General features: G+C 40.8%; 4 protein-coding genes, 2 long non-coding RNA genes and 1 pseudogene across 13 annotated transcripts; 3 read left to right on the top strand and 4 right to left on the bottom strand.

The window, feature by feature from the left end:
• Positions 1-7,168: 7,168 nt before the first annotated feature.
• On the top strand, positions 7,169-126,069 carry Eps15 (epidermal growth factor receptor pathway substrate 15). 4 transcript variants are annotated; one of them, XM_069987240.1, is made up of 25 exons: positions 7,169-7,293; positions 32,659-32,700; positions 39,083-39,172; positions 39,881-39,928; positions 43,384-43,479; positions 48,089-48,154; positions 49,913-50,038; positions 52,337-52,396; positions 58,638-58,835; positions 59,883-60,028; positions 65,142-65,298; positions 70,049-70,134; positions 85,759-85,831; positions 91,172-91,333; positions 91,940-92,137; positions 94,409-94,612; positions 97,650-97,766; positions 98,303-98,393; positions 102,202-102,237; positions 104,110-104,246; positions 109,505-109,574; positions 113,641-113,717; positions 115,702-115,864; positions 119,974-120,158; positions 123,532-126,069. In XM_069987240.1, the coding sequence occupies exons 1-25, from the start codon at positions 7,261-7,263 to the stop codon at positions 123,676-123,678; spliced, it is 2,808 nt and encodes a 935-aa protein (XP_069843341.1). In that variant the 5' UTR covers positions 7,169-7,260; the 3' UTR covers positions 123,679-126,069. The 4 variants fall into 4 exon arrangements, with proteins under 4 accessions (XP_069843341.1, XP_069843344.1, XP_069843342.1 ...); XM_069987241.1 differs by having other exon boundaries at positions 7,170-7,293; positions 58,638-58,727; XM_069987243.1 differs by lacking the exon at positions 119,974-120,158 and having other exon boundaries at positions 58,638-58,727; positions 123,532-123,624.
• Positions 126,070-145,064: 18,995 nt separating this feature from the next.
• Ttc39a (tetratricopeptide repeat domain 39A) lies at positions 145,065-183,456 on the top strand. 4 transcript variants are annotated; one of them, XM_069987255.1, is made up of 18 exons: positions 145,076-145,256; positions 152,633-152,737; positions 162,305-162,436; positions 163,276-163,349; positions 164,127-164,194; positions 165,685-165,749; positions 167,117-167,216; positions 168,012-168,077; positions 169,702-169,810; positions 170,274-170,341; positions 170,422-170,481; positions 171,273-171,434; positions 174,644-174,735; positions 176,203-176,323; positions 179,374-179,485; positions 179,793-179,907; positions 181,376-181,492; positions 181,917-182,133. In XM_069987255.1, the coding sequence occupies exons 1-18, from the start codon at positions 145,210-145,212 to the stop codon at positions 182,038-182,040; spliced, it is 1,737 nt and encodes a 578-aa protein (XP_069843356.1). In that variant the 5' UTR covers positions 145,076-145,209; the 3' UTR covers positions 182,041-182,133. The 4 variants fall into 4 exon arrangements, with proteins under 4 accessions (XP_069843359.1, XP_069843356.1, XP_069843358.1 ...); XM_069987257.1 differs by lacking the exon at positions 145,076-145,256 and adding an exon at positions 145,422-145,606; XM_069987256.1 differs by lacking the exon at positions 145,076-145,256 and adding an exon at positions 151,892-152,109 and having other exon boundaries at positions 181,917-183,456.
• LOC138803352 (uncharacterized) lies at positions 175,172-175,898 on the bottom strand. Its single transcript, XR_011364937.1, has 2 exons — positions 175,794-175,898; positions 175,172-175,396 (listed from the first exon to the last, which is right to left on the bottom strand). It is a non-coding gene; the product is annotated as an uncharacterized lncRNA (long non-coding RNA).
• A 9,552-nt stretch (positions 183,457-193,008) lies between the features above and the next one.
• On the bottom strand, positions 193,009-218,178 carry Rnf11 (ring finger protein 11). The gene is made up of 3 exons (XM_069987260.1): positions 217,851-218,178; positions 197,164-197,333; positions 193,009-194,909 (listed from the first exon to the last, which is right to left on the bottom strand). Exons 1-3 carry the CDS (start codon positions 217,971-217,973, stop codon positions 194,738-194,740), a joined length of 465 nt encoding a protein of 154 aa, XP_069843361.1. The 5' UTR covers positions 217,974-218,178; the 3' UTR covers positions 193,009-194,737.
• Positions 218,179-218,633: 455 nt separating this feature from the next.
• Positions 218,634-227,961, top strand: LOC138803245 (uncharacterized). Its single transcript, XR_011364922.1, has 3 exons — positions 218,634-219,117; positions 220,549-221,447; positions 227,746-227,961. It is a non-coding gene; the product is annotated as an uncharacterized lncRNA (long non-coding RNA).
• Positions 227,962-254,671: 26,710 nt separating this feature from the next.
• On the bottom strand, positions 254,672-277,698 carry CUNH1orf185 (chromosome unknown C1orf185 homolog). 2 transcript variants are annotated; one of them, XM_069987056.1, is made up of 5 exons: positions 277,665-277,698; positions 269,990-270,095; positions 265,375-265,510; positions 257,399-257,435; positions 254,672-255,117 (listed from the first exon to the last, which is right to left on the bottom strand). In XM_069987056.1, the coding sequence occupies exons 1-5, from the start codon at positions 277,678-277,680 to the stop codon at positions 254,744-254,746; spliced, it is 669 nt and encodes a 222-aa protein (XP_069843157.1). In that variant the 5' UTR covers positions 277,681-277,698; the 3' UTR covers positions 254,672-254,743. The 2 variants fall into 2 exon arrangements, with proteins under 2 accessions (XP_069843157.1, XP_069843158.1); XM_069987057.1 differs by lacking the exon at positions 277,665-277,698 and adding an exon at positions 277,539-277,648.
• Positions 264,315-264,608, bottom strand: LOC138803247 (alpha-ketoglutarate dehydrogenase component 4 pseudogene; annotated as a pseudogene).
• Positions 277,699-288,358: the final 10,660 nt, after the last annotated feature.

A 288,358-nucleotide genomic window follows, 5' to 3' on the forward strand; every position in this document is an offset into this window, starting at 1 on the left:
GATTCATTTTAAAAAAGCAAAACTACTAGATTTGAAAATTTGACAAACATAAAATAATGAAGCCTTTTTAGTTTCTAGTGGTGATTTTGCATCTCTGAGAATCTCTCTCTCTCTCTCTCTCTCTTTCTCTCTCTCTCTCTCTCTCTCTCTCTCCTCTCTCTCTCTGTCTCTCTGTCTCTCTGTCTTTCTGTGCAAGTCTTGGAGTTTGAATTCAGGCCTGCCCCTGAGCTTCTTTTGCTCAAGGCAAGCACTCTTCCACTTGAGCCACAGTGCCACTTTAAGCTTTTTCTGTTTATGTGGTTCTGAGGACTCAAACCCAGGGCTTCATGCATGCTAGGCAAGCACTCTACCATGAAGCCACATTCTCAGCTCTGAGATCTATTTCTCTAAGCTTCTTCCAGTTTATTTATTATTCTGACTGGTTATTTTCCAGTCCATTAATCATCCTTTGCTATTTCCCCCTCTCCCATATTCACCATGCTCAGAACTCACTTGTTCTTCTGTGCTTTGTTCACAAATCCTTTATTGGGAAAGATCTGGTGTCCACTGTAGGCAGGTTATGGAAAGCAGTGAAATCCCTATAGGTTTCAAACAGGTTAATTCTAAGATCTGATTTATGCTTTTCAAAAGATCTTTCTTTGATATGGAGAATGACACAGATACAGAAACAGGGAAATTAGTTAAGGAAATTCAGCAGGAATTTACAAGAAAGATGTGGCGATAAAAAGGAATGAGAAGTTGGGCTGGGGTTGTGACTCAAAGGGTAGAGCTCCTGCTTGGTAAAGGTCAAGATTTAGGATGAAACCCCAATATCACCACCACAGGGGGAAATGTGGTCAGGACTAACTGTATTTTAAAAACATAATTTTGGGGGGTGGGGGGGAGGATGGGAAGGGATGGGAAGGGGAAACACAGGAGGAGGCTACAATGCTTGATAAGAAATGTACTCATTATCTTGCCCAAGTAATTGTAACCCCTCTGTACAGTATTTTCACAATAAAAAATAAATAAAAATTAAAAAAATAAAAATATAATTTGAATTTGGGGTATACGTGAAAGACTTAGCCAACTGAATTTGTTAAACAGACTGGACTTAGCACGGAATCAAAGAAAAGCACTGAAGGCTTGAACAAGGCATCTTCTATTGTGCTATAATGTGACATGTTCAGTACACAGTCATGGTTTTAAGCTTAGACACAGCTGTGATTATGGCTTTAAAAAGTCTTCAACTGAAAGAGTCATCTGTCATTATATGTGTGTGAGAGGGCTGTCTTGGTTTTCCCCAAACACACAATCCAACATTATCAGCATCTGCAAAGTGCAAGGTTTTTTTCATAGTTTACAGAGAGGGGAGTCAAAACTTAGATTGTGATTTGATTGAAGATATGTAGCCAGTAAGCTGAGTTGAAATTTGAAGCTAAATTGACTCTGAAGCTCATGCTCCTATCACTGGCCTGATTCAAAGGTACAGAACCAAGATTATCTGAAACACTTCTTCTCAATCCTTAAAGCTTCTGTTGACTCTCATGTGCCCTACTTTACAGCCTAAGGCTGGCAAACCGGAAGACTTTGTTCTGTCTGTAACCCATCCTCTGACTTGCCTTGTGATTTAGGACAAGCTTCTTAATTTGATGGTGTCTCAGTATTCACACATGTTAAACAGGGATAGTAATTACTGATGGAGAAAATGCTTTGAAATCCAGATGAAAGGATCTGCAGTTATGACTACAAATATTTTCTTTCCCATAGTATCCTTTTTTGAGTTCTGATAGTTTCCAGGACCCTTCCTAAGAGAGGGTGAAGAAAGGAAGGAAATTGGACAAGTGTACAACTCATTGGCTTCTAGTGAGAATGTACTTTCTTGCTGCCTTTGCTTTCTTACTAGAAGCCAATGTATTTAGGGAACATAAATGTGATAATCTCCCTTACTCCATAGCACTGAATAAATATTCCTAATAGTATAAAGAAAACTTTGTTCAAAAAAAATCATTAAGGAGTTCTTGGAATACCACCGATATCATTAAGAAATGATTTTTTTTCTTTTTGTTCAGGCTACTTAAACTCTAAATTTTGGGCAATAGGAAAGAAAGGGAACTAACACTTACCTAGTGCTGCTCTGTGCCAGGCTTTCACATGTAATCTCATGTAGTCATCATAATAGTTCAACCAGTTAAGTGCTATGATTACCTTTAGTTGACAGAGGGCTAGTATAGTTTACTGATTTGTCCATAGTTTCAAAAATAAGAAGTTGTGAATCAAGAGTGGCCCAAGCTGGATCTCTCCAGTTCTAAATTCAGTCTGCTTCTAGGACATTCCCTGGCACTGAAACATTGGTTGATGATGACAACTTTGAACTATCCATCACACCCTGGGTGTATGTGGCATTTAAAGTCTTTTACTGCTTGTTCTTTTCATGGCTCAGACCCTGGCACAGGACAGTTATTTGTGTAGCACAATTGTTATTATTGTGTAGCCTCACTTATTCTTTCTGCTCTGGGCAAAAATGAACAATGATGGGCTATATTTATGAACCAGCAGCTTAGAAGCGTGAGTTCTGGATTACTATTACAATTGTAGTACGATTTATTTTTTAAAGCTTAGCATAATTTGTGTGGAAAGTCCTTCTCAAAGAATCATGGAAATAAAGTGGTTCTTTGTATATTCAGAGTTCCTCACAGCTCTCTCTTCCCAGAGTTTAATCAATCATCCTGCATTTCTTTCTGTCCTCTCTCTCTCTCTCTCTTTTCTTTTTCTTTCTTTCCTTCTTCTTTCTTTCTGCCAGTCCTGGAGCATGAACGCAGGGCCTGGACACTGTCCCTTCTTTTTGCTCAGTGCTAGCACTCTACTACTTGAGCCACAGCACCACTTCTGGCCTTTTCTGTTTATGTGGTACTGAGGAATGGAACCCTGGGCTTCATGCATGCAGGGTAAGCACTGTACTACTAAGCCACATTTCTAGCCCTTCATCCTGCATTTTTCAACTGTATAAATACTAACTTCATGGATGTAACAGTGTTCATGAAGAGTTGATATGACAGTTGAAAAACAAAGAAATAAAAATAGTTGTGATTTCCTTTAAGGGTAGGTTGGGGAATTGGGGAGAATGGTGTAGAGAGATAACTGATGACAAAACTACTTATGATTTAAGATTTCTTCTGTAAGCTTATCTCAGGTTTAATGTTATAAATCTAGAGCCTTATCTTCAGCTTTCCACATTCAAGAATTTTTTTTACCAAGTATTCATAGGGACAATTAATTTCTGCAGGACACCAGCAATATACTTTATTTGAGAAGTAGAGTCAATCAGAAAAACCTTTGTATGATTCCCAGCCCTGTCATTATGAATTTGAGCAAATATCTCTTCTGTAAAATAAAATAAAGAAAGAAAGCCTATAAGATGATTGTGACAATTAAATCAAGCACACGAAAGCAGCACTTGGTTATTAGTATCAACATTTAATTCATGGGATACAATTTTATGTACTTAGGGAGCATCTACTTTTCCAGTTTCAAGAATACATTGTTGCTGGGCGCTGGTAGCTCACGCCTGTAATCCTAGCAACTTAGGAGGCTGAGTTCTGAGGATCGTGATTCAAAGCTAGCCTGGCAGCAAAGTCCGCAAGACCCTTATCTCCAATAAACCACCAGAAAACTGGAAGTGGCACTGTGGCTTAAGTGGTAGAGCACTTGCCTTGAGCTGAAGAGCTGAGGGATAGCACCCAGGCCCAGGGTTCAAGTCCTACGATCAACAAACAAAAGAATACGTGTGTCAGTTGTTCAAGTTCCCCTCCCCACCTCACTGTAAAGAATCTATCTGGAAATCAAGTTTAGTAATTGGAGGATTGCCTAAGGGGTAGAGAGTTAAATGTTGACTTTGAAGAAGGGGATTTTCCAGCTATCATTTATTGAATATCTAGTCTAGAACAGACTTATTCATAAGCTATTTATGCATAATCTTTAATTTTTATAGTCACTCCCAAGTACAGGGGAGGACTCTAAGGCTTAGAGACCCATAGACATTAAATTGCCCTAGAAAAAAAATAGTTATTTTTGTCTTCTCTATGCAGTTCATTCTTGTTAAAATGAAGTAGATCATGACATATCTTTCAATAGCTACATTTTACTTTTTTAAAATAGATTTGGAATGTGACCCAGTGATTTGATGAGATCTGGGACACACATTTGCAAATTGTCATTGATGTCTCATTAAAAGAAAAAAACCCAAAACCCAGACTCAGAAGCTGTGGGCCTGTTTTGGGAGTTGGACCCATCATTCCCTATAGGCCTGTTCCCATCTCCCAATATATGTCAAGTTGTTAAATGAACCTAGAACCTATGAGTGGAGAGAGAAAAGAAGCTACTATCAATTATAGGTGCTCTAGAAGAGACCTGGGGGTCTGATTATATTAAAAATAAACAAAAAACCCCTCCTGAATCTGCTTTCAGTGGCCCTTACTTAAACAAGTAGAGGGAATTTGCTCCGTAATTTTTCAGGGTTTTATTTGTTTCTGAACCACCAGGGATTTAAGCTCAGTTCCTATGCTTGCTCAGCTGGCATGATACTGTTGAGCCACACTTCCAGCCTTGTTCTTCACTGGTTATTTTTAGGATAGGATCTTGCTTCCAGCCCGGGAGTGCACCTATGATCAGTCTACTTTTAGGCTTCCTTTCAATGCTGGCAAATATCACTTGATCCAGCTTTGCTTCTGTGGAGAGAGACATAATCTTGAGGACTTTTCTGCACCAGCTGGCCAGGACCTGAGATCTTGTCAATCTTAGCTTCCCATATAGCTTGGGATGACAAGCATCAGCCAGCAGCAGCTGGTCGACTTGCAGTTTGTTGTGGTTTTAACTTCATTTATATATCTACAACTTTTGGTTATTTTACAACAACCTAGTAGTAAATGGAACTGGAAAGTTTCTGAAGTCTGAGCCCTGTTCATTTCACTATATGGTATTACTTTGGTTATTATCCTTACAACCTCGGGCAAAATCTCTGTAATATTGAACTACTTCATTTGTAAAGTGGTGATTATAGTACTTCCTTTTAGAGCTGTTGTGAAGCTCACATATGATAATGTAGAAAAGTGTCAGAAACATCCATTGTGCTTATACTAACAAATGTACAAAAGCAGAATTGAAAACAGTATCTCTTCCCTTGAGTTAAAAAGAGTAACAGCATGAGGGAAGGGGGTAACAAGTTAGACACGAAATGTACTCATTACCTTACTTATGTAACTGTAACCCCTCTGCACATCACCTTGACAATGAAATTTAAAAAAGAGTAATAGTAAAAATAGGGCAAGGAAAACACTATTGAATCTTCAGGCAGCTCCAAAATGACCTGTGTAGCTTGGTTCTCTGACCTTGTCAGAGGGGTCTGACAATGCTCTTAAGAGCATTTCTGAGTTTTTTCCTTTGGTGGAAATAAGTTTGAAAACTGAAGTGCAGATAACTGTATCCTAGGTCGTATTCAGTTGTTTTTCCTAATATATCGTATAGAGACTGCCATGATAATGGTAACTGTGTGGGCCTGATAGAGCAATGGTTCTCACCACAACTGGGTGTTACCTAGAAGGTCATCATGACTGAGAAAGAAAGACCAACTTCGGCAAATGCATATTGAGGTTAGGCTATGTCCTTACTGTGATATAAAAGGGAACCAATTTTTTTTTTTGGTCAAAGACAGTCCATTAGGGACAGACAAATCCTCAATTAACTCTTAGAATAATGCAGAGTGTATTAAAAATCATATCAGAGCAACTCAGAGGTGAGGCAAGGTGAGGTGCAGACTTCCTAGAAGTCTTCTTGGAAAATACTTTATTGTTATTAAAAAGGTGATATACAGAGGGGTTAAAGTTACATTAATCAGGTGAAGAGTACATTTCTTTTTTCTTTTTTGCCAGTCCTGGGGCTTGAACTTCACAGCATCACTTCCAGCCTTTTCTGTTTATGTGGTCCTGAGGAATCGAAACCAGGGCTTTGTGTATGCTAAGCAAACACTCTACTACTAAGCCACATTGCAACTGAGAGTACATTTCTTTTTGGACAATGTCATCCCTTCTCTTGCTCTCTCCCAGTTTTTCCCTCCCATTCCTAGAAGACTTCTTGAAGTAGGTAACATATAAACAGAGCCTTTGCAGATGAAAATTTCAAGTAATTGGCTGGTTATTCAAATTGAGGGTGGCAGCATGAGAAAGTATTTAGGCTGTGTTACGTTTAATATGGGAGGAAATGAGATCTGAGAATAAAGCAGATATATTTATAACAGTCTTTATCATTGAGGAGCTCTTAGTCTCGGGGAGTAGACAAGTGTCATTGATCATTAGGAGGATGGCTTTATAAGATAAAGAAAGGTTAAAAAGGAGAGTGTGTAATCTGATTTGAAGAAGATGCTCTGGAAAGGAGATGATACATCAGAGAAAGAAGGAAGTTTGGGATAGAACTCAGGGTCTGTTGTACACATTCTACCACTAAAATACACCCCAACCTTCTCCCGTGCTTTTATTGAACAATCAAAAGAGGACCTGGCACCAAGCAAGGAAAGTATTCCTTCTTCCTTCCAAGTAGCTTTCAGCTCCGAAAAGAAGTGACTTTTAAAGCCTTCTTTTCCGAGATATAAAAGCAGCTGGATGAATTGTAAGAAACTTATTTTTGACTCCACTTCCTCATCTGTAGACTTTTTGTTTCAGTTCCTTCCTTCATACAATTCAAAAGTAAAGCTTCTAGTCTGAAGCCTGGCACACAGATAAAGCTCTGTTACTATTTGTTATTATTATTTCATTTAGTCCTCACAAACCACCTGGATCTTGGGCAAAATTTCCTTGCCCCCTCCTACCCTCTCCCCCCCACCCCTTTTATTTTTCCCAGAATCAGAAGCGGAAAAGTAGGTGGGTGAACCACCTTAAAAGTACACACAGGACAATCTGGAGCCGATGCCCGTCCTATTTAATTTAATATCCGTGCCGGGTTTTCTTCTGCGCGTCCTAGGACCAGACTCTGGTCCGGAGGCCTTAAGTCCGGTGCCAGGGTTTAGGCTCCGCCCCGGCCTGTCGGGGCCGGCCGGCGAGCGGGCGGGCCCCCACGGGGCGGGGCGGGGCGGCGTGCCGAGGGAAGTTGTCGAAGTTGGGAGAGACGCCCGCCCGCCCGCCCGCCCGCCCTCCCGCCGGGCCTCGCCCACGGCCGCTCCCTCCGCCTCCTCCCCGCCCGGAGCCTGGGTCGCCCGTCCTTCCTTCCCCTCCCGTGCATGATGGAAACACCATGGCTGCGGCTGCCCCGCTCTCCCTGACACAGGTAACTCCGCCCGCCGGGCTGGGCCGGCCGGTGTCCCTCACCCCCCGCCCCCGGGCCCACCCTCGCCGCCCTCGGCCTCCCTCCCCCGCCGGGTCGCCGTGCCGGGGCCGGGCGGCCGGCGTGCCCGAGCGAGGGAGCGGGCGGACCGGGGAGCGTGTGACTGCGGGCCCCGGCCGGAGCTCCGCCGCCGCGGCCGCCCGGCCCGGCCCCGCCCCGCGCCGCCCGCCCGCCCCGACGCCCCAGGCCCCCGCCGGCTCCCGTCCCTTCCCCTCTCACCGGCCCGGGAAGTTTCTCCTGCCAGGCCCCGGCGCCCGCCAGGTGCGCTCCTGTTGAGCTCGCGCGGGGGTCGCGCGAGGCTGGTCCGGGGCAGGGCGGGAGGGTCCCCGACGGGGTTGTTTCCGTCGTGAGGCGTCCGGGGAGCTCCCCTCCCCTCCCCGACCTTCACCCCCCTCCCCCGCCGGACGACTTTCGGCCCTCCCTCCCCCGGGGGTCCCCTGAGCCAGCAGCCTCCTTCCAAGGAAGTCTCCCCAGGTAGAGTGAGACTTGGCTTCCCCGGTCGCTCGGGTTCACTTCGGGGTCAGACTCTCCTCCTCCATTCAGATTTTTCCCAACTCAACGCTTACTTCTTCCACCCAGGGAGGGGCTCTCGCCTAGTCGCTGTCCCAGCGGATCTCAGGGACGCATCTTTCAGCAGGTGCGGCCGTCTGGCGAGGCTTGGTGCTGGGAACGTCCAGGGGTGATCAGTTGGTCCTCGGAGAATCCTCGCCAAAAGCTTCTCAAGTTCTTTCTCCTCTTGCCCTTTTGCTTCCTTTAGAGCCCAGTTCTGGTGCCTTCCAGAAAAGCCCTAAACTTTCCCTCTGTGAGCCCGCTTCCTCCCACTCTCAGCTGGAAAGCCTCGTCGTGGGCTCTCCACGATGTCTGGGATGATGAGGTGCCACACATCTGGCCAGTTCCTCCCACGTCCCTCATTCCAGCCTCCAGGTCTGAGCTTGTTCGCTGCACAGCGGATGGCCCGGTACCCCTTGACCCGGGCCCACCTCAGCCTTCCTGCTTTGTAATATCTCCCTCTCCCCAGGACTAAATTTGTTGGATGATTTTGGACTAAGGGTCCCATTGGAGTGGGACATGCATTTGGGCATCATTTTGGCATGAAAAGTCATTTTCCCAGCAAAAGAAGCCTTTTCTCCATGTATATGTGCTTTTTCTGTATGTGTACACAGGTGCACATATCTCTATATCTGTCTGTTTATCTGTCTATCCATCCATCCATGACCCAGGTCCCATAACTGATTCAGCTTGCAGAAATTCGATATTGATGATATTTTCTTTCCTTCCTTCCTTCCTTCCTTCCTTCCTTCCTTCCTTCCTTCCTTCCTTCCTTTCTTTCTTTCTTTCTTTCTTTCTTTCTTTCTTTCTTTCTTTCTTTCTTTCTTTCTTTCTTTCTTTCTTTCTTTCTTTCTTTCTTTCTTTCTTTGCCAGTCCTGGGGCTTGAACTCAGGGCCTGGCACTGCCCCTGAGTTTCTTTTGCTCCAGGCTAGCATCATACCACTTGAGCCACAGCACCACTTCCAGCCTTTTCTGGTGCTGAGGAGTTAGACCCAGGGCTTCATGCATGCTAGACAAGCACTCTACCACTAAGCTACATTCCTAGCCTGATGATATTGTTTCTGCCATCAGATAACATGGCATATATGAGGGTTTAACATAGTCGTCAGTCTATTTGGAAGGTTTCTTCTGAAACTCAAATTTGAGTAATGGAAATATTGACTTTTGGGTGTTCACTTTCTGTGAGTCTAGCTATAGTGATTCTCCTTAAAGAAAATCCCTGTTGGCTGGCTGCTGTTTCTGGCTCTGTTGGCTAATTCTGGCAGTTTTCCCCTCCAAAAGATTTTGTTCTCTTGAAGACTTCTGTAGAATTTCCTCTCAGTTGTAGGCCTACTTTTTTTTCTCCCTAGGTAATACTGTGTTTTAAGTTTCTGTTTACTTTCATTCATTCTTGGAGATTTACTTCAGGTTCTATTTTATAGTCACTTAAATAAATTATGTATATTTGGTGGTTATATGTTTAGGTTATTAACATGTATCCAGAGTAAATAGTGTATCAGTAAGGAAGTAGTGTTGTTTGAGAGAAGGTTCTATATTAATTTGTATTGAAAATTCAAATAAGTAAATTAAGAATGTTTTGACTTTAAGAGGCCATGAGATTGTAGTGTAATGCCATAGGAGAAAAGAACCTAATTGTTAATAATTCCTAATGTATTTCCTTCTTTCAAAATGTAAATTTGTGGTTTTTAAATTTAGTTTTAATTAAAAAAAATAAATTAACTTTAATTTTTTTAACCTTCTTGAGTCCAATAAACTCAGATAACAGCTCAGCTCAGTATTACATTCATTATTGGTTTTTATGTCACTTTCTGTTTCTCCTCCCACTTTTTCAACACACATACACACACACTCACACTTAGATTTAGGCCTACTTAAGTGAGAGACCTTTGAGAGTAGGGACTTTTTTCTTCTTCTAAGGGATGGGGAGGGATGTGGGGCATTGGCAGTGGTGATCTAGCTATGTTTTCCTTGGAACCCTTGGGCTTAGGTTATCCTCTTGTCTCATCCAAGTTATCCTCTTGCCTCTTCCAAGTACCTGTGCCACAGTGCCCCCAGCAAGGGAAATCTTATACCTGTTAGGTTCAAGGCACTGTTCTGAGATTGTCTTTACAATTTTTTGGCCTTTGCCAATTAAACAAAACTGACATTTTAAGAAGTATATTTAAAAGATGTTTTAATTTATGCCATCCTCTTCTCTGCCTGCCAATTAATTGTCTTACTTTCCTATCATCCAAATAAATGATTGAAATTATAGAATACTAGATTAATTAAATTCCAATCCCAATCCCAATTTTTAAATTATTTATTTATTTATTTTGTCAGTTGTGGGGCCTGAACTCTGGGCCTGGGCACTGTCACTGAGCTCTTCAGCTCAAGGCTAGCACTCTACCACTTGAACCCCAGTGCCACTTCTGGCCTTTTCTGCTTAATGTGGTGCTGAGAAATCGAACCCAGGGTCTCATGCATACAAGGCAAGCATTCTACCATGGAGTCACCTTCCCAGCCCCCAATCCCAATTTTATAATAGGTATAGAATGAAGTAAAGTCTCCAGTTCTCAGTTTTCCTTTTTTTTTTTTTTTTTTTGCCAGTCCTGGGGCTTGAACTTAGGACCTGAGCACTGTCCCTGAGCTTCTTTTTTACCCAAGGCTAACACTCTACCACTTGAGACATAGCACCACTTCCGGCTTTTTCTGTTTATGTGGTGCTGAGGAATCAAACCCAAGGCTCCATGAATGCTAGTCAAGCATTCTACCACTAAGCCACATTCCTAGCCCCAATTCCCAGGTTTCTTAACTTTAAAGTTACTCAACTGATATTTATTGAGCATTCGTTATGTGATAAGAATTATTCATGTTATCAAGGATGTACTAATGAGCAAACAATAACACTTTTTTGAAGTTTGGGGACAAAAACATAGAACTTCTAATAGGGGAGTTTGAATTACTTAATCAGAATACCTTTCCAATTTAACATTCTATTTTATAGATCATATCCTATGACTTTTGGACTTTCTCAAGGTAAATTTAGTGCTGGATAATGTCATTTTTTTTGGGGGGGGGGTCCAGTCATGGGGCCTGAACTCTGGGCCTGGGCGCTGTCCCTCAGCTCTTCAGCTCAAGGCTAGTGCTCTACCACCTGAGCCACAGCACCACTTCTGGCTTTTTTCTTTTTTGCTTATGTGGTGCTAAGGAATCGAACCCAGGGTCTCATGCATGCAAGGCAAGCGCTCTACCACTGAGCCACCTTCCCAGCCCAATGTCAGTGTTTTTTAAGTTCAGGTTAGTTGATGATGTTCGTTTTTTTTTTTTCTAGTTATAGTGAAATTTGAATGGGAAAGATCTTGATACTTGCTTATAGCTACAGCTTGCAAAAAAGGCATATGTTATTTTCTTTTTTTAACTTTTCTGTTTTGTTTCTTCCTATAATGTCCAGATTCCTAATAATACTATTGTTAGCTTCTCTTTGCTTGTTACTATTTGTCAGGAATTTTAGTTAATCAGTCGATTTTACAAATAGAAGTAATAATTTACACAGGTGAGTAAATGATTTTTTGTTTTGTTTTGTTTTCTTGTCAGTCATGGGGGTAAACTCTGGGCCTGTGAGCTGTCCCTTAGCTCTTCAGCTCAAGGTTAATGCTCTACCACTTTGAGCTACAGTGCCCACTTCAGGTTTTCTGGTGGTTACTTGGAGATCAGAGTCTCATGGACTTTGCTGCCCCCGGCAGGCTTTGAACTGTGCTCCTTAGATCTTAGCCTCCTGAATAGCTAGTATTACAGTTGTGAGCCACGGGCGCCCAACTAGATCTGAGATTTTAAACTTAAGCTCTGTAGAACTAAAAAGCTGTTACACTTCCTAGTATACTAGAGGCTTGGTATAATTTTTAAAAAGCTATTAATTGGGTCTAAAGAAATTCCAGCATATAATCCAAAACAATAAATGGTATAAATATTTTTTTATTGTTTATTCATTTGTTTTGAGACAGGGTTTCCTTATATAGCTGGCATCAATTTTGAAATACTCTTGTCTCAGCCTCCCAAATATTAATGCTTTTTTCAGAGTTGCATGTGCAATATAACTGCATTTCAGAAAACTTGGAAATTGGAGGAGAAAGTTTTCCATAATTTTAGTTTCTGGTGTTTTTTAAAAAACTTTATTGGAAAAACATAATATTTGGTAATAAACATATCACCCTAGTGGTCTAACATTCATAACTGCAGATGCACAGGTCTGAGCATTACAATGTGTTTTGAGAACCAGAGAAGGGATATTTTAGTCAACATGATAGATACTTGAGTTCCTATTATGGGAAAGGCACATTAATGATATTTTTCTTTTTCTTGTTGCCTGTAATTATAATCCAGTATACTCAGGAAATCTCTAACTGTTCTCAAAAATGGTTTGGAATGTTCAGTATTTGGGAGGGGTTGCCATAGTTAAAATTAATTAGGAACAGTTGGATTTGTCCAGTAGTCTCCCAGGAATAATCTTAAGAGTGCATTCCTTTACTTTCATTCTGTTTGCAGACCAAATACTAATAACAAGAGGATTATGTAGTCGAAAAAGATTGAACATCCTTAACAGTGAATCTCCTATCTCTAGCAGTTTAATTCTAAGGGTTCAATAGAGGGTATTTTACATCCTTTTTAAAGATAAAATATAACATTGTGTGTATTTAGCTTAATAAGATTATAACTCTGAAAAACACAAGAAAATGGCTTGACAGAGATCTGGTTACTTGGAGAACTGGTAGAAAAGAATAAACAGAAAAGCAGAGCAGAGTTCATTAGGCAAATCCATATACTTGAAATTTCATTTTAAAGTATTTGAATTCTTAAGCACTTGAACCTCATCAATAAGATATACTTCCATTAAAAATTAATTAGTGTTTAACAGTGTAAGGAATATTGTAAGTTCAATGCTATAATACAGTAAGGTGGCCAAATTGTATTTAGGTAGATGATAATCTAGTTAAGTGTGTTTAGGAGAAAGACATCAAGAAAAAAAGAATTTTTGGGGAGAGATATTCAATGTCTTTAAAAATTATTTTATGTCTTTAAAAAATATTTAAGTAATTGTACAAAGGAGTTGTCATGCAACTTTTGTCTTTCTGTGCTTGATTTACTTCATTTAACATAATTTTTTCCAGGTCCTTCCATTTCTTTGCCAATGATGTAATATCTTCCTTTCTAATGGATGAGTAAAATTCTTTCTTTCTTTCTTTCTTTCTTTCTTTCTTTCTTTCTTTCTTTCTTTCTTTCTTTCTTTCTTTCTTTCTTTCTTTCTTTCTTTCTTTTTTTGGGGTGGGGGGGGTCCGGTCATGGGGCCTGAACTCTGGGCCTGGGCGCTGTCCCACAGCTTTTCAGCTCAAGGCTAGCGCTCTACCACTTGAGCCACAGCACCACTTCCAGCTTTTTTTTTTCTTTTTGCTTATGTGGTGCTGAGGAATCGAACCCAGGGCTCAGGCATGCAAGGCAAGCTCTCCACCACTGAGCCACCTTCCCAGCCCCGAGTAAAATTCTTTCTAATGGGTTAGTAAAATTCCATTGTGTATATGTGCCATGTTTTCTTGATCCATTTTCCATTGAGGGGTATCTGTGCTGATTCAATACCTTGGCTACAGTGAATAATGTTGCAGTGAACATGGTTGTGCTGGTGGCTTTAGTGTATCCTAGTTTGTAATCTTTTGGATAAATGCCCAAGAGTGTGGAATTAAGAAACAACCATTCAGTTAATAAATGGGCTAATGAGCTAAATAGAGACTTCTCTGAAGAAGAAGTAAAAATGACCAACAAGCCAGGTGCAGTGGCTCATGCTTGTAATCCTAGCTACTCAGGAGGCTAAGAGCTGCCAATCAAGGGTTCAAAGCCAGCCCAGCCAGAAAAGTGCTTGAGACTCTTATCTCCAATTAACTACCAAAAAGCCAGAAATGGAGCTGTGGCTCAAAGTGGTAGAGTGCAAGCCTTGAGTACAAAAGCTCTGGGATACCACAAAGGCCCTGAATTCAAGACACACACACACACACACACACACACACACACACACACACACACACACACACACACACACACACACACACACACACACACACACACACACACACACACACACACACACACACACACACACACACACACACACACACACACACACACACACCCTGAATTCAAGCCCGAGACACACACGCACGCACCCTGAATTCAAGCCCGAGACACACACACGCACGCACGCACACATGCACACACGCACACACGCACACACAAATGGCCAACAGACAAAGAATTGCTCAACATCGCTGGCCATAAAGGAAATGCAAATCATAGCAACAGATTCCACTGCACCCCAGTTAAAATGATCATCATCAAGAATGTAAACAATAATGAATGTTGGTGTGGATATGGGCAAAAGGGAATCCTAATACATTGTTGGTAGGAATGCAAACTTGTTCAACCACTCTGGAAAGCAGTATGGAGGGTCTTCAAAAAACTAAACACAGGACTACCATAAGGCTGGGCGCCATTGGCTCACCCCTGTAATCCTAGCTACTCAGGAGGCAGAGATCTGAGCATCATGGTTCAAAGCCAGCCTGGGCAGGAAAATCTGTGAGACTCTTATCTTCAATAAACCACTCAGAAAACCGGAAGTGGTGCTGTGGCTCAGGTGTTAGTGCACTAGCCTTGAGCTGAAGAGCTGAGGGATAGTGCCCAGGCCCAGAGTTCAAGCTCTACAACCGCAAAACAACAACAACAAAACTACCATAAGATTTTAAAAATAAAGTAATAATAGTTTTTATTTACCTTGTTGTAATAGTAAGCCTGGTTTTTTGTTTTGTTTTTTTGTTTTTTGTTTTTTTTCCTATAATCAACTGATGTAGGATTTCTTGTTTTCATTTTTTTTTCCCCCTTTGGGGTATTCTGGGATTTTTCACTCAAGGCCTTGTATTTTGTAGGCAGGTACCCTACCACTGGAACATGCCCCTGTCCTTTTGATTTAGCATTCCTTTTCTTTTTCTTTTCTTTTCTTTTCTTTTTTTCTTTTTCTTTTTTTAGTGTCAGTACCTGGCCTTGAACTCCAGCTCAGAGCTTGAACTCAAGTTCAATTGTAGAGTTACAATTTACTCACAGCTCAGGGCCCTTCCCCCCCCTCCCCCCCCCCCCCCCCATCTGGCACTGTACAACTTTAGCCACACCTCCAGTCCTATATTTTGCTGATTAAGTGTAGATGAACTTTTGTTGCCCCAGCTGGCTTTAGCCATCCTCCAGGACTTGGTCACCAGAATGCTTGGATTATGAGTGTGAGCCATTGTTACTGGTCTTTAATTGTGAAAATACCATACAGAGGGGTTACAATTACATGAGCAAGGTAATGAGTACATTTCTTATCAAGCATTGTTGCCTCCTCCTTTGTTTTCCCCTTACCATCCCTGCCCTCCTATCCACCCCCCCCCCCCCGCCCCACCCATAGTACTTTAGTGCCTTACCTCTACTACCTTTCATCATAGTACCTATCAGTCCAGAAACTTAGAGTCATGGTCTCACTTTGAATAGTTCATTTCTCTTTCCTATCAACAGAGGACTGTAACATTATGTGGATGCTCATTTTGATGACTACACTCCCCTCCCACTCCCCCCCCCCCCATTTTTGTTTTTGTTTTTGAGACTGGGTCTCACAATTTGCTTAGGCTGGCCTGGAATTTCCTATGTAATCCAGGCTGACCTCAAGCTTAAAGATTCTTCTGTGTCTGCCTCCTGAGTGCTGCAATTACAGAGTGTACCACCACACCCAGCATATCTCATTTTAAACATTCTCATCTTTAGGTTTAGTAAAATTAGTCAGAGGAATGATAATAGTTTTTATAATTGGTTTGGATAATTCAGGTAGAGAATTTATAATTTTGTGTCCTTTATAATTTACAAAGTATTTTATGCTCTTTAATTATTGTTATCATTTAAAATAGGAGGATACTAAGGCTTATAATTTCGAACTTGAGTTTTATAGTGAGAAGTAAGAGAGAAAGTTTAAATCCACATTTGGAAAAAAAATTGTGAAAAGTCTTCTTGCTATAGACCCTCATCAGTGGCAGCCATTTTGCCAGGTTCTTATATGATTGTCTACATAGTCTGTGTATATATATGTTTTATTTTGAGAAAGCTACTTACTGTTTTACAATTTGTTCTTACTATTTTTATATCATCTGATCTAGAAAGCTGTGCAATGTCAGCACACGTAGATGCCCTTCGTTTTAAGATATATCAGGGCAATTTGTGTATGAATGTATTTAATTTTTTAAACTAATTACCTGATGATGGACAGTTACTATTGTTCACAATCTTTTATTATAAGTAACACTGAAGTGAACATTCTTCTTTATTTTATTTTATTTTTTTGCTCATCCTGAGGCTTGAACTCAAGGTTTGGGCACTGTCCCTGAGCTTCTTTTGCTCACGGCTCACTCTACCACTTAAGCCACAGCACCACTTCCAGCCTTTTCTGTTTATGTGGTACTGAGGAATCCAACCCAGGGCTTCATGCTTGCTAGGTAAGCACTCTACCACTGAGCCACATTCCCAGCCTGAAGTGAATATTTTTTTACATACATGTATGTTTATATGTGGACTAGTTTTTAGTGGGTGTGATTGTTGGGTCAGAGGATATTTTTTTTTTTTTTTTTTTGTCGGTCGTGGGGCTTGAACTCTGGGCCTGGGCGCTGTCCCTCAGCTCTTCAGCTCAAGGCGAGCGCTCTACCACTTGAGCTACAGCGCCACTTCCGGTTTTCTGGTGGTTTATTGGAGATACGAGTCTCACGGTCTCTCCTGCCCGGGCTGGCTTTGAACGCGATCCTCAGATCTCAGCCTCCTGAGTAGCTAGGATTACAGGCGTGAGCCACCAGCGCCCGGCTCAGAGGATATTTTTAATGTTAATTTGTATTGAGAAATGTACCAGCAGTGGTGTTTGAGAGTTCTTCCATAGCCTTATCAATATAGTATAAGTTTTTTTGGGGTGGGTCCTTGGCTTGAACTCAAGGCCTGGGCACTATCCTTGAACTTCTTTTGCTCAAGGCTAGCACTCTACCACATTAGCCACAGAGCCAGTTCCTATAAAATTTTTGATCATTGTCAAAATGACATATAAAATGGTATTTTATTATCATTTCTTTAATTATGGTATGATTGAGCTCATTTCCCTTAGCTCTTTGTATTTTCTGTTTTTTACTATTTTTTTTTTTTTTTTGCAGAATACTTATTTGGCTCCCTGAACAAGTAATGTACTGTTTATCAAAACAAATATGAGAAACTAGAAATAACTTTTTGGTGGTAGACAAAGGGGTGGGCATAGGAATGAAGGAAGGGTGAGCAAATATCATTATATTCAATGTACCTTATATAAAAAATGAACTGAAAAATGAAATGTAACTTGAGGGTAGGGATGGGAGGGAGCAAAATGGGTGGGAAGGAAGGAAGGGGTGACATTAACCAAGAAGCATTATACGCATAATCTGATTTATGGAATTGTAATCCCTTTGTACAACTACTTAATAATAATTTTTTTTTTTTTGGGTCCGGTCATGGAGCCTGAACTCTGGGCCTGGGCACTGTCCCTCAGCTCTTCAGCTCAAGGCTAGCGCTCTACCACTTGAGCCACAGTGCCACTTCCAGCTTTTTTCTTTTTGCTTATGTGGTGCTGAGGAATTGAACCCAGGGCCTCATGCATGCAAGGCAAGCACTCTACCACTGAGCCACCTTCCTAGCCCTTAATAATAATTTTTAAAAAAGGAAAAATGCCTATTTGGTACTTGTGTGTGACTTTCTGTTTGACTTTGGTCATCTTTCTGACTGACTTTTATTTTTTAAAATTTGTTTGTGGTACTTGAGTTTGAAATCAGGCCTCATACTTGCTGGGCAGGTGCTTTCTACTTGAGCCATACCCCTTGCCCTTTTTTTTTTTTTTTTTTTACTATTTTGGGAATAAGATCTCATTTTTTAAAATCCATGTTGGGCTGGGCTATGATTCTCCTATTTATGCATAACTGAGATGACAGGCATGTATCACTATACCCAGTAGTGGGTTCTCACTAACTTTTTCCCCCAGCTGGCCTTGAACTACTGTGTTCCTGATTTATGCCTCCTGAGGAGCTGGGATTACAAGTATGAGTCACTTTCCCTGGCTTTCTTTGCAAAATTGTTTGCAAATATTTTTCTCTTAATTTTTTTGGCATTTATACTATGTATAAATATTTAAGTTTTACATTTTTAAAATTCATACTGTTTTCTGTTAGAGCTTCTGCCAAATTTAGATTAAAAAAAATTTTTTTTGGCATTGCTGGGGATGGCACCCAGGGCCTTCATTGTGCTAGGCAAGCACTTTACCATTTAGCTATACCCTTAGTCCCAAATTTAGTTTTTTTTTTTTCCCCCTTTTTTTTGGTGGTAAGGTTTCACTACTCAGTCTAGGCTGATCTAAAACCCACCATGTAGTCCAGGCTGGCCTTGAGCTCATGATAGTCCAGGCTGGCCTTGAGCTCATGATCCTTCTATCTCAGCCTCCCATCATACCCAGCTCTATATCTAGATGTTTACATTTCAGGAGCATAGGCAGAATAATATATAAGAGATTCCTATTCTGTCTCTACTAGCTCTAATCTAGTAGAGACAGAACTTGGGCACATTGCTTGATCTGTGGGGCTCAGTTGTTCATGTATGTGATAGAAATAAATTATGACCACTTAGGTGTGTTGTGATGTTCTAATTACAGAATGAACTGATCAATGCATTTAAGAAAAAGTAAATGTGGCTCTCAGCAAATATTTTCTTTAGCCCTTCCTGTAGTTTCCTAATTTGTTAATAGTCTCATTTCATACCCTGTATCATATACTGTGCTTTTCTTTTACATAACTGTGAACTTTGAGAATTTTGTACAAAAGTAAGAAGTGAGATAGAAGAAACTTTTGTTATATTAAATAATGCTTCCAGTATGGAAATACAAAACAAACTTATTTTTGTGTGGTTCAAATATATAAAGAAAACCAAGCTTAATTTTCTTCCCTTAAATCTGTGGATTTTACAGTGAGAATTTAATAGTACCAGTAGTCTCCCATTTGAAGGTATAACATTGCTTATTTCTTGATAAATCTATAGTAAAAATCCAGACTGTGGCCCAAAATGCTGGGACAAGAGCATTATTTTTTAGGGTTTGGGACAGAGAATGTTTTCAACCTTGGCACTGGTGACATTTTGGACCAAATAATTCTTGATTTCTTTTTGTTTGTTTGTTTTTGTTTTTCAGACAAGGTTTTACTATGTAGCCCAGGCTGGCCTTGAACTTGTAATCCTCTTGCTCAGTCTCCTGAGTGCTAAGATAAGGTGTGTACCACCATAACCAACTTGTCTGAATCATTAGTGTGAGAGGCTGTTCAGTGGGGGCTCTGTTGCAGTGTTCTTATCCATGTGGTGCTGGTAACACTATTCTCAGTTATGGCAATAAAACATAATCTCCAGAAATTGCCACATGCTTCCTGGGGTTATGTTTATAAGCCTTAAACTTTCCATGAGCCATGATTATTATGTATAGATGTTGAGTTTAAAAAAACTTAAATAAGGCACCCTGAAATCATGAGCTTAATTTTATGTGATTTCTGTTTCTTGTTTTATATTAGTAGTGAAACAATTCTGTCCAGTGTGTTAAGGATTAATGACAGGGTCCTAAAAGGAAAGAAATCATTCTTATGCTACTGTTGTTGAGGATGAGGACTGATTTTCTTAAAACCCTAATAAGTACTATATCTTTTTAGCTGATTTAGATGTGTTATTTTACTTTATAATTTTTCTATAAGTAGGAATCAGTCTTCTATTATTTCTTACTTGGAGTTATAAGTGGTAGAGTTAAATTTGAGTATGGCACATGTATTCCCCAAGCCTATTGTTGTGCAATAAGTAGTTATTGACAATATTCCAGTCAAAATGAGCATCCACATAATGTTACAGTTCTCTATTGATATGAAAGGGAAATGAACTATTCAAAGTGAGACCATGACACTAAGTTTCTGGACTGATAGGTACTGTGATGAAAGATAGTAAAGGTAAGGCACTAAAGTACTATGGGTGGGGGTGGGGGGTGGGTGGGTGGGAAAGATGGGAGGGCAGGGATGGTAAGGGGAAACAAAGGAGGAGGCAACAATGCTTGATAAGAAATGTACTCATTACCTTGCTCATGTAATTGTAACCCCTCTACATTATTTTCACAATAAAACTTATTAATAAAAAAAAGTACTATGGGTATGACTTCATTTTGATGATACTTTTGGTGATAATTTAAATTTTAAATTATTATAGTTTTCAAGATAATGTAGATTATATTTTTATGTTGTATTTAAAAGGCACATTAGTTCAGTATAGCTTGCTTACCTAGGATGTATGAAGTCATTTGTTTGATATCCCCAGCACAAAAGAAAAAAAAGACCACACAAAAGCATTTGATTCAAGTAAAATTGTGTACTTGTGAATAGAGTCTAACTGTGAATTTAATGAACCTTTTCCTTTCTTTTTGTTTGGGGGGGGAGGGGCTTGAACTCAGGGCCTGGACACTGTTCCTGAGCCACTTTTGCTAAGGCTAGCACTCTACCACTTGAGCAATAGCCACTTCCAGCTCTTTCTGTTTATGTGGTACTGAGGAATTTAACCCAGGGCTTCAATGCATGCTAGTCAAGCACTCTACCACTAAGCCATATTCCCAGACCATAATAAACCATTTCTAACTTGAGTTTCAGACACTGGGAGCCTCTTTCCAACAAGAAGTTTATCTTTGTATCTGGACACTGGAGGCTCACTCCTATAATTTTAGCTACTCAGGAGGCTGAGATCTGGAGGATGGTAATTTGAAGCCAACCAGGCAGAAAAGCTTTTTTATTGTGAAAATACCGTACAGAGAGGTTACAATTACATGAGCAAGGTATTGAGTACATTTCTTATCAAGCATTGTTGCCTCCTCCTTTGTTTTTCCCTTACCATCCCTGCCCTCCCAACTCCATAACTACACTCCCCCTCCCCCCCCCCCAGACTCTTATATCCAGTTAACCAATAAAAAGTGGAAGTGAGGGTATGGCTCAAGTGGTAGAACACCAGCCTTGAGCGAAAAGCCTAATAAGAACACAAAGCTCTGAGTTTTATGCCCCAGTGTCAGTCTCCTATTCCAAAATAGTATGCACAATATTTTGTGTACTTTTTGCTTTGGCAGCATATTAAGATGCTCATCCTAGGAGTACTAAGACATTTCAAATAGTGAGAAAGTCAATAGATTTATTTTTTGAATTTATTTTTGAATCCTGAATGAATTCTGACTCTGCCCTTTGTTCCATCTCTATGTGACCATAATTTACTTAAACTGTTTTAAGCTTCCATTTCCTTATGTATATATTATTGGCTCTATCTACAGATTCAAACAACTGTAGATAAAAAATAATTCCCTTATTATTTTCTGTACAATACAATGTAACAAATATATAGTATTTACATTAGATATAAGTAATCTAGAGATGATTTAAAGTATATATGAGGATGTGCAGAGATACTGCATCATTTTATAAAATCTGTGGATTCCAGAACCAATCTCACCAGGAAAAACAGTGTTTGAATATAGGCGACATTCAGTACATATTATTGCCTTTATTCACTATATTTGTATGCAGATTTCATATAAATTTTCCTTTAACTTTTTTCCTTTAATTTTTCATTTAAATTATTCATTAAAGAAAACTGGGAACAATGAAGAAAAATAGCAATAAGATAGATCATGATCACATGTTTTGATTTTAATGCTTTTGATCTTTTTATGTTTTAAAATGTGATTGTAATCTCATTCACATACATACAGATATGTTTATTTTTTATATTGTTTTAATTTAACGTACATAGGTATATTCCTACATGGTCTTCATAAAGACCTTTTTCATAACTTTGGCATATGTTCATTGATTGGGTGTATATATATACATATATATGTATATGTATATATATGTATATGTATACATGTATATATATGTATACACCAATTATAATCAATACAATTGAAAATAACCTTTGATATACCCCTTGCTGAATTCTCTTCTGTAGTTATATGTAGTATTTACTATGTAACTTAATTTTTAACGTATATCCTTGAGTTTTAAAATTATACTTGAGCCGGGCGCCAGTGGCTCATGCCTGTAATCCTAGCTGAAGAGGCTGAGATCTGAGAATCACGGTTCAAAACCAGCCTGGGCAGGAAAGTCCAATAAAAACCACCAGAAAACCGGAAGTGGCACTAGCCTTGAGCTGTAAGAGCTGAGGGACAGTGTTCAGGCCCAGAGTTCAAGCCCCACGACTGACAAAAAAATAAAATAAAATAAAATAAAAATAAAATTAAACTTGAGTGATTTTATTTTAGTTTATGTTTTTAAAATCTTGACGGCAACAGCAATAATTAGCTTAGGAGCAATAATATCAAATGTACTATTTTGAAGGAATTAATTTATTGGATTACAAAGGCTGAGTGCTAGTGCTAGTGGCTCAGGCTTATAATCCTAGCTACACAGAAGGCTGAGACTGAGGAGTGGTTCAAAGCCAGCCTAGGCAGGAAAGTCCATGAGGCTCTTACCACCAATTAACCACCAAAAAGCCAGAATGAGAGCTGTGACTCTTAAGTGGTTAAGTGTAAGCCCTAAGCAAAAAAGCTTAGGAACAGTGCCTAGGCCTTGTGTTCAAACCCCAGTACTGGCATGAAAGGAAGAGAGACAGAGACAGAAATTGGCATAAAAAGTAGTGAGTTTGAAAAAGATGAAGGCCTGGGAATGTGGCTTAGTGGTAGAGTGCTTGCCTACCATGCATGAAATCCTGAGTTTGATTCTTCAGTACCACCACATAAACAGAAAATGCTACAAGGGGTGCTCTGGTTCAAGTTGTAGAGTGCTATCCCTGAAGCAAAAGAAGCTCAGTGACAATGCCAAGGTCCTGATTTCAAGCCCTAGGACTGGCAAAAAAAGAAGAAGAAGAAAAAGATGAAACTATTTCAGTTTGTATATGGTGCTCATCTTTCTCTGTAGTCTGGGCTGCTTTTGGCCTTAGTCTGTTCTCTACATAATTCTCCTCTTCCTACCTCCTGGCACACTTTTATACATGGTCTTGTAAGATCTGGGGGTGGATTCTGGACCATCTGGCACTTAAGAACAGTTCAGAATGTAATTCTCTTGTCTCTACTTTGAGCCATACTTGAAATGTCCTGGTTTATCTCCATGTTTAGCAAGTTTTCTTCGTTTCCATATCCTCACAGCTTTTTATGACTAATTGCTTTCTTAGCACAGGAATTTTGATATTGGTGTTCATAGAAGTCTAGGATGGACAGAAGTTCCCAACTGCCTTAAATATCAAGTCTCTAGGAATACATTCCCATCTTTATTTTCTTTGTGTCTCTAGAGAAGGCATCTTTTGCTCAAAAGGAAATGGGAAAAAATAGTTGCATAGTCACCATGGTTCTTTGGAGGACCAAGGAAATCCCCTTCTGAGTTCCTTTAATACAATAAAACTCAATCCAGTACCTTGAAGGAGAGATGCTTCCAACACCTTAAGGATAAAGTTTAATAAATATTCATTGATCTCATAGGAAGGTGTCTAACCCTTTTATCACTGAAATTCCTGGCCAGCTTGGGTGTCTAACAATTATGTAGGCACCTTTATTTTGTTTGGGTTTTTTTTTTTTTAACTGTATTTTTTTTGTCTTTTCTTTTTTGGTACTGGGGATCGAACCCAGGACGTTGCACTTGCTAGGCAAGCGCTTTGCCACTGAGCTACATCCCAGCCCTGTAGGCACCTTTAAAACAAAGATAGTGGGAATAAAAATTGTGGGACCAGGATCTTGATTTTTTTTTCCTTTTCCTTCTCCCCTCCTCCTTCCTCCCCCCTTCCCTCTTCCCCCTCTCTTCCCTCCTTACTTCCCTCCCTCCCTCCTTCCCTCCCTCCCTCCCTTCTTTCCTCTCTCCCTCCTTCCCTTCTTTCTTTTTCTCCTTTCCTTCCCTTCCCCCGTGTGTGTATGTGTGTGTGTGTGTGTGTGTGTGTGTGTGTGTGTACTGATACTAGGGCGTGTGTGTGTGTGTGTGTGTGTGTGTGTGTGTGTGTACACTGATACTAGGGCTTGAACTCAGGGCCTTGGTGCTGTCCTTGAGCTTTTTTCTCAAGGAGCTAGTGCTCCTCCACTTGATCCACAGCTCCACTTCTGTTTCTCTTTTCACCATTTTCTTATAAGAGATCTAACTGTAAAATGGTGTAAAAATTTAGATTCTCATCTTTGGGCCATTTTTCTTGGTCCTCAAGCAGATATTGGGACCAGGCTATGTATATTACAGTTTCTTTTGCATTATGGGGATCAAAGCTGAATTTCCCCCATGTAATCTGAGGAAAAGAAACAAGGAAAGGCTGTTATAGCCATTGTCTCTGATGGAGGGGATGTTCCAGAAGAAGGGTAGAATCCCTATTTCTAGCCTGGGTCTGGGGTTCTGGAGGGTTCAACTTAGGGGGTCCCCTTCATCTTTCAGAGGCTATGTCCCATTAAAGAAGGTCTACTCAGTTGAATACCTCAGCAGCCCCCCTAGCATCAAGGAGGAGATCATTTTTTCATTCCTAGCAAAGGAAAACATGATTCCATTGCCCCATGTAGGTCTTTGCCTACAGCCACTTGAACATGACTCGTTCTCTCCTCTGGCCCTGACTATGAAGGGAAAAATGGTCCATCCCCAAAGCAAGACTTAGTGGGGAGAATTGCTAGTAAAGAGAGTTTAAGCAAACTTTATAGATTACTATTGGGTGGAAAAAATCCAAGAAGTCAGGATTGAGAATCAGCTTATAATCAGTCACATGCCATTTAAAGTTTTTAGGTCCAGGACCATAACTGAGTTGACGGAATGGGTACTATAGAATGGCTGGAACAGGATTTCTCTTTTTGACCCCCTTTCTCCTTGTCTATCCCAGCCTGTGTTGTCCTCCCTCAGATGGCCAGTCTGGGAAAAAAGACAAAGATTTCTCCATGGCTAACAGAGATTTAGAGCCAGAAAGTTCCAAAATTAAATGTTTTTCATACTTGGTGAGATTCAGTTCCTGGCTTGGGATTGCCAGTTTCTGCCACTAAAGGGTGGATGAGGGCTTTCTTCAACTTCCCAGTTTCCACACAAAAAGGATAGGTACTTGAGAAAGCACTTCAATGTGCCTTGCAAAAGAAGAGTCTCATAGAAAGAGTCTCATAGAAAGTTTTAGAAAGTTTTTATTTTTTAACAACAAAGTTAAAGTAGGGCAAAATGGAAAATAGAGAAACATTTCCTGTTCCTCACATTTCTCTGATTTTAAAAGACAACAAGATTGAAAAGAATTTGAGTGGCTTCTTTGAAGGAAGAAAATCTATGCCATTATTCCTTTCACTACTGACTGTATCTGTCTATACAAGGTTTTTCTGTCTGAATTGCCTTCTTCCATTTCACATTGGTCTTCAACCTAGTCTTTTCTTGGGAAGTTGCAAATAGTGATTCAGAGAAGTTTCATTGGCTTTTATCCCATTGTCCTGACTGTATCATTTTATATAACTGTAATATAATAGCAAACCCAGGGAAATGACAGTACATTACACAGACCCTATTCAAACTTGTATAGACAAAGTTCTGTGCCGCTAAAGTTTGAATGTTTCCTTCAAAACTCATATTGAGGGTTGGGAAGGTGACTCAGTGATAGAGAGCTTACCTTGCATGCATGAGGCCCTGGGTTTGATTCCTCAGCTCCACATAAGCAGAAAATGCTAGAAGTAGTGCTGTGGCTCAAGTGGTAGAGTGCTAGTCTTGGGCTGAAGTGCTTAGGGACAGTGCCCAGGCCCAGGGTTCAGGCTCCAGGACTGAGAAAAAAAAAATTACAAAAACAAAAACTCATATTGAAATTAATTGCTACTAGTTTGACAGGTTTGGTACTGAGAGGTGGGACTTTTTAGACATAATTAAGACGATGAGACTATGCCCTCATGAGTGAGTTAGTACTGTTATATCCCCAAATGAGCTCTTGCCATGTAAGCCCCACTACCATATTATAACAGCTAGAAGGATTTTTCCAGATGTTGTCTCATTGATGTTGGACTTCCCAAGCCTTTTAGAACTGTGAAAAATTTCTTTATAAACTACCCAGATTATAGTATTCTTTTATAGCAACAGAAAACAGAATATAACATATACATACAAAACACTAAAAGTGGCTGGGAAGGTGGCTCAGTGGTAGAGTGCTTGCTTTGAATGCATGAGGCCCTGGGTTCGATTCCTCAGTACCACATAAGCAGAAAAAGCCGGAAGTGGCTTACGTGGTAGAGCACTAGCCTTGAGCTGAAGAGCTGAGGGATAACCCAAGCCCAGAGTTCAGGCCCTACGACGGGCAAAAAAAAAAAAAACCCAAAAAACAAAAAGCTACACTAGAAGTGTTTTAGATATGAATTATTTTAGATTTTGAAATCTTTCATATGCATAATGGGATCAGGAATAGGAATCAAGTCTACACATGAAATTATGTTCCATGTATATCTTTTATACCTAGTCTAAAGATAATTTTCTGCAATATTTTTAATGTGCCAGAATTTTGACTTTTGACTAATTAAATGAGGTAAGGTATAGTTTGTTTTTTTTTTTAACTGTGGTGTGGTTGGTGCTAAAAGTTTGAATGTGGACATTTTGGATTTCAAATTTTTGGATTAGGGATGCTCAACTTGTATAATTTTATCATGTGGATTCATGTTATCACAACCACAGAGTAAAGTTGAAAAAACTGTTCTATTACAAAGATCCTTATATCAGTTTCCTTCTCAACTTTATTAATTTACTTTTTATATTATATGACATGGGTTATCTGAAAAAAGATTGACAATATGTTTTAGGGCTATCATTTTGACTTTTTCACATTGTTCATTGTTCTGGGACTGTTTATATAGGACTATACCATTTAAAATTCAAGTTCATGTGTATACTGTACAATCTTAAAACTCCCAAAGTCAGGAAATCCAACATCTGCCCCCCATATAACCTTCCCAAAACATGATATTAAAGCAATTATTAACATTAATAACCTGCGAATTTCTCTAGTGAGAGATTCCTTTTTGTTAACTGATATATTTTGGTGTTAGATTTCCTTATATGTTAACTTTTGTTAGATTATGCTACACTAAGAAACACCTCTGACAATAAGAAAGGCTTATTGCTCATGTTATACATTACCTGGGACTTAGTTATGGTTATGATCTGCAGTTTTTTATCTGGATCCAGACTGGAGGAGCAATCTCTATTTGTGGTATACTATTCTTTTGACACAGAAAAAGAATAAGAGCTGGCAGAAGCATACAATAATTCTTAAAGCTTTTTACTTTCTCATAGTCACATGGTGGAGTCACACTGGTGGCCTTAGAGCGAGGCTTGTAGGTTATTTTTTTTTCAGAATATATAGTAATATGTAGTAGTTTACACTTTAGAAGGAATTTTTCTTATGCTTATGAGTATTTAATTTGATTACAACTTGTAATGGATTGCTTTTCATTTACAACAAAATTTTCAAAGGTCAGTTTTGATTTTGGTAACTATAATTTAAGCTTTCCTTTAGAAATTTAGATGTTAAAATTTTGTATATAGATCAGGTTTTTGCATTTTTATAGTTTTTCCCCAAAGGAAAATAGCTTTATTGTTTTGTTATGAAAATACCAGATTACTCAAAGACTGCAAATATCATTTATAATTCCCTTATCAAAGATAATCAGTGGTCACTTTAGCCATGCCTTTCATTTTTTTCCTCCATTCATTCTGTTATTTAAGTGATCACATTTATCATTCAGCAATAACCACAACAAATGCCAATTTTACTGAGACCTCAAAAACATTCCTTGGTCTTGCTTGATAAGTAACTTGGCAATTTGGATGGCTTTTTCCATTCTCACTTAGCTGTATCACGTTAGTCTAGTAAACAGCACAGGGTGTACTTTAGAACACTTTAGTAAACTAATACCTTCTTGTGAGTGTTTATGAAGTAGTCAATGAATTTACAATGTGATGATCAATAAGGCACCATTTGGAACTTAGGATTTCTTACCATATATGAATTTTTTTCTACATACTAAAAATTCAGCTAAAATATACTCTTTGTCACCAAGGAAACATTTTATTTTCTTGCTCTGGCAGAGTATGTATACCCTAAAAGTAGGTGACTATATATGATTTTTTACTCAAGCAGAGATATTTTTGAGGAAAGAGTAAAAGAGGGCTGTAAACATTTCAAATACTACACACTGTGTGTGTGTAAAAGGGGGGAGAGGGTGGGGAGAGAGATTTCTGGGGCTTGAATGCAGGGCCCGGTCACTGTCCCTGAGCTTTTTTGTTCAAGGTTAGCATTGTGCTACTTGAGCCACAGCTTTACTTCTGGCTTTTTGGTAGTTAATTGGAGATAAGAATATCTCGGGCTTTGCTGCCCAGTCTGGCTTCAAGCTGTGATCCTCAGATTACAGCTTCCTGAGCAGCTCGGATTATAAGCATGAGCCACTGTGCCTGGCCATGAAATAGTACACTTTCTGAAATATTCCTTTATATAATTTTTATTGTATTGGTAGGTCAGTAAAATACTTCTGTTAGGTTTTTTTCAAAAACAAAAATATTTTAAGTTGTCCAACATAGGAGGCTGAGTGATTTGAAGCAGAAAAGTCTTCAAGACTTCATCTCCAAAATAACTAGCAAAAAGCTATAATGGATGTGTCGCTCAAATGGTAAAGCAACACAACTGAGCAAGCAATCTGGCAGGCCTAGGTCAAACACTGTACACATTCTCTCTCTCTCTCTCTCTCTCTCTCTCTCTCTCTCTCTCTCTCTCTCTCTCATACACAGCCTGGTGGCTCCTAACTACTGAGGAGGCTGAAATCTGAGTAGTTGAAATCTGAGTATCATGGTTCAAAGCCAGCCTGGGTAGAAAAGTCCATGAGACTTATCTACAATAAACTACTCAGAAAAAGCTGGTAGTAGCTCTGTGGCTCAAGTGATTAGAGGGCTGGCCTTGACCACAAAGAGGCTCAGGGACAGCGCCCAGGCTCTGAATTCAAGCCCCAGGACTCCCCCCCCCCCAAAAAAAAAAAAACCCCAACAAACATTTTGTTCATTTTAACAAAACGAAGTTTCTATATTTGTATTGGTTAAATGTTAACCTGCTTATTTTTGGTAATAACCATGTTTTTTTTTATTTTATCAGTTTCTTAGCCAGCTGTGTCTCTAGTATTGTGTCTTTAATATTGTATATTTTCCAATATAGTTTTAGTACAAAACCAGTAAAACTATTACACAGTTAGTTTTACTTGTGCAAATTTTTCATAAATATCTTCATTGTTTTTTAGTTTGCATTTTCTACTTTGTGATTGTCAACTTTTACAATTGACATATCTGTCCTAAGTAGCTGTTATTCTTCCTAATTTCCCTTTGCCCCTCAACACCCTGCCCTTTGTTTTGTTTTTACATTCCTAAGGGAAATCATTACTCTAGTGTCATAGTGTACATATTTATTCCCCTTCTTTTGCCCTCTTCACCCTTCCCATTTATTTCCTGCCCCACAAGTCCCTCTTTTATATTTGTCTCTTATTTGTTTGTTTGTTTTTGTGGTACTGAGATTTTGAACTCAGGGCTTGGGATTTGCCAGGCAGGCTCTAATTTGAGCAACACCTCCAGCTCCTTTCCTTTTTATTTGATGGTACTTGGTTTGAACTCAGTGCTTTACCACCTGCTTTGAGCCCTCCATTTGTCAATTCTTGCTCTCAGTTCCTGAACTTTTAGAGTACTATTCACAACGTTGTTTTGTATCCGTGTGTGTGTGTGTGTGTGTGTGTGTGTGTGTGTGTGTGTGTGTGTGTGTGTGTGTGTGTGTGTGTGTGTGTGTGTGTGTGTGTGTGTGTGTGTGTGTGTGTGTGTGTGTGTGTGTGTGTGTGTGTGTGTGTGTGTGTGTGTGTGTGTTTTCCTCTTCAGGTTTTACATTGAGGGCTTTGATCTACTTTGAATTGATTTTTTGTACAGAATTAGAGGCAGGGATCTAATTTCAGTTTTTACATGTAGCTATTCAGTTTTTCCAACACCATTTGTTGAAGAGGCTGTCATCTCTGATATATGATTTGGCATTTTAGTTAAAAATCTAATGGCTGTAACTGTGTGGGCTTATTTCTGGGTCTTCTATTGCATTGGTATATATGTGTTATTTTTCTGTTTTAGTTACTACTAGCCCTGTAGTATAATTTAAGTCTAGTGTTGTGATACCTCCAACATTGCTCTTTTGCTCAAGATTGCTCTGGCTGTTCTTCATCTTGTGCTTCCATATGAAGCTCAGGTTTGATTTTTCTATTTCTGTAAAAAAATGAGGTTGAAACTTTGGTGGGGATTACTTGGATCTGTAGATTGCTTTTGGTAGTATAGCTACTTTTCACAATATTATTAGCCTGGTACATCTTTCAGGTCACTATACTTGCTGCTGTACTGGCTGGCCCACCAAATAGTGGGAGTACAGTTGGCAGATGCTCCTTCCTATAAATTATAACACCGTAAATAATTAGCGGTCTGTACTTTCTTGTGTCTAAGGATACTTTTCAGTGAGTTTTCTACATTTACTTAAGCATTACTGAGTAGAGGTATACTAAACCTATATCCTAGTTTATTTTAATGTATATTAGAGTAATGATTAATTACAGTTCTCTTTTTGTGTGTAACTGGGGTTTGAATTCAGGGCTTTGAGGCTTTTGCTAGATAGGCACTCTACCATTTAAGTCGTGTTTCCAGCCCTGTTTATTCTTGTCATTGAGATAGAATCTCATTTTTCCCCCAGGCAGCCTGGATTGTTCCTCCTATTTACACTTCCTGCCATAGTTGGGATGGCAGACTTACACCACCATACTCACCTTTTTAATGTTGAGGTGGAGATTTCTCAACTTTTCTGCCTGGCTGTCCTGGAATTACAGTCTTCCATTTCCATACAGCTGAGATGATAGGCATGAACCGCCATATCTAGCTATTGGTTGAGATGGAGTCTCACGAACTTCACTTGTCTGGGCTTGCCTCAAACAGTGATCCTCCTAATCTCTGCTTCCTGAGTATTAGATATTACAGGCATGAGCCACCATCACTTGATTTATAATTAAAGTATGACAGTTGGTAACATGAATGAAATGGTGGGACACCAGATTGCAATCAAGACTTTTCTGGTGAAGCAAGGACATAATGTGAAGCAGCATGGAGGCTTGTAGTAGGAAAGACTAGAATTTAGATCCTCACTGCCATCTAAAGCCTGAACAAGTAACCTCTCTGGAACTAGATATATTACTCAAGATTTTCTGGAGAAACAGAAACAACAGGTTATGTGTGTGTAGATGTACACGTACATTGCAGTCTCAAATCTTCATGTTTATGTATATGTGTATATAATGTGTGTATTTCTGACTGTGCCTTCTATCATCCACTTAAATCTTGTTAAATTTATTTTACAAATATTTCTTCAAATTATACCTTTCCTTTGCCCTGATAGTGTTTGTATCTTTAGCTGCAATGTTTAAGATTATTTCCTAAGTAGTAATTACCTCAGAATAAAAACTGATACCAAGATAATAACTCTTGAATTTGCCCCCTTTTTTATCCTCATTTTCTTTACTTTAACCATGATAGGTGAGACCTTTCATAAATTGTCTCCTGTAAAACATCACTAACAAAGCACTGGTTCAGAAGTTTTATTTGTTTTAGATAAAGTCTTGCTGTGTAGCTCAACTGGCTTTGCTATCACAGTCCTCCTGCTTCAGCCTCCTGAGTGCTGGGAATATAGGCATGGGCTTGCCTATAAAGGTATGTAGTTCTGTAGTAGAGCACTTGCCTACCATGCATGAGACCCTCTGTGCTGGACTTCTTGTTACTTACAGTGGTAATTGCATGCCTTGAACATGCTGTTGTCTCTGTAAAATCACTCTCTGTATCCCTCCATATTCATTTAATTATTTAATATTTATTTGTAATGCTAGGGATACACTGAGGGCCTCATACATGATAGGCAAGTACTCTACCATTGAACTATATACTCAGCCTTCAGTTGATTATTTTGCTAAAGTGGTTTTTGAATTGAATTCATAGATACCTGGGGCACTTGAGTAGAGAGGATAAATGCTTTTAATTGTTTTTTTTGTTTGTTTGTTTTTTTGGGTCTGGTCGTGGGGCCTGAACTCTGGGCCTGAGCGCTGTCCCTCAGCTCTTCAGCTCAAGGCTAGCGTTCTACCACTTGAGTCACAGCACCACTTCGGGTTTTTTTGTTTTTTTGTTTTTTTTTTTTGCTTATGTGGTGCTGAGGAATCGAACCCAGGGCCTCAAGCATGCAGGGTAAGCGCTCTACCACTGAGCCACCTTCCCAGCCCCTTTTAATTGGTTTTAACAAAAGCATTTCCTTCCTAATTTGTTGTATGTATGTTTGGTTTTTGGGTGGGATTTTACATGAGATAAAGTTCTGAAATAAAAAATAATTTTAAGATTCTTGTTTTGATTCTGTCTTCTGATTCTTTGTAATCCATGTGACTTTATTCTTTCCCTTGCTTTCCATCCAAGAAACAAAAGTAGCCTTTTTAAAATAGAGGATATTTTATCCTGTTCATCTTTATTTCTGAAATATCTTTTGACTGAATGCTAAATCTGTTATTAGTATTATTGAAAAGAACATAATTACTATTATTATTTATTGTAGTTATCAAGTGGGAATCCTGTATATGAAAAATACTATAGACAGGTAAGATTTTCATTGTTATTCTAGATTGAACATAAAATAAACTTCCAATTGTTGATTATATGCATGTAGATTACCAACTGGCTAATTAAATTTGATGTATCTTTAACTTTTTGTTTTGACCCCCAATGTTGAGTACTTAATGCTGTTTTGTTTTGTTTTTTGTACTCAGGCAGGCCTTGAGCTGGAGCTTACAGTCCGCCTGAGACTGTAGTACTGGGATTATAGACATGCACTGTAGGAAAGAAAATTAAGATGATTCAATTATCTTAAATATGTATGTTAAAAATCTATACAAGGAAATAAAAGTGTAGCTCAAGTTACTACTTGAGCACCAGCTTTGAGCAAAAAAGCCACGTGAGAGGGCTGGGAAAGTGGCTCAGTGATAGAGTGCTTGCCTTGCATGCATGAGGCCCTTGGTTTGATTCCTCAGCACCACATAAGCAGAAAAAGCTAGAAGTGGCACTGTGGCTCAACTGGTAGAGCGCTAGCCTTACCTGAAGAGCTGAGGGACAGCTCCCAGGCCCAGAGTTCAGGCCCCAAGGCTGACCAAAAAAAAAAGCCAAGTGAGAGCTTAAACCCCTGAATCACACACACACACACACACACACACACACACACACACACACACACGCACGCACGCACGCATGTACACACACACACCCTGTACAACATTAGATATATTTATTTAGCTATAAATATCCAAATTAGGTTATAAGCCAAAAGTAAATTACTTTTACGTTTTTGTTTGTTTGTTTTTGGGGTTTTTTTGTTTTTTGTTTTGGCCAGTCCTAGGGCTTGAACTCAGGGGCTAGGCACTGTCCTTGAGCTTCTTTTGTTCAAGGCTAGCACTCTACCACTTGAGCCACAGCACCACTTCTGCTTTTTCTGGGGAATCAAACCCAGGGCTTCCTGCATGCTAGGCAAGCACTTTACCACTAAGCCTCATTCCCAGCCCTTTCATGTTATTTTTATTTATTTATTTATTTATTTATTTAGGTCCAGTCATGGGGCCTGAACTCTGGGCCTGGGCGCTGTCCCTCAGCTCTTCAGCTCAAGGCTAGCACTCTACCACTTGAGCCACAACACCACTTCCGGCTTTTTTTTTTCTGCTTATGTGGTGCTGAGGAATCGAACCTAGGGCCTCAAACATGCAAGGCAAGCTTGCTCTACCACTGAGCCATCTTCCCAGCCCCTGCTGTTATTATTTTTTTTAAATATAATTTTTACAAACTGAAAACCATGGCTTTCATATAAATCTAAATGAACATAGGGGCCGAGGTAGAACACAAGGCTCTGGATTCAATTCCCAGTACCATAAAAGCTAACAAAGCATGTCAAAGATTTTATTTAATTTATTAATTACTTGGTAAACCATTCAAATATAAGAATAAGAATATGATTTACAGATGTTCATACTCAGGCAAAATTCATTTGCATTGGTAAAGATGGATTCATTTGCAAAGCTAATAATTTTCTATAATTAAACCTCTATCTTGGGGGGTCCGGTCGTGGAGCCTGAACTCTGGGCCTGGGCGCTGTCCCTCAGCTCTTCAGCTCAAGGCTAGCGCTCTACCACTTGAGCCACAGCACCACCTCTGGCTTTTTTCTTTTTGCTTATGTGGTGCTGAGGAATCGAACCCAGGGCCTCATGCATGCAAGGCAAGTGCTCTACCACTGAGCCACTAAACCTCTATCTTTAAAGTTTAAGATAGTCTAATCTGTAGAAAGTTAAATGACACGGTAAACTACATGTCAGGTAGTATAGACGATCTCATTTGCCCATTTCCAAGTAGTAAATAATTTTCCCCAAAAGCCTTCTTACCTACTGAGCATGAACACAGAGAAGGCTAGTTACATATTTGGCATGGATGTCTGCATAGTTGTAGCAAAGGACAGTGAGATGTAGACCTCCTTGATTTTGACTTGCAAATCTAGAGCTGTCTACTATTCAGCCATTTAGAAAGCCAGAAAATTAGTTTGTGCATGAAAACTTTTATAATTAGATTGTACTAAGTGGAGATTGAACAAATAAATCTCTTTATTTTTAATTTTTTACTTTTTGCTAGTCCTGGACCTTGAATTCTGGGACTGGGATTGGGTGCTGTCCTTTTGCTCAAGGCTAGCACTCTACCACTTGAGCTACAGCACCACTTCTAGTTTTTCCCCTGTGATAAAGAGTCTCCCAGACTTTCCTGCCTCAGCTGACTTCGATCTGTGATCCTCAGATCTCAGCCTCTTGAGTAGGTAGTATTACAGGCATGAGCCACCAGTGCCTAACTCTTTGCTTACTTTTAAAGAGCCGGTTGCTCAAGCTGACTTCAGAATCTTCAACCTTATAAGTAGCTATGACAGGTGAACATTATCACACCCAACTTGATTTTGTGTGTGTGTATGTGCATGCTAGTCCTGGTACTTCAGTTCAGGGCTTGGGTGCTATCCTGTTGTACAAGGCTAGAGCTCTACCACTTGAGCTCTACTTCTGGCTTTTTTGGTTTAATTGGAGATAAGACTCTCATGGACTTTCCTGTCTGGGCTGGCATTGAACTGTGATCCTCAGATCTCAGTTTCCTGATTAGCTATGATTACAGGCATGAGCCACCAGCACCCAGCTGATTGTGCTTTTTAAAGTATGTATTCTTTTTTGTTCTTCTACTTTGATGACAAGATCAGTTTTTATCAATTTTCTTTCCAGTATATATAAATTTATCAGTTTTCACTAGCAGTACATATAAATTACAGCGACTTTGTCTCATCTTGAGGTTTTCCAGATATACTAAATTTCCTAGCTTGTTGATAAGCAACCTTATTCTATTACATATGAGGCTGGACCTTTATAAACCAGATAGTAAGCCATTTTTTTTTTGAGAGTGAGTTTTGGCTCCACATAAAGTTGAGCTTTTTCTCCCCCTCCTCTTTTTTTTTTTTTTTTTGTGGGTCATGGGGCTTGAACTCTGGGCCTGGGGCTTGAACTCTGGGCCTGGGCACTGTCCCTCAGCTCTTCAGCTCAAGGCTGGTGCTCTACCACTGGAACCACAGTACCACTTCCGGTTTTCTGGTGGTTAATTGGAGATAAGAGGCTCACAGAATTTCTTGCCCGGGCTGGCTTTGAACCATGATCCTCAGATCTCAACCTCCTGAGTAGTTAGGATTACAGGTGTGAGCCACCTGTACCCCACTTCCCCCTCCTCTTTTTCTTCCTCCTCTTTTCCCCCTTTTCCCCCTCCTTCTCTTCCTGTCTCTTACCCCATATGCTGTCACTCTGTTTTTACACATAGCTAGTGCTGTGTCACTTGTGCCATACCTTCTACTTCCCATTTTACTGGTTATTTGGGGATAACAGATTTGTCTGTCCGGGCTGGCTTTGATCTCAGCCTCAGATCTCTACCTAGGATTATTAACGTAAGCTACCAGTGCTGGTTAAAATTTATGTTGAGTAAGTTATTTTATCTAATAAAAGAGAATTGCTCTTAGACACAGACTTGTTTTGCATACTTGATGCATCTAAATTATTGCTGAGTCTTTGTGATTATATTGCTATAAAAAGTAAGGAAGCCAGGCACAAGTGGCTCACCTCTGTAATCCTAGCTACTCAGGAGGCTGAGACTGAGGATCATGGCTGAAAGTCAGCCCAGCCTGTTGGACTATTTCCTATTAACCATCAAAAAATTGGAAGTGAAGGTATGACTCAAGTGGTAAAGAACCAGCTCAGAGTGAAGTGCAAGCAACAACGCTTAAGCCCTGAGTTCAAGCCCCAGTACTAGCATATTTTTTTTAAAGTAGGGCTTGTTTTTATATTCTTATAGACCAATGAGAATCAGATACCATTGAAAACTATTTCATTTAGTTGACAAAAGCAGATTCTACTAAAATGAGGGTTGAGATAGCCAAGGAAGAAAAAAAAAGTGGAGCTTTGTCACATACCTATTAGAAAGTGTAAAACATTATATTTGGTGCAGTGTCACATGCCTGTAATCCCAGCACTCTGGTGGCATCATGATTTTGAGGCCAGCCTGGACTACATAGCAAGACACTATCTCAGAACAAAAAAGTGACAGAGGGGATGGGAGGAGATGAAGGAAAGAAAGAATGAATAAATGAATGAATTAAAACATTAAAAATAATATGATGAGGAACCATGGCATACATCTGTAGGTAGTCAGCTACTTGGGTTTCTGAGGCAGGAGAACCACTTGAGGTTAGAAGTTCAGGGCTAGCCCCAGTGATATGGAAAGACTCTGTCTTAAACAAAACCAGCAGAGAGCTGACAGTATCTCAGTGATAGAATGAGTATATGTTAGGCCTTGGTTTCAATCTCAGTACCCCCAAAACAAAAATAATTCCAAATTCTGACAGTATTCCAAGTAAACATGCATAATTAAATATTCTGCAGCAATTCAGTCAGTCCATATTAGGATATAATACATGCATATTTTATTCAGTCTTACATCCAGTTGGATCTAGACTTGTGAGTTTGCTTTCATGAACTATATTTGCCTCCAGGCTGAAGAAAGAGTCATTATAAATCCTGAATTCATCTACCTATCTGAAAGTAGTCTAAGTTGTTAGCTCAGAAGTCTTTACCCAAACATCTATTTCTCAGTTGTTAATAATTCAGTCCTTTTCACAAGGTTCCAACCTTGTCTTTGTTGAAGGCATAGATTCTAGCCTGCAGTTTATTGGCAGAGTGTTTAGGCAAGCATCAGAGTACTGTGCAATTGCCTGTAACAGGACAAAGATTTAATGGCTATGCTTAACTTATTATGGAGACTATGAGAATAGAATATACTAAAATTCCTTATTAGGATACAGTACACAAATATTTGATGAGTTTGATGCCTCCCTGAGTTATGCTCTGTGTTAGGTTATGCAACATTTGAGTATCTCTCTGTCAGAGAGTGGTCAAAACCATAGTTCTGGTGCTAGCGGCTAATGCCTGTAATCCTAGCTACTCGGAGGCTAAGATGTGAGGATTGTGGTTCCAAGCTAGCCTGGGCAAGAAATTTGTGACTTTTCTCCAATAAGCTACTCAGAAAAAGCCCAAGTGGCACTGTGGCTCAAGTGGTAGAGCACTAGCCTTGAGCCAAAGAAGCTCAGGGACAGTGCCCAGGCCCAGGGTTCAAGTTCCAGGACAGGTAAGCAAAAAGAGAGAGAGAGAGAGAGAGAGAGAGAGAGAGAGAGAGAGAGAGAGAGAGAGAGAGAGAGAGAGAGAGAGAGAGAGAGAGAGAGAGAGAGCATCCAGGCCCAGGGTTCAAGTTCCAGGACAGGTAAGCAAAGAGAGAGAGGGGAGAGGGAGAGGGAGAGAGTGTAGTTATTAATCAGGTTTTCCAATCTTCTGTGCTTACTTCTTACACAAAAAAATAAAAATTAGGATTTTTTTTTGGCTGAGTAATCCTATGTTCTAGCATTTGAAAAAAAGTATTCTTCTTTTGACTTTTTTTTTCAGTCCTGGGGCTTGAACTCAGTGCCTGGGTATTGTTCCTAAGCTTCTTTTGCTCAAGGCTAGCACTCTACCATTTGAGCCACAGTGCCACTTCCAGCTTTTTCTGTGTATGTGATATTGAGGAATTGAACCCAGGGCTTCATTCATGCTAGGCAAACACTCTACCACTAAGCCACCTACCCAGCCCTCTTTTGGCTTTTTTGTTACTAGATTGTCTAGAATACCTTGCATATGTTTACAGTAAACAATCTTTAAACTAGAAATATAGCTGTTTCATAAATGTCCTCGTAAATGTTACCCAAGACTTTTAAACTATTTTTTGAAATACTGAGGATTTGAATTTGTGGCTTTATGCTTGCTAGGCAAGTATTTTATCACTTGAACCATGCCATCAGCCTGCTGTAAGTTTTTAAAGTTTACTTTTCATATTTGCAAATAGAGCTTTCAGGAATCTTTACACAAATGAAAAAAAGTAGACTCATTTTTTTCCGAAATTTTTCTTTCCTCTTCCAGTGACCTCATTGAATGTGGAGAAGTCAATGATCTAAAACTGTTTGCAAAGGCAGTTAACATTTGCTGCTATTCTGATTTGTCACAAGACTTTTTTTTCTTCTGTTATCATTTTGAATTTAAATTACAGCCATAAAAAATTGGAACCTGAAGATCTATGTTGATGTTCTAACTCCACTAATTTGCTTTCACCTCCTCTCAGATTAAGTTTTCTTATATATAGCAAGTATGATAAAAAAAAATTTTTACAAATCATCACCACCAGCTTGATGGTACTCTGCTTATATGGCTCTTCACATGTTTCTTGGCCCATGTTAGTAAGACATTTCCTGTTTCTTTTTTGGAAAGCCAGTTCCCAAATTAGAGCCTTGGAAAGTTTAGATAATTTTGCTTTTGTGTTTTATTATTTGCTTACAGTTTATATCTTTTCAGGTTGATACAGGCAATACTGGAAGGGTATTGGCTTCAGATGCTGCTGCTTTCCTGAAAAAATCAGGGCTTCCAGACTTGATTCTTGGAAAGGTAATGTTTGTCTGTTATAACTAGAGTATCACATACGTATAAGCACAAATGAACTGGATTTAAATTCAGATCAATAACCATTTAGAAACTTACAAATTAGAATAGCAACAGTTACATTAATGGGTTGGGGATATTTATGACATAGTAATTTATCTTTTTGAAAAGTATTAATGTGTTCAGACTTTTAGAAACATACTGTTGTGTAGGATGAAAGGAGGAAGTAATAGTACATTTGGGTATTATGAGAAGATACAGTGCAGACTGGGAACCTTGCTACCTTTATATACTATATGTTTAATGTGTGTGTTGAATAGAGTGAAAAATCTTCCCTGTCAGAGCCTTACATTTAGTCAAAATCCTGAAAAATAATAGTTAAAAATTCAATTATCCACAAATAAATATGAGTCTTCCCAACTTGCCTGTAGAAAACATTTGTCTTAAAGTTAAATCCTGGGTTAGTGAAAAAGGCTAGAAATTCGACTAGAAATTTGAGCATGTGTTTCAGTTCTTTCACTGGTTGTAAACCTCATTGGGCCTTTGGTTCGCAATGAAGGGTTGCACTGAATGATAAGGGTTCTTTCCATTTTTAATTCCATGATTTTTAGATCTTACAGCCAAAGAGCATGACATTATAAATTGCAGCAACTTTTCTTTAAGTTAATTTCTGTTAGAAATAAAAGTTCTGTTTTCTTTATTTTTGAATTTCAGATTTGGGATTTAGCTGACACAGATGGGAAAGGTATCCTGAACAAACAAGTAAGATTCAGAGATTTATATAAAATTATTTTTAGTGATTTGAAATTAAAAATAGCCAGCAGATTATTACATTTTTAAGCAAAGAATTGTTTATTTTTATTTTTAAAATCAGTATTTGGGTTTTGCAAGGCAAGTGTCTTAACAGTGAAAATATTTCCAACCTATACACATTTAACTATAACACCTAATACCTAAAGGTTAGTGCTTATTTGGTGATAATGTTCTTTTGAGGTTTATTTTTCTGTCCTATAGGGAGACTTAGCTCTTTGTATCTTACTAATTAAATTATGTGGGTGAACAAAGTTATAATTAAATGTTGATTTTTATTAATAAATGTAAGATGATATTGTCAGTCCATGTGAAAGGAATATCTGGATTAATGAAACTTGAATATTCTGGTTTAAGTCTTTTTTTAATTTAAAAAAATTTTTTTTTATATTTTTATTTTTTGGGGTCTGCTCATGGGCCTGAACTCTGGGCCTGGGCACTGTCCCTCAGCTCTTCAGCTCAAGGCTAGCATTCTACCACTTGAGCCACAGCACCACTTCCGGCTTTTTTCTTTTTGCTTATGTGGTGCTGAGGAATCAAACCCAGGGCCTCAGGCATGCAAGGCAAGTACTCTACCATTGAGCCACCTTCCCAGCCCTGGTTTAAGTCTTATCTCTACATGTAAACTGAAAAAATGATTCACAGGCCAGAAGTAAACTGCAGACTACAAGTGCATGAAAAATAGTTATGACAGGAGTTTTCAACACGATCTATGTACTTTGATATTTTACTTGTTGGGAAGAGATTCCAGAGGTGTATAGGATTGAATTAAAAGTTTGCTATATGCTAATACTTTTTTTTTTTTTTTTGCCGGTCAGGGGGCTTGAACTCTGGGCCTGGGCACTGTCCCTCAGCTCTTCAGCTCAACGCCAGCACTCTACCACTTGAGCCATAGTGCCACTGCTGGCTTTTTCTGCTTATGTGGTGCTGAGGAATCACAGGGCCTCATGCATGCAAGGCAAGCACTTTTAGAGCCACCTTCCCAGTCCTGCTAATACTTTTGATTAGCACCACTACTTAAAGTTAACTTTTCCCCCCTATGGATATACCTAAAGCATGATCGAAACCAGAAAAGAGGGGCTTGGGATGTGGCTTAGTGGTAGAGTGCTTGCCTAGCATGCATGAAGCCGTGGGGTTTAATTCCTCAATACCACATACACAGAAAAAGCCGAAAGTGGCACTGTGGCAAAAGAAGCTTAGGAACAGTGCCCAGGCCCTGAAAGCCCCAGGACTGACAAAAACAAAAAAACAAAACAGAAAAGAGATGTGAAGAATTCAATGAGAGGGTCAGAATATTCAACCTCTTAATAATAAAATTCCAGGGCCAGATTGCAGGCTCATCGCAGCCTTTGGGTAGAAGGGCCAGTTTGGTACAGTGGAGACATATACTTTGTGTACTTAATTCAGCAAATGTTTGTTAGTACCTGTTAAGAGCCAGGCTTTATAATCAAATACAGGAGCAAAATTATAGGATAGCTTTACAGGTATCATTGATCCCTATCTTACAAGTAATAGGTTCTTTGCTTATGTTCATGGACTTTGAGTTGAATTTTTTTTTAACATGTCGAGTGCCAGTATTTATAAGTCTTCTGTTGAAATTTCCATTGCAGGCATAGATTTTTTTCCTTGAGGAAGAAGAAAGAATTGTGTTGGATCATAGTTTCAAAGGTTTTAGTTCATGGTCACTTAGCTCCATTATTTCTGGGCATGTAGTAAGTCAGACCACAATAGCAAAGAGGCAAGGTGGAGCAAAACTGCCCACTTCTTGGCAACCAAGAAATAAAAAGAAAGAAAGGACTGGGGTCCCAATATATCTTTCAGGATATGCCATATATTAACTACTTCCTCCAATAAGTACTATCTCTTAAAGTTTCTACCATCTCCTGATAGCATCATCAGCTGGGGACTAAGCCTTTAACATATTAGAATAAGATCTAAATCATAACAAAGGCATAGATTTATTTAAAATTAACATATGAAAGAAATAAAATAAGCCAATACTTATTGAGTTTCTGTGTGCCAAAAATGACACTTGATACTTTCATTCTTATGCTGAGGTTTTATTTTGTTGCTCCTAATATATTGCAAGATATTTATGAAAGAGTAACAGAGACTAGTATACTTGGTAGCCAGGATATTTGTGATATTATGATAGCCAGATTATTTGTGATATTGTGATATTGTACTTAGGGAATTGATTGCACAGTTGTAGAGAAAATGAAAAGAAATTGGGAAATCAGAGTTTTTTCCTCCATACTAGGAATCAAATCCAGGGTCTCATGCATGCTAGGCAAGCACTCTACTACTAAGCTACAATTCCTAGCTCTACAGGAAGTATGTTGAAACAACATTTTTTTCCCCCAAGAAAGTTTGGTTGAAGGCAAAGATGTATAAGAATATAGCCTACAAAATGATAAGAAAAGGTCAGAAAGTGGGTAAGATGGTCATAAATGGAAATGGGAATTGGAAAAGTTGTGAAGGGTGAATCAGCAACCAAGGATTGAGTCAGCAACCATACCAAGATGCTGACAGACTGGGGGGAAAAAAACTGGAGTAAAGATTTTTGTTTTCATGCCAATTCTTATTTATCTCTAACTCAAAAAAACCTGAAAATTATTTGCTTCAGCTTCTTTTCTTAACTTCATCTATCCTTTTCACTCATTCATTCATTGATTCATTCTAGTTTTTGAACCATAAGGAGCTGCTGTACATTGATAGCTCATACCTGTAATCCTAGCTATTCAAGAGGCTGAGATCTGAGGATCAAGGATTGAGGTTCTAGGCCAGACAGGGGAGAAAAGTCTGTGGAAACTCTATTCTCCAATTAGCAACCAAAAAACCTCAGTACTGGCACCAAAAAAGAGAAATACGAATTTTTTTTAACTTTTTTTTTTTTTGTGCCGGTCCTGAGGTTTGAACTCAGGATCTGGGCACTGTCCCTGAGCTTTTCCCAAGGCTAGTGTTCTACCACTTGATCCACAGTGCCATTGCAGCTTTTTCAGTTTATGTGGTATTAGGGAATCGAACCCAGGGCTTCACGCATGCTAGTCAAGCACTCTACCACTAAACTACTTTCCCAGACCTTTTTTTCACATATATGGTAGAAAATATTTATTAAGGTCATTGAATGTTTTTGGAAATAGGAGTATTCTGTATAATTTCATTATTAGCACATACTACAATTTAAATATTTTCCCATTTATAATGTTATTTGCTATTTATACTATTAGGAAAATTTTTATGCATTTGTTTTCTCAATTTTGGAACAAATAATTTTGAAGCAAATTTGTGGTTATACTTGTTGCTACATAAAATCATGGAATAATTGTAAGTTATGTTTTCAGATAATAAGTATAAATGGGAGGAAGTTAGATAGGTATTCTCTTAACATTATGCTTTTCTTTCAGGAATTCTTTGTTGCTTTGAGGCTTGTGGCCTGTGCCCAAAATGGATTGGAGGTTTCACTGAGTAGCTTGAACTTGGCTGTTCCTCCACCAAGATTTGTAAGAAATGTTTTTAATATATTAATGATATTTAATTAAAAATATGCCTGTACTTTGAAATTAAGTATATTTTTTCTTTGTTAATCCTTGCCATCTGTGACTATTGTGGTTAGTGGTTTCATATGTATCCTTAGCATTACATGTATACATAAATATAAATACGTATTTTCTCATTTTCCATTAGCTGTAGTATCCTGTACCCTTGATTCCATACCTTTAAAATTAATGTATTAGTGGCGTTGTGGCCCAAGTGGTAGAGCATTCGCCTTGAGCTGAACAGCTCAGGGAGAGCACCCAGGCCCAGAGTTCAAGCCCAACTATCTCCTCCTCTGTGCTCCCCCCCTCCCCTCTCCCTCTCAAATAAAGCCAGTTTCTGGTAGTTCACACCTGTAATCCTAGCTACTCAGAAGGCTGAGATCTGAGAATCACGGTTCAAAGCCAGCCCCATCAGGAAAGTCTGTGAAACTCTTAACTCCAATAACCACCAGAAAACTGGAAGTGGCGCTATGGCTCAAGGGATAGAGTGCTAGCCTTGAGCTGAAGAGCTGAGGGGCAGTGCTCAGGCTCAGAGTTCAAGTCCAGTGCTGACAAAATAAAAATAAAAATAATGTGTTTAAACTGGACATGTGGCTCAAGTAGTAGAGTACCAGCAGAAAGCAAAAAATTAAAAATAATGTTTTAGAAATCTTTACATATTACATAGAATTTTCTTCCTTGTTTTATGGCTGGTAGTATTTCTTTTCTTCTCCTACTAATAATTACCCATATCTAGGATCACAGTTCAAAGTGTGCCTGGACTACCTTAAAATAAAAACTTTCTACACAGACAAAAAAATAGCAACCAAACTAGAAAGAAAGTCAACTAACTGGGAAAAAGTATTTACCAGCAAAATATCAGACAAGGGTCTAATATCCATTATATACAGGGAACTCAAGAAACTAACCATTCCCAAATCTAACAAACCAATCTTGATATGGGCAAGGGAACTAAAGAGAGACTTCTCAGAAGAAGAGATAAAAATGGCAAAGAAACACATGAGGAAATGTTCATCATCCCTGTCTGTAAAGGAAATGCAAATCAAAACAACACTGAGATACCACCTTACCTCATTCAGAATGGCCACATCCTAAAGTCAGCCAATGACAAATGCTGGAGGGGATGTGGAGAAAGAGAAACCCTATTACTGCATTGCTGGTAGGAATGTATACTAATACAACCACTTTGGAAAATAGTATGAAGGTGCCTCAGAAAGCTAAATATAGATCTCCCCTATGACCCAGCCATACTACTCCTGGACATCTACCCTGAACAACAGGAACCAGTATACAAAGACACATGCATTTCCATGTTTATTGCAACACTGTTCACAATAGCCAAGATTTGGAAACAACCCAGATGCCCCACTACTGATGAGTGGATCAAAAAATTGTGGTACCTATACCTATAGACAATGGAATATTATGTAGCCATTAGAAAGGACAAAATAATGGCATTTGCAAGGAAATGGATGGAACTAGAGCAGAATATTTTGAATGAAATAAGTCAAGAACAAAGAGAAAAATGGCACATGGTCTCCCTGATACGTGGATGCTAAAGTCAAAATACAAGAAGATATGACAACTCAAGAAACAAAGGACAACCACCCATTTTGTCATATCGTTGCTAAATGACTCCATGTTCTTTTTTTTTGCCAGTCGTGGGGCCTGAACTCTGGGCCTGGGCATTGTCCCTCAGCTCTTCAGCTCAAGGCTAGTGCTCTACCACTTGAGCCACAGTGCTACTTCCAGCATTTTCTGCTTATGTGGTGCTGAGGAATCGAACCCAGGTCCTCATGCATGCAAGGCAAGCACTCTACCACTGAGCCACCTTCCCAGTCCTGACTCCATGTTCTTGACCATATATATGGTAGATATATGCACTCAATGGAGGGAAGCCAGGAGGAGGAACAGAATAAGTGGGAACAACCTACACTAAGCAAAAGGAAAGAAATGTAAACATCACCCAATGTAGAAAAAAAAAAACAAACTTGTTTTGTCAAAGCTCATAGAATTCACAAACTGTGTAGACCATGATAATGACAATTTGCCTTTATGGAGGTTAAAATGTGTTGGTGATTTTGAATATCACTATTCCACAATACTGTGAAATATTGAAATTTATATAATCACGTAATCTCAATTAAAGAAAAAAAGTGAGAGGAGGGATGGGTGACAATGTTGTCACTTTGTATTCATATACTGTTTTGTAAAATGGGAACTTCTTTGTACAACTACGTAAAGATAATAATAATAATTAAAAAAAAAAAAAAAACCCAAAGTGAGCCTGGGTAAGAAGGCCTGTAAGACTTTTTTCTCTCCAATTAACCAGTAAAAAGCCTGAACATGGAACTGTGGCTCAAGTGATGGAAAACTAGCTTTGAGTGGAAAAAGCTAAAAGACAGTGTTCAAACCCCAGTACCAGCCCAGTAAACAAACAAATACAACCTGTAGCCTGTATAATTTGGAAATAATATATATTATCAAATTGCCCTCTATAGTTGTTGAACTAGAAATGCCTGTTTCTCTATATTTTTGCCACTTTACTATTATGAGACTTTTAGATCTTTGTCAGTTTGATTGGTGACCAAACTGTATGTAAGTGAAATTCTGATTTTTTTCCTTTTGGCCCTTTTTTTGTGACACTGAATAGCTTTTCTGCTTTTGAGACATTTACATTGTTTTTGTGTGAATGTCTTAAGTATTGTCATGGCTTATTTTTCTTCTTAACTTTGTCTTTATGAGTTTCAAGTATGTTTTCTCAGTTTGTCATTTGTCTTTTTTTTAAATTTAATTTAATTTTATTTGTGAACATACTGTACAGAGGGGTTACAATTACATGGGCAGGATAATGCGTACATTTCTTACCAAGCATTGCACCCTCCTCCTTTGGTTTACCCTTCACATCCCTTCCCAGCATCCCCCCTGTCATTAATTTTTTTCCATGACAAAATGTTTATATGAAGATTTTGTCAAATTAAACCTTTTCTTCTTTTTTACATTTTAAGTTAGTTCTGTTGTAGGTATAAGTATGAATTCAGGTTTGTGGGGTTTTTTTTGTTTTTTTGTTTTTTTTTTGTCGGTCGTGGGGCTTGAACTCTGGGCCTGGGTGCTGTCCCTCAGCTCTTCAGCTCAAGGCGAGAGCTCTACCACTTGAGCTATAGCACCACTTCCGGTTTTCTGGTGGTTTATTGGAGATAGGAATCTCACGGTCTCTCCTGCCCAGGGCTGGCTTTGAACCGCGATCCTCAGATCTCAGCCTCCTGAGTAGCTAGGATTACAGGCGTGAGCCACCAGTGCCCGGCTGTGTGGTTTTTTTTTTTCAAGATAGCTACACTGCATAGCCTAGAACAGTGTATTGAATAATCTTTCCTTTTGGTAAAGAAAAGATTTGAAATGTCAATTTGAAATTTAGCTCAATTATGAGCTGAATTGTCATATGTATGTTGGTTTCTTGATGGATTTTTTTGGTCTTATTAATTTTTTTATGTGTTAGTTTTACATTGTTTTTATTATAAATTGGTAAGGCTTTTTATTTGACACGACTGGTCCTCCCTACTCTTTTTCTCAGAAATTTAATGGCTTTTGTTATTATTTTATTTCATTTTATTTTTGGTAGTGCTGAAGATCAAGCCTTATGTATACTAGGGCAACTGTTCTACTATTGAGCTGTATCCCCAATCCTTCTTGTTTGTTTTTAGAGTTACTATTTTAGAAACATTGAGAATTTAACTATTTTGAGAATGTCTGCACATCTCTATTTAGATATGGTATAAAGGGTTTAATATAGAGATTTACTGCCTAACTATATTATTGTTAAGATTTTTAAAATATAATCATTTGTCTCTCTTTTTTTGGGGGGGGGGGAGTCCAGTCGTGGGGCCTGACTCTAGGCCTGGGCGCTGTCCCTTAGCTCTTCAGCTCAAGGCTAGCGCTCTACCACTTGAGCCACAGCGCCACTTCCGGCTTTTTTCTTTTTGCTTCTGTGGTGCTGAGGAATGGAACCCAGGGCCTCAGGCATGCAAGGCAAGCGCTCTACCACTGAGCCACCTTCCCAGCCCAATCATTTGTCTCTTTAGCCAGATGAGCATAAATTGTGTATCATGTACTAGTAACAAATGCTAAGGTGGGGTTTTCCTGAATGCTTTCCTTAAATCTTATTGGAAAAATGTTGTCTATTAAGAGGTCATTTACCTATTTTTGTTAACATTCAGATACCTCTATCTTTATCTCAGTTATAGGAGGATTTCTTCTGTAATACTTGCATATTTTAAAGCTATACAGTGATTTATGTGGCTAAGTATAAAGGTTTTGTTGCAATGAAAAATAGGTGAAAATCTACTTAGTTTAAAATAGTGTTCTAAATGCAGTGATAACTAAGTGTTTTATATGAATATATTTAAATGCAGAGACTTTTCTTTTGAGGGGTAGCTGGTACTGAGTTTTTAATTCAGGCCCTTTTGCTTGCTAACCAGACACTCTACCATTTGAGCCATGTCCCTACTACAAGAATACTTTTTCTTCATTACTTATTGATATGAGAATTTCAGTTTTTGTGCTGTTTATGTTTTAGCATGATACCGGTAGTCCTTTGCTAACTAGTGGACCCTCTGCAGTTGAGCTTCCATGGGCTGTAAAAGTAAGTAAACTTCATAATTATTCACTTCTTATTCTTACTTTGCTTCCTACTTACATGTTTTTCCTTCCCCTACTTCCAAAATATAGTGCAATCTATGTTACTTTCATATGTATGTTCAAGTGTTGTAACTGGTACTAGACTAGTCTGCAATACTCAGACTCTGTTCTCTTCAAAGCCCTTCAATCTGCGATATTTTTCATTTCTAACTAAACAATAGAAAAACAGATAGTGTTCCAACTGCAAGAGGAATAGAGTACATTAGACTCCTGAGTAGAGTTACTTTGAAGTTATTATTTACTCTAAGCCATTTTGATGAAAATGAATGGTATGTACATATGTATGTTTATGTGTGTTTGTTTGTTTATATTTATTTTTACTGGCTCTGAGGCTTGAATTCTGGATTTGGGTGCTGTCGCTAAGCTTTTGTGCTCAAGGCTAAAGCTTTACCTTTTAATCCACAGCTCTTCTTTTGGCTTTTTATGGTTAATTAGAGATATGAGTCTCATAGATTTTCCTGCCCAGGCTGGCTTCTAAACTCAATCCTCAGATCTCAGCCTCCTTAGTAGCTAGAATTTTAGGCATGAGCCCCTGGTGCCCAACTTTACTTATATTTTTAAATAGGAAAACAAATTTTAAGTAGGAAAAATTTTTAATGATGTTTGCTAGAACATTTTACAGATATATCCTTATTTAAATAAAATTTAAAAGACTGTTAGTGAAATTTCTTCTTCCTTTTTTTTACTTTTTTTAAAAGTGTTTTTCATAGTACATCATGTCTATAACATGAGATGCTTCTTTGAAAGGTATCCTGAAAAGTTGTGGGAGGTTTTTTGTTTTTTGGTTGTTGTTTTTTGTGTGTGTGCTGGTCCTGGGACTTGAACTCTGAGCCTAGAACTGCCCCTGAAACCTTTAGGTGCTCAAGGCGAGGGCCGTACCACTTGAGCCACAGTGCCACTTCCAGCTTTTTCTGAGTAGTTTATTGAAGATAAGAGTCTCACAGATTTTTCTGCCCAGGCTAGCTTCAAACCCCAAACCTCAGATCTCAGCCTCCTGAGTAGCTAAATTATAGGCGTGAACCACTGGTTCCTAGCAAATATGTATATATGTATTAGATATATATGTACATATGTATATATGTATATGTGTACATATACATATATATGCATATGTGTACATATATGTACACATATGTACACATATGCATATATATGTATATATCTTTTTACATATGTATATATACATATATGTATTTTTTAAGTAGTTGTACAAAGAAATTGCCATTCAACAAAGCTGTTTGTGAATACAGTGTCACTGCTTTCCTTCCAACCTACACTTTGCTAGCTTTTCTTAATTTTGTAGTATATACATGGAATTCCTAACTGCATTCTCCCTGCCTTCTCTTCGTTCTGATATTCCTCTCTCCTTGAGCCTACCCCATATTGTTCAAGTACCCATTTCCTAGTGGTTATTTTGTTGACTTTGCTTTTCTAAGGAATTACACTATTTGAGTTCTTCCTTGAGTCTATTGTATTTCAGTTAATAATTTTTATACACTTGGATACTAGTCAGTGTAAGTACTACTACATTTACAAACTATCACATTTGAGAGAAAACATGCAGCTTTTGCGTATCTGGGCCTGACTTACTTGACTTAAATGTTTTAAAAATACAAGATCTATTCTTTGAGAACTTGATTTCTGTAACTGAAGTTGAATCTTTTTCACTATTATTTAACTGGTCATCTTTTTCATCTTCTAGGCTGAAGATAAGGCCAAATATGATGCCATTTTTGACAGTTTAAGCCCAGTGGATGGATTTTTGTCTGGTGATAAAGTGAAACCAGTATTGCTCAACTCTAAGTTACCTGTGGAAATCCTTGGGAGAGTAAGATAGTAAATTTTAAATGTTATTTGTGTATATTTTAATTTTATAAAAAACATTATAAAACATTGTATCTTGTTTTAAAGTTGTATCATTATAGAATTTTCTGTGTTCTTTTTTTATTGTTGTTGTTAGTCATGGGGTTTAAACTTAGGACCTGGGTGCTGTCCCTGGGCTTTTTGCTCAAAGCTAGTGTTCTAAGTTTGGACCATAGTTTTGCTTCCAGTTTTTGGGTGTTTAATTGGAGATAGGAGTCTTATGGACTTCCCTCTCAGGGCTGGCTTCAAGCTGTGATCCTCAGATTGCAGTCTCTTAAGTAGCTAGGATTACAGGCCTAAGCCACCAGTGCCTGGCTCAGTGTGTTCTTAATATATAAAAATATTACCAGTTTGCGGAAGTGGCGCTGTAGCTCAAGTGGTAGAGCGCTCGCCTTGAGCTGAAGAGCTGAGGGACAGCGCCCAGGCCCAGAGTTCAAGCCCCACGACTGACCAAAAAAAAAAAATATTACCAGTTTGTTTGGTTATTCCCTATCAAACGTGAGTAGTCAAAATTAGTTATATGTATAAGCTCCTTGGGTAAAACCATTTTTCTGTGTGCTGCATGCTGTGACTTCCCAATTCTTCAACACTGTTTAAAGACTATCAATATCAATATTTTATATCAGTACTTTACCTCATATTGTTGTAAGGAATTGTTTCGTCTCTAAAATTGTAAATTCTATTCTAACTTGAACTTATGTGCTTTCTAGAACCTTTTCCTAGATGTTTGCAAAACTTTTAGTTTCTTGATTTCATCAAGACCTTTAAACCTCAAACTCTTTTACTTTCCCTCTATCTTTTAAATTGTGGCTTGGTACCCTTACCATGAAATTTGCCACATTAATCAGTTGTAAATTTAAGTCAATTCAAATTTCAATACTGCGACATAACATTCATATTTTTGTGCAGCCATCACTACCATTCATCCTTATGGCTTCTTTTAGTCTATAAACTAAAACACTATCCCCCTCTTTTTTTTGTAAATTAAAAAAAATTTTTTTTCAGCTTTGGGGCTTGAAATCAGGGCATAGACATTGTCCCTCAGGTTTTTTGCACAAGGCTAGTCCTCTACCACTTTGAGGCACTGTGCAATTTCTGTTTTTCTGGTAGTTAATTGGAGATAAGAGTCTCACGGGCTTTCCTGACAGAGCTGGTTTTGAACAGTGATCCTCATATCTCAGCCTCCTGAGTAGCTAGGATTATAGGCATGAGTCACCAGTGCCCGACTCTTTTGCAGTTACTTTTTCCCTAATGTGGGCTTTTTGAACCCATCATTTCACATCCACATCTTTAGTTCTTGTCTGCCACATTGTTCTTCTATCTTCTGCCTGATGAATTCATAAGTTCTACTCTCAATTTCCTTGACTTTTTAGATCTTTTTCATATATTCTCGAAAGCATTTTTTCAACTTTGCCACGAAATCTTTGTTTTTACTAAACATCCAGTTTTTCATTAAGCTAATTATCTATTTTCTCTTCAGTTGCTTTACAGACTCCTGAGAAAGCCTAATAAGATTGGTGTCATCATAAATTCATGATCACCAGCTTCACTTGAGCTTCTACTACCTGTCATTCTTGTGCTGTTTCAAAGTGATTTTTCTCCACTCTTCATATTTCAACTTTACCTACTCTCTAAATCTACAGCCCTTAAAAAAAAAAGAACTTCTGCCTAAGTAGATTACATAGGATCAAGTCTTGGCTACACTGCTTCTTATGTGTGATCTTGGGCAAGTCATGTATAACCATGTTTGTTAACTTTAAAAAAGGGCATAATTCCTAGTTTATGGGGTTGTTAGTATTAGATATGATTATGTAATATAGTTATATGGTGCTTGTACATATTCTTTAATTGCTAACTACTATTGTAATGATGAGAATGATGATGATCACCACATTATCTCCAGTATTAGTACTACTACTGTTGCTGGATCAGTGTTACATAAATTATATGCTCAATAAATACTGATTTTAAAAGCCATTTTTTATTATTATTTCCACTACTTTTCTATTGTGTGGTAAATTTGAGATTCCTAAGCAGTAAATAATGTTGTCATTTTATTACTTAAAATAAATCAGTAGCTTCTCAATGCAATTAAGATGAAATCCAACTTCCTTTCAAAGCACTTAATGACCAAGAGCTTATTTATCTCTATTCTTATATGTCATTAGTACACTTTCTCTCCTTGGCTCCAAATACACACGCACACACGCATGCACACATACACACGCACACACATTAAGTTTTCTCATTTCTGTTTTTTAAGGTTTGGGAGTTAAGTGATATTGACCATGATGGAAAGCTTGACAGAGATGAATTTGCAGTTGTAAGTAACCTGATTTCTTAAGGTCTGAAACATGTTAATAGTCTATGACGTGAAATTCTCTCTCTCTCTCTTTGAACTAGAGTGTATTATTTGCCTCAGGCTGGTGTGGAACTTGCCATGCAACTCAGGATGCCCTTGAACTTATGATCCTCCAGCCTCACCCACCCCAACCCCAGTCCCCCTCCCCGCAAGCACTAAAATTATAAGGTGTGCACCATCATTCTCATGAAAATTTTCTCTTTTAATTCATCCTTAGAAGAAAATGATATGTCCATCAGATTGCTGGTATAAACATTTCTATTTGGAATTTATAAATCAATATTTTAAAATAAATGAGTAACAGAAGATGTACGTTTTTGCGGTCTTTATTTTGTCTTTAAGGCACATAGAAGTTCTTTGGTTACTGTACTTTTAAGAGGAAGGGTGGTACTATTTTTGTATATCTCACTTGTCTTAAATGTATTACTCCAGTTTTCACATTTATTTCACTAAAAAAACATGAATAGCACTAACTTCATTTTACTTGATAAAAACATAGAAAGTTCACCTTTTTCTGGTACAAAATCCTATCTGAAATGACATTTTAGTAATAGGATATTCTCCTCATTAATGGTTAGATAAAACTCTTCTGTGAACTCAACAATGTTAAATCTCTAGTCTCCCATTCATTCTTTTATATGGAAACTCGTATGTTCAAGTTTTCTACCCCTATTTTGCTAAGGAAACCTCTGTTTTATTTTCAAACTTGTTGCCACAAATTCGTATTTTTCTTCTAATCTCTATTGGGTCTGTGGTTATACTCTTTTCTGATTCTGAATCTTGCATATTTTTTTAACCCATTATCTACTTTATTGAACTTTGAAAATTGTCTTTTGGATCATGTAATTTCTCTGTTTTGTTTCTCCTCTTTTTTTCTTCCCCCTCCTTCCTTTCCTAAATGTTAACCTGTAATAGAATATACATATATACATATACATATATATATACATATATATATATATCACATTTTAAAAATGCAGAAACTTAAAGTGACTTGAATTCATGGTCACAGGTCTCTAGTAACTTTTGTCTTAATTCAGATGATGGTTAGAAAATGGCAGGACATTTACTCAAAATGGTGATAAAACATCCCACTGGGCTGGCAATGTGGCTTAGTGGTAGAATGCTTGCATAGCATGCATGAAACCTTGGGTCCATTACTCAGTATCGTATGCACAGAAAGAAAAAAAAGTTAAGCCTTTTACCAGTGGCTCATTTCTGTAATCCTGGCTAGCTACTCAGCAGGCTGAGATCTGAGGATCATGTATCTAAGCCAGCCTGGGCAGGAAAGTGTGAGACTCTTACCTCCGATTAACCACCAGAAAACTGGAAGTGGCACTGTAGTTCTAGTGGTAGAGTGCTCCCCTTGAGCTGAAGAGCTGAGGGACAGTGCCCAGGCCCAGACTTCAAGCACCATGACCCCCCCCCCCAAATAAACAAACAAAACCCACCACAACTTATCCCACTGATATATAAGTCAATATATTGAAGAGATTTGATACATGGTGCACTTTGAAGTATGGTCAACTTTAATTATATATTCTACCTGCTTCTTTTGTTATGAGTATTAGTGTACTGTTAAACTTACCTATCAAAAAAGAATATTGGAGCCGGGCGCTGGTGGCTCACGCCTGTAATCCTAGCTACTCAGGAGGCTGAGATCTGAGGATCGCGGTTCAAAGCCAGCCCGGGCAGGAGAGACCGTGAGACTCCTATCTCCAATAAACCACCAGAAAACTGGAAGTGGCGCTGTAGCTCAAGTGGTAGAGCGCTCGCCTTGAGCTGAAGAGCTGAGGGACAGCGCTCAGGCCCAGAGTTCAAGCCCCACGACTGACAAAAAAAAAAAAAAAAAGAATATTGGTATCAGATCTTTGCATTGTAAGTCATTAAAGGATCATTTGTATTAATATAATTAGGATAGATGGAAAATAATATTATCTTTGTTAAATTGTATAGTTTAGGTTAAAGTAACAATAAATGCTATTTATCTTATATGTCCTGCAGCCTTTTACTAGGCTGTGTGTGTACATATATGTGTATACACACATATATATACATATATATACACACATATATGTGTATATATATATATACACACACACATATATATATACATACATACACACACACACACATATATATATATATATATATATATGTATAAGCTTATGGGCTGGGAATGAGGCTTAGTGGTAAAGTGTTTGCCTACCATGCATGAAGTCCTGGGTTCCATTCCACATAGAAAAAGCCAGAAGTAGTGCTGTGGGTCTTGTGACAGAGTGCTAGCCTTGAGCAAAAAGAAACTCAGAGACAGTTCTGAGGCCCCCAAGTTCAAGGTCCAGTACTGGAATAATAATAATAATAATAATAATAATAATAATAATAATAATAATAATAAGCTTTTATTTAAAAGAATATGTTGAGTGCATGCTCAAGTGGCACAGTGCTGGCTTTACCACGGACAAGGTTCAAGCCCTAGAATATTAAAAAATTTAAATAAATTAAACATACATCCATTTTACTTTAGATAGTAAATACTATGTCTTCTAGACTACTGCTAGTTAATCATTTTGCCACATTTGCTATTTTCTACATACAATTCTTCAGAAAATTTTGTTTTCATGAGCTTTAGTTTAGAACTTGCTTGATAAATCAATTTCCATTCTTTAATTCCATGAAAGTAAAAAAAAAAGCTCTTTTATTACATTATTTTTAGATTTCTTCTTTCCATGTTGCTTAGGCTGTCCTTGAGATTCTGGGCTTAGGTGATCCTGCTTTCATTCATAAGTAGCTAGGGCTACAGGCATGCACTATTGTATCTACTTTTCAGAATTATAATTGGCACAACATAGCAGCCTAACCAAAACTTTTAAGTCATGTGACTTTTGACTTGTTTTTTATACAATTTACTTATAAACGTTCATATTTTAGATATGAATTTTAAGATTTGGTCTATTCCTTGAAAGTTGAAGTAATTAAAAAAAATACTTTTTAAAAGAAATGAACTAGGCTGGGAATGTGGCTTTGTGGTAGAGTGCTTGCCTAGCATTCATGAAGCCCTAGTTCAATTCCTCAGTACCACATAAACCAAAAATGCCCAAGTGGCACTGTGGCTCAAGTAATAGAGTGCTAGCCTTGAGCAAAAAGAAGCTCAGGTCCTGAGTTCAAGCCCCAGAACTGGCAAAAAAAAAAAAAAAAAAAAGAAAAGAAAAGAAAAGAAAACTAAAAAGACCTTTTCCAATAGTACAGTAACTAAGACCTGAACATTTTCAGTTGTCTTCCTAAATGAAATGTCAAGGTAATATATTACTCAGAAAATTTTTGGATTGTTGAAACATTATATAGGACCCTCCCCTAGCATATCTTATTTTACTAATCAATCAAAACTGGATTAATATTAGGAATCATTCTGTTGTCAGGGCTTGGTAGCACATGTCTACAATCCCAATCGAAGGAAGTTTGCAAGTTCAAGGCTAGCCTGGCTATAACAGTGGGACTCTGGTCTTTAAAAAGAGAGAGAGAGAAAGAGAGAGAGAGAGAGAGAGAGAGAGAGAGAGAGAATGTTTCAGGCCTTACCTTTTCTTATGTGCTGTCTGTTTGTTTGTTATAAAGACCTGATATCCTGCTCTCAGTTTATTTTTTTAATGGAAACAAATGAAAATGAAGTTAATCATTCATTGTAACTTGGTGTGTTGAATTATAGTACAAATTTGTTTTAGAAATAATTACTTCACTAATTTGTCAAAACTTGATTGAATGTTCCAAATATATATTAAAATTCTATTTTTAAAATTTTATACAAGGGGCTGGAAAGGTGGCTCAGTGGTAGAGCGCTTGCCTTGCGTGCCTGAGGCCCTGGGTTCGATTCCTCAGCACCACATAAGCAAAAAGAAAAAAGCCGGAAGTGGCGCTGTGGCTCAAGTGGTAGAGTGCTAGCCTTGAGCTGAAGAGCTGAGGGACAGCGCCCAGGCTCAGAGTTCAGGCCCTACAACCGGACCCAAAAATAAAAAAATTTTATACGAATAAGTGGGAAGTTGTTTTTAATTGGGTGGTGGAATCAGTGAAGTTAACTTATATAATTTACATTGCCATGAGAACTTTTAATCAATGGCTTGTTCCTTTGAATACTCTTTCATATAATCTGAAATCTAATGGTTTAATTAAAAATCCAGATCTAGAATGCCTTTGAGTGTTTAGTTTTTTTTAAGTACATTTCTAAAAGACCTTGTCATGTATGGATGTTCTAGCAATACCTAAAATTACTTCTGAGCATCTTTCTTATATATGGATGCACACACAAAAAAGAATACAAACTTTAAAAATTATACCTATTCCTACCAGGCGCTGATGGCTCATTCCTGTAATCTTAGCTACTCAGGAGGCTGAAATCTGAGGATCACAGTTTGAAGCCATCCGGGGCAGGAAAGTCCATGAGAGTCTATCTCCGACAAACTACTCAGAAAAACCCAGAAGTGGTGCTGTGACTCAAGTGGTAGAGTGCTAGTCTTGAGCAAAAGAAGCACAAGGACAGTACCCAGACCCTGAGTTCAAGCCCCAGGACCAGCATCAAAAAATAGTGTATCAGCATTCTATGTACTGATTGATGAATAATCGGATGAGAGTATATAGATATTAGAATTATATCTCTATGATATTTACTTCTGACTCATTTAATTTAGTAGGAAGTTTCTTTTGACACATTAAGAAATAATTTTGCAGAAATGCTAAATTTTTCTCTCTTGTATTAGCATTAAAAACTCAAAATATGCATTAAATTATGCTATTGTCATTGAATGGAAAAAATGTCTAAATCCCAATTATTGGTCACTTTATGGAGTAAGTTCATGAATATAGTTCTAGTCTGTGAAGTAGTCCTTTGTTTTGTTTTTGTTTTTGTTCTGATTCTAGGGTTTGAACTCAGGGCCTGGATATTGTTCCTGAGACTTAGTCAAGTTGAGCCACAGCTCCACTTCCAGCTATTTTAGTAGTTAATTGGAGATCAGAGTTTCACAGACTATTCTGCCTGGGCTGGCTTCGAACTGAAATCCTCAGATCTCAGCCTCCTGGGTAGCTAGGACTGTAGGCATGAGCCACCATCACCCTGTTCATGTTTCTTTTTAATGAAATAAATGTGAAAACTGGAACAATACATTTAAGGCAAATGAGATATACATATCATCCTTCACCTTTATAGTATAGTAACCAAAGAACTATTCCTATGTGCTTTAAAGACAAAATGCCACCAATATCCTGCCCCTTGTAGTATTCTTATGAGTGAAATTGAGCATATTTTTTGTTAAAGATAAAGACATTTTTAATATTTCTGTAAAATGTCTGTTCATACGTTTTCTATTTTTTTGTACATTAATTTCTAGGAATACTTAAATATTAGAATATTGCTATAGATAATATTTTCCCCACAAATTGTCATTTGTTTTTGTCATTGAAAAAACTTTTTTTTTTGGGGGGGGGGTCCGGTCGTGGGGCCTGAACTCTGGGCCTGGGCGCTGTCCCTCAGCTCTTCAGCTCAAGGCTAGCGCTCTACCACTTGAGCCACAGTGCCACTTCTTGCTTTTTTCTTTTTGCTTATGTGGTGCTGAGGAATGGAACCCAGGGCCTTAGGCATGCAAGGCAAGCACTCTACCACTGAGCCACCTTCCTAGCCCCTGAAAAAACTTTTAGAGTGTGTATATTACTGTTTTTTTTCTACTCAGGATATCTTCCTATAAATTTCTTAGCTTTTTAGTTCTTACTATTTTTCCTTTTTGTATCTTCCTCTTTTCCTCCCAACATCCCCTCTCTCTCCCTTCTTCCCTCATTTTTCTTCCTCTCCTTCTCTGCCCTCTCCCCCTCCCCCTTTTTTTTCTTTTTCTTTTCTTTTCTTTTTTTTTTTTTTTTTTAGCACAGGGGATTGAACCTAGGGCATACCAGGCAAGCATTCTGTCACTTGAGCCATGCTACCCTTCAGCCCATTTGGCTTATATTTTGTGTTTTGAGGCAGACTCTTGCTGACTGTCCAGCCTGGCCTCAAACTTGTAATACTGCTATTTCTGCTTCATAAGTAGCTGGAATTATAATCTTGTACCACCATGCCTGGTCTATCAAAAAAGCATTTGAGACACCTTCAAGATGATTTGTTGTTGAAGAATGAATGTTATTAAATAATTTTAATATATGTGACCCTGATTCATCTATTTTGAAGGCCATGTTTTTGGTATACTGTGCACTGGAGAAAGAACCTGTGCCAATGTCCTTGCCTGCTGCCTTGGTGCCACCTTCTAAGAGACAAACGGTCAGTATATTGGGCTCTATGCAGTTGGTTCCCTCTTCAGCATCCGCCAAGAAATCTTACTACTTACCACCTGTAGGCATTCCAACTACCAAAGCATCGTTAAGACAGGTATAGATTTACCAGCATGAAAGGATTTTTTTTAACAAAGTGCATGACATTTAACAGTTGATTACTTGATAAAACTAGAAGGAACATCAAAGGGATTAAAGATTTGGAGCTCCCTCTGGTTGATCCTACATAATGTGATGGTCCAGAGGAAACAGATATTCCTCTATATTTCCTTAGGTCAAACAGATACCTTGTTGACTATGCTTTTATCTACCTGCCATTAAAACTAGAGGTGAGCCAGCACCAGTGGCTCATGCCTATAGTCCTAGCTACTCAGAAGGCTGAGATCTCTGAATCGAGGTTTGAAGCCATCCTGGGCAGGAAAGTCTAGTGAGACTTTTATCTCAAATTACAGAAAAAGCCAGAAGTGGTGCTGTGGGTCAAGTAGTAGAGTGCTAGCCTTGAGCAAAAGGAGCTCAGGGACCATGCCCAGGCCCAGAGTTCAAGCCCCAGGACTGGCAAAAAGAAGAAAGGAAAAAAAAATAGAGGTGAAAGATACTATGTGCTAACACTGCATGATTGCCCTACATAATTAATAAATGTTTTTGTTTAATGTCCAGTTACTTCTTGAATCTTTAGGATCAAATTATCTGTTCAGAGTGGTGCATGGTCTTTTTCTTTCTCTGACTTGCTTCTTGTCAGATTGTTAGCATGAACAAATTGGCCAATTTGGCTACAGTTAAGAATTCTGGACAGAACTATAGAAAATGAAAATAAAAAACTATTTAAATATTTCTTCATACAAACTTTGCCAGTTACTTGTATTAATGTGGGAATCATAACAGGTCAGGTGTTTCATCATACTTAAAAGGGAAATAAAAGTAAAATTAGCATATGCAAATATACTCCCAGCTGAATTGTGTTTTTGTAATTTTCTCTTTACTGCAGTATTTTAGTTTCAATACAACAGAGATGAAGCATGACTGTAATATTTAGTAGGAAATATCTGTTCCGAATTTGGGACAGCTACTGCTGTAGGTTGAACAAGTGAACTTCAAAGTTTATTTTATTTGGCAGAAATACTGTTTTTTTTTTCTCTCCCTCTAGTGGGTTGTATCCTCTGCAGAAAAAGCTAAATATGATGAAATCTTCCTGAAAACTGATAAAGATATGGATGGATTTGTGTCTGGAATGGAGGTCCGTGAAATATTCCTGAAAACAGGTTTACCTTCTACTTTACTAGCCCACATATGGTAAGACTGACTGAAATTGATTTCTAAAAATGCAATTTTCTATTATCTGTAGTTTTATGCATTTTTATTTTGAAGTCATTTTTGTGAGCAGGTTTATATCTCAAAGTTCTTTATAGAGTATATTTAAATCTGAAGTACTAGCCAGGTGTTGATGGCTAGCTACTCAGGAGACTGAGATCTGAGGACTGAGGTTCAAAGCCATCCCAGGCAGACAAATCCACGAGACTCTTATCTCCTATTAACCATAAAAAAAACCTGGTAGTAGAGATGATAAAGCCTCAGCCTTGAACAAAAAAGCTAAGCAAAAGTGGCGCTGTAGCTCAAGTGGTAGAGTGCTCACCTTGAGCTGAAGAGCTGAGGGATAGCACCCAGGCCCAGAGTTCAAGCCCCATGAGCAAAAAAAAAAAAAAAAAAAAAAAAAGCCAAGCAATAGCTCAAAGCCCTGTATTGAAGCCACAGTATAGCATCAAAACTTTAAAAGTATTTTAAGAGTTTTTCAGGATAAGGGCAAAACCTTGATCTAAAGCTTTAGAAGATAGACAGTGATACTCACTATTAGAATATTATATGAAGTATCAATTTAAAACAATATAAATCTAACAATCAAATGTCTGAAACTTAAATAATAAAAGAAATAGCATCTTTAAGACATATTTATATAATTCTTCAGGGTACATGAATATATTCATACCTTTATGTAATTTATATGCTCCTTAAAGAGAAACTAATTGGTCATGGTGGCTCACACCTATAATCCTAGCTATTCAAAAGCTTGAGTTGTTCAGGCAAAAAGTTAGCAAGACTCCATCTCAGGCAATAAAAACTGGGCAAAGTGGTACACATTTGTTATCCCATCTACTCAGGAAGCATAAATTGAAAGATCAAAGTCTAGACCTACTCAAGTAAAAAGTGAGCTCCTACTCAAAAAAATAAAAGCAAATAAGGCTAGAGGTATAGCTCAAGTGGTAGAGCACCCAAGTTCAAATCCCAGTTTTACAACAACACAAAAAGAGGAAAAGAAAACCTTAATAATACTAATGAATTTCACACTAAATGTGATTATATGTGGAAAATCCTTTGTAGTTTGTCTACTACCAGTCTAGCTATACCAAAGTTTATCTTCAAGTTTTCAAAGGCAGCAAACATCTGAAGTTAACTATGTGTTTACAGAGAGAAACCTAGGAAAGATAAAGAAGAATAGTAGGTCTGCTTTCAAAGGGATATGTGCTCAAGAATGAGAAAGACTATACAGGCACATTTGTTAATGGCTACTATTGAGTGCCTAGCTATCACAAATAGGTTTGGCATTATGCCCAGACTTTTATAAAAGTACCTGTCTTTAATTTTTACACTAACCTTACAAGATGGATATTATCTCTATAGATAGGAAATTCAGGCTTGAAATGTTAAAAAGTTTGATTCAGATCACAAGGAGAAATAAGGAAAGCTGAAAGTCAAGATTTATTAGATACCCTTGCGTGAAGTCTCTGTCAGGTCACAGTGACTTTCAGAAAATTAAACATAGGATTTCAGAAAGCTGAGCTTCAAAAAGAGGAGGGGGATGGAGGGAAAGAGGGAGGGAAGGAAGGAAGGAAGGAAGAAAGGAAGGAAGGAAAGGAAGGAAGGAAGGAAGGATGGATGGATGGATGGATTTGCTCTTTCTCTTCAAGTGATTTTGTAAAACTTTCCAGATTGTTGCCTTTCCTTCTATGTGATTTGCATTTACAACTGTCCTTTCTACTTTGAGGTGGTGACCTTTGTATCCTGCTACTCTTAAGAGTTATGGAGGAATAAACTAACATGGAAATTTTTAATTGTTTTAGAATTTTTGTGGCATCACCAAATGAACTAGATTTGTTGAGACTTAGGGTTCATCTGTTTTTAACATCTTTTAATGTTATAAATTTGGGGAGTAAGGGGCATAAAAATTGACTGTCAGTGGAGACTCATCCCTTCAATCTAATAATAGGAGCATACACCTCAACATAGCCTTTACCCAGTCTTGTGTAATCTATAAGAAATAACCAACTAAAAGGACACAGCAGAATGAAAGCTTCACTAGATCTTTACCTCCAGATGCACAAATCCTAATGAAAAATCATTACTTTTATGAATAAACAAAGAATGTGTCTCTCGAAAGCTAACAACTCCACAATAAAAGACTTAAGTGATAATGAAGAGGATTAAAGCTTAAACAATGAACTGAATAAAATGGTGGAAAAAATGGCCAATGAAATAAAGAAGGCAATGGAGATATGAAAGAGGAAGGCCAATGAAGATAGAAATCTTGAAAAAAATAAAATTAAAATCCTGGAAATGAAATGCTCAGTAGCTTAAATTAAAAACTTAATCAGAAGCCTAGCTAATAGAACAGAAGTTGAAACCATGATATCATTGGTTGAGGATAAAGCATTTGCATTAAATCAAACAGTCACAGACATTAAATAAAAACACTTTAGAAGATACCAAGGAAACTTATAAGATGCTCAGATTCCATGAAGAAAATCAAGCTTTTGAATCATGGACCTAGACAAGGGAGAACAAATATAAAGTAAAGGCACTGAGAACCTATTCAGTGAAATAACAAACAGAAAACTTCCCCATGCTTGAGAAAGAGAGGGTCATCCATGTGGTAGAGGCTTATAGAACAGCAAAAAGCAATATCAGAGAAGAAACACCCCAGGACACATTGTAGTTTAAGCACTAGATATCCAGAATAAAGAAAGAATATTTTTTATTTATTTATTTTTTCCAGTCCTGGGGCTCAAACTCAAGGCCTGGGCACTGTTCTGAGCCTCTTTGTGCTCAAGGTAGTGCTCTACCACTTGAGCCACAGCACCACTTCCAGCTTTTTCTGTTTATGTGGTACTGAGTAATTGAACCCAGGGCTTCATGCATGCAAAGCAAGCACTCTACCACTATGCTACATTCCCATCCCTAAAGAAAGAATATTTAAAGCTGCAAAAAAGGGAACACAAGTTACTTACAATGTCAAGCCCATTAGAATAACAGCATATTTCTCAACACAAATTCTAAACAAGGAAGGTATGGAAAGAAATCATTCAAACCCTGAGAGATAACAATTGTATCTGGAAAGCTATCCTTTATAATTGATGGAGAAATGAAAACCTTCCGTGATATACAGATCTAGAAAAATTTGTGACTACTAAACAAGGACTGCAAAAGATGAAAGAATCCAACACAGAATAAGAAAATTCAAAAGCAGGAAAATAGTTGAAATAATAGACCCTCCTAGATGCATAGATACACAAAGCAGGAACAGGCAAGATGCAAATGACAAGAAATGTGGCATATATTTCAATGGTAATGTTGAACATTAGTGGTTTTCACTCTCCAATTAAAGGACATACAACGGAAACCTGGATCAAAAGCAAGACCCAACCATTCATTACCTAAAAAACAAAGCCAAAACAAAACCAAGGAAACAAACAAACAAAAAAACCCTCAACACTTCACTGACAAGATAGAGTATGGATAAAGATCTTCCAAGCAAATGGACCGCTGTAAACAGGCAGGAGTAGCCATTCTTTTTTTTTTTTTAATTGGTGGTGGGTCTTGAACTCTGGGCCTGGGCGCTGTCCCTCAGCCCTTCAGCTCAAGGCTAACACTCTGCCATTTGAACCACAGTGCCACCTCCAGTTTTCTGGTGGTTTATTGGAGATGAGTCTCATAGACTTTTCCTGCCTGGGCTTGCTTTGAACCACGATTCTTAGATCTCAGACTCCTGAGTAACTAGGATTACAAGTGTGAGTCACCGGTGCCCAGCAAGAGTAGCCATTCTTGGAGCTGGGAAGGTGGCTCAGTGGTAGAGCGCTTGCCTTGCATGCATGAGGCCCTGGGTTCAATTCCTCAGCACCACGTAAGCAAAAAGAAAAAAGCCGGAAGTGGTGCTGTGGCTCAAGTGGTAGAGTGCTAGCCTTGAGCTGAAGAGCTGAGGGACAGCGCCCAGGCCCAGAGTTCAGGCCCCACGACTGGACCCAAAAAAAAAAAAAAAAAAGAGTAGCCATTCTTATAGCTGATAAAATTGACTATGAACTAGTATCAGTCAGAATAGACAAAGAAGGTCACTTCAGAGAATGATCTATGAAGAAGAAATTACACTTATTAACGGATATACACAAAATAGTGACATATCCAGGTTTATTAAAAAGGCAATTCTGGGCTTAAAAGCCCTGATAGACCCCAGCATAATAATAGTGGGAGACTTCACTATCCCATTCTCATCCATACATAGTAGGGAAGGAAGAAGTCAAATTATCTCTCTTTGCAGATGATATGATCCTATATTTAATAGACTCCACAGGCTCCACAAAAACACTCCTATAGCTGATAAATACCTTTGGGAATGTAGCAGGACATAAAATCAGTACTCAAAACTTAGTAACTTTTTAACATACCAATAGTGAACAAGCTAAGAAAGAAAGTAGGAAAACAGTTCATTTATAATTGCCTAAAAATAACAATACCCTAATCATTAACTCAACACCCTAGCCATTAACTTAACCAAGAAAGTGGTAGATTGCCCATCTAGCAAGGTCAGGACTCTGATTTCAGACCCTAACACTGTCATATGAAGAAAATGTGGATATGGTGTGTTTTTGGCCCATCACACACTTTGTAGTGGTCCTGAAAATTAATAAAGCTTGAAGTAGACTTAATTATAGGCCTCTGCCAAGTATCAGAATGAATATTCTCTTTTTTCAACCTGTTTAGCATTTAGTTTTAAGTAACCTGTTAGTTTATGTGATTGTCTCTTTTTAAAAATACGTTTTGAGGAGCTGGGAATGTGGCTTAGTGGTAGAGTTCTTTCCTAGCATACATGAAGCCCTGATTTTGATTCCTCCGTACCACATAAACAGAAAAGGCCAGAGTGGTGCTGTGGCTCAAGTGGTGTCCTATCCTTGAGCAAAAAAAGGCTCAGGGACAGTGCCCAGTCCCCAAATTCAAGCCCAGGACTGGCAAAAATTTTTTTGAATTTTTTAATTTAACTGATTATTTTTTAAATTATACCTAGTTATAGTAATTTTTTCTCCTTAATTTTAGGACGATATTAATAGCATTTATATGCCATTCATTTTGTTTATTTGTGCAGGGCATTATGTGACACAAAGGACTGTGGAAAGCTTTCAAAGGATCAGTTTGCTTTGGCTTTTCACTTGATCAATCAAAAGTTAATAAAGGGCATTGATCCTCCTCACATACTTACTCCTGAGATGATTCCACCATCAGACAGGACCAGTTTACAAAAGGTATGATGTCTTAAAAGAGAACCTGAAAGTATTAATAGAAAGAAGCATATACTATGTCAAGTCACAGTAAGTTTAGATGGAATAATGGAGAAAATGTATCTGGCTAAGTGTAGACCAGTACACTATTGATGGTTTAGTTATTAGTATCAAAAATATGCTCTTTGTATAAATGACATGGTTGGTCTGTAGCCTGTTTATTCTACTACTTATTACACATTTAATAGCTATGTGTTCTGATCTTAAACTGGAAATATGGTCTTAGTTTTCCCTTCATGGATTTGTGAAGTAATTTTTATGAATTGAGTAAAAATTAAATAAAAACTATAAGAATTTTATATTTCATTTCATGACTCACTGTTACAGAAAACAATATAAATTTGAAAACAAAATCTAGGAGATGGTTATTTGTTAATTTTACATCAAAAAAGCCTTTAATTATATGTTGAGGATACAACTGTACATGGTTTTTGCTAGAGATGATCTTTGTTCCTGAATATATAGTTGGATTCATATTTGAACAGCTAAATGTCAGTTTTAGTTACTTTGGGCTTCTGACCAGCAGTTAAAACTCTTTCATTTTATGTATTATTATGCCTTGGTTTCTCTCTTTACCTAGAAACCTTCCTAGTATTGTACAGTCAGGATACCTTGGCCTTTAATCGACCTTTTAAGGATTTGTATACATAGTCTTTACCTTTCAAACTAAATACTTGAGCCACATGTAATGCTCACTTGTAGTACTAACTACTGGGGAGGCTAAGATGAAAGAATCATTTTAGCACAGGAATTCAAGGCCAGCCTGGGTAACATAGCAAGACACCAACTCAAACACACACACACAAACACACACACACACACACACACACACACACACACACACACACACACAAGACACCAGCTCAAACACACACACACGAATCCCAGAGCTTTAGCAAGACACCAGCTCAAACACACACACACGAATCCCAGAGCTTTAGCAAGACACCAGCTCAAACACACACACACACACACACACACACACACACACACACACACACACACACACACACACACACACACACACACACACACACACACACACACACACACACACACACACACACACACACACACACACACACACACACACGAATCCCAGAGCTTTATAACTGTAAATCTCTTAAGACCTATAAAGTAACTGATGCTATGATGATTCTTTAAGATTGCATCTAATAGGAGCTGTCAAATGTGTACTATGTATGAAACCTTTCTTTCAAACACAAATGTTTTGGCTTTTGCTCTAGCAGGAAAGTCTGTGAACTCTTATTTCCAATTAGCTACCAAAAAAGCCAAAGTGGAGTTGTGGCTCAAGTGATAGAATGGTATCTTTGAGCAAAAAGCCCAGCAACAACACCCAGGTCCTGGCAGCAAAAAAAAAAAAAAATCTACTTTAACAAATCTCATAATAGTTAAAATTTGATTTTCTAAGAAAATCAAACCAATAAGATATCAAGCCACTAAGAAAACAAAAATATCATTTACTTACTACCAGGTTTAGAGAGTTACATTTTTAATAAACATTTGATCAGTTTGTGAGCTTTGTATTGGGGCATATTAGGAACTTTTCTTTAGATTCTTTGTGATATATGACATGGGTTCCCTATGTTGAAAAGGCTGAAAATGATGTCACTCAAAAAGATAAAGGCTGCCAGGTGGCTATGGCTCATGCCAGTAATCCTAGTTATTCAGATGGCTGAGATCTGAGGATCACAGTTCAAAGCCCTCCTAGGGAAAGTCCATGAGACTCTTATGGCCAATAAACTACTTAAGCCAGAAGTGGCACTGTGGATTAAGTAGTAGAATGCTAGCCTTGAGCACAAGAGTCTCAGGGACAGTGCCCAGGACCTGAGATCAAGCCCCAGGACTGGAAAAAAAATAAAAATAAAAAAAAAGATAAAGGTTGCCGAATTTATATTTATGCCCTTTGCTATATAATATTCTCAGTTATACATATTGTTTTATCCTTTCATCTATGTAGATTTTTTTCTTCTTTATTTTACAAATTGCTGAGAGTCTCACTGTTTACTTTCCATACAAATTACAAATAGGGGGCTGGGAAGGTGGCTCAGTGGTAGAGTGCTTGCCTCGCATGTATGAGGCCCTGGGTTCAATTCCTTAGCACCACATAAGCAGAAAAAGCCGGAAGTGGTGCTGTGGCTCAAGTGGTAGGGCACTAGCCTTGAGCTGAAGAGCTGAGGGACAGCGCCCAGGTCCAGAGTTCAGGCCCCACGACCAGGAAAAAAAAAAAAAAAAAAAATTGTTAAAAACAAATTACAAATAGGGCAAGTTTCTGAAGCAAATTGTGTTTGTTTATTGACATTAGTATATAGTATACTAGTTTTAAATTTAGTAGATATGTCTGAAGTCCATTCACTAGAATGTAGATACTTAGTGTTAGGTAGCAGTATTATTCATTAAAATGGGACTTTATCATTGTTGTCTTATCTATTAACCAAAATTTAACTTTAAAAATTAAAATTTACATTTATCTTTCAATAATCTCTTTTGCTTTTATAATTTGATTTTCAAAAAAATGCTACTTTTTTGGCAGCTTTGACTAATCCTTTTTGAATGTTGCTTTTCTTTCTGTTTTTTCTAGTTTGGACTATTTTTTCCATTCTGCAGCACTCTGCTTTTCGTCTTTCTTGTACTGTCAGTTTCTTAACGCTACTCTCTCTCAAGGTTAGAGCTTTATTTTATGCATTTTTACAATAATTATTTTATGCATTTTTTACAATAATTTGCAAATAATTTTGAAAATACAAGATTTTTATGCAGCAAAGTGAATGAGAGAAAAATACTTAAACTCATGTCACTTGGTCATTTGTGGGCATTTTAGCTTGCCTCCCCTAGGCTTTGATCCACTTTAAATCACCAAAGTGGAATTTTTGTGAAATTCATGAGACAGTGTGAAAGATGGGAAAAATGCTACATTTTTCTTCCCATGCCCTTGAATTATTAGCTGACCTTTTTCCATGCTTCCAGATTGCATGTCATTTTAGTCATGTACAGTTTCATTCCTAACTTGTTTATGGTTAAACTAATTTGTTTCACTGTGTCTTATTTGATATTTTAATAGCAAAGACTGTCAAATGTTAGTCATAAATTTAAAGTAATAGAATAGGTATAGAAATCATGTGTTTCTTGGTATACTTGCACTTCTGATAGCAAATGTCTCAATAGCATTTAAGTAATAGAAGTTACTATTGGTAATGAAGGTAAGATCAAAGGCTAATTGGTTTTTCATTTTGTTTATCTATCCAGCTGCCTGGCCAAGCCTGGCTTCTAAGTCATGTTTAATACAGAGCTAAAACCCATAAATACCTCATCCAACAATCTACTTTAAAAGTTTTAATTTAATATAACATATACTGTGGAATATAGTAAGCAGTTAAGAGATTTATATAAATTCATAATGATTACAAAATTTAAAAAATTGAATCTTCATGGGTAAATTTTGGTGTTGCTAGTCTAAACAAGAAAGCTCAGTACTAAAAATGCAGTGTGGCATTAAATAGTATAGAATGACTTGTTTGCAAGATTTGATTAATGTATTTATCAGGTTTACTTTTATGTAGTTTCATTTACCTAGCATGCACATGCCCCAAGGGACATAGTATGAAATTGCACATTTTTGAAATTGAATACTCTATAACTTTTATCAGTCATTGAATTAGTTTCCTCAGCTCTGAAATGGAGAATTGACTAATGGATTTGACAGTACTTAGTGAATTTTAAATGATGATATAGTTGTACGAGATGGGACATTGTGAACCTGTTGGGTAAGGTGGTGACATAGAGTAAGTTCATAACAGCCTACGTAGTAATAATACTAACTTTTATGTTCTAATAATAAGGTCATCAGTGTATTTTAGGTTGCTTGTTTTTAGGTGTCAGTTTTAACATTTCCAGAAGTAGATTATTCTGTTGTTAATATGATTCTAGTTTGGAAGTATAAATTAAGGGTTTAAAGAACAGTTTATCCTTTTGCTCTTACTTTACCATACAGGACATCAATGATAGTTCAAATTTAATTTATAAAGTAAATAGGGCAGAAATGTATTTTCCTGTTTTATTGGTGAAGATCATGCAGTTAGTAAAATAGGAGAACCAAAATTAAATTAAAGCTACTTAAATTCTGAGATGATTTTTGGGACCTTCATTATTAAAAGAAAATAATAATGAAAAGTAAGTCATATATGAAAAGTCTTATATATGGTAATACTGATATTTACTGTGGAACAAGCCTGAACAGTTGAGTTTACTTTAAATAAACACTAAAGTTATTTAATAAAATTTAATGTTGAGTAAAATTAATCACAATTCTGAGATTTGACAAAAATTGTTTATCCTTTACCAGATGATACAAGTACTAAATAAATTACATCTCTAAAAAAATATTCTTCATTGGAGAAATTAATTTGTTAGGTATCTGTTTCACTATGAGCTTCTACACAGAATAGGATCAAGTGACAAAGGTTGGGTTTATATTATAGAATAATAGCTTTGGAACATTTAAGGAAACTCATGTACTTACATAATTATAAGCATAGAATTATATTAATGGTATTAGATATAATTCTATTAAATGAATTGTTACTAATGAAGTGGATTATGCAACACTATTTCATGTAAATCTTTTTAATATTTTAGTGTTTATATTACATAATTTCATGGTAATAATACATAATTGTGAACTTTTTGTTTTTAGAACATCATAGGATCAAGTCCTGTTGCAGATTTTTCTGCTATTAAGGAGCTAGATACCCTTAACAATGAAATAGTTGACCTGCAGAGGTATGTAATTTAAAATTACAGCTAACTTCACACACACACAAACACACACACACACACACACACACACACACACACACACATTTCTGTTTCTAATGTATATTTGAGTAAATGTCACTTTGTTAAGTACCATACTCAGACTTCACTGGAATCAGTATACCTTATTTCATCAAATAAAGGCAACCTTTGGTAGCAGCATATGCTATTTTTTTTATGTACTACTGTAAAAGGAAAAAGTATTCAATAAACACAGCAATGCCATTAACTGTAAAATACTTTTGATTTCCGGTAGTGAAATAAATGTGTCTTAGAATGAATGAAATAATAGGTTTTCTTTAGCTATTTGAATAGATTAGGAAACTGTTATTTTATCTTAGGAATATGAAATACAGACACCATGCCAAATGCTTTCTTTACTACTTAATCCTCACAAAATTTTGTGAAGACTATTGTTTTTTTTATTTCTGTTATTGTTGTTGTTGTTTTTCTCCTGTCTCTACCACTGAGTGTTGGGATTAGATCGTTTCTTGCTTTATAGATAAAGAAGTTAAGGCACTTAGACCATTGTACTCAAACAAACTTGTGTTCTATATAATACCTTTTCCCAGGACTACTTGATTCTAAATTGAATCTTCTTTCTTATATATGGTATGTGTAGAACAAACTCAAATACAATTATATTTAAATCTGAATATAGTCATTATTATTGATATTTCTTAAATTCCCATTTCCTGGAATCTTTATGGCAATATTTACTGTAAAAATGACTTCCTAACATTATTTGCAAAGCAGATGAGATTACTTTTCCACCTATAAGGCAAGGGACTTAAATACCACTTTGTATATAGACCAACCTTCTTTTTTTTTTTTTTTTTCCAATTCTGGGGCTTGAACTCAGGGCCTGGGTACTGTCTCTGAGCCTCTTTGTGCTGCTCAAGGCTAGCACTCTACCACTTGAACCACAGAGCCATGTCAGTGTTTTCTGAGTAGTTTATTAGAGATAAGAGTCTCATGGACTTTTCTGCTGGGGCTGATTTTGAACTGTGATCCTCAGATCTCAGCCTCCATGAGCCACTGGCACCTGGTTCCCTTCTTCTCTTTCTCCTCCTCTCCCTCCTCCCCCTCCCTTCTCTCCTCCCCCTCCCCCTCCCTCTCCCTCCCCCTCCCTCTCCTCCCCCTCCTTTCTCCTTCCTCCCCCTCCTCTTCTTCTTCTTCTTGTCCTCCCCTGCCCCCTCCTCCTCTTCCTCCTCCTCTTCCTCCTCCTCTTCCTGTTCCTGTTCTTCCTCCTCCTCCTCCTCCTTCCCTTTACAGCTCTTTGAAACAAATAATGGGTAATACCTTATTTTATTGATGTTATTATTAAAGGGAATAAGCAACTTATCTGGCTAACATGGCAATAATTTGACAATACTCCTATCTTCTCTATAGGAGTATATTAAGATTGCTATAGGGAAACTTAGTTATGAGAGTTTTTTTTTCTTTGTAAGAGAAAGCACACTCCCAACTAACTTCACTGAGTATGTATTTACTGACAGATGAAACTAAAGCCTTTTAGAGGTGGAGATTACTTGAAGCATAGCTTGACATTGAGACTCAAATGATATAATCATTTTTTTGCTCTCACCATTTCTTGTTTCTGTTTCTACGGGATTGATTCTATTCTTGGATATACTTCTCTTTACATTAGCAAGAGAGCTATAGCACATGTAGCCTTATAGGCTTATAATTAAGTTTAGGGAAGAGTTCTTTATTGGCAGTTCATAAAAAAGCCTATATCTGAGGTAGTCAGCCAGTGAACACATAGATCACTGATTTGTTGTACATGCTGTCTGGAAGTATGTTGGAGTGTAGTTTGCAACCAAAACCATGTAGAGAAGGGGCTTTTCCCAAATGAAAATAGGAAATAATTGCCTGAAGGAGAGATGATTTCTGAAGTCAACTGTAGTAATTTAAGATTTATTGCTTAATATTGAGCATATTAAATTTTATCAAACTTGCTTTTGGAAAATTGGCTTTTTGTTGTTTCTATTACATTGAGTTCCATTATACTTATCTAATGTATAATTTTTTTTTTTTGGTCGGTTGTGGGGCTTGAACTCTGGGCCTGAGCGCTGTCCCTCAGCTCTTTACCTCAAGGCTAGTGCTCTACCACTTGAGCTACAGTGCCTTTCTGATGGTTTATTGGAGATAAAAGTTTCACAGACTTGCCTGCCCGGGCTGGCTTTGAACTACATTTCTCAGATCTCAGCCTCCTGAGTAGCTAGGATTACAGGTGTGAGCCACCGGCGCCCAGCGTGTATAAATTTTTGATAGTAAATGTTAGTAAGATTGTAGATAGATGTCCTTACTTGTGCCACCATTTTTTGTTTTGGTCGGTTGTGGGGCTTGAACTCTGGGCCTGGGCACTGTCCCTCAACTCTTCAGCTCAAGGCAAGTGCTCTACCGCCTGAGCCATAGCGTCACTTCCAGTTTTCTAGTGGTTTATTGGAGATAAGAGTCTCACGGACTTTCCTGCCTGGGCTGGCTTTGAACCGCGATGCTCAGATCTCAGCCTCCTGAGTAGCTAGGATTACAGGTGTGAGCCACCAGTGCCTGGCTTGCCATTTTTAATATATATTACATTTTGGTCAAATAAACTTTCAATAATTTTCAGCTTCTTATATAGGGAATGATAATAAAAAGAATATATCTAACATTTTGTGACTGTCTAATTATGAGAGAGGATTTCAAAACCTTATTGATTTGGGGGGGTGATCATTAACATTTTATCAGTGTGTGACATTTACACATGATTTGATATTTGTGTAAAACTTCTCTAGACTTTATCGGTGATACCTATGAGGTAAGCAAACCTGTATTATCTTATAACTACAGAAATGAAATAATGAGATTCACCTACTCATTATAGTTGTTAAAGTTAACTTTTTTAATAGCTCTTTTAGGTCAATAGGTCTTCAAGACATTACATTATAAACCTTGGCTTTTATTATTATAAATGACATTTTTCTGTAAGATTTCCTGTTCTGTCTTTAAAGTATTTATTAATATATCAGAATGTGCTGTATACAACTATAAAACAGGAAAAAGAATTTGAGCTGAATTGTGTGTCTGACAAAAGATTCTACCCACCATCTTGGTTGTTTCTTTTTGTTTGTGTGTGTGCCCCAGTACTGGGGCTTGAACTTTAGACCTCAGGCTTTTTCACTTATTGCTGGTGCTGTATCATTTGAGCTCAATTTATAGTTTTTTTCTGGTTTATTGGAGATAAGAGTATCATGGATTTTTCTGCTTGGGCTGGCTTCAAACCTAGAATCTCAGATCTTAGCCTTTTAAATAGCTAGAATTATAGATATGAGCCACCATTTCCTCTGTATTCTTTATTATTATTATCTTTATTATTATCTATATCTCATTATTGAAATTCACCATCAGTGTCATTTTCTTTGTGAGGGGAAGTCTTCTCTGATTATTTTACCTTTTTACCCTCTGACTATTAATATTTTTTAGAGGAATCTCCCTTTAAATTGTGTCCTCAGCAATAGGGATTATTTTCTTGTACATTATTATAGCTTTAGTGCTTGGCCTATAATAGATGAAAAAACAATTCATTATTACTGAATTCTGTTTTTTCTGTTCTACTGTTTTAGCTTTTACCTTTTATCTTGATCACTATTTAAACCTCTTGATTGGTTCTTTCTTTGAGCCTTTCCTGCCTTTATTTGGTCCAGCTTACATAAAATACAATTCAGGCTGGGCGCTGGTGACTCATGCCAGTAATCCTAGCTACTCAGGAGGTTGAGATCTGAGTATCACCGTTCCAAGCCAGAAAAGACAATGTGACTCCTTATCTCCAATAAACTACTTAGAAAAAGCCAGAAGTGGCCCTGTGGCTTAAGTGTTAGAATGCTAGCCTTGAGCACAAAGAGGCTCAGGGACAGCACCTAGTCCCTGAGTTCAAATCGGACAGCACCTAGTCCCTGAGTTCAAATCCCAGGACTGGACAAAAACAATTAGGATCCTTTGGTGGCTCTCCATCTATCTAGTTTATTCTATCTAGTGTACTCTTTTGAGTAGAGTATAACAAGCTCTGCCTCATAGAGTTCCTTTGGCAACCTGGCCCATTTTTCTGTCCCAGCCACTTTCACAGGACAGCATTTCGTATGGCACTCTAAAGTACACTGAGAGCAGACACTGTGTTTGCTCCTTCTAATTGTTAAGAACCTTGCTCTAACCTACCTTTTCAGCTTTATCCCTTTTTTCTAGCTGTATGGTGGATGGGTTTATAACCTCTTACCTCAGCATGCCAGCACTTTTATTCTTTGGTGCCTCTGATTACACTGTTCTTTGTTGCCTGGAAACTTTGTTTTTTGTTTTTTGGTTGTTTTTTTTTTTTTTGGGGGGGGGGTCCGGTTGTGGGGCCTGAACTCTGGCCTGGGCATTGTCCCTCAGCTCTTCAGCTCAAGGCTAGCGCTCTACCACTTGAGCCACAGCACCACTTCCGGCTTTTTTCTTATGTGGTGCTGAGGAATCGAACCCAGGGCCTCAGGCATGCAAGGCAAGTGTTCTACCACTGAGCCACCTTCCCAGCCCCAACTTTTACCTTCTTTACCTGAAAACTTCTAATCATGCTTCATGGCCTTAATGGGGCCTCCCCTTCCCCCCACTCAACCATATCCAGCACCCTCTATTATATGAGAGCACGCTGAGCAGGTCTTGAGCCACAGATTTTCCACCACAGGCACTTCAGAACCCTGTATGGTACAAGAGGCCGATGAGTGAGTCGCTCCCATGCAGCAACCAGACAGAACTCCCCTACCTCATCAACGTGGGTGAAGAAGGGTGGGTTTCCAGCACCTCTGCTTTCCTTTCCTCTTCAAATTCCCTATAGATTGATCCCCAGAATACAGAAAACATGAACATGAAACAGGACAGAAAAACAGAGACTTACTTCTGGGAGATTTCTGAATGACTCCAAAAAAATTGATTTGGCCTGTCTAGTGTCCACAAAGCTGGCTGTCAGAACAGGGGACCCTGGAACGTTTCAGGGGTACACCACTCATATGGGAGTTGGCTAGTGGAGGCTGTCCACCAGTGGCTTCAGGAAACCCAGATGCCTTCCTTGGCACTGGGATCTCCATCTGTTATAAGGTGAATTCAGTAGGGAGATACAGAGGAGCCACATTTTGAGTGGGTTGAATTGGGAGTCTTTATTAGAGCACTAGCAGTTTGTAGGCGGACTTCTGTCCAAAGACCTGCAGCCCAAAATTTGTAATACAAAATTTATCATCTTAAGCATTTTGTGTATATTGTAATGTTATGTAACTGTCACCATTCCCAGCTCCTTTCATCTTGTAAAACTGAAACTTTACTCATTAAACAGTGGCTTTCCTGCTCCCCTCACCCTGTGCTGCCCTTTGACAACTATCATTCTACTTTCTGTCTTATGATTTTTGAGTAGAGGAATTATTCACTGACTTTTTATGATTGATTTATTTTATTTAGCTTAATGCCCCCTAGATTCATCTGTAGTATAAGTCAGAATTCCCTTCATTTTTAAGACTAAATGGTATTAAATGGTGCATATATATCACATTTTGCTTGCCCACATATTTGCTGATTGGAAATTTAGCTTGTTAGGTTGGGAATGTTGTGTAGTATTAGAGTACTTGCCTAGCATTCATGAAACCCTGGGCTCAATTTCCTTAGTACCATATAAATGGAAAAAGCCAAAAGCAGCACTGTGGCTCAAGTGGTAGATTGCTAGCCTTGAGCAAAAGAAGCTCAGGGATAGTGCCTAGATGTTGACCTGAGTTCAAGCCCCAGGACTGACAAAGGGGCAGCAGGGGAGGGGGGTGGGAAATGTAGCTAGCTTTTATGTTTTAGCTATTGTAAATAATGAAAACAAATACCTCTTTGAGGCTCTCCTTCTAGATCTTTTGTGTATAGTACCAGAAGAGGAATTGCTAAATCATGGAATTATAGACCTATCTTCATGTTAGGGATTTCCCTGTAAAATCTGTTGTACGGTATTAGCCCTTTTCTCTAGAAATAGTATAGTGAACACATGTATCCACGTATATACTATTTTACATTTATTTAAGAGTTCCTAGACCCTTAAAAATTCTCCATGAGGGCTGGGAAGGTGGCTCAGTGGTAGAGCATTTGCCTTGCATGCCTGAGGCCCTGGGTTCGATTCCTCAGTACCACATAAGAAAAAAGAAAAAAACCAGAAGTGGCGCTGTGGCTCAAGTGGTAGAGCGTTAGCCTTGAGCTGAAGAGCTGAAGGACAGCCCCCAGTCCCAGAGTTCAGGCCCCACGACTAGAACCCCCCCAAAAAAATTCTCCATGATCTTATTTGTAAGAATCCTTACTCTGGAGATAAAATGTTTTCGATTTTACTTACCAGTTCTTACTAGAAGGAAAGAGGACACATACTGAGAAATTGCTTCAATCACTTAGAATAGTGTACTCCTGGTGGTATGCTGAGGCAGGAGTTAATATTTTGTCTTCTGCTAGCTTTTACTTCCTTCCTGTCTCTGTTCTTTTAGCAAGAAATCAGAAAGAAAAAGCCACATCCTGTCAGACACGTTCATTGTTCTGGTCTTAGACCAATAAACAGGATAATTTTTACCTAGTTACTAGAGTTGTAACATACCTATTTTCATAAATTATCCTGTTGAATTCTTGGAACATTCCTGAGTAGAGTTTTATCTTGATTTTTTCAAATGAAATGTTGAGACAAGTCTTTATTTCCCAGAAGCTTACCCTCTTATCTATCTCAATTTAGAAAGCATTTAATTTTTCTCACAGCATTTAAAATATTGAGCTGTATTTCTTTCCCCAAGTAGATTCTGAAGTTTATATGATGGCAAAGACTGTCTTTTCTAAAAATAAGAATGGGACAGTATAGTGTAGAATTTAACAGCCATGGGCTTTATAGTCAGATTGCTAATGATCTGACATAATTTGATCAAATTTACATAACCATGCCTCAGTTTCTCCATCTGTAAAATAGAAATATAACTAATGCCATGTAAAATGCTTACCAGAGGTCTAAGAACATGATAAACTCTAAACATAGGTTAGTAATTATTGTTCATTGTTTGCATCCTCTTCATTCTTAATACCTATTTGTCTCTTAGAGTATGAGATTTACTGGATAGCTGCTTAGTAACTATTGGTCAGAGTAGATGAATTAATTCTCTATACCTATAATTCTCTATACCACATCCTATAGGTTCTGTTTCTATGAAGAGCCCTAACCTATTTTCCACCTACCCTTGTTCACTCAAGTACATGTAGTCATAAAACTCTTCATTTTGCCTAAACAAACTCCATTTAGATATGTTATATCATCTTTTTAAAGCTTCATTTTTCTTCTCTTCAAAGAGGAATGATAAAACTTCTATCTCAGTTACATAGAGGATTAAATAATATAGCTAGCACATTTAATAAATAGATTCTAGATAAAATTTAAATAATAAAAAACTTTATAAACTGCAGGTATCTACTTTATGTCAGATGTAAAACTGATGTAAATAGTGAAAGAGAAAATATACAACAGAATCCAATATACTTCTGTGCAATGTGAAAACCAATCTACTGATTCAACATAGTGCTATACTTTAGGGATACATAAAATAATGAGATAAGATACTGATCATTAAGAAACTTTCAATTCAGCACAAATGTATATACACTTGGTATAAAGTACTAGGGAAGAGGACATTAAGAGATAATTATAATGCAGAGCCAAGCAGAATGGCGCATGTAAAAACTAATCCCAGCTGCTTATGAGATGGAAATCTAGAGGACAAAAGTTGGAGGCCAGCCTGGGCAGAAAATTAAGGAGAATTCATCTCAACAAATACAAAAACCAGGTGTGGTGGTTTACACCTGTAATCTTGCTACATGGAAGGTCTAAGTAAGAAGATCATCATCCAGTTCAGCCTGGGCAAAAAACATGAGACCTTACCTGAAGCATTGTATACATAGTAATGTTATGTTTATCAGTAGAAATTTGTCCTGTCTGAGAGGGTGAGGAAGTGGTACTGTGGCTCAAGTGGTACAATACTTTCCTTGAGCTGAAGAGCTCAGGGACAGTGCCCAGGCCCAGAGTTCAAACCCCACAATTGACAAAAAAAAATACATTAAAATTAAAGAGAGTGAGACCTCAGCTAGGCCTTAAAGGAAAGAATCATCTTAGGCATGGAAATAGAATTTCACCTGGGAAAGCTTATACAGGAAAACACAGAAATAAAATGTCAGACTTCAATAAGGGCATATTAAATAAAGGGACTACTACACAGATACTTTACTGATGGTTCATACACTTTATGTGAAAATTAACTAGGTAGGTTCCTTAAATACACACCCCAGGCTGAGGCAGTCATAACTGACACCTTCTAGTGCCAGTGCCATGGATCTTACAGAGCCAGAAACAGATCAGATGAGCTCCACATCTGATACTATAAAAGCAACCATCTCTTCAGATATTATGGTTTCTAGTAGTAATGGAATCAAAGAACATCATCATCCAGTTCAGCCTGAGACCTTACCTGAAACATTGTATAGATAGTAATGTTATATTATTTTTAAAAATCAAGTTACATCCTAAGGATACCTTACAAAACCTTTTTTTGAGACAGGTTCTGCTCTGTAGCTCAAGCTGGACTTGAACTCACTCATGTCTCAGTCTCCCAAGTGCTAGGATTACAGGCATATACCACCATGCCCAGCTAAAATTAAAAAAAGAAAATCATTCTTGAATGACTGAGGTGGAGATCTATGTTTAATGACACAGTATTTGACTACCTGCTTTCAAAGTTCCACCTAAACCTATGAAGTAGTTGATATTGCAGCTCAAAATAGTATTCATTCTCTCTTTGGGAACTTCAATCTCTCTCCTACATTTTCTAATCTTCAACTGATTAGATGAGATCCACCTACATTAAGCAGGGTATTGTGCTTTACTCAGTAGAATCTATTGTTAATCTCACCTAAAAATTACCTTCTTAACATTTATACTGTTGTTGGTATACATATCTGAGTACTGTTGCCTAAAATTAACTATTACAAGAAGTGTCAGGAGCAGAGCCTAAGCCATATCAAAACTCACTCTGTCCCTGCCTTTTAGCTTCTTTGTATTAAAACTTTATTTTTCTTTAAGCAGGGACAAATGCTAATAGCTCCTAGACTTCCATTTGCCTTTCTTCATCATTCCATAAGAGTGATTTTTCATAAAAGGAATGAGATAATTCACATTAGGTGCTTATCACCCTAATACTAACCATGTAGCATTAATAAATGCTAGCTTTTATTATTATTATTATTATTATTATTATTATTATTATTATTATTATTATTATTATGTAGTGGTAGTAGTAGAAGAAGAAGAAGAAAAGGAATAGGAGGAAGGGAAGGGCTTGGAGAGAGGAGAGGGACTAAGGAGAGAGAAGGAAGAGGAAAGAAAATGCCATGTTGGCAATATTGCTCTTATTAGCTTCAAATAAAGAGATCCTAGATAAAGATTCTAAATGCCTTTTTCTTTGGTCACAGGCACATTCTTAATTACTGTACTTGTGAATTGGGAAACTGTAATTGGTTAAACTTGGGTCAGGAGCCAATCCCTGGTCAATTCTTGCCCTGAGAGTCTACAAAAAGGTAGCCTCTTTTGTTTGAAACACATGGGCAGGGGCTGGGAAGGTGGCTCAGTGGTAGAGCACTTGGCCTTGCATGCCTGAGGCCCTAAATTCGATTCCTTAACACTACATAAGCAAAAAGAAAAAAGACGGAAGTGGCGCTGTGGCTCAAGTGGTAGAGTGCTAGCCTTGAGCTGAAGAGCTGAGGGACAGTGCCCAGGCCCAGAGTTTGGGCCCCACAACCGGACCCAAAAAAAAAAAAAAGAAACACATGGGCAGAAAACATTAGATGAAGGAGGAAGAGAATAGTCTTCTGTAGAAAGATTACTGGATCCTACAAGGGAAGGGTGGTGCTAATGGAACCAATATTTAAATTTTGGACCATTTTTCTTCAAATCCCATGATTTGAACCCATATAGTGAGTTTCTAAAAGTAGAAAATAGACTATTTTGAATAGATCATATTTGGGGGGGAGGGATTTTAATGCTTATGTATTCTGAACTTAGTGTTTTCTATATTTTTGTAATCATAAGTCCTTTTTACAAATTTTTGAAAGTTACTTCATCAGGTGCTCTAGGTAACATTAACATTTAGGCTCAAAGATTGCCTTTTGTTTCATTACATGACATCTTGTATTTTTAGCCTTCCAGACCTCAGAGATAGAAGCATTTACATATGAAAAATAAGCCTTGGCCACTGAAAGGTTAAGTAACCTAATTAAGAGAATAACTTTCACAGCAGAGGGAGACTAGAATCCAGGTCTCCAGGTTATTGTTCTTTTTTTTTTTTTTTTACTCTCCTTAAGACCCAGATGCCTTACTTATGATGAGAATTAAAAGCATTTTTAAACTTGAAAATGTGCTGCAGAACAATTTTTATAAATTCTCAGTTTGGAAAAATACAGCTTTATTTGTTTTCTAGTTTCCAATGGTTTCTAGTTTTTACTGTTTTCTGGCTAGAAAACAATGATTGCTTGTATTCAGGGGGGAAAAGTCATAAAACAGTGCATCTTGGAAGGACTTTGAAGATGATTTACTTATCTCTATGATAATATTAGAATTGTATCAAAGTTAAGAAAGATGGCTCACTCCCTGGTCCCCATAAACAGAGCCTGGGAAGTGGAAGTGAACTGCATGATCTCAAGATTCTGCAACCTGATCTTGTGAATAGCTTTTGATCACTTTGTATTAGATTTATATCAACAATAGACCTGTGAAAGTCTAGCTTCAGCCTTGCTTTCCTTGATGGTTGAGGCATTAGGCTATGTGGAATCAGAGCTATTGGCCTTTTAATACCAGGAAACTTCATTCCTGCTTCTCTATGTAGCTTTGGCCCTTATGGATTCTTCAGGATGTGCAAGTATCATAGGAATGAATAAAGCCAGAGAGATCATCTAAAATAGATGATGATTAGAGTCATTTCGTTTTGGGGAATTACTAAGATGGTTTTTCCTGTTATGACATCCAAGATGAGTGGTAATTTGGGCAAAATGATTGTATATCCATAGTATTTCTGTCCTATCCATATTATTCCTTGAGAAGCTGAATATAAATCCCAATTTTTATTATGACTATAAACTCTTTAAAAGTTTTCAAGTTAGGGGCTGGGAAGGTGGCTCAGTGGTAGAGTGCTTGCCTTGCATGCATGAGGCCCTGGGTTCGATTCCTCAGCACCACATAAGCAAAAAAAAAAAGCCGGAAGTGGTGTTGTGGCTCAAGTGGTAGAGCGCTAGCCTTGAGCTGAAGAGCTGAGGGACAGTGCCCAGGCCCAGAGTGCAGGCCCCACGACCGGACCCAAATAAGAAAAAAAAAAAGTTTTCAAGTTAGCTAAGTAAAGTGCTTTGAATATATTACCTTTAGAAAAAAAATAAGTTAACTAAATATGGTACTATTAATATTACCTTTAGAAAAAAAATAACTTTTTATTATGACAGGCTCTTGAAAAGTTTTTAAGTTGACTACTATTAAATAGAATGCTGGGAATGTAGCTCAGTGGTAGAGTGCTTGCCTTGCATGCATGAGGCCCTGGGTTTGATTCCTCAGCACCATATAAATAGAAAAGGCCAGAAGTGGTGCTGTGGCTCAAGTGGTAGAGCGCTAGCATTGAACTGAAGAGCTCAGGGACAGTGCCCAGGCCCAGATTTCAAGCCCCATGACTGAAGGAAAAAAAAAAAAAAAAGAATGCTTTATATACACTATGAATGCATCAACTTTGGAAAAAAAATATGCTGTTCAAAACAAGAGCTAAAAGGACAAGATATAAGAACAAGCATTTTTTTAATGCACCTAAATGTATGTTTAAATATTTTTATTTGGGGCTGGGAAGGTGGCTCAGTAGTAGAGTGCTTGCCTTGCATGCCTGAGGCCCTGGGTTTGATTCCTTAGCACCACGTAAGCAGAAAAAGCCAGAAGTGACGCTTTCGCGCTAGCCTTGAGCTGAAGAGCTTAGGGACAGGGCCCAGGCCCAGAGTTCAGGCCCCATGACAGACCAAATATATATATGTTTACTTGTAAATGAGAGAATAGTTACAGAAGTTAAGAGCCATTACAGACACCAAGATATAATAAATTATATAGGTCTATATGCATTCACACACAGACCAAAAGTAGATGGATACTTTTAGGAATGAAACAGAAAGGCACAATGTCTGTGTGCCTCTGATCATACAAAATAATATTTATCAAAATGAACTCCAGGAAATGGAAACAGGTTTTTTTTTTGTTGCTGTTTTTGTTTTCTTTTCGTTCTATTCATTGTGTTTGAGGGTGTAAGGGGAAACACAGAAATGGAGAGACAAAGGTTTAACAATGGTACTCACTGAACACTATGTTGAAAATGGAACTATACAACTTGTAGGTGGGGATGGGAGGGAAAAACTTGGAGAGAGCAAGGGAAGGGATGATATTGTCCAAAAAGAAATGTGCTCTTTACCAAACCTGTGTAACTGTATATCATCTTTATAATAACAATAAAAAAAATTTAAGAGCCATTACAAGACAACAAAATAACAATTTGGTGCCTCTGCCATTATAATCAAAAACAATGAGGAAATCATTTGATTTTTCAGTCTGATTCACAGGCTAGGTTTCAGTCATACTTACTTTATAGAAAATGATAAGCCAGGCACCAGTGGCTCACACATATAATCTCAGGAGGCTGAGATCTGAGTATGGCAGTTCAAAGCCAGCCTGGGCAGGAAAGTCCGTGAGACTCATCTCCAATTCACCATCAGAAAACTGGAAGTGGTAGAGTGCTCACCTTGAGCTGAAGAGCTCAGGGTCAGTGCCCAGGCCTAGAGTTCCAGTCCAACATTTTATTGGTTAATTGGATAGAGTCTTTCAGATTTTTCTGCCCAGCCTGGCTTTGAACTTTGATTTTCCACATCTAAGCCTCCTAAGTAACTAGAGTTACAGGCATTACTCACTGGTGACCCAGCTTGAACATTTTTTTTTCTGTTTAGCAATATATGTTATGATACTTGGTTTTCTTTGTAAAAGGAATTATTACAAGACCAGAAATTAGTTTACTAAATAAATTTAAAAGTTAAATTTAATTGGCTTCTATACTATGAAGAATTAAGTGTCCTCAGATTCCAGTATTTTATTTAGTTGATAGTGGTCCTCAGGGTATGTTTGAAGACGTCCTCACTATTTCTCCACCCTATACACTTTAAATTATAAACAGACATTGGGAAGTGGCACTGTGAGTCAAGTGATAGAGTCCTAGTCTTGAGCTGAAGAGCTCAGGGACAGCACCCAGGCCGAGTTCAAGCCTTACAACCGACACAAATCAATCAATCAATCAATAAATGCCTGGGGAAAAAAAAGGCTGGGAAGGTGGCTCAGTGGTAGAGTGCTTGCCTTGCATGCATGAGGCCCTGGGTTCAGTTCCTCGGCACCACATAAGCAGAAGAAGCCAGAAGTGGTGCTGTGGCTCAAGTGGTAGAGTGCTAGCCTTGAGCTGAAGAGCTGAGGGATAGCACCCAGGCCCAGAGTTCAAGCCCCACAACCGACCAAAAAACAAAAACAAAAAAACAAACTGGTACTCTTCAGGTTTCCTTTATTTTACTCAAGCAAGGACTGTGCTGATTATAGCTCAGAGTACTATGTTAACTGTTTGCTTTTTTTCACCTAGTGATCCTCCCTTTGCTTTGCCATTCTTCTGTCTTGTCTACTTTTAAGTAAGCTCACTTAAGAGCAGTCCTATTTTCCCTACATACACATTTAATTTGAGCAGGCACTATCAGTAACAGGAGTTAAAAGAACAGCTCAGTGTGTGCTGTGCTGATCTATGATACTTTGTAATGTTTTCTATTTTTGTTATTATCTGTCTCAAACCAAGCTGAAGTGGTACTGACCTTATGAGGAGTGCCCATGAGGATTTGGGGTAGGGGGAGGGGACTAGACTTTCATGTGACTTATTTCTGACATACTGCAGCAGGACTGAAAGCACTCATCTGCTCACATAAGGAGGAAAGGAAACACTTCCAAGATTGAGCTTGCAGAATTTGTGTGGTATTTTCAGATTTTCCCCCTATGTTTTTCTATTTTGCTTAATTGGATAAGGGTTGGAGGTGGGGAGATGGCCTTTGCATAACAAGTACTTTGAGAGATGAGAAGAACTGGCTGCAACAATGATTCGCATGGTAAGAAACTGTTTAAAATCTCCACAACATCGGGACCCACATTGCCATCCATCTGACAAACGGTTAGTGAGCCTCTTGGCCATCTCAGGTGTTGTAAAGTAACATTAGACAAATTGCTTTGTTTTTGTGTTTTCTTCCATACAAATCTTAAGATCATTTTGCCTATATATCCAAACAGTTGGTTTTGTCTGCACTTAAAATCTAACTTCAAAAAAGTAAGAAATATAATGAAACATCAGTTTGTTCCTTAAGTATCTCTTCCGGTATAATTTTTCACTTTCCTTTATGCTAGAGCTAAATGGAGCCCAAGCTTACATTAGGCTATATCTAGGATAGAAATTGAAATATAGTAGTGAACTGCCATGCTAATCTGAAGGACTATGCTCTTTTCTCCATTTTGCCATCTGTTACCTTTCCATACCTCTACTACCCTGAAAGTGTTTTGTGGAAGAATTCTGTGGGCTTTTTCTTTTATTCTGTAGAAAAGGAAAAGAGCTGTGGGGGATGGGGAGAATTGATGTTGGTAAACATGGACTGTTAAATTTGTTATATCAAATGCAATAGCTTTCTTTTACAGTTCTGAATCCAAAGTTATTTGAGATTCATTCATAGCATGATCAATACATATAAGAATTTAGATGATGTTTCATGGTAAAAATAGAATGTAGTGTGTTCGATTTAATGAGATAAATGGTATTGTGAGTTTTTTTTTTTACATTATATGCCTTGTCTATATTTGATCAATTGAGTTTGATAGATGTTCCCAAAATAGCTTTTTTGAGAAGATTGATATTTTATAGAGCAAATTACTTGTATTTTAACAATTTTTCCATTTCCTCTATGTGGTTACATTTCAAAATTAGTACACATTGGTGATTTGAAGGAAAATTAACAGTTTAGAAAATGTTTTTCCTTAATATTGATCACTGTTTCTATTAGCCATTTTCATTTAATTTGGCAGTGATTCTTAAGGGTTAAGCTCATAGAGCTGATGCAACTCCTCCTTCTCTTCAGCAGCAGTTTTCATTGGACGATATTTCCATAGCAACAGTGAGATCAGTGAAACCAGACCATTTCATTGATTATTTTTCTCTTCTTCCTTTTTTAATCTATTCTCTTTTCACCACATTTTAGTGAGGAAGCGATTTTTTTTATAAACAGAGCTTATATTGATTTCTGTTCCATAAATAATTGAAAGAGGGTAGAAAAATCTGCCCTTCATTTAAAAATTGAATGTTTTACCATGTATTTAAAAAGCGATTCAGGATTAGGAGGATGGATAACGATACCAGCTGTAGCTGATGTTCTCAAATATTCTTGCATTGTTTGCTGGTCTTCTAGGGAAAAGAATAATGTGGAACAGGACCTTAAAGAAAAAGAAGATACTATTAAGCAGAGGACAAGTGAGGTTCAGGTGAGTGTACTACAAAATATACTATCCTTTTTCTGACTTAGGAATATTTATTTTAAATATATTCACTACTTGATTGATATGGTGTTAGGTCTAGGCAATACCTAATGTTTGTATGCTATAATGTTTATCTTTTGGAAAATGAATGTTCTTGCTTTGATTTCTGGCCTTTAAAAATTATACTGCAATGAGAAAGCAGTATTTTACAGTGTGGATTTTAAGTTTTGAAGCTATTTTAATATTTACCTGTATAGTATATCATTAAAGGTAACTTTGAATAACTTAATGTGCATATTATTATACCACTAAAATTAAATAACTGAGATCATATGATCATTATCATGAAAAACCAAATTGCTTTTTCATGCATGTCAAAGATTTTTATGAGACCTAGTATTTTCAGACTGTTTCTCTTAATACTGGTATGGTAGGAGATGATACAGAACAATTTAAAATAACGTTTTATGAATTGCTTAGTACCCAGAATATCTCAAACTTTGGTGTAAAGAGGTTTTATTCAATTGGAAGACACTGTATACATGTATGGAAGTGTCATATTGAAACCCTCCCTTGTACAACCAATGTATGCTAATAAAGAAATTTAATTCAATTTTATTAAGTACTGTATTATATAGTTGCCTTTTACAAGTAGAAAAATAACACCTTTTTCTATTTTGGAAATAAGAAAAAATAGGTGTTTCAAACATTATAAAAACATAGAAAATTGGACAGTGTTTTATTTAGAGAGGTAAGTAATACATGTGGGCCATGTTATTGGCATACCATTTCCTGAATGCTGTTCTAGCACATAAAGGAAATTGGATGTAAAAGCACTGGTAGCAGTTGCTAATAAAAGCTCATGGATAGGTATCTGCCTTTAATATGTAACTTGTATATTGGGTTCTCTGGTAGTTAAAAAAATGTAACAGCCTTAAATTGTTAGACCCATTGTTTTGCTTTGATGTAGTACATCCAGTATAGGGTGAGGAGAATGATTTACTGAAGGATTCAGGAAAAAGCCAGTGAGGCTTCTTGGTAGTTGATTCTGTGTCCAGATGATTACATTTATTTGCTGGAATTTTCCTAAAAGTGATGTGAAAAAACAAGAAATCATTTCCAACATATTTTCTCTTTCTGGCAATGAGATTAAGTGTGGGAGGGTTACTTACTTAATTACATTGTTTTTGTGTAGTTTTAAACCTTCATAAGAATTGTAAAACAGTCATTGACTTTATGCAGTCATTGCTGGAAATAATTTGAAAAAGAAGACAAAAATCTACAAAAGTTTTTCAATCTGGAAGAAATAAGTAGAGTCACTGATAGATAATCTTGAACTGCATCTAAATTTAGCCAGTTGCTATTTTAAAGTACATATGTTCTTGTGATAGACTGTTTTTGTTGAGTACATTTGCCTGATAGTTTTTCTCTGCTGCATCTTTGAAGGTGGAGATGTAAATAGCCAATATAGAAAAGCACTGAAAGATTTGCATTGTTGTTTTCAGGTTAAGTGGGTTATCCTTGAACGTTTGGTTTCTTATGTAAGCTTTGTTGTCAGTATTTCTCAGTGATTTATTTGTTCTTACTTAGCTGTGATAGTAAGGTACCTTAAATTTTGTGGAATCTAAAATGTGTGATTGACATGGGAAGTCAAAACTATTGAAAGCAGTTTATTACACCTATTAGCAGAATCAACGAAACTATACCTCTCTGCTTCCTTATGACTATGTTTTCTCCCCTTTCTCTTTCTTGGCACCACTGAGGTTTGATCTTGGGGCTTTGTGCTTGTTTGGCTTGCTTGCTTGCCTGGCATTGTTTCACATGAGCCATGACTCCAGTCCTGATTTTTTTGCTGGTTATTTTGGAGAAAGAATTCATGGAATTTTCTGCCTAGGCTGCCTTCTAACCATGACCCTCCCAATCTCAGCCTTCTGACTACCCAGGATCACAGGTGTGAGCCACCAAAGCTGGACGTGACTATACTTTCTAGTAGAGGTGCTAATGAGAATGCCAAAATGAAGGCAGTAGGGACTAGAAGTAAAGACATTTTGGCCTATCAGTGAGTATCAGTCTGCTTAACCTGCTTAATCTGAGTTTTCTTGTTTTTCTTCATATTAATAAAAGTCACATACAGTAACTATATGAGCTTATATCTCAAGCACAAAAGCTTTCCAAACCAAGAAGACTTACGGGGTTTTTTTTTGTTTTTGTTTTTGTTTTGTGGGCTTTATTTTGTTTTGGTGCTAAGGAATAAATGAACCCAGGACTCGGTGCATGTTAAGCACATGCTCTACCACTGAGATATACCCCTAGCTGAGATTTTTACTTTGTATTTATAGTCTTTCTAATTCAGTTAAAATAAAACATCTACTTCCTTTCATAATTTCTAACCTCATCTCTTGTGTGTATTCCCATGAACTCACAACTTGAAAATTCAGTTCAACTTTTTTTTGGGGGTGGGGGTGCTGCGGTCGGTCCTGGGGTCTGAACTCTGGGCCTGGGTGCTGTCCCTCAACTCTTCAGCTCAAGGCTAGCAATCTACCATTTGAGCCACAGTTCCACTTCCAGCTTTTTCTGCTTATGTAGTGCTAAGGAATCAAACCCAGGGCCTCATGCATGCAAGGCAAGCACTCTACCACCGAGCCACTTTCCCAGCCCAAGATTTTTTTTTTTTTCTGAAAATGACATCGTTTTATTTCATGAAATGATGATTGGTAGCTTTTATGAGGTGCACTACTAGTTTATCAAGCTCTACAGAAAAATTAGGCCCAACATGATCCAGTTACAAAGAGAAAAAGTTGTGGATGGCCATTTTGTCTCAAATGTTTATGGTTTGGGCTTTATATTCTAAGAAGAGAAAGGCAGATCCACATTCTGACCTGCCTTAAAATGCCTGTGTACAATCTTGCTACACAATTTTTCTTCTGAGTACTCAACAAATATTTAAGGATTCACCCTTATGGTGAATTTCTCCCCTCACCACCCCCCCGCCCCCCAGTTTTCATAGAAGCTTAAAAAAAATTTTGTATCAGGGAGACTTTAATTCAGTTCTCCCTATGTTTGTGACTCTTAAGTAATTTAACTACATTAAATTTATAGTTTTCTATTTTTGTGTAATCACAAAATAACCTATGTATATTTTAATTTATAACTTCGGACAACTTATTACCCATCTGTGCATTAGTTTTCTCACCTGTAAAATGTGAGTAGAAATATTACCTTCTTCATAGATGTGTCACATGAATTACGAATGCATTAAGAGCCTAGTACTTATATAACACATTTGTAGCTGTTTCAACAGTTCACCATTATGAAGATGTTTTTTCTTGTATAATTCATGCAGCAATTCAGAGACCTGTTGTTTTTCTTTTTTTGGGGGGGGGGGGGTCCGGTCATGGGGCCTGAACTCTGGGCCTGGGCACTGTCCCTCAGCTCTTCAGCTTAAGGCTAGCGCTCTACAACTTAAGCCACAGCACCACTTCCGGCTTTTTTTTTTTTTTTTTTTTTTTTTTGCTTATGTGGTGCTGAGGAATCAAACCCAGGGCCTCAGGCATACAAGGCAAGCACTCTACCACCGAGCCACCTTCCCAGCCCTGTTTTTCTTCTAATATTCCTAGATTTTTATTTGATGAATGATTATTGGGACATTTGAATAATATGTTATTAAAAAGATACCATATTGGAAAGCTTTGTTTCACCTTGTTTGATATCTCTACTCACCTTCTACAGGGATAACTTATAGTTATTAATCGCTTCTGTTTTCCCACATAGGGCTCCTAAAGAGAATTAAGCCCTATTTCCTTAATAATTCTTATATGTGTAATTAATTAACATCTCTTTTGTATCCATAGTGGTACTAATGTACCATTCTTGAGGGTGTGGACTTTGGGTCTTTATGAGATGGAGAGTCCATGCAAGGTGTTGAGCAAAGAAGTTGATATGCTTGGATATAGATGTTTTTGCTTGTTTCGCTACTTCTGGTTTTCCAGTGGTTTATTGGTGATAAGACTCTCATGGACTTTCCTGCCCCAGCTGGCTTTGAACTGTGATCTTCAGATCTCAGCCTCCTGAGTAGCTAGGATTACAGGCGCGAGCCACCAGTGCCTGGCTTCGCTTTATTTTTAAACAAATTTTCAGCTGGAAGTATAACTCAAATAGTAGAGTACTTGCCTAACATGCTTACAGCCTGAAGTTCAATTCCTACTTCCACATACATCATAATTATACATATTTATTGGGTACAGTGTGAAATACAATGTTCAATGATCAAATTAGGGTAAATATATCTTTTAGCTCTGATATATTATTTCTTCATGTTGAGAACAAGCAGAGTTCCCTCCACTAATTTTTAATCATTCAGGTAGTTGTTGGTAGGCATCCTTCTCCTATTATGTTACAGAGTAAATTAGCAGGTATTTATCTTATCCAGCTGTACCACATTGTCTGTTTTCTCCCCAGGCCTCCCTTCCTTCCCACATCTTCTAGACTGATAATCGCTTCTGTGTTCTATTTCTGTGAGACCACTGTTTTCATTCCTGTGTACAAGTGAGAATGTAAGATATTTGACATAGATTATAAATAGTTCTCAAGATGCTAAAAACACATCGAAAGGTGGTGTGAGTGGAAACAGTTTTCCTAGTTGAAAGGCAGCAGTCCAGGAGACAATATGAAAGTAACTTGTACTAGCATTGAAAAAAAAGACATGGCCCATTTTTTAATATCTCTTGAAGGAAGTAATACCAGATTTGCTGGCAGATTTAAGATGAAATGTGAGAGGAAGAGTTCAAGAGGATGCTATTTTTTTTTTGAGCAGAGAAACTAAGAAGAGGAAGATTGAGGTTAAAACAGATGTAGACAGAAATGGCCGGAGTTCTATTTTCATCATATTAGAGAAGACCGTCAGACATCCCCTACAGAGTTTAGTAAACAAATTGAATATCTAAATCTGGAAGAGGTATTAAATGAAGATCACATAAAGCTATGAGTGCTGTATTCTACCAAAATGATATATTCAATGCAAGACTTTTTCTCTTAAGATACACTTAAAAATAACCCTCACTTTAGCTGGGAACTGGTGCCTTACACCTGTAATCCTAGCTAATCAAGAGGCTGACATCTCAGGATCACAATTCAAAGCCAGCCCAGGCAAGAAAGTCCATGAGACTCTTATTAAACCACAAAAACCCAGAAGTGGAGCTATGGTTCAAGTGGTAGAGCAGTAACCTTGAAGAAAAAAATCTCGGACAATGCCCAGGCCCTGAGTTCAAGCCCCATGACCAAAAAGAGAAAAATTACCCTCTCCTTGCCCCCAGTGACAATAAATATATTGATTTTGTTGTATTTCAGGATCTTCAAGATGAAGTTCAGAGGGAAAATGTTAATCTGCAAAAATTACAGGCCCAGAAGCAGCAAGTACAGGAACTCCTTGAAGAACTAGATGAACAGAAAGCCCAGCTGGAGGAACAACTCAAGGAAGTCAGAAAGAAATGTGCAGAGGAGGCCCAGCTGGTAAAGTCTGTTTATTGTATATCTTCTTTGATTTTCCTCACTTAAGATGAAAATATATTCTCTATTGTTATGTGGCAGTCTAGTTATTAGCATTTGGCACATTAGAGGCATAATGCTCATCAGACAGTACAAGTTCTCTTTAATGGAAATAGAAAGACACTATTTTAGAAAATATTTTAGAAAACATTTCCAGAAATATTTTGGCGTATGTACCATTATTGGGGTTTGACCTCAGGGCCTCTAGCTCCCCCTCAGCTTTTTCATTTACAACTGCCACTCTACTACTTGAGCCAGAACTTTACTTCCAGCTTTTTGCTGATCATTGGACAATAAGAGTCTCTTGGATTTGTGTTCCTGGGCTGGCTTTGAACCTTGATCTTCTGATCTCAGACTCCTAAGTAGCTGGATCATAGGCTTGAGACATCAGTGCCTGCTTTTTTTTTTTTCTTTTTTGTCAACTATCCTTCAACTATATACTCCTGCCTTCCTCATGTTTATCTTTTATGACCAAAAATAATCCATCAGAAAAATACTAAAATAGTAAACTAAATTAACATTTTGGTGACGTTTTCCTTATCCTTTCTTTTCATTTACTCTCATGTTCAGATCTCTTCTCTGAAAGCTGAAATAACTAGTCAAGAATCACAGATCTCTACTTATGAAGAAGAACTGGCCAAAGCTAGAGAAGAGCTGAGCCGCCTACAACAAGAAACAGCAGAATTAGAGGAGAGTGTGGAGTCAGGGAAGGCTCAGCTGGAACCTCTTCAGCAGCACCTACATGATTCACAACAGGAAATCAGTTCAGTAAGTGAAGCAAAAAGTGTGCTGAAATGGACTCTCAGCTAGCCTGCTAGATAATAGTGCTTCCTACTCCTATCTATTTCATTTATGATTTAATTTTTAGTCCTTTTATACAATTACATTTCTTTTAGCCAGATTCATTAAAATTGTCACATATTTTGTACTTCTGTTGATCATTGATCACTGGAGTAGTAGATAATAGTGTGGGTTTTAGTTAAGTGCTCTAGGTTTAGATGCTGGGTATGCCATTTACTAGGTGAATCATCTCAATGTCAGATTCTTCATGCTTAAAATGGGGAGCTATCAGTGCCCCCTGTGTCTTAGGAATGTTGTGAGGATAAATGGGGCAAAAACCTATGAAATGTTGTAGACAAGATTTGGTACATAAATGCTTGATAAGTGTCACTTACTTTTATAAATAATAATCTACTCTTATTCTAACTTTAAAATCAATTTTGCTTGTATAGAAATCTTTATTATTTTAATTATGTAAATATGGAGTATTGTGTTTGATACCATATATAGATCCTTCACTTGTTTGTGTCTAGGCTTTTCTACATAGAGAATAGAGAATCAAAATGAGATGTTTACATAAAGCATAGATTTCATATAGTCCATTTCTTTTGTTGTGAATTTGAACAAACTGAAACAAAGGAAGTTTATTTGTCATTGATTATATAACCTTTTCAAGAGCTTCTAAAATATGTCTTCTAAAACTCATTTGGGGTTCTCAGTTATTGTATATAATGAATTTTTTCATGTTTCCTCTCTCCATCTTATCTGGCAGGTGACAACTTGTTTATCTTGCAAGACATGGCTTAAAGTCTTATTTCTCTGTCCTTCTGTTATAGTAATACAAGAATTAGCTTCTTAGCCCAAGAAAACTGACCATTTTTTAAATAAAAGTTTATACATATTTTTTTGATTTGCTTTTGTGTATTTGCCTGGCTGGTTTTTTAAATTATCATTTAGCATGTTTCTTTTTCCAGTATAGGTCTTCAATATATAGATAACACAAAATAGTTATCATAGTAGGAATGCTACCAGATAAGTGAATATGATATTCTTCAAGGTAGTTTTTTTGTTTTGTTTTGTTTTTGTTTTTTTTTGGATCCGGTCGTGGGGCCTGAACTCTGGGCCTGGGTGCTGTCCCTCAGCTCTTCAGCTCAAGGCTAGCGCTCTACCACTTGAGCCACAGCGCCACTTCCGGCTTTTTTCTTTTTGCTTATGTGGTGCTGAGGAATCAAACCCAGGGCCTTGAGCATGCAAGAAAGCGCTCTACCACTGAGCCACCTTCCCAGCCCTTCAAGGTAGTTTTCTCCTCCCTCCCTTCCTCCCTTCTTCCTTCTTTCCTGCCCTCCTTTCCTCCCTTCCTCCCTTCCTTCCTTCCTTCCTTCTTCCTTCCTTCCTCGTCCTCCTTCCTTCCTTCCCTTTCTTCCTTTCTTCCTTCCTTTTCTTCCTTTCTTCCTTTCTTCCTTTTACTGGGGTTTTGAACTTGGGGCCTCATACTTGCTAGGCAGGTTATCTACTATGTGAGTCATACCCCAGCCCTTTTTGCTTTAGTTATATTTGGAGGAGGGTCTTCACCCTGGTAACTGATAATCTGCTTTATGCCTCCATAAATTCATTGTTTTTGGATTTTTGCATATAGATTAAGCCAAATAGTACATAATATTTTTCAAATTATTGCTTTTGATTTGTTTTGATATTTTTTTCTTCAGATAATTTTGCTATGTAGTCCCTAGGCAATTTGAACTCTTGATCATCTTGCCTCAAAGTCCTGAATGCTGAGATTATTCCACATCAGTTGTGTACCACCACACCTGGCTGTTGGTTTTTGGGGGGTTAATAGTGCCAGAGCTAAGATACTAATTTGTTTTTACCCTCATCTTGACTTCCTTTCCCAACAGGAATATAGCTGATTCCATAGCCTTTTCTGTTTTCCTTTAGCTTCTGAATCTCTCTTAAAACTTAATCACAGACTCTCCTTTCTTTTTATTTTGCTATCATTCCCTCCACTAACCTAGACATCTGAATCAAAATTCTTGGAGGTTTCAGAAGATTTGCAAAAACAAATACATTATACTGGAATTTCAAGAGAACTTATTGGTAGAGTTTACTGAACCCCTTTTTTAAAGTCATGCTGCATTCCCAGAGGATTCTTCTGGCAAGAAACAAATTTACCATTTACCCAAGTCTAGGGTTGTAGCTATTTTTATGTTAAATATATTTCTAGCAATAAATTCTATTTCTGTTTCTACTTTATATTGACAGATGCAAATGAGACTGATGGAAATGAAAGATCTGGAAAATCCTAATAATCAATCAAATTGTTGCAGTAGCCCACACAGCATTCTTGTAAATGGTGCTACAGATTATTGTAGCCTCAGCACCAGCAGCAGTGAAACAGCCAACCTTAATGAACATGCTGAAGGCCAGAGCACCCTAGAGTCTGAGCCCATACACCAGGAGTCTCCAGTGAGTCAAGTGGTTCCATAACCTTCACCATTCACTGTAGGACAAAAGATTGATGCTGAGCAGAGATTTATTGGCATCATATACAATATAAATGCTCTCGTGACTCATTTGAAGATAATAATAATTTCTTTTTGTACAACAATGAGTCCTAATTCAGTAGTTTTAATGGCTTTAACTAGTATTGCATGTAATTTTAACTAGTGTTTTTGTTTAGTTTTGTTTTGTTTTTGTTTATTGGTCGCTCGAACTCTGGGACTGGGTGCTGTCCCTAAGCGCTTCAGCTCAAGGCGAGTGCTCTACCACTTGAGCCACAGCGCCACTTCTGATTTTCTGGTGGTTAATTGGAGATAGTCTCATGGACTTTCCTTTCTGGCCTGGCTTTGAACCGTGATCCTTAGGTCTCAGTCTCCTGAGTAGCTAGGATTACAGGCATTAGCCACCAGCACCTGGCTACTGGTGTGTTTTTCAATAGGGCAAATTTAAAAAAAGAACAGTACTTCTGTTGGGCATGATTGTTTAAAAAAACATACACACAAGTACTTCTTTTTTTTGGGGGGGGGGATCCAGTTGTGGGGCCTGAACTCTGGGCCTGGGTGCTGTCCCTCAGCTCTTCAGCTCAAGGCTAGCACTCTACCACTTGAGCCATAGCACCACTTCTGGCTTTTTTCTTTTTGCTTATATGGTGCTGAGGAATCGAACCCAGGGCCTCAGGCATGCAAGGCAAGCGCTCTACCACTGAGCCACCTTCCCAGCCCCACAAGTACTTCTTTTTATTTACAGTATAATCATCTCATGTCAAGAATGCAATAGTAGCCTCCCATTTGTCTTCTGGCCACTAAGATGTACCCTTCCAAACTACTCTCCCTATGGTAGTAATAGATTTAGGATATAAATCTTGTTGTAGTGCTTCTGGTTAAAAGTTATTCAAGAGTTTTTTTTTACTGTTCTCTTGATTTAGATTACTGGATAAAAAGGCTTAAGAATTAGGGAAATTTGGGGCTGGGAAGGTGGCTCAGTGGTAGAGTGCTTGCCTTGCATGCCTGAGGCCCTGGGTTCGAGTCCTCAGCACCACATAAGCAAAAAGAAAAAAGCCGGAAGTGGCACTGTGGCTAAAGTGGTAGAGCGCTAGCCTTGAGCTGAAGAGCTGAGGGACAGCGCCCAGGCCCAGAGTTCAGGCCCCATGACCGGACCCCCAAAAAAAAAAAAGAATTAAGGAAATTTATTTTACCCTTATATGTTTGAAGGATAATCTAGTAATCCTCTTTGTTTTTCTTTTTCTTCTTTTTTTTTTTTTTTTTTTGGTTGGTCATGGGGCTTGAACTCTGGGTCTGAGCACTGTCCCTCATCTCTTCAGCTCAAGGCTAGCACTCTATCACTTGAGCTACAGCACCACTTCTGGTTTTCTGGTGGTTTTTATTGGAGATAAGAGTTTCACAGACTTTCCTGTCAGGTCTGGCTTTGAACCGTGATCCTCAAATCTCAGCCTCCTGAGAAGCTAGGATTACAGGCATTAGCCACCCGACAGGATTGTGAGTTCTAGACCAGCTATCCAAAACAACGAAATATAAAAAAAAAATAAGCAACATGATTAAAATTGTGAGAAATATATAGAGATATATTAGGAAGGTTGGTAGTCTAAATGAGTTTTGACCTAAATCTAAGCAGGTAAATTGATGGGATGACAATTTGGGGAGCTATTAAGGATACAAAATTGTATAGACTTCTATAAATTTAAATTTGGTAGTCATAGATATATTGTTCTGTATTCTTTCAAACAAAAAGAGGATTATAGCTGGGTGGCTCATGCCTGTAATCCTAGCTTCTTAGGAGGCTGAGATTTGAGGATCACGGTTCAAAGCCAGACCTGACAGGAAAGTCTGTGAAACTCTTATCTCCAATAAAAACCACCAAAAAACCAGAAGTGGTGCTGTAACTCAAGTGATAGGGTGCTAGCCTTGAGCTGAAGAGCTGAGGGACAGTGCTCAGACCCAGAGTTCAAGCCCCATGACCAACCAAAAAAAAAAAAGAAAAAGAAAAACAAAGAGAGGATTACTAGATTATCCTTCAAACATATAAGGGTAAAATAAATTTCCCTAATTTTTAAGCCTTTTTATCCAGTGATCTAAATCAAGAGAACAGTGAAAAACCCTTGAATAACTTTTAACCAGAAGCATTACAAGATTTATATCCTAAATCTATTGTTTTACTACCATAGGGAGAGTAGTTTGGAAGGGTACATCGTAGTGGCCAGAAGACAAATGGGAGGCTACCATCGCATTCTTGACTTGAGATGATTATACTGTAAATTAAAAAAAAATGATAATGAGGATGGAGAAAAAGGGAAGATTTTGAAAAAGAGGATGAGACAAACTGAACAAGATTTGGAATCTTGATTTTTTTTTTAGCTGTGGGATGATGAAAAAGATAGTGGTTAAAGATGACCTGACAGTCTCTAGCTTAAGTGGCTTTGATGCGTTGCTTACATCATTTTTCTAAGACTGATTATAGAAGAAGAAATCATTCTGTGACTATGTGTTGCTTATCTTCTTGTTTGCATAACTTGTTTTCTTTTATGTCAGTTTCTTCTGCTGGGCATAATTCCAGCCTCATGAGAAACTGAGGTAGGAAGATCATGATATGAGGCCACCCCTAGGCAAAAATGCCACTACCTATGTGAAAAATAATATTGTTAATCCATGTTACACTAATATTTTGTAAATAGGACTAGAAGTATAGGTCAGTGATAGAGAGATTGTCTGGGCCCTGGATTTGATTCCAGCACCAAAATCAGTCAAATATGTAGGTAGGTAGGCAGGCAGGCAGGCAGGCAAGCAAGCAGGCAGATAGAGACAATATACATAAGTGCTTACCTAGCATTCTCAAAGGTCTGAGTTCGATCCCAGCACACATATAAATACATATGTAGATTATATGTACATACATATATGTGTAGGTAGGTATGTGTGTGTGTGTGTGTGTATATATATATATATATATATATATACATATAAATTTTTATGATTTTTTTGGGGGGTAGGCAAGAAGTAGTCCTGAACTACCACCTTCTGATGTGACTGATGAAAATGAAGTACTGACTGTAACTGTTAATGAGAAAGTTAGTCCTGAATATGATAATGATGGACATTCGAAAGAGGTAAACATAATTTTGTATTTGAAGGTCCTTAAAGATTCTTATCACTAATGTGTTAAATGTTCTTTTGGGGGCAATAATAGGGTTTGAATTCAGGGTCTCACACTTGTTAGGCAGGCATGCTACTGGTTTGAGCCATGCCTTCACCCTTATTTTAAATATTCTTTATTACTGAAAAAAAAATTTTTTTTTAGGTAAGGGGTAGGTTTATTCAGTAGGCTGGGAAAGAGAGAAAAGAGCTAGAAAAGAGCAGAAAGAGAGCTAGAAAAGAGCTAGATTCAGTAGGCTGGGAAAGAGAGAGAAAAGAGCAGAGAGAGAGCTAGAAAAGAGCAGAGAGAGCTAGAAAAGAGAAGAGAGCTGGGAAAGAGAAGAGAAGGAAAAAGCTGAGAGCTAGAAAAGAGCTGAGAGAGCAACTGCAAAAATTTTTATTGATTTTGAAAGCACATGTATGATATGAATATGAGTTATTTTAATTTTAAATGTTACATTTTAAAACTTTGATTCCTAAAAAGTTTTTTTTAATTAAAAATTATTTTTAGGAAGATCCATTTAATGTAGACTCAAGTTCACTGACAGAACCAGCTGCAGATACAAACTTGGATTTTTTCCAGTCTGATCCTTTTGTTGGCAGTAAGTATCTTTGTTATATAAGTTTAGCAAAAAATAAAGGCAGGGGTGGGGGTATTAGAACTCAGAGCCTTGCACTTGGTAAGCAAGTGCTCTAACATTTAAGCTACACCTCTAGCTTCCTGACAAAGAACAAGACTTTTTAATGTATAAGCTATCAGAATTATGGCTTCAGGGCTGGGATGTAGCTCAGTGGCAAATCGCTTGCCTAGCAAGTGCAACGTCCTGGGTTTGATCCCCAGTACCAAAAAAGAAAAGACAAAAAAAAATACAGTTAAAAAAAACCCAAACAGAATTATGGCTTCAGTTTTTGTTTTTGTTTTTTTCTGATGCTATGGTTTGAACTCAGGACCTTGGGCCTTGCTCATGCTAGGTAAGCACTCTGTCACTTGAGCCATAATCCTATCTCTTTCTTTTTTTCATAGACTCTCAAAAGTTATGCTTAGACTAGTATGGACCCTGGTCCTTCTACTAATACTTCTGTGTAGCTGGAATGATAGGCACACACTACAACACTATGTTTTTATTGATTGTGATGAGAGTCTCACAAACTCTTTGCCTAGACTGGCCTCAAATCACAAATCATGTTAATCTTCCAAGTACAAGTAGAAGTACAAGTACAAGTAGGAGTTCCATTTTGATAGCACATTTGTTAACAAATGTAGAGGTAAGTAAGAGTTTATATTCTTAAATTGCTAATATTTATCCTTGACAGTTAACTGAATCTTAGGACTATTCTTTGATTATATTTTATGAACCCCCCCCCAAAAAAAGTATCCTCATTACCTGACTTTGAAATGGTAACCTCTCTGTATAACACCTTAATAATAATACCAAATTATACTTTTTAAAATAGGACCCCAGTACCTCGTGTTTTGCATAATGGACAGTGCAGTATGTGGAAGGGAAAGGGAATCACAGAAACGGCAGAACAGTGGGTGAACCACAGTAACATTGATACTCACTTGACACTATGTGGGATATGAACATTACAACTTGGGGGGAGTAGGGAGGAGTAAGTGGGAAATAAAGAGGGTTCATGCCTGTAATCCTAGCTACTCAGGAGGCTGAGTTCTGAAGATTGAGGTTCAAAGCCAGACTGGACAGGAAAGTCCGTAAGACTCTTATCTCCTATAAACCTCTAGAAAACTGGAAGTGGAGCTGTGGCTCAAGTGGTAGAGTACTAGCCTTGAGCTGAAGAGCTGAGGGACAGCGCCCAGGCTCAGAGTTCAAGCCCTACAACCGACCAAAAAAAAAAGGGGGGGGGGTGAGGTAATGGTGATTAAAAACAAATGTACTTACTGTCTTACCTAGGTAACTGTAACCCCCAACACCAACTTTTCAATTTAAAAAATTAACATTAGAAGTTTTAAATCATCTTTAAAAAAAATAGAAACCCAAAGGAAAGACATGTTATAGAGCAGTAATTGGAGATTGGATTCTGAAGTTAACCAGTAAATTAGTTGCTTAAAAACACTAATACTAGTTCAGGCATGGTTTCATGTACATGTAATCCAACATTTAGTAGGCTGAGGAAAGAGGATTGCATGTTCATGATTAGCCTGGGCTACAGAACTAGAGCTTGTCTCCAAAAACAAAGAAGCCAACTCTGAACTTTTAAAACAATGAATATAGCTGGGCGCTGGTGGCTCATGTCTGTAATCCTAGCTACTCAGGAGGCTGAGATCTGAGGATCGTGGTTCAAAGCCAGCCCGGGCAGGAGAGACCTTGAGACTCCTATCTCCAATAAACCACCAGAAAACCGAAAGTGGTGCTGTAGCTCAAGTGGTAGAGTGCTCGCCTTGAGCTGAAGAGCTGAGGGACAGCGCCCAGGCCCAGAGTTCAAGCCCCATGACCGACAAAAAAAAAAAAACAATGAATATATAGCAGAGTCAGAAATCTGATTCTTACCCCTTAAGTTACTTATGCCTTATTGAAAAATTATATAACTTCAATAAACTAAAATGATTAATGCCAGTGTACACTATATTAAATATCACTTGTGTCAATGCTCTTTTGCATTATGTTTTACTTCCTAAATTAACTTGTGAAACTCAGGAGAGTCTTGGACAAGTGGTAGAGTACTTGCACTTAGCCTTGACCAAAAAAAGCTCAAATCATATTAATCATCAAATCATATTAAGTATCAAATTACTTTGCCCTGCTAGGTGTGGTGGCTCAAACCTGTAATTCCACATACTTGGGAAGTAGATATTTGGGGGATCATAATTTGAGGCTAGCATGAAAAACTTCTTTACCAGTGTTTGGGCACAGTGGCATGCTCCTGTTATCCCAGTTGCTGGGGAAAGACAATGACTGACACAGTGACACATTTGTCATCCTTATAGACACTGAGAAGTAGAAGGATACCAGCTCAGACTGGTCTGAGCATAAACCAAGACCCTATCTGGAAAATAAACAATACAAAAAGGGGCTGGTGATGTGGCTCAAGCGACAGAGTACCTGCTTAGCAAGAACCAGGCCCTAAATTCAATCTCAGTACCATCACTACCAAGTCATTTTGTCCAATTTATAATAGGAGTGTTTATCTTTTTTTGTTAACTTGTAAAAGCTCTCTACATGTTCCAAATACACTCTTACCAAATATATTATTTGAAATATATCCTTAGCATTCTATGTTGTCTCATGTTCTTAATGTTGTACACAATAGTTTCTAATTTTGATGGTGTTCAACGTATCTATTTTCTCTTGTGTATTTGTTGTCATATTAAGAAATGTACTACTACCTAGTACAAAGTAGCAAAATTTACTCATGTATTTTCTTCTGAGAGTTTTGTACTTTTAGTTTTTATATCTAGAGCTTTAATTCATTTTTCATTTTTGTATATACTGTCAAATGGAATCCATTGTCTAAGTACTATTTTTGAAAAGACTATCCTTTCCCCATTGTGTGTTCTTAATGCCCTTGTCAAAAATTGGGCTGGGAATGTGCCTAGTGGCTAGGCTTTGTCTAGCATGCATGAAGCCCTGGGTTCCATTCATAAACATAAACAGAAAAGGCCAGAAGTGGCTCTGTAGCTCAAGTGGTAGAGTACTAGCCTTGAGCAAAAGAAGCTCAGAGACAATGCCCAGGCCCTGAATTCAAGCCCCAAGACTGGCAAAAATACTACTAATACTAATGTCATAAGTCAGGTACTAGTGGCTTATGCCTGTCATCCTAGCTACTCAGGAAGCTTAGACCTGAGGATTGAGTTTCAAAGTCAGCCCAGGCATGAATTCTTATGAGGCTCTTATCTCCAATAATCTACTCAAAAAAAAAAAGCCAGAAGTGGAGCTGTGGCTCTAGTGGTAGAGTGCAAGAGTTGAGCAAAAAAGCTCAGGGACAGAGCTCAGGTCCTAAATTCAAGCCTCAGGATGTGCATTAATTAATAGGTAGTTGTTAATTAAATGGTTTACCTCTGAACTACTTAATTCTGTAAGACGTTCCCCATTGAAGCTCATTAAATCTTCATTCCTAAAATGATGATCCATCCATTATTCTTATGAAGAGTAGCTTTTGTTAGTAAAATTTTTGCTGATGTTCCTGTCTTCCCCGTAACTGTCAAATTGTAGTTTATTCTATTAGATTTACCTTTTTTATGAGGTGTATTGAATTCAGGTTTTATTCTTTATTATCTTAAATATTTCCTAAAATGGGTAATATTCATAATTTACTTTGAATACAGCTATTGTAACTAACTTGCTTTGTCTTTGTTTGAAAATTACTGTTTCACTAATGATTCCACACAATGTAATTGCAATTATTGTAATTGTAATCATGTAATTGTAATTTCTGTTTATTTTATCACAGGTGATCCTTTTAAAGATGATCCTTTTGGGAAAATTGGTCAGTATATAAGAGTTCCATTTTAGCTTTAATTCAACTTTTAATTATAAATTTATGCTGTATATAATAACACAGAAGTAACAAGATAGGAAGTTACAGGAAATTGAGCTGTTTTAAAATTGAGTTTTGAAACTGCTCTAAAGCCTTAGTACAATGCTGTTTGTGCCTGGCATTTTCTGAAAGGGAGTAGTATAGTCTTACGAATTTGCTTAATAAAAGGTTAGCTTTGGCTGGGAATGTGGCTTAGTGATAGAGTGCTTGCCTCACATGCATGAAGCCCTGGGTTTGATTCCTCAGTACCACATAAACAGAAAAAGCAGAAGTGGCACTGTGTCTCAAGTGGTAGAGTGCTAGCCTTGAGCAAAAAAAGCTCAGGGACAGAGCCCAAACCCAGAGCTTGAAGCTCCAGGACTGGCCCCCCCCCAAAAAAAAAAAAGTTAGCTTTGTTATTATTATTTGGTGTATATGTGTGTACACACATGCACTGGTCCTGTGGCTTAAACTTAGGGCCTGTGCACTATCCCTGATCTTCCTTTGCTCAAAGCTGGAGTTCTACCACTTGAGCCACAGTTTCACTTTTGGCTTTTTAGTGGTTAAATGGAAATAAGAGTTTCACAGACTTTCCTCACAGACCTCTTGAGTAGTAAGGATTGCAGGTATTGGCCACTAGTACTCAGCCATTTTTTGGTTGTTGTTTTCTGTTTTGTTTTTTGTGGTACTAGAGAATGAACTTAAGAGTTTTACATGCTAGACAAGTGTTGTAAAACTGAGCTATATCTCCTAACCCCCAGTTTACTTCTTAAAAGTAATATTCTGTAGTTAGGCAATAGTGGCTTATGCCTGTAATCCTAGTTTCTCAGGAGGCTGAGGTCTGAAGATCGCAGTTCAAAGCCAGCCTGGGCAAGAAAGTCCATGAGACTTATCTCAAATTAATACCAAAAAAACTAGAAGTAGAACTGTGGCTTAAGTGGTAGAGCACTGGACTTGAGCAAAAAAAGCTCAGGGATACTGCCCAGGCCCTGAGTTCAAGTCCTAGCACCAGCACCAAAAAAGTGATGTTGACTTTTAATTTCTCCTTATTGACTAAAGTTTAGATGAGCATAATATACACATTACTATTGAGCTATGTATATATAGCCTGTTTATATGTGAATGGGAAACATGCAACCATCTTGAAGAATTACTAAACATTGGCTTTTTAAAGTACCCTTTTAATCATTTTATAAAAACAAAATAAGTCTTGTTTACCATTTAGTTTTGTTTTCCAAACCTGTTGAAGAATATTGGCTGTTAACTTTGAGCTGAGAGAAAGGAATAAATTGAAGTTTTTGTTGTAGTTTTCAGTTATAATATGCATAGAATAAAGGGAATTTACTTTAAATCCCTTAAAAAAAATTTTTTTGGAGGGGGGGTCCAGTTGTGGGGCCTGAACTCTGGGCCTGGGCGCTGTACTTCTTCAGCTCTTCACCTCAAGCCTAGTGCTCTACCACTTGAGCCACAGCGCCACTTCTGGCTTTTTTTTTCTGCTTATGTGGTGCTGAGGACTCAAACCCAGGGCCTCATGCGTGCAAGGCAAGCACTCTACCACTGAGCCACCTTCCCAGCCCACCTTAAAATTATTATTGAGAGTTAGGTTGTTTGTTTGCTTTTTGGTAGTATTAAGGCCATGCCCCAAGTCCATTTTATATACTAATAAAAAGTATAAGTTTAGTAGGTAAAAGGCTCTATATTCTTAATCAAAATCACAAAGGAACTTGAAATAGATGTTACTATACAGTTGAAAATGTCTTTTTACTAAGGCAGTGCTTTTATGCTAGGAAAGTTAGTGAATGATTTTTTAATCTCTTACCTTTCTACTTTATATTTTCTTAGATCCATTTGGTGGTGATCCTTTCAAAGGTTCAGATCCATTTGCATCTGACTGCTTCTTCAAACAATCTGCTACTGATCCTTTTGTCACTTCAAGTACTGACCCTTTCAGTGCACTCAACAATAACAGTAATACATCTGTAAGTAGAAGGATTAAAAGCTGTTACATTGAATGGATAACTAGTGTTGTAAGGGAATTTCCTGAATACACAATGGTGAAAGTCTTTTTTTTTGGTTATGTATAATGGGTCATATAAAAAGTTCTCTCATTCTGACACTTACAGTTTTTCTTATTTCATACTTTGATTATCCACTAGTATTTCATAATTTGATCATCCATTAGAATTAACTAGGTGACTTAGTATCCAAAAACAAAATCCATCTTTCAAGGGATCAAATTTTGTCTCAATGGCCATATTAAAAATAAGCAGTGGGAAGTTCATAAGCCAGCCTTAAATGAAATTTCCATATTTGGTTATTATTGAAAAAACGTTATGTAAATTACTTTATAGGTACCTCTGGAATGTTAATCTTGCAAAGAAGTATAAACCCCCACTTAGGAACATTAAGCTCTCTTGAGTACATACATAGCTACAACAATTACTATTTAGTATTCACATGCTATGATCCAGTTACCTCTATATACCTTACATTCATTATTTCTAATTTTCACATTAACTTTTCAAGGTAGGTGTTAGTGTCTCTGTTTTAAAAAGAACATCAGGACCCCAAATTAATGTGCCCCATTTCACACAGCTAAAGTATTATGTCATTTGGGAGGCTATTAAAAACTCTTTATGTTAGGAATGTTTGGGAGGCTTTAAAAATATGGATGTTTGAAAATAACTCAAAATAGAGAATTCTGAAATATTTTAACAAGCCTCATGTACCTATCACCCAGTTTCAGAGCCTAGGAGTGATTTAGTAGTTTCTGTTGGTTTGGTTTTGAGGCAGTAGTTTGATATTTATAAACTGGACTCAGAAAGGGGCAGTTGATTGATAGACATCCAAAGCAAAATATTTTATCTTGTAAAATGCTTTTAGAATAATATTGCTTTATTATTATTGTTGTTGTAAAGGTGATGTTCAGAGGGGTTACAGTTATATGAATAAGAAAATGAGTATAATTCTTGTTGAACATTGCTACCCCCTCCCTCATTTTCTCCTGCTTTCCCTATCCCCCACTTCCCTCCCCCCAAAGTTGTAAAATTCATTTCGAACATAGTATCTTGTATCATTGTTGCATAGGTTACATAAAAAGAGTAATTGCTTGTTTTTTATACTCTTGAATTATTTCCCTAACTGAATTCAGTAGTTTTCCTTAGGCAACAATTAGTATTTTTCCAGTGACTTAGAGAAAATATCTCTATAACTAAATATTTTGGTTTCCACAGCCTACTGGATACTCTGTATCGCAGTGAGGATTCACTTGCCAATTTATTTTTGTGCCAGTACTAGGGCTTAAACTCATGGCTTGTATTCTTGGTTGATGCCCTACCACAACCAGATTTTTGCTAGTTAATTGAGGATAAGAATGATGGACTTTTTTGCCCAGGCTGGCTCTGAACCTCAGTCCTCAGAGCTCAGCTTCCTGAGTAGCTAGCATTATAGGCATGAGCCACCAGTGCCTAGCTTCATTTGCCAAAATTTCTAAAATTGACTATAATCAGTGTTCTCCTCTTACCTTATTCTACCCTTTCATTCTCTATTTCTTTCATTTAAAGAACAAGCTAATTAGCACTTCCTAATTAAAACCTAACACATTCCTTCTATTCTTTTCCCCTGCTGAGACATTTCTACCATTTGTTGTACTTTTTTCTCCTCAGTTTTTAAAATAAATATTGCCCTTACTGACATTTCATAACTTCTCCACTCAAAGAGTTGGCAATATAATAATGGCTATAGTTTATTTAGTCTCTCCTATGTCCCAGGAATGGTGCCAAGCTCTACATCATTTAGTAGTACAATAGTTTTATGAAACATAATTTCACTTCCTTTTAGTTTTGAGGTGCTGAGGCTTAAATATAGGACTTTAAACATGCTAGTGTGATGACATCACTGAGCTACATCCACCTGTATATTCCCCCTACTTTTGTGTGTGTGTATGTGTGTGCATCCTAGTACTGGGGCTTGAATTAAGGGCCTATGTGCTGTTTCTTAGCTTTTTGCTCTACCACGTGTGCTGGCACTCTACTTAAGCCACAGCCCCACTTTTAGCTTTCTGCTGGTTAATTGGGCTAGCTTTGAGCCAGTATATTCAGATCTCAGCATCTTAAGTAACTAGGATTATAAATTGAGCCCCCAATGCCCAGCTTGCCCCCACTTTTAAGATAAAGTAAACAAGGCATAAAAAGATTAACTTATTATTACAGATTGTGTGGTTCCATATGTGAATCCCCAAGTCTTTTCCTACTAACTACAACTGATTTTTGCTCTGTAATAGGCATAAATTAAACTGAACAAATTATCTTCCATTTTCTAGCTAGTATATAGTAGCATTGAACGGGTGTTAAATCATAATGTGAAGTAGGGAGTGGATAGCTGAATTAGGAAGAGTGAATTGGAGCTTGTTTCTGGTGGCACACGTCTGTAACCTTGGCTGAGATCTGGAGAATCAAAGTTCAAAGCCAGACAGAGCAGAGAGGTTGGCAGGACTCCATGTATAATTAACCAGCAAAAAGCCAAGCTGGAGGTATGGCTTAAGTGATAGAATACCAGTTGAACAAGCCCAGCAAAGCCAGGGCTCTGAATTCAAACTATGGTACCAGCAAAAATAAAAGAACTTTTTTTTTTTTTGTCAGTCATGGGGCTTGAACTCTGGGCCTGGGCGCTGTCCGTGAGCCCTTCAGCTCAAGGCTAGCGCTCTACCACTTGAACCACAGCACCACTTCTGACTTTTTCTGTTTATGTGTTGCTGAAGAATCAAACCCAGGGCCTCGTGCATGCAAGGCAAGCACTCCACCACTGAGCCACCTTCCCAGCCCCAAATAAAAGAATTTGAATGGTATTCATGGGACACTATGTTGAAAATGAACTATACGGGGCTGGGGAAGTTGTCTCAGTGGTAGAGTGCTTGCCTCGCCTCGCATGTATGAGGCCCTGGGTTCGATTCCTCAGCACCACATAAGCAGAAAAAAGCCGCAAGTGGCACTGTGGCTCAAGTGGTAGAGTGCTAGCCTTAAGCAGAAGAGCTGAGGGACAGCACCCAGGCCCAGAGTTCAGACCCCACAACCAGACCCAAAAAAAAAAAAAGAAAATGAACTATACAACTTGTGCATGGAGATGGGATGGAAAAACTGGGAAAGAGAAAAGAAGGGGTGACACTGTCCAAAAAGAAATGTACTCTTCACCTGATTTATGTAACTGTAACCCCTCTGTACATTACCTTTATAATAACAATAAAAATGATTCAAATTTTTAATTTGAATGATAAAACAAAAAAGTGAAAGCCAAAAGTATTAGGGTTGTGGCTCAAGTGAGGCTCTGAGTTCAATCCCAGTAATATCAGAAAAAGGTTAGCATTTTCTTTCTCTTTTATTACATTTGTTTTACTTGGAAGTTTTTTGTTGTTGTTTAAGACCAGGACTCAAACTTCAGTACCTGATGCTTTACACTCCTTGGCAGGCACCATTCCACCTGAGCCACAACCTCTACTTGGAACTTTTTTTTTGGGGGGGTGGGGGGGTCCGGTCATGGGGCCTGAACTCTGGGCCTGGGTGCTGTCCCTCAGCTCTTCAGCTCAAGGCTAGCGCTCTACCACTTGAGCCACAGCACCACTTCCGGCTTTTTTCTTTTTGCTTATGTGGTGCTGAGGAATGGAACCCAGGGCCTCAGGCATGTAAGGCAAGCGCTCTACCACTGAGCCACCTTCCCAGCCCTACTTGGAACTTTTTAAGTTAACATCTGGCACTGTCCTTTGATACCAAGTTGTAATATCCAACTTCTTGATCATTGGAAACAGAACCTAAAATATAGATAACATTGATGGTTATGAAGCAGAATTGGATATAAATGTTTGGAAACTCTCTTCACAGCCTTTTCTCTTAGCATCTGATCATGTTTTCAGCTAACCCTTTAAGAAAAGCCTTGTATCAGAAGGAAAATTCAGTTATCTTTCTGAATATGCAATTTCTTGGAAACTGGTTAACAGTAATAAAGATAATAGTTCAATGGCAGAAATGTATGGCTTCAAGTGAAATTCTCTCATTGTAGCCTGTCACTCTTGCCACTTAATTCCAAACTTTGACAAAATTTATTATTAAAAATACAGCAAGATCTTTGTAACAAAAATATCCCTCCATGTGTATATGCATATGTGTGTGTTTTTTATAAGAGGCAGAGTTAGTGCATCTAGTGTACATATGGGACTAGATAGAGGATATTATTGGAAAAACTCAAAATCCAAATAAAGTCTGTGGTTTATAGTTTCATACTGATGTTAATTGTTAATTCCTTAATTGTAGTAGATATACTGTAATTGTATAAAATATTAACATTAGAGGAAGCTTGGTGAACTGTTTGTGGGAACTATATAGTCTTTATAATTCTTCCATAAGTCTAATTTATTTAGAATAAAAAGTTAAAAAGCTGGGTATCAGTGGCTCATGCCTGTAATCTTAGCTACTCAGGAGGCTGAGACTTGGGGATCATAGTTTGAAGCCAGCTCAGGCAGGAAAGTCTGTGAGACTCTTATTTCCAGTTAATCACAGAAAAAGCTGGAAGTTGTGCTGTGGCTCAAGTGGTAGAGCACTAGCCTTGAGCAAAAGGAGCTCAGTGATAGTACCCAGGCCCAGAGTTCAAGCCCCAGGACCAGCAAAAAAAAAAAAGTTAAAATTTTATGCTTCTATACAAGTAGCAGTATTATGAAAAAGAAAGAAGTATCATCAGAGTTAGATAATAATCACTTCTACAGAAAAAAGGGTGGGATTGTGATAGAAGAGGGGCAAATCAAGTCTTCTGGAGTGTCTATATTCACAGTTAAAGAAATTAGATGGGGCTGGGAAGTTGGCTCAGAGGTAGAGTGCTTGCCTTGCATGCATGAGGCCCTGGGTTCGATTCCTCAGCACCACATAAGCAGAAAAAAGGCAGAAGTGGCACTTTGGCCCAAGTGGTAGGGTGCTAGCCTTGAGCTGAAGAACTGAGGGACAGCACCCAGGCCCAGAGTTCAGCCCCCACAACCTACAAAAAAAAAAAAAAATGGAGAGACAGAGAGAAGAAGAAAAGAAAAGAATAGGTATCATTTCTATTTAATAGGACTGAAAATTAGTAGGGGGGAAGTATTTGTTATGTTTGCATTTCTTATGGAATTTGAGAGGGCCATTTTGAGGGAGTAGCAGTAGGGTTTCAGATATGAAATGTTACTTCTCTCATTCATCATGGATTTGTATAATTTGTTTAGGGGGAAACATTGAAGAACAATGATCCTTTTGCTCCTGGTGGAACAGTTGTTATTGCAGCAGCTGATTCAGGTAAAGAAATTTACCAGTGTTAAGGAATGTTAAATGTTACCCTTTAAGCTTTTTTTCCCCAAAATATTTTTTATTAATTTTGGCTTTTGAATTGTAGTATATTATTTCTAATTATAATTTTCTATCAATAATAGTGACCAGTGTTTGTATACCATTTTTTAGTTTGCTTGTTATTCATGATCTCATTTATTCATGTTAAAGGTCTTTGTAGAATATATACTCCATCCAATCAATATCAATAAAACCAATAAGAACTGTTTGCTTTATAAAAGGTAGTATTGCTTTGCATCTTCAGAGTCAGCATTGACTCTTAAGGAACCTTGGCCTAATTTAAAGGCTTCCAGATAGTAAAAATTGTTTTGAAAATACAAGAAAAAATCTGTTAATAATACAGAGAAAAAAATTAATATTCTTCTAGTGTCCTGTCTTCATACTCCATTTATATTATCTAATATTCATTCAGCAACTCTTTAAGTGATATTTCCATTTTAAACATCAGGAAACTAAGAATCAGAACAATAAGTAACAATCAAAATTATTCAGCTTATTATTATTATTATATTTGAGCCAGATAAACCAGTCAACTAAATTTGAAACCTAGGTCTAAAGGAACCTTAAAGCTAGATCTTATGGAATCTAACAGAATCTAAAAGCTCTTTTCAGCTGAACGCTGGTGGCTCACACCTGTAATCCTAGCTACTCAGGAGACTGAGATCTAAGCATGGTGGTTCAAAGCCAGCTTGGGCAGGAACACCCGTTAGACTCTTATCTCTAATTAACCACAAGAAAACCAGAAGTGACTCTGTAGCTCAAAGTGGTATAACACTAGCTTTGAGTGAAAAAGCTTAGGGACAGAGGCCAGACCCTGAGTTCAAGCCCCATGACCAACAAAGAAAACAAAAACAAATAAAGCTTTTTTTTTCAACTAAGTATGCTTCTTTCCCACTGTTCATTGAAAAATAAAACAGGTGAGCAGGCTAGCTATTATGTAAGAGAAGCAAATCAAAGAAAAGCAAACTCAAATGTCTAAATATTTCAATCTCATGCTGCAAGTAGAAAGCTTTCTTTTCCCAGATTGCTGATTATAGCAGAATAAGGATTATAAGCATAGAAAGAATATTAGAAATGCCCTAGCAAATTGGATTTTTTTATATTGAACAAATTTTAAGGAGATTTAGCACAATGTGATCATTTGTTTTCAAGTTGGAAGTAACTCCCAACATGAGTAGCAAGAGTGAGGAATGTAAGATTTAGTATAAGGCCAAATATTGATTTAAACAAAAACTTAGAGAAAACGAGAATTCCAAAAGACTTACTGTATTAACACTGGTTATATCTTTTGAAACTATGTGGCTGACACACAGTGGCTTTGAATCACAATCCTCAGATCTCAGCCCCCTGAGTAGCTAGGCTTACAGGCATGAGCCACCAGTGCCCGGCTCTTTCTACCTTCTTATACGAGGCAGTACTTCTTTTTTTTCTGGTTTTTTTTTTTTTTTTTTTTTTTTTTTGCTGGTCGTGGAGCTTGAACTCTGGGCCTGGGCACTGTCCTGAGCTCTTCAGCTCAAGGCTAGCACTCTACCACTTGAGCCATAGCACCCACTTCCAGCTTTTTCTGTGTTTGTGGTGCTGAGGAATCGAACCCAGGGCCTCATGCATGCAAGGCAAGCACTCTACCCCTGAGCCACATTCCCAGCCCCACGAAGCAGTACTTGTTAAAAACATTCTTCAGTATTATTGGTGATCCCTGAATAGGTGAAGCTTATCAGAGTAAATATGTTCATTGCAGCACTATGGAGAATTGCACTTTGAAGAATTGGTTAAGCATTGTTTTGATGGTTACTGAAAGCAGTAGCCTTTTTTCTCTCACACACCTCCAAGTATTTGGCAACTGTAATTTCTTATTCAGAACACCTCCTTCAGAAGCTCAGATGTGTTGCTTTGCTACTTTTCCTGCTTTTCCCAGTTAGCCCAGTAGTTATTTTGTTTGTTTGGATATGTCACTAGGGCTTCTCAAGGGTAGGAACTGTATCTCCCTATTTTCTAGAACCTTGTATAGGTCAGCAGGTATTTGTCAGTGGTTCTTTGTTGGATAGATCTTATTTCCTGTTTTCAAAGATAATCATGGTACAAACTTGGACACGGTACAAAATATAGTTACTGCACAGAGAATGAAGAAATCACTGCTTGTGTGAATTACTGACATAGGTTACACTAGATTTTTTTTTGGGGGGGGGGGATCCGGTCGTGGGGCCTGAACTCTGGGCCTGGGCGCTGTCCCTCAACTCTAAAGCTCAAGCTAGCGCTCTACCACTTGAGCCACAGTGCCACTTCCGGCTTTTTCTTTTTGCTTATGTGGTGCTGAGGAATCGAACCCAGGGCCTCAGGCATGCAAGGCAAGCGCTCTACCACTGAGACACCTTCCCAGCCCCATTACACTAGGTTTTATGGATGAGGTAGTATTTGAAACAGCCTTTGAAGGACAAGTGTGAAGACTGGAATTTATTGTATATATCTTTTTTTTTTTAACTTCCTGTGATTCCAGCACTCAGGAGGCAAGACAGAAAAGTCCCAAGTTTGAGGCCATCCTGGTCTGTTGCTAACTGCAACCTGAGGCAGTGCTGTGGGATACTAGGCTGAAGAAAATTAGAAAAATACAGATATACACAGATAGAAAAGGAAGAACAGAGGTCTCAAGGCTCTCCTGCACTGGGGCCCCAGTTCCCACAAACAAGCGTATTTATTTGAGTTCACACAAGGAAGGTTACCATGGATACATGCAAAAAGTAAAGCATCTATATTAATATTACAATCAGAGCTAAAACAGAATTTGTGAGAGACACTGGTTCCTTTATTCTTTTGAGACAGGACATTGCAGCCCAGGGAAAGTACGGACACACGGTGTTCACTTATCTAACCCAAGGTTGACTTCTCAAGGTCTTTTTTTTGGTGGGGGGGTCCGGTCGTGGGGCCTGAACTTTGGGCTTGGGCTGTCCCTCAGCTCTTCAGCTCAAGGCTAGCGCTCTACCACTTGAGCCATAGTGCCACTTCCGGCTTTTTTTCTTTTTGCTTATGTGGTGCTGAGGAATCGAACCCAGGGCCTCATGCATGCAAGGCAAGCGCTCTACCACTGAGCCACCTTCCCAGCCCTCAAGGTCTTTTGTACTGCCAACAAGTTTCCCCAGCACAGCTACCAGTCTAAGGAAATGCAAGAGGGGCTGCAATCCATTCTCCTCACCCTCTCCAGAGCTGTGGTTTCATCCTTCCATGGCCAGCTCTCAGCCTTCTTAGTGCTGTTGAGATGGGATTCCAATCTCAAACCTTTTCCAAGTTTCATAGCTCAGCTTCAGAGTTCTCTATACTGGCTTGTACATAGTGACACTTATCTAAAAAAAAAAAAAAAAATTTCCAGGTGCCAGTGGCTCACACCTGTAATCCTAGCTATTCAGGAGGCTGAGATCTGAGGATCGTGGTTCAAAGCCAGTCCAAGCAAGAACGTCTAGTGAGACTTATCTCCAGTTAACCACCAGAAAACTAGATGTAGAGCTGTGACTCAAATGGTAGAGCTCTAGCCTTGAGCTGAAATGCTGAAGGAGAGTGCGCAGGCCCAGAGTTCGAACCCCACAACCAACCAAAAAATAAAATCAAAAATTAAATTTATAGGAACTGTATTATTGATGTTTATTCTAGAGTCTTATGGTCAGAGGCATGGCTTAGTTGGTACTATGCTAGCCAATGAACAAAATTCTCAGGTACTAAATGTGAGTTCTGGTCTCAGACCAAAGTAATAAATAAAAGTACCTAAAAGTAGTTCACCTGTATTTTATCTTGAATCATTAACCAGTTAATTTATGTTACTGGTATACAAGAATATACCATATGATCATATGGATTATCCGTGTACAGTACTGTCTTTATGAGTATCAGTCAGAAATTAAGGGACTCATACTTGGGATTAGATATTTTTCACCAGTCTGAATATTACCAAACAAAAGAGGACATGAAATTTGATGGGGGTATTTTGTTGTTGTTGTTCTATTGCACTGATTTTATTTGCTTATTTTAGCCACAGATCCTTTTGCTTCTGTTTTTGGAAATGAATCCTTTGGAGAAGGATTTGCAGACTTCAGCACATTGTCAAAGGTAATCTGCAGAGATTAATGAAAAGGGAAAATACATCAGAGGAGCAGAACTCTCTTAGACATTGCAACTTGATTGCAATAAGTCAGATCAAATACTAATTTCGGACAAAAATAAAAGATAAACTATAATCATAAACATACACAGACTATGTTGATATGGGTAATTATAATTTCCCACTGAAAAGTTTGCTCAGCAACATCATATTTAGAATCTTATGTCCATTTTAAACATGTTTCTTTGAAATGTATTTTTCCTCTGTATTCCACCTGGGTCATAGAGGTAATAGTCATCCATCCTCTCCATATTAGCTACTTGATTTTCAGACTCTGAGGCTATTAGGGTCTACAGTGATCTCTCACCTATGGTGGGAGTTACATTCCAGAGATCCCCGTGATACGTAAAAATTCACGATGTAGCAGTATTGTCCTTCGCTATATCATGGTTCACTTATTGCTTCTTTGCAGATTTTTGCCTATCATAGGAGTCTCTGCAACATAACTCCATAGATAATGCCATAGGTGAGGGATCACTATTTATGTGGGTTTTTTTTTAAAAAACCCAATACAGTATAATAATAATAAGTATAAGTAGAGTGAAGAACAACTATACCTAAGGTACTTAATATACAAATTACAATACTAAATGTTCACTACCTATTTTCCACCATAGATCTAGTATTGATTCAGGCCAATAGAGAAGGATTCAGGGTGTGTCAAATTGTCTGTATTATTAACCCCAGTGAATCTGGTCATGTATAGAGACAAATTTTTACAACTAGATGGAGAATGCTACTCTTATCTGTTTGATAGAGGCCAAGGATGCCATTAAGCATAATACACTTCTTACTTCTACAACATAGAATTATTCTATATAGCTGGGTACTGGTGGCTCATGCCTGTAATCCTAGCTACTCAGGAGGCTGAGATCTGAGGATCTCAATTCAAAGCCAGCCTGGGCAGAAAAGTCTGTGAAACTCTTATCTCCAATAAACCACCAGAAAACCGGAAATGGCACTGTAGCTCAAGTGGTAGAGCGCTAGCCCTGAGCTGAAGAGCTGAGGGACAGTGCCCAGGCCCAGAGTTCAAGCCCTCAACCAAAAAAAAAAAATTATTCTATACAGTAGTCCCACTGTTGAGAAACAATGACTAGAGAAATCTGAAATTATAAACTGGTTCATTACAGAAAAGTAACTCTTTCATAACTCCAAATATTTGAAAGGTAGAATCTTCAGATCTGTATTTACTTACTATTCTATGAGATCAGTTGTTTAAAAAATGACTATTTAATTTGCCTTTATAGTTTGTCTAGATGCCATTTTCTTTTAATTAGTATTCAAATCTTTCCTATATTTAAGTGGATTGAGAAGTGAGGAATCACTTATCAATTTTCATCTGGCTCAGATATTCATTTAAAGACAGGTGTATATATGGCCCCTTTAAAGTAGACCTCAAAGAAGGCATTGGTTGCTCACACCTATAATCCTAGCTTTTCCTTCAGAAATGAGAATTGAGGTTCAAAGCCAGCATGGCCAGACAGATTGGTGAGACTATCTCCAATAAATCAGCCAAAAATATAACTGGAGACATTGTTCAAATAGTAGAGTATCAGCTGTGAACTTGAGGCCCTGAGTTTGTCCTAGTACTAGTACAAAAAAAAAGAAAGAAAAGAAAGAGGGGGTCTTAGGTGAGTAGTTTTTCAAAAGATATTGTCTGTAATTTGACATCTTCAGTACACAGTTGGCTTGTTTTAATATGATCTAGTATTTTTTATAAGTAGTGAGAGTCGCTGTTCATATAGTAGTGATTCCCTTTTTAAATCCCATTTGTCCTTGAATACAAAAGGTAAAATGTCTGTGCTCTAGAAATTAAAATAATGAGTGTGGCTAATGCTCCCATCATTTTTCTAAATGCTGTATGATATGAAATGCACAGTTTGCTTGGTTTTATTTATATAGCCCTATATAAATATTTCTTTTTAAACAAAGGTTAACAATGAAGATCCTTTTAGTTCAGCCACATCAAGCTCTGTGAGCAGAGAGATAATTCCAAAAAATGTGTTTGAGGAAACATCAGTCAAGAGTGAAGATGTACCCCCAGCACTGCCACCAAAGATTGGAACTCCAACAAGACCCTGCCCACCACCACCTGGTATGAGAGTTGGTACCTTTCTTAAATCAACTTGATGCCTTTTCTCTTTCTGAAAATACTGTGTAGACCTTACATAAAGCCATTTTATGTAAGTATGTAAATCAGACACATAGCAGAAGCTTGCTACTGTCATCTGTTCAGGTCTCAGTACAGAAAGATAGGTGCCTAAGAGATAAGTATGTTCAACTATCACAAACTGCCTTTTTAACAGGAGCTTCTTCTCCCCCCCTCCTCCCTTCCCCCAAATCACTTTAGAGAAATAGAAAGTGGAAAAGAGGAAATACGAGTAAAATCTCTTGGTTCTTTTTTTTTTTTTTTTTTCCAGTTATGGGGCTTGAACTCAAAGCCTGGGCGCTGTCCCTGAGCTTTTGTTTTCTACTTAAAGCTAGCACTCTACCACTTGAGCCACAGTTCTACTTCCAAATTTCTGTGGTTAATTGGAGATAAGTGTCTCACAGCCTTTCCTATTCTGGTGTCAAACCATGATCCACAGATCTCAGCCTTCTGAGTAGTTATGACTACAGGCATGAGCCATCAGTGCCTGGCTGATCTTTTGGTTTTTGAAAGTGTACCAATTATCATTTGTATACCAGTTTCCTGTATTATTGTTTTAATTTTTAGAAGAGAAAGTTAATTTGAAGTCTCCTTTTCCTACAAAATGCAGTCTTCTTTAAATACTTTAATGTGAGAAAATAAAGCTTCTGGTTTTCAGCAGTATAGTAGTTTAAAAGTGTGTTGCCCTTCTTGAAGGAATTTTTTTTCACTTCTGTGTTTTATAATGGCAATTAAAAACTAGTTTGGGTCCAGTATCAGTATCCCTCAACTGAGATCCTCATACTTAGTTGGTTTGTTCATGCATGATAATGCTCTACAACTTGAGCCACACCTCCAGTCTGCATTTTGCTGCTAATTGGAAATAGAGTCTTATAGCCTTTTCTACCTGGGCTGTCTTTGAACTGAAATTCTCTCCAGGTCTCTTTCTAATTTAGGGTTACAGGCATGAACCACCAGCACCTGGTTCAGGAACATATTCTTCATAGCTTCATTTTCTTTTTTATTTAGTATTTGTATGTTTAACACTGTAAAAGGGAATGGGTTGTTTCATGACAAGTCATGAAAAGGTAATTGCCCTAAATACTTGTACTGTTGCTAAGCTGCTTAATGAGAAGATATATTTGGCACATTAGTTGTTTAGTCATATATCATTCTTTGGTAAAATTCAACCCCATTAGGTTATCATTCTTGCCTTTTCACAATAGCTTCTCCTATGGAGCAGATTGTTCTTTTTTTTTTTTTTTTTTTTTTTTTTGGGTCCGGTCATGGGGCCTGAACTCTGGGCCTGGGCACTGTCCCTCAGCTCTTCAGCTCAAGGCTAGCGCTCTACCACTTGAGCCACAGCATCACTTCCAGCTTTTTTCTTTTTGCTTATGTGGTGCTGAGGAATCAAACCCAGGGCCTCAGGCATGCAAGGCAAGCGCTCTATCACTGAGCCAACTTCCCAGCCCAGGAGCAGATTGTTCTTTGACTTAAAGGATTGGATATACAGTTGTTAATACTCAAATTATCTGCTGAAAAATCAGGTAAATGAGTTAAATGATTTCTTTTCAATAAAAGTAACATATTAAGATGGTCAAAATATATGAAAAGCCATTAACCAGTGGCTCACGCTTGTAATCCCAGCTCAGGAGACTGAAATCTGCCAGCCCGGGCAGAAAAGTCCCCATGAGACTCTTATCTCCAATTAATCACTCAAAAACCAGGAGTGGTACTGTGGCTCAAGTGGTAGAGCTAACTAACCTTGAGTACAAAGAGGATCAGGGACAGTGTCCAGGCCCTGAGTTCAAGTCCCACCAACTGACAGAAAGAAAGAAAAAATGAATAATAGTATTCTCATTTAAGTTTATACAGCCGTGTGATGCTAACAATGGAATTATTTTTTAAATTCTAAGTAAGGTAATATACTCTGTGCTTTAATTAAAGCTAAGAATCCAGGCCAGACACAGTGGCTCATGCCTATAATCTTAGCTACTCAAGACATAGAGACTGGGAGGATTATGGTTCAAGACCAGTCTAGGTAAAAAGTTAGCAAGACTCCATATTAATTAAACAAGCCATGTGGGGTAGTGCACTCTTGTCATCCCAGCTATGCAGAAGGCAGACATAGGAGAATAGTAGTCTGACATTGGGCCTGTGCAAAAAGTGAGACCTTATTTGAAAAATAGCCTTAAAGTAAAAAAATAGCTATGGCCATGGTTCAAAGGATAAAGCACCTACCTGACAAGCATGAGGTGAATATACAAAATTGTAGAAAGATAGAGTGGAAAAGGATGGTTTGTTGAAAAGAGCCTTGCATGGGAGCCTAAACCTCTGAGTTAATTCTGGATAGCCCATGCTTTCCTTTGTCACTGTTTTTTTCTTTTATCATGGTACTGGAAATTGAACCCAGGGCTTCATGCATAGGAGGCAAATGCTCTACCACTGAGCTATACCTCAAATTTTGCTCCATGAACTTAATTAAGTTCATATCTAAGCTTTGGCTGCCTCAGTTGTTAAATAGTATTAATTTTAATTTTACCTACCTTCACAGGACTGTTGGAACGATGTATTGAGATAGGAGCTGTAAGCATGTTTTGTAAGCTGCTTCAGTGATGAAAAATAACTACTACTATTGCTGTTACCAGCTTTTACGGCATTTTACAAAAAGGGCATTTAGGTTGTTGTTTATTTTTTGTCTGTTCTGGAGGCCTGGGCACTGTCCCTAAGCTTTTTTCACTCAAGGCGAGTGCTCTACCACTTTGAGCCACTGCTTTACTTTCCCAGGCTGGCTTTGAACCGCAATCCTCAGATCTCAGCTTCCTGAGTAGCTAGGATTATAGGCGTGAGCCACCAGTGCCTGGCCTTGAAGATATTTTAACCTCTACTTTTACTATCTTTTCTTCAAGAAGTAATAACTTTAAGTAATACTTTAAAATTAAAGTATTTGTTTGGAAATGATAGTGTTACCAACAGGTAATACACTGGTCAAAGAATAATTTATCAGTGTCCACAAATAGATAGGCATTAGGCTTAAACATATCAGTCACACAGATTGAGATATAGATGGCAAAAGGTAGGGGAAGTTTTGTCAGGGTAATTTGTAATTTTATGCTACTGGGGATTATGAATATCAGAAAATCAGAATAACTTTGCCCTTTTTTTTGGGGGGGGGGGGTGGTCAGTCATGGGGCACTGTCCCTCAGCTCTTCAGCTCAAGATAAGCACTCTACCACTTGAGCCACAGCTCCGCTTTCGGTTTTCTGAGTGATTTATTGGAGATAAGAGCCTCATGGAGGGCTGGGAAGGTAGCTCAGTGGTAGAGTGTTTGCTTTGCATGCATGAGGCCCTGGGTTCGATTCCTCAGCACACATAAGCAGAAAAAGCCAGAAGTGGTGCTATGGCTCAAGTGGTAGAGTGCTAGCCTTAGGCTGAAGAGCTCATGGACAGTACCCAGGCCCAGAGTTCAAGTACCACAACCGCTGCCCCCCCCTCCAAAAAAAAAGTCTCATGGACTTTTCTGCCTGATCTGGCTTTGAATCATGATCCTCAGATCTCAGCCTCACAAGTAGCTAGGATTACAGGCATGAGCCACCAGTGCAGGGCAACTTTGCCATTTTAAAAGCACTGTTTATTGCTATTGCCACTAGTGAGAGTGATTTCCTTAAGTATGAGGATGAGTTTATAACTGCAGAGGCCACTGCTATAATCTTCCTCCTATTTCATCCTTTTCCTTCTTTAATTCTTGGGAACATATTGCCTTGAGGGAGGAGGGGATTATTCTTTCTTTTTAAAATGTGATTCTTGGCCTATTCCCCTTTGCTTTTATATTCGCTTTGTTGCTCCTAGCTGGAATGTATTTGAGAGATTATGTGTGAAAAATTGTGAGGACAAATGGTTGATATGGCCATTTAAGACAGAATTAAGAATGTATAAGAAAACTACAAAAAAAAATCCATGTTTTAAGTTCTTACCCCATCTACCCTCAGTTCTGTAATGTTCCCTGTGTATATGTTCTTGTGGGCTTGTGTTTGTCATATTTACTGGTTGAGTTAATTGTAATGATTTTGATCCAGGAAAAAGACCCATCAACAAATTGGAATCTTCTGATCCCTTTAAACTGAATGATCCATTTCAGCCTTTCCAAGGCAATGATAGCCCCAAAGAAAAAGATCCTGATATGTATTCTGATCCATTCACTTCTACTACTACCACTACCAATAAAGAGGCTGACCCAAGCAATTTTGCTAACTTCAGTGCTGTAAGTACTGTGAATGGGCTGTTTGGGGGAAAAATCTTTCCATTCGTAGTCCAAAGAGTTTTCAAAGATCACTTTAGATTCTGCCAAATTTTTATCATTTCAATTAAATTTATCTCTTTCATTTTTCCCCCAAGCAAAACCTCTGTTTGATTCTATTTCGATGGTTCTAAAATTCTTCCATTGTACAAATGGTTTCAGGGGCCTTAGTTCTTAGGATATATACAAATTGTTTTGTAAACTCATCTGTTAGTCTTGGTAATAAAAATTATAAATCTTGATAGTCATTATTTTGCAGGTAGTTAAGTGTGATGGTGATTTTTCTATTTGTCCACTGGATGAATATCATGCCAGTAATGAGCTTGTATATTTGTTAGCTGTATATGTGTGTTTGTGTATAAAGTTTTCACGATTTCTAAAGACCAATCAGCAACTACTGTCTGATAAGATGGGCCCAGGGATTTTTTGAGTAGAAAGCAGAACTCTGTTCACTACATTTATACAGTAAGTACTTTTTGTTTTTGTTTTTTGGCGCTGGTGATGGAACCTAGTTCCTCACACAATTCTATGCCTGTTGTACCATTGAGCTACACCTCCACTCCATAGTAACTTTTCAAAAGTGCTACACTGACAGTGTATAAACTATTATCAAGATCTGAACAAACTTTATCTAGAGGACTATAGTTCACCAGTAACCCATATTTACTCAGCATTTTCTAAAATAGAAAAACCATTAGAAACCCATGGAAAGATGCTGTGATATAAGCGTAGCTCAGGGCCCTTAAGAAAGGTATAGAACTGGGCCAACCACTGTGGAGGCATCATCACCCATCATTAGATAAAACTGTCCTCCTTTTTTTTTTTTTTTGGCTGGTCATGGGGCCTGAACTCTGGGCCTGGGTGCTGTCCCTCAGCTCTTCAGCTCAAGGCTAGTGCTCTACCACTAGAGCCACAGCACCACTTCTGGCTTTCTCTGCTTATGTGGTGCTGAAGAATCGAACCCAGGGCCTCATGCATGCAAGGCAAGCGCTCTACCACTGAGCCACCTTCCTAGCCCTGTCCTTTTTTTTTTGTACTGGGGATTGAAAACAGGGTTTCCCACTAGCTAGTCAGGCACTCTACTGCCACACCTCCAGCAAGTTGTATTTTTTGAGTTAAGATTCTTAGAGTAGCTAACAAAGTTTCATTTGCTCAGAATTTTTTTTTTTTTTTTGCCAGTCATGGTGCCTGAACTCTGGGCCTGGGCACTGTCCCTTAGCTCTTCAGCTCAAGGCTAGTGCTCTCCACTTGAGCCACAGCACCACTTCCAGCTTTTTCTGCTTATGTGGTGCTGAGGAATCGAACCCAGGGCCTCATGCATGCAAGGCAAGGACTCTACCACTGAGCCACCTTCCCAGCCCCTTGCTCAGAATTTTTTTTTCAGGCAAAATGACATCACCACTTATTCTGTCTGTAACACAGGAGTTTCCTGTTTATTACCTCATACCCTCGATTTGAGAAATAGGAGATGTAGTAGCCACGTGTTTTTTGACTGCAACCTGTCTAATGTTTTCCTCCTCTGTATCACTTTGGGTCACTCAACTAGTGGCCCTGTCCATGCCACTATTTCTGGTTAGAAAGCAGATAGGCAGGAATCTGCATGCATGTAAGGCAGCTGTTAGTACCAGCCTTTGAATATGTACTCTTAAATTCCAGTGGCTACTCTTTGAATGGAAAGGTGCAAATTAGAATACAATTCAGATAAGAGAAAAGAAAAAGAAATACATAGTTTGGATATAAAAATGGAGTGTCAGATTTATACTAACTAGTTTCATTTCAAATGAAACTTAAGTGGTTTCAAGTAGAGAATCAAGAACTGGCATCAGGTGCCAATGGATCACACCTATAATAGCCAGTAAAGAGCAGGGCTGGAGGCATGGCTCAAGTGGTGGAGCACCAGCTGAGTAAGCATGTGGCCTAGAATCAAACTCCAGTATCTCAAAAAAAGACAGAAAATAGGAAAAGATAATATCTCAAGTATGATTGTAGCAAGTCAATTTTTAAAATTTTTTTATTATTCTAAAAGTGATATACAGAGGGGAGCAAGTCAAAATTTGATTGGAGTGAGTCTTGAACAATAGTTGATGCATTTTTGCTTATTTCATACTCTAGAATCTCATAATATATTTTGTGTAATTTATAATATAAATATAAATACTCCATTTTTTCCATTATTTTAAATTTCATCGGAAACTTAAGACCTCTAATTCCTTAGGATTAAAAGTTACTATCTTTACAAAGCCTGACAATTTCTTTTATTTCCTATAAGTGAAACTAAGTAGAATTACGAATTTAGTTTCTGCCAAAGTTGCAGTTTGATGTGAATAAAAATATTTCACCAATCGAATAATCACTAGTGTTGTCTTGTTTAAAGTGGATCAAAAAATTTCTCTAAGCCTTCATATCTTGTCCAGTATACCTAATGGTCTTTTATTATGTATATCAAAATCAGCCTATTTTTGCTTCAGAATTTTTCTGAACTTTGAAGATCTAAGATAAGACAAAAAAGTCACCAATGGAATTAATTTTTAAATGATTTATTTTTTGGGGAGGGGTCCGGTTGTGGGGCCTGAACTCTGGGCCTGGGCGCTGTCCCTCAGCTCTTCAGCTCAAGGCTAGTGCTCTACCACTTGAGCCACAGTGCCACTTCCAGCTTTTTTTTCTTTTTGCTTATGTGGTGCTGAGGAATCGAACACAGGGCCTCATGCATGCAAGGCAAGCACTCTACCACTGAGCCACCTTCCCAGCCCTTAAAATGATTTATTATGTGGGATGATCACTAAAATGTTTTACATTAGATCAAAAGGCTAAACCTCTTCTCTTTTTAAGTGTGCTATTCTACATCAAGCTTTTTGACTCTTGCTAAAGTCTTACTATGTAGTCCAAGCTAGCCTCTGAATTGCAGTCCTCCTGCCTCAGCCTCCCAAGTACTAGGATAACAGGCATGCATTACTACTCCCAACTTCATTTCTGCCTTCTTAGGTGATTATTTTTAAATGTTTACTTTCATAGGCTTTGTATCCATAGACTGCATTAATCTTTTAAGTTAAACCACAGCTTAATAAGTTGTTCAAACTAAAAATGTGCTTTCAGAAAAAGTGAAAAAAGTTATTATTATTTCTAGTGTCTTTCAGGTGGACTAAGTAGTTAAAGCTCAATAAGTTGTTCAAACTAAAAATGTGCTTTCAGAAAAAGTGAAAAAAGTTATTATTATTTCTAGTGTCTTTCAGGTGGACTAAGTAGTTAAAGCTCTTTTTCAAAAACTTTTTCCTTCTTTGTATTTGTTTTACTTATCCATATATTCATTTGTTCATTCATTTGATCTTTTAAATGACAGTATCCCTCTGAAGAAGATATGATTGAATGGGCCAAGAGGGAAAGTGAGAGAGAAGAAGAGCAGAGGCTTGCCCGGCTGAATCAGCAAGAGCAAGAAGACTTAGAACTGGCTATTGCACTCAGCAAATCTGAAATATCAGAAGCATGAAGAATTCTCTTGTCTTTTGTCAACAACACACTTTTCTTCTTGAATACTGAAACTATTTACCATGTGTATCAAAACTACCTATGAGCATGGGAATACAAAGGTTTTGAGAATCCTGTAAATGTGACAAAAGTCTACTTTTTCTTCTATATTTCACATCTGTCTTTTATTTTACTTTTTCCATCAAAAGCAGTAACCTAATCAGACAGCTTCATCTAGGCCCCTGTTCTGGTGTGCATTTATTGTGAGCTTTTGACTGCCTGTGCTACTTTTACTTATAAAGCTAGAACACCCAACCTTCTACTTTCTGGAACATAGAGAAATAGTTTAACCCTATGCTACCCTTGTTCTATAGTTATTCTGATGATAGCCAGAAGATATCTTAATGTTTTCAGTATTTTTCCTGGATTTAAATGGTTGGAGGGGAAGGGAAAGAAGATCCTATTTCTTTTATGATTGGTGCAAATTGCCCAAAATACATTTTTTATTTCCTTATAGTAAAAGTACTGTTTAATTGGGGTTTTTAAAGATAAGAAAGACAATATGTTTTGCATTGTTTAACTCCAGTATTGGAAAGGGGTTGCATTAGTTTGAACCATTATAGCTTGAGACTCACATTTTCACTAAATGAAAACATTAAAGCCACATATATGAAATACATTTTTGAAAACAATTTTCTCTAGACTTAAAGAATTTTAGATCAACTGATACCTCTCTGTATGTGTGCTAATTAACAAAATCAGTTTCTTATGAGAACAATTTACAGGAAAATGTTCATTTTACATGCCTGACAGTGGAGAAAATTTGTCTCTTAAAATACACCATCAGTATGTGTAAGCAGAAATCTTAACATGCAGCCCTTATTCTTGAACTGTGTTCTATAGCTCATGATAAGTTTGTTCTTGAACTTTGCACAAGAAATTCTAGAAAGCTGGAACTGGAAGGTACTTCATTTTTTCATATATATTTGTTTTGTTTTGTTTTCCTTAATGAAGGCTCAGCTACTTGAAAAAACTTCCACTTAATATAAATGGGGAAAGTGGCATGTATTATATTGTATTTTGTGTACCTTGTAGTTTAGTTTTATCTACTCTCCTCATGTTTTTCACCTATAAAATTGGCAGACTAACAAAAAAATATTTTTAATTGGGGGATTAAAAAAAGTATTCTGCTTGTATTAAAAGCTCATTTTCTATAAAAGTGACATAGCAGACAAGCTGAATTTGAAATAGAGTGAAGGAGGCTGTAATTTATAATCTTTTTTTAACCTGCATTACTGATTTAGTGTATTGAATAGCAAGACAAAGAAAAATGCACCTGAAAACTTAACTAAAATCCTCTGGGATCACCAAGTTAAAGAAGTATTGATATATATTAATGAGAATAACTTACTTGGCCTATAAATAAATTCCAAAATAACTAATACATTTCATCTTGAAATGGTGCTTTTTTTCTTTCCACACACTATTGGACAACTGGGGTTTAAAACAAAATTTAAATCACTTTCTTGCACTGCTAACTTTTTTCTACTTATGTAAATAGAAACATTTCAGCATAAATGTGATACATACGAAGCAAGGGCTGAATAGTAATCACAAGGCTATAACTTTGATAAACTAATACAGTGATATGGATTTACTGCAAAAGTTGATTGAGAAGGTAGTATGGAGAGATGTGATGAGTGTGGTTTTTGGGGTTTCTTTTTCCTTCCCCTTTACTCTTCAGGAAAAAGGTAAGTTGACTTGAACAACCTTCTTTTGCACTGGGAAAAATGAACAAATGTTTGAAATGCTTTTAAAATATTTTTTAATTAAAAAAGCACTCTGGAAAATAGTAAATATCTGTAACTTATAAACACCAACTTTCAATGTAATAATTGTATCCTAATCTTATGTGTGTTTAACTGGATTATATAGATTCTTATCATTTGTTAAAATATGCATACTAAGTGGACCAATATAATATTAAAGTATGTATTATATAAATATATCTGTATCTCCATGCTGACTGTGCAGGATGGATGTGTTAAGTCATTTGTGGTATATTTGGTGTTGACCCTGGCTCCAGGGCCTGTGCTTGAAAAGAACAAATAAGTAATACCAAGATGTAAGTGACATTACTTACAAAGTTTTAACTGTCTTCTACATACTAGTTCGTAGAATTTTCTCTTATATTTCAAACTCCTGCAGTATATTTAGGCTATAATTATGAGAGTTATAAACTTTATATAATAAAGCATTCTATCCATTATCCAATTTACATTGGATCTTTGCACAGTTCTCTATGTGTACTATATGAGAAAAGATAAATGTACAGTCAGTCTACACTAATATGTGTAAAGAATTTCAGAGAATATCTTACATTGGATATACACTCAATAAATATGCACTATCATTTTTAGGGTTTTTTTTGCTCCTGTTTTGTGAAAGAAAGGAAATGTATATGCACAGAGACAGTACTCTAAACATAGGTGGTTTTGTATGGGGTTTTTATATGGGGGGGGTTGTTTTTTGTGCTGGTGGTGGGGCTTGAACTCAGGACCTCTGTACTGTTTCTGAGCTGTTTTGCTCAAAGCTAGTGTTCTGCCACTTGAGACACATCTCTACTTCTGACTTTTTGCTGGTTAATTGGAGATGAGAGTCTCACAGACTCTTATGGCTGGCTTTGAACTATAATCCTCAGATTTCAGCCTCCTGAGTAGCTAGGATTACAGACATGAGCCAACAACAGCCCAGCTGTGTGTAATACCTTTTAAAACCCTCTAATTCACTATCCTATTCTTATGAGTTGCTGAAAGAGGAAATTCAGCTAGTTATTAATATTGTCCTATAAGTATATGACAGAAAAGGCCATCCTTTTATTAAATAAATAAAAATTTTAAATTGTAAAGATAAAAAATATATATATAAGGCTAGCAAAATTGAAAAGTTCTCCATCAGTATTGGCAAGGGTATGAAAAGAAGACATAAAAAAGGAGGGAGAGCCAGTTGCCGGTGTCTCACCCCTGTAATCCTTGTTACTCGGGAAGCTGAGATCTGAGAATCGCAGTTCAAAGCCAGCCCAGGCAGGAAAGTCCATGAGACCCTTATCTCCAATTAACCACCAGAAAACCAGAAAGTGGCACTGTGGCTCAAGTGGTAGAGAGCTTGCCTTGAGCTGAAGAGCTCACAGACAGTGTGCAGGCCTGGAGTTCAAGCCCCACAACCAACAACAACAAAAACAAAAAAGACAAAAACTAAGTTTAGTTTTAAGTAACTTGGTGGAACCAGAATTTAGGCTATGAGTGAAAGAATGAGTTGTTAATGTTTGTGATATTTTGGCATATTGGGGGGGGGGGGGTTGGAGAAAAAAAGTAGATAAAGCAGGGATTGCAGGTGGAAAACTGTTGGAGTCTTCATTTGACATATAATAACTTAAAATGTAATTATGGCCAAAACTGAGAGAATGGGAGTGGTTTGAGAATGATTTAGGCTAGGTCTTAGGGTCTACATAGGTATAGATGATAGGAAGAAAGGAATAGTTCTCAAATTTTAGCAAATAGGATCATTTGGTAGATTTACTAAAAATACAGATTGCTAAGCCTCACTTCTGGAGTTTCTGATTTTTTTAATTTTTTATTGTTAGTGTAAAAGGTGATGTTTAGCCAGGAGCTGGTGGCTCTCACCTGTAATCCTAGTGACTCAGGAGGCTGAGATCTGAGGCTTGCCGTTCAAAGCCAGCCCAGGCAGGAAAGTCCATGAGACTCTTATCTCCAATAAACCACCAGAAAACTGGAAGAGGCACTGTGGCTCAACTGGTAGAGCACTTGCCTTGAGCTAAATAGCTGAGAGACAGCACCCAGGCCCCAAGTTCAAGCCCTGTGACCAACAACAACAACAAAAAAGTGATGTACAAAAGGAGTTACTGCTACATAGGTCAGGTTAAGAGTACATTTCTTTTTTTTTTTTTTTTTGGGGGGGGGGTCTGGTCATGGGGCCTGAACTCTGGGTCTGGGTGCTGTCCCTCAGCTCTTCAGCTCAAATCTAGCTCTCTACCACTTGAGCCACAGCACCACTTCCGGCTTTTTTCTTTTTGCTTATGTGGTGCTGAGGAATCGAACCCAGGGCCTCATGCATGCAAGGCAAGTGCTCTACCACTGAGCCACCTTTCCAGCCCCAGAAGTACATTTCTTATTGGACAATATCACCCCTTCCCTCACTTGTTTCTGATTCTTTAGATCTAGAGTGTGACCCAAGAATTTACTTTTCTAAGAAGTTCCAAGGTGATAGTGGCCTAGGAAAAGAGTTTTAAAAGAATAGAAGAGAGCAGGGCACTGGTGGCTCATGCCTGTACTCCTAACTACTCAGGAGGTTGAAATCTGAAGATTACAGTTCAAAGCCAGCCCAGTTAACCACCAGAAAACCGGAAGTGGCACTGTAGTTCAATGGTACAGTGCTAGCCTTGAGTGAAAGAGCTCAGGGACACCATACACTTTTCACATGCATGGATCTACAATGTACTTGTTGCTCTCAGAAAGCTTGTATTATCTAAAGTTATAAATGCACAGGGAGAAAATCATGGTCATTATGTTAACCTTTGCTAAGGCCTATTGTGTGCCAGGCCTGGGTCTTAGAATTTGACATATGAGTGCCTTGTCATCAGTAGTAGTATGGTCAAAGAAAAAGATATTGACCTAAACTTAGGTGTGCAACATGACATACTGAAAATTACCATAGGGGTGCTGGGTCACCCAGAAGAGGGAGAGAACAGGAATGTCTCTAGTTGAAAGGATTGAGAAATGTTCCCCCATAGATTTCTCCAAGACACAGTATTCTCCTGTTACAAGCATTAGTAAAATTTGCATGCATGGTGACTGTTAAAAATGTGTGTTCAGCTATCACAACCACTGTGGTTGATGTGTGTGAAAAGGCCAGCAGTCTCCCAAGATAACCTCCTTTAAGAGACATTCATCACTTTAGTGCATTCAACCTAGTCCAAGGGCTAACCTTAGTTTAGAAACTTGATTTCCATCAACAAAAAGACAGCTGTCATTAAGTAAGTTCACAGAGATTAATGTAGATCAGAATGTCACTTTCCAGTAAAAAGTTGTTACAGGCCTTTGAAGTGCCCACGGTAGGTTGAACATGACTCCCTCTTCCTTATTAGTGTTTGGATTCCTTCTGCCTCCAGCTTCTGAAGCTCATCCTGGTTTCAGCAGTCAGGGCTGCCTGGACTATGGGCACATTTTGTTAGATTGATATATTTAATCAGGTTAGAGTCTCGTTGAACTGGTTATATAGCTGTATGTCTCTTTGAGGTGGCTTTGCATATCTTTGACTTGGATGTAAACTTTTCAGTATGTATCATTTCAAAATTCATGAAATAGTTTGTTGTTAGATATATACTGAATCACAAGACAAAATGTCTGAAGGCCACTAATTTTTTAAATCTTTTCAAACAAAAAACAATCAGGTAGAGCGCTAGCCTTGAGCTGAAGAGCTCAGGGACAGCACTCAGGCCCAGAGTTCAAACCCCACGAAAAGAAAAAGAAAGAAAACAAAAAAAAAAAGAAAAACAAAAAACAATCAGGTCCTGTGATTAGATATCCAGTTGAATGATACAAAAGATTTTTGAGATGGTTGCAGTGGCATGTGTTGTAGTCCTAGCTCCTGGGGAAATTGATGCAGGAGGATCATTTGAGTTTGAGGTGAGCTTGGGCAACACGTAAGACCACACATCAGTGAATGAATGAATGAATGAATGAGAAAAGGAGAAGGAAAGAAGGGGAGAATAAAAAAAGAAAGGAAAAGAAGAGAGCCAAGCACTAATAGCTCTGCCTGTAACCCTAGCTGCTCAGGAGGCTGAGATCTCAGAATCATGGTTTCAAAGCCAGCCAGGGAAGGAAGGAAGGAAGGTCCATGAGACTAACCACCAAAAAGCCAGAAATGGAGCTGTGGCTCAAGTGGTAGAGCACTAGCCTTGAGGGAAAAAATGGCCCAGGGACAGTGTCCAGACCTTGAGTTCAAGCCCCAAGACTGGCACCAGAAAAGAAAAAAAGAAAAGAATTTATGGGCTACCATTTCCTAGCTGGGTGGCTTAGTCACAGTAACACTTGCTTCACAGGGCTGAGGATTAAAGGTGGTAGATAGCAAGTCTGTGGTTCCCATTATAAAGCAGATACTCATTAGAGCTGTAGTACCCATTTTTAAAGACAATACATCTTTGGAGAATGTTTCTCTATGAATAAAGAGAATGGCATTACTTTCAAAAAAGTAATTTATGTAGACCACTTCATTTTCCTCTTATCCTGGGTAAAAGATCAATGAAGGAGGAGTGCCTATCACACACAATATCCAGAAATATTGTTTGTTTTGCCTTACCTCATTTAATCCTTACAGCAATGCTTGCAAAAGGTACTCTTACTGCCCTCTTTTCACTGATAAGAACATAGGGACACAGACATTATTTTCCTGAAGTAAATTTAGCCCAGCAAGTGGTGAGTGCCAAGATTCTAGCCTAGGCATTGTGGCTGCAGAGCAAGGGACCAGAAATGTAACCTATTTAACTTTGGGTTGTTAAAATATACAAAATAAGTGCTGGCAATGTGGCTCAGTGGTAGAGTGCTTGCCTTGCATGCCTGAGGCCCTGGGTTCAATTCCTTAGCACCACATAAGCAGAAAAAGTCAGAAGTGGTGTTGTGGCTCAAGTAGTAGAGCACTAACCTTGAGCTGAAGAGCTGAGGGACAGTCCCCAGGCCCAGAGTTCAGGCCCCACTACAGACAAAAAAAAAAAAAAAAGATACAAAATAAGCTTAAGAAAATGTTCATGCCGGGCGCTGGTGGCTCACGCCTGTAATCCTAGCTACTCAGGAGGCTGAGATCTGAGGATTGCGGTTCAAAGCCAGCCCGGGCAGGAGAGACCGTGAGACTCCTATCTCCAATAAACCACCAGAAAACCGGAAGTGGCGCTGTAGCTCAAGTGGTAGAGCGCTCGCCTTGAGCTGAAGAGCTGAGGGACAGCGCCCAGGCCCAGAGTTCAAGCCCCACGGCCGACAAAAAAAAAAAAAAAAAAGAAAATGTTCATATGCCAAGCAGACTAGGGCTAAGGTATTGTCTTGACTGCCTGTGTGGAGTCCTTACTCTGATATTTAAGTAGCTTGTATTAGACTAGACCATAATCTTCCTCAATTTCTCAACTATTAAAATTGTGATGTGAAGGGCTGGGAAGGTAGCTCAGTGGTAGAGTGCTTGCCTCGCATGCATGAGGCCCTGGGTTCGATTCCTCAGTACCACATAAGCAGAAAAAGCTGGAAGTGGTGCTGTGGCTCAAGTGGTAGAGCGCTAGCCTTGAGCTGAAGAGCTGAGGGACAGTGCCCAGGCCCAGAGTTCAGGCATCATGACTTGCAAAAAATAAAAATAAAAATAAATAAAATTGTGATGTGAAAAAAGTGTGATGTAAATGGAAATATATCAGAGGATTGTTTTGAAACTTGAGTTGATATGAGTAAAGAATTAGAAATAATGCCTAACGTACTTCTAAACAGGTGCTGAAGAACAGGAAACAAGAAATTCAAGAACTCTAGTGTTAAATCCCAGCCTCTGACTTGATCTTAGCACTTCTAAAGTTCAGATTCTCTGAGGATGTGTGTGTGTGTGTGTGTGTGTGTGTGTGTGTGTGTGTGTGTGTGTGTAGGCGTGTCGCTATATTGTTCAGGCTGGTCTTGAACTCTTATGCAAGAGTTTTTTATTTTAATTATTTTTTGGTCAGTTTTGGGGCCTGAAGTTTGGGCCTGGGCACTGTCTCTCAGCTCTTCAGCTCAAGGCTAGCACTCTACCACTTAAGCCACAGCGCCACTTCTGGCTTTTTCTGCTTATGTGGTGCCAAGGAATCAAACCCAGGGCCGCATGTATGCAAGGCAAGCACTCGACCACTGAGCCACCTTCCCAGCCACAAGAGTTTTAAACCAGAGGTAGCATATACAAAGACCCTTACCATAGTGCCTGCTGCTGAGTAGGTACCTGCTAGATAATCACTTCTTTCAGTTAAAGTGATGCTCTCTTGTACATCTATTTAGAAATCTGAAAAATAGGACTAATAGTTTCAAAATACATAATGTTAACTTCTGTGAGACAGAAAAGATGAAGCCTCTGAAGGAGAGACTTCCTGAGATACTAGAAGGTTTCTTAGAGGAAGTACTGTTGGCTGTGGGCTTAGAGACTAGGTGGAATTTTCATCAGTAGGTTGGACTGGGCCTATAGGAGACCAGCTTATGGGACTGTGTTATGGGTGGTCTTTTCTGTGAGCTCAGGAGAATAATGTCACCAAGCTGGACATGACTGAGGGGTTTGGGTCTATGGGTACTCTAACTGGAATTTCCAGATCTAGAAGTGCGAGCTTTGTGATCAGATAGGCAACATTCTCTGGCCCTTATTGACTTGCCTGTACCATGACATGTGTGCTCAGAGAAAAGAGTAAAGGTCACCTCCTCCCTGCCTACTGGGGAGTGATCTTGGGTTTTTTGTCCAGCTTTGCCCAGATCCCCCAACCCCATGCCCATTACACCTGTGATCCATAGGCAGCAGGATGGGACAGCAAGTTGGAGTTTAAAACCTAGCTCACACGTTTGGAGGAAATTAACCTCTGTGAACCTCATCCATCAGCTGAAAAATGGAAGCACGTGAGTATTTGATCATTATGAATATGTTCAAAATATCTGGCTCAAGTTGGCACACTGGAGCATCAGTCACCATTTATTAGATGCAAGATTTGTATTGCACAAGCACCTGAGTTACACACCCAGCCCAAAAGGAGACAGAAACTGTCTCCTAGCCTCTTCGCTCAGCGTTCAGCCTTTACCACGGCCCCTTCCAGAGGCTCTTGAGTGTATTCCTCCTACTGAAGCTGGAATGTCTTAAGGTGCTCCCCTGCCCTTTGTCCTTAGCTGAGCTTCCCACACATGCCAGCCAGCTGGACTGCACCTCGAGAGGACAGAGGAATGCATCTGGTGGGGTGCTGAGATGATTGCACTTGTGTATATTAAAAGGCAAAAGCAGTTCTGAAGACAATCTGTCCTTCACCTCCAATGGGAGCCTGGAGATCTGAGAAGTCTGGAGTCAGATTCCCATATCTGGCCTGGCCCACAGCCTCTACCCTAAGCCCAGGCAGCTACTGACCACCTCTCTGAGTCCCTGGTACCTGCCATGCAGAGACCTGGGTCGGTCCCTATGTGTGGAGGCGGAGCCCTAGACAGTGCCAGTGGCAGAGGGTAGGGGGGGAAGGGGGGAGGACAGATCTCTGGTCCTTCCTGAGCCTCAGTTTCTCCCTGTGTCTAACACCATCGTTAGATGTTCAAGATTCCCCTCTGGTTCTGGATGGAGTGGGTTGCCCTAGGACCCCCACATCTGCTCCTGGGACACCGACGCCCTCGTCGGGCTGGAAGGCGTTGGCCGGGACAGGGAGGAGCCGCCTGACCCGCCCCACGCGCCCCGGGTGCAGGTGCAGCCGCTGCCGGCCGGAGCCCGAGCCCGCCCGCAGCCTCCGCAGTCACCGCCGCCGCGAGGGGCCGCCCGCGCCCCCCGTCCGCGCCCAGCCCGTGCCCATGGCCTTCCTGACCGCCTGGAAGGGGGCAGCCTCCAGGAAAAGCGACCGCAGGTACCGGGCGCGAGCAAGGACACAGCCAGAGGGAGGGAGGGATGGGGGGGGAGGGGGAGGGAGGGCTGCTGAGCGCCAGGACCCGGGATCCAGCCCAACCCCAAGTGCTCCTGCAGCCCTCAGCCCGGCTGCACGCCGCTGCCCTCGGCTCCAGTCCACCTAAGCCCAGCTGCCAGCGCCACGACCAGGGGGCCATTCGCGAGGAGAACTGAGTGGGCTGGCCTTCCACTCACTCGCCTGGGTCTCCCCAGCTCCACAGGAGCCAAGAAGGAACCCTGGATGAGGGCAGGCACATTATCCGCCCGAGGACGGTACCGTGGGGGTATCCTGGGCCCTGGCCCACTGTGGATTATGTTGTCCCCATACTCTTCCAAGTCCAACCCTTCAAAGGCAGTGCCATTACCCTTTCTGTCACTTCCCCGGCGGTCCCCACGCCCTGGTTGAACTGGGGCAATAAGATGTGTTCCCATGAGTAGGGCTAGCCCTGATCTCTCCTGAGATAGGATTTCCTCCACAAGCCGGTCGTCTTCACATGTTCACTGTTTAGGCTGCTATCCTTGGGCAAAAGTAATGCAACAGTCCCGATCTGACCCTCCTAAAAACACCTCAAGCCCCAATCCAAACTCAACATCTCATCCCCCAAACCTGTTCCTCCTGTGTCCTCGTATCAGTGAGTGGCATAGTCATCCACCCAATTGCCCAAGCCTGAACGCTGAGAGTCATCTCCAACGTGCCCCTCCCCCTTCCTCCCGAGTCCCCAAATCCTGCAGACATCTTCTTGGATGTCTCTGGAAGTTCTTTCTTCCTTTTGGACTGTAGCTTTCCCAGCAACTTCAGCTTCTTCCCCACAGTCCTTTCCATAGCACAAATCAGACTGTACCATCCTCCTGCTGAAAAACTCTTCCATGTCTCTCCATCACCTAAAGGCTAGGCCCCTTGCTCCTCACTCTCCAGTCCTTACTCTGACCCAGGGACACCAGCTAGCCATGTAGTGCTCTCACAACTGCTGGGGTTGAAGGTCATCACTTGACTCCTGGCACTCCACAAAACTCAGCTTTAGGTGACATCTTTTGGAAAGCCATCTATGAGTCAGAACCATCTCCTCTTTCATGGCTCTTACTCAGCTTTTTAACACTCTTTGTGGAGCACATAACTTATTCCAGGCATTGTACTTGGCCCTGTACTTGTTCAATTTAGATGTAAAGCCTCTGCTTTTGGAAATCATTCCAGCACAAGAGACTGACATAAGCAAGATAGCTATTGGATAAAGTTTACAATAAAATGATGTGGTGAATAGTAAAAATGGCTATGTTCAGAGCTTTCCAGAGTAAGGAGATTTTATGTCAAAATCTGACACAGGTCTGAGGGAGCAGAAAGGAGTGGCAAGTTAAAGATCAGTGCCTGAGGAGATCCTAGATTCAGGCTGACCAAAATATGCAGGAGATTTTACTCCACTGTTTGCAAGAAAGCACTAGAGGGCTTTAGGTAGGATATGTACACTTTTAATTGTTTTGCCAGAGTTTTAACTTGGCTTTGTGCTTGTTCAGCTTGTTTACCAAACTGGTGTCTACCATGTGAGCCACACCTCCAGCCAGACTTTTTGTTGTGTTATTTTGGAGATGGAATCTCATGGGCTTTACTGTCTGTGTTGGCTTCAAACACCAGTCCTGCAGATCTCAGTCTCTGGAATAGCTAGGATTCCCGGCATGAGCCACCAGTAGCAGGATACATGTATGTAATTTAAAGATGACCATGCTATCCTATGGAGAAAGTGTTCTGTAAACAAACCATTTCAGTCCTGAGTCATAGTCATCTCTTTTCCTATTTCCCCACTCACTGTATGTGAGGAGGGGGCAGGGTGTGTCTGTCCCCATGTCTCTAGAGCCCAGCACAGAACCAAGCTTAGGGTGCATTTCAGCTTTGATGAGGAGATGAAGGAATGACTTCTGAGAAGCGCAAATGCCCTGGCTGGCATGGTAAGGACTGGCTGTGTCCAGCTGAATTTCTTGAGTACTCAGGACCTGCCCACATGTGAGATTCCAGCTGTACCCTTCTGAATAGAGAATACACAAGGGAAATGTGTATATATTCTCATGTCACCCTGTAGAGAGAGACTGGAGGCTGGGGGAGCCAAGGGTAAGAAAGCTTGAATGTAGATCAGGAGAATGGAGGGAGGGAGTGAAGCTAAGTGGGAAGAATAGTGAAAGAATAGACTATAAGATGGACTCAGAATCACCCAGATGTGAGGGAGGTAAGAGACTGAGAGGAGGAGGCACACATGTGCTTTTATACTTGAGTTAGCACTTGTTGGACACAAAATTCCCAGAGAATTCTTTATTCTCAGTTGCTCTACGAGGTCTCACACCTAAATCTTAAACCTGGATCTTGATTCTCCTGGCTCAGGGACCTTTGTGATCTCCACCTCACCCACCACACTGACCCTAGCATATGGCCAAAGGATAGAGGCCTTCAAAGCTATTCACCCCTGCTCTGCCACCTACTGGCTCTGTTAACTCTGATTCAGTAACTTGATCTGTTGATCTACTTGATCAGCTTCTTGAGCTGTATAAATCAACAAATTCGGGACCCAGTGATCATGATTGTGGAGGTCCTAACAGCACTGGGGCATATTCCAGGTTGAATGTGAGTCACTTTTCTTTTTTCTTTTCTTCCTTCCTTCCTTTCTTTTTCTTTTTTTGCAGTAGTAGGGTTTAAACTCAGGGCCTTTTGCATGCCAGGCAGGCACGCTTAACATTTGATCCATACTTCTGTTTACCTTATTTATGCAGATTGGGTCTCATATTTTACCTGGGCTAGCCTGGACTGCAATCCTCCTATTTATGCTTTCTGCTGTAGAGGGGAATGACAGGAACATACCACCACACCACTGTTGAAATGAGGGTCTCTCAAACTTATTTTCCCCCTACCCCAGGCTGTCTTTGAATCAGGATCCTCACAGTCTCAAGCCTTTTGTGTTGCTAGGATACCCAATGTAAGTTTACTTCCATCTTGTCCTTAGGAAATCTTCCTTCTAGAGTGTTTGCATTGAAGAGAAGATATTTTGAAAGTTTGGAGGCAGGGGAGGCAATGGTAGGAAAATGTAATAGTATCTGGCCTACAGGTAGGGCTCCTTGCTAGCCATACTGCAGTGATCATTGGTCACACAGTGATCACACAGGGCCAGAAATGAATGGGGAAGTGCAGACAGCCATGTCACTCTGGGAGGAAGGGGCCTCAGCCTGCCACTTTGCAGGGCTACTGAGCATGGATTTCCTGCTTTTGGTATGATCCCGAGCTAAAGGAATCCTCAGGATCCCCCCCATCTGGAAGTGTCTAATCTAGTGGCTAGAATTCTTGGGTAGCTGTGGATTCCCTTCCTGGGACTGGATCTGGACTCAAAGTTATTGCTGAGTTTTCATCCCTGTGGTTGTTGGCTCCTCCAAGTTGAGGCATTTGTGATTCTCAAATCTGTGATTTAAAATCCCAAATTTCTACAGTGCTGAAGTTTCTATTCCCCCGAAGTGGGGAACCAGAGGTACATGTTGTGAGAAGCACTTTGGGTCCTGTCAGATCTTCAGTCTCTGGTGACATTCTATGAAAAATCTCCATGTGATCTTTGTCCTACTTTATGGGTTGTGGGGATCTCCAATGCGAGATATTTGGGATTCTCTGCCAATGAGCTCAATAGATATATGGGCTCAAACTTCAGTTCTACCAGCTTGCCACATTTTTTTTTTTTTGTCCATCCTGGGGCTTGAACTCTGGGCCTAAGTGCTGTCCCTCAGCAATTCAGCTCAAGGCTAGAACTCTACCTACCACTTGAGCCACAGTACCACTTCAAGCTTTTTCTGTTTATGTGATGCTAAGGAATCGAACCCAGGGCCTCATGCATGCAAGGCAAGCGCTCTACCATTGAGCTACCTTCCTAGCCTGCCACATTTTTTGTAATAGCTTCAAATCCATGATTTGTTTTGTGCTTCCCTAAAACATCCTGCCTCTAAGCTTAGTTTTGTTTTGAGCACTGAGACTTAAACTGAGGTCCTTGTGCTTGCTTTCCCGGCATTTTAACCACTGAGCTACATCTCCAGCCCTTCTACTCTCTCCTAATATTAACTCATCTGCTTCTCCCCAAAGTAAGAGGCCTAGTGGCCAGCAGCTTGAAGTTCAAACTCTAGAACCGTGTGACAAAGCATTAAAAACTACTTTGTGCCACACAGGCTGGTCTGAACTTGACTGTGAGACTTTCTAGCAGTTTAACTGTGCCTCAGTTTACTCATTTGCCGTATATGATGTTAAAATTCATCTCTCAAGACCATTGTGAGGAATTGGTAAGAATTATATAGAACAATGAAAAGAGTGTCTGATATAGTGGTGAACAATTGCTATGGTTACACAGTGACTAACACACACACACACACACACACACACACACACACACACAGCCTGACACCCTGACTGCCACTGCTACCCTGGCAACAAAGTGCCCCCTTAGGTTCTTTGCTTTATCACCTACTTTGATCCCCACAGAGGCTGTATGTACAAGTACCATTAGGCCAGACAGCCTAACACAACAATGCAAATGTATTTCTCACAGTTCTGGAAGCTGAGAAGCCCAAGACCCAGGAAGATTCAGTCTAGTGAAAGCCTGCTTTCTGGCTCATAAATGGTGCCTTCTTGTTGTGTCCTATGTGGTGGTAAAGCTATAGGAGCATGTCTTGGGCCTCTTCACAAGGATTCCACCCCTCTGATTACCTCTCAATATCTATCAGCTTGGGGGGATTGTCAACATGTAAATTTGGGGGTATCACAAGAAGTAGTCTATAGCATTTTCTCCATCCCAAGAGTGAATAAGATTTTCCCTCTCTCCCTCCCTCCAGGTTAATTAGGACCAGGCTACAACCCTTTAGGGCTGGGGAGAGGGAGGAATCGGGTTTTAAACTCAGGGTCTTGTACTCAGGGTCTTGTACTTGCTAGGCAAATATTGTACTGCTTAAGCCACACTCCAGACCCAGGCCATAACTTGAAAAAATTATTGTTATTATAAAGGTGATATACAGAGGGGTTACAGTTACATAAATCAGGTAAAGAGTACATTTGTTTTTGGACAATGTCACTCCCAGGCCCTAACTTTTAAAAACACCTGAAGCAGGAAGTAAGACATTTTGGTGATGTTATGGCCCTTCTCAAGGTCTGTCAGCATGAGAGAAGCCTTCCTGTAGAGTTTCTCAGTCTTGAGGGACTAATGTTTCCCAGGAAACAGGGGGCATTTTTTTCTGACTCCCAACACTTACTTTTCCATTCTCAAATTGGCCTTTCCCAGGTGTGCAGGGTAGAAATCTACCACTTCTCAAGTAAAATCTCTCTCCCTCACCCTACGGATGGTAGGTTTTTTTTTTTTGCTGTACAACCCACAACCGAAATAGGCAGGAAATATAGCATCCCATCCAGCTAGAATTCAATCACAAAACTCCAATTTCTTTTCATTTCTCTTTGTGTGTGTGTGTGTGTGTGTGTGTGTGTGTGTGTGTGTGTGTGTGTGTGTGTGTGTGTTGGTTCTGGGGCTTGAACTTGGGGCCTGGGAGCTGTCCCTGAGTTTTTGTGCTCAAGGCTAGTGTTCTATCACATCAGCCACAGCTCCACTTCTGGCTTTTTGGTGGTTAATTAGAGATTTTTTTTTTTAAGTCTCACAGACTTTCCAGCTTGGACTGGCTTCAAACCAGGATGGTCAAATCTCAGTCTCCTGAGAACTAGGATTACGGGCATTTACAGATGTAAACCACTGGCACTCAGCTTCCAATTTCTTTTAATCTCTTTTTTTCCCCAAGGAAGTAAAGTTACCCCTGCTTTTTGCTTTCTACAGCCTCAAGTATTGTCCCTGAGGGAATAATGGTCTTGTAGAGTTGGCTCCAACAAGCACCTACACCCTGTAAACCATAGCAGACAGACCCCCCCCCCCAGTCCATTCTTGATTAAGAAACACTTTGCAGTCCATCAGACAGCTAAGTCTCTGAAGGTAATTCTGTTGTATTTCTAAGGAAACAAGTGAGTGGACACTTGCTTTACATATGGATAGGAGAAGGCATGGTGAAGGACACAGACCAGGGTAAAGGAAATGAACAGCTCTACTCAGCAGCACTGCATGCAAAAAGTCTTCCACCTCCTCTACCAGTTGTTCCAGCTCCAACCCCCAGTTCCTCTCTTCAGACACCTTCTGAACTAGTCCCCTGCCTCCAGAATGCTTCCCTTCCCTGCCTCTGGGGTCTGCCATACAGGGAGACCTTTTTTTTTTTTTTAAGGTTGTGGGGTTTGAACTCAGGGCCTAAACACTGTCCTTGAGCTCTTTTGTAATGTCCCTGAGACTTTTGAAAAAGGTTTTCACTCTACTTTGAGCCACAGCTTCACTTCCAGTTTGTGAGTAGTTAATTGGAGGTAAGAGTCCCATGGGGACTTTTCTGCCTGGGCTGGCTTTGAACTTCAGTCCTCAGATCTCAGTCTCCTGAGTAGCTAGGATTACAGGAGTGAGCTATTGGTGCCTAGCTAGGAAGCTTGGACCCCACCAGCCAGCCCAAGACATGCACTATCAACTATTCTCCAAACATCTCTGAGCAGGGAGGGATTGAGGCCCTGAGTACATGTCTTAGAGGAAATTTTCTTTCTCTGGACAGCTTTGCATGATTTAAGGTCATTTCTGGGTCCTTTTGCTCATTTATTGCTCATAACAATCATGTTATTCCTGCTTTACAGGTGAGAAAACTAAAGCTAAAAGAGTCATGAACAGGCCCTGTTCCAAGAGCTTTCTGGGTTCTTTCTCATTTCTTCTTGCTGTCACTAACCACCAACCAGCATCCTCACTTGGAGATAAAGTTGTTGGCCCAGCATGTCAGAGCTAGGGCGCAGCCCTGGCTTTCCAGCCTGCTCTCCAAGCCACTCCCTACGGAGCCTCAAACTAATTGGATGACTTGCCTGGCTAGGACACGGAGGAACTAGGACTCCGTGTGCTAACCCTCTGACAGGATGTGCTCTGTGCCAGAAATCCCCTGTTCAGCTCCAACTCTTTGTTTTAGACAGAACTGTTCTTGGTCCCTCATGCTTTTTCCCAAGCTCCTTTCTTAGACCCACAAGAGCCCCAGTGCTTGAACCAAGAACATCAAAGGAGGCAAGACCACTGAGCTCCTCATGCAGCCAGCCTCTCATTACTCTATTGTGAGGTTGGGAAAAAGCCAAAGGCCAGAGCAGGGCAGCAATATGCCCCAAATCATACAGCTACTGGACGGCAGAGTCCATTGAAGGAAGGAATCCAAGGAACAGGCCCAGATGCTCCCCCAAGGGGTCAGTGCCAGAGAGTATTTAAGAGCTGTGACTGTCAGCCCACTTGTGAATAATTGACGAGCCGGGGCCTGTAACCTGCTGGGTGGAGTCTTATAGTCACCAGCTCAGCCAGGCTGAGAGGGTTCTGGAGAAACTGCAAGGGTAGGCAGGAACATTTCATGCTGGGCCAAGGCCTGGAAGAAGTAACTGAGTCAGGCCAGGGCCAAGGGGTTAACCCACACAAGGCCTAGTTACTGTGGTTTTGCAGAGGAGAAGACTGAGATTCACAGAGGTGACGGAGCTGGCTTCACAGCTTAAAGCTTTCTATGACAAGGGCATTACTCGTCACATGCTTGCACACCTCAATCCTGTAATCCTCCAGTTTCAAACACCTCTTCTTCCCTCCCTTCCTCTTCCCTTTCCCTGAGGATAAGATATCAAGTTATGGATTGAAGTTATGATTAGACCTTGGCCTAAATTATAAGAATCAGGTTATTGGATTCAAGCTAGACCTTGGTCCCTTACATTTGGGCCAAGCCTCCATTTTCTCATCTGTAGGATGGGAGGTAATGCTACTTCAGACTTTCTGGGACATTCTGAGGAAGTTCACTCGACAAATATAGATTGAGGGCCACATTAAGATGAGTGAAGACATGGATGAAAGCAGCCCACATGGTCATCTGGGCTACCAGGAGGTATGGTAACCCTGATGATTTGTTCCTGCAGACTGAGGAGAAAATGGGGGAGAAAAGCAGGCCTGGCATCTCTAGGGTTTTCCAGGCCAGAAAACGGGCTCCCTGACAGAGGAGGAAGGGAGCAAGATGCAGGATGCTTTCCCAGTCCCTGGCACCCAGTTTCTCTGGGGTGAGCAGACGATCCAGGCAGGGTCACCTGTGCTGGGAAGCAGAAACAATGCTGGTGACTCAGGTTGTCCGGGGTTGGGGAATCATCCTCCATGAGCAACAGTTACCAAATGGTGGACTAGTGCAATGCCCTGACTCACCAGAGTATTCCAGGTCTAACTGCAGCTCTGCTGCTGGTCTCGGTCAGGTCATGTTCATTTGTAAAATGAAGAGAACAGCATCCTCATCAGGCCTAGACTCTATTCTGGGCATTCTATCTATGTGTCTGTAAGGACTCTTAATTACTACCATAGCCCTTTAAAGTAGGCAGTGTTACCAGTTCCATTTTGCTGATGGGGAAACTGAGGCTTAGAGAGATACTTAAAAGTAAAAATTAGGGGCTGGGAAGGTGGCTCAGTGGTAGAGTGCTTGCCTTGCATGCATGAGGCCCTGGGTTCGATTCTTCAACACTACATAAGCAGAAAAAGCCAGAAATGGCACTGTGGCTCAAGTGGTAGAGTGTTAACTTTGAGCTGAAGAGCTGAGGGACAGTGCCCAAACCAGAGTTCAGGCACCACGACTGACCAAAAAAAAAAAAAAAAGTAAAAAAGTAAACTAAGCACTGTGGCTCTCTCTTTTAATGCTAGCTACTTAGGAGGCTGAGATCTCAGGATTGTCATTTAAAGCCAGGCCAGGCAGATACCTGAGACTCTTAGTTCCAATTAACCAACAAAAAGCCAGAAGTAATAGAATGCCAGCTGTGAGCAAAGAAGCCAGGTAAGAGTGCAAGGCCCTGAGTTCAAACCTCAGAATCGAAGCTTGCATGTGTACATAGGCACATGTGTATGCATGCACGCACATGTGCACACACATACACACATGACAATTTTATAAAATAATTCATGTTATACACTTAATACTGTGTAAGGCTTTTAAGAAGCTTTGGTTATGTGTTGGCGATTGTTTAATAATTATCTCAGAAGGTAAAGTGCTGGGCTTCGTGTTTATGTCAGACGCTGAGTTATAGAGATGAATGTGACTGGCCCTGTAGTCAATAAAGTTCCACCCAGTCTGATGTCAGAAACAGCCAGAGTCACATGCAAACTTTCTTCCAGCCCCCACCCCAAACATGTACCTCATTCACAGTGACAACCCAGAGAGTTATGGCAAGTTAAAGAGAATTAGGGAAGTGGGTACTAAGAAGCCCCAGATCCAACAAGGTATTTCCCAGAAGAGGTTGCATCTGAACTATGGAGCAAAAAGGAGTTTGGGCTCAGGAGGCCCCTGGCTATTTTTTATTTTTATTTTTGTCAGTTGTAGATCTTGAACCTAGAGCCTGAGCACTGTCCCTGAGCTTTTGTGCCCAAGACTAGCACTCTACCACTTTGAGCCACTGCTCCACTTCTGGCTTTCTGGTGATTAATGGGCGATACAGAGTCTCACGGACTTTGCTGCCTGGGCTGGCTTCAAACTTTAGATCTCAGCCTTCTGAGTAGCTAGGATTATAGAAGGTGTAAGCCACCAATCGCCAGCCTTGACCTTGGCAGTTTTATCTTAGCAAATTTAGATTCTCTTTAGGAAAGAGGCTTTGCAGTGGTAGCTTCTGAGTCCATTTATTCCATGAATGAACATTCTTTGAAGGAATGTCTGTTCTAAGGGAAAGCAACAGTGTTAGCAGTGTTAGTTTCCTTCCCATAGTTTAGTCCACTCCTTCCCTGCCCCACAGCTTAACATGTTCCCTTCCGAGGCAACTCTGGACCCACATAGTAAAGGCAGTAAATAATCAGTCTCCAACCCCCTTTACCTTGAGATGGCACTGCTCTGGGGCAGCTACCACCACATAAGGCAACAAGAGCCCCTTAGAGTGACCTTCAGGTCTGGGCAGTTGCAGAACCCCTTATCTACTACTTGGACAGCAGCCATAAATCCGAGTCCGCCATGATGAAGCCCCTGGCCCACAACAGGGTCTCTGCCTCCTAGCCCCTTCTAGCCATCCTAGACCTCCTAGGTTATACAGGTCACCCCAGACAATAGCCAGTGCTTCTTCTCATTTCTCCCTGGCAATAAACCTTCCTTTGTTCTCTGTACCTGGATGGCTGCGTGGTTCTCTGGCAAGGTCTAATTTACCCTATCGACGAACAGTATGGGCAAATGCCTCAGGCCTGTCTCTTTCCTAGAAGTCTTTATACACACTGCTGGGTCCTCCAGCCTTACAGATGCCAAGCTGCCAGTGTGCCCTTGCCTGCCCCCTTCCCCCCCGTGCTTTTGCCCATTTATTCCATCTAGCAAATTTCATCAACAATACAAACTTTCAGGGCTCAGCAATATGCCTACCTCCTCCAGGAGCCCCCCCCCCCCCCCCCCCCCCCCCGCCGACTTTCCTGCATCTGGATCCCTCATTGTCCTTGGTAGATGTCATTGTGGCCTGCTTCTTGTAGCTAATCGTGAGAGAGAGAGAGAGAGAGAGAGAGAGAGAGAGAGAGAGAGAGAGAGAGAGAGAGAGAGAGAGAGAGAGAGAGAGAGAGAGAGAGTGTGTGTGTGTGTGTGTGCCTACATGAGGCTCCCAGAGGTGGGATGACTCTAGCAAGTGAGCATCTGGCTGCTGCTCACATATGGGCGGCAAATCAATTGCCTTTCCAGGCAGCCGATCTGGATGTGAGCAATAATCCCTAAAGCTTTTCCAACTCCCACTACCAAGCCCAACCTGCCTGGCTTCCCTGGGATCTGGTCCAAGTCCTCTTCCTACCAAGGCTGCTCCTGCTGGCTGCCCCCAGCCTATTTCCTTTTCTGTTATTCTGGAGTTCAGGACCAATCCAGGCCAGTTGGAGTTTCTCCTTCTGTCCCTCTGCCTTTGTGAAGGGGCAGCTCTAATGGCAGCCACGTGCTCTGATGAGTCATGGTTTAGAGCATCTGGGGCGCAGAGGTGGTGGCAAGTTAACTCCTCCTGATCCAGGGTGCTTCCTGCCAGGAGACCAGGCAAACCTCTACCCTGCCCTGCACACCCACCTCAGGGCTAAATGCACAGTGGGTGTTTGGGGGTGTGGTTCCCCTGCCCTCCCCGTCCCCCCAGGGTCTGGGAATCAGGGCAGAGGCAGGGGAAAGGGGGAGGTGTGAGGCGTGGAGTCCCGGGCCCAGCTTGCCACGTATTGAGGAAGCGGCCTGAGCCAGGACCCCGAGCTTCAGTTTCCACATCTGCAAAATGGCAGGCTTGGGAGTTGTTTGAGAAGGCGGGCGTGTGCTGCCGGCTGGCAGGCCGCTCTTTCCCGCCTTCTGGTCTCCTGCTAACAGTCAGTGCTGCGGGACCGGGACTGAAGCCACGCCTGACTGCAGCGGTGTCTTTTCTCTGCTTGGATGACCCCCATCATGCCGCAGGACCTGGGGGGCTCGGGGCGGGGCGGCGGCGGGCCGTGGGGACAGGAAAGGTGGACGTCCGGTTAGAATTGGTGGCGGTGGCTCGGAGCCGCGCGCTCCGGCGCGAGGTGTGTGCGCGGAGGCCCCGGGGACGCCGGGGTCTCACCTGCCGAGCGGCGCCGCGGACCGCGCAGCGCGGGCGGGGAGCGGGTGGCGGCTCCTCCCTCGGCCCGGGCTCCGGCGACGGCCATGGCCCCACTGCGCCGGTGGGCAGACCGAGGCTCGGCCCCGCCGCCTTCCCCGCCCCCGCCGCGCCCCTCCCCGGCCGCCGCGTCCCCGGCTCGGCCGCGCAGCACCGGGGATCCAGAGGCAGCACCTGGACTCGCGTCGGGCGGGGACGGCGATGAGCACGGCCGGAGCCCCGGGCGCCCTGCCCGGCCTGCCCGCGGGGTAAGTGGCGCGCGAGGCTGGGGGGGGGCGCGGGCCGAGGGCGAACGGGGCGGGGAGCGTCGCGCCGGGCCCCCGGGGTCGCGCGCCCCGCGGCCGCACTGCGGCGCCTGGCTCCTGCCGGCCATGCAGCCCCTGCCTGGAACTGGAGCCGGAGGCGGCAGGCGGCGGTGGAAACCTCCCGAGGAGACCCCCGGCGGAGCGGGATTCACTCCCAACTGTCCCAGGAAGCTGTAGACACAGCCACCGCGTTCACCTGCGTCGTGGGTTGGGCTGTGTTATTATCATCCTGCTTACGGATGGGGAAACTGAGGCAGAAGTCTTAAGTGACTTGTCTTCCATTTATCCAGGAGGTAAGGTTTCGGGGGTCAGTTTTGAACACGGGTCTCATGGCAGAGCCTCTATTCGCATCATCTTCTGGGACATTTGAGGAGACTTGAAAGGCTAAGTATGGTCTGGCCCGGGCCCATCGGTTGCAACGGGAACCTAGGTTGTAAAAGGTGGGCGTTGTCACTATCAACATGGCTCCCTCCCACCCCCCCCCCACCTCTGGCATCCCCGGGCCTCCTGTGCCCTTGTGGCAGTGACAGCTGCTAAACGCCTGGGAAACCCCCAACAGCTTTGCCCTTCCTGGGCCACAGTGCCTAGGGGGCAGCGGCTGCTGGCAGGTTACCCAGCAGACATCCGGCCTAGGAGAGTTAGGAGGGGGGCCCGCCCTGCCTGGAGCCTCACCACCAGTGACAATATTTGCCAAGGGCCTGAGGCCTACCGACGAACAGGAAGGTGAGGAGGAGCCTGTGCTACCTGGCAGCTGGTAGCCTCCGTCCATCAGTATGGCCTGTGTGTCTGTCTGGCCTGGGTCTGAGAGGTTAGATGCTGGGTGGCAGGGGGAAACACCCTGGCCTGGGAGAGAGCTGTCTGGTAAAGTTTTTTTGCCTTGATAGTTTTGGTTTGCGTGACTGTGACCACATCCTTTACAGTCCTAGATTTCTGGTCCCTCCTTTGGAAAACACAAGGAGGCTGGGCTAGCTGCTCACCTTCCTGAAATCTGGAGCTTGGTTAGAGGTCTCAGTAGCACTCAGCTGGGTCAGGAGAGAAGGAAGACATGGAGCAAAGGATCACATTAAGGAATCTTCAATTTGGAGGCTGAAAGCTACATTCGTCTCTCTTCCTCACACCTGCACATCTGTGCCTAACTTCCCTCTACAAAGCCTGAGCTTCTCTGTCTCTTGCTGTCCTTGCAGGCCTCCGGGGGGGCAGCAGGTTCTCACTTCCAGCACACTGGGAACCATCCAGACCTGCCTTCCTGTGAGGACCCAATGTTCTTTAAGGCTGCACCATCCCTCATCAGTGTCAACCTCTCCCCCTCCCCCCTACTTCTGAGCTGAGGAGGACAGATGCAAGACTATCCTCACTGCCACTACATTCACTTAGACACTCTACAATCAGGGAGGCCTACTCAGCCTGCTCTGGACAGGACAATCAGTGGCGAACAAACCAAGCCTCAATTTATGAAATATGTTTAAGTCTTCAGAAGAATATAAGCAGCTAGGCCACCCAGTGGCTCAAACTTGTAATTCTAGCTACTCAGAAAGCTGTGATCTGGAGGATCATGGTTCATAGCCAGCCTAGGCAAAAATGTCTGGGAGACTTCATCTCCAATTAACCAGCAAAAGGCCAAACTGTAGGGCTTTGTATGGCAGCATGGCAGCTATGATCAAGAAAGCGGAGTGAGAGTGGATGGCTCTGAGTTCAAGCCACTGCACCAGCAAAAGGGAAAGAAGAATATAACAAATAAAATGACCTCAATAAAATGACCACTCAATTTTGTTAAGTATTAACACTGTATCCCATTTATTTCATAGTCTTCTTCCTTTTTTCCCCCTCTTCTTTTTTTTTTGTGCCAGTCCTGGGGCTTGAACACAGCCTAGACACTGTGCCTGAGCTGCTTTTGCTCTACCACTTGAGCCACAGCTCCATTTCTGGCTTTTTGTGTGTGTGTGTGTATGTGTAGTTTATTAGAGATAGAGTCTCATGGACTTTCCTGCCTAGGCTGGAATCTCAATCCTCAGATCAGCCTCCTGAGTAGCTAGGATTACAAGCATGAGCCACCAGTGCCCATCTTCAAATAAATAACAGAGATCATGGAGGTCCCTGTGGAAACTCCTTCTAGTTCCCTGTTTTTATTTGTTTGTCTAGTATGTGAAGGTCTAAAAAATAGTTTGTTGTTACTTTGAAGTTTTGGTATTAGTACACAGCATTACACAGCATATGCCATTCTGTAGCTTGCCTTTCCTTATTCAGTGTCAGGTTTCTGAGGTTTAGGCTTCCTGATTGCTCAGCTCTGGTCCCCCTTGAGCTGACACCCTGTCTAAAGACTTCCACATATTATTTACCCTTCTTAATGGCCATTGAGGTGGTTCCTCATGCTATTCACTCAGAATATTCTTCTATGGCTGTCCTGTGTACATGGGTATGTTTATCCTAATAGTGGAATTCCAGTCATACGGTATTGGCGTAAGCTTTAGTTTCATTATTCAATCAGTGCTTCTCACAAAAGAAATTATGTCAATACATAACATGAGGAAAAATAATCACCAGCATTTTCTGTTGTGCTTTAAGATGGTATATCATTCCTCACAACAACCCTGGGATGTAAGTATATTAGGTCTGCTTCCTTGATAAGGAAACTGAGGCTCACTGAGTTTAAAGAACTTTCTCAGATTATGAAACAAATAGCTGCTGAGCTGAAGCTTGAGTCCAAAGTTGTCTGTTTTCAACACCCTTGAGGGCCATACTGCGTTAGGTTATCCCATGTGGTACTTGTTTTATGTTCCACTAAAGAGAACCGTTCATAATTTGGAGAAGTCACTTTGGACATGACCCCTTGTCATGGATGTTTGTACTCTACCCATTAGCCAGACGGACCTCTCCTCCCACCCCCCTCACTTCAGTGGCTCCAGTCTGCTCCAAGTGGCTTTACCCCCCTGCCACACACTCACCTCTCCTTGACTGAGGTTGGGGTCTAAGGGTCCCTCTGTTACCTTGCCCAAAAGGCACTAAGGTAACAGTGCAGGCAGACTAGGTAGGGAGATGGGAAGGGACTGGAGAGTGGGACCATCCAACTCCTTTCTCCCTTAGGCCTCCTTTGGGTGAGATCTGAACATAGTGTTAGGCCTCTGGTATTGTTCACCGTGCCTTACTGTCCCCAAGATCATTATTACCATAGAACCCATGTTGTATGTGTTTCAGTTGAGCACCCAATGGCTCACATCTGTAATCCTAGCTCCCAAGGAGGCTGAGACCTGGAGGGTTGAGGTTTAAAACCAGTCCGGACAGAAAAGTCCAAGAGATTCCATCTCCGCTTGATCAGAAAAATGCTGGACTGTAGGTGTGGCTCAAGTGGTAGTGTACCAGCTGAAAGAGAGAAACGTTGAGTGAGCGTGTGAGGTCCTGGGGAGAAGTAGTGATGGATGTCCCGGTCAGGCAGGGAGAGATGTTTGTATTCTTCCATGTGCCTGGAGGCATCAGACTCCATTGGTCTCCACTGCCTTCCCTCTCTAATCTGTCAAATGCAGATAAGAGGTGCTAGTAGGAGGATTAAACAAAATAATACAGTTGCCAATTTAGATAAAGCTTCAGTGATTGAGTGAATGGTAGTCTGGTGGGAGGTGGGGAATTGTGAATGCTATTTTGAAGCCTGGTGGTGCCAGTGCCCTCAGCCTTCCAAGGCTCCCCAGCCAGCCTCAACCACACCTCTCCTCTCCTTTCCTTCTAGCAGCCTTTCCAGAACCTCTGTCTTCCAGCCTTTCCAAACTACTGTGCCTCTTAAATGTGGTGGTGTGGTTTTAGCCCTTTCTTTTTCCTTGCTGCCTTCCATTCATTGCCATCTGTTTTATATAGTTTCCTTGAGTTCCCCAAGCTGCTTAGAGGCCTCTTCAACCCCAGTGATCCCTAAGATTACAGCCCTGGTCACTGACTGTCCCTGCTTCTGCTTCATCTGTCCCAGAGCCAGCCCAGGATGGAAGCTTACTGGATGCTTCTGGAAGGGAGGGAAGGCAGAACCAACCCCAGGCTTGCTCCCAGTCTCGGGAGAGTCACTCCTGCAGACCCACTTCATCTCAGGTAAACTGAGGAGGTGCTAAGGCTGCCAAGGGAGCAAGTGTCTGTCCATCAGGCTGTGCATCTTTCCAGGTAGACAAGCTGAATAGAAACTCTAATCGGTACATGTGTGTGATGTGTATGGAGAAACAAGAGGCAGGCTCTTGGATCTGGAACTGAGAGATGGACATAAACCATGGCAATGGACTTGACTTCCTAAGGCTGAGCAGATAAGCATTGGCTTGGGTAGAACCTTGGTTTAGAATCCATATTTGGACCACTGGGCTGTGGGCGGCTTATGCCTATAGTCCTAGCTACTCAGAAGATGGAGATCTGAGGATTTTCCTTCAAAGCTAGCCTGGGTAGAAAAGTCTGAGGGAATCTATCTTTAATTAATTAGCAAAGAAGTTGGACTAGAGGTGTGGCTCAAGTGGTAGTGTGCTAGCCAGGAGTGAAAAAGTCAAGCAAGACCTCAGGAAGACCTGAGGAGTTCAAGCCCTCCTACCACTACCCCCCCACACACACACAAGTGCAGAGCCTAGATTTGGACATGTGGCCTTAGCCAAATTACACATATTCTGTGCCTCAGTTTCCTCATCTACAATGGGGATAATAATCCTATTTTCACAGGCGTTTTGAGAAGTCAAGGAAAGAATGCTACTGAATACACAGGGCAGTGGGTGCTCATGACCGCCTCACTGATTCATCCAACAGAGATGGATGTTTGAATATCAGTTTCTAGGCTAGGTTCTGGGCACAAGACAGACATGCTCTGGCCTTATGAGGAGAGGGCTGGGGTATCGAAATTTTAGATCAGAGAGGCCTTTGAGACCAAAAGAATTGGAAGCTAATGATATGGGCATATCTGAACTTTAAAAAGCTATCTTCTGCTATTATGAGAGGGATGGGCTAGAAGAATAATTCTTCCAACAATCTGCCTTCAAAATAACTATCTGAGCCAGACACCTGTAGCTCACGCCTATAATCCTAGCTACTCGGGAGGCTGAGCTCTGAGGATCAAGGTTCAAAGCCAGCCTGGGCAGGAAAGTCCATGAGACTCTTATCTCTAATTAACCATCAGAAAATCAGATGTGGCACTGTAGCTCAAGTGGTAGAGTGCTCACCTTGAGCTGAAGAGCTCAGGGACTGCCCAAGCCCAAAGTTCAAGACTCACGACTGACCAAAAAACAAAAAGCAACTATCTGGAAGCTGGATGGGTTACACCAAGCAAGCCTGGTGTGCTGATGCACACATACAGTCCCAACACCCAGGAAGCTGAAATAGGATGAAAGTTCAAGGTCAGTCTAGTTCATATGGGGAACACAGAGAGATCCTGATTCAAAAAAGTGACAAAAAATGTGACAAAAGGGGAATTGGGGGGAGGGCAGGTAGGGAAAGTAGGAGAAAAATGAGGGAAGTGGTAACAAGTTTGAAAAGAAATGTACTTATTACCTTACGTATATAACTGAAACCCCTCTGAAATCACACAGAGTTAAAGAAGTAGACTGGAAGCAAGACAAAGCCACAACAGCTTAGGTACCTTCAGACTTAGAAACCATGACCATGAACTCCTAAACTGGACTAGCAGCATATATGGCCTCAGGGGTGGAAGAGCCTCAGGGATCCTGGCCAAAGTAATGAACACCCATTTTAGAGGGCTGGGTCCTCCTCCCAAGGGCCTCCAAGTTCACAGGTAAAATTAGAACACGCACAAACAAGCCACTGCAAACGACAGGCACCAGAAACAACAAATAGTGTTCCTCTCAGAGTCTAAAGTGCTAGAATGATGAGTGATCGTATATAATTAATCAGTCATGCTTAAGATAGGTAAAGAAATTGAAGCTGAGCTTGAAACAATAAACAAGGAACCAGATATGGCCTAAAATAACTAAACAGATATGAAAAAGAACAAAGTGGAATTTCTGGAAATAAAAAAAAAATAATGTACTCAATGTCATGAAAAGCTCTGTAGCTCGGATAAGTAGTAGATCAGATGGAACTAGTAAAGAGGACTTGGTAAAATCAAAGATCTAAACAAAGCACTCGGTATTTGGGAGGCTAAGCCTGGAAGACCAAAGCCTGGATCCAACTAAGCTACATAACAAGGCCTCATCTTCAAAAACAAAATAAAACAAAACAAAATACCAGAACCTAACAAAGGCAAAGCTAGTAAAGAAGCAAGTGAGGGCTAAATGTAGTGTGCATACCTGTAACCCCTTCTACTTGGGAGGTAGACTACATGAGGATCCACTTAGCAAACATTAGAGAATGATAAGATCTACAGAGGGCCAGCCTGTAATCCTTGCTACACAGGAGGCTGAGATCTGAGGATCACAGCTTGAAGCCAGCCTGGGCAGGAAAGTCTATAAGTCTCTTATGTCCAGTTAAGCACCAAAAAAATCCAGAAGTGGAGCTGGGGCTCAAGTAGGTAGCATTCCAACCTTGCCAGTTCAAGCCCCAGTACTGGGGCTACAGAAGAACAGAGATGTTCTTGGGATGAGATGTCATTGGGAAGGTGTCAGTGGAGTATGGAAGGCCCTGGGATGCCCTTTTAGATCCACCACCAATCCCAGCCCATTGTGACAGTGTCATGTTCTAGACTACAGGCCTGGGGGTGGGGGGAGGCAGGAGGAGCCTAGAGAGAAGGAACAAGAGAGAAGGAAGTAGGCTCCAGTGGTGGGCTGTACCCCCTAGAGGGGCAGCAAAGCCCAATGGGTCAGAAGGGCCACAAAGACCCCTTTCACCCTTATGAGGGGTAAGATACTTTCTTTAGTTAGTTAGTTAATTTGTTAATGCCAGTTCAGGGCCTGGGTGCTGTTCCTGGTAGGACTAGCCTAGTGGTAGGCTAATGTTCTACCACTTGAGCCACTTGATTAGAGTTAAGAGTCTCACCAACTTTCCTGCCCAGGCTAACTTAGAACTGTGATCCTCAGAACTCAGCCTCCTGAGTAGCTAGGATTACAGGCATAAGCCACCAGCACCTGGCTGGATATATTTATTGTTAAGGCCTCCATGATTCACCCTGATCCTCAATCTTTTCCCCCACTTCCCCTCATCAGATCTCAGGATGACTCCCTCTGTCCCTTCTCCCATCCCTGGGAATACTGACCTGTGGATCCAAACTATCCAAACTGCCCATCCCCAGGCAGCACAGGCGGTCTGGAGGAGCTCACCAAAGATATGCAAGGCTGACCAGGGAGGCGAGCGGAGCTGTGACGCTCTGTCCTGCCTAGGAGGGGCTGAGGGCTCCAGAGTCAGGTCCGTGTCTCTCCCCTCAGGACTTCTGTGAGCAGCCTCCATGTGGACCTGGACCAGTGCATGACTGCCCTGGATCTCTTCCTCACCAACCAGTTCTCAGAAGCACTCAGCTACCTCAAACCCAGGTGAGCCCAGCTGTGGTGGGGACGGAGGCAGGGCTGTGGGTGCACATCTGTGTACAAGCTCTCATGGAAGGAGGGAGCATGTAGCAGAGGAGCCTGTGGAACTGAGTGCCTTCTGCCTTCTGGGTCACAGGACCCTTGAGAGGTCCCATAAATAAGGCATAGGCTTCCCATCCCACAGTCTCTGAGCAGCCAGATATCCCCAAGGTCTCTGTGACTTTATTCATCTAGGGTTTCTGAGGCCTCTTCCCACTTTGATTTCTTGTTCCTACTGAGTCAGCTTAGGTTTTCTCTCTGTCAGTTCTAACACAGCCCTGTCCACCAAAGTGCTAAGCTTGAGTTCCCTCCGCTGAGCATTTAGGTAATGAGTACTGCTCTTTAGTCATTTCCTCCCCTGTGTACTGCCTGATCTCTAAATGTGCACCTAAGTATGTGCGCATACAGCTTTTACTATATTCACTGGGGTTTTTTTTTTCAGCTTTTAAAACAGGTACAGCTAGGTGCCAGTGGCTCATGTTTGTAATTCTAAGGATGTCTAATTCTTATTCCACTCAGCAGGCTGAGATCTGAGGATTGTGGTTCAAAGCCAGCCCAGGCAGAAAAGTCCGTGAGATTTTTCTCTCCAATAAGCTACCAAAATGCAAGAACTGGAGCTATGGCTCAAGTGATAGAGCATCAGCCTTGAGCAAAAAAGGTCAGGTACCATGCCCAGGCTCTTGAGTTCAAGCCTTAGGACTGGCACAAAGGAAAAAAATTTTAAAAAGCTGACGTACAGCTGGGCATGGTACCAGCACTTGAGAGGCTGTAGAAGAATGGAGTTTGAGGTCAGTCTGGCTACACAGTGAGGCCCTGGCTCAAACAAGCAGTTGTATCCCTATAAATTTTACCTTTTTCACTTGTATTTTTTATTTTATTTATTTATTTTTGCCAGTCCTAGGGCATGAAATCAGGGCCTAGGCTCTGTCCCTGAGCCTCTGTGTAGTGAAGGTTAGCATTCTACCACTTGAGCCACAACACCACTTCTGGCTTTTTCTGTTTATGTGGTACTGAGGAATCGAACCCAGGGCTTTATACATGCATGCTAGGCAAGCCCTCTACCACTGAGCCACATTTCCATTTTCTCACTCATCTTCTCCCATGTGCTTGTCTTTTTTTTTTTTTTTTTTTTTTAAGACAGGGTGTTGCTATGTAGCCTAAGTGGCCTTGACCTCAACCCTGCCTGCTGGCTCCCAAGTGCTGGGATCACAGGTGTGGGCTACTGTGGCTGGTGTTCTACCTCTCACTTATAAATGTCGTATTCCATCCTCCCTCCCCCGCCCCTCTCTCTCTCAGCACTGAGGTTTAAACTCAAGGTCTTGCTAGGCAAGAGCTTTATCACGTAAGCCATATCTCCAGCTCTGACCCTCTCTGTAGACATGGATTTAGCTTTCTCACACCCTTATACCCTTTCCTCATCCTCCTCTTTATTATATCACAATATTTCAATCATCAATATTTGTATCATTGTATATTTGTTTTGTTTTGTTGGTCAGTCATGGGGCCTGAACTCTGGGCCTGGGCTGCTGTCCCTTAGCTCTTCAGCTCAAGGGTAGAGCTTTACCACGTGAGCCACAGAGCCACTTCCAGTTTGGGATTTTTGGGTTTTTTTTTTGTTTTTGCTTATGTGGCACTGAGGAATCGAACCCAGGACCTCATGCATGCAAGGCAAGCACTCTTCCACTGAGCCACTTTCCCAGCCCATATCATTGTATATTTGTATCTTTGTAATTATTACATACTGTGGCAATAGGTTGTGTATTAGATGATGTTTCCTTTCTGGAGTTAATAATGGTCTTTATTTTTTTCATTTGTCTAATTTTCTATACATTTATTTATTTATTTATTTATTTTTGTCGGTCCTGGGGCTTGAACTCTGGGCCTGGGCTCTGTCCCTCAGCTCTTCAGCTCAAAGCGAGCGCTCTACCACTTGAGCTACAGCGCCACTTCTGGTTTTCTGGTGGTTTATTGGAGATAGGAGTCTCACGGTCTCTCCTGCCCGGGCTGGCTTTGAACCGCAATCCTCAGATCTCAGCCTCCTGAGTAGCTAGGATTACAGGCGTGAGCCACCAGCGCCCGGCTTTTCTATACATTTATAATAAACTCTAAACACTCCATAAGACGATCCTGTCAGGAGCTCTCAGTTCTAGGAAGTTCCCTCTGTCTTCTGTTTCCCTTCTTTGCTGGCTTTCTTAAAGTTAGGTCACTGACTTCCTTGGTCATTCTTCTTCTAAGGCTCTTATTTCCCCCTCTCCTTTCCATTTCTGCATCTTTTCTTCCTCTAATGTTTGGGATATTTTCTCAGCCTTATAATTAAGTTCTTCTATTGACTTCTGTAACCATGTGATTTCTTTATTGTTCTCTGGATCTCCTTTCTTTTCTCCCTTTAACCCCTCTCTCTCCTCTCTCTTCCCCGCCCTCCCTCTCACACACACACATCACTATGTAATTCAGAGTGGCTTTAGATTCTAGGTCATCCTACCACAGACTTCCAAGTGCTGAGATTACAGGTATATGCCACCACACCTGGCAATATCTTATTCTTGCTTTATCAATTCACTTTTCTTTATAGCTATATTAGGAATATAAGGTTCCTTAGAACACAGCCTAGTATATTAAGCACTCTACTAGGTTGTTTTTTTTTATTGTGAAAATACTGTACAGAGGAGTTACAATTACATGGGCAAGATAATTCTACTTGATATTATTGTTAGCATTATTATCACAGAATAAGAAATGTTGTATTTGTGCATTGCATGAATTGCTTTCTACAGGTTCCTGAATTCTGCTTAATTGTGGGAACCAATCATCACTCCAATACCAAGGGTCCCTGGCTAGTTTTCTGTCATAGTTAAGAATGAACCAGGGCTGGGAAGGTGGCTCAGTGGTAGAGTGCTTGTCTTGCATGCATGAGGCCCTGTGTTCGATTCCTCAGCACCACATAAGCAAAAAGAAAAAAGCCGGAAGTGGTGCTGTGGCTCAAGTGGTAGAGCGCTAGCCTTGAGCTGAAGAGCTGAGGGACAGTGCCCAGACCCAGAGTTCAGGCCCCACGACCGGACCCAAAAATAAATAAATAAACAAGAATGAACCACTCAAAGGCAAACTAGAAAGTCTGTGCCAAGCAGCCTCAAGGCTGGTGAGATTGTCTTTTGAATGAGCCTTCAGAGAGCTGCTGGCCCCACATGTCAGCGTGCAAGGTAAGCTTGCTTCCCTCTTTCTCAGGGTGAACAGAGAACCCCTGGGCTGTCTAAATTCTGAGATGAGGCCAGGGGTCCAATCATGGCTCCTGCCTGCCTGCTTTTCCTTACTCCCTATGTTGTCAGCCCCAAGGTTTCTCTGTACTGCCACACCTCCTTTCCCCACACTCCAGCATAGCAAATACTCAGGTGGCTTCTAGATTCTTCTCTACACTTGGCTGATCCATTATTTTCCTCCTGAAGTTAGGAGCCTAGCTTCTGGGGGGATGGTGGGGCCAGGAGAATGATCAGAATCAGTCCCTGTGATAAGTTCCTTCCACTACCCTAAGGGATCAGGGTGAGCCAGGGGCTGCGGTATTCATCTGAGTGATCAGGGTAAGCCAGGGGCTGCAGTATTCATTGGTCTGAGGCCAGCCAGGTCCCATCCTGCTCCTCACCGAATGTCCAGGCTTCCCAGCTCCCACTTCCCTCCCAGTCAGTCATTTCTTGTCCCTCACTGGCTCACAGCCACCTCCTGCACTTGAAACTGGCTGTCCCAGGCTTGTCCCACCACACCCCAAGCACAAACACTGGCCTCTCTCCTTATTCTCGGACACTCAGCACAGACCTGGCCACACCTTAATCTAACTCTAACCCATCCTGCACTCTGAGGGTCAACAGAAGGAAGTCAGAGCACGATAAAAAATAAAATTTAAAATTAAGGATACTCTTAGGAGGGGAACCCAAAGGTATAATGCCTATGTGCAGCTGATCGTATAAAATAATGTTCCTGGAAATGAACTCCAGGAAATGGGGGAAAAAAAACTAAAATTAAACACACACACACACACACAAAAACCAGATGACATTGTATGGCCTTCAAAGCTGTGCCTACCACAGGGTCACTATCTCTCTCTCCTCTGGGCTGCCTTCCTTGCCTCTGGGGGTCACTCAGCAGAGAAAGCCCTTGCTTTAAAGGAGGCAGCCCAGAGAACAGGTGGCCTCTTCCCGTGCATCTGTGAAACAGTGCAGCTTCTGGTTCTCAGCCTTATGCCACTTTGGCAAGACTCTTCCCTGTCCTTTTAGTGACAGCTTTCCTGCAAGCAGGAGCAGCGCTGTCCCCAAGCACTCCCATGACATCCAAGATTGCATCCAAAGTTACCAAGTGGCCCTAGGGGACTAAATTACAGTGATTCCAGACATTGCCATACATCCTTGTATGTACTTTACCACCTCCCAGAGAATCACTGAGCTGGAGAAATCATTGTTGCTAATAAATCAATTTTTTACAAGATGCCCCTCCCCCACCCCACTCACAGTCGGCTGAGCTCCAGCTGCAATTCCTGCTCCTTAAGTCTGTTTAATTCCCTGATTCTATCTGTAGGGCTAGAGTCCCCCTTTTGCCCCCATCCTCTTGCCAACCTCCTGTTCCTGCCACCACACCTTTTATGATATCACTTCATTGAGTAATGTCTATACTCCAAAGTTTGTATTACCTTGCATATATCTTCTCTAGACACTGTCCCTAGAACATGGAGGCTCCTCTGTTAGTTTTTTCTGACTCGTGTTCATAAGCAACTGAGCTGGAATTCAAGTCCAGGCCTACTTGGCCCCAGCAGCTCTGCTCTTACTGCTGCGCTCCCTTGGGTCTCCAGTGGTCAGGAGGTGGCCACTTTGCGTGGAGGGCCTTATGCTGCTGCTATCAGGAAGAGTATGAAAAGGGTGTGCGCAGAGATGTGTGTGTGCCAGGTGCCGGAAGTTCAGGGTATAGCCATGCTATGTCCTGGAATTTTTCTGAGGGAAGAGGAAAAGTCATCAACTAAGAGTGAGAGATGGGGCTTGAACTCAGGGCCTTGTGCTCTCCCTTGACCTTTTCACTCAAGGCTTGAAGCACACCTCTTTTTTTTTTTTTTGGTCAGTTATGGGGCTTGAACTCTGGGCCTGGGCACTGTTCCTCAGCTCTTCAGCTCAAGACTAGTACTCTACCACTTGAGCCACAGCACCACTTCCAGTTTTCTGTTGGTTAATTGGAGATAAGAGTCTCAGAGACTTTCCTGCCTGGGCTGGATCCTCAGCTCTCAGCCTTCTGAGTAGCTAGGATTACAGGGATGAGCCACCGGTGCCTGGCTGAGCCATACCTCTTGATTCCAGTTTTTTGGTACAGAGGAGTCTCACAGACTTTCCTGCCTGGGCTGGCTTCAAACTGAGATCCTCAGATCTCAGCTGTTGAGTAGCTAGGATTATAGGCATGAGCAAGCAGCACCCAGCAGGAGTAGGCATTTCTGAGCTGTGTGATGGTTGGCCCCTGGCTCAGGGCATGCCTATCTGTGCCTTTCTATGCACTGCTGCTCTCCAACCTTCTTCAGTGGCAGTGTGGAGGAAATGCTCTGAGTTTCCTATCTGGGTGCAGCAGAAGGTTGAAAGGCCTAGCATTGTGTATTTAGACCAGAGAGGGGCTGGCATGAGGGAGCTAAGTTGAAAGGTCAGAAGAGGTGACAGGCTGGAGGAGGGAGAATGGGGCAATGGAGTGACAAGGGAGAACAGGAATGTAGCCTGTGGTTAGGAGGATGGCCAGTGTCCTTTAAAGACTCTGAAAGGAGAGCCATTCTATATGATGAAGATGCAGTCAAGATGTACCCAGGAGGGGGCGGGGGGAGTGGGGGAGGGGACACCTCTCATTCAGCATCACACATGTGCCAGACAGTGTAAGGGATGCCAGGGCCCCAGTGCTGAGCAAGACCTTCTCAAACAGTGGAACAAGCACTAAGGGGTGCTGAGATCTACCCAGGGACCCCAACTAGTCAGCAAGGCTTTAAGACCAGCCACATAATTTAGGTCCTGTTGCCAAGTGACTATGTGAGGTTACTTGTTTGCAAATTATCAAAGAGTTTCAAGGCAGTGACAGCAGAGAAAGCTTCCTGGACAAGGTGACATTGAAAGTGACATGGGCTGGATGAGGACTGAGCCAGATGGAGGGGGCCTTCCTGGGCAGAGGGAACAGTCACTTGGTCAGGTGAGTGAAGGTGAAGGAGGGGCTGGTGTGTTTGAGGACTGGAGTCTGGAGAGCTGAGTTGGGTGCTAGCAGAGTCCCAGAGGGCTGAAGGATGGTGAAGGAGGATGTGAGTGTCCTAGAAGTCACTTGTCTGGAGATGAGGGGCAGTGAGGTGAGGTCTGAGAGGACAAGCCGTGGGGTTGGGACCTTTCAGGACAGTGAAGTAGAAGACTTACAGAAGCAGAGGGTCTGTGTCTGCCTTGCAGATCTTCCCAGAGCTTCCTGAGAAATAAGGCTGGGTGCAGGGGGCCAGGAAAGAGCTGTGGGGTCGGGTCAGGATGAGGATGCCCAGATAATGAGGACAGGGTCAGATGTAGCAAGGCCTGAGCCCTGGATACTAGCCAAGGAAAAGGTCTGGGGTCCCCTATAGTGGCCATGGTGTCCCCAGTCTACCACCCTGCTCTGCTGACAGCTCTTCCAGAACTCTCCCCATCTTGGCCACTACTCCACAGAAAGCAGACCCCAGTGGGCATTATGCTGCAGAGCTGGGCCCAGCTCACAGGTCTGGATGTTCTATATACAAATGAGAACTCATGGGCTACACATTAATCTTGGGGTGCCTGAGGTTTGGGGGCTATCATGCCCCTGAGCCCTACTTCCACTCCAGGTCAGATGGGGGGGGGGGGTCTCTCAGGTAGAAGGAAGAAGGGAACAGGTGCATGTTGGGGCCTCAGGCCTCAGACTGGAAATTCCACTTTGTCTGCCAGCAATGTGGCTGCTGGGTGTCCCTCCTGGGCTCAGCACCAATCTGGACTCAGCAGATGTATCTGGGCTGAGTCCTGGGGAGAGCAAGAGGGAAGAGAGGATAAAGAGGTAGTCAGGTCTGCTGAAGGGTGTCAGTCCCTATCTGGGGGGATGGTGTCTGGGGTTTTATGCTAGAAAGTGATCCTTGATCCTTGACATTTCCTCAGCAGGGATTATGTAGCACTGGCCTGGGCTAAATATTTAAACTATGCTTTAAGTCCTAGAGTTAATGAATTCATTTTATTAAATTATATTGTTGTGCTGGCCTGGGGCTTGAACTCAGGGCCTGGGTACTATCCCTGAGCTTTTATGCTCAAGGCTAGTGCTCTGCTACTTTGAGCCATAAGAGCCACTTCCAGTTCTCTGGTGGTTAATTAGAAATAAGAGTCTCACAGACTTAACTGCCCAGGCTGGCTTTGAACTGTGATCCTCAGATCTCAGCCTCCAGGGTAGCTAGGATTACAGGTGTGAGCCACCAGCACCTAACTTGAATTCATTTTGATAGAGGAGAGATGTGATTCCGAGAGACTGAGGCTGACCAGAGTCACACAGTGGGTGAATGGCAAAGCCAAGATTCCAAGCTATGTTGGAGAGACTCGGGAGTCCAAATTTCATCACCCCTGTTGCAGAGATCTACCTCATTTCTACAAGCCACTGTCAGGCCAAACAGCCCTGGCACTGGCCTGGAAGGTGTCCTGAGCACTGGTAGGGCTGGGATGGGGCCTTTTGTTCCCTTCAGAACCTTTGGTCCTCACCTGCCCGTCACTCAGAAGTAAACAAAAATCTCACTTCACCTCACTTTATCCCTTTACAGGTGATTTTTAAATTTTATCGACTAATTAATTAATTGTGTGTGTGTGTGTGTGTGTGTGTGTGTGTGTGTGTGTGTGTGTGTGTGTGTGTGTGTGTGTGTGTGTGTATGCCAGTTAAAGGGCTTGAACTCAGGGCCAGGGAAGTGCCCCAAAGCTTTTTGTGTTCAAGACTGGCACTCTGTCATTTGAGTCACAGCTCCACTTTCCAGCTGTTTTGGTGGCTAATTGGAGATGAGAATCTCATGGAGGGAGTGGCGCTGTGGCTCAGTGGTAGAGCGCTTGCTTTGAGCTGAAGAGCTCAGGGACAGCGCCCAGGTCCAGAGTTCAAGCCCCATGACTGACAAAAAAAAAAAAATTTGACCAAAGAATGTCATGGATTTTCCTGCTTGTGCTGGCTTTGAACCATGATCCTTAGATTTCAGCTTCCTGAGTAGCTAGAATTACAGGCATGAGCCACCTATGCTCAGCTTTACAGGTGCTTTTTAAATAAGAAAGGAAGGTGGCTAAAGTTACACGATTTAACAATAAAACTAGCTATAAGGCTTAGTCGCCCATCCTCTGAAGTTCCCAGGATTAGCCCGGCACTGAGGAGTGTGGTAACTCTGGCCAGGGCACACGGGGAAACTGCAGTCTGGAGAGCTGCGCTCTCCCACCAGCTCAGCTCAAGGCCATTGTGGCCAGGTGGGCCAGCTGTATCTCCCCCATCACAGAGGCAGCAGCCAAGACCCTAAGACTGCTAAGGGTCTCCCCTAAGACTGGCATCATTCTCACCCCTCCTTACCCTGGCACTCTCCATGTGTTAGACTGGTGAGTGCCTGCCACCCCCACCAGAACACCCTCTAGTGAAGGAGCAGAGCTGTGAAGGCTCAAGGAGGCGGAAGGAAGGCTTCCCAAGGCACCATGGCTCATTGACACTGCATGTCACGCTGCAGCTGAGCACAGAGATGAGTCATCCCCAGCCCTGTCCCTAGGAGACTCACGGTCTGTGCAGAGAGCTGAGCCTGTGCTGGTGTGGGTTCACTGTGGCCCTGCCTTGTTATAAACATGAAATCTCTGAGGAGAAGCCCTGGCTTCCCAGGGGCCTGTGAGGCCTTGGCAGACAGTCAAGGGAGCTGTGGAGGCAGGAGGAGGGCGTGTCAGGCTGGGGGAAGAGTATGGGCAAAGGCCCAGAGGGGGAAGCACAGGGTCTTCTCTGTGGTTTGTAAGGCCCATGTACGACCTTGAGTGTGACCGGATCAGAGCAGGGTAGGGGAGCAACAAGAGGCTGGGGAGATGGGCAGGGGGGAGGGTTCAACCTGGGGATGTGGGTCAGGTGATGGGATGAGGGAGGCAAAGGGGGCCTCTGAAGAGATTCAGTGTGTGTGGAAGGGGATGAAGCCAGCATGGGCTTGGGCGTAGGACTAGGAGTCTGCCTGCTGAAGGTGGAGGCAGAAGGCATGGGGCACACTGTCGCCTGGGAAAGGGCAGCCTCAGGCCAACCTGAGGCCAACTAGCCCTTTGCCAGTCCTGCTGGCCTTGCTGCAGAGGGGAAGGGCTGAGGCTCGTGCCTGTCAGGGCCCTTGGGGCCACTGAACGGGAGGTAGAAGAGCTAGACCAGGATCTCACTGGAGTCAAAGTTTTCTGAACAGCAGTGAAAGGGTCAGAAAGGATTAACTGGTCCTATTTTCTCCCCTGCTGAAAACTGGAAGGAAATGGAGGATGGGGGGAAGTCTAGGAACAGTGTGTCCAATGTCTTCTCTCTCTTTGGCAGAACCAAGGAGAGCATGTACCATTCACTGACCTATGCCACCATCCTGGAGATGCAGGCCATGATGACCTTCGACCCTCAGGACATCCTGCTGGCTGGCAGCATGATGAAGGAAGCGCAGTCACTGTGTCAGAGGTCAGGCTGTGGGGTCAGGGATTGGCGTTATGAGGAATGATCTAACCAAGGCCTAGAATGCCACTATTACTGCTGTTTCTTTGGGCTAAGAGGTGGTATCCTTGAGTGCTGAAAGCTGTCTTTATCTACATGTCCCAGAACCTTGTTGCCCACGCCAGTATACTGAGCAGCTTCCAGCAACCAGTGCCAAATGGACTCTCATTTTGTAACTCTTTGGCCATGATCCCTCTCTGGTCAACTTTCCTCATCTATAAAATGAGTATGATGATATACCATATACCACTGCAAGATTGCCCTAGGGATTGCCTGAAAACATGGTGTGCAGGACCCTAGTGAACAACGTATTTGGTTCTCATTCCTTGCTTGAATGAATGAAATAATAGACCCGAAGAGTTTGTGTTTGGTTGAGTCATCGTCTATTGGATACATGCTTATTCCAGGCCAAGCCCATGTGACCTGGAGATCATCAACCATAAGGGACCTAGACCAGGACAGTGACATCCCAACATGATGCAGGGAAGCCAGAGGGAGGGGTGGAGGGTGAGCCTGAGGAGTGGGAAAGACTCCCGGGGGGTGGGGGTCCTGAAGGATGGCCCAGGAGAGAGAAGGAAGAGGGGGAAAGAAAAAGGAGACTCTGGGTAGTGGCAACAGCAGTGGTGAAGAGGTGAGGAAGTTCTGGATTTGGCTGAGCAGTGGGGAGTCCAGTATCTGCAGACTTCCATAGGAGGAGCCTTGGAATTCTGGGGAGTACAGAAAAGAAGGGCACAGATAAGTAGGACCAGGACTGGGCCCCTCTCACCACCTCACCAAATGACCAGTGGCTCCTTTAATTTCTTCAGGCGCCGGAGGAAGTCTTCTGTGACAGACTCCTTCAGCCTGGTATACCGGCCCACCATGGAGCAATTCACGGAAGGTATGGCGTCGGGTGTGCCCTCAAGCATGCTGAGCCTGGGTGGCTGTAGGCCTAGATAAGAGAGGGCAGCAGGTGTCACCCATGGGGCTGGGCCTTGCCTCAAGGTGGGGACACAGGTAGAGGAGGTCTGGCCCCTTTCCAGGAGTGGCCCTCTGGTGAGGGCACGAGGTGGGTGAGACCCACCCAGGCGTCTTTCCCTGGCAAGGAACTCACAAGCTGAGGAAAGGAAAGCTGTCAGCAGGCCTAGCTTTGCTGCTCCGGCGGAGGGGAGCTGAGACCCGAATGTACATTAGGCGTGCTCTCTGACTGGTCTGCCTGGGAGAAGAGTGTGGGGTTTAGAAGCTGACACACGGGGATGAGACAGTTGGCAGAAGCAGAAGAGATGGTCTGGGTTGTTGTAACTCACATAGCTTCTTTGTGCCGTGACCGTGTATGGCAGAAGCCAGCCATGAGTAGTTTGGGATTGTTCAGCACAGGGACAAACAATCTTAGCCCACCTAGAGAGCCCTGGAAGATTCTTGTACCTAACACAGCCTCTGATGGTCCCTGGGCACAAGAAGATGAGGTTGTGCTGATATCCTGAGTGTTGGAACCGGGTATCCACTACAAAGCTGGAGATGTGAGCTAACTTGGGTCAGAGCAATGGAGCAGTCGAGGTCGCACAGTGCTGCTGCAGGCTTCCTTTGCTTTTGAGGGAGGTGAGGGCTGGAGGATTGAACCCAAGGCCCCTGTCCAGAGCCTCAGGAAGCCTCAGGACTTTGATTTTCCTCCCCACAGAGGAAATGCATGCCGAGGTCTGCTACGCAGAGTGCCTGCTGCAGAGAGCGGCGCTGACCTTCCTGCAGGTAGGAATCCCTGCCTTGAATTTCCCATCAGTCACCAGGTCCAGGCATGACCCCATCCCCTGTGGGCCTGATGAAGACCCAGGTTCAGAGCCCCCGACTCCTGACCCTGGCCAGGCTTGATGCAGAAGAGATGGGTGCACCATGCCCACACCCTGTTACTATGGGGCTGCGTCTATTATGTCCCTGCTGCCAAGGATCCTGTGGGCCCAGGCATTGCCAGAAGCTTCTTTGCACTTGTACCCATTTGACAAACACTCGTCACTCAGTGTACCAGACTTTTACATATAGTCGGATATAGTGTGTCATTTTTTATAAATCTCACACCTGAGTTTGTTTTATGCATGTCCCATTATTATTTAATCTTTACCTCAAAGTCCAAGACTTGGGAAAGGAGTCACCTTCCCAAGGCCACACAATTAACAAATGATGAACTGGGATTTGAATCTAGATCCAGCCAAGTCAGAGCCAGGTACCCTCACCATACATTGGTCATTGTGAGCACTCTCATTGCATGAGTTTTGTTTTGTTTTTTAACCAGGAAGCCTGGGATATGATGTCCCACATTAAAATCCTGTATAAAGCCAGTGGTGGGAGAGTGTGTCTGTAATCCTAGCACTTAGGAGGCTTAGGCAAGGAGGAGTTCAAGGTTAGCCTGGACTATGTAACTAGATCCTGTTTTAAAGGGGCATGCTTTTATTTTCCTCTTTTGGACCTTAGCCGATCAGAATTGTGTTAATTCTAATTCCTGGTGTCAGACTCGCCGTAACACCTGCACCATGAGTAGCATTTTATTTCATTTACTTGTTTATTATATAATCACAAATATAAATACCCACAATCCCCTCTTCAACCAGCCAAAGAGCAAATCTCAGTGGTAATTCACCCTATCTCCCCCCAACCCCCACCCCGGCCTCCTCCCACTGTCTGGGCTGCTATCTAGAAAGTTCCTCATCCGTCTTGTTTGTGAATAGCATATGGTCATGTTTTCCTAGTTTTGAGCTTCATAATGGCCTCAAGGGACTTGCCTTCTGCACCCATCCCTGCAGTGGCTGTGCTACGCTCTCTCACCCACCAGCTGCTATGAACATGGCTTCTACAGCACCCCCCCCCGCCCCGTCCTCCCGTGGGTCTCTCAGGAGCTGCCAGGCTGGCGGGGGCACTGGTGCTTCAAAAGATAAATGTGATAAACACCCACTTGTGGCAGAAAGTACAGGCAGTTCAGAAATGAGCCTCTTTCCTCCTCTCACAGTCTTTCCCCCTAAAGGGAGGCCCTGTCTATCACAGGGCATGTCCCCCGCCCAGGCCTCTGGCCAAGCACCCAGGGTGTGTAGAAGTAGGGGAAAGCAGCCTCCTTACCTCCTGCAGTTCCTTCATAGATCCGGACACAGGGAACCAGACACTCAAGGCCCAGAACCTTTTGGGATTCCCCAGGCCACATCTGGCTGGCTGCCTGCCCTGGGGCTCAGCTGTAACATTTCTTCCTCCTGCAGGATGAGAACATGGTGAGCTTCATCAAGGGTGGCATCAAAGTTCGAAACAGCTATCAAACCTACAAGTGAGCAGGGCCGGTGTGGGGAGAGCCGGGGAGGGGGGGGGCAGGAGCTATGTCCCTGTGCCTCTCCAGCTGCACTGTGGGAGGTGGACTTCTGGCTTGAAGCTGGAAGTCTGTTGTGAGCTCAAGCACCCCTATGACTGGTTCTGAGGCTTGAACTCAGGGCCAGGAGCTTTTACTTCAAGGCTAGTACTTGAGCCACAGCTCCACTTCCAGCTTTGTGGTGGTTAATTGGAGATAAGAGTTTCATGGACTTAACTGCCTAGGCTGGCTTTGAACTGTGATCCTTAGCCTCCTGAGTAGCTAGGATGGCAGGCATGAGCACCAGTGCCCAGCTATCTTCACTTTAATGGGTCTAGGTGTCAGCCAGTAAGGCAGTATTACCAAAGCCCAACACACCACACAGTGTGGGGGCACCGTGCTCTGTTGGGGGAACTGCATCTGTTCAGGGACAACCAGACAAGTGCTCTGGCCCCTACGTCTCCAGCCAGAATGATGTCTCCACAGTCAGGCCAACCCCTTACCAACTCCCCTTAGAATAGAGCTCTGAGGCATTGTCCTGTCATTCCTGGGACTCTTCTTCTGTTTTCCTTGTCACATTTCCTTCCTCTTTCTACCTCAGACCTGTTGGATCTTCTCTCTGTTCTTCAAATATCCCAAGCTGACCCTTTACCTCAGGGCCTTTGGAATGCTGTCTGTCAGGGACACTGCACCACAGATGGGAATACCGAGGGTATCTGTGCTTTCTGCTGCCCTCCAGCGCCTGGCACAGAGAAACCTCAGGAATGCTCGCTGCCTGGCAGCCCCTATAGTGCTCACAGCCCAGGCAGAGGCAGGCAGATCTTTCTAGCCTCTGTACTGGGCTCTAGACTCTGTGCCATTCAGGACCAGGAGGAAGCAGGTAAACTCCAGGAAGACTTCCGGAGAGAGGAGAGTTTGAGTTCGCAGCCCAGTGTTCTCAGTTGGGGGCAGTTGTGCCCCAGGAGACCCTTGGCAATGTCTAGAGAATGTCAGTTGTCTGAGAAGATGCTACTCACAACTAGAGGGCACCAGGGAGGTACTAGCTAACACACTAACTGGGACAGGCTTCCTTCAACTCCCCCCAACAAAAAACTATCCTACCTAAAATGTCAGGATGAGAAACCATGTTTGAGAGCATGGACCTATGTCTAGAAGTTGGGCCAGGCAGGTCACACTGGAGCCAGAGGGTTGAGGTGTAGGGGTGAGGCATATACTGGCTGGAGGAATTCCTCGCATTTCAGCTCCCTGAATCTACGAGATTGGGCAGGAGTTCGCTGTAGGCCCAGCTAGAACGGATCCTCACCCACACTCCCAGGATATGGCTGAATAGTGCTTTGATCTTCCCACAGGGAGCTGGACAGTCTCATCCAGTCCTCACAGTATTGTAAGGCGGAGAGCTTCAGGCACTTTGAAGGAGGGGTGAAGCTTGGTGTCGGGGCCTTCAACCTGGTGAGTGGCGGTTCCCCCAGCCCCATTTCCCTGGTGTCTGGGCTCCAGATAAACAGGCACTGCAGGTCCTTTGTTATTCTACACGTGGTCAGCCATGAGGACCATGGTGCATGACTGTGTGGTGAGCACCAGGACCCCACACAGGATCTTGACTTGTGTCCAGCTTTGAGGAGCTCATCGCCAGGGTCACAGTGGAGGTGCTGGAGTGCTTGGAGAGTGGCTGAGCGTCTGTATGTCACACTGATAGCATGAAGCTCTCAGCCATGCAAGTGATTCTAGCACCAGAACTGGACCAGCCCAATAAGCCAGAGTTTCTTCTATCCTGGAAAACTGGTTGCTAAGGCTTAGTGGAGCCAGGGAGGAGGACAGGCCTGGAACCAGCTGCTGACCGACAGGGGACAGAGAGTCAAGTCCTCTTCTTAGGGGAAGCTGGGAAAGATTTCCTGGGGGAGGAAGGTAAACATCTGAGCTGGAGCTGGAAGGATCTACAGGAGTTCCAGGCGGGGAAGGGGGTTCCAGGCAGAAGCAGCAGCGTGAGCTGGGACAGGAACACTTGCGAGCGCTGTGCCTGCTGTGTGAGGGGGTCTCAAGGGAGATACAGGTCCCCCCCTGGCCTTGGTGGCCAGAGACATTCCTGTGTGTGTCTAGGGGACGTGGCAGCCCTCTCCTCTCCTCCCCTCTCCTTCCCTCTCCTCCCTTCTCTGGGAAAGCCCTTTTCAAAATCTGGCCTTGGGGGGAGGTTCCCCGCCCCCCCCCCTTAGCACCCTCCATGGGCCCCTATCTCTGTTCCCACAGACGCTGTCCATGCTTCCTACTAGGATCCTGCGGCTGCTGGAGTTTGTGGGGTTCTCGGGAAATAAGGTAACCATCTGCTTTCTGGTACCTTAATTCTATTCAGTCCTAGAACTGGAGCAGGGCTGGATGGGATGAGGCTAAGGAGCTGTGGGCCTGGGTGCCAGTCCTGCCTTACCCCACCTGTGTGTGTGACCTGGACACAGGTCTTCTCCCCTTGAATACTTCCTTATTTCAGAGCCTTGGGCAAGCCCTCTCCAGGATGAATTTTTTGAGTGCTCTTACCTTATCAGAGAAAAAGCTCAGGGAAGTCCTCCTGTGTATCAGATCGTGAGCAGGACCAGAGAGCTCAAACACCCATAGGCTTTATTGAGGTCAAGAACCCAAGTATCTGCCCCCACTGGAGGTAGATCACTGATCTTCTTGATGGTGGAGAATCAAGTAGTGAAAGAAATACTGGTCTGCAAGTCAGGAGCTCTCAGTTGGTACAGCTTCACCCCGCCCCCCACCTGTGGTCTGTGCAAGTCTTAAGGCTCATCTGAAGAGCCTCATCTGTAGGCCAGATGGCCTCATTCATGCGTACTCTTTCTGTCCTCCTTGCTCTGCCATGTCCACGGACAAGCTGGTAATGCTGATACTATTTTTCTCAAAAGTGACATCATTTTTCCTTCAGTGTATTTAAAAGAAACATTGCTATACAAACCCCATATTATTTGGCATAAGAACATAATCATAGGGGCTGGGAAGGTGGCTTAGTGGTAGAGTGCTTACCTAGCATGCATGAAGCCCTGGGTTTGATTCCTCAGTACTACATAAGCAGAAAAAAGGCTAGAGGTAATACTGGGGCTCAAGTGGTAGAGTGCTAGCCTTGAGCAAAGGAAGCTCAGGGACAGTGCCCAGACCCTGAGTTCAAGCCCCAGGACAGGTAAGCAAAGAGAGAGAGAGAGAGAGACAGACAGACAGACAGACAGACAGACAGACAGACCATAAACATAAAAAAGAAATAGTATGCTGAGCGCTGGTAGCTCACGCCTGTAATCCTAGCTACTCAGGAGGCTGAGATTGAGGATCACGGTTCAAAGCCAGCCTGGGCAAGGAAAGTCTATGACCCTTATTTCTAATAAACCACCAGAAAACTGGAAATGGGGCTGTGGCTCAAGTGGTAGAGCGCTAGCTTTGATCTGAAGAGCGCAGGGACAGCACCCAGGCCCAGAGTTCAAGGAGGGAAAACCTTCAGGGTAGGGCTCCATGGAAGACTCTCCGCCATGCATGTCTGAAGCCCCTTCAGTTCTAGTTTCTAAAGCAGGCTGCTGAGGTGCTGGTAGTACTGACGGGGGAAGGCAGAGCCTGAGGAAGGTAGGAGAAGGGAGTAGTGTACAGGTAAACTGGTAAGCTCTGGTCCCAGCTCCATCACAGCCTGGCACCAGAGGTTTCTCCCCACACAGTGCTGAGCACACAGGGAAAAGCTGCAGGAGTGGTGAGGGCCTGGCCTCAGCTGCAGCAGATCTCCTTCCCCCAGAAGGCTGCCTCTGCTCAGCATCACACAGCAGGGGAGCAGCCTCAGGGCCTCCAGACTCCCAAGTCTAGTGCCCTTCTGATCCTGCTCCAGCCACCCAGTCCTCATAGATAGCCAGTGACCTCGCAGACCCCCTGCCCCTCTCTCAGAACCTCAACTTGCCCTCCCGTCCCCCAGGACTACGGGCTGCTGCAGCTAGAGGAGGGGGCATCAGGGCACAGCTTCCGCGCCGTGCTCTGTGTCATGCTGCTGCTCTGCTACCACACCTTCCTCACCTTCGTGCTCGGTAGGAATCGTGCTGGGTGGGCACAGGGTACTGGGTCTGGTGATCTTCCAGAGTGAGGGCCTGCCACCCTGCTGGGACCCCGGGGACTGGGATCGGGGTACTGAAACCAAAGGCAGCAGCCACATCGACTGTCCTGGGGCCTGGGCTGTTGACTCCCCACTTTCTCAGTGTGTGCCTGGACGCCAGCTGCTGGCCTCTCACTTGGGAAAGGGAGGCGCTTGGGTGCATTCAGACTTGGCAGGGGCAGGCTCCTGGGGATTAACCCTGCCATGTACCAAGATGGCAGGACAACTATCTTGTTTAATGCTCATGCTACCCCAGAGACAGGAGAAGAGAATTATTATCCCCATTTTACAGAAGTCTAGAGACAGAAGTCTCTAGAAGGTTCTGGTAGGTTGCTGGGGGCAGGGCACAGGAGCTGATGCTGAGAAGCTATTATCCTTCCCCTGCCCTCCCCCTTTAGGTACTGGCAATGTCAACATCCAGGAGGCAGAGAAGCTGCTGAAGCCTTACCTGAACCGGTACCCCAAGGTGAGCACACCCTCTGCTGAGTGCTCATAGCTGGCCAGTGCCCCATGGATCCAACCAGGCCTTCATCCATGTCGTTGCAGGGTGCCATCTTCCTATTCTTTGCAGGGCGGATTGAAGCCATTAAAGGAAACATTGATGCAGTGAGTGATGGGGGAGGGGTGTCCCTTGGGGTCCTCCAGCCCACCGGAAGTCAGATATACAGAGGCATCCTCAAGGACAAGGCAGACCGGGAGTGGGACCCAAGAGAGAATCAGCAAGAGCATAGGCGTGAGTGAGGCAGATGAGGGAGGCCACCTCATCTCCAGATGGAGGATTTTGCTAAGAGATGTGGACTATAGTTTTCCTGGTGAGAGGGTTGTTTGAGGAAGGTAGAAAGTTGGGAAGGTCACTTGTTTAGGGCATGGTGATGAAGCTAGGTCCTTACTGGGTAGAAAGGTAATGCAGGGTCTGAGCTAAGCCCTGGAAAGAGTTAGAGATGGGGAGGGTCTCAGATAGGGCAGAGATCCCAGCTGTTACACCAAAGCTCAAAACAGATTCTACAATATGGCATTCTGAGGGTCTTTAGCTGGCCCTGACAGGACAAATACCCCAGGCCTAGGTAACCTCATGGGAATGACTGGACCCTTTGAAGGGCATTGAGGCACAGACATTATTATCTCACTACCAATGTAGTATGGCTCTGTCCTGCCCTTTCCTTTTGTGACCAAAAATCTAGAGTCCCAGAGAGGACCAGTAATGGAAGTAAGGTCCTGTCCAACTTATAGGGTAGAACCAGACCTGAGGCCAGATCACCTGGCTCCCCAGCCACTATGTGGCACAAGGCTGGACCGCCATGTACTGGAGGAGGCCATGGCTACTGTGATGTTGGAGGGTGCAGAGTCAGGGTGGTGCCAGGTGAGTCCCCACCAGGCTGACTCACCGGTGCCCGTAGGCCATCCAGCGGTTCGAGGAGTGCTGTGAGGCGCAGCAGCACTGGAAGCAGTTCCACCACATGTGCTACTGGGAGCTGATGTGGTGCTTTACCTACAAGGGCCAGTGGAAGATGGCCTACTTCTACGCCGACCTGCTCAGCAAGGAGAACTCCTGGTCTAAGGTGGGCTCCCATGTCAGGGCATTCAGAGGGCTAGGGCTGACTCAGATGAGCTAGAGCCCCCAAACAAAGGGCCCAAACTCTGACTGAACGCTGATGGGTCAGCTGGAATTGAAACAGAGCCATGCATTCTAATAGGAGTCTGGTTGGAAGGAATGAAAAACTGAGAGGAAGTTGCTGGGCACCAGTGGCACACACCTGTAATCCTAGCTACTCAGGAGGCTGAAATTTGAGGATTGCGGTTCCTGGCCAGCCTGGGCAGGAAAGGCAGTGAGACTCTTATCTTCAATTAACTACCCCCCAAAACATGGAAGTGGTGCTGTGGCTCAAGTGATAGAGTGTTAGCCTGGAGCAAGAAGAGTTCAGGGATAGTACCCAGGGCCAAGCCCCAGGACTGGGAAAAAAGAAGAAAAAAAAAACAAGAGAAGCAGAGAAATTTATGTTTGGGCCTTGTGCATATTGCACAAATGCTTGATCACTGAACTGCATCCTCGGCGTGCTCGTTGAGATGTATAGTCACATGAGATAGACAACATGGATCTCATGCATTGCTGAGTGCTCCAATGCACTTGGAAGGCGCATTAACATGTGTGTAGAGAAAGAGATTAACTCTGTCATTGGGGGCAAAACAAAGCAAAGCAGATGCCTACTCACCATAGATAAAAGTCTATCATGGTATATGTTGAAATAAATACTAGCCATTTCATCATGGTAATGATAGCACAGAACGCCAAACCCATCTAACACATGTGTCTAAATGACTTCAGCCCCTACTCAGTGAAGACATTACTAGTCTATCCTGGTCATCTCCCATGAGACTGTTAACCTAAAAACCTTCATTGCAAAGGCTGTCAGGCCGCTCCTGATCTGCACTGACACATGTCAGTATATTTGTTTGTCATCTGCACCTAGTTTCCTGTCCCTCTGGTGCTCACTGTGCATCTAGCACTTATTATTTCCTCCACACCCAGTGATCTAGAAGCTCACATCTACATTGAACATGTGCAGATCTCTGAGGTCCACAGAGCTATTGGTGACATATCCTGGATTTGAGGACCCTGCCTGGAGACTCTGAGGCCTTGGCTTTTCCCTTGCCATTCAAGTCTTCCCGAGAGGGCAGCGTGGTGCTGAGGTGCCCCATGCAACCACATCCACTAAAAGTGACTGTGGAGTCCTTCCTGTGGGAAGTTCATCTTCATGGAGCAGGGGAGGCCTGGTGTGCATGGCTGTGAGGAGAGCAAGGCCTCACAGGTCATGAGGATCAGGTTAGTCTTCAGAGCTTGCTCAGTGACTCCATCTGCAAACCCACCTCAGAGGGGTTTTCTGTGGGGAAAAATGGGATTGTAGCAATCACAGTTCTGCAGTCTTTTTTGTTGTTGTGGTGGTGGTAGTTGTGGGGCTTGGGCGCCATCCCTGAACTCTTCAGCTCAAAGCTAGCCCTCTACCACTTGAGCCACACCACCACTTCTAGTTTTCTGGTGGTTTATTGGAGATGAGTCTCATGGACTTTCCTGCCTGGGCTGGCTTTGAACTGCAATCCTCAGATCTCAGCCTCCTGAGTAGCTAGGATTACAGGCGTGAGCCACCAACGCCCAACTAGTTCTGCAGTCTTATCCATTCCTAATCTCCAGCACTCAGCTACCACAGAACCCATTAGTTTCCAGCTCATAGCTCTCTCTGCCTGAAATCTGTTTCCCCAGAACAGCCTAGGGACTGACATGATGGACACTAAGTGGTGACAGCTGTGTGCTCAAGATTGTACACAGGGAATGCTGGGAGCCCAAAGTCCGAGGAGGGCTTCAGGAAGCCTTGGATCTTGAGCTGGAGTCTGGGAGGAAGGAGTTAGAGTGGCAGAACAGAGTAAATGAGATGTTACACCAAGCCAGAAAGGAGCCAAGGGTGAAGTCTCAGGGTAAAGTTGCTGCCAGGAGGTTGTATGTCAGCAGGTAAGGGCACGCAGGATGGGAGTGTGGGGCATTGGAGGAGGCTCCTCTGAGCTGCTTTTGCTGTAAGCGTGAGGACAGGCATCATCTGCCTGGCACACACCCCAGTGACATAATCAGCAAGGTAAATGTTTATGGCTGTGATCTCCATCATATCCCTGGATAACTTGGATGCCTGCAACTCTAAGCCACTACATCCATCTTACTTCTGGGGTGCATAGCCAGGGGCATATATCTTGGGGAAGTAGGGAAGCACTTAGATGAGACTGACAGAGAAACGGTGGCTGGGGCAGGACGACAGCAGGCAAAGTCTGGTGGGGCTGAGGAGGAGAACAGAGGAAATGGTGAGGGAACACTGGGAGGTTAGAGGTGGGCCAGGTAACAGGTTTCTGGGAGGGGAGATTGCTTATCACAAACCCACAAAGACCAGCTTTTCCTCATGTTGTGAAGGCCAGACTAAAGCTCTGGGCTCCAGTGTGTGTGGCTGTCAGGTAGAGGCTGCTTTCTGTCTGTGTTAGAGTTCAAACTCTTAAGACGTCCCGACTGCTTTCCTTTTCCACCACTGCATTTCTTTTCTTGGTTATTTTTCTTGGTGGCTGCTCCAGCAAACATGCACTGTGTTTCAAGGCTTTAACCACTTGAGGGCAGCATGGAGCCAAGGGCCTCTCCTGTGGGACTTGGGGAAGTGGCCTATAGACTACTGTCCCAGCTGCGTCAGGGTTCAGATTGCTTTCAGGTATTGTCTAGTGGAGGGGATGAGGAGGTGTGTGTGCAGCCCCTGATGCACTGTGAGGGCTAAGAGCCTGGGCTGACCCCACCCCCATACCTTTATGCAGCTCCTGCTGAGTGCCACCACTGTACGCTCCGTTCAGGCCTCTCTTAGCCCTCTTAGGACTCTGAATCTTCCCATTGCACTTCAGGGCCTGCTCTAGTAATCACTGCTCCCCCAGAAGCCCTGATGTACTCGCTGGCTCTGCCACCAGCCACCCTCAGCAGCCCTGCCCAACTACTACAGGATTGGGGAAGGGGGGCAGGAAGGGGACTCTGCTGCTCCAGGGTGGAAAACCTGCTGCTTGGACCGCGGTTTCTGCTGGATTTGACTCAGCCCCAGTCTTCGGTTTGCTCAGTGCAGTCACCGTCGCTATTTGGAGGCTTGGGGACAGTGTTAGCCTCTATGCTGCGCTGCAGTGAGGTCTGAATGCGTGTTTGTGCCCATCATGGGCTGTGAGGGAGGAGGTCGCTCGCATCTGAACTGTGGCTTTGTTTCAGGCAACCTACATCTACATGAAGGCCGCCTACCTCAGTATGTTTGGGAAGGAGGACTGCAAGCCATTTGGGGATGATGAAGTGGAGTTGTTTAGGTAGGCCTCCACCACCGTGCTACCATCATAGGCCCCACTGTGGACAGACCAGCGAGGCACTGCCTGTGGCTCCTTGAGTGGGGTTGCCAGAGGGTGGGTGGAGGGCGGCCATTCCCCCCAACCCTCAGCCTTGGCTGCAAGCTTCCTGCCCCAGCAGCCCTCATGCGATCACCACCTCGTGCTGCCGCCATCGCCCTTCAATGTGGTATTGTCCACATCCTCCAGCTCTCAGCCTCTTACATCAGCCAGTTAGGACCCTGAGGTCCAGAGCGGGGAAGGTCCTTCCGCCCCGTGAGTCTGATGTGCTCAGGAGAGCACAGCACAGAGGCTGAACGGGATGAAACCACGGTGACTAAGCACAGTCTCCCCATTGCTGAGCTCTTTCACCTTGCACAAGGTCAGCAGTTATGAGAATAAGAAGCACCTCCTTGCAGAGTCATTTTGCAACAATAGATCACATATTTGAAACTTGATATAGGACCTGGGACTTCTCAGCCGCTGCTCCTGCCCCCAAGTACTGCCATTGTCATTCTTCTCCACGCCACCTGTTTGGACTCTTTTGAAGACTCAAAAGGGTTGGAGGAATGCTCAGCCATCACAGGCTGAGGGAGCCCGTGCCTCCCTAGGTCATAGCGAGGTTCTTCCGTCCCAATCAGCAGACCTGGAAGTGGGTGTAATAAGGAGAACTTCCTGGGCTACTGCTGTCACAATAATAGAGTGTTTATCACTTGCTGAGTACCTGCTACTACAGGGAACCCGCGTTTCCAGCTTGTCCAGAAAGCTGTAAATAGGCATCATAATCTCCACTTTAGAGATGAGGAAGCGCAGACCTAGAGAGGCTCTACAGTGAACAAGCAGGCAAGGAATTGGGGGTGGCTTCACCTCTAATCCAGCTGTTTCCTGAGCCCATGCAGCTCAGGCCTGAGGTCATAGCCACACCCGGGGAGAGTGGTTGGAGGGTGTGCTATTGTGCTGACTGAGGTTCCTACGGGGCCCTACCCAGCTTCATTCCACATTTGATTCTACCACTGGAAACAGCTAAGTAGGCGTGTGCTCACCAGGCTGAAGTGCTTGAGCTGTGGGTCCTGGGAGGTTCCACCCTGTCTCTGGGTGTTGGTCTTCCTGTCACACTGGGATTAGATTTCTGTTGGGCCCTTCCAGGAAGGAACCTGGGAGGAGAGCAGAGATAAGTAGGAGGCAGGGCAGGCCTTGAGGTGTCTAGAGTACATTTTCACCTCTGCCAGCTGTGGAGCCCCTTGCAATGGCTAGGAAATGGGGCCGGGCCTGTGAAGTGAGATGGACGGCTCAGACTTGGCCCCTGAGAGTCAGTTCATCATATAGACAGAGATACTAAAGCCCGGAGAGTGGCTGAGCTGCAGTTGGGTAAACTGGGGGGCTTCCCTGTTCTCTTATCATTTTTTTCTCACCCATTCCCATGATCACTCTTTCCTCCCATCTCTTTCCCAGAGCCGTACCAGGCCTGAAGCTCAAGATTGCTGGGAAATCTCTACCCACAGAGAAATTTGCCATCCGGAAGTCTAGGCGCTATCTGTCCCCCAACCCTGTCTCATTGCCAATCCCTGCTCTGGTGGGTAGAACATCTGGAATGGTTCTGGCCTTGGGTTTGGGATTATGGGACTAGAAGAGAGACATTGATGCCAGGAAGTAGTTGGATGAGGGAGATCTTCAGGTCTTGGGGCCTGGAGAGAGTTTCACCATTGACCTGGCTGTGGGGAGGAGCACACAGGAGCCGACATGGCCCTGCTTCCGAGGAAGTGCTGGTCCGTGGGTGCTGGGGAGACAGACCCCTCAAGGAGAGCTTCTCTCCACAACAGGCCATTCCCCAGGGGCCAGACAGCTATCACCTGTTTGTCTGTGCCCCTAGACTGTTAGAGTTGTCACACAATTGTTTACAGAGACCAACCTTTTCTGAGACTTAGGGTCTCACCCATGTCATGTTCAACTCTGAACAAAAGCTGTGTGGCAAGTGTATTAAAGTTTACTAGATCCATAGAAAGATAGCTTGTCCAGTCTGCACAGCCAGCAAGTTGGTGAGTCAAAATTTGAACTCAGCAGTCTGGCTCCAGAGCCTGGATCCTCAGCTGCTAGTAGGATGCTAATTCCATGTATAATTTCTACAGGGACCAGACAAGCTTACTAAAAGTCCTGATGTTATTAGTAAAGAAGCCAGAAAAGGAGCCCTGGCTCTACTATTTGTAATATGTATAACTTTAGATAGAGTCCCTCTTTCCACAATATAAAGTATATACTAATATGCTCACTATATATAATGTTATATATTAAAATGTTATATATTATATATGTATTATACACATATATATATACTATGTGCATATATTATGTACTATATACTATATGTAGTATATATACTATACTATATACTATATATTGTATAAAAATATGAAAAAAAGGAAATGGGCTCGTACATAATGCTATGTGAATTATATATATAACTATATATTATATATAACTATATAACTATAACTATATATTATATATAACTATATTATATAATAACTATAATTCACATAGCATAATGTACCGTGTCCATTTCCTTTTCTTCTTTTTTTTTGGGGGGGGGGTTAGTCATGGGGCTTGAACTCAGAGCCTGGGCATTGTCCCTGAGCTGTTTCATTCAAGTCTAGTGCTCCACCACTTTGAGCCACAGCACCACTTCCATGCCCATTTCCAAGTGAGGGGGTGGGGATACTGTAGGGAGGTAAGGAGAAGAAGCTATTCCAAAATCTCTAAGGGAGACTTTCCCAAAAAAGGAAGTATTCCCCAATTACTATTTTTGAGGAAAATGATGTACAGGCCTAAACCAAATTTATGTACTGTAGATTTTCTTTGAGCCTTTATTTAACCTTCATGGTGAGTCTCCAGAAAGAAGTTTAAGGTTATGATTTTTTTCTTGTATTTGGGTATAGATCTCCCTGCCCCTCCACCATCATCCCCACCCCCACCTTTATAATGGGAGATTTGCTAACTTAGGATTCAGAACAATTTGAACAATGGATCGATAGATCTGTTCTAAACATAAATTCCCTTCCTAAAAGAAAATTATCACCATTAAAATGTCTTTCTTTTTCTTTTCTTTTTTTTTTTTTGCCAATCCTGGGGCTTGAACTCAGGGCTTGATTATTGTCCCTGAGCTTCTTTACTTAAGGCTGGCACTTTACCACTAAAGCCACAGCGAAACTTCCAGCTTTTTCTGTTTATGTGGTACCAAGGAATTGAACTCAGGGCTTCATACATGTTAGGCAAGCACTCTTCCACTAAACCACATTCCCAGCTGTTTTATAGAACTTTAATGAATCACCTTCACATCTGTTATCTGGTCTGATCATTTAAGAAATGCTCATCAAGGGCTGGGAAGGTGGCTCAGTGGTAGAGCACTTGCCTTGCATGCATGAAACCATGGGTTCGATTCCTTAGCACCACATAAGCAAAAAGAAAAAAGCCGGAAGTGGTGCTGTGGCTCAAGTGAGTGGTAGAGCACTAGCCTTGAGCTGAAGAGCTGAGGAACAGTGCCCAGGCCCAGAGTTCAGGCCCCACGACCGGACCCCCCCCCCAAAAAAAAAAATGCTCATCAAGCCAGGTGGCTCACTCCTGTAATCCTAGCTACTCAGGAGGCTGAGATCTGAGGATCGCAGTTCAAAGCCAGTCCAGGCAGGAAAATCATGAGACTCATCTCCCATAAACCATCAGAAAACTGGAAGTAGCACTGTGACTCAAGTGGTAGAGCGCTAGCCTTGGGCTGAAGAGCTGAGGGACAGCGCCCAGACCCAGAGTTCAAGTCCCATGACCAACAAAAATAAAATTAAAATAAAAAAGAAATGCTCATCAAAGATAAGAGTAATGGCAAATGAAACTTTAATATTTTGAGCTTCTTGGCAGTAAAGGCAAAAAGAAAAACCTAATCAGAATATGTTTTATAGTCTTTAGGGTAGTAACTTATTTCTAAAGGAAATGGAAAGTTGTTAATTGAGTTCCTTGGGGGAGGACAGAGAAGACAACAGTCATTGACATATTCTTAAGCTCTATTCTCTTGGAGCATTTGCAAACTATAATTCCTCTAATATAGGGGAGGCCCTGCTAGGATAAGAAGTTTGGACAGAGAGATTAGGAGACAGCATAGCAGGGAAGCCACAAAGCAGAAAGAAAGCTGGGAGCCAGGTGCCGGTGGCTCACACCTGTCATCCTAGCTACTGTCAGGAGGCTGAGATCTGAGGATCACAGTTCAAAGCCAGCCCAGGCAGCAAAGCTGTGAAACTCTTATCTCCAATTAACCACCAGAAAACTAGAAGTACAGCTGTGGTTCAAAGTGGTATACTAGCTTTGAGTGAAAAAGCTCAGGAACAATGCCCAGGCCCTGAGTTCAAGTCTCATGACAGAGAAATATTGGCAGTGAGGACAATGGGGCACCTTAAATTTTCACAGGGGTGAGATTTCAATAATAAATGACAAGACTCTCTAGATCAGGGGAGACTTGCCTTGGAAGGTAAGGGCTAAAAGGGCCTTTAGAGACGCTGATCAGAGCTGCCCATTTTACAGATTGGAAAATTGAGGCCTTGTTGGGGCAGAACCTAGGCCTGACTTGCCCACCCCTGCCCTCAGGAAATGATGTACATCTGGAATGGCTACGCCGTGATTGGAAAGCAGCCAGAACTCACTGATGGGATACTTGAGGTTATCACCAAGGCAGAAGAGACGCTGGCAAAAGGCCCAGGTGACTATGCTCAGACCCTGGAACCTGCTGTGCTAGGTCAGGCCTTTACAATTTAAGGCTCCCTCTGTCTCCTTGTCCAGGCTTCCTCTAAGCTCCCTCTCGGTTCCCCCAGTCCCTGGGCTTCCTTCAGTCATGCTGAATTCACGCTATTATCATTGTCTTAGTATCTGCTTTTTCCTCTCAGATATGAGCCCCTGAGGACTATATTTGATTCACCTGTGTCTTGGGTCCTGCATAGAGTAGGGCTCTCTTTGTAACTGCAGCAGAACTGAGCAAGCCTGCCTTCTTCCCTCACACCCATTCTCAGAGAATGAGTACTCAGCAGATGACGCGTGCCTGGTGAAACTGTTGAAAGGTCTGTGTCTGAAATACCTGGGTCGTCTCCAGGAGGCTGAGGAGAATTTCAGGAGCATCCCTGCCAAGTAAGTGCCTCTGGCTTCTCTCTGGCCATTGGGAATTCTGGGAAGAGTTTTGGGGGCTCCTCCATCCTTAACCCAATAGAATACTAAGCCCACCCACCACCCTCAGGCATCACCCATGAACTGATCACAGATTAATTCAGACTCAACTCCTGCCCCTAGGCTGCCAATTTGCTTGACTCCAGGAGCTCAGTTTCTATAGTGTTTCCAGGAGTTTAATTCAGGGGGGAGTCTGCCCTTGACTTAACCTTATCTGGAGGTTAGAGACAATATCTAAGCAGCTCAGCCAGGGTCACTCAGGCTATACCAGAGGGAAATGTAGTGAACAGAAGTTGCCTGAGTAAGAACCGGAACCTAAACCTGATGGGAGATAGCAGGAAAGGATCTGCAGAGTTGACATTTATCAGGCAGAGAAAGCAAAGGAGAAAGTTTGAAGCGGAATAGATACTACATAATGTAAACACCTAGAAATAGACCAGACACCAGATGCTAGGCCCTTCGCTGCTTGAGTGGAGCTACAGAGTTGAAGTCAGTAGACTGGTTTGATCACAAGACTAAACTTTATTCTGTAGACAGGAGAGAGCCAGAGAAGGACAGTAGGCAGGGCAGACTTGGGTTTTAAAAATATGTCTTCCAGCCAGGTGCCATTGGCTCGTACCTGTAATCCTAGCTACTTGGGAGGCTGAGATCTGAGGATCATGGTTTGAAACCAGCTCGGGCAAGAAAGTCCATGAGAATTGGTTTTTATTAAAATTTTTTGTTGTTATTATGAAAGTAATATACAGAGGGGTTCATGAAACTCATCTAAAAAAGTTGGAAGTTGGGGCTGGGAAGGTGGCTCAGTGGTAGAGCGCTTGCCTTGCATGCCTGAGGCCCTGGGTTCGATTCCTCAGCACCACATAAGAAAAAAAGAAAAAAGCCAGAAGTGGTGCTGTGGCTCAAGTGGCAGAGTGCTAGCCTTGAGCTGAAGAGATGAGGGATAGTGCCCAGGCCCAGAGTTCAGTCCCCACGACTGGACCCCCCCCAAAAAAAAACAAAAAAAGTTGGAAGTGGAGCTATGGCTCCACTTATAGCCTTGACTATAAAAGCTCAGGGACAGCACCCAAGACCAGCACCAAAAAAAAAAAAAAACCAACAACAACAACAAACCTGTCTTCCAGGCAGGCAGGATGTTCAGAGAGGGCAGATTAGAGATAGGAGACTTGCCAATCAACATAGAGGAAAGGGGGGTTGGGCAAGGTAGTGGGCTACAAACATGACAAGAGCCATAGGGTGTCAGGGAGTTGGGGCCCTGGAGTATAGAATGGGAAAGCTCCACATTGGGATCACAGCCCTGCTAGGTAGTGGGAAACTCCTCAAATTGGAATTTACATCAGGAGATCCTCACAAGTCCTGAGAAATCTCCAGAGCAAACCCTGAAGAACTGCTCAAAGGCAAAGCCTGTGAGCCATGTCCTGCTCTGTTCTCACAGTGAAAAGAAGATTAAATATGACCACTACTTGATCCCAAATGCCCTGCTGGAACTGGCCCTGCTCTTCATGGAGCAAGGCAGGAATGAAGAAGCCATCAAGCTTTTGGATACTGCCAAGTAAGAGTTGGGTAATGTGGATGTGGAACTGGCTGTGGGGTCCTAGGCCACAGTGACCAAGGCTGCTGGCAAGAGCAGCATGATAGCCCAGAAGCCAAGCTAGTCTTTTTTTCTGGGACCTTAGCTCTGACTGCCATAGGAAAACATCTTCCTCCATTTACAAGTGAGCAATTGGAATCCCAGAGACTAGAAATGAGTTGCCAGGGCCTCAGCAGGTTGCAGCTCTCCTTTCAGTCCAAGGTCTCTTAGGAGCTCAGTGCGTTCACAGAGCATATACTAGGGGGCAGGGGCTACATACTCTTAATCCTTCCATTGGGTTACATCCTTTTACAGGTGTGGGATGGGGGTGGCTCACACAGCTCAAATGTACACGAAAGACCTCCTGTCGCAAGTAGCTTCATGTGTCTGATTTCTTCACTTCCAGGCTAAACTACAAGAATTACTCCATGGAGTCAAGGACACACTTTCGAATCCAGGCAGCCACACTCCAAGCCAAGTCTTCTGTAGACAATGGCAACAGATCTGTAGTCTCACCAGTGTCTTTGTAGCTTTGTGCAGCACTCCTGGGCTAGAAGACCAACAGAGACATGTGGACAGAGCTCCTGGAAACATTTCAAAAGATCTCTTCCCCCGCCCCGCCCTTGCCTTGCCTTTGGGGTGCATCGGTGCTCCAGTGGGATGGCACAAGAATATCTGTGCACAAGCAAAGCCGTCAGTTTCACCAGTGTGGCCATGGCAGAGCAGGTGGGGCTTCTGCCTGCCCTGTCACACATACGGGTACTTGTTTTTCACTGTGATGTTTAAGAGAATGTATGAACAGTTTACATTTTCCTTAGAAATACATTGATGAGATTATAGTTGGCTTTAAAAAACAAAGCAAAAAAAAAAAAAAAACAACCCAACCAACCACCTGTACATCTTTTTTTTTAACCTTAGAGATGCGATGTAGAGGTAAATCTCTTTACATAATGCCAAAATCCACATGTTTTTCCAAACCTTCCTTTAAGAGGGCCTGGGGATATTCCCAGAGGGTCTGCCTCTAGCTTGGAAGCTTCTGGGAGTTGGGCATGGAAGTCACACACAGCCACTCACCATTCTCCTCCCATACTTTGTTTCCTTTGTTATTCATTAAAAACCAGACAGGTCTTTTTAGTGTGAGATGAAATTTTGAGTCTGTCCACAGAATCAGTCACTGGAAATGGGAATGCCAAGGCCTGGCAGAGGAGCCATATTGCGCTCTATGTGCCAAAACGACAATGTTAGGTGGTGTGGGGGAGAAAGTTCTCAGAAACCAGTCTGCCTTCTTGCTGTATACCAAAGTGAAACTCCTGGGAATAACACGATATATAAAGATCAGCTCGCTGTATGCCTGTGGCTCATGCCTATAATCCATGTGAGTAAGGAGGCTGAGATCTGAGGATCGCAGTTCAAAGCCAGCCCGGGCAGGAAAGTCCATGAGACTTTTATCTCCAATAAGCCACTAGAAAACCAGAAGTGTGCTGTGGCTGAAGTGGTAGAGCACTTGCCGTGAGCTGAAGAGCTGAGAGAAAGTGCCCAGGCCCAGAGTTCAAGCCCCAAGACTGACAAAAAAGCACACATACACACACACACACACACACAAACAATGTAAGGCTGCCACCCATCGGTGGTTTATGCCTGTAATCCTAGCTACTCAGGAGGCTGAGATCTGCGGATCATGGTTCAAAGCCAGCCCAGGCAGGAAAGTCTAAGATTCTTATCTCTAATAAACCACCAGAAAACCAGAAGTGATGCTGTGTTTCAAGTGGTAGAGTGCTAGCCTTGAGCTGAAGAGCTGAGGGACAGTGCCCAGGCCCAGAGTTCAAGCCCCACTACTGACAAAAAAAGAAAAAGGTTAAGGCCTTGAGTTCAAGCCCCAGTTATGGCACCAAAAAAACCAGAAATATTTCTGTACCTCACTCCAAGATACACTTATTTACCTTATATTTATTTACCAACAGCATCTTTCTTTAAAAATAAGATAGCTTTTTCTTGGCCTGTTGTATAGGTCTTAGAATTTTTCAGTTAAAAGAAAAAGGTCTCTAACAAAATGTATATACTTAGAGATGGTGAAACCCTATTTCAACAAAATACGTGTTGCCTGAATTCTTGGGCAGGTCAGAAAATCTTGATCAGAAGCCACATGGCCCATATGTTGTATTTAGATATGATGATTCAAAAACGTTTGTTACTATCCTTATAAAATGATAGATATGTGTCCATGGCTCATGCCTGTAATCCTAGCTACTAAGGAGGCTAAGATCTGAGGGTCACTATACCAAGCCAGCCCAGGCAGGAAGGTCCTTGGGACTCATCTCTAATTAACCACCAAAAAACCAGAAGTGGAAGTGTGGCTCAAATGGTAGAGCACTAGCCTTGAGGAGAAAAGCAAAAACAAAAAAACTACTCAGGCCTTGAGTTCCAGCCCTAGGACTGGTGCTCACATACACAACAATCACAAACGAACTTTATTTCTGGCCACTAATTTCACCATTCCCATCCTGTTAGCAATACACCTTAATGTAACCATTTCTCCGGAGGGAAAAAAATGTATCCAGTAAAAACATTCCATAAAACAGTGACTCTCTGAAAGCATGAATGTGGTTTCTCTAAGCAGAACCACTGCCAACTCTCCCCATTTTCCAGCAGTGCTGCGTGGTACACTTTGAGCATCTGTCAGGGGCTGTGTTAATCCACAGCTGATGACCCCTGTATACCCCTGTGATACTGCATGAAGTCATGGGTTTCAGGTAAAGTGTATTCTCATCAGGAAAAGAACTAAAAGCAAGAGCTCCTTTTGCACTGACTGCCGTCAGAGTAAAAATGAGGTATTTCAGAATGTTCTCCACAGATGGGGCCCTTCACTGCCATCCAAAGCCTGGATGCTGAGACCCGCCTGAGCTGTTGAGCAGAACAGGGAGAGGGTGGTTAGCGACAGGCTGGGTGAGCATGGCTGCCCCACACATTAGAAGGCTCCGCTCTGCCCAACAGCACCAGTCACAGGAGGCCAATGGGACTTGCAAAACGGCACTTTACAAAACAACAAAAACTTTTTTATCTCAATGCCCATTTCAAGTGCTTTCGCTTTTCTATTTTAACTTTTGTCAAGATGGTTTCCTTTGCCAACATATGCTGGGCCTCATTTATTAGCTTACATCATTTTACCTTTGCTGCCCTGGTTGCAGGCTGGCTGGCAAGACAAACTAGTGGGTTTTGCCTTCTCAAGCTCATCTGCAGCTTCTGAGATAGTCTATCAAAAACACGTTGGGCTGGGAATGTGGTTTAGTGGTAGAGTGCTTGCCTAGCATGCATGAAGCCCTGGGTTCAATTCCTCAGTACCACATAAACAGAAAAAGCCAGAAGCCGGTGCTGTGGCTCAAGTGGTAGAGTGCTAGTCTTGAGCAAAAGAAGCTCAGGGACAATGCCCAGATCCTGAGTTCAAGTCCCAGGACTGGTGCACACACGTGCACAGGCATGCACGCATGCATGCACGCACGCACGCATGCATGCACGCGCGCACACATGAAAACATTAGGTCTCTTCTTGTACAACCATATCCTTATGCAGGGGCTACTGAAGTTAACAACTTTATTGTGGCTTTCTCTTGCCAGCACCACTGCCTTGGAAGACCACTATCAAGTGAGAATTTTGGCCTAAATTCTAGTCCTGGTTTATGACTGATTTCCAAAGTGATCTTAGGGAAATCATTGACCAACCCTAAAAAACAGTAAGTCACAGCTAGACTGATTCTTGACAGTTCCCATCCTAACTCTGGGCCAAGTCTTTTTCTTGGTTTTCCAGTCTGCAAAATGAGATAACCTTCCTTGTTTGTATTTCCAAGCATATGATGCAGAAACAATGGGCTGCTCTAGTGGCAGTAAGGTTGAGGGTGGTGGTAAGGGCTATTGCAGTAGGGAGCAAGTCATCCTTATTTAGAGAGTCTACATCCTGTGGCACACAGATGAACTCTGCTCTGGGAAGTAGCAACACTGTCACATGAGCTAAGCAGGCCTTTGACAACACAAAGCCTACCTCAGACTCGCTGATCACAGGCCTCCAGCTTGGCAGTGCCCTTGCTTGTCTCTATCAGCCCTCCCATGTGCTGGCGAATTTCCCCATTTCCTTATCACTTGAGTCAGAATAGGAGTGTTTCCAAGACAGTTATCATCCTAGCAAAAAGCTATAACCTGATACCATAGCTAGGTCCTTAAGAGTCAAACATCAACCCAAGTCTTGGTTGAGGCCTAAATGAGATTCTCAGCAAATGAAAAATGGTACCAGGAGGTTTTTTAGAAGGTCCTGCCCTGCTGAGAGCTCGATGATTTAACTAAGGAATCAAATCCCCTGTCCTCTGGAATTATTCCCTACTCTGTTCAAAGCTGATAGGGAGTCAGTAACAATATTCTCCTGGTTTGGACAAAAAAAGCCTTTTCAACACTATTCCCTGCTGTCCTTACCACCATCATACTAACTGAGTGATGTCTGAATTCCACACAACATAGGAAAGCTCACAGGCACACCTGCCCTCCTGATACAGCTTGCCAGGGTTAGAAAGTGCCTTTCTGCTTTGGTAAGCACAACTCTAAATCTGGTGCAGTTTTTTACTAGCCAATAGGTTAAGCCCACAAGCAAGAAATCTTACCTGTGAGCTTTTGTAAATGAGCTATCTACAAATCAAGTGAGAAAACAGCTCTTTGGGAAGGCATTCTCTGACCATGATCCCTAGCAGTTGATATTTTAAGTTTAATCAGACACGTCATAGTTAACACCTCACAAATGACACACATTAACAAACACTTCAGAATATTTGATGTCCTATGCTCTGGGGGAAATTTCGAATAACTTCACCAGTAGGCCTGCTTTATTCATGGATTTATTACATGCAGTTTTGATGAGGTTTTTTTGTGTGTGGGTGACTTGAACTGAGAGCTGAGTGCTGTCCCTGAGCTTTTTGTGGGCTAGTGCTCTACCACCTGAGCCACAGCTCCACTTCCAGCTTTTCTGGTGTTTAATTAGAAATGTCTCACAAACTTTCCTATCCAAGCTGGCTTTAAAATCATGATCCTTAGATCTCAGCCTCCTAAGTAGCTCAGATTTCAGGTGTGAGCCACTGGCGCCAGTCTTCAAAAACTGGTCACTAGTGGCTCATGCCTGTAATCCTACTTACTCAGGAAACTGAGACCTAGAGGATTGGTGTTCAAAGCCAGGCAGGCAGAAAAGTCTGGAGATTTTTATCTTCCAAATAATCAGCAAAACACCAGCACAAAGCCTTGAGTCCAGACCCCAGTACAGGCAGAAAATAATAAAAGTCTCCCATGTTCTTACAACTCAGCTTTGTCAGATATTAATGTGTCCCACTTATTATTTATGCTATGCTAGGGCTTAAACTCAGGGCCCCAGAGCTGTCCTTGAGCTTTTTGTTCAAGGCACGAGTGGTATAGTTAATTGAGTCTCATGGACTTTACTGCCTAGGCTGGCTTTGAACTGCTATTTTCAGATATCAGCCTCCTGAGTAACTAGTATTACATGTGTAATCAATCTGGTACCCAGCTTCATATTCATTTTTTAAATAATTAGAGATCACAGAGGTTCCTGTAGAAACTCTGTCCGTCTATTTCCCTGCTTTTATTCTTGTGCTGAGTATAAAAATCAGAAAAATAAGTAGTTCTTTCTTCAAAGTTTTGCTTTTAAATAAATGGCATTACAAGTCTGGCGCCAGTGGCTCACATCTGTAATCCTATCTACTCAGAGGGCTGAGATCTGAGGATTGCAGTTCAAAGCCTGCCCAGGCAGGAAAGACCCTGTGAGACTCTTATCTCCAATTAACCACTCAAAAAACTGGAAGTGGTGCTATGGCTCAAGTGGTAAAGCACTAGCTTTGAGCTGAAGTGAGGTATAGTACCCAGGCCAAGAGTTCAAGCCCCATAACTGACAAAAATAAACAAACAGATAAATAAATAAATGGCATTACTCAGCATGTGCCATTCTGTAGCTTGCTTTTTCTCAGTATCAGGTTTCTGAGGTTTAGGTTCTTGAGGCCCTGAGTGTAAAACCCAATGACAGGACCAAAAGAAAAAGTTAATAAATTTAGATTTCCGCACTAGCATCACAGTTTAGTTGATAGAGTTGTTCTCAGTCCCACCACTGGAAATCCACCATATGGATGTACTCCTCCTCAGAGTAGAGAGAGGGACTGATGTGAAGCAAAAATAAATAAATAAATAAAATCACACACAAAAAAACAAAAACCAACAAAAATGCCCTTTGCCCAAGTTTTGGTCTGGCATGCTGTAATCCTTAACACTTAGGAAGATGAAGCAGCAGCTCAAAGCCATCCTGAGCTATATACATTGACTTGGTCTCAAAACTCAAGTGGCTGGGGTAGAGCACTTGCTTAGCATATGTAAGACCTATCACAGGAAAAGAAATGCCAATACAAAACAGTATTAGTTCAAAACCACTGAGGGATGATGGAGAAAAGGGCATGATCTAATCCCCACCTGGATAAGCAGAGTTGTCAACTGCCCCAGGAACAGGAAGTGACACCTGCAAGTAATGATATGCTAGAAGTGATTTGCTATACAAACATGGTCACCTGGAGTGTGTGGGGGGGGGGAGGAGGAATATATGAGGATAACAACACTCAGGATTTGCTTTAGTTTTTAAGCACTTAAAGAGTGCTTGACTGGTCAAGCACACAAATGTGTTTAAGCGATCCAATGTTACTCTGCCTAGAGCTGACTTATTCCAGTTATCTCTGAAAAAAAGTTCTAAGCAGATCCATAGTTCAAGAAAGGACTAGGCTAGCACTGGGAAGGTGGCTCAGTGGTAGAGCGCTTGCCTTGCATGCCTGAGGCCCTGGGTTCGATTCCTCAGCACCACATAAGCAAAGAAAGAAAAAAGCCGCAAGTGGCGCTGTGGCTCGTGGTAGAGTGTTAGCCTTGAGCTGAAGAGCTGAGGGACAGCACCCAGGCCCAGAGTTCAGGCCCCATGACCAGACTCCTTCCTCCCCCACCCCCCACCCCCCACAAAAAGGACTAGTCTACTAAAAATATTCAACCTTAAAGTTCTGTCACATGGGGTAGTGGATAAAAGTAGACTGGAATCAAAACAGTTGAACTACTATACCCCTTTTAAGAATTAGTTTTACCGCCGGGCGCTGGTGGCTCACGCCTGTAATCCTAGCTACTCAGGAGGCTGAGATCTGAGGATCGCGGTTCAAAGCCAGCCCGGGCAGGAGAGACCGTGAGACTCCTATCTCCAATAAACCACCAGAAAACCGGAAGTGGCGCTGTAGCTCAAGTGGTAGAGCGCTCGCTTTGAGCTGAAGAGCTGAGGGACAGCGCCCAGGCCCAGAGTTCAAGCCCCACGGCCGACAAAAAAAAAAAGAATTAGTTTTACCAATAATGGGGCTTTAATGTACTTTGTAAAGTTGGGGGGATAAAAAAAATCATGTAAACAAATTACATATATATTTAAGGTCTATTTACTGGATCACATGCACTGTGGGAAGATATATAGTATTTTCTGTAGAGGGAACAAATCAGGATCTCTTGGGCCGCCAATTAAAGCTTCTCCAGGTTTTTACTCTGTTACCTGTTTAATGACAGAGCCTTCTGAGGACATTCCAAGACAGTGTGCAGCCTGTGTTCTACTTGGAATCCATAGAGATTACATTTCAAGAGAGATACGCTGTTCGTTTTGACTGGATATTCATATAAACTTTTTAAAGAGATGAGTGATAGAGCTAACCCTTATCTGTAAGTTTTGAATTTATAGTTTCATCCCATGTACAAAACCATTTTTTTCCTACAAAAAAAAAAAAGCTTCTCCATTTCTTGCTTTGTTCCTGGTTAGGTAAAAATCTTGAATTGATCCTTTGCATAGCAGGATTACCTAACAGTTCAGGCCTCTCATCCTTATAGTGGATGGCCTGGGTACAAAAGGCTCTTTCCCTAACTTCAGTATGAAAAATGTTTGTTAAGCACAATAGGCCTGACCTGGTTCAAACATACATTTTATTTTATTTTTTGGCAAGTTCTTGGGACACCAATAGCATTAACATCATCTGGGAGCCTATTAGGAATACACATTCTAGATTAATCTAATGCACACTGAAAGTCTGAGAAGGGAGCCTCTTTAAAGCCTGGGAGGGAGGCACTACAGCAGCCCATCTTGGGTCGTATGCTCAGTTAGGACTATTACTAAAAGAGAAGGTGAAATGTTGGGCCAGGTTAAAACATCATAAATCCAATTTCAGGAGTTGGAGATGGTGGTAGAGTGCCAGCCAATGAGCAGAAATGTCAGATATCGAGTTTGAGCTCTAGTCTCAAATTAAAAAAAATCCTAATTCATGTCCTTTTTCCCAAAAGGTGATGAACAGGAACAGCTGGCCACATTCTCAGGTAAAATGTAGATGAGATCAGTAGGAAAGGTTTGAGGTACTTTTTTTTTTGCCAGTCTTGGGGCCTGAACTCAGGATTTGGACAATGTACCTAAGCTTTTTTTGCTCAAGGCTAGCACTCTACCACTTGAGTCACAGGACCATTTCCGGCTTTTTCTGTTTAGGTGGTACTGAGGAATTGAACCCAGGGCTTCATGCAAGCCAGGCAAGCACTCTACTACTAAGCCACATTCCCAGCCCTGAGGTACTCTTTATCAGAAAGTTGGCTGGAGATATTTGCCTCTATCCTTCTATCTGAACAATGTGGAGGGTACTAGAAAAAAAATGGTATTGCAAGTGTCTTGAGCAGGCATGAAAAGATAGTACAAGAGGTCAGATGGTACCAGCTGTATGAAATGAGCAGAGGCAGTCAACTACTCCCTGTTTAGAACCTTGGATTTTATTTGTAGCACAATGGGAAGCTATTAAAGCTTTAAGTTGAGAAATAACATCTATTCACTTAAAATTATTTTAGCTGATTTGTAAAGAATGGTTATATAGGGTACGCATGGAATTTATTAGCTTCCAGTACCAATTGTTTCTGGCCTCTCTCAATTACTAATGAAAATAATTGCATCTTTTCTTCACTAGCTACTAGACTTAGGGAAAAAAAACGAATGCTTCCAATATGCCAAGCAACAATCACTCAAGAGTAGTTGGTGTGTTTTGTGGTTTTTTGTTTTTTTTTTTTGGTCAATTGTGGGATTTGAACTCTGGGCCTGGGCACTGTCTCTGAGCTCTTCAGCTCAAGGTTAGCACTCTATCACTTGAGCCACAGCACCACTTCGCTTTTTTCTGCTTATGTGGTGCTAAGGAATCAAACCCAGGGCCTCATGCATGCAAGGCAAGCGCTCTACCACTGAGCCACCTCCCCAGCCCTGTCCCTGAGCTTTTTCACTCAAAGAGAGCACTCTACCATATTGGCAGAGCCACTTCCAGTTTTCTGGTAGTTAATTGGAAATGAGTCTCACTGACTTTCCTGCCTGGGCTGACTTCAAACTGCGATCCTTAAATCTCAGCCTCCTAGTACTACAGGTGTGAGCCGAGCCACCAATGCCCAACTGTTCTTTGCTTTTCATTAGAAATCAAGTTTATCAAAGCTCGAAAGAGGAGGGAAGGGATGGTAGGGGAAAAACAAAGGAGGGAGTAACAATGCTCAATAGGAAATGTACTCATTACTTTACTCATATAACTGTAACCCCTCTGAACAGTATCTTTACAATAAAAAAATATATTAAAAAAAACCTCACAACCATGAACAGCATTTCTTACATCAGAAGCTCAGAACACAGGTACCTGTTTTGTTTACTTTTGGTACTGGGGTTTGAACTTGGGGCTTTTGGGTTTGTCAGGCTGCTCTCTACCACTTTAGCCACAGCTCCACTTGTGGTAGTTAAGTGGAGTTAAGACTCTCACAGACTGGGCTGGGAAGGTGGCTCAGTGGTAGAGTGCTTGCCTTGCATGCCTGAGGCCCTGGGTTCGATTCCTCAGCACCACATAAGCAAAAAGAAAAAAGCCGGAAGTGGTGCTATGGCTCAAGTGGTAGAGCGCTAGCTTTGAGCTGAAGAGCTAAGGGACAGCGCCCAGGCCCAGAGTTCAGGCCCCATGACCGGACCCAAAAAAAAAAAAAAAAAAAAAAGACTCTCACAGACTTTCCTGCCTGGGCTGGCTTTGAACCTCAATCTTAGATCTCAGCTTCCTAAGTAGCTAAAATTACAAGCATGTGCTTGGTAGAAAACCCATTTTTGACTATTATTTCTTTTTTTAAATGCATACTTCCTAATGAAAGAGCTTTATATATAGAAAACCTCTGCACTCATTAGTCTGTAAAATCAGTCAGTGTTTTACATCACAGGGTAGACTCTGATAGTAGAGAGGATAAGTCTTCTACTTCCAATTTAAGAGCATCTCAGCTGGGCGCTGGTAGCTTACGCCGGTTAATCCTAGCTCCTCAGGAGGCTGAGATCTGAGGATCTCAGTTCAAAGCCAGCCCGGGCAGGAAAGTCCCTGAGACTCTTTTTTTTTTTTTTTTTTTGCCAGTCATGGGCCTTGGACTCTGGGCCTGGGTGCTGTCCCTCAGCTCTTCAGCTCAAGGCTAGCACTCTACCACTTGAGCCACAGCACCACTTCTGGCTTTTTTCTGCTTATGTGGTGCTGAGGAATCGAACCCAGGGCCTCATGCATGCAAGGCAAGCACTCTACCACTGAGCCACCTTCCCAGCCCGTCCCTAAGACTCTTATCTCCAATAAACCATCAGAAAACCAGAAGTGGTGCAGTGGCTCAATTGGTAGAACACTAGCCTTGAGCTGAAGAGCTGAGGGACAGTGCCCAGATCTAGACTTCAAGCCCCATGACAGACAAAAAACAAAGATTCTCTATGAACAACAGACTTAAAAGCAAATTACATCAAACATGAAAGTATTTCAATTTGATAGACTTTGCACTTCAAAAAAATTAAGATTTTGCTATATTTTTTCACTTTTCTTTTTTGGTTAGGCTTTTCAAATATTTCAAACCCCACAGCAAAGCATGACTCTATCTTGCCCATATCTAATCAGGTTTTAGAAACTTTACAGCTATCAAACATCTAACTATATAAGTATATGATACTAAATGACAAGCAAGAAAATAATGCCAAAGGTATTTATATGTACAAACTAAAAAGTAATTAAACTTACACTTGATTTTTTTCTCAAGGATCTTGAGGAATATTCTTATGTAATCAACTAACTTTAGTCCTTCACATCTATATTATAATTTTAGTTAATAATTTAGTAAAAGCCAAAATTGATGGTTCTAAACACAGTATGTGAAGAACAAAGTTAAAGAATACAAAGTACTCCAAAAATCGTTCTGTCCAGTACCATCTTTCAATATTACCACCAAACTTCTCTGAAAGAACTCTATAATAAAGGCTAATTGTAACAGGAAAGATGATGAGGAAAAAGCTCATTTATGAATTCTGATAATCTAGCTCTGAAACAGACATCATGTTTAAGTAGAAAACACAAAAATAAAAGAGAACTGTCATTGAAAATATTGCACAACTTCATGTTTCCTCCAAATTTGCTTTATATAATTGGATGAATATAAATTAATGAACAGAAACTTAAGCAAGATACATGTAACAATTTAACAGAACCTGATAAATGAAATTCTTTCAATTTTTTTTCAAACTCATCTTTAAGTCTTTCCATCATGGGGCTCATAGGGAAATTAGCATATGGACATTACAGTTGAATGCCAAATTAACTAATTATGACATCTTAAATTCTTCTATAATGCAATCATGAAGACCCTTCACACCACTTGTGTTTTGTATGTAGAAAAGTGTTAGAATCACAAATTCAACTCAAAAAAAATAATAAGAAATATTTGACTTGTTATCTGGAGACTGATTCTCCTTTCAATAATGATTTTTAGTTGTAACATCACTGAGCTGAACAAATAAGTCACCTTTTGAGAACATAAGGAAAAATAAACACATGCAAAATGGATAAAACACACTACTACATCTTTACTAGGCCATCTCTACTTCTAATACTTCAGAAACTTAGAGATTTAGCGTACTCTTACATTAAATGCAAGAAAAAATAAAGGAGAAATTCCTTTTTTGAGATCACAACTATGAAGTCATGTGGTTATACAAATTCTGCATTTGTGTGCAAAACATTAAACACATTTACCTTTGTTCTTGTCAGTCACCTAGGACTTAACATAACTTTCCAAGAAACAGACACAGAGATGTGTTTGTATGACTTCAATAACCTCAGCACTACAGTAATGAGAGATGCAGTATCCTTTTGCTATGTTTCAAGACTATAGGGAAGGAAGTCACAGGAAAGAGAATCAAATTGTTACAACTAAGAAACTACTTCTTGTTAAGTTTCACCATGGTGCCACTTTCATTTTTACATAGCATGGTGGCATAATTCAAGCTCAATAAATCAGAAATCTTAATATTTAAAATTTACCTTGACTTTCAATTATCACCATATTAACAACCAAAAGAATTAGATAGAACATATAGAAAGGGTAATATTAAACCCACTTTGCTAGAGTTGGTTTCTTGACACATTAACTCATTTTTAATAGAAAAGGGATAGTGCATCTCAGTTTGCTTACAAGCTAGGAGATCACTTTGATTTCTGCATTTCCTAACTGCAAACAGAATATAGCACTTACAACAGGTTATAAATAAACTGGTTTTCAAGCATAGAGCCAGCCCCAACGATAATAATACACTATTTTTAAAGACCTAAGGCAATGAATTCCATTTCCAATGGAAAAAAAGAACTGTGCAAACAAGCTTAAAACTACTTTTTTTTTTGTGCCAGTGTTATAAAATGTAGCTTTTAATAAAACCTTGACCCAAATGCCAGTAACTTCAGAAAAGAATCTGGGTAGAGGGAAGAAGAAAGTTATTTCATTTAGGAAAAATAGCCACTATCTTTTTCCTAATCTTCAACACACACAATTTAAACATATACAGATGCTTTAACACTTTACACAATTCCTATGTACTGGAGCAATAACAAGATCTAAATACAATTATATTTTTAAACACTGGGTCAAGGCTTTACATAAAAATACCATCCTACTTTTTCCTGCTAAGTTTCTAAAATATCACATACTTTCCTCAACATCTGCAGCCATCCAGGAATTTTTAGGAAATTTTTGTGCATGATCTTAATTCCTAATCCCTGGCTCTTTGGGCTCAGTGACAAAAGATCAAAACCACCAAAAATGATGGTTCACTTGAAGTCAGACGAGAGACCCTGGCTCAATTAGTCTCATAGGATGAAAGCAGTGCTGCATCAACTGGCTCCATGCAGGAGGGGCATGTGAAGGATCTCATCAACCAGTCATCTATACAGTCCAGATGATAGATGTGCATGCACGGCAGAAATCGAATTGGGTCCCCATAAACAAAGTCCATCATACAGATCACACACCTGTGGAAGTGAAGGAGAGATATCAGAAGGCATTTTCAGATGAGTGCTCATTTAGAATATTCTTTTAAATCCCACTACAAAAGACACTATTAACCTGAACAATATATTAAAATGGTTTGCCTGTCACCTCACTTCCCAAGCATGCAAATGAATTTTTCCTAATCAGTGTCAACCCAGCCATATTCTCTTATTTTGATCTCCTGAAAATTTATAGGGTTTAAGAGAAAATTTATAGGATTTAAGAACAATCAACAGAGGAAAAAGAAACAGTACACTTTAGGTAGGGATCAAGTCTGCTGCTATGCTTACAAAACTACAAGGTATCTGTAGGAGAATGTGATGCTTAAAGGATCAATTTTGCTTCCTGCACTGTTTTGGGGATAATCCTAAAACTACAGAGAAAAAAGGATCATTAATTTCAGCCTACTTACCACTTACTACTTAATATATCATATTATATATAATATATAATAAATTAACTGTTTTGAGTTCACTGTACTTTTTCTACAGAAGCAACCCAAGTCTGCAGTTGTGCAAAAATCAGTGCTATAGACAGATTATGTTCTTAAATTGGAGCACTAAATGGTGCTCTAGCTCAAATAGGCTTACATTAACAGAGTAAATTAGATTATGTAGGTATTGGTGAGGCCAAACTCAATTTAAAAGAATGGCTGTCCCCACTGGAGTCTCACACAATGAGTCAACAAGAAATTTTTCCCACAAGAAAAATTTTAGCTTCATCAGTCTCAGCAAAACTATTTCACAAGAAAGACTTCTCTCATATTACTAAAAATTCCTTTACAATTAACGTAATGAAGTCTTCCTTTTCTTTTTCCTTCCTTCCTTCCTTCCTTCCTTCCTTCCTTCCTTCCTTCCTTCCTTCCTTCCTTTCCTTTCCTTTTCCCTCTCTCTCTTCTCCTTTTTTGTTGGATGTGGAGCTTGATCTCAGGGCCTAGGTGCTGTCCCCAAGCTTTTTGCTTAAGATTAGCACTCTACTACTTTGAGCTATAGAGCTACTTCCAATTTTCTATTGGTTAACTGGAGCTAAGAATCTCATGGACTTTCCTGCCTAGGCTGGCTTTAAACTGCAATCCTCAGGGGCTGGGAAGGTGGCTCAGTGGTAGAGCACTTGCCTTGCATGCTCAAGGTCCTGGGTTCGATTACTCAGCACCACATAAGAAAAAAGCTGGAAGTGGCGCTGTGGCTCAAGTGGTAGAGTGCTAGCCTTAAGCTGAAGGGCAGCGCTCAGGCCCAGAGTTCAGGCCCCACGACTGGACCCCAAAATAAAAAAAAAAAACAAAAAAAAACTGCAATCCTCAGATCTCAATCTCCTGAGTAGCTAGGATCATAGGAGTAAGCCACTGTAGCTTCTGGCCTAATTTACTTTGCAATTTACTACTGGCATTTTCTATCTCCTAAATAAGACAATGATGACTGTTTTGTGTATAAAGCTACAATGGAGGAGAAGAGGGTATATATTTTAGGACAAGATTCCTTGACTGTTATCTTCCAGTGTTTAGCTACTAACTCAAGGGTGTTAAGACTGAAATTTTTTTTTTTTTGGGTCCGGTCGTGGGGCCTGAACTCTGAACTCTGGGCCTGGGCGCTGTCCTTCAGCTCTTCAGCTCAAGGCTAGCGCTCTACCACTTGAACCACCTTCCCAGCCCCTTGCCAAAATATTTTCCAAAACATCAGTTGACAAAGCCACTAGAAATGTTAGTCTTAGCTCATACTGACTATGGTCCAACATATGGACTATATATCATGTGAAACCAATGTAGCAACTGTCATGGAAATGGACAAGGAGTATGTATAATGGTCAGAATTCAAGCCATCATATCTTTTTTTTTTTTTTTTGTAAGTAGTGGGGCTTGAACTCTGGGCCTGGGTGCTGTCCCTTCAGCTCTTCAGCTCAATGCTCTACCACTAGAGCCACAGTGCCACTTCCAGTTTTCTGGTGTTAACAGGGGATAAGGGACTCCTGGACTTTTCTGCCAGGCTGGCTTTGAACTGTGATTCTCAGGTCTCAGCCTCCTGAGTAGCTAGGTTTACAGGCATGAGCCACTGGTGCCTGGCTATTTCTCAGTATTTTTATATGAAAATTTCTCTATTGCTACATTTAAAGATTTTTCTTGCACTAAGGAAGAGTTCCACATAGTAAATGCCACAGACTTCCAAAGGTTATGAGGAAGAGCAATTTTTTTAAAGCCTATATCTGAAAATAGACATCTGAAATGTATAAATTAAAACTTACTCTCGGATCTTTTTCTCTGATCCATCTCTTCCAGGGTCATAAACTCCTTTAGGCAGATGCTGTATAAGGCCTATTCTTTGAGCTATCCTAATTTGTTCCTCTTCAGTCAGCTGAGTTGCTAGCCGAGTCTGGCTGGGTGTTGGATGATAGACTGGAACTGGAACTTGTTCCTAAACATTAAAAATGGGGAAAAAATTACTTTATTTCTGCCAGAGGTAGGAAAAAAAGAAGGCCCTGAGAAGAAGCTTAGTGCAGCAGTTATGATTGTTTCATTTTTCCTTAAGTATATAGCTTCTGAAATAAAACACACACACACACACATACACTTCACATTTTGAAATCTGCTCCCCCCCACTTTGCTTTGTCAGTATTGAGGTCTCAGAGTCCACTTCAGCTACTAGTCCTTTTTTTTTCCCCCACCTCTTTTTTTTTTCTTTCTTTTTTTCTTTTTCAGTTAAGGTCTTAAGGCTGGCCCTAGATCTCTATCTTGCCCATTATCACCCTAAGGATTACATGTGTAACTACCACACCAAGTCAAAATTAGTACTTTATAATTAAAAAATTTCTTGGCAGGTGGGACTAAGGTTTGAACTCAGGTATACCTAGGAAGGGATCAACCATTTTAAGCCACATTCTAGCCTAACTTACTTTTAAAAGATTTAAATAGAGTTTTGCTTTAAAAAAAAAAAAAAAAAAGGCATGAAAGCTGGGTGCCGGTGGCTCACACCTATAATCCTATCTACTCAGGAGGCTGAGATCTGAGGATCGCGGTTCAAAGCCAGCCCAGGCAGGAAAGACCGTGAGACTCCTATCTTCAATAAACCACTAGAAAACCGGAAGTGGCGCTGTGGCTCAAGTGGTAGAGTGCTCGCCTTGAGCTGAAGAGGTGAGGGACAGCACCCAAGCCCAGAGTTCAAGCCCCGCGACCAAAAAAAAAAAAAAAGGCATGAAGTGTTGAGTATTTCCACACGAAGGTCCTATAATCCAGATACAGCCAGCCATGCCTTATGATACACTAATAGATAAATCAATATGAATAGGTCACTGGTAATCAAACATCTGGACTATCTGAACTCAATAATTCTCTAACCTGCACTGTAGCTGATTTTAGTATACCAATATTTATAGTAGAATTGGCCATTATACACTTTTCTTTCCATATAGATGATAACCTCAATCTCTTCAAGGTTTTATTCTTAGTAGTAGCCAAATATCTAATGCAAAGAAGTCCCACGAATTAGAGCAGAAAGACTCTGCCAGGTGCTGGTAGCCTGTAATCTAGCTACTTGGAAGCCTGAGATCTAAGGATCACAGTTCAAAGCTAGCCTAGGCAGGAAAGTCCATGAGATTCTTATCTTTAATAAACTACTCAGAAAAAGCCAGAAGTGGTGCTGTGGCTCAAGTGGTAGCGTGCTTGCCTTGAGAAAAGGAATCTCAAGGACAGTGCCCAGGCCCTGAGTTAAGCCTAGGACCAGCACATGTTCACACACACACACACACACACACACACACACACACACACACACACACACACACACACACACACACACACACACACACACACACACACACAATCTCTTATTAGCTATTTGACTTTGGCCAAGCTACTTTATAAGTCTCTGTATTACAATATATCAATTTATGAAAATCAAAATGTACTAAGTTGCTAATATATGCTATCTTTCAAGAGTGTGTTTGATTAAACTACAGATTATTACTAGCAAGAAGATAGGCCAAAACCCACTAGTGGATTAGCTATTCCTGAATGGAAAGGGGTGTGTGTGTGTGTGTGTGTGTGTGTGTGTGTGTGTGTGTGTGTGTGTGTGTGTGTGTGTGTGTGTGTGTGTGTGTGTGTGTGTGTGTGTGTGTGTGTGTGTGTGTGTGCGTGTGTGCGCGTGTGTGTGCGCGTGTGTGTGCGCGTGTGTGTGCATGTGTGTGCATGTGTGTGCATGTGTGTATATATGCTATACTCACTCATCTCTACAACTATGAATGAAAGTATTACATCTTGTGTTAGGCCAAAACAGTGATTATATGTGTATGTGCATGTGTGTATGCTTTAATGATGTTAAGGATCAAACCCTAGGCCCTACTATTGAGTCATGCCTTCAGTTCTGACTTTTTTTCTTAAATAAACATCTTTTCTCAACCACCAGAATTAGGTCAGGGGTTGTCTATTTTGCTCACCAATATCTACTCAGCACAGTATCTGGCATATAGTTAGGATTCAACTTTACTAAATAATGGAATGATGCATATCGAAGTACACATATTCATGTCATATATCAGAACTTCATAAACCTGCTATGAAAAAGTTGTTAACAATTTAAGCCAGAAGAAAGCCTGACATGAATTACTACAAATATTCCTCCTCCCAGTGACAATAACTTGATGCCTCTTTCAAATTTCTGCTTACTCATACCATAGGAACTTTAGTAGAACAAAAACCCATAAGCCAAGTGTGATAGCTCATATAATAACCCTAGCTATTTGAGAGGCAGAAATCAGGAGGATACCTAACTATGTGCCAAATACTGTGAAAAACTTGACTGGAAGTATAGCAGAAAGAACACATTTTATGAAATTTCAGCAGTGGCACTTAAATAAATATTATGACTTCAGGCCTGTTACTTCATATTCCTCATCACCAAGAAATGGAAAGAATATCTATCTTTATTTTTTTGTCGGTTGTGGGCCTGGGTACTATTCCTCAGCTCTTCAGCTCAAGGCTAGTGTTCTACCACTTAAGTCACAGTGCCACTTCCGGCTTCTTTTTTTCTTCTGTTTATATGGTGCTGAGGAATGCATGCGAGACAAGCACTCTACCACTGAGCCACCTTCCCAGCCTGAATATCTATCTTTAAAGAGTGTCATAAGCAATACTAAAATAAAGTACTTAAAAGTATGGTAAGTGCTCAATATCTGGGCCCTCCTATAATGACATCCCTAGTAGACAACTCATCCTTCATTCCTGACTTCCTCCCTTCCCTTTATTCATCATCCATAATCTTATCTAACTACCTTATTTCAATTTTTTCAAACAAATTTAACAATTATCTGAATGCATTCATCTTTAGTACTCTAAGTCTACATTCAAAAAAATAAAAGTGAATTCAAAGAAATGAATTTTCTCTAAAGGAATTTAAATTAAAATGTGCATTATGGAAAACTGTAGCATCATATAAGAGGATACATTATAAAAAGAACAAAAGAGGCTGGGAAGGTGGCTCAGTGGTAGAGCGCTTGCCTTGCAAGCCTGAGGCCCTGGGTTCGATTCCTCAGCACCATATAAGCAAAAAGAAAAAAGCCTGAGGTGGTGCTGTGGCTCAAGTGGTAGAGTGCTAGCCTTGAGCTGAAGAGCTGAGGGACAGAGACCTGGCCCAGAGTTCAGGCCCCAGGACCGGAACCCCCCCCCCAAAAAAAAAAGAACAAAAGATTATGTTGAAGCAGAGAAAGGGGAAATGAAAGGTATATACACAAATACACATGCACACACACAAAAACAAAACCCCAAATCCAAGGATTAACCTTATGAAACAAATCTCTAAAACACTCCACCTGTTTGTTAATATATAATAAAGCAACTATAAAATGATAAATATTGTTATGGATTACTGGACCCTAATCTCATAGAGTTAATGAGAAAGAAACAGATGAACATGCAACTTTTTAGGCACTGCACTAAAAAGTTGGATTCAATTTAGGGAATATGATACAAGTTCAGAAACTAAAACAATGCAGGGGGAAGTGCCTAAATAATGTGCTGAGGCTGGAAATAATACAAGTCTGGTTTGTGGTGAAGGAAAAATAAAGTCACCACTAAAGAATGCAGCTTGTCACTAAAAGCTGTATCTTTCTGTCCACTAAGAAGTAAGAAATAAGAGCCGGCTCTTAATTTTTTCCCTTATAGCCTTATAAGCTGCTGCTGGTACCACCCCTTCTTCCAGCTACAGTCTCCTACTGGGAATGTTTTCTCTGGATTTTGCCAGACTTACACTTAAGGCCATAAAAAGGAAGATTTGGAATAGTATCAATGTATATTTTAGTTCTGATGTTTCATTAATCTTGACCATAACAGAAGGAAAAAATACAATAACAAACCAAAGGCTAGCATTTATATGTAGTTTGTGAACAATTCAATTACACACACAAAGAAAACCCAGCATTACATCTATGATACTAATAAAGGTCTCAGCCTACATGTTTGAAAAAGAGCAATGGTTCCAGGGAAAAAGACTGAAGTTTTGTTTTGTTTTAAAGGTATCTAAATTGGTCTCTTTTGTATATAGGTTGTATAGTATCCTAACTGGGGGAGGCATTATCACTACAGGCATACAACATGAGCAAGTCATTAGATAACATTACTCAAAAATTATTCATTTTTTCAAACTTTTATGACAGCAAACATTAAGGTCACTTTGTGAGTATAAGTACCAATTATCATCTTTACTAAATAGTCAACCACTCCAGATATTATTTTATGTAAGGAGATATAGTACAACTAAAACAAGTAAGACCTCGGTCCTTATAAAGCTTAAATCCTCTTTAGTAGGGAGATACAAGGCACAAATGATAACCTTACTCATACCTCCTATTAACTGCTCATTGCAAGACAACCTCTGGAGAGGCTTACATTCAAGTGGACCCGGAAGCTAGCCAGTGGCTTGTACTTTCTGGCTGATAAAAATGAGTTAACCAATCAGACTATTCAGGAAATAAATAGGAAAACCAAATTAACTGATCTCAAAAGCCACAGAGCTGACAATAGAAGGCATCATGTATAACTTAAGATTATAAAGATACTCATGGGATCAAGGCAGATTAGAAATGGAGGGCAAAGCAAACATTAGGAGAACCCACAAATGAAAAACTGTTAAGCCCCTAAGAGGCACAGGAGAGCAACTTTCTTGTTCTTGGCAGCTTTCTGACTCAAAGCCACGTATATCATTAAAATAAACTTTTTCTAAGATAATTTTGCCTAAAACATGAGATTCCTAAGTAATACTACTTTTTGCTTCCCTCAGTTAGGATATATTTTCTATCCTATCCTGCATACTGGTTTTCTACTGGTGCTAGAAAAGCCATTAGTTTGGACTAGGTTCTTTTTTTTGGGGGGGGGGAAGGGTCCGGTTGTGGGGCCTGAATTCTGGGCCTGGGCGCTGTCCCTCAGCTCTTCAAGGCTAGCCAGATCTACCACTTGAGCTAAAGCACCACTTCCGGCTTTTTTCTTTTCGCTTATGTGGTGCTGAGGAATCGAACACAGGGCCTCAGGCATGCAAGGCAAGTGCTCTACCACTGAGCCACCTTCCCAGCCCCTGGACTAGGTTCTTGCAATAGGCTCAAAAGAACAAACCAAAACGCAATGATTTGTGCTCATTTCATGCCACCAAAACAAAACTAAGTATCTCACCTGCTAGGAAATCAGGGGAAAGATAATGTCCAAATCATAGTGCCAGCACATTAGTCCCCTTTGTTTTAATTCTTACAAAGAAATTAAATAACTAAAAACTTAAAAGTAACTTGAGGCTATGTTTTCCTATTACTGTTTTTTTTTTGTTCCCACCTAACAAAATGCAGTTCTGTTACTGTCCAGAGGGAATTCTCATTCTATTTTACAGAATGAAAGCTCCTCCAATTCAGATTTACAAATAAAAGCCAATTCGAATGATAAATAGGCTGCAATTTTGTCTTTTGACACAAAGAATTATCTGACCTTGGTGCAAATTTTCACTGTCTGCAGTTCAATAGTTATTCCTCTGCATGTGTTATTGAAATAATCATAAGAGCCTCCTCATTTTTATTATTTTTTAATTTTTTATTTTTTTGGTTGGTCATGGGCCTGGGCGCTGTCCCTGCGCTCTTCAGCTCAAGGCGAGCACTTTACCTCTTGAGCCACATCGCCACTTCCGGTTTTCTAGTGGTTTACTGGAGATCAGAGTCTCATGAACTTTTCTGCCCAGGCTGTCTTTGAACCCTGATCCTCAGATCTCAGCCTCCTGAGTAGCTAGGATTACAGGTGTAAGTGACTGGTACCTGGTACCTCCTCATTTTAAGCAACACACACACACATACACACAGAGGGTATTTTGTTTAGCAGTGCTAGTAGTTAAACCCAGGGCCTTTCCTATAATAGCACTGAGCTATACCTCCAGCTCTTAAGTAAACATTTTTTAAAAAGTAAGACTAATACCACCATTAAAAATTATTTCTTCCACAAATGGATATTTTATTGTAACAATGCTGCAAATAGGAGTAGTTCTTGGATTTTAACAATTTGAGTTAAATGTGAAGTCAGACCATTAAATGTACTTATTTAAAATGTATATTTTTATTTTTAAAAAAGGTTTTTAAAAGCACACTCATTCAGAAAATACAAAATCACTATATGGCAAAAGGTGCACACTAATGTTAATAATACCTCTGAGGTAATCCCATATACTTCACCAATTTAAAACACAATTTGGTGGGTTTTCTATGTTCACAGAATTATACAACCATTACCAGTCAACTTTTAAGCAGTTTCATGACACCCCTCCCCCAAATCCTGTATCTATTACCAGTAACTCCTCAATTTCACCTCTCTCCAAATACTCTAACCCTAGGAAACACTGATCTCCCTTCTGCCTTTATAGATTTGCCCATTCTGGACATTTCTATAGGTGGAATCTTTCTAATACGTGGTCTTTAGTGGCTGGCCTTTTAACTTAGCATGCTTACAAAGTTAACTCAGACTCTAGCATGGAGAACCACACTCCTTTTTTTACTACTAAATATCCTATCACATGACTTATCACATTTTATATGGTCATTAATGGGAATTTATGTTGTTTCTACTTTGGGGTTCTTTTTTTTTGGGGGGGGTGTCCGGTCATGGGGCCTGAACTCTGGGCCTGGGCGCTGTCCCTCAGTTCTTCAGCTCAAGGCTAGCACTCTGCCACTTGAGCCACAGCGCCACTTCCGGCTTTTTTCTTTTTGCTTATGTGGAATCGAACCCAGGGCCTTATGCATGCACGGCAAGCACTCTACCACTGAGCTACCTTCCCAGCCCCTACGTTGGGGTTCTTATGAGTACTAAAAATTCACTTTACAAGCTCTTGTATAGATGTTTCATTTCTTTTGAGCATATACCTAGGAATGAAATATGATTCAACATCTTGAACAACAGCCAAACCACTAGTAGCTCCTCCTTCCCCATCACAAGTTGACAACCCAAAATATCTTCAGGGCTGGGGTATGAAGCTCAGTGAGAGTGGGCAGATTTATATGAGGGACCTTGGATTAGATCCCAAGAAATACAGCATGCACCTAAAACATTCCTACTTGGAAGAGTGTGGAGGAGGAGAGATAGAGAGCCCTGGACTGAGTGGCTCACTGGAAAATCCTTGCCTAGCATGTGCAAGGCAGTTGAGTGAACCTCAGTGCCACAGTTAACAGGGGGGTGGGAGTGTTGAGTTAAGGAAAGTGTGAAATTCTCAAACATGCTAAACCATGGCTAAAACTTGAAAGGATGCTAAAAGAAAGAGCCAGTGACAAATGTGCAGTTAGTAAATGTATGTAAATTGTTCAGAACAGGCAAATCTAGAGAGAAAGTCGATTTTGGATGCTTAGGGTTTGAAGAATGGGTATGGAATGGTTGGGTTTTATCTGAGCTGATGAAAATATTCAAAACCTAACATGATTGCTACATGGCTCTAAATATACTAAAACTCACTGAATTATGGATTCTGAATTTGTGAAAACTTAAAAAATAAATATGGTAACAAATACATGCAAGGTACCAATTATAATTTAGCCCCTATATATTTTAGTTGTAAACATGCTATGTACCATATAAACAGTATGTGGTTTCATATATGTATATCATATATATTTTATATATAAAATATATATTTATCATTTATTATATATCATCTTTTTAGGTGCTATGACATACTTAAATCAAGTAGATGTAAATATTAAATAGTATGTTGGCACATTATAAAACAAAACTACCACCTATGTTTAATGCATTAAATGGTCTTGTTATTTAAACTAGTAAAAGTGAAAATAAGTGAAAGAGTCAAGCACGTTTGCAAGTACACTGAGGATATAGGAAATTTATAGTTACATTCTGTACTTAACACCCTTTCCCACGTTTCCCTTCCCTTATTTTCTAAATGTTACACAGAAAACATTTACATTGTTTTTGTTTGTTTGTTTGTCAGTCAGTTGTGGGGCTTGACCTCTGGGCCTGAGCACTGTACCTCAGCTCTTCAGCTCAAGGTGAGCGCTCTACTGCTTGAGCTACAGCGCCACTTCCATTTTTCTAGTGGTTTATTGGAGATAAGAGTCTCATGGACTTTCCTGCCTGGGCTGGCTTTGAACCCTGATACTCAGATCTCAGCCTCCTGAATAGCTAGGATTACAGGCGTGAGCCACTGGCACCTGGCTAAACATTTACATTGTTTTTATTATTAAAATACAATTCACTTTAAGCTCCTAAGAGCTTAAAATTTGGGGAAAAGATTACACAAAAACAATATCCAAAGGCCAACAAACATGAAAACATTTTCACTGGCACTGGAGAATGAAAACTAAAGTCACAAGGAAATACCTACTAGCATGTCCAAAATAACACACTTACTGTATAGCATAGTGGACTACAATTTATAATAATAGACTGTGTACAGTAGATCTCTCATATTTACTGTTAGGAGTAGAAAACTGATGAAATCACACTGGAAAATTATCTGGCAACTTTAAATAAAATGGATTGAAAGAGAAGACAGAAATGGACAGTTGTTAATCTGTATAACATCTGTTACATGTTACACAGAGATGGAATCTTACTGACATGAATCTTCTACATGGTAGGAACCTGGATAGTCCAACAATTCTGTTAATTTTACTTTTGAAGATTTCTGTACTAAAATGTTGAGGGAAAAACTAAACATATGCCTGCTTGGTTTTTCACTAATTATACTCCTGGATATACACAATCAGAATAAACAGGTACTTACGTAAAATGTTCACAGATTTATGTTGCCAAAAACGGATGTAATTCAAGTACATATTAGAAGACGAAGAAGAAGAAAATGTGGTCTAGTACTACAACTAAATTCTGCGTAAATGGGGCTGGGAAAGTGGCTCAGTGGTAAAGTACTTGCCTTGAATGCATGAGGCCCTGGGCTTGATTCCTCAGTACCACATAAGAAGAAAAAGCCAGAGTGGCACTGTGGCTCAAATGGTAGAGTTGCTAGCCTTGAGCTGAAGAGCTCAGGGACAGCTCCCAGGCCCAGAGTTCAGGCCCCATGACTGGCAATAAATAAACAAACAAATATATAACTAAAAATAAATCTGCATAAACATGGAAAAATGATTGCCATTATAAATTTCAAAAACAATATGAAAAGTATTCCACTGAATTTGAAGAAAGGGTACTTACTGTTGGGAGAGGGTGGTGAAGAAATGGGGGTGGGGGTGGAAGTAGCTATGTCATAGAAGTGGCTTTATAAGCCAGGCACTGAGGGCTCACGCCTGTAATTCTAGCTACTCAGTAGGAGGCTGAGATATGAGGACATGGTATGAAGACAGCTTGGACAGGAATGTCTGTAAGACGCTTATCTCTATTTAAGCACCCAAAAAAGCCAAGAAATAGAACTATGGCTGAAATGGTAGAGCACCAGTCTTGAGCAAAAAAGCTCAGAGACAGCATCCAGGCCCTGAGTTCAAGACCTAGAACAGGCACATACAGGCACACACACACAGAAAGAGGAAAAAAAGTGGCTTTATAGCAAAGGTTCACTGAGCTATAGTTATACTTAATTTTTTTTATTGTATTGAAGTTACAGTTTAAAAGTTTATGCACAGAAAAACATATCTTATATAATTTACAACTCCCTAGACTTTGTGTGTTAGTCTGTGTGTATGTGTGTGCATGCTGGCCCTGGGGCTTGAACTCAGGGCTTGGGCACTATCTCTGAGAGCTTTTTTGCTCAAGGCTACCACTCTACCACCTGAATCACACAGCTCTCCTGCTGGCTTTGTTGCTGTTGGCTAACTGGAGGTAAGAGTCTCACTGACTTTCTTACCCAGGCTGTCTTTGAACCTTGGTCCTCAGATCTCAGCCTCCTGAATAGCCAAATAGCTAGGAGTACAGGTGTGAGCCACAGGTGCCCAGCAGATTCAGAAAGTTTTAATAAGCTTTGAAATATATTTGGAAGAATACTTTACTCATTACTAGAGACTTCAGTTACCTTACTGTATGCTTCTGAATTAAATAACAAGATAATTACTTATTTGGCCCCTGGGAGCACACTCTAGGTTGGCTAGTTAATTAAAAAATGGGTAGGTAGGTATATATGTATTCTTATGAAATTTAATCTTAAGTATTTTTAAGTCAAAAAAAGAAACTCTCTTAAGAGTTCAAAACATACCATATGGCCAAATAGATTTTTTTTTTAATCAATGTCTGACAAGATTTCCTAGGAAAAGAAAAGGTTTACCACTTTACTTTCCAAGCTCATGTAGTAGTTTCTTGTTTAAAAATGAATTTGGTTGCCAGGCACCAGTGGCTCATGCCTGGAATCCTAGCTACTCAGGTGGCTGAGATCTGAGGATCACGGTTCAAATCCAGCCCAGGCAGAAACATCCATGAGACTCTTATCTCCAATTAACCACCAGAAAGCCAGAATGGGTGCTGTGGCTCAAGCAGTAGAGTGCTAGCTTAACCTGAAGGGCTCAGGAACAGCACCTAGGCCCAGAGTTCAAGACCCACAACTGACAAAAAAAACCAAACCAAACCAAAACAAAACAAAAAAACAACCTTATCTTTAAGTCAATTCCTTCTTTTACTCATTATTTCCATTGAGATTTGTATCACTGACATACTTTTACTTTTATTTAGATCACAACTGCAAAAAGTCCAAATTCTGAGCATATTAAAAATACCATATTTACTAATTTATTATTTGTTGTCACTGATAAGGGATCTATTTTGAGACTTCTTGTAGCCTATTTTCCTACTTTAAAATATATACAGCATTGGCCGGGTGCTGGTGGCTCATGCCTGTAATCCTTGTTACTTAGGAGGTGAGATCTGAGGATCGCAGTTCAAAACCAGCCTGGGCAGGAAGGTCTGTGTTATCTTCAAATAACCACCAGAAAACCAGAAGTGGTGCTGTAGCTGAAGTGGTAGAGCACTTGCATTGAGCTGAAGAGCACAGGGGCAACACCCAAGCCCAGAGTTCAAACCCCACGACCGATAAAGAAAAAAGAAAAAGAAAAAATATATATGTATATATACATACACACACACAACATGGGGCTGGGAATGTGGCTTAATGGTAAAGTGCTTGCCTAGTGTGCATGAAACCCTGGGTTTGATTCCCCAGGACCACATAAATAGAAAAAGCTGCATGTGGCTCAAGTGGCAGAGCACTAGCTATCTTTGAACAAAAGAAGCTCAGGGACAGTGCCCAGCCCCTGAGTTCAAGCCATAGGACTGGCAATAATAATAATAATAACAACAACAACAATAAAATATATACAACATTTACCACTTTATCCACAGCCTGGTTTAATTTTCATTTAATTTGTGTGGTACCAAGGAATAGAACCCAGAGCCTCATGCATACTAGGCAAGCACTCTAACTGTGCCTGTATATCAACAATAAATTTTTTAAAAATATAAATTTCAGCAGGCTTACGCCTGTAATCCTAGCTACTCAGGAGGCTGAGATCGGAGGATCGTAGTTCAAAACCAGCCCGGGCAGCAAAGTCTGTGACACTCTTATCTCTAATAAACCACCAGAAAACCGGCAGTGGCACTGTGGCTCAAGTGGTAGAGCACTAGCCTTGAGCTGAATTGCTTAGGGACAGCACCCAGGCCCAGAGTTCAAGCCCCATGACCAAAATAAATAAATAAATTTATCTAATTCTGATTCTATGCACACAAATATATAATACACACATACACATACACACACAACCTCCAAACACTCCTCATTTCAAGAATTCTCTTGCTGAGGGCTGGGAAGGTGGCTCAGTGGTAGAGCGCTTGCCTTGCATGCATGAGGCCCTGGGTTCGATTCCACAGCACCACAGAAGCAAAAAGAAAAAAGCCGGAAGTGGCGCTGTGGCTCAAGTGGTAGAGTGCTAGCCTTGAGCTAAAGAGCTGAGGGACAGCGCCCAGGCCCAGAGTTCAGGCTCCATGACCGGACCCAAAAAAAAAAAAAAAAGAATTGTCTTGCTGAAACAGTAAAGACATGTACATAAGTTTTTTTTAACAAAAAGTTACAGACTCATTCTACATGTAACAATTTCCCCATTAACAAACAGAATAAAATGAATCCCTGAGATAAAAAGCCTCATCTTACCTCAAGTAATTATACTAAGAACTTTATTAAGATCTATAAATTCTTCAAAAGAGGTGCTTGCTACTTTGTGTCACCTAAAATGCTCTAAAGAAATTCTAGTTCTCAGATCTTATGTACAAAGTAACTCATTGCTCCTATACTCTCATGTTACCCTATAATTAGCTCTAGAATTAAACTGTTGACACTGGCTGTGTTACTCTTAAAGGTGAATACATTTGTGCTGAAAAAGAATCAGCTTATGCTTGTAATTCCAACCCTCATGAGATACAGACAGAAGAATTGCCTACATCTGCCTATACTACATAGTAAGTTGAGGGAGGGTAGAGGGGAGGGGAGTGGGGGGGAAGAGAGGTAAAGAAGAAAAGGAAGGAACAAAGGGCAGAATGGAAGTACCGAAAGCAGGCAGGCAAGTAGGCAGGCTGGGGATACAGCTTAGTGGTGGTACAGTGTTTGCACAGCATATGTGAGGCCCTGAGTTTGACCCCCAGTACCATGAATACAAGTGAAAAGAGAAGTTTATGTTGCAGAGATTAGAATTCATGGACTCAAGCAGCATATGAACTATAGCTTGATCACTAGAATTTAGACTACAGATGTTTTTCTGAGAAAAGGGATACAATATGACAGAGGCAGAGCCAGGAGAGCAGAAGTTATATATAGCCCACTGTTCAGTTTAATAGAGTCTTAAGTAGTATAAAGGACAGTTCAGGACTACAAATGGTTGGGGGGAAAAGTATATAAAGAGTCACACTGTAGGGCTGAGAAGGTGGCTCAGTGGTAGAACGCTTGCCTTGCATGCATGAGGCCCTAGATTCGATTCCCCAACACCACATAAGCAGAAAAAGCCAGAAATAGTGCTGTGGCTCAAGCGGTAGAACACTAGCCTTGAGCTAAAGAGCTGAGGGACAGTGCTCAGGCCCAGAGTTCAGGCCCCACGACTGACATAAATAAATAAATAAACAGAGTCTCATTGTAATTCTGAATACTTAGCTATAATGGTTAGTCATGAAGAATCATTAAGGATTAAGAGGCAAGGGATTTGATTTGGGACAGAATTTACCTAGCATCATGGAATGGAATGGAATGGAATGGAATGGGGAGAGGAAACATCAATTAAGTTATTGTTGTAGGAAGTAATGAAGACCTCAATTATGGTGATGGCAGTCCAAGAGGAAATCAGTTCTAAGCTAGTCAATCATCTAATATTTACTCAGTGTTACAATATATACAGTACTTCATGAAAGTTAGACTGTTTGTGACTAAGTATCACTATCTCACAATACTATGAAATTTGTGAAATTTATGTAATCACTTAATCACAATTTTTTTAAAAAGCTCATGAAAAAGAAAAAAATATATATATATATACAGTACTACTGTACTAATCTGAGAATTTTTTTTTGGGGGGGGGTGCTAGTCCTGGGGCCTGAACTCAGGGCCTGAGTACTGTGCCTGAGCTTTTGTGCTCAAGTCTAGCACTCTATTACTTAAGCCACAGGTCTACTTCCAGCTTTCTGGTGGTTAACTGGAGTTAAGAGTCTCAAAGACAGCCGGACGTCAGTGGCTCACTGTAATCCTAGCTACTCTGGAGGCTGAGATCTGGGGATTGAGGTTCAAAGCCAGCCTGCTCAGGAAAGTCCACGAGACTCTTATCTCCAACAAACCACCAGAAAACTGGAAGTGGTACTGTGGCTCAAGCAGCAGAGCACTGGCCTTGAGCCGAAGAGCACAGGGACAGTGCCCAAGCCCAGAGTTCAAGCCCCATGACCAACAACAACAACAAAAAAAGAGTCTCAAAGACTTCAGTCTGGGTTGGCTTTGAACTGTAATCCTCAGATCTTAGCCTCCTAAATAGCTAGGATTACAGTGGGAGCCAATGGCTGCTGGTAGCAAGCTTTATATATTCAGGGATAATTTAAAATAGTACAGTATGTTTCTTGTTGGTGAAACAAGTTCCTTAAAACATAAAACTCACCTTTCCTTTTTCATTTTTTTATGTGTAAGTAGCTCAGCCAGAATCTGACAAAAAAAATCAGAACAAAACTTCTACTCATTAATTGATTTTCTTTTTTTTTTAAATTTTTAAAATAGGGCTGGGTAAGGTGGCTTGGTGGTAGAGTGCTTAGTGGTAGCATACACGAAGCCCTGGGTTCAATTCCTCAGTACCACACAAACAGAAAAGGCCGGAACTGGTGCTGTGGCTCAAGTGGTAGAGTTCTAGCCTTGAGCAAAAAAGAAGCTCAGGGACAGTACCCAGGCCTTGTGTTCAAGCCCCAAGACTGGCAAAATTATTTAAAATAAAAATATATTAAAAAGTACATATATATAATATGTACATATTTTTATATATATATATATATATATATATATATATATATATATATATATATATATCAGGCAGAAGAAATTTGGTAGTTTGTAAACTATAGATGCTCCTCAGTTTACAATGGGGCTAATCTCAATAAATCCTTATAAACTGAAAGTATTGTAGATTGATTTAATATATCTAACCAATCAAATACCACAGCTTAACAGCACAGTACCCTGTAGAGTATAAATTGTTTACCAGTGTGATTGCATGGGTGACTTGGAACTTTGGCATTCTACCTAGCATTCCTAGAGAATGTCATAACACATGACTAGTCCAGGAAAAGATTTTATAAAATAGCTTCTATTAAGTGTATAGTTTTCGTATATTATAAAGTTGAAAATGTAGCTGAACCATTGTAAGTCGAAGGCAGTCTATAACTACTGTAAAACTAAAGAGATATTAAGCTACTTATATATTTTCAGATAAAAATATTACAGTATTAAGCTCTTTTTTTTTTGCCAGTCATGGGGCCTGAACTCTGGGTCTGGGCACTGTCCCTCAGTTCTTCAGTTCAAGGCTAGTAGGCTAGTACTCTAGCCACAGCGCCACTTCCGTGTTTTGTTTTGTTTTTTCTGTTTATGTGGTGCCGAGGAATCAAACCCAGGGCCTCATGCATGCAAGGCAAGCACTCTACCACTGAGCCACCTTCCCAGCCCCATTAAGCTCTTTTAACAGAGTGCCACTCTCAAACTAACATATGACGATCAGGGCTCCTGAATGAGAGTGGTATGATAAGCTACCTGGCCCCCTTCTCTATTTGACCTCACTCTGCTTCCAAGTCTGCCTAAATGAGCAGATTGCCTTTGTATTTTTTCTAAACATCAGGAAAAGAGTTGAATAAAAGGTGTGCCAGATTTCTTCCAGCTCAAGAAAGGTCTTCAATCCTCTGAAAACTTTAAGGACAGGAATTCAGGTACTTTCCTACAAAATAAAATATCTTGTGCTAACATTTATTTTATCCACAATAATTGTTTTAAGTTGATTCTTATTTTTTTTTTTGGGGGGGGGGGTCCAGTCGTGGGGCCTGAACTCTGGGCCTGGGCGCTGTCCGTCAGCTCTTCAGCTCAAGGCTAGCACTCTACCACTTGAGCCACAGCGCCACTTCTGGCTTTTTTTTTTCTTTTTGCTTATGTGGTGCTGAGGAATCGAACCCAGGGCCTCATGCATACAAGGCAAGCGCTCTACCACTGAGCCATGTTCCCAGCCCAAGTTGATTCTTATACTTAATATTGACATTAGACTTTTTAGTAGTGTCTAGAAATATGTACAGTTCCATTTGAAATGTTTAACTATATCTCCTTTAAAATACATTAATTCACTTGAAAGAAGCAAATTCAACCCAATCACTACCTAGTGTTGTAGCTATTAGGGAAAAAGCATTTTGAACTCAGCATTTGAACTCAGGACTTTGCACTTACTAGGGCAGGCACTCTCATGTGAACCATGCCACTCACCTGCTTTAGCAACAAAAAAAAATTCTCTTTTCTAAATAAGGAGAGGACAATCAACATGAGATAATATACTCAAAAATGAAAATTCTAGAGGCTGGGAAGGTAGCTCAGTGGTAGAGTGCTTGCCTCCCATGCATGAAGCCCTGGGTTCGATTCCTCAGCATCACATAAACAGAAAAGGCTGCAAGTGGCACTGTGGCTCAAGTGGTAGAGAGCTAGCCTTGAGCTGAAGAGCTGAGGGACAGCGCCCAGGACTAGAGTTCTAGTCCTATGACTGACCAAACCAAACCAAACAAAAAAGAAAATTCTATGCAAAAGAAACAGAACAGAGATTTGAAGACATTCTAGGATATTGTATAGGTTGTAATTTTACATAAGATGCTAAAGAAAATTTAACAATGTGCCATTTTAGTAAAGATTTGAGGGGCTGGGAACGTGGCTCAGTGGTAAGAGTGCTTGCCTTGTATGCATGAGGCCCTGGGTTCGATTCACTCAGCACCACATAAGCAGAAAAACCTGAAGTGGCGCTGTGGCTCAAGTGGTAGAGTGCTAGCCTTGAGCTGAAGAGCTGAGGGACAGCGCCCAGGCCCAGAGTTCAGGCCTCATGACCAAAAAAAAAAAAAAAAAAAAAAAGATTTGAGGGTGATGATGGAGCTGAGTAGTAAAGTACTTGCCTAGCATGCATGAGGCTCTGGGTTTGAACCCTAGCACTGTATCCCTCCACAAAAAAAAATTTCTCCTAGCACTGAAGGAAAAAAAAAAGCTCACGTATAATCTCACTTTCTCAGAAGGTAGAGATACAAGAGGGTAACAGAGGTCTGAAGCCTGTTGGGCAGACACTGAAACACTAAAGTAAAAAGGGGGGGGCGGGGCGGGGGGGGGGGACTAGAGTATATCTCAAGCACAAAGTTTTGAGTTCCAGTCCCAATACAACAACAAAATAAGACCCTCAATGTACATCTTTTTTTTTTTTTTTAACCAGTCCTGGGGCTTTAACTCAGAGGCTAGGCACCGTCCCTGAGCTTCTTTTACTCTAGGCTAGCACACTATCACTTGAGCCATAGCACCCCTTCCGGCTTTTTCTGCTTATATGGTACTGAGGAATCAAACCCAGGGCTTCATGCATGCTAGGCAAGCACTCTACCACAAAGCCACGTTCCCAGCCCCTATATATCACTTTTATACCAATACTTTTTTTAAGCTTTGAATGAGGTGAGAGAGCCAGTCAGTCATGGTGAAATTGGGGAGTACTCCAGATGGTCCTAGTATATTTCAGAACACTGAGGAGCAGTGTTCTGAGGTCATTAAGGAAGTCAGTGAGGATAAAGGGAAGTCAGGAAGGAAATAGTGCCATGAGAACTGTATGTTAAGGTACAGATTACATAGGATTTGAGATGTTTTAAGGTCTCATAAATCCTGTACCATCTACATCTTTTATTAAACAAATGAAAGGTGAAGATGAAAGAAGGCAGATAAATTAGAAAACTAGGAACTCAGGAAAGATCATAATAGTTCAGGGCTTACTTTTCCAATTGATTTTGTTAGTTTGGAGCTTCAGATTAAATTCAGGACCTCACACATTCTAAGTATATGTTCTACCACTAAGTTATACTTAGGCCAAGACTTAACTTTCAAGCCAAAATAAACAAACAAATCCATCAGATCATGCCAACAGATTAAAAACACTAACTCTGCTTTACAGCACTTGACAGACATGTACATTATACAACATAAGCACAAATGTCATCATTTAATCCCTCACTATAGAAATAAAGCACACATTCCTTTACTTTTATCATCAGTATTCCCTTTCAAAGTCCTAAATGCAACTGAGTCAATTCCTTAAAGAAATAAGCTAATATTACTGCACCTCTGTTAATTATATACTAATTTTTGGGGAAAGTTACTTTGTCAACTAAAAATATCATAAATCATTTACTCTAGGTCTGGTGCATCTTATGTTACCTAAAATAAATTATTCCTAATTCTTATTTCCTTTAGTGGAAAGCTTTCTACAAAAGTTTTTATGATTCCATCTTTTAAATTAATTATTTTCTTATCAATATTCAGTCATCTACTTCAAGAGAGGGCAACCACAAGAAATTCCCACTGTCAAAAATAATACATTCTAGCCTGACTGGGATAGCTAAAGCTTGTAATATTAGCTACTTAGGAAGCAGTGATCTGAGGATCATAGCTCAAAGCTAGCCCAGGCAGGAAAGTCCATGCAACTCTGATCTGCAATTAACTACCAAAAAGCCAGAAATGGAGCTAGGCTGAAGTGGTAGCAAAAAAGCTCATAGTTAGCACCTAGGTCCTAAGTTCAAGCCCTATCCCCAGGACCAGCAAGGGGCTCCAGTGCTCAAGCACAGGCACACATGTGCATACGTGCACACGCACACACATACACATAACACCAAAAACCTCCCTTTCCATACAAGTGTTCACAATACCACAGGGGGAAAAATCATTATCAGCTGGTCTTTCTGAAAAGGACAGAGTTCCTCAAAACTCTAAAATTATCCTAAGGAGAGACAATAATAAGTCAAACATCCAATTTGTCTAGAAAAGGACTAGAGAAGATGGGATTTGGAAAACTTCATACTTCCAAAATATTTGTTCTGGAAACTAAAATAAGCACATTTGTTGTATAACATGCATAGGAGGGAGAAATTAAGTGAAATATACACACTTTACTTGCCTAATTCAAAGTTATCTGGAAAGATATCCAGATTTAGCTTGTATTAAGAGACCCCTAGTAACCATTTATACACCCTGGGAGATATGGGTGTGTAAATGCAGTAAGTATAGTTCTGAATTCAAATTAACTCATTTAATATTTTTGTGTTTTTATGTGCCAGATTATGCAAAACAGTGGGTACAGCTCTTGAGAACAAGGCTTCTATTCTTCATTATCTCATTTTTTGAATACCTACTATGAACCAGATGCCAGGGATATAAAAGCATATAGCAACAGGTTCTTACCTTCAGGCAGGTTATACTCGAGGGGAATACAAACCTCAAGGACGAAGCAAACATCTAACTAAACAAAAATATAACATTCAAGTGTGTAGGTACTGCTTATATAATTGTCTAAGATTCAGTGGGGGGATGCACACAGGAATTTAGGATGAGAGGGAGGGTAATGTTAGGACTTCAGACATAAGAGCTGAGTCCTTAAAGAGGATTAGTTGTTCACCTGGCCAACCTTGGGGTAAGAGTTCCTAGCAGAGAGAATTATGACAAGGGAAGCAAAAACAAAATGTGCGAAGACCTGACTGTTTTGTAGGCCTGGAATATAGGGTGTGAGAAAGGAGCCACCAGCTTCTTCATGCTACAATTAAGAATGGACTTTATTGATGTATAGGAAAGGCCCTGGAAGGGTTTTATTCAGAAAACTAGCATATGTGATCAGGTTTTTCTGGTATGAAGAGACACTGGTTTACACAGGAATAAGAAAACACTACATAATGATGTCACTGCATGAAACAACAAAGGAGAGACTGCCCAGTTAGAAAACTACAAACTCTTTTCGGAAAAAAAAAAAAAGTACTACAATTCAAAAGCCCTTCTAGGAAGTTTTAATTTAGAATTATTTGAAATTGAAAAAGCTGAGAAAAGAATTGTACATACATCACGGATTAAACATCTATTTACTTTGAATTTTTAAGCAATCTTAGCTCTTATTAATTCTGAAACATATCTGAAGTTACTGGCTGTTGTATAAAAAGCAACAAACTATTTAGGAGACTGTCTGATTAAAAAGAGAGCCACAAGTAACAGATGGTATTTCCCAAGTCAGGCTGAAAGGTTTCTAAAGTTCAAGATAATCAAGTTTTATTAAGTCAACTTATTTAAAAGTGTGTCATAGGGGTGGAGCAAGAGGAGGAGGAGTTAAATATTAATACATATATAAACAAGTAACTCTTAATGGTCTCTGGAACTAAAATCACCACTTGAAAATGTCTCCAGTAACAGGGATAGGTGAACACCTTACCAGATCCAATTAAGAAAGAAGGCGTGGGGGTGGGGGAGAAGGATCACACAAGAAAATACCTACCAAGCACCTTACCAAGAGTTCATAATCCAGATGGCATTGGAAATTATACAATTCAGACAGAATGGCAGGCAAAAATAATGTCACTCCCAAATTCGACATGCTGAACGCTCAGACACTGTCCGAGGGAACAGGAGCGCACCCCGATTCTTGAACTCAAGGACAGACAAGCACCATCCCCATACGATGCAGAGGGAGGGGGCAGAGGGGCAAGGCCAAGGAAGGGTCGTTCCTTCCTACTCTAGGAAAGACACCCAGAGACCCAGCGCGAAAGGGGTCAACGCCTCCCCAGGCTGGGCCTGGTCGAGTCCAGGGGCAGAGACGACCTAAAGCGCCCCCCGCCCACCCCACCCCGCCACGATCTTGGCCCGAGCAGTCTCTCTCTCTCTCCCCCAGCACCCACCACCCTCCCTCCACCGCCCCCCCCTACGCACCCACCCTCCCTCCCCTACCTGATATGGCGGCGGCGGCTCTTGATCCGGCTCCGTCCCCTCGCCGAAGCTGGCCCGGTCGGACTGAGACTCGTGCAGCAGGGAGATGTCATCCGAGGTGGGAGATTTGAGGCAGTTCCCCATCTTCCGGGGCTGGGGCGTGTGTGTGTGTGTGTGTGTGTGTGTGCGTGTGTGTGTGTACGTGTGCGTGTGTGAGAGAGATCTAGGGGAGGAGGAAAGCAGGGACGGGGGTCGTTCGCACGCTCCGCGGGCAGCCTCGGTCGACAAGGTGGGGTCGCCGGCAGGCCCGGGCTCAGGCAGCGGCCTCCCCGCCCCCCGGCGCCGCCGAGGGGCCGCTCATGCCAGCCCCCCGCACCCCGGGAAGGGGGACTCAAGGCCGGGCCGCGGGCTCCGCTGGGGTCGCGGCGGTTTCGCCTCCTGTGAGGAGACTATGGGGGGGGGCGGGGAGACCGAGCGCTTCCCCACCCCGCCCCCCCCGCGGGGCGGCGGCGGCCACGGAGCTGCTGGACCTAATCCAGGTCAGGAGGGGGGGGCGCGGCCGCCTCAGCTGCTGTCTCAGCTGCTGCTGCCCCCGCCGACGCCCGAGCCGCGGTCGCGGGCCTCATCCTACTCCGCCTCAGCGCAGCGGCGGCGGCAGCGGCGGCAGCGGCGGCCAGAACGAGGCCGGCGGGGGCCCTGCGTCATCCCGCCGTGCGTGCCCTGGCCACGCCCCCGGCGCCCGGAGACCTGGGCGGCCCGGCGCTGCGCGGCGGCCCCTCCCCCCTCCAGCAGCCGCTCCCGGGTTCGTTGGATTTGGCTTATCTTCTGCCCTGTTTGGCTTCGTCTGCAGTAGGAAACGCTGCCCCCTCACCTTTCTCTCTGGTCTCCCACGCCAATCTGCCTCCCATGTTCCAACCCCGTTGACAGTTCAAGTCTCGCCTCTTACCTGTGTCAGGTCCTGACCCTCTTCCACCACCCTCTTATAAATCCCTGTGGGCGTCTGTTAGTCCCATGGTTAAAATGTTAAATGACTTCCCCTTTATCCCTCCAGAATAAAGTCCAGGCTCAGAAAGGAACTTCTATCTCCCCAGCCACTTCTTACCTATCTTATATCACACCAGAGATAACTTGCACTTGTGTATCTCGTACTGTTCCACTTCTTTCCATTCCCCACCTTAGCCCAAGCCACCACTGTCTTTCAACAGACTCTCCTAGTCAACCTGCATTCATCGTTGCTCTCCAGTCAATCTAATATTGGCATAGATGACTGAGTTACTTTTTTAAAAAGGTAAATCTGATCATAAATATTTTGTGTGGCGGGGAGGAGATAGGGTTAGATCTTGAACCATGGGCCTATGCAACTTGCTAGGGCAGATTCTCTACTGCTGAACCACATACCCAGCCCTGTTTTTGTATTGGTTATATTTGAAATAGGGGGGTTTTTTGTTTTGTTTTTTCCTGCCCAGACATGCTTGATCTCCCTATAAGTTTCACACAACAGCTGGGATAACAGGTGCTCACCATTATGCCCAGCTATGGATAGTGAAGGGGCCTTAAAAACTTTCGAGACCAAGGCTGGCTAAGAATGGAAATCCTCTCTTTCTTATCCTCTCAGGAAGATAAGGTAATAAGCAAATACCACCAACATCCAGATCCAACACAGTTTTTTGTTTTTGGTTGTGGTGATAGGGCTTGAACTTGGATCCTAGGCTTTGGAGATAAGAGTCTCATTGACTTTCCCGCCCAGGCTGGCTCCCAGCTGTGATCCTCAGATCTCAGCCTCCTGAGTAGCTAGGAGCCACCGGTGCCCAGCCCAACACTCAGACTACTTTTAAATTTTATTAACATTGTCCCCTCCTTTACAAATTCTAAACTCTATGCTGTCCAAAGTATTTGTAGTTATCTCAAAGAACGTTGTTCCCTCTGACTTTGCCCATACTGATAACTGAAACCCACTTCTCCCCATTCCTGACCTTTCTCTCATCATGCTAATCATTCTTCCTGATAGTCCTTCCTGGATTCACTTTCACTTCCCTTGGGAAGCAATCTGGGTTAGTCACTGCCTCTGTGTTCCCAGAACCTGAGATTTTTTTTTTTTCAGTCACTGCCTGATCAATTTGAATTTTTTGTTCCAGCTCTGTGTAAGTTCTGGCATGTTGCCTGAGGGTAGAGCAGGCTCCCTCCTTAGTTGAATGAACAGCTCAAACAATACATGCAAAGGAAGGAAACAAGAAAGATGAGTGTTCCCCAGACAAGAAAAGGTGGGGTTTTGTTGTTGTTGTTGTTTGCATTAATATGATTTGAAGTTAGGGTCTCCAGCTTGCTAGACAGGTGCTCTATCACTTAATCCATGGCTTCCTATTTTTATTTTTTTAGTTATTTTTCCTGATACAGTCTCCAATTTTTTTCCTTGAGGCTGGCCTCATACTGAAATATTCCTATTCACGACTTTCAAATAACTGGAATTACAGCCCCAAACCACCATGGCCAGGTTTACCGGTTGAGATGGGAATCTTACCTTTTTTTGGCCTGGACTGTCCTTAAATCACAATCCTTCTGAACTCTGTCTCCTAAGTAGCTGAGATTACAGAGGAGCTACTAGGCCTGGCCTAAGAAATGGATCCTGATTTCCTTTTTTAAATTCGCCATTTAGTGATGGGGGAAAGGGGTCTTGAAAAAATTTGTAAGGTTTTGTTTTGCACACTTCCCCTCCTCCTAGGGAGAATTACTGTCACATGACAGGCCAATGCAAAGGAGGTGTAGCAGCTTTGAAAGTCTGTGATCTGAAGATCTTTGCCTGCTGCAACTGTGGAAGATATTGGGAAGGCACTGATAGAGTTCCGTGAGAATTACAACATCTTTGAATATCAAGAATTTGATTGCTGGGTATGGTATCTGCATACCTCTGATTCTAGCACTTGGGAGACTGAGGCAGGAGGCTCGTGAATTTGACACCAGCCTGGGCTGAGCAGAAGGAATTTGTCTCATAAGAAAAAAAAAGTGAAGTCCTTGTTTGGACTTTAAAAGTACCTTGCTTAAGCTTGTGGTGATGTCATCAAGATGTGCATGAATGATTTCTGGAATAAGACACTAAGGAGGTCATCCATGACTTCAGAGGTCTTGCCAATGATGAGGTTGAAAAAAATCAATAAACAACTTTAACCTCTATGTGACTGAGGATTATTATCTCCAGAAGATCCCAGGTATGGTTCCTGGGAAACTGTCGGAACTGGAACAGGAACACATATCTAAAGAAGAGAAAAGAGGGAAAGTAAACTGCAGAAGAAAAGGGAAATTCCTCAAGAAAGTTCACAGTGAAGGGTTTAGCAAAAGTTTTTGCAGACTTCAACAAGCTCCTAAAGAGTTTAGAATCATGGAAATGTACATAGTGCATTATCTCTCCGTACAGAAACCTAGGATGAAAGAAAGAAGCAAACCAAGTACTGTAGACATATCTAGGAAACAAGTGACATCCCCTCGAGAAGAACCTTAAGGAGGTACTAGAATAAGGTTTTGCTATCACAGGAGGTGACAGCTGCACATACCCAAGTCCCCTTGAAGACCTTCCCATGAAGTAAGCCCTGACGTGAATCCCAGGACACCAAAGACTAACCTCAGGTAGGTCTTGGTCCATGTGTATTTTAAGTCAAAAAGTTAGAAAAATAAAGAATAAAGAATTGTAGACTAAAGATATAAAGAAAAATATTTTTGTACGTCTATCCTAAATGTTATGAAAGAGTTATAAAGTTGAAAAATAGCTTGTAAAATAAAAAAAAATTAAGCTCAGTATGGTAGTGTATACTTGTAATCCCACATTTAAGGGGTTGAGGTAAGGAGGATGGTGAGTTCAAGGCCAGCCTGGGCTATACAGTGAGAACCTGTCTCAGAAAAAAATTAAACAAAAATATATACTAAATTCAGATTAATGTATTGAAGGAAGAAATTTTTTAATGTAATTTAGAGTTTCCCAAATTTATAGTGTTTACAAAATTTGTAGTTACAAAATTTGTAGTAATCAACAATCATGTCATAGACCTTCACAATCATTATACCATGTCTGTTGTTATAAGACCTTTTCTGTATTTGCATATGTTTGATACATAAAAACTTACCATTGTGTCACAATTGCCTACAGTATTTCAGGCAGCAGTGTGTGTAGAGTTTCGTAGCCTAGAAACAATAGGCTGTGTAGGATAGCCAGGTTGTGTGGTAGGTTATCACATGACTCTATGATGTTTCCACAATAACAGATCATCTAACAATGTATTTCTTAGACTGTCTGTCATTAAGCAATGCATGACTGTATTTGTATGTGTCACTTCTGTAGTGCCTCCCATTGACCAAGCACTGCCCTAACTGGTTTACTTCTGTCCATTTAATGCTAGGAATTTAAATGACCTGCAAGACTTGAGGTGTGGCTCACACTTGGAGCTTTGTTGGCTTGCACAAAGCTCTGAGTTGTATCCCCAGTGTGAAAAGACAAACAAAGAAAACATGTGGCATGGTGGCACATTACTTTACTTGGGGCTCTAAGGCAAAAGGATAGTGAATCAATCACAAGTTCAATGCCAGTATAGACCACCTATTGATATGTTACCAAACAACAAAAGAAAATGATATGTAAGTGAATAGGGCCTAACTGAACATCATGGCTCTCCTGGATGCTCATAAATTAATTCGATGGGAATATAACACTGACTCTGGCCCAATTTGAATAATAATCACTATGATAAACTTATATTTTCTATATTACAGCACCTAAGTATCTTCACTTCATAGTAACTCACAACTCTATGTAGTAGACTAATATCCTCCTATTACAGTTGCTATAAAATGAGTAGAGACTGCTAGAGCTGGTTCATATGAGCTTATAAGAGCCAGTTGTTAAAATTTCAAGATTTATGTGATTTAGTTGTTAGGCCCAGACCTTATAGAAATATTAATTTAGGGGCTGGGAAGGTGGCTTAGTGGTAGAGTGCTTGCCTGGTATGCATGAGGCCCTGGGTTCGATTCCTCAGCACCACATAAATAGAAAAAGCCAGAAGTAGTGTTGTGGCTCAAGTGGTAGAGCACTTGCCTTGAGCTGAAGAGCTGAGGGACAGTGCCCAGGCCCAGAGTTCAAGCCCCACCACTGACAAACAAAAATATATTAAATTATATATGCTTAAAACAAGTATATTGAAGGAAGGGAGGTGCAGTAGCTTAGGCCTATAATCCCAGCTAGTTGGGAACTAGAGAATGGAGATTGGGAGGATAAAAATTTGAGATTAGTCTGGGCAAAACCATTTACCAGACCCCCATCTTAACCAGTAAATGGATATGGTGGTGTGTGCCTGTCATCCCAGCTTTGGGGAAAGTATAAGTAGGACAACTAGGTCTAGGCCTGCCTAAGCATAAATTAATGCCCTATCCCAAACATAACTCAAGCAAGAAGGATTGAGGGTGTGAGTCAAGTGGTAGATAACTTGGAAACTTCACCAAGACAATGTGCAGAAAGAAAATGGTTTACTTGATAGGGGACAGACTTGTTAGCAATCTCTCTTTCTTTCTCTCTTTTCCTCTCTCTCTCTCTCTCTCTCTCCCTCTCTCTCTCTCTCTCTCTCTCTCTCTCTCTCTCTCTCTCTCTCTCTCTCTCTCTCTCTCTCTCTCTCTCTCTCTCTCTCTCTCACAAACACACACTACATTTTTAAAGTGGTTTGTGGAATGAATAGAATATTCTATTTGCCAAGCTTTTTATTTTTTTTGTCAGTCGTGGGGCCTGAACTCTGGGCCTGGGCGTTGTCCCTCAGCTCGTCAGCTCAAGGCTAGCACTCTACCACTTGAGCCACAGCACCACTTCCAGCTTTTTCTGCTTATGTGGTGCTGAGGAATCGAACCCAGGGCTTCATCCATGCAAGGCAAGAACTCTACCACTGAGCCACCTTCCCAGCCCATTGCCAAGCTTATTCTTGACAAATAGGGCTCTATATTCCACGATGGGAAAGAACAGTCCTTGGAACTTTCAGAAAGAGAGAAAAATAAGTGCAGAGAAGCAGAATGATTCTCTTAGTGTTTGAACAGTAAGTAACACTACACATTAGAATTGTGGGATGTGGAGAAAAGAAATGAGAAACAGCCTCTCTGGTTTGTGTCCACAGGCTCTGTTGTAAATTTGTTAATGGAACACTAAAAATCAAGCACGGCCTGAGCAGTTTCTGCACATCAAGAAGGTGCTCAAGTCAGGAAACAAGTGGCAGCTGCAATTCAGACCATACACTGCAAGCTACTGAAATCTGCCATACAGCAGTGTCTGCCATCTGGCGTGTCTTGTTCTAATTTTTCACAAAGGCATTGCAAAAAAAATGGCAGAGATCTGACCATGGGCAATAGCATGGCCCACTGATTCAATATGCTAGAGTCTAAAGCAAAAATAACCTGTTAGTTGTACCGTAGCTCTGTTGTAGCAATCCTACCATCAGTCAGGCTTAGCACGTAGCCACCACATAACTGTAGGAAAAGGCATGGTTAATATTTATCACACACTTGCCTGCATTGTTGAAAGAGAAGCATTTATATGCAGGATGTAAATATAAAACACTAAATGACTTGTCTTCCTCTAGTCTTTCTGCCATAATTTAATCAAGAAATAGGGGGAGGGGCTATAAAATGGAGGGCATGGAAAAGAAAGCTTCAGAATTATGACTCTTAGAATCACCAATTGGAAAGACACTAAATTGAAATGAAGTTTCCAATTACTTTCCCTCTATTCCTCGCTGTCTCAGAGGGAAAACAATAAAATAATTTCTGAGCAATTTGTAATTCTTGAGTCCTCTACACTAATCACAGGAGCCCCTCAGCATTTCTAAAACACACCACACACTCATCATTCCATTCTGCTAGCAATTTTTCTTTTTCATTTTAAAAACAGCCCTAGGCAATTCTCTGGGAAGCCCAGTAGGATACTTCCTTTTTTTCCTTGCAGGTATTTTGTCCCTCTTCTGTATTTTCTCAGCACTTGATAGCATACTCTATCAATACCTAGGATTCTCTGTGAATGCATCTACTGATCTTATTAAACTTGTGGGCTGGGCTGGGAAGGTGGCTCAGTGGTAGAGCGCTTACCTTGCATGCATGAGGCCCTGGGTTCAATTCCTCAGCACCACATAAGCAAAAAGAAAAAAGCCAGAAGTGGCATTGTGGCTCAAGGGGTAGAGCGCTAGCCTTGAGCTGAAGCCCAGAGTTCAGGCCCCACGACTGGACCAAAAAACAAAAAACAAAACAAAAAAAAACCTTGTGGGCTATCCCAGGTATCCCTTCCCCTTGAAACTGAGAAGTCTCACTGACTGCTTTGATTAATAAAATATGGCAGAAATGGCAATGGCAGTTTCCAAGGCCAATCCTTAAAGGACTGGCAGCTGCCACTTCCTGTCTCTTGGAACACTGGCTCTTGCAGTCATTAGATGCCATATAAGAGACCTGACATACATTCTGGAGAGATCTCACAGAGTCCTCAGTACTGCATTCAGGAGAGACAGGGTTGAACCTACCTTTTCTGTGGTCCTTACCAATATAGCAGTTCTGTGACTGAAACTGCAATCCTCAGATCTCAGCCTCCTAAGTAGCTAGGATTATAGGCGTGAGCCACTGGTGCCCGGCTTTTTCTTTCTTTTTTCTTTCTTTCTCTCTCTCTTTCTTCCTTCCTTCCTTCCTTCCTTCCTTCCTTCCTTCCTTCCTTCCTTCCTTTCTTTCTTTCTTTCTTTCTTTCTTTCTTTCTTTCTTTCTTTCTTTCTTTCTCTCTCTCTCTCTCTCTTTCCTTCCTTCCTTCCTTCCTCCTTCCTTCCTTCCTTCCTTCCTTCCTTCCTTCCTTCCTTCTTTCTTTTTGTGGGGCTTGAGCTCTGGGCCTGAGCACTGTCCCTCAGCAATTCAGCTCAAGGCGAGTGCTCTACCACTTGAGCTACAGCGCCATTTCTGGTTTTCCAGTGGTTTATTGGAGATAAGAGTTTCATGGCCTTTCTTGCCCGGGTTGGCTTTGAACTTCGATCCTCAGATCTCAGCCTCCTGAGTAGCTAGGATTACAGGCATGAGCCACCGGCACCCAGCTTTCTTTTTTTTAAGGATTTGTTTTTAGAGGGGGAGGAGTACTAGGGTTTGAACTCTTGAGTATTATGCTAGACAAGAACTCTTCTATTTGAGCTTTACTTCCAGCCTGAAGGTGTCTTAGATTCCCAGTTAAGTCCATCTGTCTGTTATCTAAATTTTACCCAAAATATAAATCATCAAATTGAGAGAACTAGTGAGTTAAAAATTTGAATTGTTTATTACACAATTGCCAATCACCATACAGAATTTTGCTACCTGGCAATAGCAAAAATCAATTTCTGTAGCAAAAAGCACCAAAATATGTGACATTGGTTTTGGGTGGAGACTTGAAGGATTTTTTTTTTTTTTTTTTTTTTTTTTGTGGTTGGTCATGGGGCTTGAACTCTGGGCCTGGGCACTGTCCCTGAGCTCTTCAGCTAAGGCCAGTGCTCTACCACTTGAGCCACAATATCACTTCCAGTTTCCTGGTGGTTTATTGGAAATTAGAGTCTCACAGACTTTCTTGCCCAGAACTTTGAACTTCGACCCTCAGATCTCAGCCTCTTGAGTAGTCAGGATTATAGGCGTGAGCCACCAGCACCTGGCTTTTTTTTTTTTTTTAATATGAACCATACACTTATTTCCAGTTCAGCTTTTTTTAAAAAATAATTTTATTATTTTTTTGTTTATGTGGTGCTGAGGAATTGAACCTAGGGCCTCATGCATGCAAGGAAAGCCATCTTCCTAAAGTTTGAGAAGCCTAGAGGAGATTGTTGGTGAGGAATTGCTACCACAGAATGGTTATGGGAAGCTGGAGGAAAGCTTGGCAATGCCATTGTTTATGGTCACAGGGCAAAGAGAAAGATACTTTAACAAACTTGTAGCTGGGGCTGGAGAGTTTCTGTTCAAAGTCTCAATAGGCTTTTTCCAGCTGTCTATGGAAAAAGTATGGAAAGAAGGGCTCAGGTAGTGTTTCTAATCAGCATTAAGGATCCTAAAGGAAGAAATAAGGGAGCTCAAATCCATGTAAAATGAGATCTCAGGGTAAAATATTTAAGATAGTCTTCATAGATCCTTTAAAAGTCATTTTGAAGGAAAATAAAGTCATAAGGATCATGTGTGCCTCATAAATCCTCTCTGCCAAATAACTGGGCTTTTCTAGATGCTCAGGGGTGTGGCTTAATGGAAGGGGGTAGTTGTCTGTCCGCATGGGTATTTGAGAATACCACACTGGGTGTGGCTGTTTGTTAATGGAGACACATGAAGCTCCTCTAATTTAAAAAAGATGACATTAACTGGCACTGAAACTCATATAGTAAAAAAAATAAAAAGATCCCCAGATCTCTCCCTGCTATGAGCAAAAAACAAACTGAGAAAAGAACTCAGCTACAAAAATGGCCTGTTTCTTATAGAAAGGGAAGACTGTCGGCTGAGAGGACAGAATTCAGAGTCAGAGAATCAACCCTAGGGAACAAAACTAGGCCTCAATCAAAGAACTAACAAATGTGCCTACCTGCTTTGGTTTTCTTTTCTTTCTTTTTCTTTTTCCTCTTTCTTCCTTCCTTCCTTCCTTTCTTTCTTTTTTTCTTTTTTTTTTTTTTTTGTGCCAGTTCTGGGGCTTGAACTCAGGGCCTGGCCACTGTCTCTGAGCTTCTTTTTTGCTCAAGGCTAGCACTCTACCACTTGAGCCACAGCGGCACTTCCGGTTTTCTACTGGTTTATTGGAGATAAGAGTCTCATGGACTGTCCTGCCCGGGCTGACTTCGAACTGCAATCCTCAGATCTCAGCCTCCTGAGTATCTAAGATGATAGGCATGAGCCACCAGCGCATGGCTAACGTTATTTCTTTACTTCTCAGGTCTTCTGTCTGAAAGCAACAATGCTGTAGAAGATACACCTTGGGAACGCAGTCTGAAGCCCACATTCATCCCTGGCACTTATTCACATAGTGAGACCAGACCTTGATCCTGAGAGTGATGGTATAATAGGCTGAGTTTTGCTGGGCAGAATGTGAATGGCATATGAAAAGGATATAAATAATTTACAGCTAGAAAGCTGACTGTGACAGATTAAAGATGACTATAAATTCTTTGGTAATCCTACTGGTGACAGTTGGTGTTTGTGTCTCCTCCTCTTGAGCCTGGGTAGGCTCTTGGGTTATGAATAAATGCTTTGGCCAATAGAACATTGAAGAAATAGCACTGCTAGTTTCAAAGCCCAAGTAATTCACTGGCTGGTTATTTCTACTTCCTAGGTCTTAGGGACCCCTGAGCCGCCATTGTACTCTTCTGGAGACATCAGAGTGAAACTTACACATTGGGGAGGAACCCAAATAAAGTCAGCTTTCCAGTTATTTCTGCCAAGGCTTAATGCACATCAATGAAGTTAAGTGAGTATGAGCTGACTTTGTGTGGAGCAGACCTGACTTAGCTAGCTCTCACTGAATTCGTGACACCAAAACTGTGAGTGAGAAACACACAATTGGTTGTTGGTCTAAGTCACTAAACTTTGGAGTAGAGAAACTTACTCCATGATTTGGGGTCAGTCTTCTCTCTAGAACTTCCCAGTTTGGGCACTATTAGGCAAGACTGAGTGAACTCTAATGTTCCTTACAGCTCTGATCTGATTTTGAGTTCCAATGAAGACTGTACTTGAAAGAGGTTGAACTACTTGGATGACCTGAGGAGCATAGAATATACCAAATTTTATACTCAGTAAACATTTTAATGAATTCTGAAGGATGAATAAGAGCCAATTAAAGCTGAGCAATAACAGCTCATGCCTATAATCAGAGCTGCTCAGGAGGCTGAGATCTGAGGATTGTATTTAGAAGCTAGGTCCGACCGAAAGTTTACAAGGCTCTTATCTTCAATTAATCACCAAAATAACAGCAGCAACAACAAAATAGCCAGAAATGGAGCTGTGGTTCAAATGATAAGAGCACTAAACTTGAGTAAAAGAACCTTAGGGAGGGCTGGGAAGGTGGCTCAGTGGTAGAGTGCTTGCCTCACATGCATGAGGGCCTGGGTTCAATTCCTCAGCACCACATAAACAGAAAAAGCCGGAAGTGGTGCTGTGGTCAAGTGTTAGAGTGCTAGCCTGGAGCTGAAGAGCTCAGGGACAAGGCATAGGCCCCATAACCGACGAAAAATAAAAAAGAAAAAAGAAAAAAGAAAGAAAGAAAGAAAAACCTTAGGGACAGTACCCAGGCTTTGAGTTCAAGCCCCTGGACCAGCACACACACACACACACACACACACACACACACACACACACACACACACACACACACACACACACACACACACACACACACACACACACACACACACACACACACACACACACACACACACACACACACACTGAGTAAATAGAAGTAAAAGGAAGAATACTTAATAAGAACAAACAGTGGGGCTGGGAAGGTGGCTCAGTGGTGTGAGTGCTTGCCTTGCATGCATGAGGCCCTGGGTTCGATTCCTCAGCACCACATAAGCAGAAAAAGCTAGAAGTGGTGCTATGGCTCAAGTGGTAGAGCGCTAGCCTTGAGCTGAACAGCTGAGGGACAGTGTCCAGGCCCAGAGTTCAGGCACCATGACTGGCAAAAAAAAAAAAAAAAAGAACAAACAGTATGTGTGAAGATTCAAAATGCTGGAAAGTTCAGGAAATTAACTTCTTTTAGTGGTACTGGGTTTCAGACTTAGGGCCTTGCACTTTCAAGCTGTGCTACGTTGAACCACTTCCCTAGTTGATTTAAAACATCAAGTACAAGAGAGCAAGGGCCAGACTAGGTAGGGAAAAATATCAACTAAACCTTCAATCACATCAATGATATTATCCCTCATTTTATAGATAGGAAAATGAAAGTCCAGACAGGTTTTGTCACCTCTCCTAGATTACATCATCAATAGTGGTGAACATAGGATTTGAATCCATGTACAATAGCTCTTGTATTTAAAAAAACTTCAATTTAAATATGACTTTATTTAAAAAATAAATTTTGCCTTCATATGCCCATAATGTCCATATCCCAGCACTTGGGAGGTGGAGACAGAGGCAAGAGGATTACAAATTCAAGATTGGCCTACGCTGCATAATGAGACCCCTGTTCACAAAACTAAGGACTAGAAATGTAGCTTAGTGACCCAGTGCTTTCCCATCCTGCTTAAGGCTTTGGGTTTGATCCTTTTCACCACAAAGACAATAACAAAAATATTCAAATACATTCCATCTGCCAGAAAACATTTAAAAAAATATGAAAACAGGGCTGGGAAGGTGGCTCCGTGGTAGAGCACTTGCCTTGCATGCCTGAGGCCTTGGGTTCGATTCCTCAGCACCACATAAGCAAAAAGAAAAAAGCCGGAAGTGGCGCTGTGGCTCAAGTGGTAGAGTGCTAGCCTTGAGCTGAAGAGCTGAGGGACAGCGCCCAGGCCCCGAGTTCAGGCCCCATGACCGGACCCCCCCCCCAAAAAAAGAAAGAAATATGAAAACAAACGTCACAAGCAATAGAATGCATTGTGATAGAAATGGTTACTTTTCCTTGGAGAAATGAGAAAATCTCAGAAAGCAGGACTTTTTAAATGTTTCTTCATTGTTCCTTTATTATTATTTAAACCAGCACTAACAGACATGAATCTCTAATTAGATTGTTCTGAGTGCTTTATGTGCTATTATTTTATGTCTCAGCAATTCTATAAGGTTGTTATTATTTTCTACCTTTTATTTTAAACTAACAAGAAGAGATTCTAAACTTGATCCTAGCCAAAAGCCGGAGGGGAAAAAAAAAACAACCTACATTTTATAAACAAGGAAACTAAAGGGTTTAGGTAATTTGCTCTAGGTTACACATTTATTAAGCCTGAACTGGACCCAGTTGGACCAGCTATTATGCTTTTAATCACATACAGGGACATTATACTGAGTCTTTAAGGAAGATTTGTGGGCCAAAGGGCATTTAAGAGAAAAACAATTGCAAATGTTTTATGACTTGAAAGTTCACTGTGTTCTAAGAATAACGTTCAGGGAAACTGAAATTAGAGAAAGAACATTGTGTGTGTGTGTGTGTGTGTGTGTGTGTGTGTGTGTGTGTGTGTGTGTGTGTGTGTGTGTGTGTGTGTGTGTGTGTGTGTGTGTGTGTGTGTACTTGTGTATGTTGCTGGAAGAGAAGATGAATAAAATGATAGAAGGGTATGGGTGAAAAAAATGTAGTTTGGGCCAGGTAATGGAGGACCTTAAATGTTGCACAACAGACTCAGGACTTAATCCAGGAGGCTGGTGGGGATCCATTGAAATTGTTTTCTCTTGCTTTTATTTTTTCAAATCAGAGGAGTGGCAAGGGTAAATGAGTTGAGTAGTTGAGCCTGGAGACAGACAGAAGGTAGTTAGGGTTCAGTTGCAATGATCTAATATAGAATCTTGCACTAGAGATGGGAGTATTAGGGATTGAGGAAAGGGACCTGAGAATATAGAACTAGTGATTTTTAATAGTTGATATCTATAATACCTTTTTTATTTTTTGAGATATCTAATTGGTAAAACTCTGGGTATGGAATCACAGGTATGCACTACCACATACTGTATGACATAATAATAATATTGTGAAAAGTAAATGTTGGATTTTCTTTCTTGGAGAGGCTTGGGGTTTTTGTTTGTTTGTTTGTTGGTATGTATATGTACTGGTACTGGGACTTGAACTCAAGATGGAGGCATTTTCCTTTAGATTTTTTTGCTCAGGATTGGTGCTGTACCACTTGAGCCATTTCTGGCTTTTTGCTGGTTAATTGGAGATAAGAATCTCAGGAACTTTTCTGCCCAGGCTGGCTTTGAACCATGATCCTTAAATCTTAATCGACTGAGTAGTTAGTAATGAGCCATTAGTACCTTGCAAGAGAGAGAGGAGCTTGTATAAAAGGCCAATTTTCATAATTTGGAAAGCCAGGAGCTCTGCCTATAGTTCTGTGTTTTCACAGAATAAAACAGATAACACTGAACCATTATAGAACACACATTAAAAAAATTGAAGGGCTGAGAATATGGCTTAGTGGTAGAGTGCTTGTCTAGCATACATGAAGCCTTGTGTTTGATTCCTCAATACAACATAAACAGAAAAAGCCAGAAGTGGCGTGGTGGCTCAAGTGTTAGAGTGCCAGCCTTGAGCAAAAGAATCTCAGGACAGTGCCCAGGTCCTAAGTTCAAGCCCCAGGACTGGCAGAAAAAAAAATGAATAGTGTTTTCTTGGTCTTCATATTTGTGACAACCTATAGTCACTTTTTAATTTTTTTAAAAAATTATTTATTATTTTATTTATTTTTTGTCGGTCTTAGGGCTTCAACTCTGGGCCTGGGTGCTGTCCCTGAGCTCTTCAATTCAAGGATAGTGCTCTACCACGTGAGCCACAGCACCACTTCCAAATTTTCTGTGTATGTTGTGCTGAAAAATCAAACCCGGGCTTCAGGCATGCTAGACAAGCACTAGGCCACATTCCCAACCTCTAAAAAAATTAACATTTTTCCTACCTCAAAGCCAGGACCCCACCAGGTGCCGGTGGCTCACGCCTGTAATCCTAGCTGAGGAGGCTGAGATCTGAGGATCGAGGTTCAAAGCCAGCCTGGGCAGGAAAGTCCATGAAACTCTTTTTTTTTTTTTTTTTTTTGGGTCCGGTCGTGGGGCCTGAACTCTGGGCCTGGGCGCTGTCCCTCAGCTCTTCAGCTCAAGGCTAGCACTCTACCACTTGAGCCACAGCGCCACTTCCAGCTTTTTTCTTTTTGCTTATGTGGTACTGAGGAATCGAACCCAGGGCCTCAGGCATGCAAGGCAAACACTCTACCACTGAGCCACCTACTGAGCCACCTTCCCAGCCCCCATGAAACTCTTTTTTTTTTTTTTTTTTTTTTTTTTTTTTTATTTTTTTTTTTGCCAGTCATGGGGCTTGAACTCTGGGCCTGGGCACTGTCCCTCAGCTCTTCAGCTCAAGGCTAGCACTCTACCACTTGAGCCACAGCACCACTTCTGGCTTTTTTCTGCTTATGTAGTGCTGAGGAATCGAACCCAGGGCCTCATGCATGCAAGGCAAGCACTCTACCACTGAGCCACCTTCCCAGCCCCCCCCCCCCCCCCATGAAACTCTTATCTCCAATAAACCACCAGAAAACCGGAAATGGTAGCTCAAGTAAGTGGTAGAGCTCTAGCCTTGAACTGTAGAGCTGAGGGACAGCGCTCAGGCCCAGAATTCAAGCCCCACTAGTGACAAAAAAAAAAGCCAGGACCCCAGCTACATTTTATCTTTTTTTTTCTTTTTTCTTTTTTCTTTTTTATTTTTGTCAGTCATGGGGCTTGAGCTCTGGGCCTAGGTGATGTCCCTCAGCTTTTCAGCTCAAGGCTAGCACTGTACCACTTGAGCCTCAGCACCACTTCTTACATTTTAAAAACAGAATCATCTCAATATTTAAAAATATCCATGCAAGTTCAGGATATTGTCCACACTTGGAGTAAGTGGGAGGCTGACCTGGGAGAATCACTTGAGTCCAGAACTCCAAGGCCAACTTGAGCAACATAACACAATACCTCATCTAGAAAAACGATAAATAAAATGAAATGTGCAAAGACCATCAAAAGTGGCCTAACCCAATAAACCTGAACAAAGGATGAATATATATCTGGCCTTCTAGCTTTAACAAACCTGACAAATACACAGTATACTGACACCTCCAGACCTTTACAAGTCAGTTTGCCCAGGAGCTTTCCCTGAGGAGTTTAGGGAACCAAGATAAGCTCTACTTCCTTTCCTTTCCCAAGGCAAACCCAGGTTTGCCCTCTTCTCTACCAAAATGCCTTTTGTATTTCTTTGTTATAGCACTTGTCATCTGGTTAATAATACTGGCTACTAATTTTTTTCTTCCACTGGTACTGTGACGTCTTTTAGGGTAAAGATTTACTTTTTTTTTTTTTTTTTTTTTGGGTCCGGTCGTGGGGCCTGAACTCTGGGCCTAGGTGCTGTCCCTCAGCTCTTCAGCTCAAAGCTAGCGCTCTACCACTTGAGCCATAGCTCCACTTCCGGCTTTTTTCTTTTTGCTTATGTGGTGCTGGGGAATTGAACCCAGGGCCTCAGGCATGCAAGGCAAGCGCTCTACCACTGAGCCACCTTCCCAGCCCCTAAAGATTTACTTTTGCTCACTTATTTATCCCACATGCTAAACAAGACACCAAAGAAATACATAAAATGTTTGTTAAATAATATATAGTCAGCATATAACAGATGGTAACAATTTCAGTTAAGGAAATTGAAATTAAAAATCACATAACACTTAAAGAGTATGTTAAAGTTAAAAATTAAACAACGGTCTAGGCGCTGGTTCGTACTTGTAATCCTAGCTACTCAGGAGGCTGAGATCTTAGGATCACAGTTTGAAACTAGGCTGTGCAGCCAAGTCTGAGACTCTTATCTCCATATAACCACCAAACCAGAAGTAGAGCTGTGGCTCAAGTGGTAGTGCCAGCCTTGAGCAAAAAAGCCCAGGGACAGTGCCCAGGCCCTGAGTTCAAGCCCAGGACTGGCACATGTATGTGTGCACGTGCGTGTGTGTGTGCGCGCGCACACACACACACACACACACACAAATCAAGCAATGTAATATATTTACATTGCTGAAAAACACTATAAAGCTGATGATTTTAAAAAATCCATAGTTAATCTCAACTTTCCTCAACTGTCTTCCCCCCCCCACCCTAAGAAATTCTTTTAGCTGTTGCTTTGGATAAGAAAAGATAATATAGAAACCAGGTGAGCAGACACCCACTTGTAATCCCAACCCTGGGAAGGTTGCCTGCCACGTCAGAATTTGGGTCAGCCTGGAAATATGGCAAGTCACTATCCCCAGAACAACAAAATGGCCAACCGAAAAAGGACAGAGAGTAAGACGGGGGGGGGGGGGGGGGGGGAGAATTAATAAAGGAAAAATAAAGAACTAAAAGGTGATTTAGAAGTCCGCCTCTCTATGGTGTTACTTTCTCTCCTGACATTGTTATTGATGCTTATATGTAATTTTAATTTCAGTTCTTTTTTTTTTTTTTATAATTTCAGTTCTTTAAAGACAGGGTCTTACTACATAGTTTAGACTGGCCTACAACTCATTATCCTCCCACCTCAACCTCTTGAGTGTGTCCCTTGTCTAGCTATGCATTTATATTATGCTACGCTATGTCATATTACATTATATTATTTTACATTGTATTATTTTACACTATATTAATTTTTTTATGTGTTTGATAAAGCTTCCCAACTAGAAACATGTATGTTTTGGTTTGGGGATATTTTTTCTTTTTTTGGGGGGGGGGTCCGGTTGTGGGGCTTGAACTCTAGGCCTGGACGCTGTCCCTCAGCTCTTCAGCTCAAGGCTAGCGCTCTACCACTTGAGCCACAGCACCATTTCCGGCTTTTTTCTGCTTATGTGGTGCTGAGGAATCGAACCCAGGGCCTCATGCATGCGAGGCAAGCGCTCTACCACTGAGCCACCTTCCCAGCCCCAATATTTTTTTCTTATATTCTTTTTTTTTTTTTTTTTTTGTCAGTCATGGGCCCTGAAGTCTGGGCGTGGGAGCTGTCCCTCAGCTCTTCAGCTCAAGGCTAGCGCTCTACCACTTGAGCCACAGCACCACTTCAGGCTTTTTCTGCTTATGTGGTGCTCATGCATGTGAGGCAAGCACTCTAACACTGAATCACCTTCCCAGCCCCTTATATTCTTTCTACAATAATTTTCTTTTCTTTGTCTCCTTGCTTTCTTTTCATGCAATTCGTATTGTTTGGATGTTGGAGCTCATGAATTAATTAAAAGAGATAAGTTTCTTATCTCTTACTGTCAAACTTTCTGTTTATATTCCACTTCATGGGAGATTCTACTTTCTGATTTTAAAGAAATTTCTGGTATTTTGTTTTAACTTTCATGGACTCTTATTTTTTTAATGTTCCCCACTTTTTCTTTTTTCTTTTGTTGAGACAGTGTTTGGCTATGTAGCCCAGGCTGGCCTTGGGCTCTAAATTTTCTTGTGTGTCTTCTGAGTGCCAGGTACAGACCACACCTGGTTGCTTCTTTTTTTTTTTTTTTTTTTTTGTTTTGGGTCCGGTCATGGGGCCTGAACTCTGGGCCTGGGCACTATTCCTCAGCTCTTCAGCTCAAAGCTAGCGCTCTACCACCTGAGCCACAGCGCCACTTCCGGCTTTTTTTCTTTTTGCTTATGTGGTGCTGAGGAATCGAACCCAGGGCCTCATGCATGCAAGGCAAGCGCTCTACCACTGAGCCACCTTCCCAGCCCTGGTTGCTTCCTTTTTGTATTTTTATTTTTTAAAAAATTTTAGATTAAAGTATCCTAACATTTCATGAATGAAACACTCTTTTTCTTTTCTTCTTTTTTTGGTTGGTCATGGGACTTGAACTCTGGGCCTGGTTGCTTCTCTTAGCTCTTCAGCTCAAGGCTAGTGCTCTACCACTTGAGCCACAGCACTACTTCTGATTTTCTGGTGGTTAATTGGAGATAAGAGTCTCACAGACTTTCTTGCCTGGGCTGGCTTTGAACTGTAATCCTCAGATCTCAGCCTCCTGAGTAGTTACAGTTACAGGCATGAACTACCAGCACCCGGCAAACATTCTTTTTCTTTTTTTTTTTTTTTAATTTTGTTTATTAATTTATTTGTCTATATGTCTTTTTTGTTGTTGTTGTTGGTTGTGGGGCCTGAACTCTGGGCCTGGGTGCTGTCCCTGAGCTTTTTAGCTCAAGGTTAGTGCTCTACCACTTGAGCCACAGCACCACTTCTGGCCTTTTCTGCTTATGTGGTGCTGAGGAATCGAACCCAGGGCCTCATGCATTGAGGCAAGCACTCTACCCCTGAGCCACCTTCCCAGCCCAACATTCTTTTTCTTAAATGAAATATTCTTACCTGTGTCATTGATAACCATTCAATTTTTTTTTCTATTTTGAATTTTTCTACTGTCTTTGATTTCTAGTTTTCTGTTTATTTTTCCAGTTCTTCTTATTCTTGGATCTTCAAATATCTGGTTGATTTTTGTAGCTTTTTATATTTAGTAGTGAGGTACTGGTGGGAAACTATCCATGAATAAATGGGATTTGTTAGTTGTCAGCTTAATGGTAGAGTGATAGGGAGGGAGGTTAGTTACCTAATCATTTTCCCAACGACCCTCAAATATCAATATTTTTAGTTGTTTTTTTTTCTTTTGTCAGTTGTGCGGCTTGAACTCTGGGCCTGGGCGCTGTACCTCAGGTCTTCAGCTCAAGGTGAGCACTCTACCCACTTGAGCCACAGCACCACTTCTGGTTTTCTGAGTGGTTTATTGGAGATAAGAGTCTCACAGAACTTTCTTGCCGGGACTGGCTTTGAACCATGATTCTCAGATCTCAGCCTCCAGAGTAGCTAGGATTACAGGCTTATTTTTAGTCTTCTTTCTGGGAATTGTCAGTTTCTTTAGGGGTTTTCTGTTAGTAGCAAAGGTAGGCATAACTGCCTGGTTACCTAAGTACTATAATCTGAGCAGGTCAAGATGACCAGATGCCTGACACAATCAACAAGTAGATATTCATTTAATTGCCTTGTTTTGAGTTGATCTCTCTCTCTCTCTCTAGTACAATGACTAATATTTCTCTCTGGGCTCTGTTCCTTCAGTTACAATTGTCCCCTAAATCAAATGGCTGGTCTCCTTTCAGGTTAGACACATATAATAAGCTATTATATTATTTGTGAGAACTATTATTTGTGAGAACTGGTTTGATTGGACAAAAGTTAAAACATTGAAGTTGTCAATATTGGTGTAAACTAGTATAATTCTTTGGAATGTAGAAATCTATATTGAGTTATAAAAATGCTTTGACTTTTCAACTGAATGCACAATGCAATTATTTAGACTTAAAATCAGTAAATATGATGAGTGTGGTAGTACACACCTGTAATCCCAGTAAGAGACTGAGACAGGAAGATTATGAGTCTGGCAAACCTGTCCAGCTGGCTAGTGAGAGATTGTCTTTAAAACAAACAAACAAGCAAATAACAACAACAACAAAACCACCCATCCAGACAAAAGCCACAAATCAAAACATTTATTTTAACCAAAAATTGGGGACACAAAATTTTCCAACAATCCAAGAATGCTAAAATAGATTCTAGCATCTCCAGTTGATAATATGATGCAGGAATTATTTTAAAATGCAAATTGGGGACTGGGAAAGTGGCTCATAGTAGAGTGCTTGCCTCCCATGCATGAAGCCCTGGGTTTGATTCCTTAGCACCACTTAAGCAGAAAAAGCCAGAAGTGGCACTGTGGCTCAAGTGGTAGAGTGCTAGAATTGAACTGAATTGTTAAGGGACAGTGCCCAATGACTGACTAAATAAATAAATAAATAAATAAAATGCAAATTACACTAAAAGTGAAATGATGAGTATAATTTAAAATAGACAAACAATATTTACTGTGGGAACGAATATAATCTTTAGATGCCTATTAAAAGAGATATGTAGAAACAAAACCAGTTGTCTCAGAGAGGGGAAGTAAGGGAACTTTTGCTTTTCTTTTTTAACAAAAAAGTCCTTTTGTCTCAGAAAATGTTTTTATGATTAAAAAGAAAAACTAAGACCTAAAGCTGTCAAAAATCATAGTGATCGTGTTGACCAGGCTCCGTAGATGAAGATGAAACTGAACTGTTTTAGCCAAACATTTGAAAGTTTCAGAACAGCCAGGTCTTTGATGTTGAGTAGACTAAACAACCAGATGTTTGACTGAAGTGTTCTGTGTTCATCTGAAAAGCTGACATCATGTTACTATAGTCTGAGTATATCACCCATGTCAGTTACCATAAGGTTCAATGAGTTGTTAACATGGCCCACACAGCTTTCCCGGCTTTCTTCATCTGGTGCTCACAAATATCATCTTTTATTTGCTCTTAAAGTGTTACATAACTCTTTGATTATTCATTATCTAAAGAGTAAAGGCTAAGCTTAATCCTCTGTAATGTGGCTTCAACTGTCTTCCACAGCCCTTTTTTCTTCCTTCCTTCCTGGGTTTCCTCTCTTGGGAACTCTATTTTATTTTTTATTTTTTAATATATTAAAAAAACACTTTATCTCACAAGCTCTTATTCTCTGCATAGTAGAGATAGATTTCCTGACCTTCAAGATACTCATTGTTATGCCATTATTAGTGTTGTATCTGCTGCTGTTTAGGGAGTCTCATTGTTACCATTCATTGGGCATTTATGGGCTAGAGTACTAGGGCTTTGTATGCATTATTGAACTTAATCTTTGACCACCATCTTCTGTGACATTATGATTTCCAATTTCCCAGTGAAAATTGAGGCTCAGAGAGGTCAAATGCTTTTACCATAGTCATAACTCATAAGTAACAAAGGCAGAATTCAGCATATTAGATCCAAAGTCTGTCTCTGTCCCTCTTTCCCTCAGGATGCTTTCATATATCACACAATGCAAAGTACAGAGCTTCATAACTAAGAATTTTTCTGCCCCAAATGCAATAGTATTAAAGTAGAGAAATATTGTACTAGATCACTCTGGCCCTTATGTTATTATGCCAATCCTGGGACTTGAACTCAGGGCCTATGTGCTGTCCCTGAGGTTTTTTGTTTCTTTTGAGGGGGGAGGTCTGGTCATGGGACCTAAACTCTGGGCCTGGGCACTGTCCCTCAGCTCTTCAGCTCAAGGCTAGCACTCTACCACTTGAGCCACAGCGCCATTTCTGGCTTTTTTCTTTTTGCTTATGTGGAGCTGAGGAATCGAACCCAGGGCCTCAGGCATGCAAGGCAAGCGATCTACCACTGAGCCACCTTCCCAGCCCTGTCCCTGAGTTTTTTTGCTCAAGGTCAGTGATCTACTGCTTAAGCCAAAGCTCAACTGCTGGCCTTTGGGTGATTAATTAGAGATAAGAGTCATGAACTTTTCCTGTCCAGGCTGGCTGGGACCTGGATCTTCAGATCTCACCCTTCTGAGTAGCTAGGATTACAAGCATGAACCACCGGTGCTTGGCCGAAGTCTATACTTTTAATCAGACACCAATAGAGACATGTGTTAGCAGTAAATTTACTAAGGTATTATAATAGCTACAATGTAACTATGGAGATAATGAGAACTGAAGTTACCGGAGATTAGTTGAAATTGGCAACTGTTTGGTTCTAAACCCATTAATATTGTGCCTAGTATTGCCCTGGGCCTTATATAAACACTTGATACACAAAGCCAAATATAATTTCTGTGCTGAGAGATCAGTCTGATAAAGATGTTAGAAACCTAAATTTAGGTAGAAAGCTCAGGCATCTCAGAAATGGAGCCAAACAGAAATGATGATATCATATATGCCCAGGGTTTAGCTTTGGCCCTCAGCTCCAAAGTTCCAGGAAAAGGAGAGGGAGATTCAGCGAGATTCCAGCTATCAACTGACTTAGAATGTCCTGAAAGTCTATGGTCTCCCCACAGGATGTATCAGAGATGAGGACCCAGAAGAAACTGTTACCCTGTAACAATCAAGAAAGCACTCCAGTACAGGCACCCTTAAAAAAATAACAATTCTATTGCAACAATGAGAAGTACAAATTGTTATGTCCAAAACGAGCTTTACAACATCGGTGGGGGGAGGGGGAGGCTGGGGGGGAAGGGGGGGAAGGAGAAGGATTGGGATTGGGGGGGAGGGGGGAGGCTGGGAAAGGATGTGAAGGGTAAACAAAGGAGGAGGCTGCAATGCTTGGTAAGAAATGTACGCATCATCCTGCCCATGTAATTGTAACTCCTCTGTACAGTATGTTCACAAATAAAATAAAATTAAATTTAATTAAAAAAAATTACAATTCTAGGGGCTGGGAAGGTGGCTCAGTGGTAGAGCGCTTGCCTTGCATGCCTGAGACCCTGGGTTTGATTCCTCAGTATCACATAAGCAAAAAGAAAAAAGCTGGAAGTGGCGCTGTGGCTCAAGTGGTAGAGCACTAGCCTTGAGCTGAAGAGCTGAGGGACAGCGCTCAGGACCACAGTTCAGGCCCCACGACCGGACCCTCCCTCCCCCCCCAAAAAAAACAATTCTACTACTTCTTTTGCTGTGCCCACCCTTTACTAGGAATTAGGGGTTCAGAGTGCTGATGAGAGAAGCCATTGACAAAAGTAATTCTGATGGAATATTGGAGAATAATGGGAAAGTTGGAAGTGTGATTTAGAGGAAAGAAAATGGAAATGTGAAATTAGATAAGCCCTTCAAAGACTTTTCACTAAAAGGGAGCAGAACATATGGTTGATATTCCAAGGTGATGTGAAATCAAGGAAGGGTATTGTATTATTATTATTTATTTTATTTTTTTAGGTAGGGTCTTGCTATGTATCCCAGACTGGCCTTAAATTTGTGGATCTCTAGTGCTTGGATTATAGGCTGGAGAATGATGGGGCGGGGAGGGGGAAGGTAGCATTTGTGTATCTATATTTGTGTATACTTATAGAAATGATCTAGTACACAGTTTCTCTAATACTATTGAATTTGGGGCAGAATAATTATTTGTTATGGAGCTCTGTCCTTTGCATTGTATGATATATGGAAACATTCCTAGCATTCTGTCCACAAAATGCCAGCAGTAGTCCTCCTCCCCAAGTTCTCATAAACTTGATAAGAATCTTCTAGGACCACAGCATATGCATTTGTATTATGCATGGGGATGATTAGAAGTAGTCTTCTAGTTGCCTTTTAATGTTTCCTCAGTAAAATAAGAAGCAAAGTGAGATGCATAAGCAGCTAGAAGCAAGCACTTGAAAGGAGGTATTTGGGAGCAAGATGTATAGCTCAGTGGTAGAGCTTGTGTGTACAAGGCCCTAGGTTCATAAACTTCAGCATCTAAATAAATGAAATTAAAAAAAATAAAAAGATGATGGATGCAGGGCTGGGAATGTGGTCAGTGATAGAGTGCCAGCCTAGCATGCATGAAGCCCTGGGTTCCATTCCTCAGAACTACATACACAGAAAATGTCAGAAGTACTCTGGTTCAAGTGGTACAGTGCTAGCCTTGAGCCAAAGAAGTTCAAGGACAGTGCCCAGGCCCTGAATTCAAGCCTCTGGACTGACAAAATAAAAAATAAAAAAAGGAAAGAAGAAAAAAAGAAAAGGAAGAAAGGAAGAAAGAAAAAAGAAAGAAAGAAAGAAACAAACAAAGAAACAAAGAAAGAAAGAGAAAGAAAGGAAAGAAAAGATGATAGATGTTGTAGGAGATGGAAGATCTGGTAGAAAATCATTTAGGAGAATAAGAGATTAAATGGGCAAAAGAAATGTATCACAACAGTTGAGCAGTGAGGACTCATTAAAAATAGAGTAAGGAAGCTGGGCACTGGAGGCTCACCCCTGTAATCCTAGCTACTCTGGAGGCTGAGATCTGAGGATTACAGTTCAAAGTCAGCCTGGGCAGGAAAGTCCACAAGACTCTTATCTCCAATTAACTACCAGAAAACCAGAAGTGGTGCTATAGCTCAAGTGATAGAATGAGGGACAGTGCCCCAGAATCCAAGCCCAGAGTAAGAGATTAGAGTTGTGCCTTAGTGGCAGAAAGAACCTTTCTTGCATGTGGAATGCGCTGGGCACAATCTGCAGCTCCATAAAAAAAGCCAACACAAAGTCCAGAGTAAGACTAATTAACAGAGTAAGATTAATTTCTCAGGCTAGCTATCACTTGTTTTTTTGTTGTTTTTTTTTTTGTCAGTCATGGGGCCTGAACTCTGGGCCTGGGCACTGTCCCTCAGCTCTTCAGCTCAAGGCTAGCACTCTACGACTTGAGCCACAGCGCCACTTTGAGCTTTTTCTTGCTTATGTGGTGCTGAGGAATCGAACCCAGGGCCTCATGCATGCATGCAAGCACTCTACCACTGAGCTACCTTCCCAGTCCCTTAGCTACCACTCTGAGCCATGTTTCCACTCCTATTTTTTTGTCTGGGGTGTGTGTGTGTGTGCGTGTGCGTGCGTGTGTGTGTGTGTGTGTGTGTGCGTGTGCGTGTGTGCGCACGCACGCGCTACTACTGGGACTTAAACTCAGGATCAAGGCTCTGTCCCTTAGTTTCTTCACTCAAGGCTACTTTTCTACCACTTGAGCCACAGGATCACAGCTAGCTTTCTTTCTTTTTTCTTTTTTTCAAGTTAATTGGAAACAAGAGTTCATGGACTTTCCTGCTTAGGCAGGAACTGGGATCCTCAGAGCTCAGCCTCCTGAGTAGTTAGGAATATAGGCATGAGCCACCAACACCCAGCTTTTAACTACATTTTTTATTAGGGGGTTTTGAGAGATTTGTATAATATGATTTTTTTGGTGTTGCTTTGTTTTTGTCAGTCATGGGACTTAAACTCTGGGCTTTATCCCTCAGCTCTTCAGTTCAAAGTGAACGTTCTACCACTTGAGCCAGAGTGCCACTTCTAGTTTTCTGGTGGTTAACTGGAGATAAAGAGTCTCACAAGGACTTTCCTGCCCAGGCTGGCTTTGAGCTGCAGTCCTCAGATCTCAGCCTCCTGAGTAGCTAGGATTACAGGCATCAGACACTGACACCTGGCTTATTATGATTTTTTTTTAAATTTATTGAACACTAAGTTTGTGAAATTTGTTTCACAAATGAAATAAAGAGTCCAGTTTCAATGCCAAACATCTGGTAACTAAAGGCTTACTGTATGTATACAGAATACATAGGTGTAACTACAATGAAGTGACTTAAGGGAGTGTCTTAAGGAAAATGGATCATCAAGAGAAGGGTTTAAGCAGAAGCAAACAAAGGTATTTTGTTTTTGAGAATAAGCATTTTATTTATTTATTTATTTATTTATTTATTTATTTATTTATTTATCTATTGTGCTGGTGTTTGAGCGCTCAGCCTTATATATAATAAGCACATGGCTTTGCCACTGAGCCATACCCTTAGCTCTGAAGATTTTCTCTTTTATGGTACTGGTGATTTAACTTACAGATGAATACTTGTGAGGAAGTGCTCTACCACTTCAACTACACTTTGCCTGGGCTGGACTGGAACTCACAATCCTCTTGCTTTCTGAGAAGCTGGGATTACAGGAGTATACCGCTACCTGGTTAAGGTAAGCATTTTCAAAAGAAAGAGGAATTCTTTTTCACTATTTTTTTTTTTTATGAAGCAAATATACTATCAGTTAAAAAATCATGTAGGAAGTGGCGCTGTGGCTCAAGCGGTAGAGTGCTCACCTTGAGCTAAAGAGCTGAGGGACAGCACCCAAGCCCAGAGTTCAAGTCCCACAACTGACCAAAAAAACCCCAAAATCATGTATTAGGGCTGGGAAGGTGGCTCAGTGGTAGAGTGCTTGCCTTGCATGCATGAGGCCCTGGGTTCGATTTCTAAGCACCAGATAAGCAGAAAAAAGCCAGAAGTGGAGCAATGACTCAAGTGGTAGAGAACTAGCCTTGAGCTGAAGAGCTGAGGGACAGCGCCCAGGCCCAAAGTTCAGGCCCTATGACCAAAAACAACAACAACAAAAATCATGTATTAGAATGTGAGTTCTATAAACTCACATTGTAAAACCAATAAAGGCCAGGGGCTGATGGTTCAGGCCTATAATCCTAGCTACTCTGGAGGCTTTGATCTGAGGATCACAGTTGGAAGCCAGCCCAAGCAGGAAAGTCCATGAAACTCCCATCTACAGTAAACTGACAAAAAGCCAGATGTGGAGCTGGGGCTTAAGTGGTAGAGTGCTAGTCTTAAGTAAAAGCAGCTTAGGACAGTACCCAAGCCCTGAGTTCAAACCCTAGGATGGACAAAAAAAAAAAAAAGAGCGCTTAACTTCCCTTTAATGTGACTAATAAAAACAAGGCTCTTTTCATAATGTTCCTGACAATTATATTGTCTTAAATCCAATGCTGAAAATGAGTGGCTCTTTAAGAACTGCTGAAATTGTTTTATCTTCTTTGCTTGTTGGACACAGAGCTTTTCATGCTATAATGTCAGACTTAGGAGAATGTTTTTTACCTAATTCTGTACACAGGGATGTTCAAGGATTATGATTTCAGCTAGGTTCCCCTGAGTCTACTGTGTCAACAGTCAGCAGGACTGTGTGCCCCTCAATTTCAATCTGAGCCAGACCAGGTAAGGAAACATGAGACTACATAGTAGCAAAAATGGAGATGGATTTGAGGGGAAGGCTGACCAGGGAAGCGAAGAGCTGGGGTCCAGACATCACTGCAACATGTGTGACCTGAAATTGGGGGATGAACTCTTGGATTTCTTCTGTCAATAAAAATTATTTTGCGGCCTGGGAAGGTGGCTCAGTGGTAGAGTGCTTGCCTTGCATGCATGAGACCCTGGGTTCAATTCTTCAGCACCGCATAAGCAACAAAAGCCAGAAGTGGTACTATGGCTTGAGTGGTAGAGCACTAGCCTTAAGCTGAAGAGGTGAGAGACAGTGCCCAGGCCCAGAGTTTGGCCCCTTGACTGGCCAAAATAAAAACAAAAAAAAAATTATTTTGCCCTCAAAAGTCTACTTGTTCACTGGGCATCGGTGGCTCACGCCTATAATCCTAGCTACTCAGGAGGCTGAGATCTGAGGATCACGGTTCAAAGCCAGCCCAGGCAGGAAACTCCGGGAAACTCTGTGAGACACTTATCTCCAATAAACCACTAGAAAACCGGAAGTGGTGTTGTGGCTCAAGCAGTAAAGCACTTGCCTTGAGCTGAAGAGCTGAGGGACGGCACCCAGGCCCAGAGTTCAAGCCCCATGACCAACAACAACAAAAAATGTCTACTCATTCAATTAATAACTAGAGACAAGTAAGTATCTTTCCCTGATGTTTGCATGAATTATCTCAGTCATATTCAATAACCGTCTCTGCTTTTATGTCTCTGCTTTTATGTTGTGTTATTCTACTATGATTATATTTATCATAATTTGCGTTATGCTAGGGTTATTGCCTTAGAGGACAAGAAACTCCTTCATTAAGCTAATGAGTTCTCAGGTTTAGGTTCTGCGTAACTAATCTGCCTCTGGAGCTTAGAGCTGGTTTGGAGCAAGAGCCAGAGTCTATGTTAGATAAGCAAATGATTCTGCCTGCAGCCTTAAAGGGATAATCTTACAGGATGGAGCTTTCACTGAAGCTGACTAGGCATTTGTTTTCAGCTCATCATGGCCAGGGGTATCCATGCAAGATAGAATTTGTGTAGCAATGAAATTCCTAATGAGAGTCTATTACCAATAAGTGACAACAGAGTTCATTTGTGTGAGTGCAGACATAAAAGGAAATGAAAGTCTGAATTCTATTATGGAATTCAAGTTCAATGTAATGGCTGTAAAATGGCTCTTTAACGAAGAAATGGACTGATGCCAATGAAAATGATGTCTGTAAGTATGAAAATATTTCTTTGGTTTTAACTTAAAAGGCTGCACAGATTGGTTTTATATTCATTTGAATACTTTAAAAATTATTATAATTTAGGATAATAGAAATGGAGCTATGGCTCAAGTGGGAGAGCACCAGCCTTGAGTGAAAAAAACTAAAGGAGAGAACTTGAGTTCAAGCCCCAGTACCAGAGCACAAAAAAATAAAAAATTATGGTAAGATCTCTGATCTTTTTTTCCTCTTTGGGGTGTGGGGTGGGCAAAGGATGGCTTGGAAGTCACTATACAGCTCAGACTAGCCTAAAAGCCTTGTGATCCTCCTGCCTCAGCCTCCCAAGTGACGAGATTATGCCTAGCTTTAATTTTCCTAAAAACAAAAACCAAAAAACAATTACTGCAAATATCCAAATAAAGCCAGGTGCTGTTGGCTCACACCTGTAATTCTAGCTACTGTAGAGGCTGAGATCTGAGAACCATGGTTCAAAGCCAGGGCCTGAAGAGTTGTTGAGATTTTTGTTTTTGTTTTTGTTTTTGTTTTGGGGAGGGGGGTCTGGTCATAGGGCCTGAACTCTGGGCCTGGGCGCTGTCCCTCAGCTCTTCAGCTCAAGGCTAGCGCTCTACCACTTGAGCCACAGTGCCACTTCCGGCTTTTTTCTTTTTGCTTATGTGGTGCTGAGGAATCGAACCCAGGGCCTCATGCATGCAAGGCAAGCGCTCTACCACTGAGCCACCTTCCCAGCCCCGAGTTGTTGAGATTTTTATCTCTGATTATATACCAAAAATGGTGGAAGTGGCGCTGTGGCTCAAGTGGTAGAGCACTGACCTTGAGAACAAAAACTCAGGAACAGCACCCAGGCCCTGAGTTCAAGCCCCAGCACCTGCACACACACAGACACAGACACAGACACAGACACACACACACACACACACACACACACACACACACACACACACACACACTCAAATCCAAATGAATTGTTCCTGCTGGTGTCCAGTGATTGCTGTGTTGTTGCTAGATAGCCAACAGAGGGAGCTCTTGTAACAAAGCCTGTTAACTTCCCTACAGATTTTTTGTTTTGTTTTGTTGGTCATGGTGCTTGAACTCTGGGCCTGGGCACTGTCCCTGAGCTCTTTAGAAAACCATTCTGGTTTTCTGGTGGTTAATTGGAGATAATAGTCTCACGGAATTGCCAGGGCTGGCTTTGAACCGCAATCCTCAGATCTCAGCATCCTGACTAGTTAGGATTACAGGCATGAACCACCAGTGCCCAACCCTACAGAATTTTATAAATTGGTAGAAACCAATGGAAGAATACAAGAAACAGAAATAGAATTTTAAAATAATAGAATAGGTGTCAGTTGATTTAAAATTTTATTGGGCATTTAGATTCTCTAGAAACTGAGTTTAGGGGATAATGTTAGGCTAGAAGTATTTCAAATTATTCAGTATGAAGTGGATTTTGTTTCCTGTAGTAGTACTGGGCTCCATCCTTACTAGGCAGGAATTCTACTGTTTGAGCCATACCTCCAGCCCTTTTTGCTCTGGTTGGTTTTGAAACAGGACCTTGGTTTTTGCCTGGGCTGGGCCACATTGGACTGCGATCCTCCTGTTTATGCTTCCCACTAGAGTTGGGATGAGAAGTACATGCTACCACTCCCAGCTTTTCCTTTTGAGATGGGGGTTACCTTTTCCTGAAACCACAATCTTCCCAATTACAGTCTTCCATCCTTCCTTGGATAAGAGGCTTGTGCTTCTCCCAGCTATTAATGGATGTGAGTCTCACAAACTTTCTGCTTGGGCTGGCTGGGAACCCTGATCCTCCTGATCTCTGCCTCCTGAGTAGCTAAGATTACAGGCATGAGCCACTGGCATACCCAGCCATGTACTAGATTTTAAAAGAGTCTTTTATATATTGCCAATTGGTCCTGATTATTCCTCTTTTTCTTTCTTCCTCGTTTTCTACCTTTCCCCTTTCCAACTTTTCTTCCTCCTTCCCTCATTTCTTTTCTTCCTTCTTGATGCTGGGGATCAGATGATTTATCTTTACAGCATATAATACTCTTCTATTTTAAATCCTCTCTGTAAATCCATCTTCATCACTCATATGACAGATTTAACTGTATGAGGTTGGAACATTGAAGTAAATAAAAATAGTATATCGTATAGGGGTTATGCCCAGTTAAGTTCTTAGCTATTTTCAGTAATTATTGGCTAATATTTTCACTACTGAGTCATTTATATATATAGGGGGTGCATGTGTGTGTGTGTGTGTGTGTGTGAGAGAGAGAGAGAGAGAGAGAGAAAGAGAGAGAGAGAGAGAGAGAGAGGGAGGGAGGGAGGGAGGGAGGGAGGGAGGGAGGGAGGGAGAGATCTGCTATGCTTTTCAAACAACCCCATTTCTACTCCAACTTTTATCTACTTTCTTGTCCTCTAGGGATCTCAGAAGTCTCGCCTCATTCACAGAGTACATGCTCTTTGGTAATTAACACACCATCTTGTACTGAACTGTTCTCAAAGTTGTCTCTCCCACTTGAGAGCAGAAGTCAGATCTTGTGTTTCTGCTCCAGTGCTTAGCAGAGTGACCAACTGTGCATATTTGCTTGGCACTGATCTGGTGTTAGCATTGAAAGCTCCCCAGATCTGGCAGTTCTTAGTACCTTGAAAAGTGTAATGATTGGTCACCTTACCTCACTCAGATCCTCACAAAAAACATTAATTCCATCAATAACTTTGATTAGCTAAGTAAATTATCAAGGATGAATCATTTTTGCTTCTTTTATTATTTTGCCAAAAAGAACAAGTTTAAACAGTGACTGGCTATGACCCCTTTCCATCCTGATATTTTAGAATTATATGCCACATTTATGGCCTGCCTAAGCTCATCATTTTAATTTATCTAAAATCCTAAATCATCTCTAGTCTTTTCTTTTTTTTGTCCATTGTGAGGCTTGAAATTAGGACCTGGATATATCCCTGAGCTTTTTTCACTCAAGGCTAGCACTCTACCACTTTGAGCCTCAGCTCCACTTCCAGTTTTCTAGTGGTTAATTAGAAATAAGAGTCTCATGGACTTTCCTGCCCAGGCTAGGTTTTAACTGTGATCCTCAGATCTCAGCCTCCTGGGTAGCTAGGACTAGAAGTATTAACACCAGTTCTGAGGCTTAAACTGAGAGCCTGGGTGCTCTCACTGAGCTTTTTCACTCATGGCTAATACCCTACCACTGGAGCCATAGCTACTTTTCACTCATGGCTAATACCCTACCACTGGAGCCATAGCTTCACTTTTACCTTTTTGGTGAGTAATTAGAGAAAAGAATTTCACAAACTTCCCAGGCTAGCTTCAAACCCTGATCCTCACATCTCAGACTCCTGAGTAGCTAGAATTACTGGCAGAAGCCACCCATGCCTGGTGTAATACAAGACTCATCTCCCAACCCTCAGACAAATGCCTTCCTTCCCTTTTCCCCCAAACATACCAAGAGTTGGCCCAGAAATTCTCAACCAAGGCAGTGGAAAAATGCCCAAAAGGAGGACTATATCCTTTAGTCTCTGGGATTTGGGACAGTGTCAGACTTTGAGTCAAAAGATCTTAGAAGTTCTAGCATAGCTGGACTCTCTCTGTACCTGTGGCCTCACTGGAGTCCATCCTTCTCTGATTCTAGCAGCAGGCTTTTGCTTTAGGCTCTAAAAATTTGGCATTATTTATCAAATAATTCAATCTTTCCCTAAGTCATTGTTTTAAATCTTTGAAAAATTACAGAATATTTCTCTAAAATGAAGACTAAAAGAAAAGGTATTATTGACCTTTAAATCATTCAAAATACATACTTTAACACATGTTCCTTTACTCTATTAACATAGGCATATAACTCTTATTAAGAGCAGCAATGAAAGTTTCAACTATGCCAAGAAATATAAGACTGAAAATATCAAAGGTTGTAAGAGCATATGGAATTTTAAATGCCTAAATCCTTTCTGGAGAAATCAAAGAATGCTTTCTTCTAACGCCCTTGTTTTCTTCTCACCCGAGGAGGACTGACAGTGTCTTTGATTAAAAGAACACTTTGATTGAAGTGTTTTTTTAAAAGGAATATGTTTTTTAAGATTTTGCTTTCTGTTATTTGCAGTTTAAGTTTACTTTTCCTCTTTAACATGACAAAAAGATTGATTTTTTCAGCCTGTCTTCTAATAAATAGGACTTTAATAATGTTTTCTGTAATTTATTCCTTTAATGTTTATTTCTAATTACGCTATAACATTTTACTAAAGGGGTATGGAGATAGTCTGCTTATTAGCATGTCTGAGCATCTGGTTCCATTCCCAGGACTGGAAAACAAAAGATTATGAAACTGTAACCACTTTGTACATCACTTTAACATTTATAATAATATTAAAAATCAAACACATAAAAACTAGCCTCCCAAATATCAAATACTATTAAAACCAACACAATTACTCACTATTCTAACTTTTCTTTCTTTCTTTCTTCCTTTTCTTCCTCTATTTCTTTTCCTCTCCTTCCCCCTCCTACTTATTTTGTGTGGTACCAAGGATTAAACTCATAGCTTCATTTATGCTAAGTTTATGTTGAACATAGGCCTAAACTGACCACTAACCCAAAAAGACAAAGTTTTGTTTGTTTGCTTGCTTGCTTGCTTGCTTGCTTTTGTCGGTTGTCTGGGCTTGTACTCTGTCCCTGGGTTCTTCCGCTCAAGGCAAGCACTCTACCACTTGAGCCACAGTACCACTTCCTGTTTTCTGAGTGGTTTATTGGAGATGAGAGTCTCAGGACTTTCCTGCCTGGGCTGGCTTTGAACTGTGATTCTCAGATCTGAGTAGCTAAGCTTACAGGTGTGAGCCACAGGTGCGTGGTTAAGACAGCGTTTTTATAACCTAGAAAAAGCATGCCTTTACCAGATAGCTAATCTGTTATTGCCCTGAATTTGAATTTCTAGCCTCTAGAACTGTGAGAAATAAATTTCTGTGTTAGTAAGTCACCAGTCTGTGATAGTCTATTAAAGCAATATGAATAGGCCATTCCTTTAAATACTTTGAAAACAATATAGACTCGTGGATTTTTCCTAATAATATATTAAACTGTGACATGTAATAAATACAATGATTGCTCACTTTTATTTCAAATATCTCCTACTTTGGGTAGGGGGACCCGTTGAGCTGGCTCAGGTGTCTCTTTGGCCTGGTCCTAGAAATTTACAAGCCCTCTGTTAGCTAGTAGGAAATGTTCTCACATTCCTTAGTGCTTGCTTTAGCCTGATTCTGATATCAGCCATTTCTCTAGGGAGTGTTATTTCCTTTGAGTAGGGAATAGTTTATAGATCAAGATCTGGCCATTAGCTGTCCAGTTGTGCTGGTCACTGGGATGAGATATTGGTATAAACAAATACAGTGTAAGAGACATCAGTGTAAATAAGTATATAAGCTCATCTACATAAAATACTTCTCAGTATATATGTTGATACTTCTAGTTCCAACCTAATTTTTTTTTTTTTGTCAGTTGTGAAGCTGGAACTCAGGGCCTAGATGCTGACTCTGAGCTGTTTTTCTCAAAGTTAGCACTCTACCACTTTGAGCCACAGCTCCACTTCTGGTTTTTGAGTGGTTAATTGAAGATAAGAGTCTCATGGGGGGGGGGCTGGGAAGGTGGCTCAGTGGTAGAGCACTTGCCTTGCATGCCTGAGGCCCTGGGTTCAATTCCTCAGCACCCCATAAGCAAAAAGAAAAAAGCCAGAAGTGGCACTGTGGCTCAAGTGGTAGAGTGCTAGCCTTGAGCTGAAGAGCTGAGGGACAGCACCCAGGCCGAGAGTTCAGGCCCCACGACCGGACCCAAAAAAATAAATTAAAAAAAAAAAAGTCTCATGGGGCCTTTTCTGCCTGGGCTGGCTTTGAACCTTGATCCTCAAATCTAAGCCTCCTGAACAGCTAGAATTACAGGTGTGAACCACTGCATCAGGCTTCCAACTTTATACCACATGGCTTGTATTTTCCTTCTGGTATTCTACGTCACATGAAGGTCAGTAAAGAAGCTGATATTTTAGGTGAAACTGAAATAACCAAGAACCAGTCATGCAAAAATGTAGAAACAAGGGCTATGTTATAGTAAATTATTTATATATATGTATATATTTACATATATACATACATACAGCTGACTTTTACTTCTATCTCATGCCTCTAAAATCTACATGTGTTAATAGTGGTTAACCATTAATATCATCCTTAGGTTACAGTATCAGAAGAGATCTGTGGCTTACTAGAAGATAGATAAAGGAACTTTGTGTCCTTTTTGGAGGAAATTGGTGCTTTTCTTGTTGTTTTGGGAAAGATATTTCATCATGTAAGATAGAAGCATTATTTTGCGGGCTGGGAAGGTGGCTCAGCGGTAGCGTGCTTGCCTTGCATGCACGAGGCTCTGGGTTCCATTCCTCAGCACCACATAAACAGAAAAAGCTGGAAGCAGCACTGTGGTGCTAGTGGTAGAGTGCTAGCCTTGAGCTGAAGAGCTGAGGGACAGCACCCAGGCCCAGAGTTCAAGCCCCACGACTGGATAAAACAAAAACAAATACAAAATAAAAGCAGCATTATTTTGCTTTTTTCATTGTACATGTATAAGGTGATAAGGTGTATACCATGATATTTTAATGTACTTATATCCTCTTCATCTTTCTTCTCCTCTTCCTTTATCTCGTTTGGTGCAGGTTTATTGAGCCCAAGACCTTACACTTGCTCAGTAAATGTTGCAGTACTAACCTATACCTTAAGCCTAGTTGATTATTCTGATGTACATATATACAGTAAAGGGATTGCTATAGCCAAGTAAATTAATATACCTATTATTTCAGATGTTTAACAGTGCATGTATATATGAGTATCTAAACATTACTCTCTTGGAAAATCATAGTATACAATATTATTAACCAGTATTCATTTTCTACATTAGTTCATTTCTTTCATTCATCCCATACAATGCAACTTTGTACCCTTTGAATACAACTTTCCATTCCCTAAACCTGCCACCAGTGATTACTGTTCCACTTTCTGTTTCTATGTAATTGTGAAAAGTTTCCATACTTTAGCCAGGTATTGCTTGTGGCTTACACCTGTAATCCTAGTTCCTCAGGAGGCTCAGATTTGAGGATGGCAGTTTCAAAGCCAGCCCAGGCAGGAAAGTTCACAAGATACTTATCTCCAACTAACCACCTCCCAAAACTCTGAAAATAGATCTGTGCCTCAAGTGGTAGAGTGCTAGCCTTGAGCACAAAAGCTTAGGGACAGCATCCAGTTCCTGAGATTAAGCCCTGGTACTGGCACACACACAAAAAGTTTTCACACTTTAAAGTAACAGTGCCCTATATAAGTAGGGTCATGCTGTATTTCTTTCTTTCTTTTTTTCTTTTTTCTTTTTTGCCAGTCCTGCAGCTTGGACTCAGGGCCTTGGCACTGTCCCTGAGCTTCTTTTGCTCAAGGCTGGCAATATATTACTTGAGCCACAGTGCCACTTCTAGCTTTTTCTGTTTATGTGGTACTGAGGAATGGAACTCAGGGCTTCATGCATGGTAGGCAAGCATTCTACCACTAAGCCACATTCCCAGTCCAGGCTGATGATTTTTTGGTTATTGTTGTTGGTCATAGGGCTTGAACTCTGGGCCTGGGTACTGTCCCTGAGCTCTTCAGCTCAAGGCCCAGTGCTCTACCACTTATGACACAGCACCACTTCCGGTTTTCTGGTGGTTAATTGGAGATAAGAGTCTCACAGATTTTCCTACCTGGGTTGGCTTTGAGCCATGATCCTCAGATCTTAGCCTCCTCAGTAGCTAGAATTACAAGCATGAGCCACTGGCACCTGACTCAGGCTGATGATTTTTGACAGTATTTCCTCCTCCTCCTCCTCCTCCTGCTCCTGCTCCTCCTCCTCCTCCTCCTCCTCCTTCTCTTCTTTTTGTTTTTGTTTTTGTTTTTGTTTTTTTGTCAGTCATGGGGCTTGAACTCTGGGCTTGGGCACTGTCCCTGCGCTCTTTAGCTCAAGGCAAGCACTCTACTGCTTGAGCCACAATGCCACTTCTGGTTTTCTGGTGGTTTATTGGAGATAAGAGTCTCACGGACTTTTCTGCCTGGGCTGGCTTTGAATGGGGATTCTCAGATCTCAGCCTCCTGAAAAGCTAGGATTATAGGCGTGAGCCACTGATGCCCAGCCTGACAGTATTTCTTCTATGTTGAAATATGCATTTCTGATTTTTTATTTGATGAAACACAAGGGAGTTAAAACTTAATGCTATGATACTACTGTATTTCTTCTCACAGAAATAAGAACCAGCAAGGGTAGTAGAACCACTCCATGGTAAAGAACAAGATAAGCAATAATAACATGTTAGGAGACTTAGAAGTTGGTAATTCAATTTTAATTACCTAATTTAAGTGTATACAAGATTTCAAAAGAGAAAATGTATCATTCCACATTAGGTTAAGTTTTATATATTGACCTCTGTGTTTCTTCCTGCAAATATTTCCTTAATGTGGCCATCATTTCGATCATCATAAAGTATTGTGTCCCCTACATTTCCAGTATATTCTTCTAATGAAATGGTTGACAAGTATGAAAAGACTTTTTCCACAAGAGGTTCTGTGAGTAAAGACTTTGGAGAATTCCTTTTTGCTAGAGAATCATCAGAAAACCAGTCATCAGCTGCTTCTAGACTTTGGCTACAATAAGAATTTGAATTTGATGGGAAAGTTGATAAGCTTACTGCAACACTGCTGCAGATGGTTGCTGAGCTAGTCTCTGGGTGGTTGCAGACGTTTTTTGTTGTTTGGTGGAGTTCATCTTTAGGGTGATTTTCAATTGCTGTAAGAAATTACATATTGGTGAGCCAAATCTAATTACACAACAATATGTCTTTTTAAAATTCATATACTTTTAGGGATATAATGGGCAGGATAATGAATTGCTGTCATCATCTGCACAATATTAACAGGGAACTAGTGATGCTCCATAGTAGAAAAGTCTATTCTAAATAAAATTCCCTTTTTTTTGTAGGAAAAGATTGGAGGTAGACTAGAAACGCCAGTTCTGGGACATTCATTAAAAATATATAAATATAGCTTAATATCGCCTTGTTAAAAAGAACACACAAAACATGCTTTCTTGAATAAGCAGATTACAAAGTGTTTAGTCCACAGTGAGAAGAGCTGATGGGTATCTCTGTAGCAATAATTGTAATGTACATTTCCAAGCACCCTTACAATTTGTGAAGCATTTTTCCCTATTATCATATCTCACTTATTTTCTCAATAATTTTTAGGTAGTTATTAGTACCACTCTACAAAAGAAGAAAATGAGACTTAAAGAAATGACCCATCACAAATTGGGTACAAAATGCATTTCAAGAAGAGGGAAGGGCTATGCACTGGTGGCTCATGCCTATAATCCTAGCTACTTGGGAGGCTGAGATCTGAGGATTGTGGTTCAAAGCCAGCCCAGACAAAAAAGGCCAAGAGACTCTTATCTCCAATCAGTTATCAGAAAACCAGAAGTGGTGCTGTGGCTCATAGTGATAGACTGCTGCCCTTGAGAAAAAGCTCAGGGACAGTGCCCAGACCTGAGTCTTATGACTGACAAAAAACAATAACAAAAACAAAAACAAAAACAAAAAAAAGGAAGAGGAAGAGGATCAAGGGGAAGATAGTGACAGAGGTGATGAAATTCATTGGAATGTTGTAAATGTGTGGAAATGAAATATTGAAATTACCTGCCAGGCACTGGTGGCAGCTGACACCTGTAATCATAGCTATTCAGGAAGCTGAGCTCTGAGGACCATGATTTGAAGCTAGCCTGGGCAGGAAAGTCCACCAAAAAGTTGGAAGTGGAGATGTAGCTCAAGCAGTAGTAGAGCATGAGCCTTGGGCGCAAAAACTGAAGGACAGTGTCTAAGCCCTGAGTTCAACCCCTAGGACCAGCACACACGCACACACACACACACACACAAAAAAAACAAAAAGAAAAAGGAAAAAAAAGATTCCTTTCTCCCTCATATAACTAATTTAAACTGATTTAAAAAAAAAAAAAACAGAGTAGGGGCTGGGAAGGTGGCTCAGTGGTAGAGCGCTTGCCTTGCATGCCTGAGGCCCTGGGTTTGATTCCTCAGCACCACATAAGCAGAAAAAAAAAAAGCAGGAAGTGGCGCTGTGGCTCAAGAGGTAGAGCGCTAGCCTTGAGCTGAAGAGCTGAGGGACAGCGCCTAGGCCCAGAGTTCAGGCCCCACGACCAGACTCCCCCCACACACAAAAAAACAAAAACAAACAAACAAAAAAGAGTAAATATGTTTACTCTGTTTTCATGCTTTTCCAATTACATTATTTAAGCTGTAAATTAGAAAATTACAAATATTACTTTTAGAGACTATCATATAATTCTCTAAAATACATACTATACAATCAACTTTTACACATTTTTCACATGCCTTAATACTTTTATATTGTGTATATATATATATATATATATATATATATATATTATATTTATATTTTATATTTTACTGGTCCTGAACTCAGGGCTGGGTGCTGTGCGTAAGCTTCTTTTACTCAAAGCCAGTGCTCTGGCATTTGATTCACAGTTGTACTTCTGGCTTTTTCTGTGATTAATTGGAGATTAATTGGAGTCACATGAACTTTCCTGCCTGGGCTGGCTTTGAACCATGATCTTCAGGTCTCAGCCTCCTGAGTAGCTAAGATTACAGGTGTGAGTCACTAGTCCCAGCTTATATTCAGCATTTCTAAAATTATGTTTGGAGGTAATAAGATGTAACACACAATATCTAAAGTGTTGCATAAAAAGTCAAGATGTTTTGTTGTTGTTGTTTTTGTCCTACTGGTTGCTCATTTTGAGCTTCCAGCAATATTGCATAGCATTCTGTAAAACAACCTTGTTTCTATAGGAAACAAAATAAAATAGGAAACAAAAATGAAAGTTTATGTTTTGAGACATAATATTGCAAATTTTGGTTTAAAACTTAGAAGTTTATCCACACACTAATAAATTAACATTCCTATTGAATCTGAATGGCAATTAAATAATAGGGTAGCCACGTGATTGTTCAAAGATATATTAAGTTATTAAGGAAAAGTACCTTTTACACGTTCTGCTTCTTTTTTCCTTTGCTCCTCCTACACAAAAAAAATTACTTAAGATGAGTTTATAATTTCTGTATTTGACTTAGTATATTTATATAATAGATCAAATAGTTTAACATGATAAATTTTTATGGAAATATTTTTTGTGAAATATGAATTTTTTGCCAAAATATCTTAAAAGAGAAGAAAAATATTTGGAAAGAATTTGGATTGGCCCAAGGAGGGAAGAAAATGTGTGAAATATGGTTCAAACAAGATATTCTTTTATCCTCACTGTTAGACTAAATGTTCTACTAAATGGCCAAATGACCAAATGGTCAGAACTAGAGAGGGCTAAAAACTTAAGTAGAATTCTTATATTTACTCATTTGTCTAACTAAGTTAGCTAGCTAGTTAACTGTAACAATAAGAATGAATTCTAACTGAAGGTCATTACAAAAATAGGAATATTCTTTTTGTTGTTAGTGGTTGTAGGGTTGAACTTTTTGCCCAAGGCTAGTGCTCTCCCACTTTGAGCCACAACTCCACTTCTGTTTTCTGGTGGTTAATTGGAGCCAGCCCAGGCTGGCTTTGAATTGTGATCCTCAGATCTCAGCCTCTTGCGTAGTTAGGATTATAGGCATGAACCACCAGCGCTCAGCCAGAAATATTGTTCTAATGCAAATAAAACATTCTTAAATAGTACATTTCACATGTGTCTGGGAAGCACAGTAGTATGTCAGTTCATAAATAGTGTCAGAAAAAAAAAATAGTGTCAGGATTGCCAGTTGTGCTTAAAGTGCTGGTTTGTGGATGCATTATCTGACCCTACAGAAACATCCTCTGAGAGTAATACTTGGAAGTATGGTTTGGGTTTTTTTGTTTGTTTTGTTGGTCGTGAGGCTTGAACTCTAGGCCTGCACGCTGTCCTTCAGCAATTCAGCTCAAGGCAAGCACTTTACCACTTGAGCATAGTGCCACTTCCGTTTTTCTGGTGGTTTATTGGAGATAAGAGTCTCACAGACTTTCCTGCCTGGGCTGGCTTTGAACTGCGATTCTCAGATCTCAGCCTCCTAAGTAGCTAGGATTATAGGCGTGAGCCACTGGTGCCTGGCTAGACATATGTATTATAACACACTTTGCAAGTCATTATAATTCTGGTTTCCTTAGACCACTAGCTAGACAGTCTTGTGCATAGAATGCTTGGGATGTAGTGGGTTAGGATGAATGTAAGAATATTTTTCTCTTCCTCTCTGTACAGTATTTTCACAATAAAAAAAGAATATTTTTCTCTTGTGTTCTGGGAGAAAAAAATTGTTTTCTGTATTGATTTATGTTATTTTATCTCCTGAAAAGTTTAGGATACATGTACGCATTCATGTATACATAAATTCATATATACATAAATATATTGTTCAGGACACATATATACATTCTAACACTTTTTTAGAAAACCATTTTTTGTCAATTACATCTTTCTTTTATTTGGTACTGAGGTTTGAACTCAAAGCCTCACATTTGCTTGGCTTGCTTGCTCACAGCTGATTTTCTATGAGTTGAGACACATACTTCCAGCCTGGCATTCTGCTGGTTAATTGGAGATAAGCATTTCATGGATCTTGCTGCTGAGGCTGAATGCTCTGAAACTCAGTCTCTTGAGTAGCTAGGATTACAGGAAGTGAGCCTCACTTTCATCTTTTATTAATAAATGGCAGTATGGTATCCTGAACTTACCTTGTGTGGATTTAGGACCAATTTCTTTTGTAATTCCTACATAAATTACATTAGAATATTGCTTCTTAGAATGTAAGGTGCCTTTGAATTACCCTGGGAGCTTGTTAAAATGAAGATTCTTAGTGGGTCTGAAGTGGAATCTGGGTTCTGAGATTCTGCATTTTTAACTCACTTCCCAAGGTGATACTGATATTATTGGTCTGGAAAGGAGAGTATGACCCTAGACTGATTAAAATTTTACCTTAATGAATAACAAAAATGGGCACTTATATGTGTTTTGAGTAGAGAGGTTGAATGTTTTTAGACTTTTAATCCACTTCTAGAAATGTCAAGTAAATAATTTTGGTTTTGTTTTAGTATCAAGTTCTCAGCAAGTTCATCCAACATGTTGAGCATTTTTTTTGCGGGGGAGGGGGTCCAGTCGTGGGGCCTGAACTCTGGGCCTGGGCACTGTCCCTCAGCTCTTCAGCTCAAGGCTAGCACTCTACCACTTGAGCCACAGTGCCACTTCTGGCTTTTTCTTTTTACTTATATGGTGCTGAGGAATGGAACCCAGGGCTTCATGCATGCAAGGCAAGCGCTCTACCACTGAGCCACCTTCTCAGCCCCATGTTGAACATTTTTTAAACCCTAGAATTAAAAATTCCAAAGGCCGGGCGCTGGTGGCTCACGCCTGTAATCCTAGCTACTCAGGAGGCTGAGATCTGAGGATCGCGGTTCAAAGCCAGCCCGGGCAGGAGAGACCGTGAGACTCCTATCTCCAATAAACCACCGGAAAACCGGAAGTGGCGCTGTAGCTCAAGTGGTAGAGTGCTCGCCTTGAGCTGAAGAGCTGAGGGACAGCGCCCAGGCCCAGAGTTCAAGCCCCATGACCGACAAAAAAAAAAAAAAAAAAAAAAAAAAATTCCAAGAATGAAGCAATAGATACATGGATAATGATATATAGATATTCATATAATAGTCTTTAAACTATTAAAATAGATGTTGCAGGTCATTCTCACTATACAGATTGCTTACTTTCAGCCTAATAAACTTCCTTATTACTTCCACTATGTTTTATGTCTTGACTGAATTCTCCTGGATGTAAGGACTGAGGTAGAGTTGTGCTTTCCAGTAATGTATTTTGGTGACATGACTTGGATGTCTTTTTATATGTGACTTGGTGAGTCAGATCCAACGTGGTTGTTTCTGAACCTTTGTCTGGGTCGAGAATATGCCTATTTCCTTTGCTCTGTAAGCATTTTTCCACTGTTAGGATTCTGACTGCTTTCTTTTCCTCACCAATATTACCTTCAGGTTGCTGGGCTAGGCATGATTTGCTTTGAGGTTTCTTCTAAACACTGTCCCTGCTCTCCTGTAGGGTTACTAAGTGCCAGATGCTTCCTTTTCCTACCAAGATCTCACTCAGCTCTCCAGCCTGCTTTTTCCCTGTCATATGTTCTTTGGGTTGACTGTTTGATTCTGTGCCAGTAACCCTGTGGAAGTGGGTTTGCTTGTCCCACGTTAGAAATATTAGTGAACGTGTCTCTAGAATCCCCTTTACTGAACGTGGCCCTTATCCTCCAATCCCTTTATTGACTTCTCCCCCTCCCATCTCTCATCTGCCATCTCTCTCTTCTCTCTCCTCCTTTCTGTCTCTCTTTCTCTCTCTGCTACTATTGCTCTTTTCTGAACAGAACTGAGCTTTTCCCTTTAAACTCCTACCTCAGATAAAACATTCCAAGTATGCTTATCTATATTAAGGCACTTGCTTTGTTACTGGCTTACTGACCAAGCTTTCCAAAGGCTTCCCTTTGTGCTAGCTCAGATAGAATGAGATGAGCCAGAGGCCATTCACAGTTAATGCTGAAAGAAACAGAGCTGTCAGGAAGTATCTGAAAAGTGTGCAGTGCCTCAGCCCTCTAAAGTAATACAGGATGTTTCAAAAGTGCCCCACCCACTAATTTATCTAACTATTGAGCCAGGAGGATATCCCTCGCTCTTACCTATTCTCACAGGCCCAATCCCAGGTTGTGTCAAGACAACACTTTTTTCGGGGGCAGGGGGGAGGAAAGCCTTGATCTCAGGGCCTGGGCACTGTCCCTGAGCTTCTTTTGCCCAAGGCTAGCACTCTACCACTTGAGCCAGAGCACCATTTCTGGCTTTTTCTGTTTATGTGGTACTGAGGAATCGAACCCAGAGCTTCATACATGCTAGGCAAGCACTCTACCACTAAGCCACATTCCCAGCCCAAGACAACACTCTTACTTGATCTTTTCTATTATAATGCCTCTAAATGGTCTGAGTTTTCCCCTATGCTCTCGCTTTCATGTCCCTCTTACAAGATCTGGACCTGCAGAAAGGATATAGCATATGTGTCTGGCCTGTTCAGGACATTCTACTCCACTGTGCCACTCTACACAGTCTCTCAGATTTTCCTCTCTGCTAGTGCTAAGCATGTGGTTTCTCTTAAAGTTGTTTTTTGTTGTTGTTGTTGTTGTTGTTGTTTTTGTTTTGTTTTTTTTTTTTTTGGGGTCCAGGCGTGGGGCCTGAACTCTGGGCCTGGGTGCTGTCCCTCAGCTCTTCAGCTCAAGGCTAACGCTCTACCACTTGAGCCACAGGGCCACTTCCGGCTTTTTTTCTTTTTGCTTATGTGGTGCTGGGGAATCGAACCCAGGGCCTCATGCATGCAAGGCAAGCACTCTACCACTGAGCCACCTTCCCAGCCCCTGGTTTCTCCTATTTACCTGACAGGGCTAGTTTTCCTCTGGAAACCTTGCATTTTTGTGCTCTAACTTTGTATAGACCTTCCAATTTGTCTATGTAGTCTACAAAGCTTTCCAATTTGTCTGTGTAGCCTACAGATGAATGATAGGCTTCATTCCAGACTAAGGTAAGTCAGTGAATTGCTCCTGGAACAACAGATCTTTAACTTAACCTACCTAGACTAGAGTAAACCATGCCCTTAAACTAAGGTCAAGTATAATTCAGAAACTTCCTCCAACTGTGGGACAGGCTGGTCCTAGGAAGGGCCTTAGCTCTAGGCTCCTGGGTCACTCACTTAAAAGATGGACTGTGTTCACTATTCCTTTCCTAACAAAGTTCCCCATTACCTATGGCTGGAAAAAAAAAAAAGATGTTACCTATCACTAAATAAAGACTAAAAACATGGTAGGAACGTATTTAAAAAAAGGCAAGAATAATCTTAAACAGTACTGGTTTAATTTGGGTGTAAAAATAATGATACTGGGCTGGGAAGGTTGCTCAGTGGTAGAGTGCTTGCCTTGCATTCATGAGGTCCTGGGTTCAATTCCTTAGCACCACATAAGCAGAAAAAGTCGGAAGTGGCACTGTGGCTCAAGTGGTAGTGTTTTAGCTTTGAGCTGAAGAGCTGAAGGACTGCACCTAGGCCCAGAGTTCAGGCCCCATGACTGACTAAATAAATAAATAAAAATAATGATACTAATAGGTAATGTACTTAATAATCTTGTGTGGTGTTCAGTATATGGCAAGGCATTATTCTGAATGCTTTTTACATACTAATTCATTCAATTCCACAATGCTATGGAGGTGAAATTATCCTCCTTTTGCAAATAGAGAGTCAGAGAAGTCAAGTAACTTGCCTAAGATTACACAGCTAATAGTGATAGAACCAGGATTTAAACTGAGTAATCTGGCTTTTCTGTTTAGGTCTGTAAGCCTTTGACTCCAGTGGCTTTGGAGAATCTATGGAGTAAAATCCAAAATCCTTTGGGGTCAAATGAGGGTTATTAAACCCTTATCTCCAGTGTCTTGTCTACTATTCCTTTCAGTGAGTCTTAGACTCCAAGCATCATGACATTTTTAGTGAATATGTTGTTGCCTTTTATAGTCTACTTAGAAAGTTGCAAGCCTTTGAACATAAAATGCCCTTTGTTTTCCTTCCTCCCTGCGAACTTCTGTTCATTTCTCAAAATTCAGTTGAAAATTTGTTTTCTCTGAAAACCTCCTCAACTCAGGCTTCTTTTTCTATACTTTAAAAATGAAGAGTCATCACATTATATTGTAATTGTTACTTTGTATCCTTTTCCTCTTTAGTAATTTTAGGCTCATCTAAGCCTTGGTGGCAAAACTAGTGTTGTCATGGACTGGGGCTTGGCTAAAGTAGTAGAGTGCTTGCTTGGCAAGTGGGAGGCCCTGAGTTCAACCCCAGTACCACCAAAACAAAACAAAACAAACTAAACAATAATAATAATAATAAATAATAATGGTGCTAAGAAAGGAACTAAGTAATTGTTTCCTAAACAAATAAATGAACACAAAGTTTGATGAGTTCTGGTACAGGTGGCTCATGCCTGTAATCCTAGCTACTCTGGAGGCTGAGATCTGAGGATCGAGGTTCAAAGCCAGCTGCCAGCTGTGGCAGGAAAGACTCTTATCTCCAATAAATGAGAACTCTTATCTCAGAAAACTCTTATCTCAGAAGTAATTCTGTGGTTCAAGTGATAGAGCTCTAGCCTTGAGTTGTAGAGCTCAGGGACAACACCCAGGCCCAGAGTTCAGCCCCATGACCAACAAACAACAATAACAACAACAACAAAAACTTCATATGTATTTATATGTAACAAAACTGTCATGCTGTCATTTTGTCACATGAATATTCTAATGTATTTGTTTTTTTTTAAAACTATCATAGTTTTAAGTTTCTACTAGTCTCTGGCCTTATTTTACACAAAGTTAATTATGGTCTGCCTTTCCGTTTTTGTTTTTTTGTCGGTTGTGGGGCTTGAACTCTGGGCCTGCGCACTGTCCCTGAGCTCTTTAGCTCAAGGTGAGCACCCTACCTCTTGATCCAAAGTGCCACTTCTGGTTTTCTAGTGGTTCATTGGAGATAAGAGTCTCAAGGACTTTCCTGCCCTGGATGGCTTTGAAACATGATCTTCAAATCTCAGCCCCTTGAGTAGCTCTGATTCTATAGGTGTGAGCCACCAGCACCTGGCTAAAAAGGCTAATATTTTAAAATGTATACTATAGTAGGTATAAAATACATAAACAATTTGGTAAGCTTGTAGAGAAGCTGACCAAGATACATAAATTAGGAATGGAAGTATCCATCTATATTTTCTATATTTCATTTTCTCTGGATATTTATTAAGGTTGTTTAATATGCAATTTTGTACTTGTCATCTTGCAAGTCCTTTATTGTAAAGGGAGTTCTTTGATGACAAACGGCCTCAATGATTATTCTGGATCTCCATATTGGATAAGTTCCATTTCTTCTTGAGATCTAAGGTTCCTTCTGTATTTCTGAGGTAGTGTTTTTAATATCGTTCCAGTGTCTGTGGGCCCTGATGCATTTACTTCCCTTAGCATGCTGGGAGACCAAAGAAGAGTGAATAGGAGCCCTGCTGATCTCAAAGCTTCCAATACAATGAGGTTAGGACTGTCTCTTCTGTTAGGGAATCTTATTAATGGGGTATGTGTCTTGACTGCCTGAACAACCCTGCTGGCAGATGCCATCTTGCTGCCCATCATGACCCCAGGAATGGGTAGCTTCCAGGTTGTCTGCTTTTCTTATATAAGTACCTCACAATTAGGGCCATATCTTACTATTCCCAATAGAGTGGAGTCTAGAACTTGGGAATGTAAAAGATCTTTGTCAAACTTTATTTAATTTTCAATTAGCTGGTTTAAATAGGTTATCTACGTATCTCTTCTCTCCAAAGCTGTTTCCTCTGACCTGATAGTTTTTTTTTGTTGTTGTTGTTGTCGTTTTGTCAGTCGTGGGACTTGAACTCTGGGCTTGGCCCTGTCCCTCAGCTCTTCAGTTCAAGGCGATTGCTCTACCACTTGAGCCACAGCGCCACTTCCAGTTTTTCTAGTGGTTTATAAGAGTCTCACGGACTTTCCTGCCCAGGCTGGCTTTGAACCATGATCCTCAGATCTCAGCCTCCTGAGTAGCTAGGATTACAGGCGGAGCCACCAGCGCCTCGCTTGACCTGATAGTTTTGCTTTCCATTTCACATATACTATTACCTCATCCCTATAACAATCTTAATAGATGACTGAATGCAAGTTCTTAGTCTAGAGAAATAATAGATCAGTTCTGGACAGAATATATTTTCATTTAACTTTTCAGTATTCTTAAAAGTGTAAACTCTCAAATTTAAATTGGGCTTTATACTATTTTTACTCAAATCAAAAATACCAGTATATATCCTAGCCTTCAACTACAAAAACAACAATTTTAATTACATGGTATTACAAATGTTTAAAAATTGCTATAATTATTACACTGTACCTGTAATTGGAATTTTCCAGTATGAAAATTTCGTGAAATAAAAACACACTGAGATTGAGATTTAAGTTTTCCTTTCTGTGATCTTTGCTTGACTTTCTCATGGGTTTCTTTGTATTTCGAATTTTGAAATATTTCCCTGAAAAATGTGTTAGAGAAAATATTAAGCATGAATTAGATAATAAACCAATTAAATAATTATTCTAATATTTATAAACAAAGGTTTAAAATAATCCAGGGTACTTAATTTTAAAGCAGGCTTCCATTTATATAATCATTTATATATGTTAAATATATTTTATTCAGAGAGTATAAATTAAGATATTTAAGATAAATTAAGAGGGCTGCGAATGTGGCTTAGTCATTGAGTGCTTGCCTAGCATGCACAAAGCCCTGGGTTTGGTTCCTCAGCACCACATAAACAGAAAAAGCTGGAAGTGGCGCTGTGGCTCAAGTGGTAGAGTGCTAGCCTTGGACAAAAAGAAACTCAGGGGCAGTGTTCAGGCCCTGAGTTCAAGCCCCAGGACTGGCAAAAAACAACATCAACAACAAAAAAGATAAATTAAGATACAGTTTGAATATTAACCATGATTCACTGATTGATATGATTCTTTCTGGTTATGAGAAATAAGATTCACTGATCTCTCTTGGTATTTAATACTATTTCTGGGGAAAGCAACAGGAAGGAAACTGAATGAAAATTATAATGGTTTATAATGGTGAAAAAACTGTCATCTCTTATTCCCTACATAACCATAAAGTAAGAGAGAGTTTAAAAAAATGAAGTGGCAAATGAAAGGCAGATAGTTAAGTATAATGAAATGTGATTTCAAATCATTGTAGATTTACAGATTTAGAAATAATGCTCCTAGTCAATGAAATATCATTCAATGCTAGAAAGAAATGCACTTTTGAGCCATAAAAAGACAGGGAAGAAATGTAAATATATCTCATTAAATGAAAAAGGCAAATCTGAAAAACCCACATAGAGTATGATTTAAACTATATGGCATTCTGCAAAAGGAATAGTCTATAAAGACAGTAAAAAAAAAAAAATCAGTGATAGCCATAGGTTTGTAAGGGAGAGATGAGTACATGAAATGCAGAAGCCTTTTAAAGCAATGAAAGTGCTGTGTGATATCCTAATGATGTATGGCATTCTACATTTGTGAAAGCTTATACAATATACAACCCCATGAATGAATGTTATTGTAAATTATAAACTGTGGGTATTAATAAAATGTTGATATAAGGTTCTTGATTGTAACCCTCTCCAGTATACTACTACTACTACTAATAATAATAATATAGTTATTTCTTCTTTCGTAGATACTATAACATTTGTAAACGAATTCCAGAGCTCATCATACTGTGTTACTTAGTGAAGTGTTGACAATTAGAATCCACAGCTCATTGAACTCAATTCACTTAACAAATATTTATTGAGCACTTATATGCCAGACGTGCTGGGAATTGTGTATATATGGATGGGAGGAGGGGAGCATACCACTTCCTAAAACTCATTGCTCTCATGAGGTTTATTCTAGTAAGGAAGATAGACATTAATCAATCACAAAAAAAATGTAAAAAAATACTGTCAACAAAAGTCACCAAGGAGTATGTGAGCATAGCACAAAGGAAATTAATGTGGTTAGATAGGTCAAGGAAGGCTCGCCTGAATAAAGGATAATTGAACTACAGTGCTGAAGAAATAGGAGTAGCAGAGAGAGGTAGAAGAGGGGAGATGTAAAAGGAAGAATATTCTAGGCAGAGAGAATATCAAGTACAAGAATCTGGAAGCCAGATTAGGACAGTGCAGGAGAAACAAAGCAAAAGGGGAAATGTGACATGAACTTCATGAGTATGCATGGGCAGAGGATGCTGATGTTTAAAGTCATGTCATTTAATCTTTATCTTAAAGCAATAGAAGTCCTTTAAGTGAAAAAGGAGGATAGGGTGACTTGATTAAGTTTGCTTTTGCAGATATCTGAAGTGTGAATACAATGTTGAGTTAGGGATCCATTATAACTTCTAATGCAGTCATCTCTATGTTTGGGGAAAGTACTATCAATAAAATAGAGCTTGGCATTGGTTAATAGAGAGAAATGGAAGAGAGAAGGTGGGGCTCAAGTGGTAGAGTGCTTGTGTCAAAGAACAAGGCCTTGAGTTCAAATGTCGGTACTTTTCCCCCTAAAGAAAACTCAGTAGATGTGAGTGAATTATGAGGTTAAAAAAAAAAAACCAGTACTTGATGATGGTTCAAATATAGTGGAGCTAGGAAAGAGTGTTATCAAGAATGTATTTCATTCTTTAGAATAGGAAAACCCCTTTTGACTCTAAAGTCAGCTACTGTCATCTTTACCAACTTCTCATAAAATACCAAACAAAATTTCTTGAGACATCTATATTGTTTCGCTTTCTCGCATATTGTGTTCTCCTAAAAGATGAGCTTCCGAACCAATTACTCCACTAAAATTTCATAGAAATCACTAATGACTTCCATGAAAAAAGTCATTTGTCTGTCTTCTTTCTCAACTTTAGTGCCCTCAACACAATCCTCCTTGTGACAGTTTTTAAAAAATTTTTTTTACATCCTTGACACCACACCTTTCTGCTTTTCTTTCTTCTTCAATATTGTTGATTCTTCCTATTCCTCTGTTAGATTACTAAATGTGACTATCAGGAAGGATACAGTCATACGTCACTTCTTTCAACAACCTCCCTGATTAGTCTCATCTGTGACTTTTGATGCTCTGTTTTTATAAAGTCTTCAAGCCTGGCTTCTCTTGTGAGATTTATCCTGACTACTCTCATGAGTAGTTCCATCTGTCTGTTAGACATTCCCACTTTGATGTCTGATAGTCTTTCACAGTTATATCCAGAACACAACTCATAGGTTATCCCCACTTCCCCAAACTGATCTCCTTTATGGTTACCTCCTTATCTCACAAAATGGACAAACTATTTACTTAGCTGTTCATGATGAGCATTAGGTGTCAGCACACCTTGATTCAATCTATCAACAAGTCTTGATTCTACCTGTAAAACACATCCATGATCTGAATCTTCCTTTATAACTATGTTCATATTAGCTTAAGATACCATCATCTCTCACATGGACCAAATAGCCTCCTAACTTGTTTCTCTGCTTTCATTCTTGCACCATCAAAGTTCAGGCTTCACAGATAAGAAACATTTTAAAAAGCTATAAAAATCAAAACTGTCATACATTGATATTGGAAGTATACATTTACTTTGGGAAACTGTTGAGTAACTTCTTATAAAATTAGTAATATGTGATCTCACAATTCAACTCTTAGGTATTTACTCCAGAGAAGAAAATAGTTTCCATAAATATATTTTATATTTTTTCCATAATGTTTTTATAAATCTAAAGAAAATTCATGGGAGCCATTCTCCTAAGAGTTAAAAACTGGAAATGGCTCCAAGTGATGATAAATCAAGGTATATTCATTTATACAATGGAATGCTATTCATCAGTAAAAACAACAAACTATGAATAAAATGCAACCTAACTAAATATTATAAAGTGAAATGAGCAGATACAAAACAGACCACACAATTCTACTTAAATTCAAGAATGGAAAAAATTAATTTACAATGATAGAAATCAGTACAACGGTTGCCTCTGAGAAAGGAAATAGAAATGAACATCTGGAAAGGAGAATGAGGAACCATTGATAGGTGATGAAAAGGTTCTTCACTGAGTTGGTTTAAAACACACACACACACACACACACACACACACACACACACACACACACACACACACACACACACACACACACACACACACACACACACACACACACGCTCAATCCAGGCTAGACTAAGCAAGGAAAGCACGACTTTCCCTGAAAAATAACTAAACAAAAAGGGCTGGACACATGATTCAAGTTGCATCTGCCTAGCAAGCATAAAGCCCTGAGCTTACACCCCAGTAACACACACACACACACACACACACACACACACACACACACACACAGAGAGGGTCTATGTAGATTGCTTTGTATTATTATAGTACTTGTTGAAAGCTGTTTAAAACACATGAAGCCTTCCCTTCCCAACCAAAGGGTGTACAATTAAATTCCATACTACAGAATCATTACAATTACAGCTATTTAAGTTTTATTTATTACAGCTATTTTTTTTATTGTGAGAATACCATACAGAGGAGTTACAATTACATGGGCAAGATAACAAGTACATTTCTTATCAAGCATTGTTGCCTCCTCTTTGTTTCACCTTTCCATCCCTTCCCATACTCCCCCCACCTTGTTTAACACTATTTGAGAAAGAACTTCACTGAAGTTCTGTTAAAAAATAGTTAAGCAAATTGGTTGCCGGTGGCTCACACCTGTAATCTTAGCTACTCAGGAGACTGAGATCTGAGGATTGCAATTCAAAACCAGCCAGGGCAGGAAAATTCAAGAGATTCTATCTCCAATTAATCACAGAAAAATCCAGAAGTGGTGCTATGACTCAACTGGTAGAATGTTAGTTAGCCTTGAGCAAAGAGGAGCTCAGGCCCAAAATTCAAGCCCTAGGACTAGAAAAAAAACAAACATTAAGCAAAATATCTAATAAACCTTACCTTCTTTTGCAAATCAGGAACCACAAAGCTGATGCCAAAGCGAAGAAACCAATTCCTAAACTAACAGCGCCAGCAGCCAGAAAATAGGTTAAGTGGTAAAAAAAACCTATACAAATAAATCAAAGATTATTTCATGCATGTATCTTCATTCTCTAGATAAAAACAAATAATACAATACTTCAAATAATGTAACATAGTTTAGAGCTTAGACTGAGTGGAAGATTAGGAGATTTGAATTCTACTCTTGTGCAGTTCTAATGAGCTTGAAAACACTGAGCTAGAAAATGGCATGGGGCCTCCAGGGCACATTTTTTAACCCTTCTGGCAGATTTGAAACCAAGGTTTTGTTTGTTTTAATACACCTGTACCTCCTTCTTAATCTTTTTCTCCCATCCCAGGCTAGCTATGAGTTTTTGGTACGTCTCTAAGTATCTTTTCTTGTAGACCTCTGACAAAACTTTTCATTTTAACATTTGTATTACCAATCACTATAAAGAGGCAAATAAAAAGTAACAGTAACTGTCAGAAATCTTTTAGATCCTATAAACCTTTGAAAGTTTTTTTTTTTTTTTGGGGGGGGGGTCTGGTCGTGTAGCCTGAACTCTGGGCCTGGACGCTGTCCCTCAGCTCTTCAGCTCAAGGCTAGCGCTCTACCACTTGAGCCAAAGTGCCACCTCCGGCTTTTTTCTTTTTGCTTATGTGGTGCTGAGGAATCGAACCCAGGGCCTCAGGCATGCAAGGCAAGCGCTCTACCACTGAGCCACCTTCCCAGCCCATAAACCTTTCATACATACTTTAGTATGTATGAAAGAAAGATCATGTCAAAAACTAAAGTAATATAAAATACTAGCATATAATAAATATGGAAATTGGGAAGCCTATAGGATGAATGAGGAATCTTAGAAATGAAAACTTCAAAAATTCAAAACTAGAAAAAATTCTTCTTTGAACACAAAGAATTATAAAATTAAAGGATGGTATTGAGAAACTCAATTTCATGAAGAAATGAAACATACAATAAATTATGAGACAAGGGAATGAAAAGCACTATGTAAGGGCTAGGAGTATGTCTCAAATAGTTGAATGCTGGATCAGCAAGCAAGCTGATGAGAGAGAGGCCTTAAGTTCAAACCCTAGTACCATCAAAAAAAAAAGTATGGCCTAAGATTTGTCTAATGCTAAAAGTTTTCAATTTAAGTGTAGGAACATTCACAATTTTTGGTATGAAGTGTCATCTATTTTGACAAAGACAAAGAGTGTTAAACCACCTCTATAACCAGGTCGCAAAGCAGTTCTATCATTCTTCTCCCTCAAATTTCTTCATACTACCTCTTTGGGGTCATGTACTAGCTGCTGATAACCACTGATAATTTTCCAAAATGTCATATAAATGGAATCATCCAGTCTTTTGAGCCTGCTCTTCACATATTTGAGTTTCACCATTGTTGGTGAGTATATCAATAGCTTGTTTCTTTTTGTTGCTGAGTAATACTCTATTTTTATTGTAACTTATTCTGCTGTTTTGTTTGTTTTTCCTAGATGAAAGACAACTGTGTTGTTTCCAGTTCAAAGTGATTAGGAATAAAGTTAGTACACACTAGCAAACAGGTACTTTGTTTAAACATCATTTCTTATATCACTGGGTTCATGTAGTAAGAATATATTCAAATTTATAATAAATTGCCAAACTGCTTTCTAAACTGGTTGTAGCAGTAGTTCCTGCTGATCTGAGTCATCATTACTACTTGAAACTGTAAGTTCATTGTAGCCATTCTGGTAGATGTGTAGGGTTAGCCATCTTATAGTACCTATTCTGGCTTCAAACTCACAATCTGTCAGCCTCAAGTCCTTGATATTCTTTCTTTCTTTTTTTTTTTTTTTCTTTTTTTGCTTGTGGGGTCTGAACTCTGGGCTGGGCAATGTCCCTCAGCTCTTCAGCTCAAGGCTAGCACTCTACCACTTGAGCCACAGCACCGCTTCTGGCCTTTTCTGCTTATGTGGTGCTGAGGAATCAAACCCAGGGCCTCATGCATGTAAGGTCAGCACTCTACCACTGAGCCACCTTCCCAGTCCCTTCTTTTTTTTTTTTTTTGTCGGTCATGGGTCTTCAACTCTGGGCCTGAGCACTGTCCCTCAGCTCTTTGTCTCAAAGCTAACACTCTACCACTTGAGCTACAGCGCCACTTCTGGTTTTCTGGTGGTTTATTGGAGATAAGAGTTTCATGGACTTTCCTGCCCGGGCTTGCTTTGAACCCCATCCTCAGATCTCAGCCTCCTGAGTAGCTAGGATTACAGGCGTGAGCCACCATCACCCACCCCTGACATTCTTTTTTTTTTTCCCTGACATTTTTTTTCTTTCTTTTTTTTTTCTTTCTTTTGGTCAGTTGTGGGGCTGAACTCTAGGCCTACCACTTGAGCCACAGTGCCTCTTCCAGATTTTTTTCTGTTTATGTGGTGCTGAGGAATCGAACCCAGGGCTTCATGCATGGGAGGAAAGCACTTTATCACTGAGCCAAATTCCCAGTCCTTCCCTGATATTCTTTTAACGTTTTTGTTTTGGAAATAACCAATTAGTTCTTTTATGAGTTGTGCTTATAAATTCTAAGAACTCTGCATAACTTAGGTCATCAATTTCTTCCTATATGTAAAAATGTTATAGATTTGGCTTATGGCTCATTTGTGACTAATTTTGAATAAATTTTTGTATTAAGTGTAATGTATATATCAAGTTCTCCTTCCTTCTTTTTCCTTCTCTCCCTTCCTTCCTTCCGTCCCTCCCTCCCTCCTTCCCTCCTTCTTTCTTTTCTTTCTTTTTCTTTCCTTCCTTCTTTCTCACTCTCTCTTTCTCCCTACCTCCCCTCTCTATGTTCTTTCTCTTTCTTTTTCTTTTTGGTCAGTACTGGGGCTTGAATTCTGGGCCTGGGCACTCTCCCTGAGCTCTTCAGCCCAAGTTGAGTGCTCTACCACTTGTGCCACAGCTCCATTTCCAGTTTTCTGGTGGCTTTATTGGAGATAAGAGTTTCATGGACTTTCTTGCCTGGGCTGGCTTTGAACCATGATCATCAGATCTCAGACTCCTGAGTAGCTAGGATTACAGGTGTAAGCCACCGGCACCCAGCTTCAATTCTGTTTCTTGATCTATGTTATCTATACTTTTATCAACAATAATATATTACATTTGTATAACAAATACTATATGTTCCAGATACTGTTCAAAATGATTTCTATATATTAACTGAATTCTCATAATAACTCTGAGTTAAGCACTATGGTTTTTTCACTTTGTAAGAAAAAAATCAAGCAAATGCTAATTACATATCTTTCTCAAAGTCATATGATTGGCAAGTGGAGGAATGGTAATTTACATATTGCTAAGATTTTTTTCTTCTGAAGGTTGATTAAAGAAAAAAGACAATATTTTCATATTTTGTTAGCAAAAGTTAAGGGATTTTAAAAAATCGAAGGATATCATGAAAGATCATACCTAACTGAATAAACACATGAAAAATTTATTAATCATCAAGGTCAAATCCAATTTTGAACCAAATTCTGAATGAAAGATTAATCATCAAATTAAGCTAAAATGCGATATAACTACTAACTACTATATATAATTCCTAAAGTAAAAGTGTTGACAAAGACAGAGTAACCTGAAATCTCACTCACTGCTGGAAATATAATTTGTTAAAAATAATTTGCAAATCTGTTTATTACTGTTAATAAAGCTTAATATACAGATGTAACTCTTAGGCACATTCCCAAATGAAGAGCATACAAGAGTACTTATAGCAGCAGTACAAGAGAACCCACAGACTAGGAACTGCCCCAAACCTTTTAACAGTTGAATAAAGTTGAATTAAAACAAACTATCCTCAGCAATGGGAAAGAATAAACTATAACTATGCACAACATAGTGATTTCACATACAATGTTGGACAAAAGCAGGCAGGTAGAAAAATCTAATATGGGATGGAGGGAGAAGTTGGGGAGGTAGGGAGGGAAGGGATAGTAGGGGAAAAACAAAGGGGAAAACAAAAAGAATTAATATATAACAAGGCTCAACAGGAAATGTACTCATTACCTTACTCATGTAACTGTAACCCCTCTGTACAGTATCTTTACAGTAAAAATATATATTAAAAAAGAATGTGAAAAAAATCTAATACAGACATGAAAGGGAGTTCTGAAATGATGACAATGCTGTGTCTTGATTTAGGTGCTGCTTATATATGGCTATTCAGTGAAACTTCATTTGGCTCAACACTTATTAATGAACTAGACTCTGTCAGTCACTGTGAATAGATCTGAAACATACATGTTCTGTGAAAAAAAGCAAGTTCCTAATGATGATTCTCATTGTGAAGATCAAAAGATGTTTATGAGTTTAAAAAATAAATTAAAAGGGCTGGGAAGGTGGTTCAGCGGTAGAGCGCTTGCCTTGTATGCATGAGGGCCTGAGTTTGATTCCTCAGCACCACATAAGCAAAAAGAAAAAAGCCAGAAGTGGCACTGTGGCTCAAGTGGTAGAGCGCTAGCCTTGAGCTGAAGAGCTGAGGGACAGTGCCCAGGCCCAGAGTTCAGGCCCCATGACCTGACCCAAAAAATTAATTAATTAATTAATTAATTAAAAAAAGAAAAAAGCAAGTTCCATAAATTTATATTCAATAACTCCACTCCTAAATACTGAAAGAAAACACAAGTCAAGCTTACAGCTAAGTCCCACCTCCTTGGGGATAGAAATCAGGAGGATTATAGTTCAAAGATATTCAGGAAAAGCTATTAATGAGACTCTATCTCAATAGATAAGCTGGGAATGGTGAAGTATGGCTGTTATTTGAGCTACATGGAAGGATTATAAATAGGAAGATCACAGTATAAAGCTGTCCCGGGGGAAAAAATGCAAACCCTACAAAATCCAGTAGCAAAAAAATGCAAAAAGCGAGTTGCTAATAGAGTACCTGCCTCATAAGCTTATAGCTCTGAGTTCAAATCAGGCATTGATGGCTCACACCTGTAGTCCTAGCTACTCAGGAGGCTGAGATCTGAGGATCACAATTCAAAGCCATCCTGACCTGAAAAGTCACTGTGAAACTCTTATCTCCAATTACCACCAGAAAACTGGAGGTGAAGCTGTGGCTCAAAAGTGGTAGAGCACTCGCTTTGAGCAAAATTGCTCAGGGACAGTGCCCTGAGTTATAGAATCATGGAATTTGGAAGGCGATGCTTAAATGGACATCTTTCTTGAACTATTTTAAATGCTATGATAGTTTCCTGTTTATATAAGACAAGAGAGGCAATCTGACTCAGTACAGAAATGGCTTTCTAGAGATGACACCTGAGATATATCTTACATAATAGACCTCAATTATATGATTAGACATTAACCAGCATTTAAGCCTGGTAGTGACTGGCTGGCCTTGACTTCACAATCCCCATGCCTCACACTGCCAAAAGCTACTATGACAGCTCTCCATCACCACACCTGGCTGATTATGACTCATCTGAGAACAAACAAAAATCATCCTCTGCTTGCAAACACCTTATAATGTATTCAGTGTAGACCAGTTTCACTGTGTCAAAAATACATTAAAAACAATTTCTTATAACTTCCAATAACTTCACTTATGATAATGAAAAGGTCACTATTAACTTCTCTCTCTGTCTTGTTTTATAACTTAAATTTACTTGGATTCCTTCCTGTTTCTCTTGTCTATACTTTTGTTTATTCCTCTTCCTTAGCCTATGTATCTGTCCATATATCTGTATTTTTTGAGTATTTATTCTCTTTGCATCTTGCCAGATTTCATTCTTAGATTTATGCTGTTTATAAATTGAACAAAATCTGCTGAATAGCAATAGCTGGGAAGCACTGTGTAGAGCAGCAAAGAAAATCCAAAAGCTATTTAAATAAGAATTATTTCTCACCTTGAGGTTTAAAAAATTCTATAATAAAATTAAGTGTAAACAGCACACAAAGCTGACCATATTTATTCTCTTAGTCTGTTTTGATTGGCTATAAGCCTAATTGGATTTCTGAATGTGGGAAAGTTATATATTATGTTCATATTTGAATTTTAATGTTCTCAGTTGAACAGTAAGAATCATTCTATCTCACTGAATTGCAGTAAGAAGAAAAGGTTTCAAAAAATGAGTAACAAAATAAATGGGAAGGCACCTCCAGTTTCAAACGCAAATACTGGGTCATTAAGCAAGATTCAAGTCTTATTAAAATTATTATTATATATGCCACATTCTCTGAAAATAATAAAATTAATGTTTTTCCTAGTCCTGGGGCTTAAACTCAGGGTCTAGGTACTGTCCCTGATCATCTTTTGCTCAAGGCTAACACTACCACTTGAGCCACAGCACCACTTCCAGCTTTTTCTATTTATGTGGTACTGAGAAATCTAATCCAGGGCTTCATGCATGGTAGGCAAACACTCTACCACTAAGCTACATTCCCAACCCTAAAGTTAATTTCTAATTAGTAACCTAAGACATTGATCAAGATGCTTTATACTATAAACTGACATGTTGAATTAAAAACTACTTAAAGTTAATAATTAACTAAGATAGACTTTAAGAATAGCTCACATGCTAGTGGAAGTTTGAAATCACACTGTAAATAACTCATTCATTAAAGAATAAACCAATGAAAATTAGAAAACTCACAGAACTAGACAAAAGTATTATGTAAAAATATTTGTAGCAACACATAGCTGGAGCCAAATTTCAGGGACCTGTATGGCTTTAAGTGTATCGAGTAGAATAAAAATAAGAAAACAGTGAGCTTGGCATTCAAATACAAGTTGAAACCACCTCCCCATAAAACCAAACCAAAGAAAGCAGAGTAAAGAAATAATAAAGAGAGGCTGGGAAGGTGGCTCAGTGGTAGAGCGCTTGCCTTGCATGCCTGAGGCCCTGGGTTCGATTCCTCAGCACCACATAACCAAAAAGAAAAAAGCCGGAAGTGGCACTGTGGCTCAAGTGGTAGAGCGCTAGCCTGGAGCTCAAGAGCTGAGGGACAACGCCCAGGCCCAGATTTCAGGCCCCACGACTGGACCTCCCACCCCAAAAAAAGGGAAGAAAGAAATAATAAAGAACAGAAAATGAAATAAAAATTAAGAATCTAGGGTTGGAGGATATAGAGTGTTTGTCTAGCATGTGCCAAGCTGCAGGTTTGATCTCTAGTACCCTTCTCCATTACACAAAGTTAGGAAGATGATAAAGACAACTGGAATTGACACATTTTCTAGCAGGATTATCAAAGAAAAAAACTGAAGGCATCAGTAAATAATATTAAAGACAGAGAAAGACCATAATTGCAAATTTAACAGATTAAAAAAGAAAATACTTTCGGTGAATGTATGCTAAAGTATTTTAGAGTTCATATAAAATGATCTATACCTAAAAAGTGACTTAGAAAAAGTAACTTAAGAAGGAATAGAAAACCTAAAGGAACATGTATATCCATTAAATTGAATCAGCAGTTACAAAATTCCCCCCCAAAGAAAAACAGGCCCCAATAACTACAATTTCTACTGTATACCCATGATTCAAGTATTTATCTTATACAAGCTCTTTCAGAAAATAGAAAGAGATTGCTTGCTGTTTGTCCAAATACATTTTCCTCTTCTTCCCAGGCAAAAAGACTACACATCCCAGCTTCCCATACCATTAGATGAAGCCATGTGTCTGAGTTCTAACAATGGAATTTAACTGGAAGTGATGTCATAAAAGCCTCCCAAGCATTTTTCTTCATGTTCTTTCTCCTTGTGACAGATATGATCCTAGAAAATCTTTGGCAACCACATGATATCATCACAATAATCAATTGAATCCAATAGACAATATAGAAAATTCAACCTAATACAGAAGAATACATATTCTTTTCAGCTGCATGTGGTACATTATCTAATATAGTGAAGAAGTTGAAAAACCTGTAAAACTTATAGAAATAACATTTCTAAGTAACCCATGGGCAAAAAAAAGAAAAATCTCAAGGAATAATAGAAAACACTAGCCAAGCATTAGTAGCTCATACTTATAATCCTAGCTATTCTGGAGGCTGAGATCTGAGGATCATCATTTAAAGCCAGCCCAAGCAGGAAAATTTATAAGAGACTTATCTCCAATTAACCACCAGAATACCAAAATAGGAACTGTGGCTCAAGTGGTAGAGTGCTAGCACTGAACATAAAATCTCAGGGACAACACCCAGGCACTCAGTTCAAACCCCATGACTGGCAAAACAACAACAACCAAAAAAACCCACAACACAACAAACTCTCTCTATAGAAAATGAAAGCATATCATACTTAAAAGTTGATGTAGGGCTGGGAAGGTGGCTCAGTGGTAGAGCGTTTGCCTTGTATGCCTGAGGCCCTGGGTTCGATTCCTCAGCACCACATAAACAAAAAGAAAAAAGCCAGAAGTGATGCTGTGGCTCAAGTGGTAGAGCGCCAGCCTTGAGCTGAAGAGTGGCGCTGTGGCTCAAGTGGTAGAGCGCTAGCCTTGAGCTGAAGAGCTGAGGGACAGCGCCCAGGCCGAGTTCAGGCCCCATGACCGGACCCCCCCCCCAAAAAAAAAAGTTGATGTAATGCCAACAAAACAATACTTAGAGGATATAATTGACCATGTTTTCTACAGGAACAGTTTTCTAGCTTTCTAAAATTTGTGAAAAATCATCATACTTTTATTCCCAATGTACTATAGATCTAGATTTCCTAATAGCTTCTATGGATAGTCAGAGAGGCTTAGATGGGTAGCTAGAGTGGCTTTAGGAATAAGTATTTATCAGACTTTCCTTTGTTTTTTGAAAAGAAAATGAAATCCAATGATTTTATATGAAGATTTAATCAGCTATTTCTCCTGGAAATTCTAAACTTTTTTTTATTTTGGCTCATTTTCAACCTATTATCCTTAATTTCTGAGAAATAAATCAGAAAAATAATCCACTAAAAATACTGGGATTTGGATTTATAGAAATAAATTTAATCAGAGATTAAGGATTTTTTATGATTAAAACTATAAAGAACTGAAGAAACAGTAGAAGACACTAAAGTGAAAGATTTCCATATTTTTAAACAGCAGAATTAATATGTCAAATGGCCACATTTCCAAAAGACATGTACAACTTTACTACAATTTTCATAAAAATTCCAATGACATTTTTCGAAGAAATAGAAAAACAATTCTAAAATTCCAGCCTATGAGGGAGCACATGTGCCTAAGAAGCATAAAGACCCTAAACTAAAATCCCTTCACCACCTCAAAAGCATTTGGCCTTAAATAAATTTAATTTGCTACCTGATCCACAGTGGAACATAGTGAAAGGTTCATTCTTCCATTTGAGAAGTTAAATTCATTAATTCCACAAGTACTGTTGTATACTAGTACTGATTCAGAAGCTTGTAATACTTTGACAAACAAGAGTCCTACAGCTTACATTTTAGTAGGAGGAGACAAATAATAAATATATAATCAAGTAAGCTACTTTTAGAGATTGATAAACATCTTGAAGAAACTACCTAGTAACCAGGTAGAAGCTGTGTAGGAATCTCAAAAGAATGTATTTTCTTCTTGTCATTCATAGAAAGATTTGAATGGTCAATCTGAGACACTGCCTTTATTTGTCACTTACACTCAAATCAGAGATTTTAATTGTTTTTAAATAGTGCTAGGGAGCCTAGTTTAGGGACATAGAAAAGTTGAAAATATGGCATCAATAAAGAACAACATCAAGAATGATCAGTAAGTCTGTTGATCTTCACCAAGATAGTCTTCAACTATACCTCTCAAGTCTCCTTTGAATTTACACAAGTTCTCATATCTATAACCTTTCTTCCAAAAGGTATGTTACAAACCAAAAGATAAACATACATCACTGTCTAAGTACTCAAGTACTAGTTTCTGTAGCTTGAAGCTGTGATACCACTGAAGCCACTGTTCGCTTTTGTTCATGCAGTTGTAGCATCCTCTGGTGGGCATAAATTTATTTTATGGCTTTTGAGAAAAAGTTCTGTAACTTCTGGCACAGAAATAAGATATACAGTGGTTTATTATTTTCACTGTTATCAATTTCACAAAGCATTATGCTTATTGAACGATCTAAACAAATATCTCAGGAAAATGTAAACTATATAAGAATTAAATAATATTGTTATTGCTAATAATGAGTGGTAATGTGCTATCTGAAAAACCTTCCATTCAAGGTTGTAGTGTGTGTGTGTGTGTGTGTGTGTGTGTGTGTGTGTGTGTGTGTGTTGTTGTTGTTGTTGTTGTTCCTGAGGCTTGCATTCAGGGCCTGAGCACTGTCACTGAGCCTTTTGCCCTAACACTAACACTCTATTACTTAAGCCACTGCTTTTTTGGTGCTTAATTGGAGATAAGAGACTCGTGGACTTTCCTTCCCCAGGCTGGATTCCAACTGCAATCTTCAGACCTCAGCCTCCTGAGTAGCTAGGATTACAGGGATGAGCCACTTGCACCGGCCATTGGAATTCTATGAGGAAAATACAATTTAAATTCTCTAATTGAGTGTTATCACATTTATCATCCATTCAAAAAATTTAAAGCACAATTAGACTGGGTACTGGTGGCACTCATCTAGCTACTCAGGAGGCTGAGATCTGAGAATCGAGGTTCAAAGCCAGCCTGGGCAGGAAAGCCCGTGAGACTCTTATCTCCATTAACCACCAGAAAACCAGAAGTGGCGCTGTGGCTCAAGGGGTAGAGTGCTCACCTTGAACTGAAGAGCTCAGGGGCAGCGCCCAAGCCCAGAGTTCAAGCCCCACGACCAACACACATACATACACACATACACACACCCACACCCACACACACACACACACACAAGATCTTTAGTTCTTATAAGATGCTTCATAGCCCTGTTAGTAAAAATACTGATTATATTTAAATATGTAAATAAATATATAATATATTGTATAAATAACATAGCTTATATAAATAATATAGAATATAGAACTAAACATATAGTATTAAATTATATACGCAAAAGGTACAATTTTTTTTTTTTTTGTCGGTCATAGGGCTTGAACTCTGGGTTTGGGCGCTGTCCCTGCACTCCTCAGCTCAAGGCGAGTGCTCTACCGCTTGAGCCACAGCGCTAGTTCTGGTTTTCTAGTGGTTTATTGGAGATAAGAGTCTCATGGACTTTCCTGCCTGGCTGGCTTTGAACCGCGATCCTCAGATCTTAGCCTTCTGAGTAGCTAGGATTACAGGTGTGAGCCACCGGCGCCTAGCTCAAAAGGTAGAATTTATACCACCTGTAAATATGAGAAATTTTCACATTACTCAATATATAGTGCTTGTTTTTTTAAAAAACAGTTTCAGGATAGAGTGAGTCTTTTCTTACTTAGTACTACTCTTCTGAAACATTTTTCACCTACTCTTCTTGAATGTATGCTTATTTTTAAAGGTTCAGTACAAGTGCCATTCTATGAAGCTCTCCCAGATTTTACTGGCTGGAATCAATTCTGCTTCTTCTCTCCTTCCTCTATTGTTTATAGTTTATCTATAGCACCACCAGCCTACTCCTTATTTGCTACTCTCAAGGGAAAACAACAAAACCCTCAAGAATCAGGAGGAAGCAATTGGACATGCACATGCTAAGTCAAAGTTTGCAGAAAGAGGGCTTTGTAATTTAATTCAATATCAGTTGAGCCAGATGCTATTTTAGCATTAAAAAAAATAAAATCATGCTACTAAAAAGAATATGAATATAATTCATATGCCAGAAGAGAGCTATTGATAGATTTAGCTTCTTTGAGAGATTTTTTTTTTTCTTGTTGGACTGATTTTAACTCAGGGTTTGACTAGGCAGGGTCTCTGCTGCTTAAGCCATATGTCTAGTCTCCTGATTTTTTTTTCTGGTCCTGGGCTTGAACTATGGGCCTACGTGCTGGCCCTAAGTTCCTCCTTTTACTCAAGGCTAGCACTCTATCACCTGAGTTACAATACCACTTTCAGCTTTTTTGGTGATTAATGGAAGATAAGAGTCTCATGGACTTTCCTGCCTTGGCTGGCTTTAGACTATGATCCTCAGAACTCAGCCTCTTGAGTAGCTAGGATTACAGGCATGAGCCACCAGCACCTGGCTCCCTTAAGGGGATGGAAGAAAAGTTTAGAATTACTTCCCTCCTTATTCAGCAAGGAAATAGGCAAGAGAGATGATAGTGACATAGTATAATTGCATGACTGAGGCTTGATTTTCTAGGCATAAAACCAGATTAGAGGAAAGGCTACACCCTGGAACAGAGGCAAAGATTCCTGAGTAGCTAGGATTACAGGCAGGAGCCACCTGCCCCTGGCCTATTTAAATATTTTTTCAACAAATAATCTATTGCCAATAAGACTTGTCACAATCTCACTATGCAATTCCCTTTCTCACTTAAAGCTTTTGTTTAAAGGAATCTTTACTACATACTGGACTGCCACACATGTAACTGAAAGGAGTTTTGGGCAGAAGGAAAATGCTCTGATCCTTCATTTCTCTCTCTCTCTAGATAAATATGAAAGACTCACATATTCACATTCCTTATGATCATTTTTATAACACTAGATAAATTGTGTCTTTAGGATTTTTTTTAGCACGCTAGATGTGTTAGTTAGCTTTGTCATTGCTGTTGAATACCTGACTAAAACGATTTAAAGGAAGAAAGAATTATATTTGCTCACAGTTTCGTTCTATGATCAGCTAGATATACTGATGAGTTTGTGGCAAGAAAGAAAAACCATGGCAGCAGGATGTAGTTCAGCAAAACTATGCCTCTCATGACAGACAGGAATCAGAATGTACAGGACAGAGAGGGGCCAGGGACAAGATGTCCTTCAAGAACATGATTCAGTGACAACTTCTTCCAGGGAGGCCTCACTCCCATAAATTTTCTAGCACCTCACAATATGGCACCATTAGCTGGGAACTGGATCTTCTGGACAGGAGCCTGTAGGGAATTTTCAAACTATAGCACTAGAGTATATTACAATGCAATACTCTTAGCCCCAAAACAAAGTCACAGAAGCATTTAACCATCAAAAGTATAACCTGTGGAATTCTTTTTTTTTTTTTTTAATTGTATTTTATTTTATTTGAGAACATACTGTACAGGGGGGCTACAATTACATGGGCAGGATAATGCATACATTTCTTACCAAGCATTGCAGCCTCCTCCTTTGTTTACCCTTCACTTCCCTTCCCCGCCTCCCCCCTCCCCCCCACCCAATTTTACCCCCCTCCCCCCACCCAATTTTACCCCCCTCCCCCCACCCAATTATACCCCCCTCCCCCCCCCCACCAACATTGTAAAGCTGGTTTTGACATGACACTTTGTACTTCTCATTGTTGCAACAGGTCCACCTGAATCCTTAAACGACTTGTTTGTCCCCATCTCCTCCACATGTTATACTGACATCAAATATAGTGAAAGCGGGGGTTACACTGTGGGGGAGGGACATACAAAGCAACAAAGAAATAATCTTATAAATGCGTTAGAAACACATGCATGAAAGAAACGAAAACATTAAAATACATATTTAAGGGTTCATTTTCCTAACATCACATTATCTGACCTTTTCCGCTTGACTCATACCTATACTAGATATTGCAAATAAGGGAAACCATGGGACCTATGCTTCTTTGGGCCTGGCTTACTTCACTTAATATAATTTTTTCCAAACCTTTCCATTTCCTAACAAATGGGGAAATGTCATTCTTTCTGATGGAGGCATAGAATTCCATTGTGTATATATACCACATTTTCTTGATCCATTCATCTACTGAGGGGCATCTGGGTTGGTTCCATATCTTAGCTATGGTAAATAATGCTGCAATAAACATAGTTGTGCTGGTAGCTTTAGTGTGGTCTTGTTTGTAAACATTTGGGTAAATGCCCAAAAGTGGGATTGCTGGATCATAGGGGAGATCTATGTGAAGTCTTCTGAGGAACCTCCATACTGCTTTCCAAAGTAAACATGATAAATCTTTTTTTTTTATTTTTTATTTTTTTGTCGGTCATGGGGCTTGAACTCTGGGCCTGGGTGCTGTCCCTCAGCTCTTCAGCTCAAGGCTAGCGCTCTACCACTTGAGCTACAGCGCCACTTCCTAACCTGTGGAATTCTTGCAGATAAATAGCTTATGGAATACTTGTTCAAGTCTTTGAGTGTTAAGAAATAACATCAGGCTTAGTGTGTACCTCAGTGGTAGAGTACAACAGATGTCCTTCATAAAAGAGCCCCCAAAAGCCGGGCGCTGGTGACTCATGCCTGTAATCCTAGCTACTCAGAAGGCTGAGATCTGAGGATCACAGTTCAAAGCCAGCCCGGGCAGGAAAGTCCATGAGACTCTTATCTCCAATAAAATCCACTAGAAACCGGAAGTGGCCCGGGGCTCAAGTGGTAGAGCACTTGCCTTGAGCTGAAGAGCATAGGGACAGTGCTCAGGCCCAGAGTTCAAGTCCCACAACTGACAAAAAAAAAAAATAAGAGCCCCCAAGATTGAGCTTCAGCACCAAAAAGAAAAATGTTTAAATACTGAAAGTGTGTACGCACACACAAGAAAGCATTGTGATCGGGCTTAGCTGCAGTTCTTGGGGCAGGTTTGTCATCTGTAGAACATTACTTACATTTATTAAAGTTACTTTCAAATAAAAAATAATAAATTTGCCGGGCGCTGGTGGCTCACGCCTGTAATCCTAGCTACTCAGGAGGCTGAGATCTGAGGATCGCGGTTCAAAGCCAGCCCGGGCAGGAGAGACCGTGAGACTCCTATCTCCAATAAACCACCAGAAAACCGGAAGTGGCGCTGTAGCTCAAGTGGTAGAGCGCTCGCCTTGAGCTGAAGAGCTGAGGGACATTGCCCAGGCCCAGAGTTCAAGCCCCACGACCGACAAAAAAAAAAAAAAATAAATAATAATAATAAATTTGTGGAAAATGTTCCATGCTTTTCTCAACACTACAATTCTAAACTTCAGATACACAGATTTCTAATAATAATTAGTTATTTTAGTTTTCAACTATTCAACTTGTGCCAGGTACTAGTGGCTCTTGACTGTAATCCTAGCTTCTCAGGAGGCTGAGAATCGTGGTTTGAAAGGCCATAAGACTCTTATCTCCAATAAACTACTGAAAAAAAAGCCAGAAGTGGAGCTGTGGCTCAGATGGTAGACTGCTAGCCTTGAGTAAAAGGAGTTAAGGAACTGTGCTCAGGTCCTGAGTTCAAACCCTGGAATGGCACATAAACAAAGACCTATTCAATTTGTTAGGAGACAAATTTGTTATGATTTTTCTTGGAATATTTCTTTTCTTTTTTTTTTTTTGGTCGGTCATGGGGCTTGAACTTTGGGCCTGAGCGCTGTCCCTCAGCTCTTCAGCTCAAAGTTAGCGTTCTACCACTTGAGCTACAGAGCCACTTCCTTGTTATGATTTTTGAAATATACTTAATGCCTATTTTTTTAGACTTTTGCATTGTTTGGATTGATTTAGTAACTTAAATGTGATGTTGGTTGTAAATCAACAGATTACTTCCTTTCGAAATATGTTTCAGAGTCTACTCTTTTATAAGTCATTCCTGCTACTTATCAATGTAAGGATGTCATAGGCAACTTCTGATTCTTTCTTGTCTTTAGCAGCTTACTATTTTAGAAGTCTAGGGGAAATTCTTTCCAAATGTTCTAAAGATTCCATAATATGGCTATCTTTAAATCTCACATTCTTTGCTACTTGAGAGTGTCAATTTAAACAAACTCATCTTTCCTTAAATCAATTCTGATATTGTTGCTTTCTTTGCTTTTTAAAATAAATTTAATAATGGATCCCATGTCTGTTACTTGATTCTAAAGTTTTCTTTTTTTTTTTTTTTTTTTTTTTTTGTCAGTCCTGGGGCTTGAACTCTGGGCCTGGGCGCTGTCCCTCAGCTCTTCAGCTCAAGGCGAGCGCTCTACCACTTGAGCTACAGCGCCACTTCCGGTTTTCTGGTGGTTTATTGGAGATAGGAGTTTCACGGTCTCTCCTGCCCGGGCTGGCTTTGAACCGCGATCCTCAGATCTCAGCCTCCTGAGTAGCTAGGATTACAGGCGTGAGCCACCAGCGCCTGGCTTCCAAAGTTTTCTTGAGTTTACCTTGAATGTTCTTTTTTGTTTGTTTGTTTTTTGATGGTCATGGGGCTTGGACTCTGGGCCTGGGCATTGTCTCTCAGCTCGTCAGCTCAAGGCTAGTGCTCTACCATTTGAACCACAGCACCACTTCTGGTTTTCTGAGTGGTTAATTGGAGATAAGAGTCTCATGGACTTTCATGCCCTAGCTGGCTTTGAACCTCAATCCTCAGATCTCAGCTTCCCGAGTAGTTAGGATTACGGGCGTGAGCCACCAATGGCCAGCTACCTGGAATATCCTTGTCGTAATAACAATCAAACCTACCTATTCTGTAGCTTGCCTGAAGTTTTCATTGATTTTTATTCTACAGAATTTAGGAGGACTACAGTAAGTTAATCTTCCTTTATTTGGATTAACTTTGGTCAGTAATTTTTCTGAGAATATTTGCCAAGTGTTTCTATTTTTATTTAAACTATTTAAAGGGCTATGGATATAGGTCAGTGGTAGAACAAACTTGCTAGTATTATGGTTTGGATATGAAGTGTCCCTTCAAAAGAGCCATGTGTTGAAGATTTGGTCCTCAAGCTAGTGGTGCTATTGAGAGTGATTGTACCATGAGAGCTCTCAATTCCTCACAAGAGATGCCTGGATCAGAAGGGCAATTAGGAGGTAGGGCCTAGTTGGAAGAAGTGGGTCACTGGGAGTATGTCTTGAAAGGGTCTGTCTTGTCCCAGGGATCCTTCTTTTTTTTATGTTTTTTTATTGTGAAAATACCATACAGAGGGATTACAATCACATGAGCAAGGTAATGAGTACATTTCTTATCAAGCATTATTGCCTCCTCCTTTGTTTTTCCCCTACCATCCCTGCCCTCCCATCTCCATGACTACACTCTCCCCCACCCCTTCACCCCGCACTCCGCCAAAGTTGTAAAGGTCTTGTTTATCTCATTGTTGCAATGGGTCCACCTGTATCCCTATTTAAACAATTTGTTTTTTTCCCTTCCCTTCCCCAAATTATACCAACATCAAATACTGTGAAAACAGGGGTTGTACCATGGGGGAGGGACATACAAAGCAACAAAAAAAAAATCACCTTATAAATACGTTAGAAACAATAGCAAGAAAGAAAAAAACACGTGTGTCCTTATTTTGGGGTTCATTTTGCCTAACATCATCTTATCTGACCTTTTCTGCTTGTCTCAGACATATACTAGTTATTGCAAATAAAGGAAACTATAGGATCTATGTTTCTTTGGGTCTGGCTTACTTTACTTAATATCATTTTTTCCAAGTCTTTCCATTTCCTAACAAATGGGGCAATGTCATTCTTTCTGATGGAGGTATAGAATTCCATTGTGTATATATACCACATTTTCTTGATTCATTCATCTACTGAGGGGCATCTGGGTTGGTTCCATATCTTAGCTATGGTAAATAATGCTGCAATAAACATAATTGTGCTGGTAGCTTTAGTATGGTCTTGTTTGTGATCATTCAGGTAAATGCCCAAAAGTGGGATTGCTGGGTCATAGGGGAGCTCTATGTGGAGTTTTTGAGGAACCTCCATACTGCCTTCCAAAGTGGTTGAACAAGTTTACACTCCCACCAACAATGCAGTAGGGTTCCCTTCTGTCCACATCCCCTCCAGCATCTATTGTTATTAGAGTTCTTGATTATAGCCATTCTAACTGGGGTGAGGTGGTATCTCAATGTTGTTTTGATTTGTATTTCTTTTATGGCTAGAGAGGGTGAGCATTTCTTCATGTGTCTGTTGGCCATCTTCTTTCCTCTTCAGAGAAGTTTCTCTTTAATTGGGCTGGGAAGGTGGCTCAGTGGTAGAGCTTGCCTTGCATGCCTGAGGCCCTGGGTTCGATTCCTCAGCACCACATAAGCAAAAAGAAAAAAGCCGGAAGTGGCGCCATGGCTGTAGTAGTAGAGTGTTAACCTTGAGCTGAAGAGCTGAGGGACAACGCCCAGGCCCAGAGTCAGGCCCCACAACCGGACCCCCCCAAAAAAACAAAAAACAAAACAAAAAACAAAAAACAAAAGCTGGACATGGTGCTAGCGATCAAGTGGTAGGGTGCTAGCCTTGAGCACAGAGAGGCTCAAGCACAGGGCCCAGACCCTGATTTCAAGCCCCAGGACTGGCCAAAAAAAAGAAGAAGTTTCTCTTTAAGTCTTTAGCCCACTTATTTAATGGGCAGTTGTTTCTTTGAGGATTTGTTGTTGGGGGATTTGATTTTTTGAGTTCCAGGTA

Source organism: Dipodomys merriami, unplaced genomic scaffold, assembly GCF_024711535.1.
Source record: "Dipodomys merriami isolate MVZ:Mamm:240054 unplaced genomic scaffold, mDipMer1.0.p SCAF_34, whole genome shotgun sequence".
NCBI classification, from domain to species: Eukaryota; Metazoa; Chordata; class Mammalia; order Rodentia; family Heteromyidae; genus Dipodomys; species Dipodomys merriami.

What these genes read in the sequence shown, in the direction of transcription:
- CUNH1orf185 (XM_069987056.1), bottom strand. An exon ending in TTCCTGATTTGCAAAAGAAG is followed by an intron (nt 265,511 to 269,989) that starts GTAAGGTTTATT and finishes CACATTTTTCAG; the next exon opens with GGAAATATTTCAAAATTCGA. An exon ending in CTGGAAAATTCCAATTACAG is followed by an intron (nt 257,436 to 265,374) that starts GTACAGTGTAAT and finishes TTTTTTGTGTAG; the next exon opens with GAGGAGCAAAGGAAAAAAGA.
- Rnf11 (XM_069987260.1), bottom strand. Translation starts at nt 217,973, where the DNA reads ATGGGGAACTGCCTCAAATCTCCCACCTCGGATGACATCTCCCTGCTG. An exon ending in AGCCGCCGCCGCCATATCAG is followed by an intron (nt 197,334 to 217,850) that starts GTAGGGGAGGGA and finishes TTTAATGTTTAG; the next exon opens with GAACAAGTTCCAGTTCCAGT. An exon ending in TCAGAGAAAAAGATCCGAGA is followed by an intron (nt 194,910 to 197,163) that starts GTAAGTTTTAAT and finishes TCACTTCCACAG; the next exon opens with GTGTGTGATCTGTATGATGG.
- Eps15 (XM_069987240.1), top strand. Translation starts at nt 7,261, where the DNA reads ATGGCTGCGGCTGCCCCGCTCTCCCTGACACAG. An exon ending in AAGGTATCCTGAACAAACAA is followed by an intron (nt 39,929 to 43,383) that starts GTAAGATTCAGA and finishes CTTTTCTTTCAG; the next exon opens with GAATTCTTTGTTGCTTTGAG. An exon ending in CCATACACCAGGAGTCTCCA is followed by an intron (nt 94,613 to 97,649) that starts GTGAGTCAAGTG and finishes TTTGGGGGGTAG; the next exon opens with GCAAGAAGTAGTCCTGAACT.
- Ttc39a (XM_069987255.1), top strand. Translation starts at nt 145,210, where the DNA reads ATGAGCACGGCCGGAGCCCCGGGCGCCCTGCCCGGCCTGCCCGCGGG. An exon ending in CTTCCTCACCTTCGTGCTCG is followed by an intron (nt 169,811 to 170,273) that starts GTAGGAATCGTG and finishes CTCCCCCTTTAG; the next exon opens with GTACTGGCAATGTCAACATC. An exon ending in TTAAAGGAAACATTGATGCA is followed by an intron (nt 170,482 to 171,272) that starts GTGAGTGATGGG and finishes CGGTGCCCGTAG; the next exon opens with GCCATCCAGCGGTTCGAGGA.